Source organism: Athene noctua, chromosome 4, assembly GCF_965140245.1.
Source record: "Athene noctua chromosome 4, bAthNoc1.hap1.1, whole genome shotgun sequence".
NCBI classification, from domain to species: domain Eukaryota; kingdom Metazoa; phylum Chordata; class Aves; order Strigiformes; family Strigidae; genus Athene; species Athene noctua.
In genome coordinates this window covers 68,447,986-68,736,343 of record NC_134040.1, presented here as the reverse complement: position 1 = coordinate 68,736,343, position 288,358 = coordinate 68,447,986, and the positions used below count along the sequence as shown (strand labels likewise).

The 288,358-nt window shown below is 37.8% G+C and overlaps 3 protein-coding genes across 16 annotated transcripts in view; 1 reads left to right on the top strand and 2 right to left on the bottom strand.

The window, feature by feature from the left end:
- Nucleotides 1–17,895, bottom strand: part of GRIA2 (glutamate ionotropic receptor AMPA type subunit 2) — a 101,219-nt gene extending 83,324 nt beyond the window's left edge. For all 12 annotated transcript variants that reach the window (XM_074905670.1, XM_074905671.1, XM_074905672.1 and 9 more), the window contains exons 1-2: nucleotides 17,459–17,895; nucleotides 16,921–17,061 (exon numbers count right to left, since the gene is read on the bottom strand). In XM_074905670.1, coding sequence (XP_074761771.1) covers nucleotides 16,921–17,061; nucleotides 17,459–17,546 — 229 coding nt within the window. In that variant the 5' untranslated portion in view covers nucleotides 17,547–17,895. The remainder of the gene's footprint in view (nucleotides 1–16,920; nucleotides 17,062–17,458) is intronic.
- An 18,465-nt stretch (nucleotides 17,896–36,360) lies between these two features.
- GLRB (glycine receptor beta) lies at nucleotides 36,361–88,887 on the bottom strand. 3 transcript variants are annotated; one of them, XM_074905667.1, is made up of 10 exons: nucleotides 88,798–88,887; nucleotides 87,196–87,330; nucleotides 76,782–76,888; nucleotides 74,190–74,257; nucleotides 67,329–67,558; nucleotides 64,302–64,384; nucleotides 61,487–61,627; nucleotides 57,919–58,071; nucleotides 51,228–51,520; nucleotides 36,362–39,550 (listed from the first exon to the last, which is right to left on the bottom strand). In XM_074905667.1, the coding sequence occupies exons 1-10, from the start codon at nucleotides 88,827–88,829 to the stop codon at nucleotides 39,254–39,256; spliced, it is 1,539 nt and encodes a 512-aa protein (XP_074761768.1). In that variant the 5' UTR covers nucleotides 88,830–88,887; the 3' UTR covers nucleotides 36,362–39,253. The 3 variants fall into 3 exon arrangements, with proteins under 3 accessions (XP_074761770.1, XP_074761768.1, XP_074761769.1); XM_074905669.1 differs by lacking the exon at nucleotides 88,798–88,887 and having other exon boundaries at nucleotides 36,361–39,550; nucleotides 87,261–87,332; XM_074905668.1 differs by lacking the exon at nucleotides 57,919–58,071.
- A 44,033-nt stretch (nucleotides 88,888–132,920) lies between these two features.
- PDGFC (platelet derived growth factor C) lies at nucleotides 132,921–267,463 on the top strand. Its single transcript, XM_074904053.1, has 6 exons — nucleotides 132,921–133,235; nucleotides 210,829–211,024; nucleotides 229,846–230,026; nucleotides 259,931–260,138; nucleotides 264,812–265,029; nucleotides 265,711–267,463. The coding sequence occupies exons 1-6, from the start codon at nucleotides 133,118–133,120 to the stop codon at nucleotides 265,825–265,827; spliced, it is 1,038 nt and encodes a 345-aa protein (XP_074760154.1). The 5' UTR covers nucleotides 132,921–133,117; the 3' UTR covers nucleotides 265,828–267,463.
- Nucleotides 267,464–288,358: the final 20,895 nt, after the last annotated feature.

Genomic DNA, 288,358 nt, shown 5'->3' with positions numbered 1-288,358 from the left:
CTTATATCAGACATTTTACTTCTGCTAATGCCACACAAGGTAAAAAACACAGCAAAGCAACCAACACAGGGGTGCTCTTAAAATAGCAATGTATTTTTCTCCCAAAAAAAGTATCATGTCTAACTTATACATGAATTACACTTGGCAGCATGAGCAGCTGAAACAGGCTCTGGGGTTTGTAGTGCCACTGTAATGCATTGCCAGAAGTTAATATTAATAAGAATTCCAGAAAAGGAATAGGAAAAACAGCACCCAGTTTCCCTGAAGGATACATTACAGTACATTCAGAATCTTTTGTCAGAAAAATATATAGCCTTTTTTTGACAGCACAGCAACTTATTTTTTTCCCCCTTTTCATTTTAGTGAACTTATTTAGAAACTGACAACTAATGTAACATGAAACCACAAAATATTGCAACCAGAAAAAAAGATTTTAGTATGTTACTAGGAAAGTAGTGTTATGCCTGTCTCTAGAGATTTCTTCCAATTAAGCTACATGTAAAGATAAGTCAATTAAATTTGCTTTATGTTTTGTAAGTATCTTCTATAGCACAAGAAGTGTCAACTTTTTCATACTGAAAACATGCATGCAGGAGCATACCGGTTCCTATTATAAAATATTCTGGAGCAAAGGTCAAGTCATACAAGGAGAATGGTAAAAGAGACACTTCTGACACCTCTCTGTGGAGGTGGATAACAGAAAATCTGGAACACTGGTGAGAACTCAAGGCTGTCCTTAATTGTGCCACGCTGACAAGGCTTGCCCCTCTGGTTCTGCTAGTCAAAAAAGAGTTCCAAAGCGATGCACTCCTTTCTACATGTCCCCATTCACTCCTGCCTACAATGTACTTCTGACAGATCATCTATTCTAGAAGAAGGATATGCAAAAATCACAGGAACAGGAGATAAAGCAGGGAGGAGGATCTGAAGTCACCTACCACATGCCAGGCAAATGCCTGATGTCCAAAAATAGTGAATACAATAGTGATACAGCAAACAAGATGAGCCTCTACATATTCTCCATCCCCACTGCCACTGGCTGGGCAACTTGCATTTTCCCTTAGAAACAAGGTGGCCAACTCCAGATTGCCTACCACCAAGAGGTTCTGGCCTGCTCTTTCCCTAAGCCCTGCCTGGACCCTGGCTGCAGCTGACTGGCATAGATCAAAACCTGTAGTGTCGGCCATAATACATTACCAACAGTCAAAGAAGGCTACTTGAAAGTTGCAAAATAAGTAGTTAGAAAGTTTATTTAAAAGTGAAATCACTCATGCTAATCAGATAATCCTAAATGATTACTCAGGAAAACTTTATACCGCACCCAGTCACTATGAATTGTTTAATCACCATCACGTATTCTTTTGTAACACATACTCTTTTATATGCCATTGAAAAAATGACTTCACAAATATTTTCAAGTTTAACTATTTATCTTACACTTACACTTTTTAAAAGAACTTCTATTTTGGAGGACTCCAAACACAAAATGTTAAAAGTTATAATAAATGTCCTCAATCCCTTTCACACTATACATGGACATTTATTAATTTTTTTAAACTGACACATGTCCCTTCTTTTAAGACCCAATCACTTGTAACCTCTACCTACTAGGAGCAAGTCTACAGTCATGCTAGGGAGGGGAAGAGCTCTCTTCTCCAATGTTACAATCTAGTTTTTAGTCTTTCAGTTACAAAACAACAGATAGTAGGTTAAGCTTCTGCTAAATGAACATATCTTCCAAGTTTCAGAACATGAAATTAGAAATTAAAGAAAGAAACAAACCACAACATCATAAGCTTCAATTCCCATTGAAAAAAAAAAAAATCTTTCTTGTATACATTTTTTAGACTATGCACAAAGGGTGAACAAATAACCATTCTCTGTGATTCACTGCCTGAATCCAAAAAGTGGTGGATTATCATTACCATAAAATGGTACACATACATATTTTCTGGAGAGCCATTTTGGTTTGTTTCACTTGTCAAACAGTTTGTGAAAAATAAACTACTGAAAGAAATACCATCAAGGAATTACATTTTTAGACGAATCAGTAACTGCTACCTGCCATTTTATAAAAAAACTCAACCGCAATGATGATGGTTTAATTACAGTTATCCCTTTTATAAACATAACTACAGCTTACAATGAATTTCAACTAGATGTGATTAAAATTAACCATTTCTCAAAAAATTAAACTACCATGACATTCACTATGAGAAGAGATGTATGGCTAAAGATCCAAAGATAATGAATCTGAAGAGGAACAATTTTAAAGACAGAGAGGTGCATATGCAGACCTTAACTCTAGCCTGTTTTGGTCAACAAGATTTCTCTCCTATATTTTTATTTTACTAATCATAGTTTATTTAGGACAAGCAGTTAGTATATTCCAAATTAATCATTAAGTGCTGGTAGCATTGCTGCCTAAGCAAATGGCAGGATTTAAATAAGCATTGTGTGTTCTACTCAACTGTGACTACCTGTGTACAGCATTTCCAGAAGCCCTATGGAGCAACAGGGCAAGAGTTCTTGCTGACATTTGGGAGGGAGGTGACAGAGCACTGACTGTTCCTTCAAAAACACCCTTCAGAGAGGGAAGGAAAGCCAGATATGCAAAAAAGAAAGAATGGTAGTATGCACTGGTACCCAGTTGACATCATCACAGGATTAGAATTACAGCCTCAGCCCATCATCAGACATGGATGTAATAGAAAACTCACCATGTAAATTCAGCCATGCGTGAACTCTCTGTAATGTTTATTATTAATTTAAAACTCCAACCGTTTTCCATGTATTTTTTAATAATTATGCGGGTGAGCTAAAATGGGATGAACTGTATTCAGATGTATGGGGAAGCCTAGCACAAATCCTGTGAAGCACAGCCCTGCTGAGCTTTTCCAATTCTAGATCACTGCTGCTGGCATGCCAAGCACCCAGGACCTTTCAGGATTCAGCCCTGTAGTAGCTGTCAGAGTGAGTTACATCAACTGAATAGAGATTTTGAAGGAAAGTCTAGTAAACCTATTCCTGAGGGCTGCATAACATTTTGTGATCACTGTTATTCCATTGCCTGTAAAAAGGTACAGACACACCAGAACAAGGCTGTTCTGTTCATTTTTCTCTTGATGCCCTCGTTTGCTATTCAACAGCGTATCACTACAGTTATTCATGCTATTATTCTGACTTCTAGGTTTAAACTGTTCACTTTTCATGCTATGTATGAATAATCCAGATCTTGACAAGACTGTTTTATTTGTTTGTAAGCGTGTTTTTCCTTGAAATTTTGCTTCCTGCTTCTGCACAGGAAGTGAAAAATCAGCATAGTGTATAGCACATATTATGTGCCTCTAAAGGATGACAGGAACCTATTTTTCCTATGCACTTTACCCTAAATGGAACTTCCACTCTTTGTGCTCAGTAATCCAGAAAAAAAAAACGAAGGAGGAAAAAAAAAGATGAGTGCTTTATTGCTGTCTCCTACTTTCTCCTTCATAGAAATGGACCATGATATGAATTAATAATTTCCTGCATGAATATTATAAAGAAATAAACAGGCTAATCTTATTTTATCTGATGGCCAAAAAGAAAACATCATTCCTAAAAATAATTCCTGTTCTCATTTTCCAAACAGCTCCTTCAGCAAATACTTTGGATGAAACACTGTCTGAGAAATCATGAAAAGCACATAGAAAGTTGACCATCCTTCATAAAAAACATCCTGTCAACAGCATCCTAATCTTTAGATCTAGTGCCTATTGTCAAGTGTCCATGAACGTAGTTGCCCTAACAGCAAAACAAGAAGAAATCTCTACCCACATAGATAGAACTAACCACACACAGAACTCTACAGATTAACCTCCCTACACTGAATTTAATCTAGAAACAATGAAGCAACTAGACTCATGGAAAAAGCAAGTACCATACTGCTCATGGCCAATGCATCTCAAAAACAATGTTACCTTTTACTACCTAAAATAATGAGCATAGAATACAAACCATAACTCCAGGATAACAACTCAAAAACCACACTGCAATCTCTCCTAAAAGAGGTCAAAAGACGTATTTTCTGTTACAATATCAGATTCAAAAATACAGGCCTACTAATACAAATGAAGATGAACAACTTCAATCCAATGAGAATCCTTGAGGTTAGTACATCCCAAAGAAAATGAGACCTGTTTGTACAACTGTTTCTCTTTTCATGTGTAAAAAAAATATCATTCTCATCCTGGCCCCAACTGTGTTCCATAAAGATAAGGCAAAATGCCAGCTTCCCTTTTCTACCATCCTCTGAGCTTCCAGACCATCTCACTTCTTTCTACATGATCGAGCTATTCCAACAGAAGGGTGGAACATCGGCATAGCATCCCAAGCACTACACAACCATAGCCTTTAAATCCATTATAGCCGATCTGGCCATTAATGCCACTTCCTTTGCCTCAGAGCTATGGTCAGAGGAACAGTTTTAGTTTGACTGTTTCAGTTAGAAGCTTCTAAATAGCAGGTTTCTGTCATTTAGGCTGACTTAATGTCTTTTTCATTAGGTGTTAACTGTTGCCAATTTCATTGTTAGGCATCTAATTCTCACCACTCAGTCTAGGTAATACAGGTGCCTCCAGCCTTGTTCCTGGACTCAAACTCCCAAGTTTGTACACAACTCTGCTATGCACCACAGTTTCCAAATCACTCTGGGGACTGGCCTGTATTGGCCTACTTTATGGAAGAGAATTGGAGATGTCACCACAGCTAGGAAGGACTCACAGCAAGTATATAAAGCCACCACGGGTTACAGAATAAGAAATTCCCAGAAATATAAGCAACCTAAACTGCAATATGCGCATCTGCCACTGGCTTGGAAGTCTGAAATGACACGTAGGACAGATCTGAACTCCATGAGATTTTTTTTCCTCAAACTCTCCTACAGCACATCAACAGTGAGGTACACCTCTTCCCGGCTTGTCAAGTTATAGATATTTGGTCTGTCATACACATTTAGGAAGCTGCTTTGGAATGAGATGAGTTCTCTTGAGTTCTAATACAGAAAGTACTAAGAAAACCAAACCAAACAAGCAAGCAAACAAAATCAAAACACTTTACATCTATCACTAATGTCATTATTGCCTGACAGATCTGTATCCTAAACAAAATCAGTCACTGAGCAAGGAGTTCTTAAACTTGAACACAGAAAGCAGAAGACAATTCTAATGAGATGGACCTGAAACAGATCCTTTTGGTATACTTAGCTGGTTGACAGAGATGAAAGAAAGAAAAGGAAGCCTACAGGAAAATAAAAAAACAAAACCAAAACCAACCCACCAACCCAAACAAACCCAAACAACAACAACCCCCCCCCCCCAGAATTTTTCTTAAAGGGGGAAAAAAAATCAGACCAAAAGCAAATACAGTTAAATTGCAGTGCACAAAACTAAGCTCACAATTGGTAAGCAATCTGTAGTGATATGGCTAGGTTAACCGTGTTCCTGCAAACATTGCTAGCCTCCTCAGGAAGTTTCAAAGTACATTTAGTAAATAAGACACTGAATTTTAAAGGCACAAATTTCTTGCTACAGAACCAGCAATGTGTCAAAATTATATAATTAGCATAATTATTTTCACAGTCTTTTTAATAGTTCAGTACTAGCAACACTTGTTTTGGAGAACTGTTTTAAGCACTGTGAGGACAGAACAAGATAAAAAAAAACCCAAACAAACAAACAAACAAAAAAATCACACAACAAAAAAAACACACAACAAAACAAACAAAACCTTCAGAATTAAACCTACATTGTTGAAATACATCACCTATGTGAAAAGAGGATCATACCAAGTGAACTTTTTTCATAATACATCTGGTTTTTAAGTTGATATTTAGTTTGGAAAATGGTTTCTACATGCTGCAACACATACATCTCAAGACGTCATGTAACAATGAAATACTGCAAAAATTGAACACTGCAAGTTCCTGGAGTGTAAGATAAAGCCAGAAACACAGGCACACGAAATCGTGATTCTGTGTACCAGAAAACAGAAAGTAATGCCAGGATCCACAACACTGACTGAACTGCTGTATTAATGGGGCCAAAAGGAAACCAAAACAGTTCCATACACGGGGGAAGACAAAATTCCTTAAGTTAAATGAACCATTTTTTGCATCTCCAGAAGGACAAAGCTAAATGTAGTGATACTGGTGGCTCTTCAACATGTTCAACATTGAGTTGCTGGAGCACATCCAAAGAAGAGCAATGAAGCTGGTGAAGGGTCCAGAGAACAAGTCCTGTGGGGAGCAGCTGAGGGAACTGGAGTTGTTTAGCCTGGAGAAAAGGAGTCTGAGGGGAGACCTTACTGCTCTCTACAACTACCTGCAAGGACACTGTAATGACACAGGTGTCAGTCTCTTCTCCAAAGTAATGAGTAATAGGATGAGAAGAAATGACCTCAAGTTGTGCCAGGGAAGGTTTAGATTGGATATTAAAAAAAAATTTCTTCAAGGTTTGTCAAGCACTGGAACAGGCTGCTCAGGAAAGTGGTTGAGTCACCATTCCTGAAGGTATTTAAAAACCTGTAGAGGTGGTGCTTGGGAACATGGTTTAGTGGTGGACTTGCCAGTGCTAGATTAACAGTTGACTCGACCTTAAAGGTCTTTTCCAACGTAAATGATTCTATGATTCTATGTTGGAACAGGCATATAGTACGCTTGAAAACATGTATTTATTTGAAATTACTTAAGTCATGACTTATATCATCCATGCTTTCCACACAAACACCAACTAATTACAACAGTACTTAACAGCCTATAAAAATGTCAAGAGTTCTTAAAAGTTGCTTTGGTGTTTACAGACATGCTCTTTTCTCATGAAACTCAGGAAATTATTCAAGTTACTAAGTACACGTAGGAAGAGTTATTTTAGACACTGGAGTATCTGAGGCATCCCCATAGGCTGCCAGATGTCCTACGGGACTTACAGGACACACATTTTCTGGAGCTGCACGTTGAGGTCATGCATGATAGCGTGAGTATCACAAACTAGGTATTCAAGTGTATTAATTGCAAGTGAATTTAAAGTTGCTCCACAAATGAAGGTATTGAATATATTTTATTTTTATTGTATCAAAATAGAAGAAATAAACCCAAAGAAACTTAAGCTCAAGTGCTGCAGTTGCTAAAAATTCAGTATTTGCAGCTCAAAGATGTCTGCCTACTTACTTCTATAGCAAAAGTACATTATGAGTTCTACAAAGTCAAGCCAAAAGGCATTTTACTACAAGTGAAAAAGGAGTTAAGAAAAAAATGAAAATTTTAAAGTTATGCAAAAATTTTGCCAAAGAATAACATCCACGATCAAATGCAAACAAAGGAGGGGAGGAGCAAGCATTGTTTTTCCTCTTCACCTATCTGAGCACAGACCAAACCTTCCCTTTTTTTAGCTAACCTAACAGTTCTATTTACATATTTAATTGAAAAGTCCTAATATTTTTTCTAAGGTTTCCATACTGAATCCTGCTAAAGTACTTAAGAAATGTGTGCAATACTTAAACAAAACAAACAAAAAAATGGGGTCGTATATGAGCACGTACCATAAAGTTTGCAAAAAATATTCTATAGGTCCAACAGATGCTCAAATGCTTTAGCACTTTTCAGGAACTGTTTAATTGTAAATTGTAAAAAAAGCCTCTTTCCACATGCAAAAAAATGGTATCAGTCTTCCACACTCATACAGGAAAAGAAATAATATGAATTTCGGATCTGGTTTTGTTCCTACTACCATCAGCAGAATCTTGACCATTTCTTTGACTTAGCAAAAATAGCGTGGCCTTATTACTCTGGAGTCCCAGACTACGGGATCAGGTTGCTGAATACATGGACTAAGCTAATTAGTCAGTAAAAGGACTGAATGACTTTTCAGTCATGACTTTTCAGAATCTCATCATGATCTACTCTCACCAAATGAAAGCACCTTAAAATGGGGCAGATGCAAGGGTGTGAGTAAAATTAAAACCACATTAGTACTGCAATATATAATGTATAGTGACTCATTCTCATCTATTTCCTGATCCCTCAAATATAGTCTTTAAATACAATAAAATTATATGATTATGTTTCCAGGTGTTCATGTAATATGGCTTCAACAGTTTAAACCTATGTATAAATCTGGCCAATTAATATTTGTTGATTGAGGAGTTATTTATATTAATATAACTGAACTTTCCTAAAAACAGTAAAGGGCAAGAAATTGTCTTCCTGCTCCCAAAAACCTAGAAGTTAATTTTCCACCTTTCTGCATCAGGACAAAATTATGGTTACTGAGATCTTTTTCAGAAAAAAATAATCAAGACAGGAAAAATTAAGAAGAATGACAGACAGAGAGGGACACTGATGTCAAAACAAAATGCTCCGGCAGTAAGGGCATTTACCTGGGAAGTGAAAGACAGAGTCTCCTGCCTGACATGAACAACATATAAAATAAATGGGTGAAATCCTGGATTATTCTCCTAACTACTCACTGTAATTCCAGCATAGATCAACCCTGCTTCTGCTGTAAGTAGCATTGCTGTATTTTATTTAAGTATGAGCTTGGTACGCACTATTCATTCATTATTTACCCTGTTTTTCAAATACTAGATGTGGAATAAACTCCCTGATGTCAGTACATCTGCACAAGGTACAATCACACAGAAAAGTTTTCCTGCTTGCAAGATCCCACGTTTATACAAACACCCTCTGAGACTGTACTATTAAAGTGTTATGGAATTTGCTACATTCATACGAGGGAAAAACAAAGGGAAAAAAAATCCAGCATTTTGGCCTGGAAGACATTTTGTCAAAAACAACTCATAACTAGTATCAGGGAGAATATTTTGAGCAAGCTAACCCTCAACATCCTCAATTTCAAAGATTTACGAGATTATTGAACAAAATTACTCTGACTTGCTCAGAGCTATACAGTCTATTTCATTAGCATACATTTGCAGACATTCTGAGATAGTTCACACAAGGGAATGCAACACACCCAAATATTTTAGATCCACACTACATGCAATGTAGTAGCCTTTTCATTTTATGGATATAGACCAGAGTCCTGCAACTACCAAATACATTCATAAAAGGCAGAAAACCAAAGAAAAATATAAATCCTTCCTCCAGGCTGCAGAGCAGTTGCAAAATCGTTCTGTTCAGCTCTCTAGCCCTGTTGCTGACATGAGCTCTGAAAGCAGTCTTCTCTGTATAGATGATGAGAAAATCTCCACACTACCTGACAGACAGCTGTTTAAATTATCTGTCATACTGAGTGCTTTGAAAGAATCTGTTGCTTGCAGTTCTCAAAGTATGTAAAACAAAATCAGTTCACACCATTTACAATAAGTAAAGGCATCTTTTTCACTCCAAGTCACGTTTTTAAACTTTTAAACACATTTATACTGTGAATAAATTACAGTGGTATGACAGCCTTAACCACAGCAGCCTGAAAAATCGCAGCATCAAATCAATGCAATATTAACTACCTGAAACTGAAATGAAACTGAATAGGTGGGATAGCCTAGCAAGCACATGTTCATATATCTATTTTGAACATTTCATGTAATCAGCCACTGTCCCTAACTGAGCTTTGAAATTCTTCTACCAGTTGTATGCCTTTATGAGTCAGGGCCAATATGAACATTTTACAGAATTCTGTCCTACTCTTGTTCATGGGAAGAATCATCTGGAAAAAAATATGTCCATTTTAAAGCACCAATGGCAAAGTACTCTTTCTTTTCAAAAGTGAAATGCAAGCACATTTACCTTACGTAGTTAAGTAATGAAGATACCATTTTCATGTGCAATAAAGCCCTGTAAGTCACTCATGGACTAGCTGAAGTGATTGGTAATTCAGTTACAGACCAGCACTCCAAGCATACAAAGCAATCACACACTGATTTAAGTTAATGAATACAGATCTGAATATCCTTCCTCTGATATCAAATAAAATAGTAGATTAGAGTCGAAATGAGACATTTCTTGTGCTTGATTCCATCACCTTTAGTTGAACTGCATGTAACATTTCAACCCTCAGAAAAATCCTATTAATTTCTCCAAGTGAGGTTTTGGAGCAGGTGGTGAGAGATAGCAGTAGCTGGAGCTGAACCACACCTCACTGCAGAATCATAATGAGTATCTTTTTCTTGTAATATTTTTTTTACACTCTCAAAGCAACTAGCCGTAGATAAATGCATTAAGTTATCTCTATAATACATCAAATTCAAGGCAGGAATGTTAACTCTATACTAATTTCCCAGTGGGAACTTCTGGGGGAAAAAAGGTAATCTCCCCATTAACTGCCTGACCTGAGAATACTTCTTAAAACAATTAAAAAAAAGAAAAAAACACAGATCTGTTACAGAATAATTGTTAAACAAGGGGGTACAGCAGTGTTGCATTGGAAAGTAAAAGACGTTCTATAGTGGACCCAGATACAGACAGATAAGGAAAAGTAAATAGTATTTCAAAAGACATGCATACCACTCTAACTGCACACAAATAAATACAATAGCACAATTACTGATTTTAGAAGGCCCAATATGAATTTGTTCAACAGGTTGCTATTTAAAACCTGCTTTTACTCCTTACTGTTGATCTGTTTTACAATATGCATTCACTATGTTTGTCTGATGCTTTTATTCACTCCCTATTGTTTATACGTACAGAATTCGTTATTGGAAGAACTTACTTGTCTAAATCAAAGCCCTTTCCCAGTTTTAACAAAGTTACATCTAATATGTACTTGTAGTCAATGCAAATTTCTTTTATGAACTTATTAAAGGAAAACATTAAGGTTTCAAGACAAAATAAATAATGATGCTTCACAAACCTACGTTTTTTTGTATGAAAACATGCAGAGTTTTGCCCTGTGTCTTTTCAGAAATCTGTATGGCAAAAAGAATTAATCCCATTGTCCACAGTCTTCTAAAAGCAGATGCCACCGTATTCATGTTCAGATAAATGCAATGATCAGTTACAAAACAAGCAAAAATCTTCCAGAAATGAAAGTTCCAGTGAATTGTCATATAAGAATTGTCATATAAGAAGCCCATTCATGTATATAGAGAGTTTGATATATACAACTAAATTTTTTACCTATTCAGGTATCTTTTCAATGTCATTTTCAATCTGACCTGACATTTCTTGGCTTCAGTTGCAGTGACGTTGGTTCCAGAACATGGGCATGAACCTTCAATATAAAAAATTCGTAATTCATGCACCCAATTCACAGGGGTGAGAACACTGACTTAAAGTGATAAATCAGCTTCATAGCAAGAGCTGAGATAATCCTCTTCAGAAAATGGATTGCAAGGTTTAACCGATGTCCTCCTCCTTCTTTATATGACATTCATATTAACTATTGTTTGCTAAATAAGTACATATGTAAGTAATGTATATATACACGTGTGTATACAAACACATACATATATACACACATTTATGTTTACTGTGGGTTATTTCCACTTTTTAGTTTCCTAAAAATTAGTCCTACCAGCACATATTAGAGAATTATTAACTTAAAATTATATTTTCCTTGAGCAAATATTTTTTTATAATTTAATCATGTTTTTGCAGAAGATGCCTGATAAATTAATTATGCTGATTGTCTTAATTTTCTACATAATGGTAACAGAATAGTCTTTACCTGTTTAATGCAGTTATTACATACTTTCACAGTAATTATCAACCATTCAAAAAAAATTATTTCTCTGTTAAGCATGCCTTAACTCTCTATTTTAATCATGAGAAGCTTGATAAAAGAACTAACAAAATTGGCAGTAACAGTATCACTTAATGCAGTGCCCCTTGGTTTAGGGTGTGTAACACACACTGGATAGATAGTACAGTAAATCTTACATACACAAGGAGTTAAGTACATCCCCAGCTATGTGCAGTCAATAGTGCTATCAAAGTTGGAGTAAATTAAAGCTTTCATCAGTATGAATAGAAAAAAGTTATTACATTTTCATATATGAAATATAAATAAAAGCATACATAAACATATTGCTGTATCGAAGAGACTGACAGTACTGGTTGATTTAAGAGCTTGTTTGGTATATTTAAGGCTTGATTGAATAGCTACAAACTGCTATTAAATATAACTCATTTTAAGGTTTATAAGAGTAAAATATACATTCATATTATATTCAAAATTGCATGGTAAATATCCTAGATATATGGACAAAATTAATGCAATAATCACTTAATAAAAACCTGAAAAGTCAAGTAGCCAAGGAAAAAACGGCCGTACTTATATCTGCCTACATTCTGGATCATGGCTGTGTGAAAACACTCTGTGAGCCAGGAGCAAAGATGCACAGCAGGGACAGCACTGTCACACAATAAATACCGCAGGTTTCTTTATGAATAACTCTCAGGAGTAGAAGAATCTTTAAAGTTTGCTACAGAGCTTGATTTTGAGGGGAGAAATGTTTTGAGAGCAGCAAAAGCACGGAGTTCCTATTGTAAGCTACATCCTGGTTTTATTGTATCATTTTACTACAGAAAGCCATCTGATCTTGTCCATTTTAATTACAAGGGGGTAGAGAACCTATTTCACATCTGCTCACTGAGCCTGAGAAATGTTTTATAATGAAAAGGAAATGAGAAGGACCAGGACAACGAATGAACTGAAACATAAGCACTTAATAAATTTCCCCATTCCTTTACAATCAGTTCTAGTAATTTATTGTGAAATATATTTACGCTTGGTCCACAGTAATTTTAATTCAAATAAACACATCTAACTTTCTCTCATCTTTACCACTACAGGATATTTTTTAATTTTTATTCTCTAATCATTTTGCCAGCAGTATGCTGAATGCCATTTCTTTAAGAATGCAATCTATAGCATTATATTCCAAAATGGCTGGGAAAACCTTTGCCATGACTCCCAAGTTGCAATATGCTAGATATTCATAGGTTTTCAAAGCTGCTGGTTGGAGATATAATGGAAGGATCTAAGGTTTATGCATGAATCAGCATCCCCTTGTCATAATGTCATGGTGCAGTGATCCCTGCAGGGCTGTAAGACTTGATTTAAAACAGAGAAGCTCAACACTAGCTCTTGAGCCAGCAGGATTAAACATCCAAGATCGTGCATATATTACCTCTGTGCTGAAACTACTATATGAAAAACTTGTTACAGTTATGGAGGTTTTATGGTACTCTATAGGAAATGTCTCTTTAGGTGACTCCAATATCCTTTCAGTGCAAAAATATGTGAGTTCATAATACAACTATTTCTGTTTGAGTTGGTAGACTCAAGAGGGAAAGGGTTTAATCTTTACCAGTTTCTCATTTTCTTGTTTTGATAGAATTAACAAATTTTTTTAAATCTGACGTCACTGATGGTCAGCACTTCTCCCATTAGACTAGACTCAATTACACTGTGCTGAAGGACAGTAAAGTCCAGTGGTTCAGACACCTTCCAGTTCTGCCCTATGACTTACCTGCAGTGCTGTACCTTTGACCCAACTGTTAAAAGCCAAAGAGGTTCTGATAGAGTGAACTGCTTTGTTAACATCTGTCTTTACCACCTAGACTGTAATCACCAAGAATTCTCAAAGAGGGCTAAGACTAGCCCATTGCTCTCCGAGGATGTAACAACAGTCATGGCAATGAACATTTGTCTTAATTGGGCCATCAGTCTGAAGAAAGACTGCACCATCTCTCAAACAAAACCATGAAACCTCCTAGTGACACCGATTTGATTTGTGAGGTGTCAGACTGCAATTAGATTCCAACAGCTACCCCTGATGACCTGTCAACACAGCTTTGCACAAGACCTGCAACAGTCCGACAACCTAAAGTGACCACTTTTGACAAATATATTATGTGAGGTCAGGCTACCTGCTTGGAGAGTGTATACTCCTCCTCTGCTACACATATCTTCTGGTCACCTTTAAACGACTTAGCAGTTCAAACACCCCTGAGGGGTTAAGTGACCACTACCACCTCTTTTCTGGAAGTTTAGGAACCTAATTTAAAAGTGGTACCAGCAATATGAACTCGTTCATCTAAAAACTGTTTGCTCCACCAATGACCTCTGAGCGAGCTGACAGCAAGTTTGAAGATTCCTTTAGATAGTTTTACGGTGGAGTTTTTGTTTGTTTGTGGTCAAAGTGGTCGGACTGCATGCCCCAGATCCCTCTGGTGACTGAGCGGCAGGAGGGAGGCCAGTGCTCCCCCCGTGGGGTGGTGGCGGAGCTTGGGGTGGCTGCCAGATGCCACCTGCCAGATCCCCGGGGCGGGAGTGGGGCTGGGGCCGCCTGCCCGGCTGCACACCGCCACTCCCACACCACCGCCCCGAGCTTCTGCAGCCCCAGACCAGGCTGGTTTGGGGGTTTTAAACCAAAAGCTGAAATAATTTGGTTGTTGATTTTAGAAAATTCATTATTCATAGGCCAGAAAAAGGTCGTTACTTCTATTATGGTATAAGGCTGCCACTACATTTCTGTGGAGGAAAATCACCTTGCCGGAGCGAGATGCCTGGGTAAACCCTGAAGCATTTTCCGTTTCATATTATCCTACATTTCTGTGACCTTCTTTTACACTTGCTTCATTTAACTGTTGATAGTGCTGGTTTTGGACATACGTTCTTTGTACACTACTCTGGGGGGAAAAAAAAAAAACAGAAACCAACAAAAACAACCACCAACTTGCAGATTTTTCAATATGCTCACTCTTATTTGAAATGAAGAGGACAAAAAAAAAAAATCCTTCTTAACCATTAGTGCATGCAGTGCTCTGCAATCAACTGCTAAATTTTGCTTCTTATACTGCAAATATTAATCTTCAGAATTCCTCTTCCTCCAATCAAACCTTTCTTGGAAAGTAAACAAGGAGATACATTTTTTAGCATATGCTTCACGAGTCAATTAAATCCGGTTGACAAGATAACTTGACTAAACCACCAGTGGTGACTGAGGTGATGAAAAACCAAGTACACGTTCACATCTTAATTTGGTGCTTTTCAAACTGCTTGAAAACAGAAGCCTTGGACAAGGTTCAGACAAAGGGAAATCCAAAACGTGGTTATCATCTCCCTTCTGCTGGAAGTCTCAAAGTCCATCACTGTAGTCTAAGGCTTACACGTGTCATCTGATCATAAGAGTTCTCCAAGGAAGACATCTAAGCTCAAGAACAAAGCTGACGGATACACACAAACACCGATAAAAAAGCTTTATGGGGTTGGAGAAAAATATGTATGCTTTACTTTCTCGAAGACCAGGTGGCTATACCTGCATCTAGTACTAGTAGAAAAAAAAAAAAAAACAACCCAACAACCCTGGCATTTTACACAAATTATGTTGAGGATTTCATTGACTTCACAGAACTGAGAAACACGGCAAGACCTGTCACATTTCTGCAGAATGTCATCTCAACCGTGCCACAACCTCTCATTTCACTGAGAGTCCCAGTAACACATACTGCAAACACTAACCACGTGCAGTTCTGGTGGCTGCAAACCCTCATGACCGAAGAGAGCAAGAACTCCCCGAGCAGCTTGCAAAGATTAGCACAGCAGCCTTACTGTGGCCGATTACGTGATCTGACCTTTTTCTGACTTCAGCTGTGCATGCTACACTCTCGGATCCTCATACATGCCACTGAAAGCTCCTCGGCTTGAGCTCTTGCACCACCTCTCCTGGAGGCTGTGCCGAGCCGCTCCTCTTCAGCACCACCGCACCTACCATAACGCGGCTAAATCGGGGAAGGAAAAAAAATACAAAAGGCCGCCAATGGAGAGAAACCGCTCTGGCTGACAGCTAACCTTCGTTTCAGTGTCCCTTACGGCTCGTCCCCAGGAGGGACGGAGAATCGCCTCGGGGGAGCGCGGCGCTGGGCGGCCGACCAGCCGTAGCTCGGCGGGAGGACCAGCAGCAGGGCGCAAGAGCGGGCTCCCTCCTCCCTGCTGGCCACGCCGCCGCGGGGTCCCCCGTTTCTCTTGAAACGGGCACATCAGGCCGGGCAGCGGGGGCAGGCGGGCACCCCCCACCGCCCTTTGCCTCGGGCTCGCAGCGCCCGCCGCCCCTTGCCGCAGCCGCCCCAGACCGCACGCCTGGCCGCGCAACGCCCCTGGCCCGGCCGGCCCCGCGGGGCCGACCCGCACCCCGCCCCGCCGGGGCAGACGCTGGGCAGCGGCCTGAGGCGGCCACCGAGCGGCGGGCGGCCGCGAACATGACGGCGGGACGCCGACCCAAGGGCTCCTCTCTTCGCGCCGGGACGCTGCGCCACCCCGCCTGCCCCACCGCCTCCCGGGGCAACGCGTGTGCTCCGCGCCCCGCGTGGGGCCCGGCTCTGCCTCGGCGGAGCGCGGGCAGAGCCCCGCCGGCCGCGAAAACCGCGGGCTCCCGGCGATGCTGAGGGGGAGGCGGGAGGGCGGCGAGCGGAGGGGCAGGCCCCGGAGCCCTCCAGGCGGGCGGCTCCCGGGGCGGCGCGGTGGAGCCCGGAGCGCCGCGCGGCGTAAAATGGCCGATCGCCCCCGCAGCCGCCCGCTCCGCGCCCCCTCGGCTGCTGCGGGGAGGTGGCGCTGCCCTGCCCGCGCCGGTGGCAGGAAGGCTTCGCGGCAGAACCCGCCGCCAGCCCGCGGGCGACGGGGGAGCGCCACGGGCGGCCCCGCAGCCTTATGTAACGCGTGGGGAGAGCCGCCGGGCGGGGGCGGCGGGAACGGCGTGAAACCTCCGCGAGGGCTGGGGAGGCGCACGGGGACCCCGCGCCCCGTTCCCCCGCTCGGTGGGGGGCGCAGCGCCCCCCCATGACCACCCCCCCACACACACGCACATCCCCCGACACACCGCACCCGCACACCCCCCACGCACCACACCCCCCACGCACGCCCCCCCCCCGCCGTGCGCAGGCGCCCCGCCCCCGCCGCCACAGCAGCGCCCGTTACTCACAGGCGTTGGTGACGGCGAAGCTGTTGGCCACCTCCAGGTTGTCGATGTGAGGAGTCAGCCTGAACTCCGAGGTGGAAAACTGAACCATGCCCACCCGAAAGGCGCTGTACTCCTGGTCGGCGCCCCTCGGGAACAGCCCCCCTGCCGGGAAACACACACAGGCGCGCGTCAGGCGGGCGGGGATGGCGGGGGACGGGTCCCTTCCCGCCGCCGGCGCTGCGCTGGGCGGAGGTGCCGGTCGGCTCCGCCGGCTCCGGGCACCGCTGCCGGGGGAATCCCGACGGCGGGTCCGTCCCGCGCCCGGCCGCCGCGGCGGAGCCCGGGGGAGCGGCGGTCCGAGCGGTGCGGCTCCGGGGCGGGGGGGGGGGGGGCGTCGGCCCCGGCTGCTGGAGGGGGGCTCGCAGGCGCCCTGGCGGGCAGCGGGGTGGGCTGGGGGCGCGGCGACGTGACAGGAACGGCCGAGTGACACGGGCGGGGACGGGGGCGGCGGGAGACCCGCCGGGAGGAGCGCGGGGTCCGCCGGCACGCGGGCACCTACCGATCTGGATGCTGTTAGAACTGACCCCCCAGAGCAGTCCCCACAACACGGGAGCCAGGAAGACAGAAATATGCATAATCTTTTGCATTTCCAGGAAAAGTAGAGCATCCACAAAGCCACGGAAACAGCCCTTTCTTCTTCCTCGTCCTCCTCCTCCTCCTCCGCGGAGCGCGCTCGTCAGCAAATTAGATCCCCTGCGCGCCGGGCGGGCGAGCGGCCGGCGGGAGCAAGACAACCCCGGGAGGGGAGGAACGGAAATAACGGCGCGGGAGAAGCCGCTGCCCGCGCTGCCGCCGCTCCGGTCCTCGTCCCGGCTCCGGAAACAAGCGGGGCGGGGGGTGGCCGCGTGCCGTTGGCAGCGGCGCCGCTGCGCTCCCGCTGCTTGAGCGCGCCCGCCGCCCGGCCCTGCCCTCGCACGCGCCCGCCCGCCCGCGCTCCCTCGCACCCGGGGAGGCGGCGGCGCGCCTGCGCGAGCGGCGAGCCCGGCGGGAGCGCGCCCCGCCCCGCCCCCTGCGCCGCCCCGCCCCGCCCCCGCCCGCCGCCTTCAGCACCGCGGACAGAGGCGCGGCGGCGGCCGCGGCGGGTAGCGGGGGCCGGGCCCGGGCCCGCGGCAGCCCCACACCCCCCACCCCCCCACGGCCCGGCCCCCTGCCCCGGGGAGGTGCTGTATTCTCCCCCCCTCGCCCCCGCCTGGCCCCTCGAAAGAGCCGGGTGCCGAACGCCTCCCCGCGGATGGACGCGCTGGTCTGCGCGCACCGCGGCCGGCTGGCAGAGCCCCCCGCGTTCGGGCTGCTTTAAACGGGTGAAAACCAGAAACACGAGTCAATCACACGCCGATTTCTCTCTGTGACAGTGGGCGATTCAGCTTAGACGGAAAACTGAAATGCAAAAAAAAACCCAAACCTTCAATTTTTTTAGAGGTTTGGGTTTTTGGGTTTTTTTATTTCTTTCACTAGTCTCCACCAGGCTGACACTTGGATGTAGCCACCTTCTGGATATATCAGAAAAGCATACTTTTAGCTGCTGTACCCAAAACAGAACAGCTAATATGCAGGAGGGCTTAAAGCTCCCCAGGTATTTCATTTTCATGTACAACGGGGATTTTTCTCCCAAGATGGGTTCCAGCTGTAGCAGCTAGACGTATTATTTACTGCAAGCTAAATGTAACATTTTTCAGTTTGGCACAAAGACTGTTGCTATGCACCACACACACAGGCCACACGGGCACACACAGACACATACACGTATCTTACAGAAGAACAGGCTGTGTAGCAATACTGTGACTGTGGCAAAGAATTTGCTATTAAATGGTCATTTACCAGCATATGGGTATGTTAATTTTTTTTCATCTTTTGTTAATATAGGTGAAGAATATCCGTGTAGGAAAGGATACTGATCTTGCATTGCATTTCCTTTTTTTTTAAAAAAAAAAAAAAAAAAAAGTATTAAATTGTCTTAGTTCTCCCTCCCAGATACAAAGAAAGGTCTCAAAGCTTCAGATATTCAGATGTCAATATAAGTACATACCCTGAACACATAGGAAGTAGGCAGTCTGGGGCCCTTTACCCACCACTAATTCATGACAAGTTTAATTTCATTTGAGTAATTTCACCAGGAAATTCTGTACTAGCTTCTGTCTGTATGTGTGTCACCATCTGTTTTACCACAAAATGAGATGAGCCTCTACAAGTGAGTGAGCTTTAACATCATGAAGTTATAGACCCTATGGTGGTTTCTGGATGAAATGGCAGAATTGCTACGGCCCTTCCTTGCTCTCTCCCCCAGCCTAGTCTCTCCCAGTAGTTGGGTTTTGTGCTCCATGGTAAAACCTACCACTGTATTCTGTGAAAGGAGCAAGCAGTGTCACTGTGACAATCAATAGATTAAGGTATCAGAGGAAGGCCTGAATTCAGGTACTCCTCACAGTGTCCTGGACAATGAGATGTGCAGACAGTTATCTTTAATAAATAATTTGGTGTAATATTGCCAATCTTTAGCAGGAGCACAGATAAATCATCAACACATTTTTCTCACCCAGGTCTGAAGAATCCCCTTACGTATATCAAATGAGGTTAAAATGCAGCAAAGGTCTCAGTTTGGAGGTTGTATTTTAATATTTTATAATAAAGCAAAAAATCCTATTTGCCAGTATACATTACAGCTGCATAATGAACTAACATACTAAGGATTAAGATGATGCAAAATACAAAAATGAAATCTAGAAGAATCCACTTATTGAACTAATCATTATTACACTTATGGAGAGGATTTAAATCTCTAAAGTGATTTTTGTTTGATTTGGTTTTGTTTTGGTTTGGGTTTTTTTTTCTGTTGTAGAGAACAGTGCTATTCCACATGCACATCAAGACCTTTATCAGATACAGTAAGAATTATTCATGGTGATGCATGTTTTATCTGTTTAGGTTATTTTATTGTTTATACTAAACTGTGGACAAAGGTAAACTAAGTTTGATCCCACTGTAGTGGGCACAACAAAATAAGGAACTTTACCCAAGTCAAAACAGTTTATAGATTAAGGTCTTAAACCAACTTTGTGTCATGGCCTTGCTACACCTTTCAAGCTATAGAACATAGCATAGTTGATAGGTAAAATAAAAGTCACCTCAGTAAGAACTTAATTAACAATTACAGCTGGGGCTTTTGTACAGACTATTTGTGGTGAGTTAATGACAACTGCCATGGCAGTCACAACTGATATCCACCTCAGCTGTTGATTTTCTGATGTACACCTTGTACAATGTGTGTGTGTGTGTGTGTATGCATGTACATGTAATATTCCAGATTTGTATCGTCATGTCAGAACATGTAGAAAAAATGTCAGATTATGTGGCCATATTCTAATGTTGGCGTGCCAGAGAAAAATAAAAGATTCCAACTGAGGCGAGTAAGTGCAAAAGGATGGCATGGGCTAGCGAATCAGCAAGAAAACAGTTTAATCAGAATTTAATAATGGAAAAATGTTGATAATAAAATCATGCCTTCTTCAACTCTCCATTTTTTATAAATCCTATGCTAATCGAAAAGATGCAAGCAGGCAAAGGAGAAAAAAGAAATTTATAGGTGATAGTAATTTATGACCGTGTACTAAGAATAGACATACTCATTAACACTGTGCATAAAAAAATCAGACTGCATTACTGGGAATTACATTCAATACTTTTTGCACAAGAAAAGGAAAATAATCTAGCAAGAGGTAAGTAAGGATTGTAATCTTAAAACCAGATGATTATATTCTCATATGCATTCTTCTAAATCCCTGATAAAAGCTCATATAAAAATGCATTAGTTCAGAACGGAACAAAGCATCAACAAGGGGACTGTTAATAATAAGCATCAATCATTTGTTGAAAGGAACATAGCAGTGCAATAATAATGGAAGCAATGACAAATGACAGAAGGCCAGATATCAAATAATAAGATGTCAAAAGCCTGAAAAGGCTAAGTGCCCAATCCTGATTCCATAGAAATCCAGGACAGATTTGCTACTTACTGCAAAAAATGCAGGATTCGGTCATGGCTATATTTGATTTAGTAGGTTATAATGGATGATATTCTGAACATGAGGTAGAAGCTGGTGAGGAAGCTAAAAAGGACTAATAGATGTGTTAATCAGAAATAAAATGAGTTTACCAGCAATATATTTCCTCAGCGATTCACCCTGGCACAGTCCTGGTTGACACAGTGGCTGCAATTCAACTAAATGTTCCTATGTTTCATCAGGTGCACAGGAGACATGGAAAGAAACTTGGAAAATACTGGAGAACTGGAAATTTTTGCCTTGCGCTCAGAAGCATTTAGTGATCACTGCATATACTTAGCAGAAAGGTAGTTCAGGGATGACTTCATGACATAGGGTACATGCGTCAGGAAAGTAACTTTGATAATATAAAGCCTTTGAGAAGATGGATGCATTAAAAATCCCAGTATTTGAATGTCGATATTAATAATATTCAGATTAGAAATTAACTTTAGCTTTTGTTTTGCTGTTGTAGTAATGTATCATTGACCATGGCAATCACATGCTGAGGGATGTAGTGAATTCCTCAGCCCTGGAAAACGCTCAGTTAAAATCATATTATTTTCTAAAAATTCTTGCTTAAAAAGTTAAATTCTGAGAAGGCCCTTGGCAAGAGCTCAGTCTAAATGGTTATAGTGGTCTCCTTTCTGGCCTTATAAACCATCAGTACTTGGTTTTTATATTCAGAATATTTTTCATTATTTTTTTAAAATAATTTTTTTTAAAAAAAAATTTAAATCTTAAAATATTCAGGGTTTGTAGAATGCAAAAATGTTGTACCAATGTACAAATTCTTTGATTCTATGGCCAGTCAAGAAATTCTTCTCTTCAGAAAAGATTGTTGTCTTTGGATTTTTGAAATCTGTCACACTTTTTCAAATACCAGTAAATGTAGATAAAGAGGAAATGCAAATGAAAGCTTCAAGTTCCAAATCTTTCTTAAATTGTTTAGTCCCATATGTTCTTTCTCGATCTCAAGAGTCTTTTTAAAAATAAAAAGTACATCCTGATCTCCCATGTTCATCCTGCTTCCTCTTCTGATTAGCAAACACATACTGTTCCCATTAACAGCATATATGCCTGAGGATGGTATGCGCTAAGGAACAGCTTATGCTACCTGCTATTACGTGATTCTGATGGTGAATAAAGAAATATCACTACCCTGTGGCATAACCAATGTAAAATAATTAGTGATAATCTTACAACTTTAAATTCCTTTTGTTGTATAGTAGCTGTGACAGCGTAGTTTGTCACTATCTTAGCTAACCATTGTGAGAAATTTATAGTGAATTGGGATTTACTATATTTATCTGAGCTACTTGCATTCTTGCTATTTGCAAGTATTACTATACTTAATTTGCTGATGAAATCACTGAGGTATACGCTGATCTATCTGTGGGCATGGAAAATCTGCTATAGATTACTTCAATTATTTTTCTACTGAGATTATAGCAAATTACATTGTTAAGGCTCCAGAAAAAGATAAAAGGAACATTTTCAGATTAGACTATATATGCTAAACCCATGATTCTTGTCTGGCAGCACCTTTCCTTTTCTTCCAGAAATATAAAAAACTTCCATTGCTTTGTCTCAGTCCCAAGGAATACATTTCTTAACCCAGTACCAATTTTTTCCTGCCTACCTGCTACCCTTCTCCTTCCTTGCCTGATTTCCATCTGGTTTTCCAAAGCATTGCCATCAGAAGTATTTCTCTCTCCTGTTATTTTGATTTTACCATCCTCACTCCCCCTGCAGAGCACAGCTAATTCAAATGTGTTGGTTTGTTGCTCTAGACTGTAACAGCCAGCCTTGATCCTCTCTCTTTTCATCTGCCACCTCTCCCATCTGTTCCACAAGCACTGCCAGCCTTGACTCCAGCGTTGTTTTTTATTCTCATCATGTTCTTATTCCTTTTTCCATGCTGACGTCTATGTTTGAAATATGAACCTTACACCCATTTTTCAGGTCAGTTCTTAATCACTGGAATTCCTCTTTAACCTTGCATCTTTTCTGTCACCTGTGAGAAATGTTTTCCTCATTATTCATAACAAAAAGCCCTTTGGAGATGATGAAGACATTGGATTTCATATACTGGTGAACTGTACTCTGCTGAGGTATGGTACTTGTCAAATCGCTGGTACTTGTCAAATTGCCTCTCCACCTCAGTTCCTTGCATTCATAAACAACATGCTAAAATGTTAAAAGGCAAATACAAGCTGACAAGAATGTTACAGTCCGCTCTCTATTGACATATCTGGGGTACACTTTTGTTGTTACTCATTCTCTGATTTTTACTTACTTGTGACTTGGGCCTTTTTTCTGTACAACAGAAGCAATTTCCTGAAAACTAGGTGTTTTCTCCCTCAGTAATTGCAGTTGCATGTGGTGATCTCGCATCTTCAGAATCCCAAGTGATCAGACTGAGGAGCAGCCCTGGATCTACAAATTAAAGACAGATTGAAACCCAAGGCTAATGTTTGCCAGTGATAATGAAACCTTTTGTCACGGATGAAAGTATTAACATGGTAATGATTTAATAGGAAATTTAATAGGAAATTTAGACCAACAGCACTTGGTCATTACAAAATAATTCAGAAAATTCTATAAAAATAGTGACTTATCTACAGATTCTAAGATGACAAGATTCAGACTAACTTACTTTATGGTATCTTAAATTATACTTATGTACATGCACATACACAAACACAAAAAGTACGAACACATACAGAGACAAAAGTATTCAGATCCAGTAGAATGAAGTATGTACCCACACACACCAGTAAGTAGAGAAAGAGCAGGTGAAAGACAAGCTAGCTCAAAGTAAAACTTCCCTCCTCTTGAGTTTAGAGTAAATACTCACACACACAACACCTTGGCATTCCCTGATACAGGGAAATGATCACCTGCTTTGCAATTTGTTTACTTATAGCAACTTATACGGATTTCTGAATATTGCTTAATAATCCTGCTTGTCCAGACTGTTCTGTGGGGACTTACCAAGGACCACCCTGTTCATCAAAACAAAGCAGTTTTCTGTGGAAACTTACCAAGAACTACTATGTTCGGTAAAAATATGTCCTTGGAAAGTAGATGTGTTCTAACAAGTTGAGTCTCTGTATAGATAGCCATATATGGACAGTAGAAACTAGTATGCTAGTGCTTTTAGATAAGATAGAGGGAGTAAACAGGCTGGAACCACTCTTGTTGTTCAAGAAATTGGCTAAGGGAAGCTGTGCATGCTCTGAGGAAAAGTACAAGGTGAGGAGGACTGTGAGCCTTCCTCCAAAAGACCCCCAAAGACGACCATCAGGAGGAAACACACAGGTGCAAAGAGAACATAAACTGCTGACACCAGCCTTTTGAACTAACCCAGCCCTACTTATGCACATGGATATTTGTATTATGTAATCCAATGAATATGCAGATCCACACTCTATGAGTTTTTGGTAAAATGTGCAGTGGGTGTGCAGGCTTTGTGGAGAAATCCCCTTGCACCCCAGCACTGGAATAAACATACCTGCTTTATGACTCTCTCAGAGTTGTAGAGTCTGTTTCCACGCATCATCCTCAATGGGTGATAATGGAGACTCAAGCAGATTGACTTCACCCTGGCCTTCCATCAGCTCTAACAGCAGATGACACATTAAGGGTTTTGGTACCTGAGACACGTCCCAGCTCAGGGGAGATGCTGGTCTCAGGCCCACTGCAATCCAGGAGAGCTCAAAGGGTCTCCCTTGTGGTCACAGTTTATAGGGTCCAAGATAATTGACTTCTGTCAGATATCTTTTGCTCACACCCATCTCAAACAATGAAGTATTCTCGTGTCTTCCAGAAGCTGCACAAGAACTTGATAAACGTGCAACTCTGTTATGGTTCCCATTTGACCACACCCCAGGCACAGGTGTGCCAGGCTGTTAGGAGATGATGGGCTGTTATAACCACTTCTGAGCAATCTGGAGGGCAGAAGCCAGGCTCGTTAAAGGGGCACCTTAATTAGCAGTCCTTATCTCCACAGGTTGGTGTATAGCTCAGGGGAGGTGGGTGGAATCACACCTAGCACCCCAACAAGGAGGGGTGAGGGGGGTGAGAATTGCACCACCACACCTTTATATATGCTTGCTCAAACATTTCTTATGGTTCCACTTAACTTTATGAATATTGTAGGAAGTCATTTATGTCATTGTAGTGAGTGTGCTGAGGCAGTATTTTGAACAAGGATGCTGGACAAATACCAGCCCATGGAAACTCTCGGCATGGAGAAGGCACATTCTTGGTTTAATGTTTCATTCATAAAAACTATCCATAAAATAAATGCCTACTCCACCTACCTTAGAAACCTGGAGAAACCAGCTGATCTTTTCTGAATTTGAACCTGTTGCAAATCTGATATTTTGACAAGGTCAAAGAGCATCAGAGACTTGACTTCGTATCCTTGACAAGGTAAAATTAGTTCATGAACACTGAACTCCTACAGAGAATGGAAATCCTGACAGCAGTATTTCACTGCTAGTCAGTACTGTAATGTATTTTATGACCTCACATAGGATTCAGGATAGCATTCACATAAGGTCTGCAAAGATGCTTTCCACCACAGCACAACTAAGGAATCCCTAACTTTTATGCTAAACTTCTTAATCCAGTTAAAACAGTTTCTCGTAATATTCCACAGTGTAGGAGTGAGTCTCTCCTACTTAACTTCTTGTCTGAAGCAACATCTGTGTGATTTCATTCACATCATTTGTACACAGCTTCGAGGCCAAGAGCTCTTTGGATAAGCAGGAGAGCTTCAATGACAACGTTAGCGTTAACCCTGCTTTTGGCTTGGAGACCAAACTGGTCAGAAGCCAACCCAGGAGAGGGGGAAAGGGCGCTGTGTCACAGTCGTCCCTTGGGGCTGGGATGCCCAATTCCAGGCTGCTCAGTAGAGCACAGGCAATTTGGCTAGCTGTCAATGTAGTGAGATATATGATGGTAACAGGCTGCTTTTCTGCTCCCTCCACAGCAAAGTAGAACAAAATTCACTGCAGTCACTAAGGGAGTAAATGAAACCTCCATTTTTCTTCTTCCATAAGAGTGTTTCCCTTTTGAATCTTACAGAAGTATCAGAAAGTACATGGGCATTAGTTTCCATTTACGCCAACACCACTGGTCACAGTCATAACCACAAGGCCATTGTAATAAGTTTTTGCACGTCTGCAAGTAACTGAGAATTAGGTCATAGATTAATTTATAAGCAAATTTCATAAAGGTGCTTTTTTGAAAAAAAAAATTTAGAAATGAAAAAAAATCCCTTTAAAAACAGAGATGTTCATGTTATGAATTTAGTTTTAAAAATGGTTATATTATTACAGTGCATTTTATTTAGAACACTATCGTTTTATAATTTTGTCAGGGGTCCTTCTGTCACTAGGAAAATAAAGGGAAATTTAAACTATAGTAAGAGATGAAACACTGATCAGTCAAAAGTTCCCTGTTACATTTTTAATAAAAAATAATAGAAAAATTATATCACTCATATAAAACCACTAGAGCAATTGTGCAAAAAATAAAATAATGTATTTTATGACACAAATAAGTAAAAGACATATTGTGCTGTTGTAGAAATTATACTATAGAGCTCAAGCACTCAGTAACGTTATATTAAATTCATATTGTGCTGTTGCAGAAATTATATTATGGAGCTCAAGCACTCAGCAACATTAAAATTAAATTAAGTTGGAGGAATGGATATAATCACGTGCAACGAGATAATAATTCCTTTCATCAGAAAATATCCAAAAGGTAGAAAGTTTTTGTTTTGTTTTCTTCAATTACCCACTGCAGGCATTTTGCACTATTCTTTGAAAAATCCCATCAAAAATAGAAGATGAGATTGAAAGGACTGTTGTGATTTGAAACATCGGGTCTCTTATCCTGATCAATATGATCTTTCAGCAACAGAAATATCTTTTGGGTTCCCTGTTTACTTCTTTGGCATCAATAATTTTTATTTTGAGAAAATCATCTTGTCAGGAAACAGCTCACTCGCATTATCACAGAAATGTTCAGAGTTGTGCTCAACAGGAGTTTATTTTTAGTTCTGAAAAACTACTTCAGTGGTTCAGTCCCAGAACTAGTTCACAGCACAGATAAGAGATATTTTTACATTCACCTCTGCACAGGCATATCTTCCCAGAGATTAGCTGAGATAGTGTGGTGTTAATGGCAAAACAAACAAACAAAAAAAACCCAAACCAGAAATGTAAGAAAAAAAAAAAAAATTCTTATGAGGCACTTAATTATATACTTTGAATTAGAAATACATGTACATCACAGTAAATGCACAGAAAATAACATTCTTTTAATTGCATAATTGCTTTAAATATAGGGTTTAATTGCAGATCTTATAGTAGCAAAATTTCTGCTTATAATGCTTGTGGCATTAAAGACAACCTAAATGATGCTGCTTGTTTTTACTGAAATTTCATGTGTGTTACAATGGAAAATTATTTTATATAGATTATATATAGAATATAGATTAACTGCTAGTCATTATTAGAGTCTATGTAGTTGCTATTTAACCTGAGATTTACCTTATTCCTTGCTAATTGCATTGCCCTAATAAGACGTACAGGCAGAGATGATGTACGCAGGTAGGTGACTTCTGAGCAATTTTCAATTTGTTTTCCTTTCACTACAGGTCAACACACATACCACAATGAATATGTCAAGGATTTAAGAAGAAAAACGCAAGCTGACAGGGTTTCAAGGGCAGTTCGAAGACAGTAGTTCTGAGTACACAACAAGAACCTAGCCTTGAACTTACAACTACCACTGTCCTGAGTCTAAACCAGCTACAAAGAAAAACAACCTATGGACAGAAAAAGGGTTTATGCCGCAGCTAGGAATATGTGGACCAATGACAGTCACACTCCTACGGCGATCCATCCTCTCTCCCAAATCCTCTTTGTATCCCACCTGTCAGTACCAGCTGTAGCTACTGTGAATACAGCATTTATGCCTTTCTGTTAAATCAAACAGATCTGCTAATGTGATTTAATGGACTCACTTTCTATGACTAAAGCTATAGAAGGTCTTCCCTGATGTTATCTGAAATAAATGAGTAGTGAATGGCATTTTCTGGAGGAGAACCTTCACCACCATTTGCCTGTATTCTGCTGGGCTCCCTGTGGTTTTAGTAGTACTAACAAAATAGGACCTTAATTTTAGATGTTGGTCAGCTATAGCAAATAAATGTCAAAGGCAATGAAATGAGCTCACCCAAAACACACATGGCGTCCTTTAGAAAAAGCAAAGGAAATATACAGAGATCAGAAACTTCTAGCCTCAAATGTGTATCCAGAATCATCTGGTTCTTACTGTTGTTTTCATACCAGAATAGTAGCAATAGTTCAGATTTTCTTTACAGCAAGAAGATTTCAGTTATTTGAGGCAGTTAGGGAAAATCACAAATCTAACCAGCACTCTGAGCATTACTGCTGAACAAGATAGCAGAATGCAGTATGGCTTCTTTGCAGCTATTACAGCGCTGCACATAAAAAAATGTCTGTAGTATAAATGTTATGCTTCGGAGTGGAATTTTCTTCATTCACCATCTGATTATTTTATAATTTTATTAATTATAACACATCTCAATACAGTGTCTCATTAGAAGAACAGACAATTTGGCGTTATTGACAAACGATTGTGTGATACGTGTGAGTAATCAATTACAGTAATATCCCATGAAATGGCAGTGAAGTTAAATGGATTGAAAATACCACCCTTCATGGCCTCCTGCACTCTTTTGCTTTTGAATGTCAACCATGAAAGAAAATCCTGCTTTCTGACAAGAACAGTGCTGGGCTTCCACTCCATCCTGGAGAAAGCAGTGAGCAATCCGCGAGTCAGACAGATGTGTGGCATTCACGTTTAACTTGCTGTATATATACCAGTCCACACGTGATTATATTCACACTGCTGTTGGATTATTGTCCTATAAATGAGAGACTATGTCGCCTCGTGATCTTCCCGCCTCAAGGATTTAGATAAGGAACCCCAGGAAACATATCCATATTTTTCAGTATCCCTTTTATGCATTTATTTACTGGTAATTAACTTAATATACTGATTAATTACTATATAACATTATTAATACTAACAATCTAGTAAAATAATTAATACCAACCAGAGTTTTTCTTTAAAAAAGAGTCCTTATTGATTACATTATATATGACAACACTTGTTATGAACTTGCAATTGAAGGAGCTACTCCACTATGTGATTTAATATCCCATGGCCCACACAGCTCACTCTGTGCTATGGCAGGGGATGATTTATTTTACAGGGAACTGAAAAAATACAGAGTGTGGTATGGATGTACTTTGAAAATACTTGACAAACAAAATCATAATAATGGAAGAGGAAAATACTGGTAAGTTATTAAATCCTGACAAACTGTTTTCATGAAGGCTTAGTCTTAAGAATGCTATTATATTTAGATATTTATGCCTATATATATGTTAAATTATAAATGAATGAATGTACCATTTTAAAAGATACAACTTCTTCCTTTGTTATTCTGCAGATTCTTCTGCAGAATTTGGATCCAAGGAAGAAACTATGAGGTTATTTTAAGAATCCTTTTATAGATATCAGAAAGGAGTAATATGAAATGGAAGAATGTATATATGCAGTGGATTTGATCCTCCTCGGAGAATAAATCAGGAAGAACTACGGTGTGATGCCAATGTAAATGAGGGGGAATATCAGGCACTTGAAATCAGATCCAGAATACTTCCAGAAATGTTAAGACCGGGAGAATACAAATACAGCTATCACTTCTGTATACTGTATATATTAATAATGAGTGAAATAATTTTCATTGTTGTTTGTCTGCATTACAGTAGTGCCTTAAGGCAGTGTACAACATATAGCAACAGATTATTTCTTGTCCCAACACATCCAATCTAAACAGAAGGCCCTTAGCGCAATGGAAAGCAGACTTGTTATCATCTTTCATAGACGCAGAGGAATGTAAGAAAAAAAGAGGAAATAGTCTGCCAAACTTGCACAGGACATCTGGGGAAGGGACACCTGGCTCTCTTTAGTTAGTGGACACTGTTTAGCTACTGACCATCGTTTATGTACAATGTTCAGTCTTACGTCCTATACAAATTCATGCCTTCAGTCATGCACCATGCGCCAGGCAGCTAACAGCTTGGTCAGAGAAAAAATAAGTTAATCAACTGAGTTCTTGAAGAATGAACTGGCAGAAAAATCATGTTACAGGAGATCATGATGGTCAGGCACAGATATGAGGTCAGTATGGACAAGAGTACCCAGTCTTTTCTATAAAGCTATAGTTTTCTTTTCATCCGAGAAATTAAAACTGTTGGAAGATTCAATGCTGTCCTGTCTTTTAATGCTGGAATCTCCTTTCAGCCAAAATAATTTATGCCAATTGTCAAAGCTCATCTGACTCTCAGCGTGAGTCTTGCATAAATGGATTTATTCCTGGCTGTTTCATTTGCACACTCCATGAAATTTTTTTCCACCTATTTAATTTCATCAAGACTTTCTTCACAGAGACTAGTAAACTTGCTGCAAGAGCACTGTAATGTAAAATACACTATCTCTTTCTTATATTCCTCTGGAAAAAAAATAGGTAAACCACAACATACTTCAATAATTCATATAGTTAGAAAAATTCCCATTTAAAAGTGCTGTTCCTGAAATGGGAACAATATGGAAGTATGTGATATATAAAGTAATAAAGCCATGCTTATGGGTAACAGATAATAAAGTGCTTCCAACTTGGATACGCGTTTACTGTTTAAAATCTCCCATGGTGAAATTCATAATATTCAGTATTCTACAGCAGTGGTGTAAAATACTCCCATGAAACTGCTGTGTCTGGGAATATTACTATGGCATCATTGTTATTTTTCTAAGTAAAGTGCCTCTCTGTTGCAAGAAAACTCATCAAGTGGAGAATGTGATGAACAAGTTATTGCAAACACACAGGGTTTGGGAAACGTAGCTGTGTTCTCCTTTGACTAGTTTGCATTGAATGCAGACATACAGGGCAGGTTCTATGCAGGGAGGGGGGTCTTGGGGTCTTGTCTTTGTCAGTGCTTCTGTAGAGCAGCCATAATGACTTAAGCAGCTGTAGATCCTCCAAAGCCTTCTTGGCTTTAAGACCACAGCAAGTGAAGAGTTTTAAGTCCAGAGAAAACAAGCAGGGCCAACACAATCCTTTCCTGCCGTTATGCACTTCTGTTTATTCATTTAAGAAATTAATTTATTTAATAACTTTTCACGTTGAGGAAACAACCAGTTAGAAAATATGAAGAATTAATAAATAAAGATTAAAGTTTAATTCCACAAAGCAGATTATAGCTCACAATGGATGTTGTGTATCATTTGTATTTTCTTGAAAAAAGAAGATTGTTTCTGTAATAGCCTGAACCTGAAGCACATCCAGAAGGGGAATGGATGCAGAGATGCCTCAGATGCTGATGCAATCAGACAGATTTAAAAAAAGCTTACAAAGATTTTACACCCTGTAGTAGGCTGAGGCTAAACAGGATTTGTCGGAAGCAGGAGCAGGTAGCAAGATAGGTTTGATCAAAAGCAGAAACTGATGCTGGAGTGGTATTGGACATCAGTCTTTCCAGTCAGTTCCTGTCAGTATTATGCCTTTGAAATAGTCTTCAAATTAATGTTTTCCAATGAGCTGGCCTTTGAGAGTCAAAGAAACAAACAAATTAATCTGAAAGAACAAGCCTGCCTGAGACACTGATAAATCTGTTACGACAATGAAAGGCTTATTAAACACTGAGAAAAGTATTTCCCTAGCCTCTGGGTCAAATACAAGTTTTAAGGTTAATAGAGGAAATCGACATTTTAAAAAATTTTACACGGACTACCTTTTTTTTTTTTTTTTTTTTTGACAAGAAATTAACGATTCAATACACTTAACTCAAAAATATAAAGCGTGCAGTAAGATGTTATCCAAATAACAGAATATTCTGAGTTGTAGGGACATAACTGAAATGGGGATAACATAGATGATGTTAAAATTTGAGAATCAAGGGAGTCCTGGGTCTTCTCATATATTACCATTCATCTGTTCTTGAACATCAGCACTGGCTTGCCTTCATGAACTCTGTCAGAGTCACATACACCGTCTTTGCTCTGACTGTACAAAGATGAAAGGTAGGCTACCTGAAGTGTATTGCCGAGGAAATAACTCAGTCTTGATAAAAGGAGTGTTTTGTAGAATGGAAATGCTAAACAGTGCTATTGATTATCATGATGTATGCTACAGCAAAATAAGGTGGAAGCACGGGGACTGCCTACACACATCTTTTCCTCTCAGCAGCAGTCACAGTTTCAGCAGGGATTTTTCTTGCTATTTATGGTGCTAGAGAAGGATTCCTCTGAGTTGAAAGGTTTTTGCAAGGGACAATGGTACAACAGCTTGACCTGCTATACTCAGGGAGGAGTCTTGGGCCCCAAAACCTTGTGAGTTTGCTTTCTCAAGCGAAAAATGACACCCAATCTGGATATTCATAGAAAGAAACAGACATACACAGATATATATGAAAAATCCCATGTTATCCACTGCCACAGCCTTAAGAACTCATCAGGTGGAAAATGGTTATTCAAACCATTATGCTTGCACAGAATCACAGAATCATCAAGGTTGGAAAAGACCTTGAAGATCATCCAGTCCAACCATTAACCTAACATTGACAGTTCCCCACTACACCATATCCCTAAGGGCTATGTCGATCCCGCTCTTAAACACCTCCAGGGATGGGGACTCCATCACCTCCCTGGGCAGCCCATTCCAACGCTAACAACCCGTTCTGTAAAGAAATGCTTCCTAATATCCAGTCTAAACCTTCCCCGGTGCAACTTGAGGCCATTCCCTCTTGTCCTATCACTTGTTCCTTGGTTAAAGAGACTCATCCCCAGCTCTCTGCACCCTCCTTTCAGGTAGCTGTAGAGGGTGATGAGGTCTCCCCTCAGCCTCCTCTTCTCCAGACTAAACACCCCCAGTTCCCTCAGCTGCTCCTCGTACGACCTGTGCTCCAGACCTTGCACCAGCTTCGTTGCCCTTCTCTGGACACGCTCGAGTCATTCAATGTCCTTTTTGGAGTGAGGGGCCCAAAACTGAACACAGGAATCGAGGGGCGGCCTCCCCAGTGCCGAGTACAGGGGTCAGATCCCTTCCCTGTCCCTGCTGGCCACGCTATTGCTGACACAAGCCAGGATGCCATTGGCCTTCTTGGCCACTACTCCACAGTCCCCATTCTTCTTCCTTTCAAAGCATGTTCTGTGGTTAAGCAACTGTCTGGTGGGATAGAAGCTCTTCGTAACCCATGTTGTCTTACTGGTTGGTTTCCATCATTGTAAACCATACTCTCAGGCAATAAGGGGAAAGACTGTTTATTTTCTAGTAGTAAAAGACATGTGCCTAATGTAGCTGCTGTATCTGTATGATAGCTAATGGTGATAGACTTCAGATTTACCTCAATACTCCCAGGAAGAGTTGACTAATGAGCCTGAAGGCCCTTCAAATACTTTCCCTGTTTGGAGGGAGTCAGTTAGTGCTGTTCTCTAGAACCCTGATAGGCACTGACACGTTGAGAAACACCATGCTGAAAAGCAATCAGTGCTTCTCAAAACCAGGTCTGGCATCGACGAACAACATGAAAACCAAAAGAGACTTTTATAACCTTAGTCTCATTAGTCTCACTAGTTTCTTTAGTCTCATTATTCATTTGAGAGGTCATCACAATCTAACACCCACTATTAGAGTTAGGGACTTTAAACAGAATGGCTCTTTTAACGTGTAAAAGGGATAGTCTTATGACATAGATTCAGGAGGGAACCTCACTCATGCTCAGGTGGGCAAATCCAACTCATTCTTTCACATGCGCATTGGTTCAGGAAAACGAGTTTCATTTTTGGCACTACTGGTGAATACTCTTGTCAGTACACAAAATTAATTATGGCAGAAAGCCTGTATGTCATCAAGACCCATAGAGAGAATATTTTACAGTGGCATCTTTCACATCACCAGTGGGGAGAAATAATTCAGTTCTAGCACACAATGCGTCATAGAGCGTACATCTACATTTTGCAGGCACAGCCTGAAAAACACCCACACGAGCTAACTTTAAACCAACTGTTTGAGCGTAATAGCCAAGGCAGCATAAAGCTTTGTGGGGGTTAACACCAAAGTATATTTTTTTCATTTCCTACGCCAGCAGGTAGGCTTCCCAGCCGGAGCTCGCCGTTACCATGGCTACATTGCCAGCCGTCCCCGAGTCAGCTAGTTTAAAGCTAATTTGGATAAGCCTGCATTAGCTGCAGACATTTTAGTGACTGCAGTATAGATATGTTCATAGCAATGAAGGGTTTTCAGAAAGATTTCAAAATAGCCATGTAGTCTTTTTTTTTTTTTTTTTTTTTTTTTAAATGTACACTGACACTGTTACCACTGATGGAATGAGGACAGCTACTGGGAGGTAGATGGGTGGGTGACATTCCCTAGTAAGTCAAAATGCAAGGGAGTGCTGCAAGCAGCCCAGATCATTTGTGACTGATTTTATACAATGGTATAGACAAAACCACAGCAATAAGAATTTTATGTCTTTAAAACTGCATTTTGTTTTCTGTATATTCCATTGTTTATTTAAGTGTACAGCTTCTTATGAAAAGAACTAGTTTCTGTATTTTTCTGGCACCATAGATGATCTTAAATTTCCCTTTTTTTAATTAATTATTTGTATTTCTATAAAAAGAGGAGGACTGTTATATTATTACTATATAGAGCAATTAAATTGTTAGACATAATTAAAATAAACTGTCGACACAAACAAAGCTGTTATTCAATTTATCTGAATTTATTTTTCTTTCCACATTATCTTCTCTAATCCCAAAGTTAGTATACCAAAGCATCAAGTAAGAGTGTCCTATCATTCCCTTATTGGCTACACACTGCATTTGTACTCATTTCAGCACTAAGCTATCTCCATAGCCTGAAAAACCACTTGACATTACATATATTCAGGTTGCACTCCCTTGGAAATAAATAATTTATTGTTACCTGTTCTATAAATATCCTCAGTCATCCAATAACCATAATGTAAGCTGCTTTAATTGAAGAAGAGACCAATGGTCTCAACTGCATTATAATGTCTCTTAATAGATTACCTTAACAGCTATGACAGCCTGCTTAAGTAAGTTATTGTCTCTCTTCAGAATGAAATATTTTCAAATAACGATGACTTATAAGTGCCTTTCCTTCAAAATGATTATACATCCAGATCAATCTCTGTGGTCATGTTCGTTGAAACTACCCCAAAAGGCAGTGTTACTACTTTCTCTTCAATGGTTAATAGGGCACTGAAGATGCTCTCCTTTTACCCACACATTTCCTGTTACCAAATCCAAATTAATTTGAAGACTTTGAAGAATGAAACCTGCTTGGCAGTATTTCCAAGCGGTCAATCTTCTGTACACTGCACTTACTGAAATAAACTCCCTTCCTCACTCAAAAGATAGACTGCTCACATACACCATCTCAGCTAGAATTGATGTGAGACTCAAAAAAAAAAAAAGAGGAGGTGCCAAAACCTACTACAGAGCTGCTCATAAAACTGGGTGTCAAACATGAGTCATACCAGCACAAGAAAGCAAGGTGTGCATTACTCTGCATTACTCCACACAGTACATTTCACACATCCTAACAGGGAATTAATGCACAGCAACTGATACACTTTTCAAGTCCCATCCTTACTTATTGTATAGCTTAAATTTGTGGATGCAGTTAAGAAGTTAATTAATTTATCTCCAGGGAAATTCCTGATACAGTGTTTGAATGTGTTCTAAAATCCTGAAAGATATCTACAGGGCCATAACACTATGAAAGAAAGGAATGAACTATTTGGATACTACTCAATGCTTAAAAGCCAAGAAAATACAGAGTTTTATATTAAGGGTAGAACAAAAATTTGTAACTCTACCAGTAAACAGGAGAACTTAAAGTAAATGTCAGCTGAAACACAGATGGTCTCTCCCTCAGAAACAGATTTTGTGGTCATGCCGTTTGTTCAGATATCATGATTAGTTAATTTGGTTACTAATGTGTACTTCATGAGCCTCATCTTTGCTACTATCTGAATGTCTTAATTTCTACAATTTTAATTTTTTACTGCATGACAAAATGCTATAGCTGTCCATTGATTTTATGTCTATGAATTTTTTATTTATTAATATTTTTTAAATTTCATATTATCACTATCAAGTAACATCCTATACTGCCTATACAGTTTTATATTTGCACCTCATTCTGGAAATCAGTCAACAGGCAGAATTTTACAACTAGAGGGTGCTGGAGGACCATAATGTGAAATGGTATGCAAAACTCTCAATGACATTTAGTGGAAAGAAGAAAAATAAAATAAATCAATTATTACTGCTCAGTAGGACAAGTTAATATATTCCAAGGTAATACAAATATTGCAATATTATCTAGTGTAAGTAAAAAGAAAATTAATACTTAATAGCTGATACTGTTTTAAATTTTCTTTCAAATTTACTATTAAAGTTTGCTTCTGTCCTTTGTTTTTGTGCTGTAATGAACAAAAGGCCTTTATCTTAACAATACACATTCCTTTTGCTTCCTTTTGTGTGAGTTGGAAGCAATTACAGTGTATTATTGATGAAATGTTTTACGATAAAACACAAAAGCTGTCAAGTAAGCAGGAAAGCAAGAAGGAACAAAGATTAATTTAACAATAAAATCTATAATTGAGATTATACAGATAGAATATGGACATTAATTACAGATAAATCATTTAATAAGAGTTCTAACAAGAAAATTATCTTCCAAAATTCATATAATTTCCAACACAGGGTAATTATTTTCTTGACTTCCAGTACTGTAAGAAAAAATACAAGTATGAGAATAAATAATGTCTATATAGCACTCTGGTTGTACATATAAAAATTACCCCTCCTTTCCTTCCTCTCTTTGACTTATCTTTATTGCTTCTTAGGGTCTCTGACAATTCTGCAAATACCTTCAACAGACAGAAATATTGAAACTTTGAACTAGACCTTAAAGATATAATCCCCCCCCCCCCCCCCCCCCCCCAGTTCAACATGGCTCAGTAACATCTGGGAATTCCCTTCCATTTCCTCAGGTCAGAAAGAAATCCAAAGGACAAGCTGTGGCGACCTGGTAAAGTAGTTCCCTGAAATCTCCATGAGAAAGTAGGCAAGAAGCCGGTGGAAAGTACATGACCATATTCTAAAGAGCAGATCTCTTCAACCCAAACATGAGACATTGCAATCGGGCTGTTGATCACAAAGTGGCAATGGTTAAAAGACACTGGGCATGTGCATATCCACTAGATGCCCAGTGAAGCCAGTGTGGCATGATTCAACTTTTTTATATTCCCACTTTTGACCTTCTGGTTGCGCAGGCTCACCACATGTGGACAACATTCATGTGGTGGGCAATACTCAAGTGATCCAACAGTTCTCTTGTGGCCTCACTGTCTCACCACATCCTGGATGAGCTAGAAATGCAGTACAAGTTGGACTGTGTCTGCTTTCATGCTATGGAAGGTTTCATGTGTTTAATTCGGTTCCTTCCTAGCCTGTGAGGAGCCAATAATCCATATTTCCTTTTATGAATTGCCAAGTTAGTGAGAACTGTCTTATTTTCATATTTTAACTAACTGTGGTGCCCCAGCTTTACAAGCAGAAACAGGTTTCTCTATGGCATGCTCTTAAGGGCTGAGACCCAGTGCTTATGTGTTTCCAGGGAAGACATGCTACTCAGACACCTACATACCAGCAGCTTTCTTTTGGCTGTGTTCACCCCATGACTTGCCCTTAAAAAGGGATGCACCCTGGCACCCACAGGAGACCGTAGGTCCTGCCCTACGCACCCCAAGGAGATCCTGTTTAGGTAGTCTCCATGACACAGGGTTTCCTCTAGAAAATGGAGAGCAGTCTCCTATCAGAACTGTTTCATACATAGGACCTTATTTTCCAAAAAGTTGCAGACAAATCAATGCGTTGGTGGGGGCAGCCATTAACACACAGACACGAAGCTCGTGATATATTTAAGAGTCTCAGCACCTTAGATACGTCTTCACTTCTACCGGTAGCTAGGTGTTAGTTTTGGTCATCTGTGCTACAACAGGCAAACAACAAAAAAAGTATAACTAGTGGTAAAAATGGGATTTCATCCTGATAACAACTGGGGTTTTTTAAACTGAAAGCTTTCAAGGGGACAAACAAAAAAAAAAAAAAAATCGAGTAAGATGCACCCGATGCAACAACAAAAAAATTGTGACTTATACACTGCAGGCTTGCCAGATGCTAGAGAAGATGGGCCAGAGGAGAGAGTAATGTAAAAAAGTATAACAGAACCCGATACTGAACTGCATCTTGTGATGTTTCTCCAAACCTCCTGATACATTTAGTCTAGAAAGTGGCGTGTTTGTTTTTGACATATTGTATCTAGTTTGTGCCTAAGGAAACAACAGTCAAAATTTGGCCCAATGTTTTATTGTCAGCATATTCTCACACTCTTAAGTGTGCCTGCTTGATGGATACAATTGTTGCATTTTTTTCTAAATGAGCTGATTTTACAAAATTGGTAATTCTCTGATCTTTCTTTTTCCACATAGACAAAACCAGCTTATTCAATGCTGCCTTCACTTAGAAAGTCTAAATAATATGAATTACATCTTAGCTTTTTCTTCAACAGTGCCATCTAAAATTACACAAGAATGATTTTTTTTTTTTTTTTTTTTTTTTAATTTCTCTGGAAGTCAGCAGAAAAGCTGTTAAATACTACATATACTAGAATACTGATTTTAATAATACTCAACGTGCACATCAGTTTCATCATCAGAAACACTTAAAATTTCTGTATGTTACTAATAACTGAAAAGCATTATTCAGCTTTATAATGTAGTATGCATTGTCCTTCATATATATTCCTAAAGCAGGATGTATGCTGTACATTTATATACAACGTTGGTCAGAGCACAGACATTGCAGTGTCATGCGTTCATTCAGATTTCAGATGCCATATGTTCAGTACAATCGCATGGCATCGAAATGCAACATATTGCTTTGCAAATGCAAATAATTTCACACAGTGGCCTTCATGACTGGGAAGGGGTAATGAAATGGGATATATTTTATACATATGAAAAAAATAAATAAAATATTTATCATAAATATATGGACCAGTATATGACATTGAAGAACAAGAAGCAAAAAGGGAACAGTGCTCTTGCATAAAGATCGATTCTCTTTGCTGCTGATGGAATGACAGGCTTGGGAGGAGGAGGCTTCTTGTTGTTCTTGGCTTGAGATTTCCCGAGCCCATTGTTGACTTCAATGGGCTTCCCATAACAGTCATAATTCGATAATTCAAAATCCCTTGGCAAGCTTCCAACAATGCTGAAATCATTGGATCTCAGATCAGATTTCGAAGTGCAAACTTTTTTGCATCTGGTCTCACCAACCTATGAAATAAAGAGTGAGGGGAATCATGATCTACTCACCATATTTCATTAACAAACTTAATGCAGCTGCTAGAGAACACCGCAAACAAACATATAGGAAATTACTTGTTGATAGGCATACATTACATCAGCGCAATTTGCTGAATGGTTCCATTACAAAGTACTTAAGGATGATCAGTCAATCATATAAACTAATCCAAACATTCATAATTGTGTAATTTTTCATGCACAAGATGCCTCATGTTGTGCAACGTGCTATAGTTAGACTCCTTCATTTTAAGATAGAAGGGGGGGGAATATTTCTACAGACAGTATTTTTGGAAATCAGTTTTGTGCTGATGAACTGCAGGACAGATACTATTCAATACTTACATTTTTCTGAGGCCTGGAAGCTACAGTCAGAATTAACCCTAAAATTCACTGTTTGACGCAACACTTAAAGTCTATTCTGGTTCTACATAGCAGCCAGATCAAGATTTTATATCTCATCCTCAGGTGACCACCTTTCATGGTGAGAATGCACCTTCTTTGCACCTGCATTCATTGGAGTGTCTCTGAAGACAGGTTACAAAGATGCAACAATGTTCTCAGCACTTCCCATCTGTGCGCTAGAGAACTGTGTAACTGGGAAATCTAAATCCAGAAACTGAATACCTGTCATTCCTACAGCTCTGTCAGTGCTCCTGGGGATCAAGTACTACTGTGCTATGGGGTAATCACAGGTGAATCACTCCCTTTTACAGACCAGACAATCATATTAGCAGAGACAATGAACATTTAAAAGAAAAAATTATTTGGTTCTCTTCAAAACTGAAGTGTTTTGGGGAAAAAAACAACCAACCAACCAACCAACCAGGTTTTGTTTTTTATATTCCCTTCCTTGGATTTTATAAACTTTTTATTTTGGGTGCAACAAATCTCTAGGAGGACCACCCCCACACTGTTCAGGGAGTTTGAAGGGATTTGAGGACTACTTGCAAGACACTGTGCTTTATGACTTGGGTAAATCTCTCCCAAAATTTCATTTCAATTGGACTATACAGTAAAGCAGGAAAAAAAAAAAAAAAAAAAAAAAAAAGGAAGAAAAAAGAATACAGATTATGAAACCTAACTGAATTATTAATAATGCCATTTTTTCACATACAGAACCTGAGTGTTAGTTGGAAAAAATACTGGTTCACAAATCAGGTTATACACATGGGCAACTGACTTTAACATAAGTTACACTAGGGCTTCCTGGAGCCACTGATCCATTCAAACTTGGTTCTTCCAAAAGCTGCCTGCCCCTCCTTCCCAGAAGCCTATCTCTCCTCCTTTACCCTGCGTTTGCTCCAGCTTTGGTTTTCTGCAGTCTTAGGGTGATAGTTCAGGATATTTGTATCATCACATTTTGTAACTAAAATAATGATAGTGAAATACAGTACCAGACTTATGGATGAATGAAAAACATTCTGGAGAATATTGCTAGATTCCCTATAACAACTGACAAGGTATCCTGCATGAAAAGAACTGAGCCAGTCAGGAAGGGACCTAAACTTCAATTGGGGCTTTTCCTCCCATTATTAACCTCACTGATTCTGACACAAGGTTGAAGAGAAGCATGGCACTATTCCCTCAGTGAGGAGTGGCTATACCTCCTCAGATTTGCCAGACTTACATTTCTCAGGAAAACAGTAAATTTTGAAAACAATGCACTAAAACTGAGGTGCAGGTTACACAACAAAATCAAGATTACACATTATAAAAAGCAAAAAACAAGATAGGTGTTCCATGATGGTAAGGTAAAACCATATATACATATTTCCTGCAACTGTTTCCCAGTCATCAAAGAGCTGACAGCTTGGGACAGCGTTCAGCACTGGAGTAGCAGGGGCAAACTGTCTAGTAAGGTGGTGACTGAGACATGTATGAACACAATTATGTGACCCTGGCTGGCATGGGGGCTGTCAGTCAGTGATCCAAGAGGTTCCTTTCAATCAGATCATACGCAGCAATATGGGTAGTAAAGACATAAAGCAGACCCTTGTGCAATGAAAGGGTGACTTGCAAGACTGGGGTGCATGTCGACTGAAGGAATATGACACTTTTTCCATGGTCAAAACTAGGAAGATTTAGTAAGGCCATTACGAGAAATAGAACCATGTATGAAATTATAAGCTTCCTTTTGGATTTGCAAACTCATAGTCCATTCCTCATAGCACCAGCAATGCATTGTAAAATTCAGTGATACTATTTGTAGCCTAAGTCCTCTATTTACAATACAGAATATTTCTGTTCCAACTGCAGTATCTAGAGACCACTCCCCTAAAGGCTGCAAGAAGCTGGTTTTCCTTCACTTGCAGGAGAGAGAACTGAGGGAATGGCTTCTAGGTCACCTCTGCCTTGTAAGCAGAGGACTGTTCGCAGCATGTTCACACAGAGCTCTGCTTAGCTTAGCGTCAGCTGGAGTACTGATTTATCAGGGTGACACATTCCTTGTAAGAGCAACATGGCACAATTTTTGCTTTAATAAAAGTATGTTACTTTAAAAAATAATTTTTTTCATTTCCCTGGGTTTACAAGTCCAATGTGCTTCTATTTTCTATGTTCAGTTGCTATCTAGACATATTTTTAAATTTCTTCTCATACCAGCTCCCCAATACTTCTGCTGTTTTAATCTGAATTTGCTTCAGTTGACCTACAGCTGTCCTTAAACAAAATGAGATATTAAAAGTAGTTTATCTGCTTTTTATTCATCCTGTCTTGGTTTGCACTAGAAGCATAACAATATTCCTGACACTTACCAAAGGCTACAGGAACCATTTCTGTGGAAAATGATACCACAGGACTTGAGTTTAGAGTACTACACTGAAGACTTGCAAAGAAAGGAAAACATTGTTAAGTTACATCCTTTTGACTTTGTCCTGACACAGAACTTGGTCCTGGAAAATATTTGATATCATTTGCCTTATCCTGCCCCAGCATCATGACCCGTGGGCCAGACCTAGACCGCAAGATGCTTCCACTAGACCTATGGCTTTTCCCCTGCAGGGGATGGGGAGCAGCTGTTTGGGAAGGGAAGGCTGCTGGAATAGTGCAGGGCCTCCCCTCGCTCCCGAAGGAACCAGACAGCTGCTTCTAGTCCATATCATGGAGGTTGGGGGGCTGAGGAGGGCACGGGAAGACAACAGGGCTCTCGGGGCTTGGCCCAAAACACAGACCTAGCTTCTGTTTCTCCCAAGACTAGGCTGCCTTGTCTAGGTTTGGTATGTTGGACAGGACACCTGCCTTTTGATGAACAGCTCAGAAAAAACTAAAAATTACTCCTAGAAGCCAGAAGGCCCCTTGCAATGATCCTTTCTCACTTTTTACAAAATTCAGGCTGACTGATGCTCACTGCCAAGCTCAGCACTTGCTGCTGCCACTGCTCCAGAGCTGCCACACGCGTGCCACTGCAGCAGGGCCATACCCTGCTCAGAAAGCCTTCGTTTGCAGACTTGGGGGAATAATGTCATAAGAAAATGGGGAAAGAGAAGAAAGAAGAAGTGCAGCCTGTGTGTGCAAACTGGCAGGGAGGGGGAACTAACTCCCCATCGCTGATTCTACTGCTTCTGGTGCTTCTCATCACTCTCCACATTTACTGCATAGACTAGTTACACTATATTCTCCTTTAAAAACATCCAGGATGGAGAACTTTTTCCATTACCTTGTTCCCCACAAACCTACGTACCTTATTTCTAACCTTAGAATTTTACTTGCATTTACTTGGCTTCAATTTTCCAGTCACAAGGCGTGACTATAGTTAGTCTGATTAACTGCTGGTACTTACAGACGGTAACAAAACTAACCTTGATTTTTCATAATTCAAATGATGTAACCAGGCTGACATATGAAGCCAACTCAAATGTACTTAAGAATTTCTTACCTCCACATCATTACCCCTGTCAACCTAATTGATAATATTTTAAAAAATTATATTCCATTTGATTAAATCAATAAACACACAGATCAGCTTTAATTTCACTGACCCATTTAAATTTATTAGCTAACATAGGTCTGAATTATGAATAATACTAATGATAGTTATTACTTATGAATAATAATTATTAGTCAGACCCCTGTTTCCTATGCAATATTTTCCACTGATTGATGGCAGGCTTATAATTATTCATGTTATGCCACTTAGCCATTAAAAGTACTGGCACAAAGTTAGCTTCTTGCTGTCTTTTGGAACCCCACCAGTTTTAAAGAATTTATTTAAAAAATCAACATTAATGTTCCACAGGACTCATAGTCCAGCTCTTTAAAAAGTCCTAGCTGCAACTTAAGCTGAAATCTTAATTGTAAAATATCTAACTTTAATAGCTACTGTTTAACATCCTCATTAGCTACTGTCAATGAAAGCTAGTTCACCATCTGATGGAATATATCTGGCTTTTCCCCAAACACAGAGCAGAATATTTGTTGAACACTTTTGCCTCTTCTGCTAATTCTTGATACTTACAGCACCTCTATCTAGTATTGGGCCAATACTCTTGATATTGGTTTATGTATTCACCAAATCACAGAACCATGTAGGTTGGAAAAGACATTGAAGATGATTCAGTCCAACCATTAACCTAACACTGACAGTTCCCAACTACACCATATCCCTCAGCACTACGTCAGCTCTACTCTTAAACACCTCCAGGGATGGGGACTCCACTACTGCCCTGGGCAGCCCATTCCAATGCCTAACAACTCATTCTGTAAAGAAATGCTTCCTAATATCCAGTCTAAACCTTCCCTGGTGCAACTTGAGGCCATTACCTCTTGTCCTATCACTTGTTACTTGGTTAAAGAGACTCATCCCCAGCTCTCTGCACCCTCCTTTCAGGGAGCTGTAGAGGGCGATGAGGTCTCCCCTCAGCCTCCTCTTCTCCAGACTAAACACCCCCAGTTCCCTCAGCCGCTCCTCGTACGACCTGTGCTCCAGACCCTGCACCAGCTCCGTTGCCCTTCTCTGGACACGCTCGAGTCATTCAATGTCCTTTTTGTAGTGAGGGGCCCAAAACTGAACACAGGAATCGAGGGGCGGCCTCCCCAGTGCCGAGTACAGGGGTCAGATCCCTTCCCTGTCCCTGCTGGCCACGCTATTGCTGACACAAGCCAGGATGCCATTGGCCTTCTTGGCCACCTGGGCACACTGCTGGCTCCTGCTCATCGGGCTGTCAATCAGCACCCCCAGGTCCCTCTCTGACTGGCAGCTCTCCAGCCACTCCTCCCCAAGCCTGTAGCACTGCTGGGGGTTGTTGTGGCCCAAGGGCAGCCCCCGGCATTTGCCCTTATGGAAACTCCTCCAGTTGGGCTCAGCCCATGGCTCCAGCCTGTCCAGGTCTCTCTGCAGAGCCTCCCTACCCTCAAGCAGATCAACACTCCCACCCAACTTGGGGTCATCTGCAAACTGACTGAGGGTGCACTCGATCCCCTCGTCCAGATCATCAATGAAGATGTTAAACAGGAGTGGCCCCAAAACCCAGCCCTGGGGGACACCACTCGTGACCGGCTGCCAACTGGATTTAACTCCATTCACCACAACTTTTTGGGCCCGGCCATCCAGCCAATTTTTTACCCAGCAAAGTATGTGCCCATCCAAGCCATGAGCAGCCAGTTTTGCCAGGAGAATGCTGTGGGAAATGGTGTCAAAGGCCTTACTAAAGTCAAGTTAAACAACATCCACAGCCTTTCCCTCATCCAATAAGCAGGTCGCCCTGTCGTAGAAGATCAGGTTTGTCAGGCAGGACCTGCCTTTCATAAACCCATGCTGACTGGGCCTGAGCATCTGTTTGTCCCACATGTGTTGTGTGATGGTTCTCAGGATGAGCTGCTCCATCAGCTTCCCGGGTACCAATGTCTAGCTGACAGGCCTGTAATTTCTTCCTATACATGCAAAGTAACTTCCTGTTGCCCTCAATTATGCTAACCATATATCCCTTTTGTTACCTACACCTATTATCTACACCTATTTTCTGTATTTCAATGTATATTAATTTCTAGCAACTTTTCCATTTGTCAGTGAGAAGAAAAGATAAATGCTTGAAGCTGAGTTAGTTTTCAGTCTTTCTGAGTTTTTTTTCAATTCTGCTGTTTGTTGGGATTTGTTAAATTAGTATAGCTTTCCTTCTGGTCTGTTGCTGTTTTGAACATTGTTACATAGCTCACCAGCACCATTCATACTTTTTTGTTTAAATTCTTCTAGTCAGATGAGAAAAAATAGTTTTCAAATTTGTGAATCCTGTCCTTTCACAGCACCAAAAATACCAGGACTTGACCAAATCTGTTTTGTGCAAATAAAATAAAGACCCTTTTCAACTGAGTGTTCATCCTGTGATCAAGTCCTCTTTATCCATCAGGATGAAGTGTAATATAAAATACCATCACTTTGGATTCAAGAATTTTTGAGAGCAGAAGGGTATTGTCCGTAATTTCTAGTAAAGCTTCAAACATGCTATAGCACTGGCAGACTCTCAAGCTCAGCATGCATCCCTCAGGCTGAAATGCCTCCCTACTGTAATGCAGCATTCTCTGCCCTGCACAGCACGTCTTCTCTGCCATAAAATCATCTCTTCTGTTGCACCCAACCTCTTTTTGGCATGCAGGTCTGTCACTAGTGCTGCCAGTTGTGTAAGATTCTTCCACACAAGATAAAGGAGGAGTCTTACAACAAACTCTGTCATTAATCTTCCTTGCACTCTTCTCTTGCTCTTGCCATAATGATAGATGTAGCTCTTCAATAAAGTAGTGATTGTTCAGCCTTAGTGTGTATTCAGATTGAGTATATTTTCTGGTACAGCTCAGCAGGAATTTGCTATCACATTCCAAATATTCCTTGTAAAGTACAGCACAAAAAATATTTACACATAAAATATCCCAGAATCACAGCATAGCTGAGGTTGGTGGGGACCTCTGGAGATCATCTAGTCCAACCCCCTGCTCAAAGCAGATTGCTTGAGGCCTTTTAACAGTCATGTTCTGAATTATCTCCAAGGACAGATATATGAGTCACTAGAGCAGAAAGTACCTACTCTGTACCTGAAATGCTGTCATGAGCTATTACAATAGACTGCAGACTGTGGTTTTGTGTACAAGGTAAAATGTAAACTGGGCTTCTGGTGGTTCTACAAGAAAAATTTGAATTTGGAGTGTCACTCGAGGGGAAAACACAACATGGGAAGATCAGGTCACCACAGGACACACCACCAGTGGTCAGGTATATTATAAATCAGTAGAGATGAACATAAGCCATATCAGGTTTCAGAGCCTAGATATGACTCTGACAAGATACAGCAAGAAACCGCACTAATTCTTTTAAAAAATAACTGGGTTTAGAGCTATTACCACCACTTGCATAGCACTATTCATCATCCGCCAGAGCCATTCTTTTAGCAAATGTTCTCTCCAGTCATGAGCACATTATCTGTGGGGGACAGCTTCTATAAATGGGCTTGATGAAAATGTGACTTTTCAAATTGAGGGGTGTTGTTATAGCTAACAGTGCAATCTCTCCCTGTAATCACGCCACCAGTGAAAGCAAAAAGAAACTGATTCATCTTCAAAACATTTCCCTTTTTGCTTGCTTTTCTCACTGTATGATGCTGCATTGCTAGGAAACACATGCAAACACCTACTTGAGGATTCCCAATAAAAAGCCTGTGCCAGCAGTTACCACCAGGTTGCATAATTTTCTCCTCCACTTAGAACAGAATCTACTTAGAACAGAATCTACTTGCAGCCGCTAAGAGCTAAGGGAACCAAACTCTACTTTTTCATGGCTGCTTGCCTGTAAATGCATAGCCATTGCCACACCTAGAAAAACACATCAGAAGTGCTTATGTTGAATTTTCTCTCTTTTTTTTTTTTTTCTACAGATTCAGGGTGATTCTGCCAGATGGACTGCTCGGCTTTAATCAGAAAGTCATATTGATAAAGTTCTGGGCTTAAAATGGCACTGACATTTCAAGGGGTTTTGTTGGAGGAGGAATGAGTCATAAAGCATGGACTTGAGGGTTTGGCATATGCTGGCAACATACAGCTTTTACGTCAGCCAGCACCCAGGATTCGGTGGAGAGGAGAAGTAGCTATGCATCCATGGAAGTCTTTCTCTGTCTTTGGGTGACTGGCAAATTGTGAGCATTGTTTTAATCCTGCCATCTTCACTGTTGCTGTCGGTGACTATCAGTCATGATCACTGACACAGTGCCAAAAGTGCTTTCTGCTGAAAACTTCTAGGTGGGCCCTTACAGGTTCTGTTACAGGGCATCTCTTTTCCTCACCTTCTATTATGAATGGCATCAAGCTTTTAATGTTCAGGATATACTGAAAAGTTTATCCCTTTATCCAGTTTTGTGTCATAAAAAAGGAACAATAGCTGCTTATATTTTAAAGTATAATCACATGTTTTTATCATGGCTTGTTTTTCACTAATATCAGACATGCCAAGTCTCCAGATCAGAGGCCATTTTTATCTTTCACAAATGGAGCAAGCACATGAAAATAAGTTGTTCCATGAGGGCTGGAAGCATGGATGCCTGACCACTCCACTTGCTTCCCTGCACTCCTTCTGATCCTTCCCATGCCTGGGACTTTCCCAACCCAGCAGCACTCCTGTACCTTACATACCGGCCCCTTCCTCAAATCTCCTGCAGAGACATCACTACTGCAACACTGCTTGGATGCAAGAGGTAGCGAGAGTGCAACTTGCTGCTCAGGGAATGCTAGCAAATACTGTCCTGGCATCAGGGTTGGGAGCATTTTAAAGTGAAATAAAGTAATTTCTCTTTTAAAACTTGATTCCCCTCTAACAACTTACAGATATGTATCAGCACCATTCAGTTAATGTCTCATAATAAATGCGCCATTTAATCTGGAGAAACACTTATAAATGCAATTATTCATGCTCTCTTGTTCTTCCCCACTTGGAGTTCTCTGCTTCCAGGCCTTTCCGTTGGCTTTACCTTTGAGTCCCGTCTGGTCTACCTACTGCTTCAAGCATAGCTATGGGGAGATTTCCAGCTACACCCTCAGTCACTTTTGCCTTAGTATCATCTCCTATGCAGAAAGAGAACATCCTCAAACATTTCTATGGGATGCACAGTTGTTTCAGGATTACAGTTGTAAGCTGTTCTTTTCTCCTAAAGCTATATGTTGGTTCTCCTAAGTCTTTCCAGACATTTAGCACAGTATTTGCTCTCTCCTCACACACAATCCTACATGACCCTGATGAGAAACAGCTCCTGCAGTTCTGGGATAGCACTCTGGCCTCTTTTTGTTTCATATTCTTTATGCCTTTCAACATACAGTTTTTTTCCATTACCTGTTTCTTTAATGTTTCCCTCCCTCACATATTTGCCATATGACAAATGCATTCTCTACCTGATCATTACTAGGTCTGTATGGGAGCAATCCAAATTTTGTGGGGCAGGCCTAGTTTTGGATTAGGAGTCAGAGCTACCGAAAGATTTAGACTGGTTCTGATTTAGGAGTTTAGTACAGGTTTCTTCAGGGCTGAGAACTTTCAAAGTACTCCTACATGGTAGCTGGTTCAGAGAGGGAGTTTTCAGCTAGGCAGATTTATAGCATTCAAATATAAAAAATCTAGCATCACTCTCCTACCACATCCTGATGTCAAATGATTCATTTCTCTGGGACTTTTTTTCTGTCTCAGCCTGGTGATCTTCCCAGGAATCATCCTTCCTCAGGTGGGCTATATTTCAAGCAGGTGCCTTGATACAAGATGGATCACTAGCCATGAGGGGAGGAGACCACTCTGCCACATGTCCAGCTTTTACAGCAATGAATAAGTATTTCCAATATGTCTTGGTAAAAAAATGTTTTGGAACTCTCTGTATAAAGATCATCAGAAGCTATGCATGCCCAGGACTCCATATAAATCCAACACAGATTATTGTTGAAGAGGTTATAGATATTGGAAAGTTAAAGGTCTCTGAAAACAAATTGGGAAGACCCTGAAAAGTGCAGGTCAAACATGAGATGCTGGAGCTGACATTGCAAGATCGTAGAGGGGAAACACTGCAAGATATTGGAGGGCAGACTGATGTCTGAATCCTAAAATTTCAGTGTACTGCTAGACACCATTTATCAGGAATGTTGCTTAATTTTTGTGCATAATGACACCCCTTCCTCTAGGTCTTAAAATGCACTGTACACCCAAACTTGCTTCTTAAAAAAAATTATTAAAAGATTAAAGGATAGCATGGGTGGTAAAAGTTATCATTTTATTCTCGTTATGGATATGACAATAGCAAGCACCTTAAAGGGTGTACACAGTGAGGAATGTCAGTAATTTAGCAATTTTGTTTTGTTCACACTACTGAAAAACTAGTTTTTTGTTAATCTTTTCATCGATCAAACTGAAAACTTACACTTGTTAAGTACTTGAAACAGGCATAAATAGATTTTATGCTGCTTTGCTGGACTGTTGCAATTATTTTGTCACAAGAAACAGCTGAATTTGGGACCTGCAAACTGCTGAACACAAAAATATCACATTCAGTTCAGGGAAAGCAAAACCGTAGCAGAGCCATCTTTCTTTCTACGCACGTTGCCTGGGCTTGGGGAATTACTTGTGGCACAAGTAAAAGCAGTCATGGGGTTGCTCTAAGCAGTTCCCAGGAGACTCCTCTACCAGATGAGAATTACAGTAGTTAACTGTACCAGTTAATGCACCAGTCTGCGATATCTGCAGCTCCTCTGGACTGGAGGTAATTAGTTATGGGGCAATGCCAGTCTCATACTAGGACAGGGGTTTCATCATGCTGGCATAAACTACTCTCTCTTAGACAAACATTAAAGTTACATTGTCGGCTACCAGTATTATCACTTGGGTCTGGCCTAATAGCTTTATTTTATACATCAAAATAGTTGAGTCATTGAAAACTATAAACAAAATTCATATTCCACCTATAGTAGCATAACATATTTTCTTCTGTAGAATAAATGTCAATGAAATACCACTCAGGACTGAGGGCAGTTGGCCTGGAACATCTGATAACTCTTGGAGCACAAATGGGCAGTTTTACAACACCAGGAATCTAACAACATGAATGAAAACTTTGGCCTGAGCAAAGACGTACATCTCATCTTTATCCATATAATGACATCTGACCAATTTACCGATAAACTCTATCTGGCAACACAAGAAATGCAGGAACTGTTTGACAGACAAACAGACCTGTCTTTTGTTTACAAATGCCAAGGCTTCTGGATCCCTGGCTTCAGAGATGCTTGACATGCAATGCAGTGCAGCTGTGGCCATCCCAGAGAAAGCAACGAGACGGGTGTTATTTGAGTACGCTCTCAGCAAATACTGACTGAGAGGCCTGTCCTCTGAATAGTTACAGTTTGACAGCTGCTATTTATTATGAGAAAAATAGCAACTGTAAAGCTGCTTGCTATTTTATTTACCTGAAGCTCAGCAGCAACCATGGTGCTAGGATATTAAAGGACAAATTTATCATTTAGTATATCTGACCCCAAATCACTAGGGACCAATCGGTCAGATTGCAAGCCATTAATTACCAGCATGTTTTGAATGTCTTCTAAGATTAAGCACTATCCAAAACTATTAAACAGTATATTCCTTGAATTGTGTTAATGGAGGATAATGCTGATTTTACGTACACAGCTTCGCAGCTCCTACCTGTAAGGTGCTGATGTGGACAGGAGTCCCTGTGCCATTCACAGTGTTCTTCTTGGCAGCATTTCCACCCTTCCCTTCTGCTTGCTCTGCCCTGGCAATCTTCGCTTTTTCAGCTTCAATTCTCTTTGGATTGTTTAGCATTACCTGAACCACCGCATACTCCACCAGGGATGCAAACCCAAAGAGAAGGCAAACAATCAGCCAGACATCTAAGGCCTTCACGTAAGACACTTTGGGAAGTTCAGCAGCAAGAGTGGTACATTCAGATGCCAAGCTGAGCACTGAGAAAATACCTATGAAAAGAAAAACAAAATGCTGATTAAAGAAAACTTACCCTTATTGACACTGGCTGTGCTCTTCCTCTGAAACAGACAATACTGAATGATGTTTTGCAACAGTGAATGGGACTTCACAATGTGGTTGGTGCAGCAGGTATACAAAGCGCACATGCCTTCAGTTAATGAACAAGGTAAACTGAATACTTAGGTAGGATATTGCAGTTAATGATGACTATTAATAATGAGTACCTTCATTTTATAAACAGAAACAAATAAGTGAAGCTAAACTAGTTGCTGTTGCTTTCCTGACCCATCACACATCACATAGCTGGGAAAGAGGCTTTCCAAACACTTATCTCACAATGTGCACCTAAGTCTGGGAAGATGGAAGAGAAATATATGATACTTAAACCAAAAGAGTCCAAATCCTTTAAATTAGACTATTGTTGTCCCAGAAATCCAAACTGTGCTACAGCAGTAGCAATTATCTGAATGACCTGCCCACAAGTATGATGTGCAGACCTTAGGTAAAAGGGAAGTTTTTGCTGAAAAGCAAACCTGTACCAGCACATTAAAAAGTCTGTGTTCCCAGTTCATTGTGAAGATGAAAACACTGAGGTGACTACAGGTCTACGATCATTCCCTATTTGAGCTTCCAGGATCTAGAGAAAGCTTTCGAGACAAAGGGCATTTCAGGAAGCCCTTATCATGAAAAAAACCCTCACATCTGCAAAGGCTGTTGAAAGGTCACACTCATTGTCAAACTGGGTTTTGACAAGCATTTCTCCTCACAAGGCTTCCAAATGTCACCATCAACACAGGGCTCACATCACAAGAGACAAAATACAAGCCTGATCTCAAAGAAAGATTTCCCACAGGCTCCTATGAAACGGAAATAGCAGCATGAACAGCTACATTTGGAAAAAGCTAACTTTAGAAATGGCTGTCACGTGGGGAAAACTTAGTTCAGATTCCCAGTTCAGAATGTCCCATTTTGATTTTATGAACACTAATGATAAAAATCTTTAGATATGAGTGGGCAGCTTTATGAAACTTAATTGATGTCTATAGACAATGCTGGCCAAAAGTTGCTACTCAGTCTCAACTACATTTCACATATGCATGAAAAATTGTGTAATTCATAGAGAGATCATTTTCTTTGGATCCATTTTAAGTAATCGAGGATGTTAAAATGTTAATAAAACTGGGAGTATCTGTATTGGCCTATGAAAGTATTCAATTCTAGCTGATCACAAATAACACATCATTTTTTTGCTGCTACCATTCGGATTTTAATAAGATTGATATGATACTTATTTGGCGTTAATCTCAAATGGACAATATACTAGCTGCTAAAACACTGAAAAGAAAGTATAAAGAAATTATTACAGTCATATGATATTAAAATACAAAATTTTATGATGCTTTACTTAGAAATGTGTAATATCAACATATCATTTCAAAGCTGGATTATTTTGACCGTTGGGATAATACAGAATGGCCAGATGTGCTATCTTAGATCCGAATGACACATCAAATACTGAACAGACAATCCTCAGCCATTATGGTTTATTTTCCATCTATTGTGTCTGAAGTACTTGAGTACAAACATTCCCATACAGATAGAAAGTGAGCATAAAATAGTCCCTCTTTCAAAAAAGTTATTCTCACTGACCAACACCAGCTGTCTGGAGCTGAACACTAATTATGGATCATAAGGAACTGCAATAACAAGTACAAACAAGGCCATACTGCCTCTTAACATACATAGAACACCTCTGCCTATGCCCAGGTTGCTGTTCTTTCAGTGTACTGTATCAAGTACCATGCATGTCTATTCTGAAAGGCAGCCTCTACCCTTACCCCGAATAACCAAATTAGCCAATGATACGGACTGGCTCAGCATCTTGGATATTGCAATTTTTTTCCTACTAAACTTTAAAAGAGTTTACTATCTTAATATGTGAGTATTATTATCATGCCTGGTGCTGAAAACATTTGTACAACAACTCTGTAGAGCTCAAAATACTAGATCTTACAACCTTGGATTTAATTTCACAAAAAATAATTTACAAATTCTACTAGCTGAAAAGATTTTAGTGGAACTTTCATCAAGTTGTTCAGTAGAGCAATTGAGGTCATGGTGACATGACGCTAATTTCCCTTAGTCTGCATTCCTCAGATAAAAAGTTCATTCTCAGAGTCTGAGAAACTTCTAGGTTTTCAAGGTAACAATAAAGTGAGCTAGAAGCACAGAAATATTCTATTAAGCAACAATTTGCTGTCAGATCAGTTAGTATGGCTTTGGAGACCCTAGTACCAGAGTTGTAAATGGCACCTCTGGCAGAAGCTGCACTAGGTACCTACCTAAAACAGTCCAAAGCTCAAGGCTCAAGCCTGAGTGAGGAGAATGAACAAATAAACTGCAAGACAACTTAAAAAAGAAAAAAAAAGGAAACAAAAAAATTCCCCTTTTCTTCTCAGGGAGCACCAAAGAGAAGGGACTGAGCTCATTCCTCCACAGTTTCAAAGTAAAGGGAAACTTGGCCTTTCTAGGAAATACTTCTGCATTTTTTCCCCTAGTGTGGCAACCCTGTTGATGGCACAGTTTAGTTAGCTCACAGCCTAAAACATGATTGTAATGAGATACTATTTTTAAAATACTACCTAAGGTTACATGTGGGTAATATCTGAAAGTGCCAGTCCAGCAAAGCACTTCAGCAGATGCTGCCAGATAAATAAATCTCCCTTTTTTAAATCCATCAAACTTACTGGCTTCAACATTATCTCCTGGCAATGAATTCCACAGGTTAATTATGTGCTGTATAAAATAGTATTTTCTGGTTTATATTGCTGCTTTAAAAATGTCTGGCTTCATCTCACTAATGTTATTGAAAAAGGTAATATTCTGTCTTGCTTTCCTTATAATTTGGTATCTCTAATACATTCTCTTCTCTCATTAAACTTCATAAACTAAAAGATGTAATCTTGCCAATTCTTCTTCATACTACAGTTTTAACATATATCTTTATGCCTTTCCTTTGAGACCCTAAATTTGTTAAAATTTTATAAAATGAAATTACTAGAACTAATACAGATCTGAGGACAGGAGTCACAGAGGGGGCATGTCTGGCTGCAGACCTAGCTGTCCTGTGTATGTGGGGAATATATCATTGCTCACTACTCCAAGCTTTTAGGTACCCTGTTGTACCCCTGTCTGCTACTCTGGACTAATGTTCCACGCTGTGAGGCAGGTGTGGGTGGGCAGAAGTCCAACATCTCTCAGATCTCTACAGCTTCACGAAAGATCTCACTCCCTTTGGGGACCACATGGCAGTGAAGAAAAGAAAGGAATTTTTTTAATGGATGATGGCATGCTTTCTACCTGTAAAGAACTGGAGAGTCCTCTGTTGGACTCATTAAAAGGTGAAACACTAGCATCTAATTAGACAGAAGCATTCAGTGCTATCAGCCTTTATGTCGCTTAGCCATGACTGCCCCGATACCAGATACCAGTCCTTTGTGGAATTCCCTACCACCAGATGATCTAGTTGGGTGAAATGATACAGGTATAAATAGGGCTTGCAACTTACTTAGTTCCTACACGGACACAGGCTTTTTCCTCAAACATACATCCTTTTCCCAGAATATTAATCAGTCTACAAAAACATTTTGCTTACTGGCTTACAAAGTGTCTTGTACTCCTAAATCACCTGGAAACTTCTGCGATGCCTTGTCATGGGGAGAAGTAGCCCACTATGCTTAACTCTAGGGATGACTGCATTAAGATATCCGTAAGTAAATCTGAAGAAGCTTCTCATCTGATGAGATCTGTGTCTAGCCGCTGAGTGTGTAGTGGCCATTGGTAACACTTTCTTGGGTTTAGATATCATTCACTTGACACACAAATGTTAATCTTGTTAGATTTCAAGGCCAACTATCTTCCAGGTTGTAGCTAGAAGTGTTAGTTTGTTACCCTCCCACAAACTGGAGAAACATAAATCTTACCCCAGTGATGATGTTAACAACTTGCAATGGTCAGATTTAGAGATTTTTTTTTCTTCTCTGAGGATTCAGGAAAAGTCCCATAACCAGGCCAATGTTTAGTATCTTTGAAAATGCATATACATAATAGGAGGCAATAGACACATAATAAATTAAACAAATAAACAATAAATAAGCACGCATGTTTAGTCACAAAGACAACCATGTTATGTATATAAGCACTATGACTCTTATAAATCTAATATATAATTAATAAGCTTGTCTGGTTGGCTGTTTGAAGTGCAGGATTATAAAACTGGAAATACAGCTCAGGTTTTGATTGTACTAGAGCTCACTATGTGAAACATATTTTTAGTTCTTGTTACTATCTTTTTAGTTTAATGCATACTACATTGTCCCCACACTTTTCTTTCTTAAAATATCTTATGTTTTGCATGATGGGATGCATCCTTTCTACTTCTCAACATAAGAGATTATATTTGTTACTTGCTATCAAACTAATACAGATTGTGACTCCTCCCCAAGTAACTATGAATAGTTATAAAGGTCAAAAGAAAACAAGATGATTTGTATTCTGAAATAGACCCCTAGAAAAAAGATACAATAAATAAAATTAAATTGTGGGTTTGTTACATTTAGCTAGAGCAAGGCACACAAGACAAAAGTAGCATTCCAGTCATAATTCTCCAGATTTTACAATAGAACAGAGTATTCCAGATGGAAGGGATCTACAATGATCATCTAGTCCAAGTGCCTGACAAATTCAGAGCTGACCAAAAGTTAAAGCATGTTGTTAAGGGCATTGTCCAAACGCCTCTAAAACACTGACAGGCTTGGGGCATCGACCACCTGCCTCTCTAGGAAGCCTATTCCAGCGTTTGACCACCCTCTAGGTAAAGAAATGCTTCCTAATGTACAGTCTAAACCTCCTCTGATGCAGCTCTGAACTGTTCCACATGTCCTGTCACTGGATATCAGGGAGAAGAGCTCAGCACCTCCCCTCCTCAGGAAGCTGCAGAGGGTAATGAAACCACCTCTCAGCCTCTTCTCCAAACTAGACAAGCCCAATGTTCTTAGCCACTCGTCACAGGACATGACTTCTAGCCCTTTCACCTGCTTCATTGCCCTCCTCTGGATGCATTCAAGGACCTTCACATCCTTCTTCAATTCGGGGTTTTTTGCAGCTCTTGGTTTATTTTGTCTGTCATATCACTGGAGGAGGAAGAGGCATGGTAGATGACTTGAGATGGGAGAAACAAGGCTCAGGCCAGGGGATATGTGGATGCTTTTCCACTTAACAAAACTCAGCACTGCTCCTGCTCCAGCTGTCTCTTAACACAGGGATTTCTGCTACCCACTGCTGCAAGACTCTGTGGATCAGACACAGACTGGTAAGGTGATGTGGCAGGTCCTGACTCCAAATGTCTCCAGTGCTTATCAACACACGTTCATGCACATGAAGCTGCACAAGAGTCACATCCTGTGAGGGTGTGGACGTTCAACTGTGGGTCAGAGGTTTCTGAGGAAGGGAGGTGGCTGGAGGGATTCTGTAACTGCACCCATGGCATCTTGAAAACAGGTGCACTGAATCTCCTGGGACATGGAGAAGATTTGGAAAGTATGGACTTGGGGAGGTGGGAGTGCCAGGGAAAAGGGGAGCACAGGGAGGCCAGAGCATGGGGAAGGAGAGGACATCGCATGGGGAAGGGAATACAAATAGGAGAAATGTCAGGATGCAAGAAGTTGGCTCTGCTTTTCATTGAGCTCTTGGGGTCAGCAAGTGTGGCCACCTCAGAGCTGGAGTCCCATGTACAATCCAATTAGTCAAGATAATATTGTTTTGATTAATTCCAGCTCCTACTATTTCAAAATAAAGAAGGGCCTGCCTACTGCATAGTGCTGAGCAGCATGAACGCATGAGCCTGAAGTACTCTCATGAACTGACTCTCTAATGAAATAAAGCCAATCAGGTAACAAGGATGATAATTTTCTTCCAGACATCATTCTGTTTCTATTAATCTTCAGGAAAACTGGTATAAAAGGTAGCTATGTAGAGCCTTACTCATCATCCTGCTTTCTTACTGATTTCAAATGTTCAAATTCCTATGAACTGCATATTGCCACAGTGTCTGCAGCATCACCCATACAGGGCTAAGACTGGATTTGTCTGGGTTGAGAGGAGCAGAGACTGTGCTTATCACACAAACGCTGGAACCATTATCAAGCAAAGTCTTAATGTGGAGGTGGGTTTTACAGGACTAGGAATGAGGACGTTTCAGTGAAAATGATGAGTGGATAATGGAAGTGAAGTTGCTTTCAGTGTCCAGTGTCATGTTGTCAAAGCAACTGAGAATGGCAGTTTAATGGCATTAAAGTGGACTGTGACGGTATGTGTAAACACAGGTTACCCAGTGGGACTCTTGCAGCACTTGCATCAGGATTGATCCAAAATGACAGCCAGGATAGAACAACAATTAGCAGTGTAGGAGCATAAACACCCATCATGTAAAATCCAACTTGTCTTCTTAAAGTGAAGATTACTTCTACACAAGTGTAATAACCTTTAAAGAAATAAATGCGTTAATGTTTAATGTGCTTTGCAGGTCAACCTCTTCCAATCTGTATCTTCCAGAACTTTTTCTACTTAAGAACAAAAGTTCAATTATTTGATTTTTCTTTATGAAAGTAAAGAGTTCAGTTTGAAAAAAAGATGTTCAAAACACAGATCTATATAACCGCCAAGTGTGGGCAGGTATGTGGTGCGCTCTGTGCTCTACAAGGCACCCTCTGTCTCTTCACAGTGCATCAGTAACAGGCAGTTAAAGTGATTTTCATCTTGACACTAGTTTAAAGATACAGTCCAGATAAAACCCATGGGGTCTACCAATATTACTAGCTTAAGCTCATCTGAAAATCCTACTTAGCATTAGTTTGTTCAAAAGATAGAATTAAGAAACATTAGTGTAGAAAGTTTAGAATGGAAAGAGATGATAATGTGACTCAAAGCAGAGATTCCCCCAGTACTGAAAGCTGGTATAGGTAACTTCTAAAATTGGTACAGACTTTTTAAAAAATATTCTAAAAACACTGTAAATTTTGAAAAGAAGGAATACTGCCTCAAATCTTCTAAAATGAGGATCTAAGCACACAAACATTTCAGAAGATATCTGTTAAGATGAATTCAATAAAAAATAAAGCTGCAGATACTAGAGGTTTTGCTGGAGATAACAGATGTATCAGGAAGTCCTATAATCAAAAACCAACTTCTGTTCATATTTTCGCTCAGCAGAACTGGCATTTTTATGTTAATATTAACACAATAGCATTGTAAAAACAACTTCACAAGCTATTATATCACAAGGAAAAGGCATTTCTATGTTATATTACAACAATTTCAAAATTCAGATCAGTCAATATCTATAAATAAAGGTGGTACAAAGAAGATTTAGAAGACAGAATCTGTCAAAAATATATCTGTTTATCTTCTACATTTTATCAGTTAAATGCTGCAGAATGGTAAGTCATCTTAAAAGTGCTGTTTGGTCATACAATAACCAAAACAACAAAACAATATACCATTAAGGAAGAAATTCCTTTTGTGGAAGACACTATAATGCATTTTATAGTTCATTCTATCCCCTTCAATGATCTGTTGTCTGACAAATTTTCCCTCTATACATTCTGATTAGTTTCCACATACTTTTAGGTTTTATTTTCAAATGACGGAAGACCTTCAAAATCATTATTTGTTTGCTTTATGCCAGAAATGCATTCTGTAAGCCTTTGTATCATCTTTCATCAGGTAGATAATAGTATCTATTGCCCTCACTATTCAGGTCCTGAAGTGCCTATTTGGATCTGTTATACATATTGATAAACAAAGAATGGGCAATTTGCAAATTTAAATATCCAATTTATTGCTACAAAAAGTCACTCCAAATTTGTTGACCATCATTCAACTTAGGTAGCTGTGATAAAAGGTCAGTTGATATAAATAGGCAGTAAAGATTAACTTCTTTGCAACTGGCAAGAATCTCCTACATAAACCATAATTTTGAAAATTTGCTTCTACATGCAATACTGCCTCTTGATTACTTGAAAAAATCCTTAACTGAACTACTTTTAACTATGTGTCCAAAATCTGCAACATAAGAATTTCAAGTAAATTAAACAACTACTGATTACTGAAAACACCCTTTAAAAATACTTCAGAGTACTAAAATATTCCATTTGCATTAATGAAGTATTAATTCCAGTCTTGATTATGCAATTAACATAGATGTTCTTAATTTTTAAATAAAAAGGATTTGCAGTAAGCAAATTGTGAAAACTTTTTAAAATTTCATGTTGTCACTCCACCCACTCTGATGGTTCTCTCATGTTCTTTCTTCAAATCACAAACACACACAAAATGTGACCATTTTACTGAGCACTTTGCACAGTGTCCTTTCAGCCTGTGGTCACAAGGTGCTGAAAGTTAAAAGAACACTACTAATTTTCTGTCCTGTTTAATGGTAAAGTGTACAACCCTTAGATTTTTCTTTAAGGTTCCTAAAAGTACCTAAAATATCTAAAGATTTTTCAGATTATTAAATTTAGATTTAGGACAGCACTCAAAATTATCATGGTAACTTTAATAACAAGATAGCAATCTTGACTAAGTAATTCCTTTTTCACCCAATCAGAATGTAAGTTTTTGAATTTTCCCATTGGTATGAACTTTATTTCGGAGTTGCAAGACCATCCCTTTAATTTTTCACTATTATAGCCTATTTTTTTCAGTACATTCATGGTTTAATTAAGAATAATATTTTTTTCCATTTTTTTCTCATATTTTTCTTGATAAGTAAGCTTCTATCGTATCTCAACTTAGATTTGAATGCAATCACTGCCAGTTGTTGGTTGTTCTTTCACAAATGCAGAAGTTTTCTGAGGACAGCTAATTTTGTATTATTTACAAACGGTAAATCACCTGAAATGCTGAATTACATAGTTAGGCTAAGAACTAATTTTTCAGTTAAAAAACAAACCCCATTTTAATTTTCATTATCTTTTAAAGATAAATTCCTTAACTTTGAGATCCACTAAGGTTATTTGTGATCTCTTCAGACTTGAGATCTAGCTCAGAAGCAACTGTAAGTAACAGACCCTTGACTTGAGCTGAATAGTCAATAAGAAACTTGCAGAGGATCCTCAGAAGCTGAAGCGCCACAGCTGTCCTCACTGAGTTTTAATGAGAGATTTATTCATTAGATGCAAGAGCACTGACTAAAACACATCCTGCTGACTTCTGTTGTTGTACAAAGTCTTGCAGTTGCCACAGTATGTAAGTAGTTTGGATATCATTATAGGCAGGAATCAAGGTAGAAAAGAGAAATCATTAGAAGGTAGACTACAGAAATCATTGGATAAATTTTTCCGCACCGAGGAAATAATCATAGGATTAATTAAATACAGGTCTGAGGATTATAAGCAGCTTTCTATAATGACAGACTTTCCAGAACACCTAAAGGAAGGAAAAACCTGTAGGGCAAAGTATTTGAAGTTACACTCTAATACTATCCACTTCTGGAACAAAAGTCAAACTAGAAAACCAAAATTATCCTATTTTGCTACAACTGGCATAATTCTGTGTGAACACCCCTTCAGAAAAATTAGACATTTACAAGCATAAACAGGTATTAGGATTATAGAAACAAAATAGTGATAGTAAAATCAAAAGACATGTAAGCAAACCCAAGACAAATGTTTAATCCCATCTTCAACCTAGATGTTTCTACATTTGAATTAGTTTGCAGTAATCATACATGATAGATACTATTAGATGAACTACTTGTTAGTTAAAAGTAATCTATTTTATCCCATGAAATGTAAGACATGAGCTGGAATATTAACCATTAACTATAAACTTGATACCATAATTTAGCTGAAGAAAGCTTAAGGTTTTTTACCATAGAAATAATTTATATTACCTACCTGTGCCTTTATAATACTTGGTACAGTTACCATATTCGATATCTTCCTTTTTAATATCAAACTGAGGCAGAGCAATTTTCTCTAGCTGTACAGGATCTCCAGACTGCCAGATAAACCGTAAGTCATCAGTTGTGTAACCAACTACAAGAACAAAATAATAATAGTTGTTTAAAGAACCACTTTGAACAAAGTGCAAGAAAACCTAGCATATATGTATCGCATTTCTTTCACTTTTCCATTTTATTTCCTGTTCAAATAATTAAATACAAAAATGAAACCATCCACAACCGAATTTTTATGTAGACCTAAATTAGGACTTGATGGGTGGAACATTACATTATCATCGATATTACACTGATTAAGAGGTGTTTGTTACAGTGCTTACTGTTTAAACAAAGAAAGCAAAGATTTATTCTCCATAGCTTTGAAGCCTCCATATTCATTCATATTCCAGCAAAGCATGAAAAATATACTGAACTTTAATAGCACTCACAAGTCCTAGTAATTTCCAAAGAACTTAATAACTCAATTACTGTGATGAATCTTGTTTTTTTGTTTAAAACAACCTTTCTGCTTAGTTGTTCAGATTAAAGGCCCTGATTCATGAAAGTCTTGCCATTCAGGAAATACTTGACCAGGAATTTAAGTAGCTATATAGCCTTAGTGAAATCAACTCAGTGCTTAGTATGGACAGACTTCAGCATACATCTGAGGGCCTAAATCATGATATAAACACCACCAAGTGAGAGGCAGTGAAAATTAGGAGCACAATATTCAAGCATAAAGCAATATTGATTAAATATGCATAATCATAATAATGATTTTACATGCCATTTTTCTGCTACCTTCTGTTTATTAAGGATTAACTTAATCCAAACAGAGATAATGTGTGCTAAATGGGAACAGAGATGGGGAAACATAAACAGATGAAGGTGGAATGCAGCATTTTGTAATTCAAAGCCTCTGAAAAATGTTTAAAGAGCCATTCTTTTTCTGGAGGCATTAGGCAGATTTTTAAAAAATTTTTCAAAAACAGCTGTGATTAAAAAAGGTAAACTGTTCACAAGCTAACTTCTATAATATTCACAACAACTTAATAAATATCATAGTGTCTCAAAGCTTCATGATAGAAGATAACATAAAAAAAAAAGTTTTTATAATGCTTCATTCATAAAATCAGTCTCACCCTCTTACAACATAGAGTCACAAAAATTCCAAGATCTTTTATGATAACAATTATTGGACAGTGAAAATTTTGTCTATATGGTAGGTGTAGAACTAAGCATAACTCCAGATACGAGAACGGCTTAGTAAAAACTGGTGGCCTTTTTTGTTTTGGAAATGTAGCAACTAGAAGCAAAATATTAATTTGAAAATAAATTAAGTAGAATAAAACTGCCAACAGCTAACAGGGAAAGCAAGCCCACTGTTGGAACCAGAGGGACAGGCAAGAGCTCATGGGTGCCATTCTTAATTTTGACAACTCAATTAAAAGGTAGAAGAAAGTTTAGTGCACCTGTCTTTCCAAAGAAGAAAATTCCTCTTGAATTTGAATATAGCAACTTGGCATGCAGAAAGACAATAAGGTTGTTTATTAAATAAAGAATTTATTGAGAATTTTTTTATGAGTAGTTCTTCCTTGAATAACTATACCTTCTGATGCTTGCAAAGCAACCCACACTGAGAAAGCTTGAGCAAACTTCCACTAATTTTACTGTCCAATTCCAGTTTAACTCCAAACTGATTTGGGTTTATCATGAGTTTACTTCAGCTAACGTACATACATATTAGCAATGGGCAAAACTACTGTGGACATACTACAATTCTAAAGGTAAATGATGGCAATCAAAAACTAAACTGTAAAGCTCTGACATTATTATTATTACCCGTCCCCACCGGAATGCCCTACTCAGCTCTGATGAACCTGGCTCTTCCTTCGCTTTTATCTTCCCTTCCCTGACCTCACCTTCTGCACCATACCTGGGGGAGTAACAACTGAAGAAAGCTTTTGTATTATAACAGGAACAGGCTAGAGCAAGCCACCTTCCTTCTCTCTGTTTCACACTTGTCCTTACTCAGGAAAACAGAATTACCATGCGAATGGGAGCACCAGGGATTGAAGTATTGGGAAAAAGCTGTACTTGAGTAGGCACCCTTGTACTTGGGGTGCAGAAAAGAAGGTGGGTTTCAGAAACATTTTGGCTGCAACTTCCAGCACGGCATGAAGCCCTTCAGAGATGAGATCTGGCTACCTGTTCATAAGATCAAATCACCTAGAGACCAGGGAAGGGCTGATAAGGAAGAGATGCCTGACTACATCCACAACACATATGAAACCACTTTCTAAAGGTTTCATAATAAATGCTCTTAAGTATTCACATCAAATACTTTTCCTTTGGTACCATATCTAAAGAGTTTCAAACAATACCATGCATCATCAATGTAAGAGGATAAATTGGACCCCAACAACCTACAAAGCAGCATGGGTTATGGAAGTTAAAAATACCTGGTCAAACCATGGATTCCGTTTTCCACGTTATATGTGTTTCTGTTTTACTAAGTTTATTGCAAATGTTTTTATAAAACTCATCAGTTGTCATTATGTTTAATGGCAAAAGCTAAAATCATAGTGCATGGTGCCATAGCCATAAGAAACATTTTTGACAGGGAAATGTATGTTGTAGGAACCAGTGAATATTAATTTCAAGACTTATTAAAAATGTTGACATGAACAATACAGAATTGATAATTTTTTGTTTGATTTTTACACATGCCTAGAAGGCAACTGCTTTTATGCACAAACTGATTTACATACAGCTTTCCAATTGCATCTTGCAGCGCTGTGTATCCATAGGAAACAAGGTCAAGTCCAAAGGGCATGACAGAGTAATAGACAGTCTGAAAATACAGAAAACAGTGTGAGCTGCCATGTAAGCAGTAGATGACAAACAGAAAAAAAAATCACAGATATTTGATTTTCAGCTTCTAAAATAGCAGAAAAATTTAATGAAAGTTACAATAAATAGCAGTTTGAAATTGACCTATTTCTAGTAGTCCGAGTATGAAACTTTATGGAGAGTTTTAAAAACGTAGAAGCTCATGAATTACAGACCTACTAATACATGACAAAATACATATAAGTCATAAGAATAACCAAACCAAAGGTCCATACAGAACAGAGTTCTGTCTTCCGCAATGGTCAATGGCCAACTCCTGAAGAAGAATATGAGACTACAGCAATCAGGAAATTACATTTCGCCAGATATCCAGCAGCCCCCCAACACTTGCACCTCCAGGACTTCCTAAACTAGAAGCGATGCTTCAGTATTAAAGGGACCTTGACACATTTTTTTCCCTTCAAGAAGGTGCTTCACTTCCAGTGGCTCTCTGGAATCCACGTAATCATGCACAGCATTCTGCAGCAAGGAATGTCACAGCTCTCTAGAGCACACACTCTAATCATCTCCTTTAATCTATCCTGAACCTGTCTCATAGATCTTTTACTGGAAAAGTAGGTGAAAAATCAATGTCTGTCCATTCTCTGTGCCATTCATGATTTAGAGACCCCTAGGTCATAAACTCAGCGATCTTGTTTCTTGCAGTGTGAAAAGTTCTGCCTTGTTTGGTTGTTCTTTATAAAAGATGCTGTTACATACCTCTGACCATCCTTCTTGCAGTGAGAAGATCAGAACTGCACCTTGTATTCAAGATGTAGGTATAGCATGAATTTATACAGTGGCATGATGTTCTCTTTAATGCCTAATACTTCTTAGAATTCAATTCACTTTCTCAACGAGTACTGAGATGTTAGCTGACATTTTCAGAGAAGTAGCCATTATTACCCAAAGGTCATTTTCCTAGCTGGTAGTAACCAACTCAAAACCAATCAGTTTTTATGTAAAATTAAAATATTTTTTCCCACATGCATAGTTTTCAGTTACATTTACATTGAATTTCATCTCATACTTTGTCGCCTAGTCATTAGATTAATTTGTAATTCTATTCTCACAGTTGTCTCTTAGCTTTACTATCCTGAATATTTTGGCATCATCAGAAGCACCTGCCAATTCACCGTTTTCCAGATGATTTATGTTGAACAGAACAGGACTCAGAAGACATTTTTCTGTGGTACTCTACTGCTTACTTCCCCTCATGTGAGCACTACCTGTTTATTCAAACATTCAGTTTCTTAATTCTTAAGTATTTATGCAGGCAAGAGCTTTCTCTTGCACTTATTTTGTCATTCATGTATTTTGACAACTGGAGATTCATTCATATGTGATAATATCTCCATAAACCAAAAATACAAGGCATAGCAATTACTTATTTTTAAAAATTAAAATCTTAGTAGCATGTCACCAAATCACAGTGCCTTAAAAAATTCACCTTACCTGCATACATATAATCTATGAATATAGTGTGTTATTAAAATCAACACAATAATTTTAGAAGATGACATTAATTTCAAACTTTACTAAATTTGGGTTTGCTATTTGGAAGTTTTCAGAGTAGAATTTTTCCATCAGAAATATTTCAATTAGTATTCACTCAATATTCACTATTTCCTAACCTAACCTACTGATTGAAATAAGCTCATTTATGAATAGCTGCAACCTGGAAAAATATTTAAAAAAAGTTCAAATGTTTCATTTAACATTCGCTGTTTCAAATCTAAAGTTTCTTTTATAGCTGAAAGTGATTTTCTATTTTGCAATATTAATTTCTACAGACTTCAAAACCTGCTAAGGAAACAACTGAAATCAGAACCAGAACCTTTAGAGTGAGCCAAATGAAATGCTTTGATTGCCCATACATTTTCTTTTCTGATCTTTGTCAGCAAACTTCCTGAGATTGAGTTTTCTCATCCTGATTTGGAATGGGAAAAAAAAAAAAATAAAAAAAAATCGAGATTCTCCCATCTTCTTTCTTTTTTCTAATCACTTCTACTCCAGGAAGAATATGGTCATGTGACCATAACTTCAGAAGTGGTTCCCTCTTGGTAAAGTTTCAGTATATTTGCCTAACCATTTTTTCCGCTGTCATCAGGGCAATATGTTGCAGTCCACACCAAAAGAAAATTCACTCACTGTTAGGAAATTGAGCCTAATATCTACAAATCATTGTGTCTATAAACTCTTCAGATCTGTAATTCACTATGAGATCCTTTTTGATCAACCAATTTGCTATTTTCTGTGGATGATTATTTTTATGACATGGTGTATAACTTTGATAAATCAAGTCAAACCACAAAAAAGTATGTGTCAACTGCAATGAACTTCAACAATATTTTTGGGTCTTCTGAAAAAAATCGTATATAGTAAGGCACAGAACTTCATCAGGGTTACGTCCCAGTACTTTTACAAAACATTTATATTGACAAACTTTGTAATTTCTGCTTTTCCCTGTATCATTAGTAAGTAATTATAATTTTCTTTAGTCGATGTAGAAATTCAAGTGGTGTGCAAATTATATTGTTTTGCTGAAGGCTTTAAGTCAAATATCTTATCCATTTCATTACGCTTCTGGGAATCTAAGCAATTATCAAAAGGGTTTAAATTTTGTTCCCAATAATACTGGTTTACTTGATGTGTTAGCTTAACACGACATGCAAACATACATACACTTCACATTTCTAGTACCTGCTGTGCTATCAAGTGACATGCTTTAAAACACCTTAATCTGATTTCTCTACACACATTTAATTTATTACAGTATTGTTTACAAACTTTCATATAAATTTGAATATTAATCATAAACTGTATTATGTAACTAATTCTAACACAACATATACATCTCATATCAGGTTATTAAAAAAAAGAGTAGAAATACATCAATACAATACCTCATGCTGACTAGGACATCTCCATCCCGAAATATAAAAAGAAGAATATTTTCTTGTGTGACGTCATGGAAGTTAGCATTTTTTTCATTTGCAAAGAATAAGTCCGGCTTCCAAAGACATTTAAACATAGTTGGGTCCACTGTCAGCGTATCTGAACCTCTCCAATCATTGGGCAGTTTGAGTCTGGGGTCATTCCACTTCTGTCTTAGAAATATGTTGACTCTGTAATCCTGATGGGAAGAATACATACATATTAGACTAGAAAAAATCTAGCCAAAAACCCATGGAGAAGGAAAAACATTCTATCATACTCCGGAGAAACAATTTATGCCCTGATTTTTCAATCACAAAGATAGTAATCACTATTCAAATGACATTAATAAGTGTTAAGTTTAACAGACTTTATCACAAATAGGTAGATTATGTCTCATGTTTTGAATATAGTTACCTTCTTTGAAAAAAGGACCAAATTGCCTCCCCCCCCAAGTATAATTTTTTCATCCCCTCAATAGTATCCCCGTGTTACCTAGGGATAGAGAAAAGCATGCAGCAGGGCAGAGGGAGGCCATAGCTTGACTACACTAAATTGCTGCAGGCAGCAGGCACGATATCACTTCTATCAGGATATCCAGCTTATTCTCCATTTGGTTAAGTGGCACACTGATGGCAAAATATCACACTATAAATGCAGAAAACAGACCAGGTAGAAAATAGATTTTACACTACCACCCAGAACACAGCCTCAGACCTTGTAACAGTGATTTGGGACTATTTTGGTAACTGAGGAAAACTGATACCAGCTTGTAACACAAGTATTGTGGTAGCATGTATGAAAGCAGAAACAGAACAGGTCTCAAAGAGACAAAATCAAGGCTTTACAAAGAGGAAACTTCCTTCTGGATTCAGCAGGACTCCTGCTCAAGCATGTACAGTAGTAGAGCCATGCTCAATGTGAACCTCATTTTGCCTTCAGGAACTGGAGCATGCGTCTCAGGGCAAAATGATACCCACAGGCATTCTGTCCTTAGTGAAAGCTGTGTGCATCCAAAGGAAAAATCTTACCCAGTATGTCAGTTATAATTTTTCAGTTTTACCTCTAAGTCTTTTTGCTTTTTACAATTACATTTAAGCCAGTCCCTCTTTCTTACGTATATGTAAACTAGGCAGATCACATACAGAAAAAGAATAGAGGTATTGTTGAAATAAAATTTTACCACAAATAAACCAAAATTCCATATGTAAAATAACTTCTATCTCCAGTCTTCCTAGTTGTCTTCTATGGTGTGTTGCTTTTCCGTAAATGTCTGTTAGGTATAAAGCATCTTGATTTAAGGGCTGTGTCTTTTGAAGCAGTGAAAACATTGCCACTTCTTTAAAATTATAACAAAATGCTAGAAATCCATGAGTGAAGGTTCTCAACATATTTTTGGTTTGTCAATGTATTCTGCATAATAAAATAATTTTATAAAGTTTTTTATCTTACATGTTAATGCTCTCTTACACATTTTTCTGTTGACACAATTTGAATTCTCTTGTCGTACTTACTACAGTGTACACATTTACAGTCCAAAGCAAGTGCCATGTTGAGACAGTCATGCTAACTCCAACAGGAAGGAGTTCACCTGGCTAAGAACTCATGCAGAATAATTTACCCTGTTGAATTACCCTGTTAATTAGAATAAGGTACCCACTTTCCCATGTCTAATCCACCTGTCAGATCATTACAGCACTGTAAGGAAAAGCAAAGCATCAAAACTAACTAGAAAGAACTGAGGCAGTATTTATTAATATGCAATAGTTCTGAGAGATAATTTACTTGTTGGCAGTCTGGTTTTGAAAAAATACATGCAGTCTGACTTATTTATACAAAGACCTATATTATCTTGTCAAAGTATAAAATAATAGCTAATATGGAGTGATTATGTAATGGAAGACTCTCACAGAGAAGCTTTAGAGCAGGAAGAAATTCAGATCATTATCTCAGTGTGCTGGCTTTGTGTGCCACAACAGCCAGAAAGCATCTTTTCAATTATATGTTTATAATTGAATTTTTACTTTACTTGTTTCTTGCTGAAGTTCCCATTCCATATGCACTTCTTGTCTCAGTAAAAACAATTGATTTACACCATATGAGACAAATACTGTATATCATTCATGCCCACGAGCATTACACTACTCATTACACCAAAATTAATTTCCCCACAAACTAGTGCATTACCCAAATTTTAACAAAATACGATGCCTTCTCCAAGCCATAGGCAAATGATAAACAGTGTCCAACACTTGCCTTCAGCTTACCCAGTCAGAAGATGTTTATATCAGTGAAAAGCAGAATGTACTGGCAAAATAAGAATTGGAAGTAAGATCAGGTGGATGTTATTTTACTTACTTCCTTGCTCTATTACAAATTAATTTAAATATACCAAACAGTGGTATGTTGTGACATTTAAATGTGTTCCTATTTAAGTCAATGGAAGAAAAAGCTCATTAAACTAAAATAGGTAGGTTCAGACCTACCCAAATGTCTAGAAACTTTTGTCAGGGGTACTTGAAGAGGAAGGCCACCACATACTTGAGGCAATATAGAAAATGTGGAAGGAAGCAAAGAGATGTCAGGATACAAAACAGTGGCTAGCCAGATAATGATGTGCAGAAGAGCTCCTCAGGAGAATATGAACTATTAGAGCATCTGGCAGCAGTATAGACTATGATCTGGTATAAATCTATTTTGAAAGAAGTCTACAACCAGTCCTCTCAAGTTTGGGCAATGAATTTTAAGATTTGGTATGTGCACTTCAATTAGGTTCAATAGGGGCTGGAGAATTGGTCTGCATGAAGTAAATGGTCTTCCTCCTATACATTTTACAAATGTTCTTTGAATATTGCAGGAGGAGAGTCAAACAGCAATTTAAAAGAAACCAGTGGCAGGGGGTGGTTCATCAGCTTTGAAGCTAGGAGGACCTTGCAGGTAAAAAGAACCACAGAAGTATACTACAGGGCTTTGTTTTCCCATGAAACTCCAACAGAAGGCAAGTTGTTTTCAGGGAGTTTGAAAGAGGAGGCATTCTAGGACATATTTCAAATGCAACCTACTAAACAGAAAAACTCAGGCCAGAAACCAGGCATAGCCAATACATCTCACTCTGAAAACTGGAGCACATAGAAGATCATAAAAGGCTTTTTCTGCAGGAACTGCACTCATGCAAAGAAAAGAAGCATAATAGCACTGTCTTTTAATAAAGTAGAAAATGGAATTTTTAAGATTAAGGAAAATGAATTTTCCTTTATATATGTATTAAAAAGACCTTTTTTCAAGGTTTTAAAATAAAGTAGAAGGAAGTGCTGTTTTATCATAGGAGTCAGTGAAGAAAGGTTACCTGGCAACTACAGATCTTGAATATAGATTCTGTAGACAGCAAGTCAGATCAACAGCACAGCTAAAATATTATAGCACTATGGGTATTTATACTGAAAAGAATCAATCCCTAGTGATCCTTAACTGGTCATCCAGACTGTAACAGTTTTTAAATGTGACATAATCACCATGTTATCCCACAAATCTGCAGTCTAAAAAAATATCTGCAAAATCAGAAGCAAAGTTCACATGGGGATCCTAGACAAGTAGTCTAATCAGCTAGAAGGAAACAAGTTACAGGATTCAAGATAAAGGGAACTTCCTGGAAGGTAGCAGCTCTGGATAAGCTCTTCTCTGTCACCTGTTCAAATTATTATTCTCTCAGTAGTTAACTCATTTTTTGTTTAGTTTTTCCAGGTAATTTTTTTGATCGGTATGTGAAAATGTCACAATTCTCTCAAGCATTCAACAACACAAGATGAACACTATCCTCTCTAGACACAGAGAGAACATTTGCCCTTCAGTTTCTTCACAAGGACTTGATTAAAGCAATAAAGGCTTCTGGGCATAGGATCCACACTCTGGGTCCTATCTTGCTTCAAATCAATATTACTTCAAATCTGTTGATGCTTTTCTATACCAAAATTCCCTTCTGTCTTAAACCATGTGAAGTCTACCTCAATGGGTAGACTTCACTTGGTTTTCTTTGTTGAGGATGAGTCAACTGCATAGCTAAGAATGAAATCATCACAGGACCAGAAGGACAGAAAGCGAAAAATAATTGAAAATAATTTTATGGGATTCCTAAAATATGTGAGGAACCATCAGAACCAGCCACCATGATGTCAAGGCAAGGGACACTGTGGGAGCCTGTTAGACATTCCAGACATTAAGCCCAGAATTGGCTATTTCAGAGGGTGCACCTTGTTGAAGATATTTTCTCCTGCATCTCTTTTAACATCCTGCTGAACAAAAGGAGATCAGCATGCCGAATGCCCTTTTCTCACCGGCACTCTACACATTTGTTGGGGCTTCTATCACCACCTCAGTTCCAATCACCTGGCACTCATGGTTATTTTTCCCCACCTTTCCATCACTCATGGCTAAAACAGGATGCTTTACATCCACATAAATTTTGCAAAAAACCTACTAATTCAGCTATTACAGCCAGAAGTGGCTACAGAGCCAAGAATCATCATGACCCTGCACCAACTGAAACACTTAGAAATATATTATTTCAAAAATTCTGGTATCAGTAATGATATCAAGTCTACCTTTAGACAACCAAGAAATCAATATTCCTCATAATTCACACCAATGCCTGAGACAGTAGAGACGCAGACAGCCACTCTCTTCTCCAACACTGAAGAACCTTTTTCAGCAGTTCTGTTACTGCCTGAAAATGTCTCTCCCTTCTGAATGCAAGAGGGCCCTCCAATCCTTCACAAACTTGGTGCCTCAGCTCCAGGAAACTCTCCTTGTGATTCTGTGTACAAGCTTTTTCCCAGTCTAAGGGACTTGCTTCTACTGTTTGGTTCACTACCCAGACCATCTGAAGGCAAGTATCAGCCTGTCCCCAAGACAGCAGTGGTTTCTGGATGTCCTCAGGACCCAGTGTCCACTACAGCAGGAAGAGTTTCCCGAGTGATATATGGAAGAACAGATCGACCATATCTTTTGTCAGTGCTTCCTGTGATACATTAAGGCAAACATGAAGTAATCCAAACTTCACATAAACATGCTTAGCTATCATGGTGATTGGCTGGATGTAGAAATCTAAATAAAAGCATAAATTAAAGTAAGAATGGTGTCTGAAGTACTGAATTACAGAGAATGACTTATCTTACAGAACATCCTAGTAACTTTGTGAGTGACCATATCAGGAATTCAGAGCCAGGCATACATATATTGTTGTAGAGAGCATACTTAATTTGGGAGAAGGAAGCACACCCCTTACATTCATCTTTTGTTACTATTTGGATCTGGGTGAACTGTAAAAAAACCTCTGTAAAAGTCACATTTTAAAGCACGCAATAAATATCAGAAACTTGAAAGGGCCATCTGGTCTAATATACCTGCCATCTTGGACACTTATCTCACTCCCTCTTTCCTGCTCCTCCTCTCTGACCCTCTTTAAACTTCAGTCCCCTTTTTGTTTTCAGAAATAAATCTCAGGGTATCTTCAGCATATTTACATTCTTTGTTTTAATATCACTTCCCACTAATGCCATTAGTTGACTTACTATCATTTGCAATCAAATCTAAATCTTTATTCACTCCTAGTTAAAGAAACAGAAATTTCTGGCCAAGCTGTTCAAAAGCCATTTCAGTCATCACATATGTTTAACTTTGAGTGGCTCTGCTATCCTACTGAAATGTCATTAGGGTATTGTGTAAGCTGGTTCTGAATTTTAAGTGGGTACTGCCACTGACAACAAAAGGTGGTTTATTATTTATTAGTCATATTATGGTTTATTCTTCATTATGGGCAATAATGCTGCTTTGGTCACAGTATTAAAAAAGCAGCCTGATTTTGGGAACTGCCTCAATGTTTTCCATGTAGCAGATCACCAATTACTTCTAATGAGCTCAGAACTCCCACTCTAAGTGCATATCCTTACTGTGGCTTCCCCTATACTGGCAAGACTCGGTGTACTCCCCTCCTTTTTACACAAAAGAAGAACCAGATTGGTCAGAACATCTTCAGCAATTAAATTAAACTTTTGACAATACTATTGACTGTATTTATTGGAAATACCATTGCAAAAAAGATCTTCAAGTCCCAAAGCAGTGGAAAAGGCTTTGCTGAAATTACTTCTCATTTTGAAATAGATTTTATTTGCTAAGGAAACAAAAAAAAAATCAAAATTGTAATGACGATTATTTGGTGCTGTTATTGACATGTTGAAATTTTCTGATTCAACTGGAAACATACTCTTAAAAACTTCACTCCTCAGTTTATCTCTCTCACATAGTAAATAAACATGAGTGAGAATATGATCATTGATGGTCTACTCCTTTATTTCTCCATTATTTACTGCTATCCTCAGATCTACATAAAATAGAGAACCCGTATGCCTCAGCCTTATGCATGTATGTTCTTTTTCTCACATATACAGCCCTAGTATTTTCTTTAGTAATACACCAAGAAACCTACACATTAACTCACAGGAAGATTACTTAATTCATACTACCAAATGTGTTCTTCCCCTGAACTTAATAACTTATGGAAATAATTGTATTTCTTACGTCTTAGAAACCATGGATTTCCTCTCATGTACATCAGATTCTGAAAGCTATAACAATCCATGGACAAATATAGAGTGAAATAGGTTAATAGGTTTATGGCCTAAAGCAACAGTCAGTCTATCACTAACCCCATTACCTCAATTCTCAGTGTCTACAATCATAACAATAATGTCTACTTTATAGTTTGTAATCCTCAGCCTGAAATTTAATAAGAAAATCTCCACATGTGCTATATATTAATTTCATTTCAGTCTTACCATAGTTGTCTCTTGAATTGACCCAAAGCTGTTAATGAAGATGTTGACTGCAACATCAACTGGAATTCCTTTAAAAAAAAAAAGATTTCTAGTGAACTGCACAATCCAGTAAAGGTACATTATCCTTCATTTAAAGATCCTTATATTGGTATCAAAATGTGAAATTTTTTAATAGGGTCATACGACTTTATCTTTTCCAGTTAGTATATACAAAGTTTTCAAAAGCTGTGGTTTAATCTATTTCCATTGAAAGCCAACAGAAATCACAAAAAATATTTTCAACCTAGTGATAAGAAAACAGAAAAAAAAAAAAATCCTTAGTCCAGAGTACTAAATTTAAAACATTTCACAAATCATAAATCTGAATAATTTCCAAATTCCATGATTTTCTGTTATCACAGAATGCACAATCCAGTATGACTTCTGCACACAGTGTAATGGATGGAGGCAATTCACACTTCCAGCGGTGGACACTTTTAACTTTTAATTTAAAGGTCATAATGATGATCTATCATCCCAAATTACCTGACTGATTTATGAAGAGATATTTATTTTAATGTAGGAGGATACTTCTTTGTGCAAGTCAAGTACACAACTGTAAAGTATGAATACAGGCAGATAAAATTCGTTACATGCAGCTTTCAGTTATCTAGCCTTGGTGTAGGAGAGGTGGAAAGCTGCTCCATTTCACAGTGGTTACCAATTTGCCACGAAAAATTTCTAGAAGCCAACAGCTGTGAAGATATTAAGATGGCCTGGAATTTTTGCTCTTTTACACAGCCAGGATTCCTGTAGTTGAAGAGGGATGGTGTGACAGCTGCTACATCTGCCCTCTGTCACCCTGTGGGAACTGATTGGCAGTCATTTAATCTGGTGTTTACGGAGAGTTATCACGAAGCATGGAGAAGTGGCCTGACAGTTGTGAGAACTAATTATGGTCCACGAGTTTTATTTAGCACCTCTGTGTTGAGAGTGTCAGTATGTACACTAGATGCATGAATCTGATCTCATGTACACTGTTACAAGTACTTAATTCAGTGGGTTTCTTCCTGTTTTCAGCAACAAAAGAGATATTAAGAATATATGAAGACTATTTTGACAGAGTAAGCAAATGCTTCATCTAATAGTTTGCTTGTCTGTAAAAAATATTTCAGTGTACGTTTTAGACAACAATTCAAACTCATTCTCTTGGTTCACCAGAAAATCACTAAAATAAAATTCCACTTTTTTAATTAAACCAGTTTGTGGGTTTTTTTAAATCAGACCAATTAAGTGTGATGTTTTTGGTTATACAATAAGCATAATACTCTATTTAATGTCTGATGAATATGATAGAGCACCCACCACACTCCTAGTAGCCAGATCTCTTCCAGATTTGAATAGCAAGTGCCATCCAAGAAAATCACTCATGTGCGAGGAACATTTTAACACAGGCAAACCACTTGTCAGAATATGTTCTTTTTCTTCCACCTCCCCGTGAGCTAACATTACATATCCTCCCTTTTCCTTCCATCTTGATTTTTACCAGACTGCTAGCAGCGTTATCAAAAATATAAAGAAATCTGCAACAAGCTTAGTGATTACAACCTGATCATGCTGAAGAACAGGTACAGCAGAGGCTGGATGTTTATTCTTTGTGACAAAGCTCAAACATATGAATGCTGAAAACATATAACTGTGATTCTACAGAGAATAAGAAAGAAGCAGGACATTTGCTGAGAACTGATCTTAGTACATTTATAAAACTTAGTTAAACAGAACATCTGAAAATGGACTCTTCAAAAGCACAATAAATATAATTTCCAAATTTCTCATACTATTGATATGCATATTAAAATATCTCTCAATGTAGATATAATTAAATGTAAGTTTTAAAATGAAAGAACAGATTTATGTAAACTGCACGAGTGTCTGTAATGTTAAAGTCTATGTCTTTTTTCCATCAGGGAAATAATCTTGGTAAGTGTAATTTACAGCTGTATAAATTACTAGAGGTTTTCTGTATATGTAAGGCAATCATATTTGCCTACATGGAAGATTCCTAGAGCATCTGACTACCAGGGAGACATTTTAAAGTCAGAGAAGGTGTTCAAATTCATTACCTATTTGATATCCTGGTGTGTAAACTGTATTAGTAACATATCTTTAAAGGATTTAATAACTGCATAGTTTCCAAATAGTGATACTGCTGATCCCAAATTTTATAAAGTCATCTTAAAGGATGTCTTAGAGAATTTTGACGCTTTAAAATACTGTAAAGCAGAGATACTACTAAAATCTAACTAAATTTTAGGAATAAAAATACATTTTAAAAACTTATTCTACAAAATCTAGTTCTACTTTTAAAAATATTTTATAAAATACTACTACTAATAAAGTATCACATATTATTATGATAATCCTGCCATATTTCTTTTCAGCTCAAAAAGGTAAATATCTTCTGCAGTCTCACACTATCTAGGGAAATTCCCATTTAAAAACCACAAAAATATATTTAGGTTGTGAATATTATCTCTATATGAATTTCTGTGTGTGAAAAGAACAGAAGTTAAATTCCAAAGATTAAAAGAAAGGCTGAAATATCTGACAAACCTTTGAAATTAGGCCTTATCCTGGGATCATAACTGAGCAATAACCTATTCAAGATATTGCTGGTAGAATTAACAGGTACTCTTGCAAGGTCTTCAGCTGATTGCTGGCTGTAAAAAAAAGGTGCATTAGTTATCATTAAGGCAGAAAAAACTGTGTGCTTAAACTTAAGCAATTTTAAAGTCATTCCATAACTGACATTTCATAAGCAAAATACATTCAGTACACACTCTTCCTTTCCTTGTGATGCTTCAGGATTTTTCAAGAAACCATACAAACGCAAATGCTCTCCTATATACTCTTAATTGTGTAAATAAACTGTGATTCGCTAATTGTTCCTTTCCGTCCTAATGTAAATATCCAGAGGGAAATGATTTCTTCATCAGTAGAAAGCAGCCACCCGAACTATTTTTAGTGACTGTCAGATTAGGAACATAAGTAAACTGACAACCACTTTGCAGGTGCCAAACCATGCAGAGGCTTTTGGCAGTCTCCTGCTCTTGCATGCCAGCACCAGCTATTCCACAGAGCTGGAGCCATTGCAGAATCTCATTGTCAAGTGCTAATGAAAGCTTTGTCACAGAAAATGAGGCCTTGGACTCTCCTTTGGTTTTGCAGGAGGAGCTTAAACATCTCCATTTACCTTGCTGTTATTATGCTGAGTGTTAAATTAAAATCATCGCTAAAGAAGAACCTGTGAAAGGTAAATGTAGCTACACGAGTAACATGGAATTGAGTGTAATAAAAAGCAGTAAGTGTGCATCAGTCCTCACCCCATGTACATTAAGCACCTAGAAGGCTGATAATGTCATGTAAATGAATTTGTATATTGTCTGTAGGACCTGCTCGGTGATGTTTTGCAGTTTTGAATCCTTTCTTGTAATCACTTTTCCATCCATTTTATGATGACTGTTGACTTTCTGTCATTATAATTTAGTAACCAAGATGCCATGTATCATAAAAACAAGTCAAACACCCTACACAGGCACAAGTCATACGCATCAACACTATTACCTCTAAATGTTTTCCATAATCAGTATCAGCTGCTGTTGCCTTCTTTACCCAGTTTAATTTCTATTATTCATTATTCTTTCCCATATCAATGTCAGTTTGACAGATCTATGAGTTATTCTTTATAACATCTCAATTCACTGCTAGTTTTCTTCTCATCCTTCAGTTTCCTTCACATCCTCTCTGCATTATTCAAATATTTACTGAGGAAAATATTAACTCTCCAAAAGACTTGGCCAGTTTTAACAAAAAGGGTTGTATGAATATATCAGACCTCTTGATTTTAAGATGTCCAGTCACAGTATCTCCTGTTCAGCATATTCCTTATTGACTACTGGGAAACTAATTAATTAATGTCACCATTGCATGATACCACTCTTTGACTGAAAAATGGAGATGAGACCAGACCCTAGCCCTTGCAGAGCTTTTATGAATAACCTCACCTTTAAAATCAACTCTTTTAACTCAAACCCTAAGGGAAATAACAGGATCAACTGAACAAGATCTGCTGACTTGGCAGCATTTACTATGCCTTCACAATGAGATTTAATCTCCTCAGTTAACATTCTACAGCTAAAAAGTTTATAAATAAAACTATGAAGGAGTTCCCAATTATCAAAAAACATGTCAACCATTTATGATAACATAACTGCATTTTATTCTATCATAGTCTCCTTGATACCCTTTGAGCATTTTTTACTTAAGAAGCAAAATAATCAGATTTCTAATTTCCCTGTTGTATTTAGGATATTTCTGAAATCTAAACCTGCATATCTAACTATTTGCTTGTATTTGCTTGACACTATACATGAGGGAGAAAAGTATGTCTAAACTCAGCTATGAGAGCAAATAACCACTCAGCTCCTTGAAATTTCAGACAATTTGCCAGTCATTAGCAGGATTAGTAAGAATTCTGAAGGCTACCCAAAGATGTAGCTACCAAAAAGTGCGTATCCATGAGTATAGCTTAAACTATAACATGCAGGACAAAAATAACCTGTGGAGCAGCATTACGTGGCTTCAGTACATAATTCCTCACCCATCTCTTGCAAATGCACTAAAGCCTCTGTGACATTTAATGACCACATAGGTGAACTACTTGTTCTATGAGAACTTTTCCAGGGATAAATAGTCCACTAAAAAAACAAGGAATTTTTTAGTTTTAGTAACATATGTTAACTTCCATTAGTATGTCCTTATTCTGTGTACAATAAACCTCTGCTAATTTAATATTAGAATGATAAAATAGCAATAGTTATAAATAACTAAAAAAACCCCCATAATCCCTTTGAATAATTGATAATATCACCTTCAAACAATTCTCTCAGGGTTGTGTTTATAGGTTTTTATAGTTGACTTTGATTGGATCATTATTCAAAAGAACTCATTTATTTCCTGAATTGGTCAGGCAGTTGAACTAGATGATCATTGAAGGTCCAACTGACCTATTATATCGTATTCTATTCTATTCTATTCTATTCTATTCTATTCTATTCTATTCCATTCCATTCCATTCCATTCCATTCCATTCCATTCCATTCCATTCCTGTAATTTTGACATTTGTGCTCAGTTTTCAGTGATTACCTTTACCAATGAACAGGTTGCTACAGAAATATCATAAACCAGCTTTGTATGGGGGTTTTTTGCAGTTACTACTAATTGGACAATAGGAAAACATAATGTTAAGATTATTTTCCATTTTGTAGCAGGAACAAGACAGAAAAGAATGTTCATTTAACTATTAAAAAGGCATATTAAAAAGGCAGGCAAACTGTACACTGTTCTGTATCTGAAACAAAAATGTTCATGGCATTGTTTCCTTACAAGTTGCACATCTTAACATCTAAAACATCTACTTTAGATGCCTACAGAAATTATATCTATAAAAGGAGGGTCTTCTTAACACAAGCAATAGGATTTCCTTCTAAATCATATATGCCCAATATTAAAGAAATATCAGAACAAAACCAAACAACAACTAATGAACAAACTTAAATCCTTTTTTCTTTTTTTTTATTTTCTGGATTATACAAAGAAGTTCATTAAATAGTGATGACAGTAATCTGAACCACATGGGATAACACAGACACATAAATTAAATACAGATGCTCATAAAATGCAATGAAAAAAAAGAGGAAAGAAGTCTGAGAAATCAAATGAGTGAGCATCAAACAGCAAAAGAAAGCCTAATAGAGCTGACAGGTTTATTTGTCTCTTCAAGTGAGAGGAATAATGTAGTAGTTTCTGAGATCTGAGTTGCACTAAAGTATGTTAATACAAGTATCTGTTGAGGCTTGTTCAAAGGTCATCCATGAACTAGGCAAAGAAGATTTATTCTACTGGGAAGACAGTAATGGGATGAAGAATGGGTGGCAGCACTGCTTTCTGACAAAGAATATCACAATCACATCTTACACGAGTTGTTGGGTAGCGTTTTGAACTCATACAAGTGTGATGCACACACATTTATCCTCATTTACATAAGAACCAAGTAAAATACAACAGCACTGTCTGAGTTGGGAAAAAAAGCACAGAGCGTCAGTAATTGCTATTTTTTAATTTGAATGAAGTGGTTGGAATAGCTACTGGAAAAAAAGTTCTGCTGAGTATCAGTTATATTTTCACTATGGTCTTTTACAGCATGCTGTCATTGAATTGCCATCATTGAATAGGACTCATGTGACTAAACTTCATCACAAGGACTGAATTTCCTTCAGAGACCCTTGCTGATCAAAATGCCTAAATTGCCCCAGCAAATCAATAAACCATATGTGTAGCTTTTGGTGAGGTAAGAGGTTATGCCATTTTCAGAGTGAAAGATGAGCAGAATGACTTACAAAACCGTGAATGGGAAGGGTTATGTGCTTGGAGAAACAGACTGGGACTATTCATGCTACTAAGATTTTTACCTAAAGCCACTACCACCCACCCCTGCTTAACTGGCCATTCTGGAATGAATTAATGATAGGCAAATGTGTAGACTCCATAAGAGAAAAAGAATTTGAGCTGAGATCTCCCTTCCTAAAAGAAGCTGTCTGATTCCCATATAACACTCACACCGGTTGAGAAGTTACTTACCAATTCTTATTCTGCCTACAGTTTTCACATTTGTGAAAAGCTGATAACTAGTCTAAGATTTCCCTTAGATTTCCACCAGTTGCTGCATTCATTGTAATTTTATACATTTATTTCAGCTTGCACTGAATGCATGCAGAGCTGCTGTAAAACATTAGAAAATGGAAATGCAGCAGCATTCTTCACAGTAATTGATGAGTCCTAAGTAAGATACGGTGAATACCAATGGGTAAGGCAACAGCAGTCTCACAGCTGCTAAAAAGGGAATTTAAAACCAAGTAATAGTTAAGCTGGAAATTGCCTTAACAAGAATTTTGCCTAAATAACAAATTTTTTTAAAAGCCCATAAAAACCCCAAAACCAAATTATGTTTTCTCTCTTTATGCAAAAAAAAAAAAAAGAAACAGTATTCTCAAAAGTGTTCTCCAAAGTGCTCTTAAAAGCCAGAAAGAAAACAAAGTACAGTTAGTTTTTCAGCCTGACATCTCTGTGGCATATGGCTGGCCACTCTCCAGTCTTTGGGAGGTTACTTCTTGTAGCACTGATGAATAAAAGTGTGACTCTAAATACTGTATTTCACAGGATATGCAGTAAGGTGTCCATCTCCTCTTCCACTGCAGCTGTACACATTTTATCGCTGCCTTTGAAGAACATAGTTAACATTTTAAATTGATGTCAACAGATAATTATTTTCATAATTCATTAACTAAAATCAAGAGGTGTAGAGAAGCATGGTAAAAAAAGCATATATTACACTTTGTTTAATATTTATATAGATTCCTTACATTTGTGTTAAGCAAATGTGTCACAAGACATTTTATCTCTCTTTGGGTTATCATGAAATTTAGTCTCTCAGTGCTCACCGAAGTTACAAGGAGTCTTTATCATGGGAAGTGCTACATGAATATAATTAGAGAAAGGAATTTAAACAATAATCTACAAAAGTGGGAAGGGAAAATTTTGCTGTTATTTAATCTACTGCCCTGATCCCAGTTCTTCAGATCCCATTATGCTGAAGTATCTCTCACTTTGGAAGAGAACATGAATATACTTTTAACTTAGGGCATGACAATCAGGAAAAAAAAAAATAATAAAAGCACGTCACAGGGAAGTATTCACACAGCATCTTACGCTGCAGTCCAGACAGTATGCAGCATACTTATTCTAGTGCTGGTGTTTGCTTAGAGCTCATAGCTTGTATACTGTAGCATCAAGTTTTGCCTTTGCATAGTCCAAGACTCCTGTCTAACAGATAAAATTCTATATCCTAACTCATACTGCTCAGTTATTTCCAACCAAATTTCCTATATAATGCTGAAACAACAGATTTTAGTACAGTGTATCTAGTCTATGTGATGGAAACTGACAATCATATAACATGGCTGTATATGTCTGAGAATGATAAAAATAAGTTTTGGGAAACACAGTATCTCACCATACATTGCAAGTACTGTTTCCCTGATATAAACAATCAGTATTCTGATTTGCAGGCATTTGATTTTCTGAGTGCTATAACTGAAAGAATAAAACCAGGTTAATAGAAATTAAAGAGATACTATATAATTCTTCTGAGTCATGTCTATGATCCCCAGTATGCTTAATAGCTACATTTTCAAACTGTACCTGGTGACATCTCCATTACAAGAGAGGATAATTACAATGCCTCCAATGCGAAGTAATATCACTCAAATTACATTAAAACTACGGAACTCAGAATAACTGTTTATGTGTCCTCACAATTGCAGTAGATAGCTGAACACCTAAAATTAGGTATGTAACTTCAGTGCCTAAATGTGGAGGTAATCCAGTGTGGTAAACAAAGAGAAAGTTTCCTTCATAGCAGAATTTGAAACAGAAACCCAGACTGGGCACCTTGAACTGTGAACTCTGAATTGTGCAGGTGAGATAATTCATCTTTCATCTCCTGTTTTAGGTTGACCAAAGAACACAGTCTCCTAATATGGTCAAGTAAACAACCTTCCTGAAGTTGGGTGGTGTGAATAGCTCAGTGTCACTTCTTCAGTTCTTGTCTATCAAAAACCTCTAAGTCCAGCTTTGGTTTCACACTCAACATTGCCAGTGTTGGACACCTCAAGGAGCTGTCACTTTACCACATGGTTGTAGTGTCTCATCACTACAGTGTTCAGAATGGAGTAAACGCTGCCCACTGAGAGGGAGAATTACTGAATGAGAACCAACTTACCATGCTTAATTACTGTTTTACAAGAGAACTTAGGTTTTGCTTATATAGTTTTATCTGTTACTCCCCAGCATGTTTATCCACTCTGAAAACAAATTCCCAAACCTCCTGGAATGTGGCCCTCTCTGTCCAGGATCACAGCTTTTCGTGAGAGTTACTTGCTACAGAATAATTAAAGCATTGGCCAACTGCTGTTACTATGGGGTAAAAGAATTTTTATAGGAACCAGTCCTGGGCTCTGCAAGGTACTTATTTTCAGAATGACTGTGAGATGTAACTGTCTCCACAAACAAATTCAGGCTTTTCTTTCAACTTCTTTCCATCTTCTCCCACAAACTGTATCACCCCTTCCATCAGTGCTATTTGACACTCTTACATTTCTATGCCTTCTGTAACACTGTCATAAGCAAACTTCCCTCTCCTTATAAGTTCATTTGTCTAGAGATATTGCAAGTAGTTTTGAGTAGAGACCCTCTGGGCTACTAAGGACTGTGGGGATAATAGCAGCAGCTCACACATCATAAAATAACTGAAGTATTTATTATGATGTAACAAAAGGAAAAACATTTTTCAGCAGTGATCTTAGAAAAAGTCACAGCTATGTGTCCAGCATGTATACCAGAAACCGATATTACGAGGAATTATGAAGAAGTTATTAAGAAGTAATACAGCTGATGGATAGTCTACAATCAACAAGGAGATTAAGCGACTAAATCCATCCGTAGCTATATCAAAATAATCTTCTGTATTCAGCATAGTGAATTCCAAAATATGCTTTGTAAACAGAAAACTATAATCCACAAAATTCTTAATCTATTTCTTGAAGAGGTGGACCTGGTTTAGGGGTTTTTTTTAGTATTTTCCATGGAGACAAAAGGCAACAGTTTTGTTAAAGCTTTATATTTTATGGTACTATGCATCCGTGGAAGCCAGCTTCTGAGATTTATGCTGCAGTACTTCCTATTATAGGATTTTAAGACTAATATATCAATTTCTTTGTTAATCAACAAACATTCAGGAATCAGACACAAGTATAATTACTCTATGTTTCATTTGGAAAGCCTGAGGTAAGAAGGAAAATGATCTAAATGTAAAACGTGAACTCTTACATCTGTTCTGAGCAAGCATTAAATCAAAACAAGAACCAAGTGATTAAGCATCAGCTTCATGAAACCCCTCGATAAAAAAGTCGGGAAAAATAGTTTCAGAACTAAATGAAAATAAGATGGCCAGTCAAGCCACTATCACACAATGCACTGAGTGGTACAGCGTTATGAATAATCACAAGTAAGAGGTTTTGCTCTAAGATACAAAATAGAATTTTCCTAATTAAAGGAAGCAAGTATCTGTTTATGAGACAATAATGAACTTTTTATGGGGTTTCTAATCAGCTTGTTTTCAGCTTATTCTAATAGTAGTTCATTTCATGCCAGAGGGGCACATTTGGCAAAAGGCTTGTATTCTGGAGACCCATAAAAGGAAAAGCTCAAGTATGCTTGGTTTCCATATGAGCAAATTCATGCTAAAGTGCCAAATCAGTCTTACAAACATCCATTTCTTAACATCAGACTAAGGAACTCAAGCAGTAACATCAGATTCAGCATAAATCTTTCCTGAAAAATTCTTTGCATACATTTGAATTCCATTATAAAGTTCGTACAGAGAAGACTGTTCCTTATGGAATTACCAGGATGTTTTTCTGTTCTCAGGGAGGCAAAATTTAGCTTTTCAACTGTTATAAGAAAACAAAAGGCAATATTTTTTTGCAATTAAGCTTTACATTTTATTGCACCAGTAACTTCTGCAAATTAAAGGCAGATTAAGATTTTAATTTATAAATGTATGTTTTCATTGGGAATCTCTACCATTCAATTTTATAAAAGTTTCAAGATCCTATTTATTTTCTTTAAAAAAGATACGATGCAGTCTTCTAAAATATTTCTTTTGTGCTTTACTAGCAAATTTTTCATTCAACCACTTCCTTTGAGGCTATTTTTGGTCAGCCCTTATGGTGTTACTTAATTCCCACTCCACTGCATTGTGTTTTGGTTTGTTTCTGAGGAAAGATTCTTTTTTTTTTTTTTTTTCTTTCCACTGGAAAAAAAATATTAAGAGTAGGCAGCCTTTTTTATAATGCAGAGTGTCACCAAGTCAAGAAGTTTTGTAAAGATTATTTTAAAAATGCCAATGATTGAAAGTTTGCCATCACTAGCCTGAGTTAGGAGAGCATTAGATAATTTCTCTACAAGACAGAAGTGACTTTCACTGCTCATTCACATAAGAGGTGTCCTAGATGTCAGCCACAAAAACAGCAGTCCTGCAACCTCGCTATTGAGTGGTTATCTCTCAAGCTGTGAACTTCAGCCAAGTAAGATATAGACAACTTGTTCATCATTCAGAAAATCCAACAGGGCATATTGCTACGGCAGTTAATTCTAGCTAGCAATACTGTGCATGTGATACGTCAGACAAATACTGGATTCAGCTAGCATTTTCACAGAAAGCTTCAACTGGCTGGAACATAAAAGTATCACTTTGAAAATTACAGCATTTATTCAATGCTTTTCAAGTATGTTGGTGATGAATTACATCATATTTAATGGTTGTAATGTCAACTGGTATGAAAAAGAACAGGGTACCAAGAAATACTGTTCTTAAGAGAAACAACAAAAAAATACAGCCGCTTATCAAGATAAAATGACATCAATGTTTGGAATTCTAATTAAGACCAAGTCAAGAATAGGGGGAAATGCTGGCTGCTTTGACAAGGCCATGGAATATCTGGATTCCGTTCCCAGCAGTGTAACTCACTTTCCAAGGACTTCCGTGCTGACGCCTGTCTTGGGGACTATCACATTTCTCTCCTTGCTACAAATCCTCATGGTAGCTCAGGCCAAAAGCTCCATTCAGAGCTCAGCTTAAGGATTCAAAGGGGATAAAATAGGTAGGGGTCATTTCAGATGAGTTATGATCACATTTGAGACTTGTATCTTAATGTATTCAAATCCAAAAATACATCTCATTTTCTAGGTTTGATATAAAAAAAAGAATAAAAACACTCACCGTATGTAGAAACTTTCTACAAATTTTGGATTGCAAAGAAACATCAGTGACAATATTTAAAAAGCGTGGGAACTTTTAAAAGTGTTATTCAAACATTGCTTCTGTCTGGTTATTCTACTGGTTTTTTTTCCTGTGGAAAAAGTCTATTAATGTTAAACAGCCAGTCTCATCTTCCAGTCTTCTTATTTTATGGTCAAAGAATAAATGTGTTTTAAATTTGTCTAAACAATTTTATCATTTCAGGCATAGTGCTTTTCTATGATTATTGGCAATGTATTGTATTCCATCAATCTTTTCCTCAGGTATTTACACCATAACACTAAAAAGATGAGCAAGGCTGGCCAAGAAAATGACAAAAAAGGCACTCACAAATAAAACTTTTGCATTGTCCTATGGATCCTCATCTGAAATGTGGTAGGTATTAGAAAGAGGAAGTATTTTTAACATCAAGTAATACAGGTCTCCTGAATACGTTCTCTATTCATCTGAGCAATCTCATATTTTAATTTCTGTATTTTCACAAAGAGATTACTCCATAAGGGCATGCTTTATAGCAACAGTCAATCCACCTCCATAAAAGTCACAGTACTGTAAATCATTGATGCAAGATGCTGCAGACCTAAGGTCTAGTCAACGTGCAGTAAGAATATGTGCAGGACAAGCCTTCTCTTACAGAACTAAGCTGACCAGAAACTGAATTTCAGTACAACAGTTCTGCACCCTCCTTGCTTTTCTGAGTACACCTGCAACAGCATAACACTATGGGACTACATTACTGTGTCCCCATAAATAGCAAGGCACTGGCTTGGAATCTGCCACAAAGAAAGAAACAATTTATTATGGCTTCGATTTTTCTTGTGATTAAAACACAGGACCTGCTACAGAAGAAACACATTCACTGATAGAACTTAGCTATGATGCTGGTCAAACCCTCTTCCTCCCATTCCCGCCCCAAAACACATTCTTTCAGCAGAACCTTCACCTTCTATTTCAATTGCCATGTAATTTCCACTGTTAAAAATACGGCAGCATTGCCGTCATACAAAAGCATAAAAGAAGGAACATACGATGGACATAGATATTGCTTCTTTTTCCCCTTTCCTTTCTTTGAAGACTTCTCTTTGGAACAGACCTCTTCAACCCATAAGGAGAATGAGATGAAAAAGAAAACAGCTAGTAAGAACTTCATCTTGAAGAGGAACCTTTGGTCACAGGCAAAAGAAAAGAAAGAGGTTTATGTTAGTAAGGCTAGATATGGCAAATGGGAACACATACGTTCAAAGAGTAAACAAATGTTTTGGGTTTTTTTTTTTTTAAAGTTTGATCTTAATTGCCTTGAGAGACAGCATCTGTTGATGTGTACCTCTGATATGGAACCAACTTTGACAATTTTCTGAGAGTCAAGAAGCTTCCCAGAGTGAAGGGACTGTCAGTGACGGACAGATTTAAGTGCAGGTTTGCTCCAGTGTGTTGAAGAAATAAAAGGCTGCCTAACTCAAAATCCTCAGAAAACTGGAAACAGAATTCCTCACCAAAAAGGTCATGTATCAACTGCATTAAATATGGTTAAATGAGACCAACCTGTCATCTAGCAAGAACTGCAAGTCCTCTATGACCCTGCACAGATCAGACAGCAATCATTTAGATGTTAGTTATAAGAAAGGGTTGCAAATTTCATTTTATGTACAGAATTTAAACAGAAATTACCATCTCGCAGGAAGTATTCTTGCTGTGGAGCCAGCACTGAAAGGGCCTGGCAAAGATGACTAAACACAGCCCTCAACACTGAGCTTTATTACATCGTGTTCTGTTTAATATTTTAACTTCTTGCGGGCGGAAGCGCGTACCCCAAAGGCCAGGAGCTGAGCCCGTGTTCAGGCAGAGACGGCCCCACCTGCCCCGGGGCACAGCCGCACGACACCCCAGGCATTTTCCATTTGTTCCCCATCCCTCGGATAATTCCCAGGCATTTCCTCGGGCCGGCGGGAACCTCGCACATGCCTCAGCACCAGCTGCATTTTCTACTTGTATTTTATTCAATTTTTGAAATTCTTTTTAAGGAGCAGTGGCCGCCCGTCTCTGCCTCCCCCCACCTCCGGGAGGCACCTGGAGGTTTCAGTCCTCCCCCTTCGGGAGCCGCTGCCCTCCCCGGCCGGGAGCGGTCACCAAGCTGCCCCGCCGCCCCCTTCCCCTCGCCGGCCCTCCTCGGCTCCCCGGCCCGGCCCGAGGCCTCGCCCCGGCCCCGGGGAGGGAGCGGCCTCGGCGCTGCCGGCGCCCCGGGGGAGGGCGGGCGGGCGGAGGGCCCGCGCGGGGCTCCCCTCAGGCGGGGCTCCCCTCAGGCGGGGCTCCCCTCAGGCGGGGCTCCCCTCAGGCCCCGCTCCCCTCAGGCCCCGCTCCCCTCAGGCCCCGCTCCCCGCCGCCCCCGCCGCTGGCCGAGGTGCTGACGGGGCCTCCCGGCGGAACGGCCTCCGCGGCCGGGCCCGGCCCCTCCGCGGCCCTTCCCGCCCCACCGAGGCGGGGGGACGGGCCCCCCCTCACGCAGCCCCGCCACCGCCACGGCCCGCGCCGCCGCTCACCGCCGGACGCCCCGCCCTCCCCCCCTCCCGTCGCGATAAGGCCGGTGGCGGCCAGGCGGCGGGCCACGTCGCGATGGCGGAGCGAGTCCCTACCTCCGACGGTGCCCTCCGCGGCCACTGAGCATGTGCGGGAGCCGCGGCGCGGCGCTCGCCCAGTGAGCATGTCCCGGCCGCCCGCCCGCACATGGGCACTGGGCGAGCGGCGTCGCCGGCGGCGGGAGGGCCGGGGGGGGGCGGCGGGAGGCTCCAACCGGTCAGCGGACCCCCGGCTTCCCCCGCCTCGGCCCTCCCGCCGCTGGAGACGGGGCAGCGACGGGAGGTGCGAATAAGTGGGGGGGGCAGAGCATCCTCCGGTCTCTGGCGTGTCGAAAAATGTCTTAAGAGTTGACAGGAACAAGGGAATATTAGCGGAGAGGGGCTGAGTAGGATGGGAAGAAGACGGGATGCAGTGCTGCATAAATTATATATATATATATGCACATATTTAGTCAATGGTTACCGTTGCTTCATTTAAAAAGTCGAACTTCCCCTGTGAAAAAGCAAGAAGGCTTGTTTTGGGGATAGACTCGTGGCCTTGTTACAAAAGGTGCTGGTTTTCCAGTCACAACTTATAAATAGAGACCTAATGGAATGGAAATCTCATACCTGAAATTCTTTCTGGAGGTCCGTGTATCTCATGCTTATAGAAATACAGGTACATGCTGAACTTCTTGCTTGTATCATCTGTTTGACCTCAGCTGTGGAAATGAACAGACATCATTATACAGCTGAGCAGTCCTAGGTTAGCAAATGCCCACCCTCCCATTATAGTTCAAAGGCCTCATCGCTCATATGCCTCACATTCTTTATAGGGACCCAGTCACTGAAAATCATGACAGTTTCCATATCTTTTTTTATCTTCCAGCCTTATTTCTTATCGCTCCTATCATCCACTGCCAGAGCTTCAGTCTGCAGTATGATGATCCACCTGGTCTAGTAGATCCCCCGCCCTATGGCCAGGGGGTTGGAACTAGATGATCTTTAAGGTCCCTTCCAACCCAAACCACTCCATGATTCTATGATTCATTCTACAAAAGAGCAGCATCACCTGAAGAATACTTTTTATTCTTCAGAATGGATCCAATGGTTAAGTCTAATACATCAATGGGCACTTTTGGCAATGTCCTGTAATCCTCATCATGCTTCTTTGTGAAGCTCTATTGGGGTTTGGACTATAATAAAATGGCAGATAAAAAGTGAAGAAAGTCACCTCTTTAGCAAATGAGAAATAAGTGGGCACATGACCTGGTGCATAATCCATGGCAGGCAGCAAGTAGTGTGTAGATTCCATAATACCCAAATGCCGAGTAGTCTCAGCTCCACCTTCTGAGCAACGTTTCTGTCCTAACTGAATTCTAGATGCAGTCTGAGGATAATTCCATGCCCTTCAGAATTTGCTGCCATATGGTATACATATACTGCTATATACATATGCATGTCTGTATGGATACATGCATACAGATGCAAAAATCTACTGCTATGGGTCATTTTAGGACCACAGGTATCTCAAGACACAGTTTTCCAGCTGAAACGCAGGAACTTGCAAATTAAACAAACTGAAGTTTTTTCCTGAAAAAAAAAAAAAAAAAGCCCAGAGGCTTCTGAAATGCTGGGGTTTCAACCCCAAGTCCCACATTAAGGTTGACATATGGGTGATTCCCACAGCCCTTCACAAAGGGGGGGGTGAGTTCACCTTTAGACTTCCCTCCAGGGTGGGGCCGGCCTGGCAGACAGAGCCATTGGGTGAATGAGCCCCAGGTGTCCCACATTCAGTAAACAAAGGTCAGGTGTCCCACTGAGGGATAAAAGCTGGGACGAGTGGGGAGTGTCTGTGAGGTGAGATCTCCATCGGGATAGGTTTCTATTTCCTAGCTTTTTTAGCTGCTCCTTTAAAAGCCCATTCATTTGTTCAATTAATCTTGCAGCCTGTGGATAGTATGGGATATGGAAGATCCATTGAATGTTATGCTGCTCTGCCTATTGCTGTACAAATTTATTTTGGAAATGGGACCCATTATCAGTTTGTATTTGTAAGGGGATGCCGTGGTATAGAATCACTATATCTATGGTAGAGGTAGTACTATGGTGCGTGGCTTTTCTGCAGGGATAAGCAATCAAGTATCCTGAATATGTGTCAACTGCAGTGCAGATGTATTTGCACCCTCAGTCCTGGGGTAAAGGGCCAATATAGTCCATCTGCCAGATTTGTCCTGGCAATTTCCCTCTTCCCAATTCTCCTTTTACAATATTTGGTACTGGGAACTTATGAGTATGCTGGCACACAGGGCATTGGACAATTGTTTTGATCATATCCAGTGACATAACTATTCCATGCTCTTGGGCCCACTTGTAAGTGGCCTTTTCCCCAAGATGCCCACATTTCTGGTGTGCCCATTTTGTCAGGCTTTCATGATCTCCTTCCTGAGGGAACTCCAGTCTGGCTTGGGAAATCTTTGTCTGGTTATCAGTGACAGAATTGTAAAGATGCTCAAGTGAATTTATATTACTATAAGCATCTACATGGAATACTGTCACCTTGGTTCTTTGAACCAATTCCCAAACATCTTTCCATATTGCCTTTCCCCAGACTGTTTCAGAATAAATTTTCCAATCTTTGGCTACCCATGTTGGCAGCCAAGTAGCCAATCCGTTTGCCACTGACCAAGAATCGGTGTATAGGTGACAGCTTCCCATGACACTCTCTCCATGAAGAAAAAAAGGTAAGCTTATTTTTTTAAAACCCTTCTAAACTTTATCTCAGGAACGGAAACCAACATGCTGTAGTTGTTCTAGAAAGACTGGCTTAAATGCGTTTGAGACCAGGTACCCACTGATAGCCATTTCCATTTTCCTACATTTTTGTTGTGATACTGGGGGATAGGGGCATGAAAAATAAGACAGCAATACGTTTAAGATGCGAGGACAGATGTGTCCCCTGTTTGTGTTGAGAAAGCCTTAACACAGTAGAACAGAACACACATCTACAGCTCAGCATAGCAGCAGAGGAACAAATACCTGTCAGCACCCTCAGCCTGAGCTGCTGCAGCCACAGCAGGCCCCGCTTTCTGCATGCTGTTCCCTGCAGCTGCTGAGCCTGGCTGCTCATTACCTCCTCTTGTACACAAAGCACCTAATTGCCTCATTCCAGCTGTCTGCAGATCCACTGCCATTTGAAAGTGTTTCCTGATGCAGCTATGGAGTTAAACACCTAAGGATAGATGAGTATTAGTGGTACCTCTATAGGACAATGCGTAAAATAGAAATTAATACCACCCACCCCTCAGGTTCACATTAAATAAGAGCACACGGCTAATATCTTTCTATAGCTAATAAAAGCATGACAAAGACAAGAAAAGGGAGCTTCTTCAGTAAGATATCTATGTAGTACCTTTAGGTGTCTTATACCTCACAAATAATATCAAGTATTACAAGACATATTTCAATAACGCTTGACTATTTTTTTTAATGCACTTAAATGGAATGGGTGTCAGCTCTCAAGCAAGTTCTGACAGCCAATGATCTGTGGCAAAAGGCCTCTTCTCCCACCTCTCACCATATAAAAGCTGGCTAAGGTCTCAAATATCTGCTTTCTTACCTGGCAGCACCTTCTTGGGAGGCCAGCAGGGACACAGGAATCATGCAGCTCACACCAACCCTTGCTTGGCACTTGCCAGAAGAAGCCAGAGCTGTCATGGGTGCAGGACTTAGAAGGACAGCTTGAATGCCATTCAGGTGTCCTATTGCAGTGCCAGCTGACCTAGCAATGCCCAAATGAGAAGGACTGGAGAAAAAGCCTCCTGTAAAAGCCTTGTACCAGCAAGTCAGTTGATCATGAGTAATGGGCCAGGTTCTGCTGATTGGTTTTAGTGGTGTTTTGAATTCCAGAGTTCCTACTGAAGAGAAGTAAGACAATAAAGTAGAATTTTACTAATAAATGAACATATAAGGGCAGATCCACCTCCATCTCAGCATTCATTGTATTTTGGAGTGCAGGGATGGTCTTTCCTCTGCTTACAACTCCTGCTGTGTCTACTTTTGGGAATATATAACCATGCTTGTTTCTCTGATTCAGGAATAACGCCCAGGAATTCCTGATCTCAGACATTATCCTCATCACTAGAAAATAGTTATTTATAGTTAAATAGAGGTATATGTTACATATATTTAAATAGTAATATAGTTAAATAATTATAAAATAGTTAAATATAACAAGACCTCTCCTAGTGATCAACCCAGGGACACTGCATTAGTCCTTTCTTTAGTTTGCAGTAGTAAAACATGGAGACCGAAGGTCCAGCAGTCCAGCTCTGCTGCTCAGTCACACAAAAGATAATTCATATCTGCGTAAGATAGAATTTCTTTGGTTTTATTGCTCTTTTTAGTCTACTTTCTTAAGGTAAGGAGTTTCATGTAATAACACTGTTCATGTTTCAAACTGCTTGTTGCAATCCTTTGATTTTTTCCAACTGATTGATACCACATTTAAAAAAAAAAAAAAAAAAAAGGCAGAGAGCTCAGAGATATTAAGTCCTGAGTGTTTTGTAAAGACAGCTGGCTGGGAAGACAGATTGAGCTAGTGTTCCTGCAGAAGGAAAACAAGTGAGAAAGAAAGCAGACTGGCATGAGTGATTAGACATTAGAAAACTCACCTGGGAGAAAGTTGTTATAAATTATTTAAACACAAACATTTAATCCATAAAGTATATGCTTTACTAGAGGAGGAATTATGACTGAAAAATAGAACTCCTCATGTCAAATAGCTGACAAAATTTTATTAAAGTCTTTACTAAGCCTTTTTCAGGAAAGCGAATATGTATTTTTAAATTTCTATTAACAGAAGAACCCATGCCTTAGCTTTCAGATTAATTTAGTTAAAAAGCCAGACAGCCAAAGACTCACATGTATTGGGAATCAGATTTCATTAGTTTCAATGTTTGCCAAACTAGTTTTCTTATAAATTGACTTAATTTAATTCACACAATTAGAAAACATAATTCCAAAAAGGATTTCATGTTCTGGAACCTCTGTAATTACAGATGGTTTGATTTCAATCACTTGTCACATTTTGATGGCTTTGGTGATCATCCAGAAGGTATAGAGGTTTACAGGTCTAAGAAAGACCAGTTTTTAAAGGATGCTGAAAACTCCTTTTTTTTCTTTCCTTTTTTACTGTTGTAAAGAGGTATAAATTCTCAGGTCATTGTAGGAAGTAGGGACAAAATAGGTATTTGGTTTAAAATGTTTTTCCCTTCTGGTACCAATGACCAGAATTGTGGAAGGTACTTGATCTCCTTCCATCTGAAAAGTCTTGTGATTTTCATTCCATTTTGAAATACAGAAGCTTAAAGTAGCAAACCCAGCAGTGAACAAAATAACAAACAGATGAACCATCAGATGAAGAAAATTATAGTCTGTCCTCCTTAATGTTCCAGTTCTCTCATCTCTCTCTCCTCTACAGATACTGAGTGTGACAGATGATCCTTACAGGGTCGATCTGAATGCTTGCAAATTCAGCTTATTATGCCTTTGTGGAGTCTCTAAAATGAAGGGTTTTGAGAGAGCTGCATGTACAATGAAGTGTCTCATTTATTAAAATTAAATGAGAAAATTATTAGAAGTGTATGCCCCTTCAAACATGGTACTGCTGGTAAGTATAATAAGCCTGGGCTATATTAGGCTTTATGTAAATAGCTTGTCAAAACAGCAATGGCATATATTGGTCATAATAGACATAATCATATTAATAATGCCTGTATTTTACAGGAAGCAGCCACATCTGATCACTGCCATGAATATACAGAAAATTTTGATCATACATGATGCCCAAAATATATGTTCCTTGCAGGATTATGCATTTTAATACTTGCATTTTCTATGTAGCTATACCTATGCTGACAGATCTCCACATGAAAAGCACTGTCAAGCTGTGTGTATGACTGCAAGATTTTTTTTCCCCTGCTCTCTTATTGCCAAAATGAAAATACTGTGGCAATGACCCCAAAGCTGAGAAAAAAAACCCAACGGAACAGAGTACACATGCTGCAATCTCTGAAAGGATTGATCAATATGGAAAGCAGGGGTATCCATACTAGAATACAGGTATCCATATGCTGTATGGAGAGACGAAAGAGGGAGGAGTATGTGAATAGCAGTTGATTCTACAGTTCTCTAATGTCATTGCCAAAGAGATTAAAGTTTAATCTCAAATCACCAAAGCCAGTAAGATTTACATTGCTGATACCAGTGGGTGAAAAACTCTTATAGAGGTTTCAACCTAAAAAACAGTGCCCAAAGTGATTAAAAAACATTGTTCCTGTTGTCATGCAAATAAGTCTACAAACTGGTATTAATAATATAACTATGTGAAGTTCTTCATGTTCATAAAAAACAGGTTAATCAGCCTGAGAAATGTATTAACTGTCAAAAAAAGTGTTCTCTCATCTAAAACACCTCTCCTTGTGTTGGAGCATTTTACTAGTGACATTGCAGTAACTTTAAACTCTTGTTGCACCTTGTAACACCCACAGTCAGCATAGTACCTTTAAAAAAAGTTTTGCACACAATCATATACCTGTAATAGTGTTAAAAGACCAACTAAACCTCTCTTAAAAATTACTCAGGCTCATTTTCTACCTGTAAAATAATCTGAAAAGTTCAGAAAGATCGCCACACTAGTTTGGAGGAAAAAAAATAGCAATTAAGTCAAAAGATGCCTATTTGTATGCATCCACATTTAACCCATATGCTCACATTTAACCCCTATGTTTCAATAAAACTGAGTAATTAATTGCCTGAACACATTTAGTGCCAATGTCATTTCTTTTGTCGACTATACTGTCATTTAAGAATTGAGATGCAAGTCAGTGGTGAAAAGGATTAGTCTGTCAGCTTCAAAGTTCTTAAGAAGCAGTGTTTGTTCATGCATAAATGGTAGATATAAATGACTTGTGAAGAGTTAATGCATGATTAGTAATTGTTATCAACATGCTACAGGCATGAACTGCGTGCCTGATGAATAACTGTACCACAGCTATTTCTATACAGATCAACAAACAATATAGCTGTACCTTGAAAATAACCAGGAAAATGGTTGAAATGGGATTCAACAAAATGTTCTATACCTTCTGCAACATAAACACTTTCTAAAGGCACTTATTGCATCAAAGTGCTACACCTGACTACGTACCTGTCTTTATTTCCTCTACTTACATAATAAAAAGAGGAGAAGAGACAGATGCCTTGTTGTGCAAGTCAAGGCAATTCCAGCTAATAAGAGTTTTAAGTATGAACCAGGATTCCTCCTGGCTGACTATGTTGGAAAGATACCTAGATGTTCCTGAGGACAGTTTGCAATGTCACATTCAAATTTCCTTTTTGCTCACCATAGCACATGCATTCTGCCTAAATCACACTGCTGATGTGCTTTACTATAGTATCTGCTCTTTACTTAAATTCTTCTTGATTTGCACTCAGTCTGAACAGCTGTCAGCTACCTGCTAGCATATGGTGCCAAAGGCCCACAGGGCAAATTTCTTACAACCCACAAAATGCTCAGTCACGTCTTTGGAACATTTCTAGCACACTGTCATTGTGTAATAGGGAATTGTGCCTATCCCTGGCTCCAACTCCAAACTCGACATGAGCCCCAAAATTCATCATATGCCTGCTACCTAAAGAAAACAGGTCCTTTTTGCCTTAAGACAGGTGTTTATGAAGAATCTCAGTATAAGGGCTTAGTTTGGCTCTTAGTCTAAAAACCTGATATTCTCTACATTTGTGCTATAATAAGTCATAACTTTAGGATATGTTTCCTCATTCAGATTTAGCAGTTCAGAAAAGGGACACCATCTTAATAAATGTAGTTTCCAGGAGAATGTCTGGATTTTTACCCTTAACCACAGTGGGAAGAATCTATGCAGTTTAAAGGATCTGACTTAGAAGATCCTAAAAGGCACTATTAAATTTACCCTGAAATTAAAGTTCTGCTACTTTTATTTCAGAAAACCCGAAGAAGATATGATGCCTGACTACTGATTCTTTGGGTAAGGAGTGAAATAAAGACTGTAAAATGTAGAAGAACCATTATTTATAGAGCACTGGAAGTCCTGGAGAATGAACGAACTCAGCAAGAAGAACAGGTGCCTGAGGCACAAATGCAGGTATGTGACACACAATTTAAGGAGATATTTTTCAAGAATAGGGGATGTTGGAGACAATTAGGGCTCGGAGTAATCACTGTTATATGAACACTCTTGACTGAACATACTTCTGAAAGGTCTGAATACAACTAAGCATGCAAGAAAGGCTGTGTCCTCCTAGTTTGAAAAACACACTTCAGAGTAATCATAATTATATACTTGGTGCCTAGTTATTACACTACATGTTTTCTCAGAAACTGTAATAGCAATTAATAATTTCCAAAACAGACACTTCCAAAAATATGTTACAGAGAAATCCCTGTAGAAATCACATTCATCCTACAATCACAGCTTGTTATGGAAACAAATATTTTACACATTATGCCTGAAATGCACAGTGTAAATTATGTACCTTATATCACCATTAGAAATAAATTTAGCACTGAAAGTTCAAGAAGCTGTGGTGAAAACTCTTGTGCTGCCACTTCTTTCTTTATGTCTGACTGTGAAGAGAGATGCCGGAGGTTTTAGCATTTGTGGTCATTTGGTATTAAAGAACACACTGACCTTTTACTGCATCCTTAGCATAATTTTCTCTCCTCTAAGTCATTCCTGTCTTGAACCAGGCGAGACACATGCAAACTAATGGATCTGACATCAGTGCTGTTAGAAAGAACTATATTTATGCTGGAAACAACCTCATTTTTGAAAAAATAGATTCTTTTCAGGTTATTTCTGACTTGTTATTTTTTTGCCTTTACATAGGTTGATTATGATATCAACTTGCCTTTAGTAGAATTATTCATGTCCTTAAGTGTGATTTGAAATACTTTGTTTGATTAGAGGTCTGTATTTATGTTAGTGCTTCTCTTGAATGCTGTAGTTAAAATTGTAGATCCTGCAGTCACTCTGAATGCAGAACTCAATGGAAATACTCCATCTTGAACATCTAAAGGACTAGGACTGGGGTTTGCCTGCCCAGACATATATATGGTGTCAAAGTAACATTCTGTTTTTCTGTATGCAATATAATTGCAGGATTGTTCATATGAAGACCATGCAGACATTAAATATTTGATGAAGATTTTCAAATGACTGCATAGAAGCAGTCATGCTACTTCAGACCACTGGACCACATAGCACAACATCCTGTCTGCAACAGTGGCCACAGGCAGATGCTTAAGGAAGAGTATGAACAGGACCAGCAGATGTTATATGTTACCCAAATGCCTTTCCAAACTCCAAGCATTTTCAACTCGGCATTTCTTAATATTGTTGTGAAAGTACATAGACCTTAGGATATTAAAACAATGCACATATCAAGGGTAATGCTGCCCTGCCCCTCCAAAATTAGAGGAAGAATATGGAGCAGCCTGGGTGTATAAAGGAACTGTCAGACTGCAGAGAAATAGCCTGAGACTGGCTGTCACAGCTGTCAAGTCTAGCATGATGGTTCAGCTCCAAGGACCAAATTCCTGCTGATGTAGGACAAAATAACTGGGTAAATAACAGCCAGAAACCCCAGGCCCTTTATGTCATTGTTTTCCTTTGGCTAGCAGTATACGTGCAGTATATTTGCTCCATTATGCACATGGGGCATGTTTTTCCAGTTTTTACCCATTTTCCTTGTTTCATAAAACAAAAAATCACTCAGGCTTGCAAGTAGAAGCGGTTTTCCAATCCTTATCTTGCCTTATCCTAATCCTTCCCTGCTTCACCCCTGGTCTGCCTAACAACAGGTTGTGAAGAAAGGTCTTAGGTTAGCACATCAGGGTCTGGATCCAGACGTATAGGTTCCAAGTGAAGATCTGTCTGAAGACAGACCAGACAGTGACTGTTTCTGGTTTCCTGTCCAATGCCTAGGAGAATGTGACTGAAGCTGTCCTGCGTACCTCTCAGGGACCAGTCTCCAGAAACTGTTTCCTGTCTCATTAGAGTTCCTTGCTGCTGGAAGTGCAGCTGACCGGCAAAAGGCCAGAGACTGCTGAGACTACGCTTACAAAAGACTTGGACAATCTCTTTGTGGCTGGCATGTGAACCAGAAGCTGAGACCAAGTCATGGTATTCATATGCCAACATAATGAACTAGATAAAGATGTCAGCAAACTGTACAGTGACATTAGGGGTAGCCACCATAGCCTTTATATGCATCTGCTGGCAGCAATGATGACAGAAGTGTATCTCTAATGGGCTTTACAGCATTTATAAGTCCCATCAACTTTCCCTGATACCCAGAGAGGCCTCTTTTCTGGTGGCTCAGCTGGTCTAGTTCCTTACAATCAGTGAGAATCTCGAGGCTCTGAATTACTGACATCATTCACTAGCCACTTAATGGCCTAGATGCTGAGGGTGATGTTTCCTGCTGGAAAAGTGATAGCTTAAATAAAATGCTTTGGAGACAACTGGTCTCAAAGTCACACAAGGAATACATACTATCAGTGTTGCAGTTACACTTCTCAATTTATGTGTCAGCTATGAAACTCAGGAAGACAGATCACAGGAGATGTTTTGCTGCCATTTAGCCTCCTCTCAAATGTTTTGCCATGGTTCTTCACTGCAGCAGCATGGTGCAGTACAGTGTAATGCAAACACAGCAGTGTGCTGTCCGTAGCTGTTTCCAGGCTTTACATCTCCACATCTCAGGTACACATCCCTAGCTAGACCCTGGTGTCTCTGACACCAGATTGTCTGAACCTTGTTTACTACACAAACTGTCCTTACTTTAGTCTCTGCTTCAGTCACTATGGTCTCACTATATTCTTCACCCAATTCCTGTTATGGAGTTTCCCAGTCCAGCCTCTCAGCACCCACTCTAATCTAATTTTAACAACTACTGTCAGACAGTCCGATCCCACTCTCCAATTCTCGCATGAGGGCCTGGACGCTAACACAGAGCATGTGGGCGATATCAGGCTCTCTCACCCATTCCCAGTGAGGGGGACTCAGTTGCAAACTGCCTGGGTGGGCTCATCAGTGAAGCCTCAGTTGGAATTAAGGACCTCTAGATAAAACAGTTTTAGACAAGTGGCATAAAGGAGATGAGTCACACCACTTAGGTTAGATGTTTAGGCTGGCAGTCACAAGATTGAGACCTTCCCAGTTGAATGGTGACTGAAGTGCACTGGGCATCAGGAATTCTGCCTAAGGGAGAGGGAACAAAGTGTGGTGTTATGTTGAGCTAAAATCTGATTATAAGGATGTTAAATTAGCACTAATAAGGTTCAAAATAGACCACATTTCCTTGTTTGTCTATGCTGAAATAGCTAATAAAGCCCAGCCTTACTAAAGACAAACTATTTCACACTTTATTCACTTATAGAGTAGACTAGCTGTGCTGTAAAAGGGTGGTTGACCTGGTGTGTTTTGACAAGCCCATATTGTATGCTTCTTAGCACATCATCTTTTAGGTGTATACAATTGTATAAAAGAAATATGTTATGCCCTTTCCCTTTCTAGAATTTCACATTCCTTCTCTCCTCTCTTTTCATGATAGTTTAATAAAATTGAACCAGCGTCAGGTTCAAACTTCCAGCGTTGTATAACCAGCATCTCCTTTCCTGTCTCTAAACTTGTGGCTAATTTCCACAAATACTAATAATCAGGGGATTCTCTGAATTTTCAGATCAGTAGCTAGATAGATCACTCCAAAACCAGGGTGACTTCCTTTTTCATAGTCTTCTTAAATCTACTTCAGGTACTGGGCCTTTTCCATACAATGGATTTAAGACAACTGTAACAATGCTTAACTCTGCTGTTTATTTTATTAAAGGCATTAAAATTAACTAAAAATTTCCCTTTAATAAATACCTTGGCTTGGAGCTTTATAGAGATACAGATCACAGCAAAACATAGAAATCTTGATGCTCATTGTGATTTGCTAAGAATGAAAAAGCCACATATAACTGATCTTTCTCTATGCAACCTATTACCGTTATCCCTGAAATGCTCCAGTGAACTCTTCTAACAAACCAAACTAAAAACAGTCCTGTTGATTAGTTTAAAAGCATGGACAGTCCTTGCTCAGTCACATTTCCTTTTAGTTCATGTGAACCAGGATTTTGAAGTTCTAGTTACAGAATAATATTGGCAGTGTAGATTAAAGGATTTTTTATTGTTTTTCTTGTCTTTCAAAACAACTCTGTTGCCAGTCAGCTATTTACAACAAAAGTTCAGAGCAGTAGTTTTGTTATTAAAGTGGTGGAAAATAAACAAATGCAAACAGAAGTGTAAAGAAGGGTAGCCAAAACCTTTTATTAAATGAACCAGAAAATGGGCCACATAAAAGATCTTTATTCTAAAAATGTATTTTTTCCATAAAACTAGCCACTGATGTTTACTGATGATTCAGTCCAAATATGAGCTGCATTTGAATTTTGATTGACAAAACACCCAAGCCTGGCCCACACCTTGGCCTGCTCTGACCACGTGGCAATTTTGTGAAAGGAGACCCAGCCATCCAAAGCAGCTCCAGCTCTTTCCACACAGGTATCTCCCATCCAGATCTGCTGGGAGCCAGTGCTGCTGGCCACTGATATTTAGCAAGAGATGATTCCTAGCTCTGAAAGCACTGTTCCTTTCTCTGTGCCAGGGGAAAGCCACACAAAGCTAAGCTGTTTGACTTTGCCTTGGGACAGAGTTGCAACACTCCTATATCCCAGCAGTGAATTCAGCCCTGAAGTGAGGTCAGGTTTTATCATATCCTGAATGAACTTGAACCCTGGACAGGATCTGATTTAGACAGTAAAGAAAAAGGAAAAAAACCCTACAACAGCAACAAAGAAACTGCAAAGGGAAAAACAGTAAAAGAAAAAAAAAAAAAAAAAAAAAGAAAAAAGCACAAAAAAGGAAAAGAAAGAAGGGAAGGGATGGGTAAAAAACCAGCCTTCTTCAACAGGACCCTTGAATATAAATGAAGCCCCTGTACTTGCCCTTTTTCCTCTTGACCTGGCTATCCACATCAATGGAGAGAGAGGCTTGGGCCCCTGCCAAGCCTGTTTGTGGTGGTTTTGGTTTGTTTGGTGTTTTTTTTTTTTTTCTGAGATGAGGTAGCAGTGAAGTTACTATTAGCTTTTTCTCTAGTAAAAATCTCTCCAGCACTTCCATGAGACTCACCTTGCTGTCACTGCCTCAGGAGGCATAAATTCTTCAAAAAGTAATAAACTCGGTGTGTCATAAGAACATAGTGTTGCTGGAGAAAAAAAATTAAAATCTTACCTTTCCCGTAATGTATCTCCCCACAGACTCTTGTTCTCTTTAAGGAACTGAAGCATTTCCTTATATCTGACACAGTACAGATCTCCATTCATGGGCATGGACTAGCTGAGATTTGGGCTTCACTATTAGGCTGATGCAAATTGGAGACATTCTTTAGACATGTTGTTCCTCTGGTGGTTTAAGAGACAATTCTATTTTAACAGGCACTAGGATTGCATTGACATTACTAAGTGGTGCAGAGCAAAACAGAAGGAACAAGGGGGTTTTGTGTTATATTTCTGTATGGTCCAAGACTGTATATGCATATGGTGTCTTTACCAAAAATTATATTTGTGCAAATATCTGACTGTAGGCACACACCACACATGCATGAAGAGGTAGTGTTGCAAGTGAGGTGAGTCAAGGGCACTCCAATGAGTGTCTTCAACCTTGGTTCCACCAGGAGGGAAACCATTTCCCAGCACAGCAGTCACACAATCTGACACATCCTGCAAGACTCCAACTGTAAGTGCAAGGCAAATTCAACCCCTCTGGTACTCTAAACCACAAATGTGCAGCTATTCTTCCCCCAGAGCAAAACAGTCATTTTGAGTTAACTTCACATTAGCCATTTAGTGTCAGTAAAAGAAAATATCAGTTCTTTATCTGTTTCGCCCTAGACTGTGGGATAGGAGTAATCTATTAGAAGTCTATCACAGCTAATGGTTTTCTCTTTAAAGTTAGTACAGCCACAGTGACCGATACATTAGGTATATAATCCCAGTCTTTGCAAATACTTTTGTTTTCCTCTTGATGGATAACCAAGAGACATATTATACTCCTCCAGCAGTGTTGCTCAGTAAGAAAAACACAACTGTGCACAGGCACTAGCCTCATTCTGAATTATTTTTCAACCAATTCATTTGTTTGGAATTCATATTCAAGTTGTGAAAATATGTTCTTTTGGTCTACAAATGATTACATCCATTCCAGTTTACACAGAAACTGTCACTACCCTGACACCAAACTCATTTTTCTTAATGGGCTCAATCCACTGTCAGTGACATCAATGAAGTGCATTTTTCATCAGTCTTAATGGGATCTGGACAAAGGCCTGTGTTTCTAAATAAAGCCAAATACTGGGCTGATTCTGTATTCAGTTCTATCCATGTAAATTGGAAATCAGCCAGTTGGCAACTTTTTTTTTCTTTCCTTCTCTTTTGTGTTTTGCGGCAGAAAAAAAATCCCACTTTATTAAGGTGTAAAGGGTAGAAGAGCAAGATTACAAGAATGAAACTGCAATTCTCTTTCCAAGTGATCGGTATGCCTCAACTCAAAAGGAGATTTGTAAATTATCCTGAGTTCAGCATCTTGACAAATTTTCAGCAGCCTTAGGGTTGATATGACTTAAATTCAGCTGCCCACATACTAAAAGAGACTTTTCTATTGCTGACTATTGGTTAAGTATAACAACGCTCAAACTATACCTCTTATGTGGCACCTATATATGAGGCAGAGTGAATGTGAAGTAAAGCTATCACATCTGTTCTGTTCATCCCTTACCCTTGGGGATTTCCCTTCATTTATTTGCTTTGGCAAAGTAAAGATATTTTTGCAGAATCCCTGGCGTCTCCATGTATCTAATGATATTATAACACAATCCCTGAATTTGACATACAGGTGGATTATGACAATGGCTTACACAGCAGAATACTTTGAAAGCAAGAATGACAATCTGTTCAGTTTTCAAATAATGGCAGTTTTCTACACAATTCTTCACACAGAAAAATGACAGAAAAAACCCTGTGGCTGAGAACAGGATGGGTATTGACAGTGACCTCACTCCAGCTGCCTCAAAAAAATGGAAAAGATAGTCCAGCACCTGGTAGAATTTCCTTTCCCCTCTATTCTCTCCCAAAATTTCTTTTCATCTTTAGGAAATGCTTAGTTCTCATCTAGTTTTGCATCTAGAAAGCTTGAAAATAAGTTTCCCAATTTTATAAACTTTATGAAATAAAATCATTAGCAACTGACCAATAAAGTGTAGTTTCATTCCCAGATCTCCTTTATTCTCTGAGTTCCTCTTTGAACAATGATAATTGCCATAAAAAAAAATATCTGATGTCTCACAGGAAAATAATGGCACTTATGTACTCTGTATTGTTGTCTCTTCCATATATGAAGATACAGAGATCAGTTTTGACTGTCTCTTGCATACTTATATGATGAGGAATGGTAGAGCTTAAAGAAATGGCCACTTGCAGGAAAGAGGATATTATAGAAATCACACCTAAAATGGAAACTGGTGTGGCAGATGAGCTGACAGAGACGAGCAGGCCTCCAAGGCAGGCAGGCACTGATTAATCTGTAATCCTTTCACTTAGCAAAGAGGCACAAGCAAATACTTTCTTCCATCCTTAAGAATATATCTTCACCGACAGATTCTTCCTGTATTGTTCTACATTTATCTGTTAAAGGGTTCTCAAAACACAATTGTGATAAGGGCCTGCCTTCAAACAGGGATAAATGAAATAAGAGAAAATAAGCCCCCTAACTCTTCCCTCACTGCTCTTTTTCCTGCTCCGGAGCTAAGAGGCAACTCCTGTTGGTTTCCATGGGAGTTGTAAGAATTGCTAGATCAACCAGGAAGAGTATACACATAGGAGATAACCTTTTCTCTATGGACTTACGAGTTCTTTTGTGTGAACAACAAGAATGGATTTTGTTAAAGAAAGCCATGCCTGCTCACAACGCCATCCACCTAACTCCAGCAATGCCTGGCACAACTGTATGGCCAGTGTACAGTCCCTATCCTCTGGATAGTTTCAGTTCAGACCTTCTAGCCTCCAGTGGATCCGGTTATGACATTTTGAAGAGAAACACAGCCACAAATTAGTAATTTTGAAAACAGGACTGCACAAGAGGTTCTTCTGAAATGCTTACTGGTGACTTATAGGGGTAAGAGCATGTTTGACAAGGCTCCTGGAAATTTTTTCTAGTTGCATTTCAAAGGATTTTAATAATTAAATAAGTGACAGAAACATCAGAATGAAATATCAGTTGTGGGATTATTTTTTTCCCCCTGGGTATTAATCACTAGTTACATAAACCCTAAGGAATAAAGAATACATACCTTTCCCAGGAAAATAATGAGAAAGAGTTCTGACAGAACCACAGTTTAGAAATACTTTTCAGAATACCTACCTACAGGACTGCAGGCTGAGAAAGACATTTTCAGGCAGTTGTCATGATGGTGATAAGATATGTCATTGACCTCCAAAATGGGAGTTTACCAGTTCAGGTTACCAAATCTTCTGACTTCTGTCTTGAATGGAATTCAAGAGAAACTAGACCCCAATTAGAGATAAGTTCTACTCAGGCAGAAAGCATTATTGTTTGGGCTGTCATCCTGGCTGATGGATTTTCTCACTTTCAAGAGTTGTGTTTCATCAGCTAGTTTAATTTATCCAGCGATAATTCACTTTTTAATGGTGTTATATTTTCTTTTGAGCCACTAACTCTTTCTCCTCGATTTCTAACCTATTTCTTTTGCTTAAAATGAAAAACATTTTGCTTGCTGCTAGGACTGAGTTTGGCTGCATATATTTAATAGACAGTACATATTAAATAGACAGTACATATTATATCAGTATATGTCCCACCTCTTTCTTATTTTGGGCATTACACTTATCCTTTCCTCCTACTCAGACCAATCAACCCTCCTTACCTCTTCTTGTTTTCCACAGAGAAAAATAAAGTGATGAATGATGCAAGGCCCCATCAGTGACAGAACTTTTCCATATGGAAATATTATCTTACGCCAGTGGTTTTTAAACTACAAGATAACATTTTCAAAGCCACACAGAGAATTTAGCCATACATTTTCTATGTTTCATAAGCTAAAGTAGTTTTTGAAAGATTACAGTGATGAACATATCCCTTATGGAGTCTGATTTTTCATTTAACATGATTTGCTTCATTCAAAAGCTTACAAATTCTGAAGAACAGCTTCTACTAATATGGGAATTTAAAGTATGTTTTTGTCTATATCTTCCTGATTAGTTGAGATCACATCCACAAATAATAAAATATTCAGTGCTGAAATTCTTTTAGAATTATTACTCTTTAAACAAACAAACAAACAAACAAAGCTCATTTTTATCACACATGCATTTTAGAGATCCTCATTGGCATAAATCTTTTAATTTAAATTATTTGAAACTGATAGATAAAAGTATAATCTTAGATTTCTGTTATATTGGAGCCTGGCTGACTTTGTAACCTTGATAAATAGCTGTCTATACTGAGCAGTCCATCCTAGTGTTCATTATTGGTTGCGGACTTGATGCCAAGCATAATCTTTAGTCCAAACTGAAATGTCGTGAGGGAATTCAGGGAAATTTTGCCCAGAGTTCTTTATGAGCAACTCCCAAAGGAACATCATGAAAGGAAAAGGATGTGAGAAAAATTAAAAGTGTTTGCCAAATTCCCATCACTACTGACTAAAATTGCATATATTCCTGATATCCACACACATGAGTACTCTGCACTTCCCTACTTTTAGTATTGAACTCCTGTGTCATTGTGCTTACACAAGTAATTATTATTTACTTTCCAGTTCCAAAAGAAGAAAGGATTTTAAAAAGAAAAATAAATCTCTCAGCCAGGTTTTGCGCTTACACAAGAAACACCGGCCACATGAAGCCTCATGAAAGGTTACCATAAAAGCTAAAAACAAACAAGGATTACTCGAAAATGCAATTGCTCAATATATCCAGAACTGCCAGCAGCAGTTTCCTCTTTAGGCTATTGACTTCATAACCTTACCCAACCCTCCAGAAATTTCCTGGTCAACAAGACTTTTTGGAAGCTTTGTGGGAAAAAAAAAAAAAAAAAAAAAAAGCGTTGGTTTAATCTGTTTCCTTAAAACTGAATCACTTCACACGAACTCAGACTAAACAATTGTAAAAGTTACTAAAAGTAAACCAGTTTATCTCTATAGAGCAATAAAGACAAACAAGCAGACAGGAAAGTTTGTTGGAAACAACCTCTTTAGACTACCAACGTGAAGAAATATTCTGATATCTACTGATTTATTTTTTTTTCTATATCATAAGAAAAGGTATTGCAATGCTTTTTAAATTTTTTTTTATTTTAAGTAAAAGTTTTAGAGACATTCACTGGTATAAAGTAGGTGAAAGACTTCAGGCTGAAAGGGCTAATTATTCTTAAAAGTTTGGGTGATGGTTATTCCTTTTCTAATGGAATACTGTATTTACAATTGTGAATATTTAAACTTGTAAAGTGATTATTAATATAAAAGCATAAAGTGCATTTTTTAAAAGTATATTCAAATCAGAGAGGGAAGATATTTTGTGAGACTACATTGGCTCTGCATTTACTGCTGTTAGTGTATTCCTGTCCTTGGTGATGACCTTGGTGGGATTATTTACATGAACAAGTTCAGACACACATGTCAATATTAGCACTACTGGACTACGTGTCTGTAACAAACACAGTTCTATCTCACTCCTAGTTACAGTCAGTGTTATATAGTGTTATAGTTACATATTTCAAGGAGAGACAGAAGTTAACAAAGAAGTGTCCAGAGGGTTGTTAAGGATTAGATGAGAATGTTGGGCTCCTGTCTAAGCAAGGATGCTGTTATTTATGTTTACATAGAAACTTGGACAGCTGGCCTCTATGCAATCTATTTTAGACCTTTAAGGCACATAATAAAAACCATATCCATAATTCCAGAACTAAGTTTTATGAGATTAGCCTTATGACAAACCTATACTGAACAAGACATAGGGGTTACCTTCTGTTTAAAATGTTTGTTACTTTTAGAAGTTTTCCCTTTCTTTAATGAAAACTGGCAGCTCACATTTAAATAACTTGCAGATTCTTTCTAGGTTTCAAAGCTGTAGACTCAAACAACTGAAATTTGTCTTTTTTAAAATAAGTGTATCACATAAAATTTGCCATTAGAAATGCTTGTAACCCAAAATGTCTATGAGAGCATTATTATATTTCAGCAGAGGCTTACAGACCTTCAGTCATGGAAGAGACCTCCACCATGCTGCATAGGGATGCCATAGAAAATGCACCATCATACAGTACTTAATGTCTAATGAAGACTAAGTTTCTTCTTCGGTCTTTTCCTATTTTAACAGGCTTTTGGAGGGATTGCAGAAGAGCCGCTAACTCCCTAATGTGCTTCATGAAGAGCTGAGAGGCCAGAGGATGCAGAACTTTGTTCTCCTCTGGAGGGTTATCTGTGAGGTTGCTGATGTAAAACAGCGTCAAGCCAGGCCTTGGCTCTCTGCTCAAAGTCAGATACAAGCACATGCAGAAACATTCACTTTCGACAAAGTGCTCCCAATTGCTTTCTTTTTTTTTCATTTCAGTACCAGAGTTTACTACCTCTTTGTTTTGCTTGAGAGAAAAGTTAGGATGTTTGTAAGCAAAACAGTAATTAAAATAAACATAAGACCCTACCAGCAACTTTCAAACAAAACTGAAGTTAAATTTGTGCATTTCTATTAGACGTGTATGTCCTATTCTGACTCACACTGGGTTTAACAGTTACAAAATGCTAGGTATGCTTGGAAGACTTTAAAGTAGATAGCTTAAAAGAGTCAAGTCCTGCACTCACTTTTTTCTAGGATTTTCATTTTAACAAATATTTGACATTGTGGTTTGAGAACACAAAGCAATTTCTTCCTGGTATTTCACATGACAGACATAGCTAATCTCTCCTTCTGACTTCTCGTTCCTCTCCTGACAGCAGGGATGGCTGCAGAGCCATCAACCCCAGGAGTGCTGATTGAGCTACAATAGGTGCTGTTCCTTAAAACACTCTTTGAAAAAGTTTTGTTTTTCTTGAAACTTTAAAGTCTTTTTCTTGCTCCTTCTGCTTTGATAGCCTATTGCAAACTTCCTGTCTACCTGCCACAGGCATTTTTCTATAGCTTTTCCACCCATCCAAAGCATAATGAAATTCCTGCCCTGAAAGCCGGGGGTTGTGAGATGAAGGAAGAAAACAAGCTATTGTTTTCCTGCCTGGAAGTGGCTGCAGCCAAGAACAACACAGATTCCTCTCATGCCATATCTGTCACCAGCAGTCACACTCCTTTCTAGGCCACGCTAACCACCTTGCGCTTTTATTTGGAACAGGGGTCTCCTCAACAAATAAAGTAACAGATACAGTCCGAGGGGCAGTACTGGCTGCAGGAGGCTCAGGAGGGCTCTCCTGGCAGACCAGGCTGGGCATGAACAGACGGGAGCAAGATGTTACATAATCACCAATTTTCTAAAATCAGTTTAGCAACATAGAGGAACCTTGGCCGTCCTAAGGCATTTAATCAGTCAGCATTTCTGTAAACGAATATGTAATTTAATTTTAAATGTCATTTCATTCCAGGGTTCAGCTTCAGGTTGCTATCACATGGGCCTCTTCCTCAGGGAGATTTGTTCAAGGATGGTTTCTGAATACACAAGAAGCAAAGGAGGACAAAAAGTTCACTCTATCCCAAAAATTACAGTCCTATTTTGAATAGCAAACCATGAATAAAGGGAGGACCAGGACTTTATTTTAACAGTGATGGACTGAATATCAAGCCTTGTTCTATAACTAGGTAGAAGATTCCCCACAAATCTTTTAATTAGCCAGGAAATGTATTTTCTGTAGTCTTACAATTCTCTATTGCAGACCCAAGAACCTTTGAGGATTTGAATTACAAAAACTGGCAGAGTACAACAGAACACTGCAACTAGAATAAAATATATTGAAATATGGAAGAACAAATGCTGGTATGGAAGCTGAGGAGTCATAATCCTTCCCTCACTTATGTAAAATAAACCTGTTCCTGCTGAGAGAATTTCAGCTCATAGGCCCAGTGTTGGAAATGCAAGGCTTTGTACTGATACCCATCCTTCTTTTTCATTCCAGTTCAAGGGCATCACAGAGACTGACCAGGATTGATTTCCTCAGCCAGGAATTCCTCCAATATATGCTATTATCTGCTGAGCCGTGAGCATCTTTGTTTTTCCTTTACTTGCCTTTTGGAACGGAATCTCCTTTTGGGCAATTAGAAACAGGGCACTGAAGCTGAGATCTCACACCAAAACCCTTAAGGTCAGCAGGCAGTTTGTCTCTCTATGTGCATCTGATTGCAACCATCACCCAAACCATTAATTCTGAGTAGGTTAAATTGTCCTATAGTGACTTTTTACCAGGAAAAGTTAGAAAATAAGAAACAGATTAGAAATACAACTAGTTTAAAACAGCGTGAAAGGCATCATGGAGATTGTTTATAAATTTATGTTCAAATTAAGTAAACTATCTGAAGATTGTCACATCCCAGCAAAGTTGCTTTCTCAGTACAACTGGTTTTCAGGCACAATTCAGGCATGTCCAAAATAGGAGCAAATGTATTTTCTAGTCATTTAAATGTCTTCATCCAAGAAGGGGAAAAAAAAAATCTGACTGCCACTGTTGTTTCTGTTAGTACTTTGTTTTTAAGTTTTGATACCATTTATATGTTATATATGACCTCATTCTTTCACCAAGGGGTCAGAACATGATTGCAATTATATTTTACAGCTTCTCTAGATATACAGCGTGACTCAATATTGCTTCATAATCAGTTCTTTTGGCAAAATTAGCAGATATTCAGACAGGATTTAAGGACACTATAATCAGGCCCATAGCTGTGGGTGGAAAGAAAGGAAGTCTGAAGATATTTTTAGCGTATCATGCTACCTTCAAGTTGTTGTGAATACAGTACTCTCACTGTAGTTATGCTTGACTTGGAGCAGAGCAGATTAAAAGCTATTTTTCTGGACATTGGTCAGTGCAATTAATACCCTTAAATAGAGGGTCATGTACTATTAAAATTTCCAGGATATTTTTTTCCAGGCAGTTCTAAGATGTTCAAAGTTTACGTTTAATTTGAAGAAGTGGGATTATTTGAGGTTTACTTGAATTAGTCAAAGGTTGTGCAAATTGCTGTGGGCTAGAAACCTGTGGGAACAGCCTTTCATTATCTCTCCATCATTTATGCCACATTTGTCTGCCACAATTATAGTATGTCTTTCTTAAGGTTTTTTAGGGTAAAAATTATATTCTTAATCTAAGGATGGAAATGAAACAAGGTACAAAGAATATGTTTAAAAAAATAGATTTGAAACCCAAATTATGCCCATCCATAATTTCAAAGGGTATTTACAGTCATATAAAATAGGCACCATCTAATATAACGATGTATCCCCAGGTGTAATCAGAATTAAAACATGCATTTACTTTTCTGTCTGCATGTTAATCTGGTTAGTATAACAGACCGATCTGAGCAAATAAATTAAAATTTTCCTCTGACATCTATTCCATCCACAGAATTAGTTTAACAGTATAGTCATGCTTACCAACACTTTAAATTTGGAGGTATCTCTTTCATGATATAATGATATCTGAGCCAAAACCACCACTTGATTTCAGTCCTTGTAGGATCTGGTGAGAGGCTGAATGAGGAAATTCCCATAGCAGCAAACAGTTCGAACACGAAGCCACTGACATAGCACTTCACTGCCATATTTTGGAATCCATTCAGGTGTCCAGTTCTACAGAATCCCCAAAATGTCAGAGCCATTCCCCTTGAGGGTATTTCCCTATAGTGGACATGTTAGAAACATCCCGAGATAGTAATACAAACTCAGTCTGAAACAATGCCTTGTTCTCAATATAAGAAGGAATTCATAGGCATTCAACACTGCATTATAAAGAATTACTTATATATCCTGTATATATCAGTCCAGTACACAGCAAATCTAAGGAATTAATTTATTTTGTATATATAGAAAAGAATAATTATGCATGCATTTAAAATTTCCCAGGTGTTTTCAGTTTCAGAATGTCAAAGACAGATGCATCTAAAACAAGATCTTTTTTTTTTTTTTTTGGAATGGAGTTGGTGGCATCTTTTCTTCTTTTCTGTCCAAAATGAATTCCTTGTTCTCAGGAAATTCTTAGGAAACCTCTGACGGAAAAAGAAGGAGACAGATTTCTGCTACTTTGAGACAGCAGCAGGTTTGCTGAAAAATAAAGTACCAGAATGTCAGACTAAGTATGATTTTGGAAAAAACATTTCTAGCATAGAAAAAGATAATGTTAAAAACAAAACCAAAAAAATTTACACATTTTTAAAAGCCATTCATACTCATTTTACTCTCAGTCTTGGGTTTTGTTTTTTGGTTTTTTTTTTTTTTGATTCTGAATAGGCATGTACATATTGTTGCAGATCAGGATGCAATTAATGCTAATACTTTTCTTGTTACATCTCTGAAGACCATCAGACTCTTTTTAAATGCATAAATGTGAGAGGGCTCTTTTCCCTAGGGAAGCAAAAAGCAGAGCCAGTTTGTATTAGTTATGAATCCATTCTGGCAAGAAGTTAGACCATTTCACTCTGGACGTCTCCTTCTAGCTCAAGTAATAAAAGACAGGTCTGGAAATCCAATTACCGTCTCTTGTCTGAAATCTTTTAAAGAACTTAGAAAAGGTCTCAATGAGAAGAGAGAGACCCAGAAAACATATTTTAAAAGTTTTATATTTAAAGTTTATTCTTGTATCCTTACAGTTTAGAGTTCAGAGTTTAAGTGAAGTGATTACCATCATAAATGCACTGTATGTTATGACTGTTAAGTCAATTACTGATTTTTTTTTTTTTACTTTTTTTTTTTTTTCTGGCTACAACACCAGAGAAACAACACGTAGGTTTTCTGCATTCTGTTTGCAGTTCTGGTACCGACTTTCATCTCAGTCCAAAAGGCAATAGAAACATGGTTATGTTTACCAAGGAAAAACAAAACAAAATAAAACAAAACAAAACAAAACAAAAAAAGCCAAACCCAAAAAACCTGTTAAGAACGGGGAGAGAAAAATATTATTTCACAAAATTAGTTTTGGCCATATATATATCACTTTTGCTTCTTTCTAAAATGAGAGTGAAGGTGTGTGGCAAGAACAGTTGTAGAAATGCACATTTCTAAAATGGGTATGGAAGGCCAGTTTCAAATCACAGCAGGGAAAAATAACAACCTTGAAGTGCTTGTTCAGTCAAAAGAAATAGGCACATTTTAAACACAGAATATTTGCAGGAGCTATTTCACACATGACCTGGAGAAAAGGCCACTAGAGAAATAAAGAAATATGTTATGCACAGAAAATGTAGGAAGAGCAAATGAAGGAAAATCCACCACATAAGTAGACCTCTCTGACCGATATTTGTTAAATATCTGAAGGTGCTTTGGCAAAACATTCTGTGTCAGGGAAAATCATTTATAATTCTATAATTTGGACATAGATTTTGTGATGCAGAGATTCAGTATGAATCAAATGCAAGTATGCAAGTTAGTTCATATAAGCTACCCACAGCCATGGCTCTAGTGATTAAACAATTTACATCTGTATGTAACTAGATGGCCACACACAGTCCACTATTCAGTGCTGCCAGGGTCTGTGCTTTGTTGATTAAGAAGGACTTATCACTCAGGTATTTTCTTATTAGGTTTCTTCTTAGGGGCACTGAATTTCAAACCAGAGACTTCCTAAATGACTCACATTTACTCTTCAAAATGAAATGGTAACAGTGTCAGTGCTTCTTCTCCCAAAATGTAGAAGTCATCACACCTTGACCTCAAATCAGTGATTGCAGGTGGAGCCAGTTTAGAATATTCTGTTCTCAAACTTTCTCATGAGAGCACTAGTTTTAGCAAGATTTACAAAGAGGGAAATCTCAGAAGAGAATGTGCATTTTTGTCATGGGAAACTCCAAGTCCAGGCCACTCTGCTGGGAAGGCAGACATACAAGCTCAGGTATCAGGTCTGTAGAGCTGCAGCAGAGGACCTGTACCCGTGTCTCTGAGATCTCAAGGAAGAACCCAGATCCTTAGGTTATAAATTTCTGCAAAATCTAGTGTTTCAAAAAACAGTCTCCAGAAAACCCAGGCTTAGAAAAGGAGACTTGAAGATTTGTGAAGCAAGAACAAAGACAAATAAAATCAGACACACCAAGAAGAACAAGTCCGACAGGTCACCTTCTGCTCATCTGTATACCTAGGGTTATTCACATGGATGCTTGAGTTATAATCATAGACAGACATTAATCAGGCAAAGGAGCCTGTACTGTGTCAGAAAGAGATAATTAGTATTTGCACAAAACAGCTCAGATTTTTTGGCTTTTAAGCAAAAGCTACTCTGTCAGAAGATTCTTGATGACCTATAGGCGTAACAAGGTAATTTGCAGCAGTCCCTAGCACCAGCATTCTCACAAACAGCCTTTCTCACTAGAGACATTCATTGCAGGATGTATCTTACACAAAGGAGATCATCTCACAATTCTGAATCTTGGGGATTCTTAAAGGATTGAGAAGATGTTAGCAAAATATCAGAAAATGCTTGCAAAGTTGTTTAACATTAAAAATTAAAAATAAAAAAAAAAAACCACAACTCTTTTTGAGTTATTTTAAAATCGGATTATTCAATAGATAGGATCTTGAGCACCTACCTATTTTTTTGGACTATATGAAGGGAAATAAACCAAAAAGAAAACCCTCTATAAATGTATCCAAGAGTTGTCCACTTTTATGGTCCCAGGAGGCATAGTGCTGAATCTGCCATGTGGCCACTCAACCCGTTCTCCCTGTTTTGAATGGCCTTCAGGCTGGCACACACGTAACACGGTAATATTGTCAAACAGGTTACCTCTCAACGTTGTCAAACAACCTAGGTTGTTTTATATTATTTCTAAACATTCATATGAAATTACATATTCTGTCATGTTATGAGATGTTTTTCACATTATCTTAACAACAACAAAAAACACTTTTGGTGGAGGTTGACTGTTAAATTGAAGATCTTAAAAAAGAACAAAGGTGTGAGAAAATGGCAACAGGATTGATATTATGTAACTACAGAACTAGAGAGTAAGAGAGCCAGAACTGCTGAGAAGTAGGTGATCTACTAGTAATCTAATATCTGGCCATGAGGCAATGCCATTTCCAGGCTAAGCTTGGACAAAAGACATGATGTAGATGCTAATGTGAGGCCCTAACTCTCATTACTCTTTCAGCTCCAGATCTCTGTATAACATTTTTATTTATTGGCATTCTGGAAGAGGGAAAAGAAAGTAATCTTTTACTAACAAATACTGCAAAAGAGGTTTCTTTCTAACTGTATGTTTAGGATCTGCTACTGTGAGTAAAACTGGGAAATTCCAGTATTTTGTAACTTTAATTTCATTCCAGTGACCTGCCACAGAAATTCCAAGAAAGTTCCCTACTGGAAACTGTGTTTGTGGTGTTTGAGAACACCGTGCACAGTAAGCCAGCTGCACTCCATCAATATTTTGTTTCCTGACTGAGCCCACGTGTAGGTTTAGGCTTTCAGAGTGGTTGCTCAGAGGCAGAGGTGACAGGCTCTCTTTCTCCTCATGTGTTCACCTATTCTTCCATTTCTACAACAAGCAGAGAGGCTGAACCTTAACACAGAGCTACTTCTGACCTGCTGCAGATTACAACTGAAGATGAATCCAAGCTGGCACCGGTTTGCAATGTAACCTGCTGCGTTGGTGAGACACAGCTTTCCGATTCCCTCTTTGAAGCTGAGATATTAACAGCTGTGGTAAGGTTTTATGGTTCTACAGCACTTGAATACAGCCTGGCCAGATCTGCTTCAGACCTCTGGGCTGTGGAAACCCAAACCCACTGTGAAAATATCAGGGATACATATGTATTGCTATTGCCAATCTGCCTGCCTGGCAAGCCCCACAGGAACTCAGTTAACTCTACTTGGCTAAATTTCAGTAAAGTGTATATAGTTTCATCAAGAAGTTAGGAAAATTGCTTAGTTTTGGTGAGAAAGTATCAATCTATCTTAAATGAAAGTCAGGTACCTAAATCACATTTGCACCTCTCTTCAAAATACTGGATAAAGGAAAATTTGGTCTCGTAGAAGCATTCCCTCAGGTTTTTTCAGTTCTCTCTGAAACATCTTTTCAAGTAGCATAAGCAGCGAGTTGATAGTTAGGCAGATGAGTTCATTATTGGCTTGTTTTATTAGAATGACTGTATCATGCAGTAGTTATGACCCTACTTTTCCACATTTTTGTCTAACTCAGTTTTGCTTCTTATTAAATTACAAGCACTTTAGGACCAACATCTTTTTTATTCTTCTGTTTTTGTAGGTATATACGGTTTTTAACATAATAATAATCTGGTATATACCACTGTGTTTGGGTTTTTTTGTTTTGTTTTTCCCAAACAAGAAACATCCAAATATACCCTTCTGAACAGCAATATGAGCTCCTGGAATATTAATTACGTGTAGCTCATTTCAAGATTCCAAGATATGGTGGTAACCATCCTGATTAAATCCATCCCACAAGTGGAACATAATCTGGTGAGTGCCAGGAGGTTAAAGAAATAATTATTTATCCTATACTTTCTTAAACCAATTTTGAACATGTGCTTTAATCAGATTTTTAATTACTATTTCCCTTAAGTGATCTCTATTTCTTTAATGGCTTTGGCTATGTGTTAGCAAAATTTTCTGTCGGTGGAGCTTGGAAGAATTATGAAGAAAGGAGACAACAGCTTATTTTACATGAAGAATGATTGCGAGTCTTCGAAAAATAATAGTGAAATGGAAAATAGTATGAAACTTAAATTCAGACAAAAATATATTAATAGTAAGAATTTATCCTATGAGCCTATTAGGATTAGGCCTATTAGGATTTGCAACACAGAAGAGGTGAATACATTAGTGGCATTGAGGGCTAACAGTTTATAAAGTTTTCAACTAGATTTAGTATTTCAAGCAGTGATGGAGAAGCATTAAATCAATTGAAAATCTCATCTGGAATACTGTGGGCAATGTTCCAGAAAAATAATTCTGAAGTGCAGCCTTCAGGTAAGGGAGGTCTCAATAATGCAGGAAGTCTCTTCTAGGTACTCATTTCTATACCTCTCAGCAAACTTCACTGTATAATTTCATTATTTAATATTCACTAAAAGCCTGTCCAGAAAAGCAGGGAAAAATACATTTGGCCTTCTGACTGGAGCTAGGGAGCAGGTAACACGGATATCAAAATATTTCCTTTATGCATCAGTTTCCCCATCTGAGAAACAACAAAGTTATTTTCCCAGTTTTGTAAACATAATTAAGCTAATTAAATACTCATCAGTCTGAATGATGAATTAAGCACACTTTGTTCCCCCTCTGTCCGATATCATGACTCATGACTGCCTGTTACTACAACTGAAGAAAACAAAGCCATCTAGCTTTAGTCTAGGTACTGGCAGCTCCTAAACTTACTGTCGTCTCCTTTCATGAGCCCTTGAAGTGCTTCAGATGCCCAGGGCACTGTTTCCATCCAGAACCATTCTGGACTGGGCAGGTTGATGGGATCCCAGGAGAATAATCAGGATACTAAGTGTTTCCCCAGAAAAAGAATCCAGAAGGGGCCCAGGGTGTTTTCAGGGAATTCCCAGTCTACACTTAAAATATGAGTCTTTTCCAATGCAAAACTACAGAAACTAGAGAAATATCCTAAGCTTTTCCTGTTGAATATGTGTCACTGTGCAAAAGATGCAAGATTACGTGAGAGAATAAAACAGGTACATGATTCTACTATCTACCTGTTAGGGCACTGAAGAGAAAATAGAGTTGGGGAAATCCTAGTTTGACGTTTGTAGTTTCCACCAAACTCTAGGAAAAAATATGTGAGTAGGGGTTTAGCATTCCCTTGTCCACACTAAGCAATGTTAACTAGGCTGAGGGAGCCAGTGCTTTCTTCCTCTCACTAAGTGAAACTGGAATTTCATACTAAACATTAATATCGCTTTAACTGGTCATGTAGAGAATGTGTCTTCCTCATAGCCTCTCAGAGGAGGACATGTGAGAAGGCCACCATCAGCTTTAGCATTAAAAACATTCTAGCTAGAACTCAAGGAAAAAAAAAATACAATGAGGCTTTTATTAGAAGGAGATAATTAAACCCAGTTTTTCTGTTTACTAAGTACTCAAACACTAAGCCAGCAGTGGAGGGGGCTCGCTATGGGGCAGGCACATCCTTTATGGATGATTCACACCGTAGGAGGACACCTCCTGATGTACCAGGGAGGGATCTAATACATGTGTGTGTGATCAAAATAGATTACCTGTTTGTTTAATTGCAGATCCATAATCAAGTCAGCAATTTATTAGATTGAAGTAAATATTGCACATCCCTTGAATCCCAAGATTCTGAAAGTTGAATGACCCAGTGCCTGCTTCCTTCAGCCCTCAGCTAGAAAGTATGACAGGATAATCTCCTGAATGAAGGCCAATGCATAAACCATATGACTCCTTTGCAATTTTCCAGACATCCTTTTGGAAATCTTCCAGCCATTGGAGCATCTTTTTATCCCTAAGTACCACAAAAGATTAAGGTGATTGAGAAATCCTCCCTGCAAAGTGGAAGCTTATTTTTAGAAAAACCTTCAGATGTCAGCTTAAATAAGTACATGATGCCTGATCTCCATGGTCACATTGTGATGTAACTTTAGAATGACCTGCTAATCAGGCAAAGTATTATTTTTAGAAGAAGATTCATAATAGAATTGAGTATTGCAGCACCTTATTTAAATGTTGTGTCATCTGGTGGTCTTTATAGCCCTGAGTTAAGTACAAAGGCTCCCCTGCGTGATACATAAGAAGAACTGCCACATAAAATTTGGATTCTCAACAGTGTATGTTCTGAGAAATAGCTAGGAGGTAAATCCACAGTCATGTAAGATTTCCCCCTGCCTGTATATAGCATGTCAGGTAGGTGCATTTACAGCTGAAAATATCTGCATACAAAGAAAATCTTCTTAAGGCCTAGAATCTCTTTGTTTAACTGCACATAGATTTAAAAGACAGATGGAAAAGTAGTTGCTTCTGGATTCTGCTCAGTAACTCAGTGGTTACTGCCGCTGCACAGAAACCCAGGTTTACCATGTTTCTCAGCCTTACTAAGTTTTGGTCTATGCTTCCCACTACAAAGCTTTAAACATTAGGCAAGGGTTTTTTGGAAAAGAAGTGGTTTTTTTCATGAAGGTGCTCTTGAGAGGCAGGTTCAGATCTGTATTCTGGACTAAAGGGCTTCTAAGTATTGTGAGAAAGGGGGCACTAGGACACCAATTATTTAAATTGTCCACTCACTCTTTGAGTCCAAATTAGCAAGACTCACAGCACCACAGTCGGTGGTCATACAGGCAAAGTCAGGTCTGAAGGATTTCCCTGAGGATGTAAGATAACAGAGGTGGTTCATCATGATAAACCTTCTATTTGCTGGTGAGGCAGCTGTCCCTTTGGGCACTCTTTTGATGAGTAGACGTTTAGTAGGAGGCTTTGTTCTCCTGATTTGCAGAGAACAAATGTGTTTTCATATTATCCTCATTTAGAGGTCTAATGTGATTCCAATTAATTAAAATTTGCCAGCTGGTCAGAGATCTCATTGCATGTTCATATTATATACTGTTTGTCAATGCGCACTGGGACACATCCTGTCCTCATGTCACAGCTGTAAATAAATCAATTCTAGCTTTTTAGTAGTGTCAGTGAAAGCAAGATTCCTCACCTACCCCTTCAAGAGACAGACTTTAAATGGTATCATGTAGCACTGCTCCTCTGAGTTCTTACACATCTGAGTTCTTACACAACCATGAAGCTGAGCACTTGTTCTCAGATACTGCTCTTGCCTTCAGTCCTTAAGGCTCCAAACAACTCTACCTTCCATTCCTTGTTGATTTTACGTTCCAGTTTCTAATTAACATGCTATGTTGTACCACATCACACACTCAAATTTCTATGAGGCATTTTACATCAACACTATTACTTTTAACAATTAAGTGTGTAATCTCACTAAAAAAAGTCAAATTCTATCTGCCATAAACAGTGCTGAATGACTTCAACTAGTGAATAGAAATATAAACACCTTTAGTTCTCCATTAATTTATCAAAGTCAGGCTAACACATCTCTTCTGACTTGGATCATTCTAGTCCCCCTTTTTAAGTAATTGGGGATTTGCTGATAAGAACTTTAAATTTAGTTTGCCACAGAACATGAGGTGGCGATGACTGTTATATCCCACTCTCATTAAGGTGGAGCTATAATCACTTGCTTTTCTTAGTTTTATAGAACTATTAGACCAAGCTTTACAAAAAATTAACACAAATATTTAAATTTCCTTGAGACAAGCTTCTTGGGTTAGGTGCAAGTCAGTAAGACCTGCTTCCTTAGATGGTTATTTTTAGTAGCTGCTGCTTACCAGCCTCCTCAGTTATTTTTGGAATAGAAAGCATATCATCTCCATAGGAGATGCCATATTAACAGACTTTTCCATAACTGCTGAAGCATTTATTTTTCAGCTGATATGAGTATCAGGAGAATTGACTAGGCTGGAATATAAGCATTCTGCAGCATAATTTAGATGACAGTAAACTAAACTTACATGGATTTGACAAAATGTATGATTCTAAAATCCTGTTAACAGAGCACCATGTAGGAAAGCCTAAACTAGAGCCAAACAACAGCTACACAGAGTAACAGGTACAGCCCTAAGAGCACAACACTCTTCCCTGGTTAACTATCTCAGTGGACGAATGGTTTGCATCTCAAGAAAGTGCTGGGTTGCCCTGATTCTATTGTTCCTAAATTTTTTATAGTATCTTAGCATAGTGCTTCAAAATCCCATTTAGATGAAGTTTGTTCCAGATAAGCTGTTATCTCCCCACACAGTTCTGCCATGTACTCTGTGGGACTGCAGACTACCCCACAATGGTGCCATCGCTGTAATCTTCAAACTGAGGATCCAGAGGAACCCGTTGCAGCGAGGCACATGATCAGGCTGGATTTAAGTTGAACATCTGGTCAAAGATGAAAAAACTCAAGCTAACTGAGAGGACTGATACCTCCTGAAGGCAGAATGCAGCACTGCAAAGATATACAATCTGACATCCTAAACGTAGCATGGCCATGCTAGCACAACTTTGCATGCAATTCGGTTAGCCCTTGGTTAATCCCCATAGTGATTTCTCTGGAGTGAAATTTTCCATTCTGCTTTCATTTTTGCAGCTGTTTCAGCAGTTCTTAGTGAATATATGTCAGATGTCACTTGGTGGTTCTTATACTTCACTCACTTCACTTTCTGTCCCTGATATATCAGGGATGAGTGATGAGTGACTACAGAAAGGGAATGTGTTGCTGGAAGGTTTTTTAGTTTTTTCTTTTTTCCTTCTGGATGTTGCAACCTGCTATATATTAAAATGAACAAGTTCACATCTGCAAATTGAGGAGTGAATGGCTATTTTATACACTGAATACTTGACAGATTCTCAAGCTTATTAATTTCCAAAATAATATATAGTTTATTATATTACTTATTTTCTTTGCATGGTGTCATTACAAGTTAGAACCTGATTTAATAACCTTGAAAAACAAAATGGTATTATTTAGCAGCTGTAAACATTGTTCTATGAGCAGATTTACCTAAAATAACTCATAAAACTGCCATAAGCTATTAATGCACTTTGTCCTGAAAAAAAAAAATAAAAAAATTCAGTATTAGATGAAAAACTACACATCAAAGCTAACAACCTTGGAAAAATAAATGGAACAGGTTTGCAAAAAGCATTTAGAATTTTCCACTGTTTCAACATGAAGCAGCTATTCTCAATACCATAATATTCATATAAGAATTAACTGATACAACAAATCTGACTTCAGTCTGATAACTGTATTAGCAGTTTTGAATTACTCTGTGCAATGAATAATATTATTCTCATCTATTCAATTAGTATTAATTTCTAAGTTACTTAAAGCCATATATTAGTCTCAACTAAAATTGCAGATGATAAAAGTACATTTGCAATAACTGGGCACTTCTAGTACAAGGACTTTTGACTGCCTATGGTTATCAGGAAGAGAGAGCATGGTCACTGAACGATCTTCTTTCAGTCACTAGAGTAGTCATAATTTGACAGAATTGCCCTCACAAACAGTTCTCCCATAAATATGAAGACCTAAATGTGCTGGAAGAATAAAAATGGTCCATGCCTATAAAACTGGTAGAAGATATTGACAAGGACCTTAAAAAAAAGTAAAGGATCTGGGGTTTCTAATTGACAAGCAGCTGAACATGAGCTGGCGGTGTGCCCAGGTGGCCAAGAAAGCCAATGGCATCCTGTCTTGTATTAGAAATAGTGTGACCAGCAGAAGTAGGGAGATGATAGTCCCCCTGTACTCTGCACAGGTGAGGCCACACCTGGAGTATTGTGTCTAGTTTTGGGCACCTCAATATGAGAGAGATATCGAGGTGCTGGAGTGAGTGCAGAGGAGGGCAACAAAGCTGGTGAAGGGCCTGGAGAACAGATCCTATGAGGAGAGATTGAAGGAGCTGGGACTGTTTAGTTTGAGGCGGAGAAGGCTGAGGGGAGACCTCATCACTCTCTACAGCTACCTGAAAGGACATTGTAGAGAGGTTGGTGCTGGTCTCTTCTCACAGGTAATTAGCGATAGAACAAGAGGGAATGGCTTTAAACTGCAACAGGGGAGGTTCAGACTGGATATTAGGAAAAAATTTTCACAGAAAGAGTGGTCAGACAGTGGAATAGGCTGCCCAGGGAGGTGGTGGAGTCACCACCCCTGGATGTGTTTAAAGGTCGTTTGGATGAGATGTTGGGGGACATGGAGTAGGGGAGAAGTTTGTAAAGTAGGATTGATGCAACCATCAGACTTGATGATCCCAAGGGTCTTTTCCAACCTGAATGATTCTGTGATTCTGAGATAATAATTAGTCTCCACTACAAAACCAGCACTAATTTCTCTTTCCATTACTGTAATCACTTGTTAAAACTGACTGCACACAGACTTTTCTTCTTGAAATATATGAAACATAACAAGTAAATTTATATGACAAAATATTTTTGTAGGTAGTAACAAGTACACAAACATGCAGTTAATAAGAAGATGGATGAAAAAGAATAGAAATATGTGAGTCCTGAACACTGAGGAGGGAGATACAAGTTAGACAACAAAAAAGGCTATAACTCAGCTTCTGTAGCTTTACTGAGCCCTCAGAATGACCATTCTGCTTTAGTATGATTTAGCTGGTCATGACTAGGTGTAGCACTGAAAATAGAGCTTTCATTATTTCCTTCATCAAAAAAGGCTAGAATCCATTCAGGCTGTGAGAAGGACTGTTGAATTGAATGCAGAGAACCCACTGTTGAACTATCTTACTCATTAATTTCCAATTACATGAAGGATTGAGCACTCTTTCTTAGCTTTGTTTTTGATTTTTTAATGAATATAATGGAACTAGCATTACACAGGATTACACTGGTTCACAGGATTGAGCAGAAATGTGCTGAGCTACAGAGGATCAAGTCATATTTGCTTTATTTACTCATTCTATGTGTGTGATAGGACTCCTTATGCAGAAGAGTTTTTAGGCTCTCATCCAGTAGTGTAGTGGGCAAGATTAGGAATATGATCCTACAAATCCATTTAGATTAGCATCCTTTGTGTAGATTAAGAAATACCATCCCAAAATTGATTTACACTTTCAAAATACGTCCTTGTAAAAACATTCATATTTTTCATTGTTTAAGGGTTTCTTTAGCCCCTCCTCTAATCACACAATTAATTCGGGGCTTTGCTGACGTGCTTTCTGAATGGGAGCCTAATCCTGTGAGGTACTGAGTGCCACTCAAAAAGATGCCGATAACTTCAGCATCTTCAGCACCTTCAGCTCCTGGCTAAATTGCAGGCTACTGACAGTAACCAGCATGCCAAGAGAGCGCTAGGGAATAACTATATTATTGTTTATGTCTAAAAATCCACCCTGAATACCTAACTAGACATAGATTATTGTCTAAGGAGAAAATACTATTTTTTATAAACTTAAACATTAATGGAGTTTGATTTGTTTCAAAATGGATTGTGACAGGGCACAACATATAACAGTATCAAAAACATAATATGAAATAAGTACTTCAAAGGCCTACTGTCAACCTGAACAGATTTTATGGGATGATCTGTGATCCAGATGGTAGTGAAGCTGAAGTTCTTTTTTCTTCATGGTGCTGTGGGAATGAGATACTGTGATTCGATGCCAGTGTTTGATCAATAAAGAAAAATGTTGGCAATACTTTGGAATATTGTGCATTCTTAACTGGATGACGCAAACTTCAATGATTAATAGTGGGATAGCTTTGAAAATTACTGGAAAAAGCTTTAAAATTATTTTCCTTTGTAGTATATTTCCATTCAGTGGATTGGCAAGGAAATAACAATGAGAATTTACTGGTATGAATCATGTGTCATTTGTACATTTTTTATACTCTTATCCAACTGGCAGTCCTTGATTCCCTTAAGTTTTAAGTTTGCTGCAGCATACCTGGATTTCCAGATATAAAAACTAATGTATGATTTGAAATATTAATACTAAAGTAGGCTTTTGTCTGTGTTCTTCTGCAGTGTATCTAAGTAAACATTTAACTGCTCTTTAGCATATCAGATTATGCTAATATATTTATAAGCTGCAGAAATACTACCTATATGTAGAAAGGTAGAAAGAATTTTCTAAGCTCCTAAGGCATTGGCAATAATATTTTTTCTCATGAAAAAGATCCCTGTAGAATCTTTTATGCTTTTAAAACATATTAATGAATGAATCTCTTTAAGAATTCTAAAAAGATGAGAACTGTTGCCATCTACTAAGGTGACCTGATATTTTAAACGACTTTTCCTATTTCTGAGTTTGGAAAAATGCATGTGATGAAAGCCTCCATGTTCCATTCTGAACCTTATTTCTGCCAAAATAATTCAGATAGTTCTGTGAATGAGGCAACTGATGAGAAACTCAGTGTTTATGATTTTCTATGCCCCCCATGTTAAAGCTTTTTTCCAAATTTCTACTGAGTTCAGGTTTTAGAAAGTTGCATTAACTATTTTGTCAAACATATGCCTGCTGCTTTTATTTTACATAAACTACTCAAATTTAAGAAACTTGGAAAATTACAATTTTCATGTGATCAGTAAAGTCTTAAATTTTATAGATTGGTTCCTTGGAAGTTCTTAATTTCTCCTCTGGAAAAGGTCCAGATGGCATGAATAAAACTTTGGTGTGTTTCTGTAGATGATGCTCTAGATCAGGCCAAATCGTTAGCATACGTTCTCTCCAGCTGACTCTGCGCAATGCAGAACCAGGAAGCTGACTTATTCAGAGGTAGAGAGATTTTGTCAATAAGGAGATGTATGTACCATGGATTAAAAGAAGAGATCTAGGGAAAATGCCATAACTGATGGGGCAGACAAGATAGGGGGTATGTTTACATTAGGGTTTTAGTTTGAATAAGAAAGACACCTTTTGAAGCACATCTCTTAGCATTGACTATCATCTCTCAGTTGTCTTACAGAATTTGAGCTTTCTTATGGAAGTACACTGAAAGATCTCCTCCAAAATATCCACAGTGTGGATGCTGGGTCTGTCGCACCAACTGATTCATCCCTCTAGCCTATGTTGAACAAATGAGAGCTCTGAGTAAAGTTCTGGGAAAGTCTCGTTCTGTGAGATGATAAGGGGAAAAAAATTTTCTCATGGTAAGCAAATGTGGACTGGAGAGGGACAGGAAATAAGACATGGCAAAGTACTAAAGGCAGACAAAAGTGCAAGGGAGACCAATTATGAAGCCAAGGAGGTGTATTAGGAAAGCTAGTACTTAAATCAAGTATGGAGAAATACGATTAGGAGGCAAACAGTTTAATAAAATAGTTAGTGCTGTAGAAGTGGTACCTAATTAATTAAGAGGGGTGAAGAGGAAGAGGTAAAAGAGAGGAAGACTAGGGAAGAGACAGGACAAGCACAAATGAGAGGAAACATAAGGTGGTGAGTCAGGGTTAGGGAGGACAGATACTCCATACATAGCAGAAGTACATTTGCTCCAGTGCTTCATCAGTCCTGGTTTGTTGTGTCTGCTCTTCAGTTCCCGATTACTCCTCTACTGCTATTAGATTTCTGACGTTCCCCTAACCTATGAACTTGCTTGCAATATCTCCTTAGATGGATTTCATTAACCAGCTAAACTGTAATCTCAATTTAGCCTTAAGACAATGCTCTTGGGAGGCTGGTGCTGTCAATATGATTCCTGTTCTCTTCTGCTGAATTTCAACTTAAGTGAAGGCTCATAACTTGCAATGTATTTGTCTCGGCATTACTCCTGCTCTGTGTGGCCTGGAATACAGGAAGACTAAAGCTGAAGGCCACAGGTGTATAAAAAATTTACTTCAGTTAAACATAGTAATGAGCCAAAGTTCTTAGTATCAATAATATTCTTTAGTAAACATAAAATACCTGTGACATCAAAGTAAATCAAGAAGTATTATTTTTCTACTCCAAACACAATAAATGTAAATAATCAACTCAAATAGCTAAGTATGTCTATTTGATAGACAGTCTGCATTCAGACTGTTAACTGCTAGGTAAGTTGCAAATACTGGTAGCAAAATTATGCTGCCGTCCCATAAATACCTGAGCATTTCTCTGAAGAGCACTTTCAAAGCCATAGAATATTCACACATAAATAGTTTAGAAATATTTTGGCATGAAAAAAAAAAATCTTGTAATGCTACTAGTGTTTTTTACCAGTGTATGAAATAATCTGTTTATATGTGTTTTGGATAATACAAATCGTATCCTAGTATCCTAACTTTACTGAATCTGGATAGAACAATTCTATAACTATGTGATACCTACTATTTTTTGAAATAGACAATAATGCTTGGAAATACTAACCAAAATTTGTATTCTGATTACAAATATGTATCTTGCAATGCTCAGTGAAAGGGCAACAGACTGGAAGACCAAATTCAACAGTTATTCAGAATTCAATAGTTACTTAGAGCTGACACAGAGACATGCCATCTTCAGTTGTAATCATGACAGGATTTCATGCATGCTGATAGAACCTAAAACATTATTGTTCCACAACTGATGTAATCTGATTAAAAACCAGCCAGAAAGCGTATCCAGCTTCTGACATAAGCAAAGTAATTGCACACATAGTCATAAGTAAGGAAACATTCATGCGTACTGGAGCAAGCCTGTCATCTGGGCACAGTCCTTCATGCACCTACTCAAGTATGTTCTTAAGAGCATATGGAGTTTGAATACTGAAGGGCATCTGAACTGGGGTATAAGCCTTGAGGGATCATAGGATCTATTCTGGAAACATACAGAAGAAAATGAACGCCTTGAGAGAGTACCCTACTCCTACATATGTGAAAACGCTGACTTCAAGACTGGCTACTGCTGCCCTTTTAGGCCTCAGTGTAGTCCACGCTGAAGTTCAGCGAACATGTTACAAGGCCTAAGTGACTTAATTACATTCCACTTTTCACATGTTGACTTTGCAAGCCCATCAAGACCCAAATGAGCTACCAGGTGCCAGAAGTGGGTAGTATTCTTTTAAATAGTTTGGGAGACCTCTAGTGGGCCTCCTTCCTTGTCATCTCTTGTACTGTAGCTCCCACAGCCTACCTAAAGCAAAGTTGCACTGGCATGTAGCCTGGACTATGTATGTGTACATAGTAGATGATAAAATAATTGGAACTATTAAATGTGACCACTCTAAAGCAATGCTTATAAGTGGAAATCATACAAAAATACAATAAGGACTTCGGTTCTCAAATGTTTGACTCAATTTTGAAAAATGATTGTTTAAACTATGAAATGTTGAGCAGAACAACATCAGCATGCTTAGAAGTCTGTGTTCAAATGCTTTTCTTTAGGTGTATTTATAAGTCCCTTGTCTCATTTTAGGATTTGCAAAATATAAATGGCACTTTATTTAGAGTAGTGATCCAAGTGACCAAAGTATGTTTGGAGCTCCTTCTTGTCTGGTGGTGTCTGAGCAGTCCATACTGTACAAGCATCAACATAACTGAAGCCTCTTTGGACTTTACCCTTTTCTTCATTATATTGTTGAATGTAATAGGATCACAAATCTTCAACTTGGTTAGAAATTCAGTAGGAATGGACAGTAAGGCTGACATACTAAAATTTAGCACTACCTCATTTACAAGAGTACTTTTTAATGCAGGAATTATTTTCTTTTCAACTCCATATGTAGCTTCTTTACCTCATATTAGTAAGATTACAAGAGTCATGTTTATTTGTACAAATGCCTCTTTTTCTATTGCTCCATGGTCATAAGAGCACAATATCATATTGTTGCTTTTCTAAAAGACAATTAGTGTTTCTGCTGCAATTTCTGTTTTCATATTTATCACTCATCCATAAAAGATTTTGTACAAACGTAATATTCAGTAACTGTTTAAGACTTCTTTGCAAAGTTAAAAATAACTCCATAATGTGAACATAAGCATTTAAACCCCAACCCGGTTATACCAGCAAACAATTAATATGTAACTAAACTGAAATCAAGAGCACCTTGTACAAAAGCAGGTATCTGCCTGTGTGTCTGGATGAGCAGATATTTATTAGTTTTAAATTACATGCTAAGCTTTACAAAATACTTTCTTTCTTTAGTATGATCTCACAAAGATTATATAGTAACATTCAGAATATACGGGAATATAAACATATATGTGTATTTTTTTTTCCTCATTCATAATAGGAAGTGAAACAAGCCATGGCGAGAGAAGGGAATCATTCTTCCTTGTCTAACAGTGGGTCCTGATCTTGCAAAGTAGTGTAAATGCCTAGCTCTAACTGTTGCAAGACATGAATTTGATAGAAGCAATTGCATTTGTGGAGCTACACATCTCCAGAACCATTTCTCTTTGGTTGTACATTGTGTCTAAAATGTGTTTCTATCTCAGCCTTTTCCTATTTCCCCCCCAAATATTGCATTCCTCACCCTAATCTTCCTCAGGAGAGAAATGCTTATGAAGGGGGGGAAATGTCTTTCTGATAACAGCATATAGGAAAAGGAAATAGCATCCTGCCTTGCAGAACTTGCTTGGGATATCTAGAGCCCCCTACAGTCAGTCGAGATCTCATGGTATCTGTTCAAATCATAAAGAGGAGTCTGTGAACACCTATGCACCTTGTAAATTCCAGCCCACTGCCACAAGTAACTGTGGGGCATCTTTGTTGTTGTAAAGTGATGAAGGCACAAAGGGTGAAGCATGTGTAAACCATCCACCTCCGTCACTGCTGTGAAGATGTTATTTTGATTTTGGTGTGGGGAATTCTTTTTGTTGACATAAGTAAAGCTTGTGAAGATTGTGTGATGAATGTGTATTTTAATGGTAACTCCTTAGGTTAATAAATCACAGAGAAAGCCTTTTCATTTCAAGGATATTTATAGTTCAGGAGTACAAAGGCTATACACCACCACAGTAAGTCTCTGGAGTCCTAACAGGCCAAATTTCCATTGCCTTCTCTGGTGGCTGGATCTCAATGACAATAAATTCCTGTGGGATAATCCAGATAATTCAAATTTTATTCAAGTAAAGCAAAACTGCGTCAAAATGTTCTAAATGGGGATGATGAAAAAAAAATCATAAAAATCTGAAAATGTGTCAAATCAGCATAGCTATTCTACAGAACAAAGTCTGTCTCTCAAATTATTGGAAGATGGCAATTAATGGATAAATGTCTGTTGCAATATTTAAGTTAAAAACCACTTGATACTCAATTGTCTAGACTATATTACAAATTCTTTGGGGAAAAAAAAGTCTTTGATACACCATCAAAAATACTACATAGTGTAAACTAAGTAGTTGTGAGATGAGATACAGCATGATGACTGATACAAAAGACAAAGACTGAAATGCAATTCTCAGCATGGAGAAAAGTTAGGAATACAAAGCTTTGTGTAGTTAAAAATTTTTATTATGGATGTAGAAAAGAATGTGAACACTGTCGTTGCAAAATACAGATGAGTCTTGATGATATCCAGAGAAACCTGTACTAGGCACTGGAGTCACCAGAACTCTTAGATGCATCAGCATTGTGGTCCCAAGTGAAATTCAGTATTGGCAATGCAATGTGCACTGGCAAGAATGATCTCAACTACACATACAGTAGCTTGTTGCAATTATCTGACCGTTCAGAATATTTTTCAATGTCAATACTTCTGTGGATCATTTCATGAGTAGATCCAATAAAAAGATGAAGGCATGTGTAAGAAATACTATGTACAGTAAAATGTTCCATCTTCTTAACTATACATGTTAAGATTAGGCCTTGACTTGGAATGTCATGTTCTGTTTGTCCCATTCCAAATAAAACATAACAAAAATAGATGGGACTCTGAAAAGCTTAGAGGCATATTCAGATGAAAAATGTAGTAAAAATGCCTGGCTGGGAAAGGCTGTGATAAGCTCGAACACAGAAAATTAACTAGGTAGAGAAGTTAAAGCATTTATATTTACCTATTTTCATAATTCAAACACATACACGTACCTGATGAAACTGGACCACAATAACATTAAAAATAAACATAGAACTCTGGTGATAAATGGTTAGCATGAATTTCAGAGAAGATTGGACATTTATAAGGATAGTTATTACCACACACAACATTTTGGATAGGATTAACAACAAAAGCATTTCTGAAAAGAAGTAGAGCCTTGATGATAGAAAATATACCCTGATCTTTCATTACAGGAGGTTTAGAATGAAAGCTTCCTCCCCTGGCAGTGTTATTCCATATTCATCCACTATGTGGGTTCTTGCATTTTCCTTTGAAAAGTCAGAGCCAGGATGTCAGATGAAACACTGGTCTGATGCAGCCTAGGTTTTCAAAGCTATGGGGGACGAAGGATGCTGTACTTTTCATGTACATAGTGTGAGACAGTATGTCCATTTTTCAGGGGTAACCTGTCATCAATTACCCAAAATACAAAGAATCTCACAAAATCCTCAGACAGCTAAGGATAAATTACAGTGCAATGCTTTCTTTACTTGATAAAAAAGCCCCACTGCTTGTGATCATAAGTAGAAGACATGCAAAGCAGTGCATGTTGTTTTTATTTCCATTTTAAAATAACAGTGAAAACCAAATAATCATAATAATAATGATAACAATACTAAAAGTAACTACATAGTCTGCTTTGTACAGTACATTTCTTTCTTCATGCTCTGTAAGGGAAGGGTTGCTATTTACAGTATGCTCGAAATCTGCCTTTCAGAAGACAGCCCAGCTTGGCTGGACAGTTTTCAGTTGCTACTAGAAATATGTCACTTATTAGGAACAGAAGAGATGTTTATCACTGTCTCAAGGGTTACTTTGGCTGAGGCAAAGAAACAGCTCAGTTATATAATGGAAAGAGCTGGGTCAAAGGATAAGAGATTTGTATAGCGTGTGCTCAAGACTCCCGCAGTGCAAACTCAGTTTCACTCTTGTGTATCTTGCACAGGCAGTGAACGACACCACGGCAATACAAGTCTTCTCATCCATCCTCAAAAGCACTTCAGAGCCATGGGGGCTAAAGTCACCATTTAAAAAGTCTCCCAAACCTTCTCAGTCGAAAGAAAAAGATTTGTCCTTCCTACTGCTTCTTTTGCCCTCCTAGTATCTAGTTAGCATTCAGTTTTGTTACCCAGACCCATCACATACTCACGGTTCAAACCCCCTTCCAAGTAATCTAGAAATGCCAGCTCTAGCAGAGAAGCTTGAACACACCATCATCTTAATGGGTGTTGAATACTGAGTCCTTCCAGTTCTCACCCGCGTTAATGGGGGGATACTCTTCACCATAAATTCAGTTCCGATTTCTGGTGAAACAGCAAAAAGAAACCCAACCCCATCTGCTTCAGGGACACCACCTCACTGAGTACCTACCGCACAGCATTTCAGCAAGCGAGGGGCAGTTATAATAAGTTGAAGCTATGTTTCCATCTGGTTATGTAAATGCCAGAGGTCTCATTGCAGGGTAGCCAAAACAGCAAGTTCTGTCAAAAGAGAAATAACCTGCATCCAAAGTCTTTTAAAAGCCTCCTCTTCGTGTGTTAGTTCTCAGTATCACAGCCGTGCTCCAAGGTGAAAAGTTTTCAAGCGCGAACTCAATTACCGTAAGAACAACCCGGTAAACAAACACCGTTAAGTGGCCACAACGTCTCACCCCCGTTACCAAACCCAGAAACCAGCCCCGGCCCCGCTCGCGGCCATCGCTGGCTGCCCGGGGCGGCGGCGCGCGGGGGGGCGGCGGCCCTCCCCGCGGGGACAGGGGCGGCCCGCGCGCCGCCGCCCCGGCACCTGCTGCGCCGCCATTTGGCGGTGAGCGGGGGGGCAGCGGCGAAGGCCGCCCCGCTCGCCTCCTTCTTCCCCACCGACAACTTCCCGGGGCGCTAAGCGGCCGCCCCAGGTGCCGCCCTCACCACGAAGGGGGCGGCGGGCGGGAGCCGCGGCCTGAGTTGGCAGCAGAGTTGAGGGTGAGGAAGGTGGGAGCGCGGCCCAGCCTCCCTGCCCGCCTGCCCTGCCTCCCGCCCGGCCTGCCGCCGGCCCGCCCCCCCTCCGCCCTACCCCCGCCCCGCCGCCGGTTGCCGGCTGACAGGTGCGCGCTCCTCCGCGGCAGCAGCGGCCCCGCTCGCCCCCGCCTCTCCCGGCCCCTCTGCGTGCCCCGCGCCCTCACCAACCCCGGCTCCTCCGGCCCCCGCCCGGCACGGACCCGGATTGTTTAGTCCTTGGGAAGCTGGTCTGAGTCCAGATTTTGCTTTGATCCTTTTTTTTTTTTTTTTTTTAAGAGAGGAAAAAAAAAAAAAAGCCAAAGAAAAACAAAACCTGGAGACACAGAAAAGGGCTCTAGGAAAAAGTTTTGGATGGGATTATGTGGAAACTACCCTGCAATTCTCTGCTGCCAGAGCAGGCTCAGTGCTGCCTTCTCCCCAGCGGCGCAGCCCGCGCCGGGCGCTGCTGAGAGACGCCCGGGCCTCGGTGCCGCGCCGCCAGTGCCTGCCGTGCCGCAGCCCCTCGCCCCGCCGGCCCAATGCTCCTCCTCGGGCTGCTCCTGCTGACATCTGCCCTGGCCGGCCGGAGGCAGGGGGCCGCCGCCGAGTCCGACCTCAGCACCAAGTTCGCTTTCTCGGGCGCCAAGGAGCAGAACGGTAAGGAGCAGGGGCAGAAGGAGCAGGAGCTCCGCAGCCGCCGCCGCGCAGCCCGGGGCAGGGGCAGGGCGGGGGCGGGCGCCCGGCCGGCGCGGAGCGGCGCGGAGCTCCCTCGCCGGTGGGGCTGCCCGGCGCCGCGGAGGGAGCGCGGCCCCGCGCGGGTGGCGGTTGCGGGTGGGGGGTGTGTGTGGGGTGGGAAGCTCCGTGGCCGGGCCGGCAAGAGCGGGGCTGGGCAGCCGGGTGTTCGGCCGCCGCGTTCGGGGAGCGCTGTGGGTAAAAGGGCAGCGGTCAGGCGGCTGGGAGGGAGCCCAGCGCCGGCTCGGGGGCTCCCCCCTCTGCGGTCGGAGGTGCAGAATGTTCCCCCCCTACCCCGCCAAAAAAAAAAAAAAAAAGAAAAAAAGGAAGCAACGACCCACGCACCTTTGTGCCCTAAATTCTTAACTCTGGGGGGGTGTGGGTTTTTGTGTCTGTGCCTCAATGAGTGGTATTTTGTACGGGCTGGAAGCGAGCTAATCCTGCATAGGAAATGAGAATTACTTTCAACTTTCAAGTGTACCTGAAATGTTTAGAAAACTCTCAAATGCAAGTTCCCTTGGGCTGGGGCTGCGCAGAGCTGGAGAAAGGCTCCTTTCATACAGCGAGGGCAGCTTCGGGGTGTGTAATTTGCTTAGCCTCTGAACTCCATATGATTTACATTATTCAGATTTTTAAGCGCCTTTCCTCTTGATCTGCTATTATGAAGTCATTTTAAAGAATATTTTACAAACTGAAACGTTATATACTGCATGAAACCACACTTAGTGTAGAATATCTAAAATGAAGGCTGTTAGCATACATTCATGGAAACCCTGGTACTTAATGTACGAGGGGGGGTGGGGGGTGTTTGAAAAATTTAGTACTTTGCATGTCAGCTAGAACAAGCTTTCTCCCTGGGCACAAATCAACACAAAAGGCCAAGCTGGGAGCTCTCAAAACTCTCTGAACTGTAATGAAATAAAGCAGAAACGCGGATTCGAGGCTAATTCAATTCTCTCAACTTTGAACTTGGGACTCCCCAGATAAAAGTATTCTACGTCATATCTTTTAATAGAAAGCAAAGTTTCGGAGACCTCTGTGAATGGGTAGAATATGCAGTGCGCTAGCAAGTTTAACAGGGGGAGATTAATACTGCTGTGGCCTGCTAATGTGATGATATATGGCACCTGTGAACTGCCGGAGCTGCTGATCAAAGAGCAGCATGGGGATCAATCTCTAATCAGAGCAACTGTGAAGGGCCAGAGGAAAGTGATCAAAAGACTCAGAGACTCGGCTATTCTGACAGGAAACCAATCAGACTTGGTGCGTAGTACAGGAAATTATCTGCTCTGTGTGAGAAAAGAAATCACTTGCCTTCTACCCCTTCCCAGTTTACCTGGTGTTTAGAGGCTTTAGGGCACCAGTTTGTGACAAAACGGACTTGGCACTAAAATACTAAGGTCTCATGCTGTTATGCTGCCTTCTGTTAAATTTGCATGGTGTATATGTGAAGCATATCGACACACAGAGTTAGCATTGCTTTGCTTTAACTTTGTCAGGACTGGAAAGAAACCTGTTATGCTGACAGTTTGTCCTAAGAGGTTTGTTACAGGGTAATGCAGCGAGGCCCTGAAGGACCACCAGGGTCCAACGATGGGAACACAACAATGTAAAAGGTAGATCGTACGGCACAGAAACAAAACTGATAGGTATACACAGCAACAGAAACTAGATTCTGTTCACATATATCAGAAATGCAACTGCCTTAGGTCAAGCTTCAACTGGTTTGCAGTGCAATTTGGCATGCTCTAAGATACAGTCACTACGTCTTAGAACAAATGCAAAGCCAGGATAATTTTTTTTTTTTTTAAAGTGCCCTGAAACTTCATTCTGTGGTACTTTATACTCACAACAGTCCAGGTTCTTCTTGTAGCTTACTTCAAGTTTTCTTTCCAGTTGTTCAGTTACAAAAATTATTTTAAAATTAGCACAAGTTTAGGTACTGCTGAGTACCAACCCCTGAATTTTCTTAACTGATTTTAATTATTTGGGGGATCAGTAACACTGGTCAAACCAGTTCTCATTTGATTTAATTAGAGTGATTTTTACACTCTGCTGCAATCTAAAGATTGTATAGCTTTTAGCTAGAGGCAGGTTAAAACTCCCTGGAGTATGAGAATGAGATATTGCTGTTTGCATGCCAAATAATCTTTGGTCAGGAGAGGGAGATTTTTCACTCATGCAGTCTACAAATAAAAATTCTGTCCTCTACTTGTAAAACTGCTAAATGGCCAAGAAGTTTTGCAGTAGAATGGATTATAGTGTTACTCAGCTGCACACGTGGGTGCTGTAGATTTTGCTTTGAGGTGATACTGAAGATGTTTGTGACCAGTTATTAAATCAGTGGGACTACTTGTGTTACAAAGGGTAAGCATGTGCTTAAGGATTTGTTTTTTCATAATTGGTATTTATTTATTTATTAGCTAAATGATTAACTTCAAAATTACAGTTTGACTCATTTATTTACTAAATGTTGACATAAGGAGTTCTCTTATTTCTGCTGCATAGTGAGTGTCATTTTAGGTGGCAATTTCCTAGCGTAAGTATTTCTTTGTAATTATAAATTATGTATTCTTAGAACATGGTATTTTGCTGCTACCTCCTAGGAATTCAGTGTGATGGTTGTTGTGGGGCCAGTGTAGCTCCATTTGAAACCACTTAAAATCACCTCCTTGTTTTTATTGGCCCTCTGTTATAGTCAGATTTTCTTTAAGAACAGATTTTATTTGTAACTCTGCTTGACAGTAGGAAGTTTTATGTGATTTCCTTGAAAAAAGTCATATTTATCTTTAATGTTTTTATTTTTTTCAACTGAGTAAATGTTCATCTGAAGTATCAAAGAAGTTTATGCAACAATTTTCTGGAAACTGAAGTAGCAGTAAATAGTGCGTGTAGTGATGGGTCCTATTTATCTGGATGGATTTCATTGCCACAGTTCTTTGTCATGTTGAAAACCAGATTATGCTTCGAAGGCTTTTTCATACTTAGGTGGCTTTATCAGTTCTCTTAATGGCTATCTGATGTATTTATTACCATTTTTCCATATTGAAATAAAAAGTCAAGAAAAATTGATCACTTGGTTTCTTTTGAGGAACAAAACTGAAGTGCTTGCATATTGAATTTGATTACTTGGATGGTTTACTTATTTATTCTTTCTGTTACAATTCTTGCTACTTTTCATCTACTTTTGACTGGGGTTTTTAGGTATTATCCGTCCTGTTTCTGTAGTTTCAGCGGTGTCTGAGGAAACTATTGGTGGATTGAGTAATGTGAATGGCTTAATTCTAATGTCTTAATTCTGGTGGTCTGAGTGCATCTGCTTACATGATATTATTAGTTTAATCTAGATTTGATTACAACATGAGATGGCAGGAGAATCAGTTCTGTTTTCTTGGCTGTCTTAAGACAAGATGTGATAAATGTTTAAGTTTGCTAAAATATCAGCTGTTATGATTTCTGTGAGAAATATGAGGAAGTTTTCATAGAAAATAATAAAAACTACTATTGTGTGCCATAAGTAATGAAATGTATAGTTTATGTGGCATGTACATTTAAAATGTAGTAATGAATGACTACAGAAGGCCAAGCAACTGAGGTCAGTTAGCAACTCACCAGGACCAACTAGTTAGAAACATTAATTTTTCTGCAGTCAGTTTCAAGTGTGAATGAACAGCAGTAAATAGAGTTGCTGAAGTAAATCTTAGAAAACTGAAGTACTTTATTTCTGTCAATCCTGCAGGGCAGGTAATATACTGTGGTGATCTGTCTTTTGATAGATCTTAATCTTTTAAGGGTGGGTTTTTTTTTTTCCTTCCCCCACATGAATAGAAACTCCTAATGGTAAGTTTCACTAGTTGATCCCTGCATACTGTATTTCTTAAATTTTCTGAAATGGGCAAGATTTATGTCACTTAAAGAAAAAGAAAACCAATCAGGAGACCTTGAGCTGGAGTTCAAGACTTCTGTATCTCAGGCCATCCTTTGGAAAAGTTGGTGGATGCAGCTGGAACTGAGCGAGTAGCTGAAGTGTCAGAGGGAGCTTCTCTCAACACCTCAGCATGTGCATGGCCTCATACAACCACGTAGAGGATTCATGGATTCATAGTGTCATAGAACGGGTTGGGTTGGAAGGGACCTTAAAGATCATCCAGTTCCAACACCATGGGCAGGGACACCTTCCACTAGACCACGCTGCTCATAGCCCCGTCCAACGTGGCCTTGAACACTGCCAGGGAGGGGGCAGCCACAGCTTCTCTGGGCAACCTGTGCCAGTGTCTCACCACCCTCACGGTGAAGAATTTCTTTCTTACATCTAAGTTAAATCTACCCTCTTTCAGTTTAAAACCATTACCCCTGGTCCTATCCCTACACTCCCTGATGAAGACTCCCTCCCCATCCTTCCTGCAGGCCCCCTTTAAGTACTGGAAGGCCGCTATAAGGTCTCCCTGGAACCTTCTTTTCTCTGGGCTGAACAACCCCAACTCTCTCAGCCTGTCCTCACAGGGCAGGTCCTCCAACCCTCTGATCATCTTCGTGGCCTCCTCTGGACCCACTCCAGCAAGTTCATGTCCTTATGTTGGGGGCCCCAGAGCTGGACTTAGTACTCCAGGTGGGGGTCTCACAAGAGCAGAGGGGGAGAATCACCTCCGTTGGACCTGCTGGCCACATTTCTCTGGATGCAGCCCAGGATGCGGTTGGCTTTCTGAGCTGTGGGTGCACATTGCTGGCTCATGCATCTCCAAAGGGAGCTTTCAGCTTATTCAAGGATGGGAACAGCATCACAATGTAGAGTTTATGATTAAGTTCGTTTAACTCAGGCTGAACACCTGAAAGAAGGTGTGGATGTTCAAGTGATGTAGTGCATTGAATCCTTGCAGAAGGGGGTGTCGATGCTTTTGCTTGAGTGCAGTCATTTGACTGCAAAGTTTTCTCTTATAAACCAATATACTTTAAAGCATTACCTCCACTGACTCTTGTTGAATTGATGAGTGGTAGTACAGTCTGTTGACTACTGCTGGGTAGCAGAAATTTTTTTCATTTTGAGAAGATAAGGAAATATATGAACATGTGTCATCTAAAGGGAAACTTGATAGCAATGCATTTTCTCTTAAGTTTAATCTATTTCTGTTTAGTCCAAGACTTGTTTTGAAATGTTTTAAAGCCCTTTTCCTGGAGAGTGAAAACTTGCACCACATCCTCTTTTGACTAAGCAAAAGATTGTGGCAAATTAGAGAACTTCATCAACATTGCAATAAATCGCAGGGGAAGAAAGTTTTAAAAACTGTTTTTTTGTCTTTGTAGTTAACTTCTGGCACATTTGTCTGCCATTCAGCAGTTCTACTTGGGACTTCTTAGTCATGATGATTCTCTCAGTTTCTTCTGTTAGGTAAAAGCAAGGGTTTTAAAAGCACAGACCACTTGCTACTTGTCTCAGATATGTAGGTATTCCAACCTTCCTGTATCTTATTAAAATATATTGAATGGAATTTAAGGGAGAAACATGTAAAATCTTAGTTTTGTGGTAACTAGTTCTTACTAGGTTTGCAGATCAAACTTTAAAGCTTTATAGCATGTTGTTAAGGGGGTTTTAGTTTGTCTTTCAGTGAGATACAGGGTTTTATAATGGAGAAGAAACACAGGGCATAACTTAAGACACTGACAGCTATACTACCAAAGGGCTTATGTTGAGCTTTGTCTTCATATAATGTCTTTTATATCTTATAACTTTATCCAAACCCTTTGAATCTAATTATTACATAGTTTAACATGTAATAGTGAAGTACTGGTCTGCATCCTACAGAGGTGGTTGTGCATTGTAGCAGAGTGGTTTTGGGGGGTTTTGTTGCTGTTGGGTAGTTGCCGCATTTGGTTTTTGCTGTCTGGCAGTTCCCAATTACTAGAAAGAGGATGTGCTGTGCAAGCCCACTTCCCTTAGCTGGAAATGAGCCTCTTCAATTGCTCTATAGATAGCTCTTGGCTTTACCAGAGCGCCATGTTTTTGCTTTTTGGTCACAAAGTGTGTGCCATAGAAAATACACTTCCCAGTATGTAAGCTTCTTGGGAATTGGCCTGTACATAAATAGTCTTTTAGCAGGAACCTGTAGGACTTACAAAAAGTCACACAACAGAAAATTAATATTGTAACATGTAGAAATACAGTTATTTTATAAGAACTTAAGTATCTGTATGAGTGCTTAGTTGTTTTGGAGTTTCTGAGAAATTAATTGTACATTAAAACTTACTCAGCCCTGTCATTCCCTTTTGGGGAAAACTTTTACAGCTTGTGTTTGAAAGGAAAATGCTTTTATTCAGGTAGGTGAGTGAAAATTCATAATGTGCTATTGTAAAGGTAAAATATAATTTTGTATTTTCTAGAGGCTTTGTTAAATTGTAGGATGTTATTTTAAGGTGGCGATGCCAGGAAATTGGTGTCTCCATCTGGAGACATCCTAGCCTTAGGATTCATCTGTCTTCTGATCTTCTCCACATTCTTTTGCTGAGATTTTATAAACATATCCCCAGTGTTACATTGGGTTATTTGCGTTTAATTTCATGATCCTATAGAATATTTTGCAGTTTTCTTTTACGTGAAGGTACCCTATCTTACAAAGCACATGTACAATAGCACCTCTACATGTTTTTATGAGCTAATCAGTTTCTAGAGAAGCTGGTGGGCTGGGTGAGACAGGGCAGGACTCTAGACTGTAAGAGAAAGTCTTATACATAGACAGTATAAGAACTATTAAAAAATTAACATAAATGAGAGGAAAGATCCCAGCTAATTTCTTGATGTCCTGCAGGCCTTCTGCAGTAGGGTTAGCAAGGACTGGCTGTCTTCTGAGTTTAATTAGTTCTATTCCAAATACTCCATCTTTGTTAAACGCACCCACAATTTTGGACTTTGACATTCGTCTTGTATAGGCATGACCATACATTTGCACTGGGATCATAGGCTGCTTGGCTTCTGATCACTGTGAATTCCCCTGAAGTCCTGCGAGTGTGTGCCACCACTCAACCTGTGTCAATATGCTGTTACCTTCAGGTGAGCTGGCTGCAACTCAAATTAAAAGAGCTCATCAACTGTTTAGTTAAGTCTCTTTGAGCCGCTGGATTACTATTTCCCTGTGTGGCTCTTCTCATTCAAGCTGGGCTAATTTGAGACTATGCAGTTTAAGTCTGCAGTGAAGATGTTCACAGTACTAGTTGCTGCTTTTGTTTTGTTTTTTTTTTTTTTACCACCATTTTCATTTGCAGGTGTTTGGGGCTGAGGAAAAAGAATATGAATTAACCTCCCGTGTACTGCAGTCCAACATGATACAGGCAGAAACGGCATTTGCACATGAAATAAGAAAATGTTCAAAGGTTATTTACCATATAGTAGCATTCTTTTATAGTAGTGAGAATGGAAGAGTTGCAAGGGAGTTACCAGTAACACCTTTTTTCAGTGGCAACGTGCCTTTCTGTGAACTAATCCTCATAAATTATTCATTAATCTTGCACTTTATGGTGAATTCATTCAAAGTATCAGTATAAACACAGATGTTTTAAGGAGATTCTTCTAGGGCGAAGAGCACCTCTGTTCCTCTATACCCTGAAAGCCCCAAACACTGAAATTTCTCCTTGAGTTTGTTAAAACTGATTATTAACTGTATTAAAGTAGTATGGAGGCGTGGCTCACTTTGATCACGGTTCTACTGATTTCTTTACATGATGTGCAAGGAATGTACTGGTTCTGAATAAAGCCAAGTGAAGGACCAGGCAGCAGCAGGGAGGCCGAGGCTTTCCTTTGGTCATGTGCCTTGCCAGCACTGTGGCTGGCAGTAGAAATTCTTTTTTAAAAGTTTTTAGTACTCTGTTTTCTAGATGAACAGTGGCATTAGTTGGGTAGCTATCCTTTTATGTTCCCTATGTATGACAGTTCTACTAAAGGAAAACGAGGGAGGTCTTTCAAGTTTTCAACAAATGCCTGGCGCAGACGGTGATAACTTTTGAGTGCTAGATTTAAACTCCCTTATCACCTTTATATGGCATTTCTTGAAATATTAAGTCTGTCTCAGAAAAAGCAAAGAATGTCTTGGGAAAAGGAAAAAATGCTGCTTGTGTTTCCTGTACATTTAATTCCTTTTTGCATTAATTCTGCTGTAATATTCTTAGGAATTGGCAATAAATTATGTAAGAAGGTGGGGGGGGCAAGAGGTTAGATAGTGCCGTTAATTAGGGAATGGGTCCTGTAATCTGATAAATGGGCTTCAAACTAGGTTCAGGCAGTAAAAGATAAAGGAGTAGTGCCCTTTTTGTAGTTTTGATATTCTATTCTACATCTTTAAACCATTACTCAGTTTGGCACATATCAGCAAAGTCGTAATTTTCTGTGAAGGAAAAGTCCAGGTGTAAAAGCCGAGGGAGTGTCATTTTGAAGAGTGGTTTACACTGGAAAAATCGTTTTGGAGACACTCTTAGCACACCTTTCATGTCAATCCATAGCTGTTAATCTCTCTGTGCTGCTTTTTATGCATAATTTGTTTAAAAGCACTTGAAGTGCAAAAATAGATTTGCTGGAAGAGGTACTGCTTTGTGAAACAATGCCTAATATCGCTTGTTTTAAATGTTATCTTTAGCTATAGTCTTTTCCACAGAATCAAGTTGCCCAGTCTTTTATTAAACTGTTATCTCGAGAGCTTCACTGGATGATCCATTGTATGATAGCAGCAAGAATATTTAAGAGGTTTGATTTTTTTTTTATTTTATTTTTATTTAATCAAATTTCCCCCCAGTGTACTTCAGTGTGTAACCATCTGAGTGCCTTCACCCTTGTTCAGAACAATCAGAGGCATGAGTCCTAGGGGCTCCATGTTCCTCCCTGGATTGACAGGAAACCGGCGCTCTTTATACAATAGTTAAACATTTAAAAAGACATATGGCTCAGGAAATTCTTTTGCTGTGTGTGAAGGTATGGCATTTCCAAACTGAAAGTGTTGTTCTGACTATTTCTCCGGTAGTGGTGAGTTATATGAGGCCACTTCCATCTGCAGAGTCTGTTTCACTTGCTTGTGGTTCTGGGGCTCATTCAAATGCTCTAAAACAAAATAAAAGGAATGGATGTAATAACTTCTTTATGGAAAAGTCATAAAACGCTACAGGGCCGTGTAAACAAATTGGGTCATTTACAAGATGTTTAAGTGATGGAGATTCAGTCCAAATTCAAAGGTGTGGATTAGATTTTACAGTCATCTTGACTGACTTTGCCCTCAACAAGACCTTATTTTTCTGCCAGGAATGCCATTGACACTACAGATGACAAATTCTCAGAAATGGTGTTTTCAAACATTTCAGTGCATTCAGACTAAAGCTGAGAAATGGGTGAACAATTCTGTAGTATAATTTGTTCTTTCTCGAGGTGAATGAGTGAATGAGGGGTCTTTCTTGATCCACATGGTTACACTACAAAGCCGTCGTGGAACTTTGTAGCATTCGTGGGGAAAATAACCCAAAAGAGTTTCCTTTCTGGATTCAAACATGCCTGAACTAATTACAAAGCAACTGTTTTGGCTCTCTGCTGTGTTTGTATAAATAGGTTTGCACAGAACAGCAGCAACTGTGATCCAAGTTAAACTACGCTAGTCACAGAAACTTATGTTGGATCTAATTGAAGCATTGAACACGCATCTATGGTGTGTCAGCTCACAAGACCCTTGTGACTCATTTCATCATTTGTCCAAAAGTGGAATGAAAAAGATGATAACTAATACTTTTGCATGTTAAAATACATTTTGTAGGGTAATTCATATGCTTCAATGTGAACGTAAGCTTATGTATGGACAGTTTTCCCAAGTTTGGGGAAGGGGCATTGGTGTTAGCTACTATGGGGTGTTTTCCTTCTTGTGAGACATGGTTGCTCAGCTCTGCTATTACCAATGCAACTTCAACTACATTTCATAACTCTTCATGCACTAAAATCTGCAGATCTTTTCAGAATGAAAATAACTTTATACCCAACAAAAGTTTGGATTTAGTTGTAATTAACTATACATGGGTAAAGCTACCTATTTGTAGGTACAGTGCTAAATAACGAACTGTTGACTACTCTTTTAGATGATTGATACTGTGCCTGTGAAAATAATAGTTGTTACTTGGGAAGCATATATGTGTGATTATACAGTATTTGAAGTCCTTCAGAAAGTGATTCAAATGAATGTTGCATTGCACAGTGTCAATTGTAAAAGGTTTGTATATATATTATTGGCAATTTGTGTTTTAAAAATACAGTTTTGGGAAGTGGCCTACCTTAATATCATAAGGCTTCAGTGCCTTACTACTTAGTGTGTCAGCTGTTACACAGGGAGATCCATACTTGCAAACAGGTTGTTGCTTGTGTAACTATAGTGGTCCTGAAAGTGAAGTAAAGGCTGGTAATTGACAGCTAAAAAGTAATGGCTCCAAAACAGACATGATTTATAGAAAAGGAGATGAAACTCTTGTATATGACCATGAGTGCTAGTTTTTAAGATATGGCTAAGGATTCTTGTTGGGCCTGCTTTTTTTTTTTTTTTTTTTTTTTCATTCAAAAAATACCCAGTCTCTGGGAACACTGCATGTCTATAGTCAGACTAGAGTCTAAAACTTGAAATACTCTAGAAATTTCTGCTAAACACTCACGGTATTTCTCATAGTACTTGCTAGTATAGGAATTTGCAAAGTACTTAGCTCTAGTGCTAATGCAGCCTTGTAGTTATTCCTTATGGAGATTTAATTTGTGATGAACAGTATCATTACCACTGAGGGTCTTTGCCAATAGCGTCTTTAAGCAATCTTTACCTATTCTCATAAAATCTTTTATGAAGATTGACATAAGATGGTGAGAACAGCCATCTGTTACTTAAATATCTACCTGATTTGTGAATTTATCTTACAAAACCCTCTTTTCCCTACAAGCAGTATAGTTGACAAGTAGAAATATAAATATGTTTCTAAAGCATGTGTTTGCCTTATCAGAGAGAATCTCGCAAAACTCTGGCCTCATTAGTCAAGATGCTTGTGAAGGTACTGTGTAGTGATAATACCTAATGAAACAGTTGTAGTATGTTTCTGTATTGTTACTGCTTTTAATGTAATTACATTACCAAAATTTAGAGCTGTTTAGTTCTTTGCATTAGGGGAAGAAACTGATGATGTGCCTATACTATATCTAACACTGTCTGCTAGTTTTACAGGATCTTTAGCTTCTCTTTGAGATTAACTCTGAGACTCTACAATGTAACAGTTAAGAATACTGTTTCAAGGTTGGATCAATGGCCTTGCATAAAGCTGATTTCTCTTGCTCATTATTAAAAAAAACCCAAATCTTGTTAAACTGATTCAGACGAATCGGAACCATTGAAATATTTCACCATAGAATGGAGGCTTAGTTTTCATTTGGACAATTTTAACAGCACAACATTTATTTCTAGAAGCAGTTGCTTAATAGATGGCCTTTAATTACCCAGATTCATAATGTGCACTAGTATATGGTTTATTCTGACACTTATGTATGTGGATGCTTAATGTATGTTTGTTATAATTCTGTTTATTGAGGTGTATTCTTGGGCTAGATGGACTTGTTCTGATTATTTCACTGTCAGAAATTACTTGGTAAACTTTATATTCACTGTTCACATTTCAGATGAGCATATATTCTCTGTAACTTTTTAAAATGCAAGAATCCCTAGTTTTGACTTGGTTTGGACAGGCAATGTTGAATATTGGAGCTAAAACTATTCTGACTGAATTAAAAGCAGGTTAGCAGTATGTTAAATGGGTCCCCAGATGTTCAATAAATGAAATAGTATATAGTTTAGCTAATAGTCTTGTATGCATATATGAAGATCAACTAATGTTAGGTAACGTGACAAATAATATTTACCTATCGGTTTCATTTTTTCGGGTTTGGGGAAAAAAAGGGTCTTCCTTGCTCTTCTGCATGTCAGCTGTTCTTACATTCATTTAATTCCAGACAATAGGGGTTGCTGAACATGTGGATCATAACCCAACATACAGCTTGGGTGTGGGTGATATGCTCCGTAGAGGGAAAAATGTCTCATCTGTGTGGCTGCAGCTGGTTGATGCCATCCGGGCTTGGAATATGCACGTGCACGCTGATGTTGCTACTGAATATGAAACAGAGTAGGTATTGATTTCTGAGTTCTGTCACACCAGCCCTTCTTCAGGATCTTAGAAGAAAACTCTGGAATATGTTTTTTATATTTTTGGGTTTTTTAAGTGAACAGTTTTATAAATGAGTTGCAGCATTTCCTTTTTTTTTTTTTTTTTTTTTTTTCTTACTGCCTCTACTGCATTCCCTTGGCTGGCTTAAGAATTCTTTCCAATATCAATTTGCAGGATGTTCATTGCTTTGAAGCTTGAATTCTACCCTAACAGACATTCTGTAAAATATTTAATATTTGTGGTAATAGGTTGCATCTAGTTAATTCCTGCCTCAGCTTTAGTCAAATCTTTAATATAAAGGCAGTTTTCTAAACTTGATGCTTACTATAATGCATGCTATTCTATATACTAGTGATTTATTGTATTCACAGTTACCTTAAGCATGAATCCTTCCTTATAAATAGTGTGTTACTAGTTGTCAGTTACCTTAAGCATGAATCCTTCCCTATAAATAGTGTGTTACTACTACAAATTAGAGTTGTAGCTCTAATCCCTAAACCCCCAGTGACAGTACTTTGGATAGGTGTAAAAGATGCAAAGGTATATTGAGCAGTTGTTCATTAAGGTATCCAAAAAGTTTTCATTGTGTATGAGGAATTCCACTGAAGTTGAAAAGTGATTGGATCTAATTACTTGGAAAAAATTACAAGAGCAAGCCATTGTCATTAATTTGAAGCTTGGAAAAAGGAAACATCTAGCAAGAAGATTTCTTTTTCAGACTTTTGATTATGTCCATAAAATGTGAAATTTAGCTCAGCAATTGTATTCATGTTTACTATGATAGTTGTGCCTGTCTAGCTATAAAAATCATTTACTGCATGTGAATTGCTTTCTTATCTGAAAAAAAAATTAATAATGGTTGAAGCATAATAAAGTTTATTTATAGAAAGTATTATTTGAAAGATAAAAGCTAATCATACTTTCATATTTTGAGCATTATTTTCTTTTATAGTTCTCTTTAATTCAATGCCTTTCCTAAGCTAAGGAATCCAAGCTGTATGTAGAAAAACAGGACTTTTACCCCATTTACAGTAAAATATTGATAGACGAATATGGAAATCTGTGCCGTTGATAAGAATTTAAAAATAATTTGATGAGAACTGTAACAGAAATGCTTCTGACTTTATTCTAAGAGAGAATGTTCTTTTCTACAGCTCACGGAATAGTTGAGCAATGTTGGATGTATTATAATATAGAGAAGTGGTACATGTTGAGAAGTAAAGACAGAAATGTCAAAAGTGTTGAAAGCCATGTATAGGAAAAAAAAAAAATGTTATCAGTGAACCCCACTGCATAGAAAGTGTCTTTCTGTGTATCTTTTTTTCTTTCTGTAGTAGAAGGCTGAATAAAAGGGCTCCAGCACAGTAACCCTTCTTTGATGATTACCAAATGTGGTAATTTTTTTTTTTATATTGTTGTGCATGAAAATCTTATAAAATAAGTCTGCTAGATAGTTACCACCTGATTTTTACATCATGTAAAGGTATTGAAAAGGGGTGTTTGAGAGATTTTTTCACTGCAACAGTCAAGACATGAAGCTGTAAACAGCAAAGACTGCAATCTAGTTTTCATAAACACTATTACATAGTGCTTCATTTGTCCTTCTACAGCACTACTGGAGCTCTTTTTGAAGTGCTGTTCCTCAAAATATAGAATATGTGTGTTGTTGTTGGTGGTGGTTTGAACAGGTAGGTCTTTACTGTCATTCAGCTAAACTTCTGGTAGGCAAGCTGCTGGTGCTTCATTAAATATGTCCTGAAGGTTGGCCTGTTACAAAGAAGTATTGGTAAGTCATTGGTTTTGTTTTTATGCTAATAACCTGTAATGATCAATGTGACTGGAGGCTTACTTTTTCAGAGAAAGACATGAGTACTGTGCCATTTTGTCTCTCACTTCACATTTTTCAGAGTTCATATCCAGGGAGTGAAGAGAGAAACCAATCTTCAGTTGTGATAGTTTTTCGTCCTAAAACATTCTTCAGTGTCATGTAAGCATTTATATGTCTGATGATGTATAGAGAAAAGTATCAGATTCTTAGGCTTTTTATCAGTATTGGATTCTCAACATGAGCAATCTCTATTTTGCTCCATTTTCTCCTTGTGCACCAAAATCAAAATGTCAGACATGGCCTTTCGAATTGCTTCTCTTTTGTGTGGCTAATAAGTGTGGTTTTAAGAGACAGCTTTGTACCAATAATTTTCATTACTTTAAACGAGAAAATGATAATACTTTCAAGTATTATTCAAGTATCATACAAGTATTATTTCAAGTATTTAAAAAATGAAGCTTATTTAAATGGAAAAAATCATATGTTTCTCTGAAAATTCTTAGTATTCTTTATTTTCTGGCACGTGGTTACATTGCCACTAGGAATGTTGATCCTTAAAGCAAGAGGAGAGAATGTTACAAACTGCGCAATGGCACCTTGGTGCCAAGATAGATTTAGTGCAACCATGGGTTGTTTTTTTGTTATTCCTGGCACTTTTGGAAAGAATGATTTCGTAACACCCGAAATGTTTCTGAGGAGAAACAAGATTGCCACCAAGACCTGTTTCTTTCTTTCTTCCTTTAACTTCTAATTGCTTGTATGGGTTTCTGAGGAGCTCTGCTTAGAGCTTGTGTTATACATTGTACTGGTAAGCCGTAAATTTTTTGTGCGTGTATGTACTGAAAAAAAACCCCAAAATAAGAGGAGCATAATGTTATGCCCTCTTTCAAGAGTTGTGTTTACAGTTAAGAGAGCTTATGTTTATAAACCATGAGGAGGCAGTCTTTGTGGAAATAAATAATTGCTATTTGGTGGGCACAGAGAAGATCATGAGAAGGTAAATCAAACTAATTACTGAAAATTTTAACTGTAGCTGTTTTGTCAAAATGAGCATTGAGTGTCCATTGTGTTGGTATCCTGACAGGCACATTACACAAGAGTATCTACATAGGTAGGCAGCATGTTGGTCTAACTTCTGTATTATATCTTAAAAGTGGCTTTTTCTTTCAAATGTAACAAGAGTATCTAATAAAAAGTTTTAAATTATGTTCTCTCAAAAGAAGGGTCAGTTTGAGTCTGACTTCATTTGTGATTGCAAGCACTCTCCTGGTTGTGATGTACCAAATGACTATAAAAGTCAATGGGTGGTTTGGTTAAAGAGGGAGTAGTGGAAAACAAGTGCATTCCTGTGGTAAGATGATGGGAGAAGGAAAATGAAGTAAAAGAAATGCAAGGGGAACCATTTTGCAGCTGTTCGAAAAGCAGTGGCTTTAGCCTTAATGAATCTGTGTTTTTGAGGGGGTTTGGGTTTTTTTTTTTAAATAAACTGAGCCCTAAGGAAAAGGGGTGTGATCCAGAGAGTGGTTACAGTGTTGATGTTTGACTGGAAAGGTCAGCAGCTTGTATCTGCCCAAAAGATTTCAGTCAGAAATGGTTAGATGTGTATTTATGTATGGATGGGGAAAGCAGGAGAAAGAGGACCTTGGTAATTTCTCTGTCTGTGAGCAGCCCTGGAGCCCCTGGAGTCACCTTTTGCAGTTATGATGGTCAACATGAAGCTTTGAGTGCTCAGCTAGCATCTGCTTTCTGTCACAGTTAGCGAAGGGCTAAAGGGAATGATCTTGCATGTAGCTGGAGTGGTCTGTGATTCAGCTCCTGAAAACTGAACAAAAAAACCCCATCAAAACTGAATCAGTTCTTCTCTTCAAGATCACTTGATTACAAAGAACACACCGTAAACAAAATGGGATCATTTGCTCAAAGGATCAAGCTGTTGTTTTGTAGCAAACAGTAGAGAAACTCAATAGTTTGTTAAAAAAGAATTAGCAAAATTAAAACATGGTCTTAATAATAATAATAATAAAAAAAGTGAAATGTCAAATATTTGCCATGTTTGGCAAGTAATTTTGCTCCGGATCTTTTCTGTGAAAGATACTGATGGTTTTCACCTAGGTAAAGTAAACAGATACTTTTGCTGCAGTGTAGGAAGAGATGCTACTAAGATACTGTCTTCTGCAGTTCCATAAATACTGTCTCAAAATAGAAGTGACAGAACCAAGGCAAAAGTAATAATATTATAAAAGATTTAAGAATGTCTTTAAGCAAACAAGATGCATCTCAAGAAATCTGCTTTCAATCTCTGACAATTATTTTTGTGTTTTGTTTTTAGGATAGGTGCCCTCATCTTAAAATTCTTGCTGCTCTGGAATTTCCTTCCCTTCCAGAACTGAAGTCTTCTGTATGTAATTCAGCTTTCATGAATTTTCTTCCTTGATAAAAGAGTACCTGGTTCATTGGTTCTGGGTACATTTTTTTCCTTGCTTCTTCAAACATCTATTTACAAATTTACCAGTTCAAATAAGCAATATGACATTCAAAGATACTGTGACCATAAAATAACTCTCTAAATAGCTTCATTGTCTTTCTTACAGTGCAAAAAATATTTCTATGTTTTTAATTTCTCAGCCTTGATATGTTTCTGTTTTCTTTCCATAGCTTTCTCATAAACACATGAGTTGCTTAAAGACCTGACTTTAAAATTTTAACATCTTAATAAAACTGCAGAGGTTACCTAATGATGATAATTCCACCTCCAACAATTGCTTTATAAATTTTCAAGCTGTACCTATATATTAGGCTTTAGACAGTGTTAACAACTTTCTTGAAGTACCTGCAGAAATCTTCCAGGATCATTAAGACATTTTTCTTGCTTCCCCGATGCAAAGATATTGCTGGACACTTCACTTAATAATGACAGCCTATCAGTGTAACACTTCAGTTATATTTCTTACTATCATGGCATCATTCAGGTAGTAATAAAGCATGAGCAATTGGGAGCACAAGGTCTAGCTATTTATCCTGTCCTATTCTTGCAGTTTACTTGAAATTAGGTTTAACCACTACTTGAATAGGCTTCTAAAGATATACAAAGTGTTAGATGAAGAGCATTTGGAGACAGTGTGGTAGTCTTCCATTTGTATTGGTAATGAATGTGACATGATGGTACTCCTGTAATTGTTTATGAGCTTTTTACTGTTTGTTTTGTTCTAGATTTTTCTTTTCCCCCTACTCATGTTGGAGGGTTGAGATGGTGGCTGAAATCACCTATTGGTTGCTGCAGGAATAACACACTGCTTTGACCAGATTAAAATTAGAGAATTGCTCTTGGTCCCCATAAATTCCTTCCTAAACACTTAGTTTTCTTGCTTTACAATAATCCCTTTGGTTTAGAACAGCTGCTACTTAGCTACTTTTTGTGTGTTTATCCCCTGTTTGGATCTGTAATAATGTAATTCCCATTCCATTGCCCAGTCTTACACAACTTTGGATATATTTTAATACTGTTTGGGATCTTCACATGAAAGATGTGATGAAACGTTGGTTTCTTATGTTTCATTTTTAACTTGTGGAAACTGCTGGTAGAAAAGCTGTAGCAGTTGTGGCACTGGGGTTTGAAAGCACGGCTGAAACCTTTAAGAAAGAGAAGGGAAACTGAACAGAGTTATGGGCAGAACAATTACAAAGCTCACTCAAACATTACTCCAGCTTACCAAGAAATATTCAGTGATGAATTACCAAATTATGTTCTAAATCTGGAAATTTTTAAAGATGTAAAATTTAGGGTTAATTAGCTTATTAAATATTAGGCTGAGGAGAATTCAAGAAAAATATTCTTGATCATACTCAAAAAGAAGTGCTTTGTATTTGAGATAAAACATTTTTATTAAAGGTAGTCAAGGAGAGGTAATTAAAGATATGGAATAATATGTGCATTTTGAATATCTTCAATCGTAACGAGGCCAAAAGGAAGAGATAAGGTTAAGTGTAATGCTGTGATCTACAATACTGTAGATTAAAAGAAAGCACTATTAATGTAGCCTGTGTGCCAAGGCAACTCCCTGAGAAATATCTAGAAGGTAGTAGCAGCCATTCCAAGCAAAATGAAGGGCCTGTTTAGCTCAGCGTGTTGCGTCTGACAGGACATTAAGGAACGTAATGATGATTCCCTGATCTACTCTCTTGCCTTCTAGAATTTCAGTAGGCAGATTTTTTTTTTTTTTGAGATACAGTCAGAATTTTGGGGTTTGGTAGTCCAATAGCATTTTGAAACCTTGTAAACTCTTGCTGTTTGGAGTTTCTAGTGATGAGAAAGTTTAACTGTTTAACAGATAAATATCTTCTTTTGGTTGCATCACATGCACTATTGGATCATTTTATTCAGTGTCATCTAATTCTTTGGTTTTGCCTGTGATTTTTAGATTTAACCAGCTATTGTGGAGCCTCACCCAAGAGCTGCTTCAGGCTTTGGATCCACCATGTGGTTCTCCTGTATAGTGTTTGTGTCTATGTCTATGCACATATGTATGTGTGTGGTATAGGAGATATGAATAAAAATGCATATGTATGTATCTTCTGGTATTCCAAGTATCAAAAGTATTGGTAAGCAGTATTTGAGATGGTACACCATGGATTTATACAGTGATAGTGTTTTCTCTTGTTCTCTGCACTTATGCTGCAGGTTCTTAATATTCAAGTTTTTGTCTTGGCAGTGTAATCCCGTTCCAGTAGGACAGACAGCAGCTCTGCAAATGAGAAAGACATTGAGAAATTGCTTGGTGTTGTGTTCAGATCCGGGAGTGGTGGGAACTGCAGTGAGATGAAGCCATGAATTTCCCAGGAGCAAGATGTTTCCATGTTCCACTTCAAATTTATTGTTGTTAATATGGGTAAAAGATGTTGTCATTCAGGTGGTGACTGTAAAAATGGGAAGTAAACTTTCTTAAGTGTTCTTTCCTGAGCATTAGGTTGTGGTGTCAAGTGGTGTTCTGTTTGTTTTGGCCTTGCTTTTCTTTCCACAGACTTTTTTTTTGGTTTGTAAACCTTCAGGACCAGAATCTACTCCTTCATTAGGCCTCTGCCTAAGAGGAACAGAGACTTTTCCTTCTACTTTACCAACCTGCAAAAGGAACAAATCTAGTTACTGAATTTATGTGAAGAGCCTTTTTCAGTACTGTCCTCATCAAATCGCAGCTTTCTGAAGGTGGCATGGAGGCTGTGAAAACTGTGATCTCTTTGCCATTCATATGAGGGAAGGACATGTACATGTAGGAAAGTTTGTTTTGCATTAGATCTAGAGATGTTTTTCTGAGCATCTTAATGACAGTAAATTGTCGTTGCTTGTTATTTTAGCTCCCGAGTTGAAGGGGAACCTGCCCTAGAAGTAAGAAGGTGCTTCAGTGAGGTTCTTCAGTGTAACCAATGATATTTAGATTTTGCAGAGGAGTTGCTAGTCTCCCATCCTTTTTCTTGCCCTCTTTCTGACTTGAATTTTGTTTGTAACAAAATTTACCAGTGAATTTCACAGGTAACCCTCTATCTTTGTCTGTCTTGTGTATGATAGTGATTGATTACCCCTGCCCCCCTTTTTTCAAACAGAATATTTTCTACAGTTTCTTGGTTATTTTTAAATGAAGAAAACCATACCCTTCAGAGTACTGGATGCTTCACCAGACTGTATGTTTCTAGTTTCTCTTGACTCAGCAATTGGATGCTGTTCTGCGTTTAGGAATGTGTTTTTTGACTGAAACAGAAATAGAAAATAATTGTTCATAGAGAAGTATATTAAAGAGAGAACTTGTGTACCTCTGATGCCTTCTGTGCTCTGAAGTTCTGGTTAGTATGCACACAATAAATAACACCTACTTAATTGCTAATTCTTATTAACTCTAGAACTGCAGGTTTTAAAAGTAAAAATACTACCAGAAAAAAAGTAGCTGCTACTATCTAGTACTTATCTTGTCACCTCTACCTGATAAGGTCAATGTTGGTGACATGGCACTGTTATGTTTAAATTGGATAATTGGAAGTCAGCTTTAAATTTTCCCTGGTAAATTATTGGTAAGCATTTTTGTGTTTGAGATGATTTACAAGAAATCATTTTCAAGATTACCTAAAATGTTTAAAGGTAGCCTAGCAATTAACTATTGGATGTTTTGGGTTTGGTTTGGGTTTTTTTGATGGATTCAGAGAGGAGGAATGAATTCTGCAGTCATGAACAGCCTAATGCATACTCTGCAGAAATTTTTCTTTGTCTTCAGTAGAATTGGATGTCCCTGTTAAGTAAAGCCTGTAGCGATCCAAGCCTGGTTCTTCATGGGCAGCATTAATAGCAAGGACTGGTGTCTCTGTGGATGGTGTCAGTGGCATGCTATTCATCAGCAGTTCTCGTCTGTGGAAATCCCTTTTCAGAGGAAGAAGGTGCTGGACAAGAGATGTGTTTCTTGGTTGCTGCTGGATCCAGTACTCATCACCTGGGCCTTTTTTCACCAGTCTCCTGTCTCTGCCTTAGGAGGGCCTAAAGCTATAGGGGAAGGAAAGAAGAGAAATGGATGTTCACTTCACAAACTGAAAAAAGCTTATATAAAAATTATTCATATTTTTCTTTATTTAAAGAATATTATGTGGCTTTATTCACTAAAATAATTAGTCTTTTATGAAAATATAGGTTGAAGTGATACCATGCTAGGTGAAATGTAATGGAAATCTCAGATCAAGTTGGTAGTACTTCCTTTTCTGGCTTGCTTTCAACTGTGCCTGTGAGCGCAAAGGAATGGCATGTATTTATACATTTGTAAATAAGATCCCACACGTTTTCCGCTTGAGAACATGCACTCGGACCTTTTATGGTCAGGAAGGGGTGTTTCCCTCTGTCTGTGAGCTATCCACAGAACTACACATTTCCAAGTGTGCAGTTCAGAAACTTACAGATGATACTTTGTAAACTTGAGTTTAAATAAAGAAGTTTGGGGGATTAAAGGCAAACAGTAATTTTTCTCTTTTTCCACTGGAAATATACTTTAGGATAAAAAAAACAGGTTTTGATGTTGATGTCCTTGTTAAGCTGAATTGCTTCATTCAACTTCACTTCTAAATATAACACTTAGATCAAGCTCTTATGACTGTGTCTCTTCTTTTCAAAATGTCTGTTTATCAAGAGAGATTTAGTTGATAATAGTTTATTGGAATAATCAGAATTTATCCAGAATTCTTTCTGTATATTCAGTGTCAGTTGATCGTAATAGATCAACATACTCTAGCAATAATATTCTTAGAATAACTGATTTTGTGGGTTTGGGGAGTTTTTTGTTGTTTGTTTGTTTGGGTTTTTTTAAACAAAACAAAAACCCATCTAGGTGACGTGAGAATATTTCAAAAGTAGTATCTACTCTCAGGTTTATTTTTTCATTTATCAAAGAAATTTCTCATTCAATTTGATGGATCTCCAACCCTGTGAGATGAATACAGAACACTTAAATGTCACTGCTATTAAAAAGTACTGTTGTATTGAGTTAATATAGAAGGCACAAATGAAGTAGTTTACTTATGAAGAAATTTAGCTGCAGAGAGCATATTAAATCTGTTATCTTTTTCATGTGAAATGGTGAACTGTTTTAGGGAAACTGTAGTGTGCAGTATGAAATATGTATTCAGGTGGGGTTTAATTTTCTACCAACTGTATCACTTCTGATAATCAGAGCTTCAAAGGCTGCAAATAATCTGAAGTTGGTGTGCAAGAGCTATAGCTTTTTTAGCTATTAAAAAATGTTTTTAGAATTTATGCCACAATGCACACAGTACTGTTATACTAAGATGTTTTAAATAGCTTTTCTTTAAAGCAGTTGCTCTCTGTCTTCAGATTAAGCAGAAAAATCTTTAATACTTGCTGAAAAAGAAGAATGCCCACAGGAAAAAGAATAATCACTTGCTGATTACAACAAAGGCTAGGTTTAAAAATTTTCACTTAGTTTCTCAAAGATGCATTTCACTGAAATTATGTGAGCCTTGCCATTGAAGTGTTTTTCAATTTCTAGACTGCTTAATTAGGTCAAAATAAAATTGCAGCAAGCTGAACATTCTAATAACATTATGTGTCATTATAAATTACAAGAATATATTTTGAATTATTGTGCTTTTATTCATTTTACATACTCGGTTACAATTCAAGTGTTTGGGAAGCTTGCTTTTTTCTATTTGGAAAGGATGAATTGTATGTGATAGCCAGTTCCTTTTCACTTAGGCTGCCCTTGGTCATGTCATATTCTGCAAAGGTAGAATTGGTGTATTCTTCAGTTTAGAACACAGAAGTCTAAATTTTCAGTCAGTGAAGACATCCATTTTTAGCTTAAAATTTTATGGGTGGATGTGTCTTAAATTCTCTGAATCAGTCCATACATAGAGCAATTTGGACAAGAATTAAGATCAACTTGCAGATGCTTTTCTAATATGGGGAGCTTTCTCTCCAAGGTCATGTTCTTGCATTAACCAGTGTTTATTTAATCTTTGAAAACATGTAGTAAAACAATTCCCATGAATTAGGTAGTACTTGTATTTGTTAGTTCTTGCACAGGAAAAACTCTCAAGTTTTGTGGTACTGTAGGTTTTTTCCTAATAAGGAATAAAAAATTGCTTGTAAAATTAACTTTTTAGGGTAACATGTCATGAGGGATTTATTGAACAGGAAAAAAAAAGGGGGGGGGGAGCAGAGAAGTGATAATATGACACATAAGAGGAATTAATTTGCCAAATCTGTACTGTTGATGCTTTACTTTCAGGTGAACTTTCAGCTGCCACTTGCCAGCTCTTGTTTATGTAACTCATATTCTTGCTTAAATACCTGTGTGGAAGTCAGGAAAGTTTTACGAGTGAGAAAACAGTTATGTGATCATCTGTTGCCTTAAGATGAGCCAAGAAAGTATTTCCTGTATTTCCTGTTCAGAGAAGTAAAAATCAGTGGCATAATACACTTTCTAGGGCACTTTCTCAATTTAGCTCTTTATTGTTTTGTATCGGCCTAGAAATCCCAGTGCCACTAGTTAATTAGTGGCGTAATCCTGAGTTTTGCTCAGCCAGAGGCAAGCAAAGCTATTACTTAAGTGAAAATAAGTGAGCAGGATTAGAACAGAGAAAATTAGGCCTCAAGGGGATCAAGTGTGTTCTTAGAACTCAATTGTTGTCACTTAATGTGTTTAATTATCTCTTAATTCACAGGGCATGCCATGTGCAATTATCTGGAGTTACAGATAACTAATCTGCAAATTTTTGAGTTAAAGCTGCATTTTTGTTGATGTTAGACTAAAATATGTGAAGTCTCACTTTGCAAACCAGGACACCATTTTGCTATTTTCCTTTTTTCTTTAGTTTTTGTTTCTTCCTGTCTCCTAATAACAGACAATTACCTTTTGTACCGTTTTTCCATTTCAAACCTTTTACAATTGTTATTGGTAGCCCATTGTAGGAGTTATTTTCTCTTCTGTGTAATTTTATAGTTGATGTTGGTTAATGATGTCATTGCTGAGGGCAGGAGGATGACCTAGGTGACTTCTCAAAGGTCTTATTCATCTCTTTCCTGTGCTGTATATTAAACTTTTTCCCCAGTTAGACATACACAGAATCACAGAACTAATTAATGTTTTAGGTGAGAATCACATCCATGACTTAATAGATAGGAGGTGATTCTCTTGTGGTAGATATAGTGAGCACTTTGATCCTTACCAGGAAGCTCTTCAGAAGGACTCTGCTAAAAGTTCAGCTGCTGCTCAGGTGATTTGCTAGATCAGAGTCAAAGTGTTGAGTGTCTTGTAGGTTCAGATTTATTTCTTCAGATCCAGTGGGCAGTGATGCTTAAAATGTAGAAGTTTGTTACAGTGTGGTGTTTTGAAATAGAAACACTTGAATTATACCCGCATAGTCAAATACATCAGAAATAGATGATACAAAATAGTAATTTGAACCTGACTACCTCTGCAAAGTATCAGATTGCTTATTAAACCTGAGGGCCCTGTTGGTTTTGCATCTTATCTGTGCTTTTTATGGTCTGTCTGCATGTAATATCAGTTGTTGCTCTGAACCACACAAAAGTGTGTTTGGTTACTTAAAGGACACCTCTTGCTTTGAATGATAATGAAGCAGATGGCATCCTCTATTACTACTGAAGCTGAAAACACGGTATATAGTGAAGAAGAGAACAAAACTCTGCAGTTGTGGAATCATCAGTGAAAAGCTCCAAAGACAATACCTTTCTGTGATTCAAATTCCGGTGGCTCTTTCCAACCTAAGCTGATGGAAAGGCTTTATTTGTAAGCTTGGGATATTTGTGGGATCTGTGGTTGTGGTGACACCAAAGGGTTAAAGTTCAGTCTTTATTTTCTGATCTCTCCACCTTTAAAGCAGCAGAGCATTAGATTTTATGTTCCTGATTGTTGTTTTGTACCTGAAATTAGGAGAGGAATAATTCTTAGCTGTCAGAGCCCTGAAATTGTTTGCACCATCAAAAAAACTTAATGCAACTTCTGTGATGACCATGTATACAATTTTATTGTTCTTTCCAACAGCATTGTGATATGCTTTTTAGCACAGGTTCAGCATAGTCTTAACAGTCTTTTTATTGTCATTGTGGTTAGTTATCAGAAGTCTTGCATTTGAGTGAGGAGAAGGTAATCCAAAACCTTCCTTAATAACATGAAATATTGCCGTTTCACCTCCAATACAAAATAATTAATGGTGCTGAAAAGCTGGGTCCTTCTAAAGGTCAGAACTGTGGAGCTGTTGCATCCTTTGCTTTCACAACTCCTTTCAGTTTTGTCTGTTTAGAGTCAACCTTTCTTGCATTCCCAGCAGATAGTGATTGGTTTTGGTTTTTTGCAGTGTGGGCGGGCTTTTTTGGTGAGTTTGATTTTTTTTTTTTTTTTTTTTTTTAAATAGGATACAGAAAAACAGTGTGAAAATAAGATTTCAAACCTTTTGGACAGGAAAGTTGAAGTACTGTTTTTAAACTGATGAGGTGGGAAATGTGACACTGGGTTTGGTTATTGGTAGGTTAGACTCAACTAAAGTAGATTTTATTGCCAATTTTATATTTGTAATAGTATCTTCAGTTACTGCTTAAGTTCAGGTCTAAAATTGTTAATAAAAGTTATAATGAAACAGAAGAATATTTTTGATCTGACATAATTCATACTTGAAGTAATTGATGGAGGCATTTTCTTTGTCTTTCTTTGTTAAAGTGCATATAGTGCACAGAATGGACATGAGGAAAGGTGAAGTTTTGTTTGTTTAAGACATTTGACCTTGGTTTGGAAGTCTAATTCAATATCTAGGTTTCCCAGAGTTTTTCTTCTGTGATTCTGGGCTAGGTACTTATGGTCATTCAAGTATCACCTTTGACATAAAATGACTGTCCTGTGTTTGCCTCCTGAGATACAGTCTAACCATGGAATGAGCTAACATCTCTTGATACTCTTTCTATTAGTATTGCTGCCTATCTAAAAACCTCAGCTTTTATGTATATCCAGAAATACTCCACTCTTGGCAAGCTGAGGTGATGCTTTGTCAGCATGTGAGCTGTCTCCAAATGCAGATGACGGTCTTCTGCCGAACTTCCCAGCTGGGCTTTAATTGGGAATCAGACTGTACTTTATACACATTTACATAAATATGCTCCCCACAAAGCACAGTGACAGTGCCTCTTGCTTGCAGTAAAGAAATCCGCTGTTCTTTCCTCAAGCTTAGCTCATGACAAGAGGCACAGGATTTTTCCTTTTTCTGAGGGATTTGAAACCTTGTATCTGACATTTCTGGAGAAAAGCTCTAGTGTGGCATTTAAGGATCCCTCCAAGAGTATGTCATTTGATAAATTTGAGTTAAATTGAACCAAGGCTTAAATAGTCCTGGTGTTTGTTAAGTTACGAGGCTATTGCTTATGGAGTAGCAGAATTGCCCATTTCTTTTCCTTTCTGTTTGTTTTTATAAAATAAATGATCACCTTAAGAACTTTGGAAGCACATTCTGACTTACAGATCTACATAGATCAGCTATGAGTGAGGTACTGAGGCCTTTGAAAGAAGAGGGACTTCTTTAAAAAAAAAAACAAAAAAACCCAAACCCCACATAATCCTCCGCCATAATGTTTTATTTTCTCAAGTCTGCTTTAAGTCTTTCCATTGTACACATACTGATTTGAACTGGTGGGGGTGGGGTTTTTTGTTGTTTTAAACCTTTCCCCTCCCCCCTCCTTGGTCCTAATACAGGTTTCCAGATTTGCTTGAAAACCATGTGCCCAGTATTTAGGTATGACAGCACCTTTTTTTTTTTTTTTTTTTTGTAAATTTCCTTTTATATTTTCATACTGATTTTTTATGGTTCTTCTAAAAATTGATAATTGTCTACTTTCAAAAAAACAAACAAAACCAAAAAAAAACAAACCGCACTTCTCTGTCATGAGTTTGGATAAAATGAAAATCTACATGTTTCATTGCTACATAAGTGAATGCTAATCTGTTGAAAGAACAGTCTGTACTGAGGAGAGAAAAAGTCCAGATCTATGGAACAGAGCTTTAAGATCTTGGTTTTCAAGGAGCTTGTGAAAATATACAATAGGGTTTATTGTACTTAAAATTTTAAACTTTGATAATTCACATTTCAGTATTGATAGATAGCAAGTATTGCTGTTGATGGGCTGCATTTTTGGTCATCTTATTCCACTTGATAAATACAAACTTAAGAAAATAGCTGTATTCTAGTCAGAGATGGTCAGTCAAGTCAGCTTCTTGAATTCCTCATTTCACCATTATTTCTCTTTCCCCTAGTCACCTTTTTTTTTCTCGTTTGAATAAAGCCTACAGTGAACTGTAACCTGAGGCCCGTTGACTGGGAGATTTCCAGAAATCTGTTTTATAACTGATCCTTTATGCTTTATTAAAAATAAAGCTAAAGTACAAAACCTAGAGAATTTTGCCTGTGCAACAGGTAATAAATACTACTTAATGCTTAAAGATTACTGTCTTCAGAGACTCAGTATTTGTCTCAAGAAGTCATCAAATCTGCAAGATAATTTGATACAGCTTTGGTTTCTAGAAACATGTGAGCAAATAAATTATGAAGTACAGTAAGTGTATTTATAATGGTTTGGATTCTACTATGAGAGTATGAAATAATAATTCTGTATTTAATATTAGGATGCATATGATAACTTTTTAAGAGGTATTATAAATTTGAATGCAAAATAATTAAGTCCTCTTGTTTAGACATCTAGTGGAAATGAAGGAGAAAATGTCTTGTTTATCTGTTGTGTGAACATATTGCAGTATAATGTGTGAGTTTTGTAAACTCACAAATGTAAATGTGGATAAACAATGTTATCATATATCAAATTCAATATGCATACCAGCTGGAGGACAGACCTATAAAATGATGTTCTGGAAACTGTGACTTGATGGTTTTTCTGGTGATCTATTTTCATTCTGCAAAAAAGCATTTTTTGCCTTGCCTAAGTGGAAGAAAGGTAAACTGAGACTGTTCTGATTAGGGCTTTTGAGACTTTGATTTTGCAGTTAATGTGAAGTTAGGAACACACCCAGTTCAACTGAACTCAGGGTTGAGTTTGACTGTCATAATGTTATCCCAATTTAAAGTTGAAATTAGTTGCCAGAAATTTTAAAAGCTCAGTGTATATATAAATAAGAGACTTGCAACTTCTGGTAAAGGTGATGTGTAACTCCAGTTTCCAGTTGTTGCTTTCAAATTGTCCAGTTTGCCTTGATGTAAATATCGCTGACTTCTAAGATACTTCTAGATGGTTTTTTTCCCCACATAGAAGTCTGTACCAATGTTGTTGTCTTGTTTGGTCTGTTTCGTAAGTAGAAAAGTGTACTGTTAGTATGATGGTCCTATTAAGGACTGGAGCATGGATAAACATGTAGATCTTCAGTGACCACAAAACTCTGTTTGCATGACAAGTATATGAAAAATAGAATTTTCATGTAAGCAAGTTGTTGAAGGCCATTATAGCCAAGTTCTCATGGAAGCCATTTATTACATAAGCCCATTGTATCATACCATAAAAGGAGAGTTCTTGTGCTTTAAACCAGAGAGATAAAAAGAGAGATGTAAAACTGAAAAGCCTTTTAGTTTATCATCAAAGACATGCTGTCAGTGCTAAAATATTGCGTTGACACAAGAGAAGGGTGAATGTTGTCCCCTGCATGCGAAGCAGTGAAGCGCTGTTCCGTTCAACCTTTGTTCTCCTCTACAATAAAACCAGGAATGAGACCCTGTTGGGCATGCATATTTAGGTAGAATCAGCCTCTGATCTTTTGCATACAGCCTTACACAAGTAGTGGGATCGTTCACAGCCTAGGGAGTCGATCCCAATGAAATGTCTGGCTTAGAGCTTATTTAATTGCTATACTGGCAAATTGTGAACATGTTCTATATCTATGTATCTAGAATGTGTGTTGTGCTCTGTAAGGTCATGTCTACCCTACAAGATTAGGCAGTAAGTGAAGAAACAGTTCAGAATGCCTGCAGATCCTAAAAGGTCTGATGTTATGTATGAGAGGAGGTTTTTTTCTCTGCAGGAAGATGAACATAACACTTTTCTAAATCAGTAGGCTTTATAGTATGAATGGAGTCCTGAAATTCTATCCTTTGCTGGTGAAAAACCATTGAATAACTGGAGCTGATTATAAATGGGATTATGTTTTAGCATGTACAAAATTAATCGCAGGACTCTCATCTTCCCTCCTGTGTCCGTCCTGTCCCCTCTCCATGTTTCCTATGTTTCTTTCCTTGTATTTTTTAATGCTAGTTTTATTACTAAAAGTTAAGCTCACACAGGTGGTCCTCTCAGACTATAAAACTGGCTGCTCAAGCAGTATGAGGAGACTGCCTGAATAATGCTGGTTTTTACATTTAGGGCTGATCTTACTTAAAGTCCTCAGATAGGATGTATGCAAGAAAGCAATAAATTACATGTAACTTGTAAAACATTCTGGGATATGAGAACTGTCGGCAGCACAAATTTTCCCATGAGGGGTATGTTTCTAAGGTATCTGGCAAATTGCTTCATCAATCTTTGTTGTTTACCCTTTAATAATGGTGATAGTTTACTTTACATATTATTTCTTTGGGTAAAGCTTAATGAACGATCCCCAAGGATCATGTAACCAGTGGCTAATGGAGTTCCATTTCCAGCCCTAACAGCTTTCCTGACTTAAAAGTAAAATTTGAAACTCGCAGAGATATGAATTTCCATCCCACACATTCTCTTTAAACTGTTAATTAATAACATGCTTAACTTATAGTGTGTATATTCTGTGGCCCATGAGCTTGTGTTAAAAATCTGGTTTTGTGTTCTTATATTTTTACTGTCAGTGAAGTCTGTATTTTAAAAAATTGACTTGTGAAAGAAGCTGTTGGACATGTTCTTCATAAATGCTGAAAATAATGGGAAATTAAGAAACTGTGCTGATGGAGTGGTCTTGCAATGTAGAATAGCTTGGATGAGTGAAAAATCAAGGATAGTAGCCCACAGATACCGAAAGTCCATGAAACTGATAACACGAGCAGAACTCACTCCTTCGCTTTTATGTGCAGTGCCTTGTCTTGATTGTAGGTACATCAAGAAGCAGTGTTGCAGTTGCCTGACTGTGGTGGAGCTTGAGAGATACAGATCAGTTTTGAAGCTGACACCCAACAGAAAATAAAGCAAGAGACATTCTAAAGCATAATTGTCCTGAAAACAAAACAGAACAAAACACATTTTTAGTTTGTTCTTAGGAAGCAGTATTTTGGTTTTGGACAAAGAGGTAATAAATTGAGGCCTGGATTTTTTTCCTTGATGGGGAGGTATTTGTATGTATGTGAAAACAGATAAAAGCATATATATGTATATGAAATATTTTTATAGAAAATGCTGTAACAGGAAAACTCGATGTTTAGCTGATGGTTTTGAAGGAAAACATTTGAACATGGCTAGAACCAAGCAAAGTTTTCAGAAATTACAAATGTGGTGAAGTGACAGGTGATGTGTAATGTACTACAAATTTTGGGACACATAAATTTATGCATATGGTTGTATCTTCAGCCCTATAAATATGTAAACACACACAAACCTAGTAATGCTTTTGAAATTAAACATTGTAAACTATTCCATTCCAGATTGGTTACAAAATATTAACCTCTATCCCTGTAAAAGCAGGAATTTACTGAAAGAACATGGACAAATCTTTAGCACTAGAAATCTGAGCAGTACCCGTGTAATATTGTGCATGCTATTTAAATAATCCATGAATTAGTCACACATTTATCAGCTTAACATTGTTCTGTTCAAAACTTCACACTGGACTGCAAACACTGAACCTCATAAATGCTTTTCCCAAAAGCTAATACGAGAAGCCTTACTACTTTTTTTTTTTTTTTTTTTTTTTTTAAGGAAAACAAGAAAACCCTGCAAAATCCAGTGAAATAGCGAAAGGCTGTTTAAGAATATTTCAAACTGGTTTTAAATTTTTATTTGTCTACACTAAGCTTTCAGTAAAGTGCTGTTGTCACATTATATACTCCATTACTTGGGATTTAGGTCTGATACTGATTTGATGTGGAAAATGTAGAGATAACTCTTTCCCAGGAAATAAAAGCATAGGGTTTTTTCTGTCATCTGCTGCTCTGTGTAAAACTGCTCTGGCCACAAAGCAGCAGTTTCACCGTTTACCTAGCCAAATCCTGTAGGTCTATGACTGTGTCTGGTCTGACAGTAGCCTCATGAATCATGGCGAGCAAAAAAGAGTTGCAGGTCTGTGCCAGGCATTCATAAAGCCAGTTCTCTCACCAATGGCTTCAAAGATGAGTTCTTCTTTCACTTTGTTTAGTTTCTGAGGTTGCATTCTACACCCATTCTGCATGAGGATCTCGTGATAGCATTAAAATCATCCTAATGACTTCTGAACACCTGCTCCGTCATCAGATAATCATCACAATGGACTATGTTAAATTTCAGGCTTAATAAGATGCTCTGAAAAGTATAGATCTCGTAATTAATATGTGACATAAAATCTGCAAAGCATGACAGATACAATAATGGGTGTTAGTCCTTTTTGCCTTGGAACTGTTGTACCCTGCTCTAGCTCCTAAGCAGCCCTTCCTTGAAGGGTTTAAATGACAAAGGCCAGAAGCAGTGTCAAGGACACCTGGCTTAACCTCGCTGTCTCAGCAACTCACAGTGAAAAACAGCATCCTTGTCACCTTTGAAGAGTAGAACATGGAATGAATGTCTTGGTTTGATGCTTTTTTCATCATTTTAGAGTTAAACCTGGTGTTTCAACATAATTTCAGACTTGTTACAAAGTTGCAGTGTTTCAGTTTTCTTTTTTTTTTTCTTTAATTTGACTTTTTTCCTGAGGTAACAGGCCTGATAATTTCAGTGTCACCCACTGTAACATGCCTGTATGATATTTCCTGCTAACGATAGAATGCTCAAAATTCTGTGTACTTGACTGTTGAACTATTACAAACTTCTGACTGTTGCAACGTATACATCTCTTGATTTTAGGCCGTAGTTCACCTAGTAGTTCACATGACTATGTGAAATCGGAGTTAATTCTCTCTTTGGAAGATATGGTAACGCAAGACTCTGTTCTTAGCTGGCCTGCAAAACTGTATTTCACTTTGCTGGGCTGTGTGCCTTGTCTTCCCTTCTTTAACTGTATGTCTCAAAGACAATGTTTTTTTTAAAGCTGTAATTAACCTCAGACAATTGCTTTAAAAAACAAATAAATAAAAAAGACTGCAATCAAGCCATCAGCTGTGTACAATGATTATGGACACAGAGAACCCATCTTGGTGCCTGCTGAAGTCATCGGGAATCTCCCTGACCCCAGTGAATGAGTGATCCTGCTTTATAGTAGTTTGGAACTCTTCTCAGAACATGGCTCTGACCAAGGAGTCCCTGCTAGTGTATCTCTCAGGAAAGAAAGACACAGAAAATGTTTCTTGAAAACATTTTTCCCTTAAAGATCCCAAGCAGTCTTTTTTATTAAACAAAGCTGGAAGGATAGATGTTAGCATTTAATCTCCGTGTGTGTTGGCGAGCCTTAGATAGAGAGTGGTGCTCAACTCCTTTTGGTAGTGTGTTGAAGTTGACTTCTTTGACCTAACTGTTGTCATTTGCTGTTTTCACAGCAGAAACCAACCACATACATCTTAATAACAGGCCTCCCATGGAGAAGTAGTGGTTGAGTGTTCTTAAATAATAGATTTAATCTCTGCATAAATCTGAAGTTCTATAGATGAACGTTTCAGCTAAAGAGTGTGTTAAGCTCCAACTCTGTGCTGTGCCCATGCAAACACAGGATTCTCTCACTCTGCTTCATGAGGTGTGTGTTTGTGGTATTCCTTATTAGCATGGTCCAGGTCCAATGTTAAGCTGCTAAATAATTCAATTTGTTTTGCTTTTTCATAACACTGTATTCTTATCCATCCTTGTTCCTGCTACTCATTACTCATTTCCAGCTGCTAATAGCACAGGATTTGAAGGACATCTTTGTCTCTTTGTTATGTTAGATGAAGGTTTAAAAAAATATATATATGTTTTTTCCCAAATAATATATTGGGAAATTTTGGTGTGCAGTAGGGTAGTTGCTTGAAGAATTTTGTGAGCTTGCTTACTAGAGATTTGGTTCTGAATTCCAAAGTGCTTAAGAACTATGCTGAATTCACAGCAGGAAAAATTTCTAGAGAAGAGTATATTAGCAAGTGGTACTGTGGTGGTTGAGTATGGTTCCTATGCCTTCATATATAGAAGGATGTAGACAGATAGGGAATAAGTGAGAAGAAACTGAGGTGGAAAGGAATGTAAGAACTGATCCTAGATGATGTGGAAATAAGAGAAGAAGAAAGGTTTATCAGTTCCTTTCCTGTGGAGGAATGAAAAAATGAAAGAAATGGCAAATACAGAAATGCAGATGAGGAAGATGATAAATACATCTGCTTGAGGAAGACAGAATACTAGATAAACTGCAGTGTCTGATAAGAGACTGAAACTGATTGAAATAGTCTGGTGTCATTCAGTCTAAGCCTGTGATCAGTGTAAGCCAAAGCAAGGAAAAATCAAGTATGCTGCTATACCCTGAAGCAGCGTCAGGGCCCATTTTGAGAAGATAAAAGATTGTGCTAAAAAGGCATGTTACACATTGCTTAATACTTCAGTGTCTTTGTATTGCAAATACCATTAAGCCTGCTTTTTCTCTTCTGTTTAGACCTTTTGCAGAACCAAGCAAGAACTGTGAGTGGTTTGACATGCAATGCAGTTATATTATTATTATTATAATATTATTGTGTTACTCAGTATTTTTAAACAATATGTAATTTTCTCTGTATTTTGGTACATATGTAGAAATTTTCTGAATAACACAGATTTAAAAAATGGAATACAGTTTTTAATTTCCTCAGAATGTCAACCAGTTATTCTCAGCAGTAAGAAAATGTTTTTTAAGCAATGGAACATGTCTGTTAAATTTTCTCTAATGCAGACCACCTGCTATTCCAATGTATCTGTATTTTTTCTAGATACACCTGGTATGTGGAGGAAATACGCTTGTGTAGTGTTGTGTGACATTGTAAATTTGAGCTTCCTTCCTTTCAAAACTGCTGTTTGAGATGCACTTGTTTCTTGGCAGCATTTGAATGAGTCTGTATCTGTTTGACATTTCCAGGAACATGGGATACTGGGAAACACACCTAAAGGAGCAGTGATATTTCTTGTTGGGTCTAGTGCTCACAGTATTTTATCAACAAATTATTTTTCCTTTTGGAAACACTATAAATATAAAAACATTGGGGGGGATTTGTGTGATTAGTTTTTTTCTACTGCATTATTTTTCTTTCTGTAGGTTAGGCCTACAGGCCAGAGATCACAAAAGTAACTACTGTAGGACAAGGATAATTAACGCTATAGTAAAGTAAGATTGCAGAGACTTGAGCAAATTTCTGGGGCATTCAAGACTGTATGTTCCAGTTGAAGTCCTAATCTTGGATTATGGCAAAATGTTACCTCAGAGTAGACTCACAAGTGTTTTTTAGTCTTGAAAGGCTCCAAAGTTCAACTAATGTAAACTATTCATCTGTACTAGGGCAAAACTTTTGGCTGAAGTATTTATATATATATATATATATATATATATATATATATATATATATATATGTATGTTTGGGGTTTTTTAACATCTAAAATTTTCCTTAAAAAAAACCCCAACGTTGTTTCCATAGGATGACTTTTCTTTCGAAGCTCTAGTTGCTATTGAGGATGTATTGTTGCTGTGCATTTATACTGTTGGATCTTTTTCTATGGACTCCACAATATGCATGGAAGGAAATTTGATAACCTGCAAATACAGGCAGTTAGGATACTTTTCTGCTAGAACTTTGTCAGTCACAACAAAAAGTTGAATACACAGTTTTAATACTGTTAGCATTGCTCAGTCCTAATGCCCTACAGTCCCATGTGAAGCGAACTGTTAGATTTGTATTTGCATAGTTACAAATGAGATAATGATGGTTTATGATACTTTCTAACCCTTTTTTACCCATAGTTAAGAACAATGCCTGTGTACTGGATTTTTTTGTTAATTCTTGAAAAAGCAAATTAGTTGCTTTTAAAGCAAGTTCAAAACAGTGTCTGAATTCACTGAATGCAGGATTACATCTTGTGTTGGTGACAGCAGAAGTTCATGTAAAAGGACTACTTTGGTCACATTAGATGCCGTTTAGAAAAGTAACACTGATAAGGTTTCGTAGTTAGAAATTTTCATGAAGTAGTTATTTTTATTTTGAGCAAAACACTGATAGGCTATGCCTCTGCAAGGATGGGGCTTTTTTTAACTGAAGTATGCCACTGTTAATTATCAACTCACATATTTTTGTAGGATAATCTTACTTTTTTTAATATCTGGGGCTGGTAGATAATCTGTACTTTTAAATGGAAATATGTTTTTTAAATAGCTTGGGGTTTTATTCCAACATGACTCATTCATATGACGTAGAGTAAATAATAATTCCTTGTGTAACCTCATATTTGAGATATTTATACCCATTTCTCATCTAAATAGGAGGGTGTTGTATGCTTCACACAGCCATATTAAAATGGTGGCCCTGAAATAAAAATCTATACCACTTTGTAAGAACTAATGCAACTTTCCACTCTAAAGTGACAGTTTTCCCTCTTATTGCTGAAGATAACAGAAGCAAACTCAGGGGCTAAAGGGGTAAGTAGAAATAAATGCATGTGTATGTGCGTGTACAAATAAACGTACACCTATCTGGCAGGAGAAGGGGAGAAAGAATAGCTTTCACAGCATGAAATCTGGTGTATCCTCTGGATATTTGCCTCTTCCTAGGTCAAATTCTCAGCTCTTTGTTAGAAACTGTGTATGTAGCGTGGCCATGTGGAAAGATTCAAAAGATCTCTATGGCTAAGCCAGGAGTCAGAATAAGTATCTTTGGTTGTAGTTGTTCAGGGTTTCTTTCTGTGTTGATTTTGGATACTGCCTGGAGAATTCTTCTTGTCCAGTGTAGGTTGTCAACTATGTACAACTTGTATCCACAAGAGAACTCTGTGCATATTCACTTTATTTTTGTGGTGGGTCTCTAATGGAAATATAACTCAAACAGCCCCACAAATCTGTATCTCTTAAAAATTTTAATTAATTTTAGGTAAGTTGACTGTAATAGAAGAATACCAGTAGGGCAAAAGGGAAAAAAAATGTTTTTCTTTGTATGGTGGATTCTTGGGTTTTAAATGTGTGGTCTCCAAATGTATTCTTAGCGCCTTTACCTTAAATTATAGCTTGTTTGGGGCAGGGATTGTCCATGATGCCTTTCAGTTGGATCCTCATTCTCATTGTGGCATAGAGCAGTAGAAAAAGTATTTCTAGAGACACAGCTCCTCACTATTACTGTGGTTGAACATCGTGTATCTCAACATTGAATGCTCCACGGTTGTAAATTTTGGTGGTTAAAAAGCAGCTTATTTCAATAGTGGCAAGGAATTGGATGCCTCAGACTGTGCAATTTAGAAGGAAAAGTATGTTTCATAAATTGGTCAAGCTCCATCTTTAAAGTCATCAGAATGTTTTGTTTCTTTAGGGGTTTTTGTCTCTAAAATTCCTATTAGAAGACGAAAGGGAGAGGGAAAGTATGAGTAGGGGTATAAGGAAATACAGTAAAAGTTTGATGGTGAGCTGAATTTACTTCATGTAATATTTTAATTAGGAGGGAATTGAAATTCAGAAGTCCAGACTTCAGTTCGAAGCTGAGAAGGGCAAGGCTGCAGCACAGTGGTACCATTGTATTATGGTTTCTTGATATTGTTATCTTTAGCAGAAAAAGAGGTGAAAAATGCGTGCTGCAAATTATGAAAACCGCAAAACCAAAACTTATACCAGAATCAAAAGGGAATAATTTATCTGAATATTTGTTCATGGGCAGATAAAAAAATGAATACCAAAAAGCCAAGAACCGAAAAATATGGATACAAGGTAATATTATTACTTTGATACCACTGGAACATGGAAATTCAATTCAAGGAAGAAGTAGTGAAAATAGTGGTGTCAGAGAGGACTGTGAGGAGTGAAGTGAAAACCTGTAAGGCCATGTGGTAGCAAAGAAAGACTCTTTCAACTTACTGTGTGAAAACCAGAGATGCTGGGCAGTTGTAACTTCCCTTCTCTATAAAGTATAGGACTCCAATGAGCTTATTTTTGGAGCTAGATACTGTTCTGACTTGGATAAAGCTCAAAGGAAATTTGCAGAGTTATTTATAGCAAATTATGAGCTGAACATGTGTATTTTAGCTAAGCAATATCTAAGGCAAATGTAATAAACCTTAAAACAATTGAAATTGCTTAAGTTCTAAGGGGAGAAAATATTTAGGAGGGTGTGAGAAGAAATTGTAGCTAGACAGGCATTCAGAGCAGAAAAAAAAAGAAAAATCTGATGAGGAATAAAGTGAAATTTGAAAAAATACATGAAATAATATGGTAGTTTTCTGAGTGCAATGGAAAAACTATTTACTGGAGAAATTTGAAGCTGCACATGCTTTTAACCTACTCTTTCTCCTTCATCCATTTTGCCTGAAAAAAAAAAAAAGAGGGCAACTGTTGTTCTTCCTTCTGAACTTAGAGGGACAAGTTCAGTTGTCTTTATCTCAAAATGTAATGTATTAATACTTGGCACTTCACTTTCTAAGTCTGCAAAATAATGCATAGCTATTTGTAAAGGCCCAGAGAACTTAGATCTTAAGTGTAGTTCACTCTATCAGTATTCAGCAACTTGAAAAGGGACAGTTTATTCAGTTCATCTCCTCAGTCCACTCGGGAAGAAGAACGGAGATTGGTGAGTGGCAGATTGAAGATGCACATCATGCATTGGGCTGTCTGGGTTCAGTGGCCTCACCCAACCTTAAAACCAGATTGATTTCCCCTTCAACTCCCATTGATTTCTAAACAGTTTTTATTCATTAAAATTCAAACTAATTTACATGAATGCACTTCAAAGTTCTTTCTGTTTAGGGAAGAATTGAACTGGTGACTATGAGCAGTTTTAATTTGTGCAGTAGCTCTGTGAAAGCTTTAAGCTTCCCTACTTGCATGTTTGTTCCCACAACACTGCTTTCTTCTGCTGTGTGCTGCTCATAATTGGTCTTAAGTCGGCTAGCGGACCAACAGACAATTCTTAGTTGAGTTCTCTACTGTAGACTGGTTTTAAACCTTTTGATTAACATTGCAAGGTTTGTCTGTTGAAAGTTCTTGGTGACCTGGAGTAGGAGAATGATAATTAAGGGAGTGGGAAGCAAGCATATTTTTAAATGAAAAAAAAAATGGTTATTTTTCTCAGGATTGACTCTTACTCTTTGGAGGTTAAGGAAGTCCTGCATTATTAAATTAAAAAACAAAAAAGTTTTAAAGAATATTAAGCAGATTGTGAAAGTTGTGAATGCCATTTTTTTTTTTTTTTTTACAAGACAGATTTTAAAATGAAGACTGTAACGTGACCTTACAGAAAATTTATTCCCCTTGTAAAGTAGTGGAATGTACATCAGCTTTCCCTTTTTATCAACTGTTGCTTTCAGTGAAGCTGCTGCTAATTATTTAAGGATCTCACAGTAGGACAGGGGTATGTCATGAGAGATTACTAGTTTATGTGGTTCCCTTGAGATTCCTGTTAATAGTCAGGATTACCTAGCTTTCTACAATGGTATGAATTTTAGAAATGCAGAGTGTGAGACAATCTTCATCAAAACAAACCATGCACAGTTATGCTAAGTCCTTTGAATACCATATTACAGCATCTGTTCCAAGACCGATGTTTTAACCACTATCTTCCTAGAGTGGGGAAAATCTAAAATATACCATGTTTATTAAACACAGTTCAGAATGGCATTTGCATGTACAGTTTAGGCAATACAGGCAGCTGAGCATCTTGTTAACACACCCCCTTCAGAGATTTGGTGAAAGATGCTGTTGAATAGAAAACAGCCAAATATTAAAAAAAGAAAATCAGTGGCAACAAGACACAGTATCTGAAGAACCCACAGTTTTCCTTGCAGTAAAAGTTGCATCTGTTGAGGCCTTGGTCTCTAGGGCACTATGAAAGAATTACAACTTTCTGTTTACTTTAAGCTTATGTCACTCTTAATGTTCATATACAGTTAATTAGAAAAATGCAAACTACTGTGCTGTTGGTCTTGGTGTTCATCCCTGTTTCATAATAAGTCATCAAGTTTTCATAAAAATAACATGAGTGAGCTATTATAGTGGTTGCTGCAATTTCAGTAGTCATCAGCTGATAGTGCTGGAACTACTCATAGTCTAAGCAAGCAGGACGTTGTCTTTTTCGTAGGAAAACAGCAGAGATAACTTATTGATGTTCAACCTTTCTCCATGTGCACTGAACCAAGTGTAAGGTGCATCTGAACCACTTGTTGAATATAGCTAGACTAAAATTCACATAATGAGAAATCTTGCCTTACAGAAACTGGCTACTGACAATCCCATTTTCTAACCTGTAAAATGATTTCAGGAATCTTTGAAATCTCAATTCATATGCTTGTTTTGTGAAAGCTAAGCAGTAGCTGGACTGATTTGTACAAACACATTTTTCAAAAGTGGTAGGATAAATTGCTGCATATTTAAAAGCTGGTTAAGAAGGGCTTAGCCCCTTTTCCTGCTACAAAAAAAATATTTTAAAATTATAAATATATGTATTATTATATGTAAAACAATATACAGCTATTAAAAGCACAATTAAGCTATATAGTTAGCATAAGAAACTAAGGAAGGTGTGCATTGGAATTCGGAGTACAATATCTGTAGTTTAATATGATTCTCTTACTGTCTGCTAAGTAAGCTGAAGCTTTCAGTAAAGAAATTTGTGTCAGTATCCTAGTGAGAATTCCCTGTGTAGGAAACTTCATTACAGAACTTATGCCTATAATAACAACTGTCGATATTTAGATTGCCTTTTTTTCTTTTGTTTTTTCTCTTTTCAAGAGTAGTTGAGTTCATGGTCATTTTGAATAAATTCTGATGTGGTTGTTTTATTATTTCAGCAGCCAGATATGTACAGGGGGATATTTATATTTTCCTCTTTCGAGCAATGCTGCCTCTAATTGTCTCTCGAAAAACATTAAGAGTTTCTTGGATGCTATCAAGTAATATTATTAAGTAGTAAAATACATGTTTTGGATTAATTTAATTGTGTGCTTTTCAGTCTTACAATCTATTAACTGGTGGAGAGAAGACATTTAATTTTGTCTTTAAAGCTGTGTGTAATTTAGATTATTGCTTATGCTGCATGTGCAAACACATACATGGATTCAAATCTGTTTACAAATCAATGGTTCTCTATTTTTGAAATGTGAAGTTTTCTGAACAAGGTTGTTAGTAATTAATGCTAAGATTGTGAATAGAACTAGGAGGGTTTAGTGACTATTTTGACATTGCACTCAGCAAAAGTATTCAGAAAGTTTTCAGCTGGAAAGCTTTTTTAATACTTTTACCAGATATTCAGATTCTGGTAATGCAAATTAATAATTGGGAATGTTTTGTGAAATAGATATTTAAATCATGGCACAAATTTCACATGTATAAACCATACTGTTTCATTTTCAAGACTTAAATTTTTGTGTTTTATGCTAACTTTAAGTGGAATTATTCACTACAGTTTTTTCCTGGTTTTAAGTTGGATCTGGTTACTCTCTTGTTCTGAATCTCTTTGAGACTTAAGAAGCTTCTCAGGCTTGTTTGAAGATTGTCTTTTCAACAGCCTTTTGGAAAATACATCCATAATCTCAAAAAGGAAGGGATTAGACATCATTAAGGGTTCAGTGGACCATTTAAATTTAATTTGAACAATTTCAGGTTATCTTATCCTTTATCAGTAAAATGCTTAGATACACTAAGACTGGCTTGTAAGACAAATATGACTGCTTATAGCAAAGCAGGAGTTACTGAAGTCACCCTTGAAGTGACATCTGTGTTCCTCAAACTTCAGAGAAAAACCTTTGTCCTCCTCTCAAATTCTAATAACTATAAATCAACCCATCTTTCCTACATTTTTTGTTACAACTGCACACCATGTTTAATTATCATGCAGCTGAGTTTAAGGAATTTACCTTGCTTCTTGCCTTTTCCATTTAGAAATGTGTGATGCTTATGTGCAGTTTGGGAAGACCTGAGTTGTTATAGATGGCTTCTTTCAGGTTAGAATATATAGAATTTGAGAAAATATTTTGAAATATAAATGTAACACTTAAATATACAATATTTTTAGTTTTTCTCTCTCTCTAAATATACTTTTGAGTCTAAGGAAAAATTTTGTAGTCTTGCAGATTTTTTAATACAAATATGTTAGAGGTGGGAGCTGATACTTTTATGTGAAAACAGAAACACTTGGTCTTCTAGATACTTAATTTTCCTGGCAATGCTGTAATCCTCATCATCGGTAAATCTGCAGAACAATGGTATTGGTTTTTTTTTTCTGTGCATGAGACAGGAAGTCATTTTTAAACTGTGTCTTGAGTTGTTCAGGGGGTGGAAAGTGTTTTCAGCTTCCCAAAAGACTATTTGGTTTTATAAAATATTTCCTGTAAATTTTGGGGCTTAATGATTTTAATGTGGGTTTTACAACTAATTCCTGAATATATTTATAGATGCTAAGCTAAACATAGGAGGTAATAGACTTCAGATACTGCTTAAGATAACTATGTTTCTGGTAACACTGGAAGTTACATCAGTTTGACCAGTGAGTAGAACCCAAAATCATTGGCCTTGGGGAACTCAAGGCACGTTGCCAGGATGAGGGTGTGTGAAACACACCTCTCCCTTGAGAAATTACATCCTTTAAGGAGGAGCATTTCTTCAAATGTAGATGAAATAAAATGAATAATCACTGTGACTGATAACAAAATGATTCTGGGCTATAAGCAGATCAGTCAAAAACTCAGTGTGGGAACAAGCACTTAAAAGGCAGTTTAAAAGGTCTTTATGTGATGGTATATAGTTCAAAACTGATAATCCAACAATAAACTTTCTAGTGATACTGTATTTCTGTTCTTTAATTTGTTTTTAACAACCATGTTTTAACTACTGTGCCTGATACAAGCAGTCAGTCCACAACTTTCCAGTGTATTTGTTTTCCTTTCAGACTTAAATGTTTTGCAGATAGGCTTTTTTTGTTATTTTGGAAAGTTCTGTGATATAAATTCAGTTTTTTACATAATGCTTTCTTTGATATATGGTAAGCAAGACAGTGTCTGTGAGGCTGCAGCTCTTAAATGAGAAATTGTATATCACAAATCATGTTGATGGGTTACAAGCACATGTTTTCACATACACCCATATACCACTCTTCCTGAGAAGTTCGAAAACTGCCTTTCAAGTAGGTTACAAACGATCTAGAATAAGATACAGTGATTGCCACTAATTGCATTTTTTGTGTTGTAACTTTTTTTTTTCCTTCTCAAGTTCTACCAATTTTTTGCTGTAACTGAGGATAAAGGGGAGGGGAGGTAGGAAAACACAGTACTCAACACTCAACATTTTCTGAATTACATATGTATATGTGGTGGCTAGAACAAGACACACTTCTTGACACTTCTTTCTGCAGTGACTCTTTTAGGAATTTTACATATATTTGAGGATGATGATGAAAATTGCAAAAACATGGGCCAGTGACTTGTCTTTCTATTGCATGTCTTTTGAATCACTAGTGAGAACAGTCTTTCTGCGGAGTGGTGCCTTGCAAACAGAGGAGGTAGAGCTTTCTTAAGTTGTGTTACCAACTTAGCTGGAGAATGTGAGAGTTGTAGGCTCTGGCTGGGAGGTGGTGGACATGACTGGAATGCCCTTGAGGCCAGAATTGCAATCCCCAACTCTGGCCTTCCTGTTAAATTTAGACAGCAGCTTAGTTTTGTCCTCTAATTAGAAGTATCTGAGATGGGCGAGTTTACTGTTTGAAGAGCATGTGGCAATGTAGTCATTGCTTATGGCGGAAAGAAGGACTTCAGTAGTTTAGACTATGAATGGATGTTTGTGGCCAGGGTGCACAGGCTTGATATCTTTGAAAATGGCATGCTGATCCTTACTGGCTGTAAGGAAGATGTTTGTATTAAATGGCATTGAATGTGTTTATACCAAATCTGAGCTTTGTGCTTCTTATAACTGTTTAAATTAGAAAGTAAAATAATACATTAACATCCAAAATAACATTTTGCTTTCTTCAGACTCTGGTTTCTGTGACTTATTAGGACCGTGTAGATAATGTTCTTTAAGACCAAAAAAAAAAAAAAAAAAAATCCTTTTAAGGAGACGAGAAAAATGAGAAAGCACTATTTCCCATGCATGTTGGCAGAGCTAAGTATTTTCAGCATAGTTGGATGGCAGAAGGGTTTTTGGGGTGTTTGGGGTTTTTTGTTTTGTTTTAAAGCAACATGAATCTATGGAGTATTTCAGTAGGGATACAAGGGCTTTATTTCCACCCTGTGCAGCATTATCCAGGAGTCTTGGGACCAGGATTTTCTGCATGGGCTAGTTTGCCCTTCTGAGAAGTTAATACAGGGCTTTGTATACTCAACTACGAGAGTAGACCTAGTCTGTTCTTTATAAAAGGAGCCCGTGTATTCCTGAGAATACTTTGAACCCAGGCTCAAATATTAAGTTTGCACAGCAGACCACCACCCCTATTAGTCAAACAGTTGTTGAAAGAGAGGAGTAAAGACTGTTTGTTGTCCCCCTTCCCCCATTCGGAGAAGGTTTGAAATATCCTTATCTTCAAAGCCTGGAATAGATTTGAGGGAAACTCTCTGAAGGGCTGTATTTCCATCTGCAGTCTTCTTCAACACCTGCATTCCTCACATTTCTACCAATCACTTGGTGTTGCAGTAGTAAAACTGCAGAGGTTGCAACCCTGTGGGATTTATTTTTAATAGGTTTTGAATTAAATAATTTAAACAACTGTTGGTTAAAAATACTATAAATATTGATCCAGGGCCATCTGCCTGAAATTAATAAGCTATAAATAAAGTGGGTTTTTAAACAGATGTTTCTTAGCCTACAGTCTCTCTAGTTAATTTTTAGAACCTTTTCATATACTGGCAGCTAAATGTCAGTGAAGGAAGCCAAAGTCATGTGTATCACATTGTTTGCAAATTGTATCTCAATTTCTTGTCAACACTGGATGTTTTTTTTTTTGGTTATGTGCTGCTTTTTTTTTTTTTTTTTTTTTAATCATCGTTAGCAGGAAATATGTAGTTAGTTATCTGCATCAAACTGAAAAAAAACAGGCACAGTGTCTGCCCTTCCTGGGTAAAAATAGGACCAATCAATTATTTCTTTACTGTTCCTGATCTCCATTCTTTCCAGAGTTAAAAACTTAGTGCCTTGACTTTCCAGGAATGATATCCTGTATAAAATTTAGCAAGGGTTGGATGCCTACTTTGGAATGTGAGGCAGTCTTACATGCAAGTTACCTTATTTCTTCCTGAAAGGAAGAAGGCTGGAAGGAAGTGGTGGTCCTTCCTCTCATGTGTTTGCCATGTTAACCTACTATTCAGAGTATTCATCCAAGAATGAGGGAGGTAGTTCTGAGCTCTCCTCAGCTATTTTTGCATCCCAGAAGATACCAGTTTGTATACAAATGGGAATAGGAGCACTCTTCATCCCTCTTCCTGAGAATGTGATACGGGCAATAAAGAATGCAATGTTACAGCACCTGGAGGGAGAACAGAGAGGAAGGAGCTCTGCTCCTGAGGAAGGGTAAAGAAAACACTCTTTGAAGGGAGCGTTTAGGGAGTTTGTATAAAAAACTTAGTAGGCTCTTAATTTTTGTGTTTAAACATCTTGTTAGAAAGCTCAGATTGTGAGATACTTCTTTCAAAATACTCTTTTGGAGTCTTGGAGAGTATCTGGTCATACAGGTTGGGTAGACTAAGCTGTAGCCTGTGTCAGAGTATCAAAATGCAAATTCTTGGTTTATTACTGTTAGCAACATAGTATTTTGTTGTGTGTTAAATATTTAAATAATTTCACTGCATTTATTGTTTTTTAAAAAAATTATTGTGTGCAGATTGGGCAAATCAGATATTTTCAATAATTCACGACAAGATTGATTTGTGTGCCTTGGAGGAACTGTAACATTACTAGATAGTTATGTCTTTTAACGGTGATGCAGTTTAGAAGACATTATTTACTAACCCAATAATTATCCTTTTTCTGAATTTTCCCATGTTATTGTGCCAAATTGTACTGAATAAGGGCAAGGTGCTCTCTAATTACAATTCGATCCAAAGCAATTACTAATGTAAAAATCAATACCATTATTATCCATTACATTAGTCTGTCATTTAGGATAATGTTTTTGATGATGAAAATGTGGAATGTTGGAAGATATTAAAAGAAAAGCCTGCAAATGCACACGTAACTTTCTTTTCTGTAAAACATGAGCACAGGCATGTTCAGAAGTCTGCGTAGGCCAGTGTTCTCTGGGTGAGAAGTGGCCAAATGTAACCAGATCGGTAAACATATAAGAGAATAAGCATATCCATGTTTTCTCCCCCAGGCTGCAGTTGTCTGTTATTCAGAGACTTCATGAGTCAGAGGCAGTTTCTATGCACAGTGAACTTCTATTCTGGTAACATGTCCAGCTTCCCCTTCAAATCTGTGTATATTTTCAGCAGCCACAGTACTCTCTTGTAAAAATGTTTACAGGTTAGTCATGTATTTTTATAAATAATTAGTTTCTTTTGTTTTGAGCCTAGTATTCACTGGTTGTATTTGCGGTTCCTCAGTGGTTGGACCTCTTCCCACCCACCTTTCACTGTGAACCCTGTGCTCTGACAGATGCCTGTGAAACTACCGCTTTGTCATTCTTTTTGCCTTTTCTATACCATTTCTGACACTGAAGCACACTGGTAAGACAGGAGCCATAGTGGACTCTGGCTCCCAGCTGTGTATCTAGAGACTCAGGACAAGCCACCATATATGCTCCTCGTGTAGCTGAATGTAGTCCTTAATATTGGTGTGGTGGGTTGACCCTGGCTGGAAGGCAGGTGCCCACCAAGCCACTCTATCACTCCTCCTCAGCTTGATAGGGGAGAGAAAATATGACAAAAGGCTTGTGTGTCAAGATAAGGACAGGGAGATCGCTCAGCAATTAACATCATGGGCAAAACAGACTTGACTTGAGGAAAATAGTTTCATTGATAGCCAGTCAAAATCAGAGTAGGGTAATGAGAAATAAAACCAAATCTTAAAACACCTTCCCCTCATCTCTCTTCTTCCCAGACTCAACTTCTCTACCTCCTCCCCACCAGTGGCACAGGCGATGGTACATAGGGGTTGTGATCAGTTCATCATATGTTGTCTCTGCTGGTCCTTCCTCCTCACTTTCTTCCTCTGCTCCAGCATGGGGTCCCTCCCATGGGAGACAGTCCTCCATGAACTTCTCCAATGTGAGTCCTTCCCATGGGCTGCAGCTCTTCACAAACTGCTCCAGGGTGGGTCCCCCACGGGGTCACAAGTTCTACCAGCAAACTGCTCCAGCATGGGCTTCTCTCTCCATGGGTCCACAGGTCCTGCCAGGAGCCTGCTCCAGCATGGGCTCTCCAAGGGGTCGCAGCCTCCTTCAGGCATCCACCTGCTTTGGTGTAGGGTCCTCTGCAGGTGGCTATCTACTCCACCATGGACTTCCATGGGTGCAGTGGCACAGCCTGCCTCACCATGGTTTGCACCACAGGCTGCAGGTGAATCTCTGCTCGGGTGCCTGGAGCACCTCCTCCCCCCCCCTCCTTCTTCATTGACCTTGGTATCTGCAGAGTTGTCACTCTCGCGTATTCTCACTCCTCTCTCCTGCTTGCTGTTGCACCTTCTCAAATAAGTTATCCAGAGGCACTACCACCACTGCTGATGGGCTTGACCTTGGCCATCACTGAGTCCATCTTGGAGCAGTCTGGCATTGGCGCCATCAGACACAGGGGAAGCTTCTAGCAGCTCCTAGCAGCTTCTCACAGAAGCCACCCTGTAGGTCCCCCTACTACCATAACCTTGCCACACAAACCCAATACAGCTGGTAAGAACTGTGACTGTAGAAATGGGAGTACTTGAAGGATGTGAACCCTACCCTTCTCTTAGCCGCCTATGTTGTGTTCCTATGTATTGACCTTAGAATTTTGGTCACTTCCAGCTTAACCTTCGAAGTGACTGACCTAGTGTGGCCCTTGAGAGGAAGAAAAAAAAGGGCATTCCTAGCATTTTTTTTTCTACAGACTTATTTGTCAATCTGGTTGGATATAAGTGAAGCAGATATAAGTGAATGGTTTTTGTGGCTCATTGGGAAGAAATGTGAGGTTAGTGAAAGTATTAAGAAGTTTGATTTGTGTAACATCTAATGGAGGTGCTGTGAAGAGTGAATGTAGGAGTAAATGTCCTTGAAACCCTGCTGATTACCTTGGGTGAGAATGGCTGAAGCACTGTAGTGGTAATTTTGTAGAGGGAATTTCCTGTGTTTGCAATATGTATTAAAAAGTGGAGTTTGTGAATGGTTTGTTGTATGGTTGTATTGTCTGGTCTGTTTCTTCAGTCATTCATAGCAGAAAATTTGGTGGCAATGTTTTTCCTGCAGTGTTGGTCCCAGGAGCAACGATCACAGCATGGTTTTTAGGGAAGCATGTTCAAAGTTCGAATCATTAACCTCATTTGGCCAGCCCACTGAAGGACAGCTTGAAGAGCACTATACTTTGTAGTGCTGTGAAATTGGAGTTTCCGTCACTTTTCTCAGCCCTTTCACTAATACTGTATGAATGCATTGAATGTCTGTGGGACAACAGATGCCTTCCTGCTATAATCCTTTAAAGTTACCTCACTTTTTCTTTTTTATGACCAATTTGATTTCAAGAAAGCAGAAATTTAACAAAAGCTTATTGAAGAGAATTAAACTTTTCATGTGTTTAATGAAGCGTAGTTTACTATAGCTGCCTCCCTAAGCCAGTTTGTTTTGTCTACCATTTGGAGTGCTACCCTATAAAGAAATCTAACACTTTGCAGTTTCCTGTTATTCATTTCATTTAACTTTGGCTATAAATTACCTTTGGCTCTATTACAAAGCTTTCAGAAGATAATCAGAAGAAAACAAGAGTCAGGAAGAAATAATACCCATTTGTTTTTATTCTATAAATCTGCTTTACTGCCAGCTAGCTGGACATAGCGTAGAAAAAGAGAGAGTCCAAAGAACGATACTACTTCTGGTTGGCAGTGCAGAAGAGTTAATTTAGTATGGTCAATCTAGAGGACTTCCACCATTGCCACTGAGTCCTCTGAATTAGCAAAGAGAATCTTTGTTACTTTATACTTTTATTGCTATTTTAATTTTTCTTCAGCCCTGTGTTCTGTATTTTCAGTGCCTTTGATAAGTTGCACAATTACAGATTTATTGATTATTCCTAACATTGCCTAGAGAGTCATAAAGTTTGTGGCACTGTACAGTTACTTCACAGTCTATCATCGTTATCTAAGGACCTGTTCTTGTAGAAATTATCTTGTGAGAATAGTGTTGTAACAACTGCTGACAGTAAATGTTTGTGGTGGTAGGTGTTAAATTAGATATGATATAAGTGATTGGAGGAAATAAATTTACCTTCTCTGTCTCATTCCATTTATCTTAAGAAACTGAGCCATAGATGTTTCACTTGGAATCTACTGGATTTACACATACACTTTGGTCACTGCTAGAGGCTATGTGAAATAATGTTAGTAACTGCCTGTAATGTCACTTTCCAATTTCTCAACAAAAATTTGAGCATAGAAAGATGACTGCTTATGCAAACTAAGATTTTTTACATCACCCCACCCAACCTCTCATTTCAGCTGAAGAAGCTGCATGCCTAGTAAGACAACAGAGAGAAAAAGAACGTTTTTTTTTCTCCTCCTCTTACATGATTTCAGACACAACCAAATGATCTGTTTTTGTAGTCAGGCCAAGTTAAATGCAAAAGCTGTGTAGAGAATGAGCAGGAAAATACAATGACTTAAAGGAAAAAAGGAAAAGCATAATTAAATCACATTACATTAAAAAAAAATCACTAATATATTTGTTCTTTTGTGTGGAGTTGGCATGGTGTCAGGAAAGGCCAAGTTAGGTGTATTCATTTCTTCTGCAGTCTTACTGAATACCCATTTATGCAACCAGCTTTGAGGGAGTGTTTTAGTATTGTTATGTAGGTAGAAGTCTTTTTGGCTGGTGGAACCAATACAATCATCCTTTTGTTTCATTAAAACATTTCTATAGCACATACATTTCTGAATTCCATACAATGCGGAACTTGTCCTCTTTGTCCTAACTGTGAGTGCTTGGTGAATATGTCTGTATCGGTTCTAAGCAGCATGCTCTGGGACATTGCTGGTGCAAGGAACACTTTATTTCTTGCAACTCATAGTAAGTCTATCATTTCCAGAGAAAGGGTTGTATTCTTAAAGGATGTCTTTTTGGCACATTTTCAGAATAATTTTATAACCCTGGTGAGTGTGTCAGTTTGCAGAGTTGATCACAATGCTGAATCAAAGAATGTTGCTTACTTAAAAATTCTGTGAGGTTTAATCATGAGGCTTGTGTTCACTTTCATGTAGAATATACATAGCAAAATCTGTATGTGAATTTCTGAAAACTTATTACTGAGTTTATAAAGGAGAAATTCTGTGGGTACACACTTTCTTAGTCTTTTTCTTCTCTGTGTAAAATCTCTTCTACCCAGTTCAATTTGTGAAGCAGACTTCAAAGCTGTTGCATTTCAATAATAATTTTTTTAGCAGTTTCTTTACTGTTTAGGACAATTTTACAGAGTATCTTGCAGGACACCCATGCATGTTGCTGCATGAGATAGCATCATCTTAAATGGGAATGACTGTCTTGTAATTGCATTTTTTAAAATCGTCTTGACACATTTTTTTCTAACTTTCTCAATATTTGGTTCAATTGTAAATCCTGTTTGTGAAAAATTACAAACACTTTAATAGCAAAATGCTACTAATGCAGGAAATACCATTCTACTGTCATTCACATAGCATAAGCAACACCTGCTTTTCTTATCAGAGGGATGGGTACATTTACTAATACATATATTTAGAAAAAGCGACTTTTATATCCTTAGTTTATTTCTAAAAGCTGAATCAAATTTATTGTTGTGTAGAGTTATAAAATAGAGAGGGAGAGAGAGTTTGGTTCTAATTCTTAAAAGAAGGTGGCCCTAAATTTCTTGTTTAAATGGGTTTTTTATTACTTTTGGAAGAAAAGCTTTTATTTTGGGAAAACTGCACTTGAGGCTTTTTAATAAGTACAGTTCTGTTAAAGAGTTCAGATTTCTTTCATGAACATATAATAATTCCAGCAGATTGGCTTTTGTATGGACAGAGTTATGAGATTTTGTAGTTTTTCTTTTAATGTAGGTAATACTGTTGCATACAACAAATGCTTTCCATTTTACTCTTTAGAGTGAGAAGTTGAAACACTCCACCATGTTCCTGAAAAGAAACTGCATTTGATGGTTGCTAATGCATATCATTGATACATAGGCATACATTTTCTATCTACGTGTAGGAATTACAACTTTTTATTGCTGATAAGGATAAAAGAATCAGTACCCATGGTACTTGGTCTTTTTGGTACCTTGGCCTTTGGGATTCACTACTTGAATTCACTGTATGTGTGTTTTAGATTAGACTGTTAGAATGTGTCTTACTGTTTTTGTAGTGAAGGTATCATAGTGTTTTAGGATAACATGTAAGTTACCAACGAGTTTTATTTTTTGTTGTATTGTTTTCTGTGGAGTAATTATATAATTTGAAGTTGAAACATTTTTAAACTTTATAGGATTAATCTTAAAGGTAATCTAGCTCTATATTAATCTTAAATATATTTTTCTCAGTAGTTCTGCACACACACAAAAGTAAAGCTTATGAATGTTTTTCTGTTCTGGATTGCCCTCAGTGCGCCAGGTAGTTATCATAAAAGAGTACACAAGAAAAGACCTGGTCTTGCATTCCATCACTTATTTAACTGCTGTATGTTGCAGATCTTTGTCCATGTGCCTGGAGCACTGAGTTTGTTAGGAGCCAGCCTGCATCTGCATGGAGGTAATGGTAATATGTGATGCAGAATCCAGGTCAAGAACAGACTTCAAATGCAACCACATGCAAGGTTCTTTGGAGTATTTGTAGTTTAAAGAAATCACTGTGTTTTATTAATGAGTCTGACAAGTCCATTTGTAGTCTTTGGACTTGCAGTTTGACTGTTTTCTAGCTTCACTGAATCATAACGAAGCTAGAAGCTATTGAACACCAGTCACCCTGGAGTCATACAGTAACTTAGTCTGGAGGGGAACTCTGGAGGTCACCTCGTCCAGCCTCCTTCTCACAGCAAGGCTAAGTTAGGTGAGGCTATTCAAGGTCTTACCCCTCTGAATTTTGAAAGTCTCTAAGGATGGAAATTTGCAGCCTGCCTGGGAGTCTGTCCCAGTGGTTGACTGCTCTGTGTGAAGACTTGTCATCCCTATGTTCAGTCAGACCTTGTCTTGCTGCAGCTTGCAACCACTGGCTTTTGTCCTGTTGTTTGTGCCCCGAGTTAGGCTGTTTCCTCTTTGACCCCTATTTAGGTGGTGGAAGACTGCTATGAGAGGCATCCTTAGCCTTCTCCAGGCTAAACAAACCCAGGACTTTCAGTCCTTCCTCCTGCATCGTTTGCTGCAAACACCTGAGCACTTTGGGTGGCTCTCCACTGAACCGCCTCCGGTTTGTTCACCTCTCTCACGCTGGGCACAGGTCTCTTGAAAGAGCCTCAGGAGTGATCAGTTCCATCATCTGGTGTCATGTGCAGCCGGGTGTGTGTTTAGGCCTCATTGCCGCAAGGGTGCACTGCTGACTTGTTCATCTTACTGCCCACCAGTACCCCCAGGACCTCTCCTGCAGAGCTGCCACCTTGTCAGCAGCTGCCTCCGCCTGCCCTGGTCCTCGCTGGCAGCTGCCTTGCCCTGGGCTGACCCTCCACAGGCTTCTGAGAAGCTGCTTCTGTAGCCCGCTGAGATCCCTCTGCACAGCAGCCTTGCCCTCCAGCCTGTCCCTCTTTTTCTTCTCACTTTCAGACATAGGGAGTTTGTGTTTCTTCCTTTTGCCTAGGTTACTGGTAAGAATATTAGTTAGCATAAGTCCCAATACGAACTCCTTCAAACCGTTGACCACTACCTTTTGAGCCTGACGGTCTAGCCAGTTTTTCACTCACCTTGTAGTCTACCCATCCAGTCCATATCTCCTCAGTCTGGCTACACAGACAAGTGATGGGATATTTGATGTTGGAGTGCTGAAAGCCTTGCTAAAGACAAGGTAAATGAAATAGGCTGCTGTCTGCTCACCCACCGAACCAGCCATCTTATCACAGAAGATGGATTGCTGAAAAGCTAGTAAGTGGTGGCTTCTGTATGTCACATCCTTGCTCTTGTGCTTGGAGATAGTGTCTGTTAGGACTTTGTTTGCTACCCCAGAATTGAACTGAGACTGACTGACTTGGATCCTCCTCCTTCCCTTTTTTTTTTTTTTTTTTCCTGGCATAACAATCTTATATTTCAGTTTCTGATCACAGCTGAAGTTTGACCTGATAGTTTCAGAGGGTCTCTGAATGATATGTTCCTAAGTGTACCTTGGTGCTTGTTGCAGATGCAGTTTCATCAGTTGCTGTTGTGAACTCTCAGTTTCTCATGGATTTCTTAGAGATGACCATTCTAATTAACTTTTTTGTTGTTTCACTTTTCTGCTACTTTCTAAAAATCACGAATACACCAACAGTAGTCACAGCACTGTTTCTGGAAGGACTACATTGATTGTCCCTTTAAAAAAAACAAACCACAAAACAACAAAAACCCAAACCAAACCAAACACCCCCAAAATACATACCTGCCCTTCATTTTCTGTATTTTACCAGTTATTAATCTTTGGGGAAACCACTTCTGACCTAAGGCACTCTTATAAATGTCATCTAAAAACAATAAAAAATAAAAGTTTCTACATAAATTCTATTAAAACAAAAAATTCTATTAAAAACACTTTACTCATTTATGTGCATGCTTTTTGTGTAGGTATAAATTTACTTTTATGATTTCATTGACCTATGTGGTACTAAATGCAGTCTTTAACATTAAGCACATGAATAAGTGTTTTCAAAATTGAGGTTGTAAATAATAAGCTGTTTCACAGGGAGAAATGTGTCTCATTGATGTGGTTTTTTGTTTGTTTGTTTTGAGGGATTTTGTAAATTTACAGTTCACGTAAATAACTTATTAAAGTTGCCATTAACATACCAAGGCATTGCAACACTGTTTTCTTATTTCAGAATGGTTAAAATTAAGAGTGCAGAATAATCTTCAAAGAACAAAAACTGCACTGACTTTTGCTCATGATGACTTTAGAGAAATAGGTCCTGCAAATGAGGATACCTTACTAAATACCAGACTTTCAGCTGCCGCATGCCTCTATTTCAGTAACTTTCAAAGACATTGTTGGGTATTTTGTGTAAATAAGTAAAACATTTCCAATAATGTTTCATATTTTTGGTCTAAATGTTCTTTGTCTGTGTTTTGTCTTAATTGTTACCTCATACTGGAAATATCATGCTACTTTGTGCTTCCACCAGCAGCCCAGCATCAGTCTCTTTAGAAGCAAATATCTGCCCTGTGTACCATTGGCTGTTTCGGGAAATGGCAGTTGGGTTCACGTGCAGCCTTCTGGAGACCATATGTTAGAAGATATTTTCATGTTGTTCAGCTAGCCTGCTAATTCTGATCTTGACTGTTGATCTGTGCTGTTTTATAAATGCCCCCCAGAAATCTGAGCAAAGTAAAGTTAGTAATGTTGAAATAAGATCAGATTTTGTGGCAATGAGAGCATAATTGCTATCAGGTCAAACTTACGCTTTTCACTCAAGTTGGAGGGGAAAGAGGGAGGATGAATAGGAGGGGAATTCTTTCACAGCCAGAGCATTATCATTAACGTTTCTTTTTGTTGCCCTCTCTTTATATAACAGGATCATTAAAAAAGAATTGCTAATTAATGACTTTTGTAAATCAGGTATACTTGAATTCTTGTTCTGTATCTTTATGTACTGATTCTCATAGATGATATACAGGATGACGTCAGTCTTTAGGATGGGGTGGTAGTAGCCAGCAGCTGGTAGTCTTTTTTTTTTTTTTTTTTTTTTTTTAAGCACTTGACCAGACCTCCCAAAAAACAGCTGAAAATCAAATGCTCCAGCTCTTACACCTGGCATTCATTCTGCCAGCCCAGTTCCTGTTACAACAAAGTGAATTACACTATTATTTTGTTTGGTATTGAGAAGAGAGAACAACAACTTTGGAAGTGTCTCTTTATATAGGATATTAACATCCACTCAGTTATGTCCTGATGTGTTGAAAACTGAGATCTGTGGTGGTTTTAATGCAAATTCCTATGATGCTTAAATTCTGACATTAGACTGACATTCAGATCCTCTCTAGACAGTATTTCTGCTAACCTTTGGAGAATCTTTTGTAGAGAATTGGATGCTTTTTCTTAAAATTATGCTTACAAATGAGACAATAATTAGGCATAATAAAGTGCTCATATAAAACTAGAAGCTCTGTTGGCATTGAATGATCTGAGAACTTAAATTTTTCAAAGTTGGAACTGGCAAGACAAGGTTGGGATGCATATAATCTGCAAGATCTAATTTTCAATTTGTTTTGTTTAGAATTTTAGTATCGATACAGTATTGATTTTTACTACATATTAATTTCAGTTGAAGGTTAGAGACAAAATCCAGTCTGCCTTCTGTCACTTCTAAGCATGTAACCTTTTTGTAGTGGAAATATTACTTTGGTCAGAAGTAGGATTTCATATGAAAAATAATTTTTTTTAATGCAGTTGAGGCAGTCAGTAGGACCAGGACTTACAAGAACTCCTGAATCATGCCATCTGGTGCTCCTGAAGCCTACCTCAGAAGTATTTGGCAGTTGACTTCATCAGGTCATTATGTCATTCTCAGATCAGCAGAGTGGAAGGAAATTGGGCTTTTTCCAAAATTCTGTCTTTCAGTTTGGAAACAGTATTTCTATCTGTTGCATTTTTTCCAGAACTAGTAAAGTAGGATAAAACTTTGTCAGATATGCCTGCCACTCTGGTAGAATCTTGGCAAATATTTAAAGATGGAATTTAAAAAAAAAAAAAAAAATCCCCTTGAACATGGTGACATACACAACAAATTATGATCTTCGCAAGTGGAACACCATCTGAATATACTGCGAAAAAAACCTGTAGTGTAAATCTGTTACTGGCTTTGGTAACTTAGAAACAAGATTACAATAAGAGGTAGTGGTGGTTCCCTTCCCTTTGCCTTAACAGCCTTGCTTGGAATTTGGGAAGCTGATCAGTTCCTAGCCTGAGGAGATTTTTCCAGGATTTTCAAACATCTCCATTTTCCCATGAGGAAGGTAGACCTTTGATGCTGATAGAAGTGTGTAATGCTTAGATCTGGTTCAAGCAGGAGCCCAAGTTTGGCTGTATAAAGGTGTGCTTATTGCCTCTCGTAGCGAGCTTTAGGCAGTGCCCTCCCCCGTGGGGAAGGACCACTCTTCAAAGCAATCTGCTTTTCTCCATGGCCTTTTGTTTAGCGTGGGTATACTGGGGCTTGTGGACATTGCAACACTTAAACCTACATGAGTCAAGTAGGTAATGTGAGATTGCTCATTGCAGGTTTGCATCACAGTGTTTGCTCTCATTTTACCCCATTTCTTATGTGCCTGGGGTCCCTGTGGACAAGGAGCTGGTCTGCCCAGCTTGCCATGGAGTCAGGGCACATGCAGGAATTGCAGAATGAGTTGGCTGAGGCTGAATCCAGAGTAGACCAGCACTACAGGGTTTAGAGCTAGAGCTTGTTTATCATCCATGGTCCAAGAAAGAAATCTCCCTCCCCCATTTAGGGTACGTTTGAACTTGTGCTTTTTTTGTGACTTGAAAGCTCAAAACAGATGAATTACTCCAGTATGCTTACTCTTGGAAGCTTCAGCTGCTGCGGAGTGAATGCCAGCCTGCCTGCTGATGGGCACATCTGTTATATTTTATCTGCTTTGTAATCCAAATCTTTCGGAGACTGTTTCTGTCCATATACAGTCAATCCAGTTGCGCCATTAGTGTTTGAGTACAGATGGCAAGTGTGCTCGTAATAACGTTCCTGACTGTAACTTGGATTCTGTGAGACAAAAGTTGACTCTTACCACTTGTGAGCCATGCAAACAGAATTATTTCATTTTGTTAGACTTATGTTGGGCTTCAAACAGAGGTAGACTGAAAAAGTAGTTTTACTCTGAAGATTTTTCTTTGAAGATGCTGCTAATTCAGCCTGTCTGGTATTCCTGAGGAGTGCATCCCACTGGACTTAATCATAATGAATAATGTATTATTTTGAGAGTAGTCCTCAGGGAGATGGCAGAAGCTGTTTCTTTGTGCGTCATTTAGATCTTGGTGAGAGTTGTAAGTTGCAAGAGTGATTACAGAAATCAGAGACCTCACAAATAGTAGTGAGAATAAATACTGGGGTAGTATTTAGACTGGAAAAGCTCTCAGATATTTTATACAGACTTTTTTAAAAAGTGTATTTACATAATACAGCTATCAAAAATTATGAATATTTACATATAGTCTGACAGAAAAAAGGAGGTAACAGCAGGATGTTAGAATCCTACTAGATTACCCGTGTTAGAACACCACCAATGCAGAACAGGACATAAGCAACCTATAATTAATCCCAAATTAAGTTCGAGAGTTTGGGATTTTTCTGCTGGGAACTATTTTTCAAAAAAAAGAAAAGTGATCTTTTTATCCAGTAGTAATGCAGCCAAAAGAGAAATGACATTTGCTGTATGAAGTACATACTGAGAGCAATTTGTCACTAGCAGCAGACGTTAGTTAACACTGTAAATGCCACTATGATTCTGACTAAATAGCACTTGTTAAGTTTGGTTTAATTACCATAGTAGTAATTACACTTATGTATATTACAAGCTTCAGCATAAAAATGACTGATTATATGTCTTTTATGGAGGAGCTAAAAAGTGAAAACAAAATAGTTAATTATGACGTAGACCTTTCATAGCTTGCACAGCTGTACTAAGAGAATGAAGACAGCTGCAAGAATAAGCTTTAAAATTAGTTTGTTTAGCTTGTCTGTTCCCTAACTACACACACATGGGGTAGCCTGTCCTTCTGGAAAGAGGCACCTGGTATCAAAACTTTGTATCTCTCCAGAAAGCACTCACAGCACCTTCTTGGTGGCTGCAGAAGCACACAGATAGTATTAAATTAAGAAATATTAAACAGCTGTACATGTGCATGTACGTAGTAATTCTCCATTCTGATCTTGTAAGACATCTATGCTAGTATTTCTAATTCTTAGAAATAGTTTTGTTTCTCTACATTCTTAGACTTATCAGTATAAAAGTGGTAGTCACATAGGAGGAAGGAAGAAGGTGAACTTACAGGAAAAATGTCTAAAAACACCTTTCTGAAACAGACACGTGAGTAAACTTTGGAGTGTTATATGAGCCATTAATTTGAAGTTGCTTATGATAGGCAAAGGCTTTTTGATCTATATTCTACTGTTATCTAGATTTTTATCTTTCTAGAGAGATGAAAGTAGCTTGAATGAATCTGGTAAAAGAATCCAAAGCAACTTGAGGCATTTTTATTTTGGAAAGTAGGGTCAATCTGCATAAGGTAGGATAGTAGAACTCTCATTTTGTTTGCGTAAGTTTGCTTAAAGAAGGGCCTTTAACCTCTTCTTTTAAATAAGAATATCTGATTTTCCAAGCTTTCTGCAGAAAACTTTTAATTTATCCATGTAAGTGGAAAATAACAAATATAATGAGATATATAACTAAATTTTAAAGCAGTTATCTTACAAATCAAAAGTGTTTCAACTTGTAAAAATGATTATTTATTAAAAGGTTTGTATTTATTTTCTTATTGATTCATTGAGGAAGGGAAGGAAGAAGTAGTAGTGTTGGGTGAAAATATTTTAATTTTTTTTTTTCCAAAAACAAAGCAGAGGTTTTTTTCCAGAAATTACCTTTTTTCCTCCTTGTTCACTTCGTAACTTTTCCAAATTGAAAGGAGAGGGAAAATCATAAACATAATAAAATACAAAGAAAACGTAAAGCTTCATCTTTGATATGTAAGAAATTTAAACTCCTGCCTTTGGAAATTGAAGTGGAAAGTGTGAGTAATGGGATATGAAGGAGTATAGTTTTGGAGAAAAAAGGTATTTTATTTGGGATACATGTACTTAAAGGTTTTACCACTTTTTGGCACTAGAGTCAGTGTCTGACTGCAGCTGATACTGAATTATGTCATGTAAAATGGCATTATGTTGTAAAAAATTGAGAATCAAAAAGCCTAGAATAATATGGAATGAAAATGATGTTATTTTTCCCAGTTAAAACTGGTGGCTAATCATGAATACAGAATTTTATGAATGTTGAGTTAGGTTTTCACATTTCTACTGTTTCTTCTGGAATACAGTCATCAGTAAACCATTACTCTACAAACTAAACTGGTGCCCATATTGATAATCTCTTATATTTTACTGTAATGTATAAGGTACAATCCAGTCTATAATCAGTTATGGCAAGTGGTCAGTTAGTACTTGTTAAGCAGTGTCCTGGAAGGGCACTAACCAGTTTTGTTGCTGTGGTGCGAAAATTGAGAACACTCTATCCGTGGAATAGTTTTCCCAGTAGAAAATCTTTGCAATTGACTGTTGCAAACCCTAACAAACCCAGTAAAATTATGATCTGACAAAGGGAAAAAGAAATAACTTGAGACAAATTACATCTGTGCTCCTTGCACAGTCCTGATGCATGGGGACCCATGGAAATGAGAAACTGTAGGTGGTTATTACCCTAGCTGTTTCAGCACTGCACTGTCAGCCTCTTTTTGTGCTTTGTGATACACATTATTCTTAACTCATTAGAAGCATTTATTTTTTCTTACATCACCAGTAACGAGGAGATACATACCTATCAAAGTTTTCTTTAATGCTCTGTCTGATCTTAGTCTTACAGTAGTAGGATATTGCAGCACTCCATTTGTAAAAGTGCTCTCAGTGTTGTCTTCCTGAAATCTTAGACCAGTACTGAGTGTTCAGAACTTATCTGCAGCGTCATACTGAGCAACTGGTTTACTGTTTCTTGTATTCATCCTCGCATCTTTATTATTCAGCTGTTTCAGACTGTGCTCAGCTGCTAATTACTGCTAAAATTCTGCAAGACCCCTCCACAGTAAAAAATGGGAACTGGTGATACAGAGTTCGGCAGTTAGCTATTGTTGTGTTACAGAGAGTCCCTGCATGATGTCTTGCTTAGAATTTCTCATGTGTGCTAAGTATGCTGCAGGCAGGTAGGTGATTCTTCCTGAGCTAGAATTTAGACAGAACTGGGTACTTTTCCCAGGACACAGTACATCCCAACAGGCATCCTCACAAACACGATTCTTTAATTGTCCTTTATATGTGCATAGATATCTATATGTATATGTGTGTATGTATAGAGATATATATGAAAGTAAAAATAATATCTCTTAATTTGGTCAAAATAATATACTGGGTTCTGCATCATAAATGACAGAAAAGGTTTGCGGGTTACTTTCTCTCTTTTCCTTGCAAAGACACCAGTCTTGGGAACAAGTCTGGAATGATAACTAAAGATTAAAATTTGACAGCCTTGTGGGTAGTTAAAAGACAATTCTGTATTGTCTTTCAAGATGAAATTGCTTAATCAAAAGTGGAAATAGGTTCTTTTTGTTCCATCTTCTGTGACTGTAATAGCATTAGGACAGTATCATCTTGTGTGTGTGTGCAGAAAAAAATTGTAATAGATTTTTTTTTTCACTGTCTGGATACAGACTGTTAATATAGCTGGTTTAACAGTATCGTTTCATAATTTGTCCTCAGTTTACCTTCTAATTCCATGTTGGAGAAATCTAATTTTTCATTATATAACATGAATACAAACACTGATATTTGATACTTCATATTCAAGCTCACAAATCTGGTATTTGCATGAGACTAAAATACAACCCATCCATGTCTCTCATTTTTTTTTTTTTTTTTCCTTCTCTATAAACTGTGCTTATTAGGGTTGTATTCGATGCACATATTGCTTGAGTTTAATTTCTTTTTCTTTGGTTTCCTACTGTGATCAAGAATATTTCCACTTAGTTTGCCTAAAAAGTGTGTTGTGAATAGAAATAATATGATTCTGCATTAAAGCAATGGAGTGGGATAAAAATTAGGGCTTTCATTTTCATTAATGAACTAGGACTGCAGATTTAGATAAGACTGATGAATCTCGGAAGAGAACAGATAATCAGCTTTTATATAGTGCTGTTATGTTTGTGTGGATCAAAATGAGAAAGGAAAATGAAATGAATAATGAGTTTATAGGAAAAGAACAACAAAACTGATGCACAAAATGGTACATTTTGTCATTGACTAACTTAATAACCAACTGGTATACAAATTTAAGGCAAGAACTGAGTTTAGCTGGGGCTTCTTTTTGACTTTTTTTAATGAGGCATAGCAGCTGACTTAATTCTTTTTCAGTCAACTGATCTCACAGACACTGACAGTATTAGCATTTTCTGTGTATGAGTAAAAGCACTGGAGGCTTAGATATAGAAGCACATATTTGCAGCTGTTTTACATAACATCTGGATTTCATCCACGTTACCAGCTGTAACGTACATGGAATATAAGAGGGAAAGAGCAGATGAGAAGGATTCCAGTAGATTGTGTCATCAAATGACTATGGCTAATTTAAACATTCAGGTATTAATAGTGGTACAGTACTCTGAATTTAAAGGAAGGGGAAAAAAAAAGCAAACAACTCCCTGCTCCCCCCCCCCCCAATAATTATAAAGGAAGATTTAATGAATTTCTTGTGTTCTGATATCAAGATAATACTAAAATCTAGACTTTAATGGTGAACTGCTCAGTGCATTTATGGGTTTTCTTTAGCTTTGGAGGTCATAAAATGTTTTAGGTTAATTTTTTGCTTTGATTTAAGATAAATTCCATTATACTAAAGGTGTAAGGTTTTGTTATGTTAGCAATCTAAGACTGGTCTTCTAGCCCAGACGGGTTGGTAATATGAGCCTGGTGAAAAGATAATTACGTACTGTGTTGAAAAAGGGGATGGTTCTCATCATCTTTCAGGATTTATCTCCAAGAGTAGATAGATACAGCAAGTATTTATCACAAGATGCTTTTTTTCATTTATATTTACACAAAATGCCCTTAATCTTGTTACTTTAACTCCTACCTTTTCACTTTGAGACACAATTATTTTGGCTTGTAACCAGAATTTGAATGAATATTATTAAAATGACGTAACACAAATAAAGAAGTGGCTTTTCCTCTCCTCTTATTACAGTAACTGTGAAAGTTAAAGCTTTAGAAGATGAATTAAACAAGGCCTTGGGCTATTTAATTGGGAATTGCTGATGAGTGTCCATATTGCTTTTATATTCATATGGTATTATTTTCCAGTAGCACTAATAGGGGGAAAAAAAAATTTAAAAAAAGGGGTCCTGTGAAGGGAATTAGAATAGGAAACCTGAATGGATATAACTAAATGACTTTGGAGAATCCAAGAATGTGGTCTTAATGAATGATTTTGGGCTGAGCTGTGAGTAGATGTCCGGTTTTGCTGGCTGCTTCTCCCAAGTGATCTCGTCCTGCACTGGGCGTTAGATCTTGAAGGGTATGGGCTGGGGGAATGGCATGTGTGTCTGTGAGTAAGGGAGTGTTTTTGTTATCAGCTTGAATTTTAACAGCGATCGCAAGGAAAGCAAGTGATTTCTCAAATGGATAAAGCAGGTTTACTGTCGTCTGCAGGGTGTACCAGAAAATGGAATGAAACCCAGTTTTCTAACTGGTGGGGGTTGGAGGGAGTTGTATGTGAAAAAATGCCAAAATAAAGAAAGAAACTCTGCTTCCAGCCCCTTTATTAATCTATACTATTTTTACTTTACAAAGGTTACTTTGTTTCATTTGGGCTTTTGCCTAACATTTTCCTAGACCAGTCTCTAGAAGTAGTAAGGATAATAAGCAACAGTGGACAAAGTGCAAATGCAGACCCCTGTGGAAACTTCCAGTCCTTATGGGAAGTCTCCCGAAGGAAATCCTATCAGTATAGCAAGCATCTGAAATGCCCTAATATACATTCTTTCTTCTGTGTGTTATCTCACAGTTAAGTACGATTCTTCTAATACATTAGATGGTCACTATGTGGTTCAGGAAAACTGCACCCAGAATAACTGCGCTTGAGAGCATGAATATCCGTATAAACAGGGCATTCTGTTTTCTCCACTTTGACCAGCAAACCTGAAGAAATTGCTTTTTACCGGTGTATGAAAAGGAAGATATTAGTGGCTTTCTGATGGTGTGCATATGTGATATCACAGAGATGGAACTGTTTTAAAGCCAGAAGTTCCGTAATGCAACTAGTTCCAGGCTTGGCTCTAATGATGATGACGTGAGAAAGCATCAGCAGCAGCACTGTGCTGTGGTGCACTCGCCTCTTGCACATTGGGGAAGGGCCTCGCCATTGGAATTTTCAGAGCTGCAGTAAATCCTGGTAGAAAGATGGAGCAAATGGGAAATTAAACTTGCAGGAGGCAAGGAGGACACTTTCTGTGCTTTTGATTCATGGGATCGCCTGGGCTCCTGGTGGTGAGATCTTTAGCCTTTCTTTTTGTCACTCTTAAAGTCTATTTAATGTCTCTCAAAGTCCCTGCTGAACTGGAGCATGTTTTTAATGTTTCCATGCCAAGACAGTGGAACAGTTAGACTCATTAATGTTGATCTAAGGATATACTTGGATTATAATTTGAAAAATCCTGGGTAATGTGGCAGTCTGAATCTGGCCACATTTTGAATTTCTACCCTTAATTGTTTTCCCTGCTAGTAATGATTCTAATAGTATGGACTTATTTTAACATGGCTGTTGGCATTGTTGATTTCATGTATGCCTCTGATATTTGATATATTTCACATCCATCTTTTCTGAAGTGGGCACAAAGACTTTCATCTTTATTAGTTTTAGGCCTGCAGCTGGTCTTCAAAGATATCAGAAACAGTTTTTGCTCTCCTCTTCCAATCTGGGAAAACAAGAATCTTCCAGAGGAAAATCTGGATTCCCATGAGCTGAGAGTGTGTGATCACTTTAGCCCTCATCAGATTTGGCCAATTTCAAAATGAGATGATGACTGACTTTGTTGTTCTTTTCAATTATTTTCTCACTTTCACTTGTGCTGTGAAATCCCTGGATCTTAGAAGTAGATTTGATGTGACTTCCAGAAGAGCACTTAGCAGTAATTAGACATGCCATAAAACCTGAAAAGATTAGGATGAGATCTTATTCCAAGAAAAGTGGGGTTTTTTTTGTAAACCACAGAGTGAAATCTGAAAATACTTTACAGACCACAGAGCTGCTACTGCTGTACTGTGACATAACAAATATTCTTAATTGATGGAAGAACTTAGATTTTTTTCATCAGTTCTTCAATAAATGCCTGCATATGGATGCATGTGGTTTGTTTTTGCAGCAATGCAACTCCTAATGCCTCCTGTTCTTTATCCAAGAATGTTTAAATAGTTTAGGTGAAAGTTCTGTACATAGGGATTTTTTCCACTTTGTAGATTCTAATAATAATAAAAATTATCAGTTCTTTGTGTATCAGCATGTGTTTCCTACTGCAGCATAGTTCATAGTTAGTCTAATTACTGTAAATAGAGAGTGAACTCCAGTTCTCTCTAAAGTAATGTTTTGGTGGAAATGAAATTTGAAACTAGAGTAAAGTCAGTACCATATGAAGGAAAGCGTATCTTTTAGCAGGTCTGTATTTACTAGCTTTAAAAGAGAAGTCCTGTTTTAAAGTGAAATATGTTTTTTAATCCCTTGCAGTCCAGCCTTTCTTCTTTTAACAGTGCACTCCAAGTTAAAGGTTATTTTGAAAACTTTTCTCACTGCAGAGGAACTATTACACTTGCAGTGAAATCAACTGTTCCAGTAACATTTGGTTGTAAATAGGTAATACCATGAAATACCAGTCCTCCTCTTTCTGCTTTTCACCCTCTCATGCCTTAAGACTTGCTGTAGACCTACACTAAGTGAGGTGAACTTAAGACATCTCCAGATTTTAAAAAAAATCCTTTTAATTTTGCTTGAATTTGGGGGGGGGGGGGGGGGTTTGAGCATGTCCAGGAAAATTGCATGTAATGCCCATGTTTAAAAATAATCTTCTGAGAGAATAATGTCAGAAACTAACTTCACCATTCTGTCACTACACAAATAAATTGTGTTAAATTAAATTGCAACCAGTAAGAGGCAAATCAATGACTTCTCTTAAATCTGGCCAGTGAGGAAGGAGTCCTCAAACAGTAAAATCGCCAGTCATCAAGACAGGTTTGTAAAGGATATTATGACATTATTTAACTTGTCTTCTTTTGCAGAAGACCAAAATTATGCACTACACTTAGTTCCTGATATTATACTGTATTAAAAAAAACCTATAAGAACAAGACAATACCACCACCCCTCAAAAGAAAAAAAGTTCTGAGTTGATTTTCACTCAGTTATCTTTGCTCTCTTCTTCAGCTTCAGAATGAAGGCAGACCACATTTGGCATCCAGCACTTCATATTTCTTTATGACAGTGAGGCTTTGATGTGCAGATAATACTTTACCTGTGGTATATTATAATCCTAACTTCAAGCCCTCAGTTTCAATCAGTTACAAACAGCTGCTATAGCACTTTGGCCTTTTTTATTTGTGCAAGATTTTCATAAAACAGACTTCAGCTAAGGTGCCTATAAATAAGAAGAGAAGATTAGCTTGGCTAGACATTTCAATAAAGACTGAATTAACAAATTTCAGATTAGTTTTAGACATTCTGTGTGAATAGAATTCTTTTTCATGCAGTGCTATGGTGGACTAAGTAAACAAAATTATGGACCATCAAAGTTTGTAGACCCTGATATTACTGAAGTTCTGCAGAGGGGAACTGATCAGATATGGAAAATATTTACTTCAGCCATCATATGCTTGAGATATGCACATTTAGCTTATTGTAGACCCTTTATCACCAGGTGATTCAAATGCTCCATTAATTGTGGTTCTGGATTAGATTATACATATATTAATTGTTTTCTAATTTACATGAGAGCATAAACTTGCAGGCTTGATGTTCCTATCTTGTTTGTTTTGCAGTTGAATTACTGGCTTCATCTAATAGCGTTGAAACTGTTGATAAATGCCTTGTGTTGGGAACACACTGGAATTCTTAACCATAAAATTATAAATGAAATGTGCATCAAGATGTGGTTATTCATAAAATCTGTTCTCTTCTTTGTAGTAAGATGCTGCTATGCCCTGGAAAAAGGCTGTGCCTTAATATAAGGCACAATTTCAATTCATTGAAATTGCTCCACTTTTCTTCTATTTTAAAGTATGTAATTCCCTTTTACAATTACAGCATGGGGTTTAACACTCAAGTCATTGTGTAGTGATTTCAAGTGTAACTAGGGCAAAATCCTTTTTATTTTACTTGTTTTAGTAAATAATTGTGAGATTTAATTTTTTGAGACTCATGCAATGTGATGTGAACTTTGAATTCAACTTGTCCAAACTGCAGTTAACAAATGCAGTGCTGTGCCTGTGAAATGAATAGTTCCACCTTAAAGAGTTCAAGTGAGGATGTAGGTTCAGCCATAGCAGGCATCCAAAACACCTTCTGAAAGGCGTGTGAAGCTACTGGACAGTGTTTTTCATCAAATATCCTGGCCTAGTTTACAGTTGACCTAGGCTAGGATAAATTATCAGTGAAGCAGCTCTTATTTATTGGTGGACAGATGGGCTTCCAATAGCCATATTGCACTACTGAGGAGTATCACTATTTGTTCTACCACTGAATCTTAAACCAAACCTATGTTGTCTAAACTGAAGCCAGTCTCCTCGGGGCAGGCATCAAGATGCACTACTAAGACTAAGGGTCTCATTTCATTTTACACCATTTGCTTGTTATCCAGAAGTGCAGGGGAATTGTGCAAAACACATTTTAACCCTCAATTTCCTCTAATCCTCCCCATATGCCTATGTGTTTTCCAAAGAATTTGAAGAGTACTGAAGAATGTTATGGATGGTTTGGCAAGGGTTAAAGCTTTAAAAAAGGTAAAGTGACAGATCTGGCTGATTACTGATTTGTTACTTAAACGTGATCCTGAATAACACTGAGGAGAACACTGTTGCGGAGAGCAGCATACCCTGAATGCTGGATTTTAAACTGAACAGTAGCTTTTGATGCGATGCTGTGATTGAGCAAATTATATTAAAGGAATATATCCTGTACAGCATTGCCAAGACCCTTGGGAACACCAGAGATGGTTCTCTTGGGTAGTTTTAAAAAGGTTGACAAATGGGGAACTTACCTGAAACTAAAGATATTGGAGAGACTTGAGTTTCAAATCTCACTTCATTTTGCAACTGTCAAGCTTTTTCAGGTGATTCCCTGTAAGGCTGCTTCATCTTGGGTTAAACAGAGCTCTGTAAGCAGATTTTTATAGTAAAAGTAGGCAGAAAAAGATCTAGTGGTAAAAGCTTGAGTTTCACATGTGAAATGTCATAAATTGTATGTGAATAAATAAAATCGTAATTTAACATGTGAAATAAGGTGAACAATAGCAGTACTGGGGAATGAAGAGTAAATCGGTATACCAATAGGTTTCTGAGGACCCCAACACTGCATATAATCTTTTCAGGGACATGAATTGTGACTGATGGTCCTCAAGGTCCTGCTTGTTAGCCCTCCTCAAGGACACTTGCTATACTAGATTAGCAAAAGGGTCTTTTGGAAGAGGTTTTACTTAAAATAGGCTGCTGTACTATACGTGCTATGGGACATAGGTCTCTTATGGCTGTTCTAGTGTGCCTTTATGGTCTGTCTTTGGAAAAATAGAAAGGTCAGAGTAAAGTAAGAATAAATTGCGTACAAATGTGAGAAGATTGTTCATCTGACTTCCATAAAGTCCCTGGTGTGAATAAAGGCTGAAAGATGAGGTAGGCTCATACCACTTGCAATTAACTGAAAATGGCATGTATTACATTTATCTAAAGTTAGAGAGAATGGCAAGAGTTCTGTCACTGAAGCTGGTAATTTTGTCTTATCCTAAGAAAATTCTCATCAGTTATTCTAAGTACTGATTGTTTGTCATCATGGCCTATCAATCATCAAGATGTCCTTGGTGTTCACGTACATGTGAGTTCAATAACCAGCAGAATCAGAGATGCCTGTTAACAGAAGGAGTTGTAAAACCTATTATTCCCCCATATGGCAGTTTTTATACTGTATGAAACCTCATCTTCTTGCAGGAAGACAGACTGTCTTTGGTAGTTGGACATGTGCTTCCTTTCTAAATTGCTTCTAGATATGCAAACCCTCTTCTGAAAGAGTACTTTTCTAGAGTGTTGCATGATTTCATCTTCCATGCAAAGATACTAGAAATGAGTGTTTCAAGTTTGATTTTGTGATGAGTTCTGTCTGCTTGAAGTTCTTCCCATTCAGTAACAGTTGCATTGCATTCATTTCTGCTCATCAATATTGATACTGCATGACTACTTTCTGCCAACTCATCTTCTAGCAATCAAATTTTAATGAGGTAAAGGCATTATAATTTTCCGAAAGCATTGTTTAAGCAGGTAACCAGCTAAAATCTTTTTTGATTTAATGGATATTAAAGATGTAATATTTTGTCTCTGAATTTGGAATTCTAATGTAGTCCAGTTCAGAAAATACATGAATGGATGCCAGATAATTTCTTTATGATACTTTCTTTGTTTCTCCTGCCTTTTTAACATAAGGATATGCTGGAAGTTCATTTTCTGTATATGTAATATGAGCCTGAGGCAGCTTTAACCTGATTTTTGGAGTTTCCAGTAGCAATGTTATTTCTGTGTCAACAGTTTGGCACAAAGTTGTAGTTGCATTTTTGACACTGAACTGAATGCCACATTGGGTTTAGTGTTACAGTTACTTTTGCTCTGTAGTTAAAACTAGCCCTGCATGTGCTGCAGTCACACCTTCAATTGTAGTGTATGAACCCCTTAAGTCTGTGGTTTTCTTTTATGTCTCCTCTTACATAACTTCTTCACTGTAATTTTCTGACTAAAAATGTTAACCGGAGTTATATTTTCATATAGCTAAGCAGTAACATTTTTCAAAATTATCTTGAACAACACTTCCTTTTGAGAACTTGAAATATGGCTGATGATCTTCATAAATGCTTGTATTGCTAGCATTATAACACTCTAGTGTGTGAAGAATTAAAAAAGTAAAATCCACACAAAGAGCAAAACAATGGAAAAAGCAAACCGAAACATTTCAGGACTGGTATTTCTAAAGATTAGTGTAGTGGAGTTTTTAATTTTTTAATTTATTTTTTCCCTCTTGAAACAGGATCAGGACAGGATTATATTTTTCATTCTGAATAATACCTAAAATGAGATTTAATTGTTTAACACATACCATATCCATACAGTCTATTTATTCAGACTGAATTCCACATGGACTATGGATAATCTTTTCCCCAAATGTTTACTAGTATCTGCTCTTAAGAAGTGCTGCACAATATAAACTGAAGGAACCGTAAAGAAAAGAAGCATAATAAAATTAAGCCTTGCTTTTCAACAAAGTCTGACTTAAGACCAAGAAATGAAATTTTCGAATGGGTCAGATTTTAAAGAATTTTTCTGTAAAGGACACGAATAACATGATTTAAAAGCATACAGGGAGCATAGAAAATGAGATACAAGTAGGTTTTAAGAGATGACATTGAAACCTAATGCTTTTAACTGAGATGAAGGGGAGATCCACATTCATGTCAGGGTTTTGTCTTCTTGCACTTGTAACCACTCTGTGCCATGCAGAGTCTGGAAAATTGGGGTAATACTGCTCTGTTTCCCTATCCCTTACTACCTTGGCTGGTTTGTACAGTCTTTCAGGACAGACTGACTGATACTGTCTGGGCATGTGTGTGGTCTCTAGTACTAACAGAGCTAATTTTGGATGTAGCTTGTGAGTGCTGTCGTAATAAAATTGAAAACAAATTGGAAGTGCTGGGTTTGAGCATTTATATGTGATGTTTTTCACATTCTCTTGAGTTTCTGTTGTTGCCATACATACTATTTTTAGTTATAATTTATGCTGATGTTTGTTTACCTTTAAGAATTTAGTTAACGTTTTTCAAAGCTTTGCTAAATCAGTTTCCCATAGGGAAAAAAAAAAACAAACCCAAAACAACCCAAACACATAAAGTATTTTGAGTAGCAGAAGAATTGTGAAGATTATATATTTGAAAATAATTTTCCATCCAACCTCCCAAACACCTAAGATTTTTAAATGCCTTTTTTTTTTTTTTTTTTAAATAAAGTAACTTTGTTATCTCTTAGTAGGTATAAATATGCCAGCTGGGCAACCCTTTTCCTGCTTTACTTTTTGTTCTTGCTTCCTGATCTCTCTCATCATTGAATCTTAAAGAATGTCTTTTCTATTGACAACAGTTTTCATGTATAGTAAGTTGTATGTTTCCGAGGAGACTTACAATTCTTCTTCTTATCCCAAACTGTTTTAATCATGTGTTTGTTAAAACCTGAGTAATTACTTTTCAAAAGCCCTTCCCTTTTAGAGCTCATTAGCATTGAGGAGTTCTCCTTTTACCTGTTCGCTTCAGTTAAATAAGACTGAACCTCCTGCGGTTCTGGTCTTCCACTAAGAACACCTGGAAAATGGATCCATTGCTGGATACTGTTAGGCTTTGTTTCAACTTTGACGGTTTTCAGTATCTATTCACATAATTTTTTATAGAGGGGCTCGTGAGTGCAGAATATGTAAAACACTTCCCCCTTCTGCAGAGGAAGAGAAATTAGCATACAGAAAACAAAAAATATTATGTAATGTATTGATGCTCTGGAATATAGCAGAAAATAAACTGTTGAGAGATGTTTTGTAGAAAGATGACAAAGTGGAAGAAAAGGTTTTGTTGTATGAAGGTAAGTGGTGGTGACCTCATGCTTTTGATGGGTGAAGATCAGGTGTTAAGGCTGATTAGATCTGTTATCTGCCCTTGATACTACAGATTATGGAGTTGGTTACTATCTGTCCATCCTTGAACAGGCAGGGGGAGTGATTCACTCAGAATGGTGTTTTTTTCCCTTTTTTACTTTTCCTTTCTCTCCTCTCCTTTCCACTCTTTCTCTTTCCATCCCTCTCCCCTTAGGAACTAAAAAAATTAGTTTGAGTAGTTACACGTTTTGTTATGGCTTTTTCTTGTCATCACAGTTCCAGATACTACTTCAGCATTTAGAGACCATACTGTAAATATAAATGAATCATAAGTCATTTAAAGGGAAGAAAAAATAGGGGTATAAACAGCTGTTCTTTTGCTATCCATAAAACAGGTATTTTTATTTCTATCTTGTTCATCATGGCTGCTGAACTTTGAATGATTCTTTTACTGTATCTAATAGAGTAATGGCATATAGGTGGGAGTCAAATGCCCAGCTGTTATCTAAACCATATATGACTAATGAAAAATAGAGAATAAGAATTATTTTCTCGAAGAGTAATTCTTCAGACAGTAGCATTAAAAACTAAAAATGTGTGCACTGGTGATAGCCTGATGTGTTTTCTTGCTTACAAAATACAGATGTGGTATCAGATTAGCTTCTCAGTGTTTCGTTCTACCTGTATTTGGCAAGGAGACTCTTTTACATCCATTCTGTAATCTTTTAAATATGTATGCTCTTACAGCTATCGATACTTCTGTGCTTCTGTATAACAGTGCACCTACAAATAATTCTGTTCTTGCTGGAATTAACTATAGTGTAGTGCCTATAAAACTTGCACAGCACTTTCTGCTGGAAATGTTATATGCTTGCCTCTTTACTTGCACCTCCAGAACAACTCATGATTCTGGATTAATTCATTAAATATCTAAATAGTTTTGGGTGTGAGAAGAGGCCAGAACTTTATTTCCTTAAGCAATGCCTTTTCTGTCTGAGATGACTTGGGTCACTCAAGCTAACAGTGTAATGGAAGAGGACAGAGATAAGGAGCAGTCCTTGACTTAGAATCTGTAGTTATGTGATGTTTAAATACCGTATAGTATTGTTATTAGGAAAAAGCTGAGATAAGAACAGATGTGAAAAAAATATTATGAAAAGGACCACATTGACATTTGTTTTATCCATAAGAGAAAAAAAGATATTGCTATAGTCAGTTTACCTTCTAATTGTCATATTGCAGAGCTTTTTGTTACTTTTTGAATAACTGGAATATATCTTTATTTTACAAATATGGAACATACTAATAATCCTATTTAATTCAGGATAATTATTGGCCTGTGACTTTAAAAAGATGATGATATTTCAGTCCATTATAAAATAATTATTCCAACAGCTTTATGTATTTAATATAGATGGAATTTCTTTTATATGCAAGTCAGGAGTAGCTTTAATATTGATTCCAATGCAGCCAAGACTTTACCTGTGGACGTTGGAATAAATGCTTATTGAAACACTCCAGAACAATTAGATCTTGAAGCATGTGATAACACCAGAAAGTTACCTCATCTAACATTTAACAAAAGGAATTCTTTATCTTGGCTAAAATGTGTATTTATCTAGTTTTAAAAGATACTGAGAAGTGCAGGACCAAGACTGCCTTCCAAAAGAGTTTGGTCTGAAAACAGATCTCAATAGAGGTTACTTTTATTGCAAGAAGATTAACCATGCACAAAAGACCCTGTTTAATTGCCATCCTCTTCTTTGAGCAGAAGCCAGAGTACTAGGCAAAGCACTGGCAGAATACTTGAAGGTTATAAAGTATAAACTTGTAAAGTAAAAGTATAAACTCATTTTTGTTTCTTGATACAATTTGGAATCAAAGAAGGTTTGTTAGTGGATGATTAGTCATGATTATCTTCTGCAAGACGTTAAGTCATGCAGCTGTTTGGAAACTTTATTAAATCTCTTACTAGAGTTCCATGCTCTGTTCTCCAATGATGTATTTTTTTTCTTCTTTTTATTTTTCCTTCATTTTTCTTCCTTTTGTCCTTCTCTGCTGGGACAACTGCCAAAACTAAGGGTTCCTGAAGACTGGTTAGAAAGCTTTTGCTTCTCTGCTCACTTCATCTGTGTGCAGTCCTTCACGTAATGTTCTTTACGTCGCTTCAGTAGAAGGACCTTTAGCCAGAAGTTAAATAGTGTATGATATTCAGTGCCTAAGGTAGCAGTACAAATTTGAACTCAAAATAGTAACTGAAGAAAAAAGGAATAGGTTAAATTGTAGAATTTAAAAACAAAAACAAACAAACAAAAAAACCCCAACAAAAAACAAAATCCAAATACAATCCTCTGTACATTCATCTTGAGTTTTGTGAACTGGAATTTTTTTACATGCCTTTTCAAGTGTGTGAGGTAAGTATGTGTCAGAGGGAGGAGTAATCTAAACAAGATGTAATAGTTCTCCTGCATGTTTCCACTTTGTTACTTTACATCCATATTTACAACTTTATATGTTGTATTTATTATGTTTGCTGATTTACACACAAATACCTGTGTAAATTAGCAGATTTCTAGTCAGATGTTGGATTTATTATGCTACAATAGTTGACAGGTCATATGTGTATATTATGTGTGTGTATTATGAATATGTGCAGTTCTCTCTACATTATTTCATATTAATATCTGAAGAATCATGTCAAGATTCAAAACATAGAAGCAACTCAAAATGGTAATTCCACAGAAGGCTAGATGTGTCTTGGAGATTTAACCCAGAAAAGCCACAAACCATACCACTTAGGAAAGCTATCTTAGGAGATAGCAAGCCTGGATGAAGTTTTATTTCTCATTACTTGAAAAGCTGATGATGAAAACAGACCCTGGGTGCTTCAAAAGCATTTCTTGTGCTATTTGGGGGACAATGATTGGGAAGAACAGACTGCTTGTTAGGTAGGTTGAAAATTGGCAGGATGGCCAGGCTTGAAGGCTCAGCATCTAGTTGGTGGTAGGCAGTGAGTAGAGGGTGAGGAGGCTGGACGTGTTTAGTATGGAGAAGGCTATGGGGAACTCTAGTCGCAGCCCCCAGTTGTCTGAAGAGCAGTTGCAAGAGTGACCAAGTTAAACTCTTCCTGGTAGGGTCAAAGAGTGTAAAACCAAAACAAACCCAGAAAACCCATGGCTGGAAATTGCAGCTTGAGAGGTTCAGATTGGACATTAGGAAAACCACTTACCTTGGGAGATAGTACAGCACTGGAACAGGTTATCCTGAGACACTGTGGAGTTTCCGTCTGTGAGGGAGTTTGAGTATTGGCTAGAAAATGCTAACCCTCAAATGGGTGACCTGCTGTAGTGTGAGCAGGAATTGTAACCCAAGGACAAGCTGGGACTGGAAGCCTCCAGAGCTCTCTTCAAAGCAGTATTTGTATCATCTTGAGCAGCTTTGCCCTGATATTCATTTTATATATGAACAATATTGAACAGAGCTATTTGTCTTCAATTTTTTACCAATAACAGACGATTTTCCAGATTTTCCTTTGTACCCAACAAAAGAGTTAAATTCCATTTTGACTGTTACATTCAGATAATAGCTAAGAAGTGCCTGGAGGCAACTGAAACAGAGACAGAGGACAGAAAGGGGTACCCCTTTATGCCTCAAGTTACTATACGTTTGAAAGTCTGGTGAAAAAGGAAGAAATGGCATGTTATGTTACATTTCAAAGAATTTCTTCTGCAAAGTCTCAATTTCTGTACATATGTGGAGTGTTGTAAAAATTATATGGGAATGTTTTCAGGAAATCCTTTCCATTACTTTAATTAAAAAAACCTGCTTCTCTTTGAAGTTCTGTGGTAATGAATAACTAGTTACTGTCATCTTCTGTTTCTGAGTTTAAAGCAGAGGACTCACACATACTTGCAACATTACTGTATATCTGAAAAAGCTCTAGTATTAACTGGTAAATATTTAGAGCTGAAACTTTTTAATGTTTGAATTCAGCTTTTTTTAAGAGCAGTGATACCCACACATGAGCTAATGCTGTTTCTGAAGGCCTGAAAGTTGATTCTCTTAATTAAGGGATATTGAATGTATTTAACCAAATAATATACTAACAGTGCGTGATTAGCAGTACTCTCATCTTCTCCTGTTGTGAAATTAGCGTAGGTTTAGCAAAAAGTTTTAAAAATTCTACTAGTACTGTGTGACCTCTTAAGTGAATCAGCCTTTTAAGTGAATCAGTGCTGAGGCCGTTACTCCACCCATGGTGCTCCTCTCTTCCTCTGCATCTCCTTGTCTGTCTCCTGAACTGTATGTGTTTTCTCAGAGTTTTACCCATGACCCTCACTAAAATGTAGTGATTATGATATACTAGGAAAGAGGTATTTGCTATATTTAAAAAGTGTCAGCGTTGATCTTTGTGAGATGTGTTGTGCCCATGGGGGAAGAGACCTACTTTGAAGTAGGCAGGAATGAGCTTGTCTAGTCGGTGGGTTTAATTTCAGTTTACAGTGGCATCTGCTGATCTGTTTGGCGATACCGTGATTTTTCATCTGCGTTACCACGTCGGTGGAAGGGTTAGGCACTGCAGTGCTTTCAGAATGCCTGGAATCTTGTAATTTTCAGGGGTAGACTTTCTACCTTGATAGATATATAAATCTGGTGATAGCATCTTGTACCACATCAAAGACAGCTGCGGCAACTCATTCTTCAACTTCAGGCTGTGTTAAGTGTGTGCTGTCCTTTCCTAGTAAGTGTAACCATGTCATATCCCTGGTTCAGCTTAGGGTTTTTTCCCATCTAGTGTGCTCTGTTTCCAGGACTTTCTCCTACAGGTGATCTCAGTTGCCCATCTTCTGATGAAGCTTTTTACTGAAGATGCAAATACATTGTTTTGATCCTTGTCTGTCCCTGTTTCCCTTGTGTGGTATTGTTACCCCCTGGCTGAAATGGTGCCTTGCCTACCTCAGTCCTTGCCTGAACTGATTCTTCAGTGTTGTTCAATGCTGTCTGTACAGTAATAATTTTATCATGATCTTTTTTGGGGGGAGGATGGGGAGGATGGTTGTTAATAGGAAGGCAGACATCACGGCAGCAATGTATATAGCCATATATATGGCTTTGGAGTTACACAGCTGACCGCAGTAAATCTGACTGAACTTGTTACTCCCTTTTAAGTGTAACTTGGACTGATTTATTCCTAAAATATCCCTAAAATCCAGAAAGGATAGAGACTGTAGTCTCAGCCACATTCGGGTAGCTGTGCTCTTCACACAGTTTACTTGAAAGAAATTTTCAGAACATGCATGAACTTAGTAGAAAAAGGCTAGATTATTGAGGTACAATGGTACAATTTATGCAGAATAAATAAAAAAGAATATTGCAGCTTATCTGAAGACAAATAGCAAGCTTCATTCTCCAGTGACAGCAATTACTTGCCTTTGTAGTCATACAAAATAATTCTTTTGTAAGAGAAGAAATTCCACTGTGCAAGAGCAAATATTTGAAATGGAGCAAGTGATGTGTGGGAGTTTGATATGTTCATGGAACACTGTTGTGTATTAAAGTAGATAGATATTTTTCCTTTACAAATGAAGGGGCTGAAGGTACTGGAGATGCTGCAAATTCTGTTCACTAAATTGCCACATGCATTTTCTTTCCTTTGCCCTTTTTTACTGACTTCTCATTTGATATGCCTGGACTATTTACAGTCCTTACTTGCAGGTTGTTACCATTGTCCTGATACAAAAGAAAACGCTTTCTTAATATGTTGTGAAATATAACATGGTTTGTAATTCTGTGTGTGCTTTTAAAGACAAAATGAACCACCGAATATAGTGTTGTCAGACATCACACTTTGACATGTTTGTCTGAATTGGTGGTCCTTTGCATACTTTGGAAATAGCACTCTGGTGTAATAATCTCTGGGAAAGTAATTTTTATTATTGTTGGCTCCTGTGTTTAGCATTCAGCTCTCAGCTGACATACTATACATTATAGAAAAATGTTTGTGACTCAGCTAACAAGAACCCAATGAAGTGTCTAAATTAGGAATCTGGGTTTTGTGTCCTTTTTTGTGCTTTTTAAAAAATTATTATTACTGCATGCTGTCTCTTATTTGTACACAAGACAGTCAGTCCTCTGCATCTGTGTGTGGATGCTGGCAAGACCAAACTCCATCAGTTTTATATTAGCAGCAATTCCAGTTAAAAGAAAATTTACCATGTTCATACCACAAGTAGAAGGCACAGGTCTATCAGTATAGAAGGCAGAAGTCTGTCAGACTTTAAATTATATTTAAGTATAGATTAATTATTTTAAAATTGTAATGCTGGTTTTGTGGCCTTCTTTCTTGGACTACATTCATTTAGCTGTCAGCCTTTACATGTAGCTATAATAAGGTACAATTGCAGCTTGTATTTTCATAGCAGGCTGAAGCATATATGTCTTGCATAGCTTCAAATGAATGTTTATCATAATGCTGGTTATAAAACAATCAGAAAAGTAAGATAAAGTATTTAACTGAAAGAGACGATGAATAGCTAAAAAAAAAAAAAAAAAAAAGTAACAACTCTCCAGTACAAAACTGCAAGCTCGTTTTGTTACTCAAGTTATTAATAGGTACCTCTGAGAATTCCTGTGATTTACGGACTGAAATGTCAAACCTGACTGTATACAGATTTTTAGAAAAAAACAAAGATAGTAAAAGTCATGTGCTATAGCATAAGGAGGGTGGGTTTTTTCATTTGATGTGCTTTGTTACAGTGTTAAAGTGTATCCAGATTAGGTCAGTTCCTGGGTTTTGCAGCTAAATACCCAATATGAGCTGAGTCCAGCTGCTGAATGTGAATTCCTGTGAATACTGGGCACTTGAGAATGAAGTTTCTTGAGTTACTGTGAAGAGAGTTGTTGGGGCTCTGAAAGGCACATCTGCTGCTCACTAAAGGAGTCCTTTCCTTTTGGTAACTCCTCACAGTTATAAATTCATAACCTGAAGTGTATTTTCAGTAGTTTCAATGTTACTGTGTGCTTTAAAAATCAAATATAGTTGGCTTATTTCTTTTGAATTAATTTACTGCCTCATTGTAAGACATTAATTTAATTTTACATGTATTTCATCCAACAATGCTGTGAAGAATTTTTCAGGAACACCCTCGCTTGAAGCTCATCAGTAAAGGCCTGATTTCTTATACTTGGTGACTTTCCCAGGTTTCCCAAGCATGTCCTGGTTTCATTCCTGTATTGGGATAACTTTGTTCTGATACAGCCCTCAGGAAGGAGGCAGCCATCACTGGACTCAATAAATGTAGGGCAGTCTCCATTAACAAGAGACAAATTTAAACCATCCCTTTTGTGGTAGGTGTGAGCAAACCTCTCCCTGTACTTGTGTGTGATCTCTCTGCAATCTCCAGTAATAAAGAACTGAAACCATCAGCAGGCTGCATGATGTAGTCCCTTGGGCTGCTGGGCTTATGTAAGGAGTCCAGTCTTTCATTCGGGTGTTTGCAGTCACGTTTCTCTTATTTCCACTTGAACTTCTGTTCTGCCTTCTGAGTAACAGTTGAGACTTGGGTTTGAATAACTTTTTGCCAGCAAAGTAATATTTATTATTTTTGGGTAGTTTGTACTATTTAAATTTTCTGAGCAGAAATTCCCTGAAAGATGAAGAAAAGCAAACAAAACAGAGGTATCTTTATCTGTGCATACTATACAAACACTTCAGAAAAAGGAGAAAAAATGAATATTGATGCATCTGTTTTCTGTCTTTACTACAGGCGTGCAGGATCCTCAGCATGAGAAGATAATTACTGTGACTACTAATGGAAGTATTCACAGCCCCAAGTTTCCACACACGTACCCACGCAATACTGTACTAGTGTGGAGATTAGTAGCAGTAGATGAAAATGTATGGATACAGCTTACTTTCGATGAAAGATTTGGGCTTGAGGACCCGGAAGATGACATTTGCAAGTAAGTTCTTTTCCTTTAACTTACAAAAATTGAACAGAGGTGTGTGGGATGGAATAAAAGTGTTGCTCAAGTTTTGCAAAAATGTGACACCCACATGTCAATGTATTTATAAAATACATCTTTTAAAGTATTAGTTTATTATTTTCTTCTGTAGTGCTAGAGAAGGATTTCATACTTGAAAGCTTTGGGATCCTCTCATTTTTCCTTCTGCATTCAGTGTCTGGGCCACAGATATTTTATGATACAAAAATAAGAAATAATTAATCTCTCTCTCAAGTAAAAGTTTTGACATCTGAGAAGATATTCTTGACAGAATGTTAGGGGAATGAGTATTTAATTTTTACAGAGAAAATTTAGATAAGCAAGTTACCTGAAGTTGAATTCAGGTCACAACACCATGCAACATCCCTGTTCAAAAAAATCCCAACACCCTACTGCAGGATATTTAAATGGCCTTTAATGGTCAAGTTTTCAGCTTTCAATGAAAAACAGCACTTACAGTATTGCATTAACTGACATTCTTCAGTCATATTCTCTTTTCTCGACTACAAGTATTCTGGCTGCTCAATCACTGCACAGGTTTTTGTAGGACCTGTGGAATCTGTATTTCCTTCCTATGATTTGCAGCTGAAGATTTTGTAGCTCGGGAGAGAGGCAACATGACATAACAGGCATCAGAAGGAATGTAGTTCTGAACCGAGCCATCTGATTGATTATGTTTTGCATATTTTGTGGAGCAGCAGGGACTGACATTATTTATATGCTTCCTGTGGGTGAGTGGAAGGGGAGAGATCCTAAACTCTTGTATCCTGTATCTGCCATCACAGCAACACATCATAAAAAAACCCTATGTGTGAATAGTGGTATGTTGTATGAACTCTTTTCGGTAAATTAAGTTACAGATAAAATACGTCATTTCCTCCTTTGATGTGTTCCTGGAGAGGTACTTCACAGAAGATTTTTCTTTCAAAGTAGTTTTTTGGTTTGTTTTTGTTGTTGTGTTTGGGATTTTATTTTTGAGTACCTTGTACTCACATTCAATTTGATTCTTGCTTTCAGTTTTTCTAATTAATTAAAATTCCGTTGATTTTGTACATTGTAGCAACTTTTGATAGCAAATTCGAATTTCTTAGAGGCTACTTTTGCACTTAATTTGGGAGCTGAGGTTCACAGTAGATGGGCAGATATCTCTTTCATAAAAGAGAGAAGTATTTGTCAAGGCCATGTCAAATATAAATACTAAGTACTATAAACATATGTTTGCTCAGATGAGTGCACTCCCTTTGCACAATGATTCTTTTCTTTAAATGAAAACTTAGCTTGCTTTTTCTTTTCTTTGCATATGGCAGAGTGAAGTGGCAAGTGAAAGAAAATCCAGGTAGGGTGACTCATTCGTCCACTTGCAAAGAAAAAAGTAAGATAAGTTAAAACATTTTTAACATTATAACTAGAATAGTATTTTAATGGGAGTACATTTATTTTAAGTAAACAATGTGCTGAATATAAAAGTACTGCTCCCTCATAATCTTCATTCAGTCGTAACCTCATCAGGCTTGTATTTGTGCAGGGATATCGGGAAGTTGTATGAATGCACTTCCTGATAGATGCACTTTTGAGGACACATTGGGCTTTTTCGCTTGAAAGATATGACTCATTGAAAAAGAGAGTTATATTGTTGTTTTTAAGCAAAATAGAAAAACATGGCTAAGGTTCCTATGACATTTAAATTCCGTAACAAAGTAAAGAAAGAGAAAGTGTACATAGTTTGATGTGAAGGGAGTATAAATAATTGACAACTTGAGGAATTAGTTAAACTATCTCTGTTTTAGTAATGTAAAACAATTCTACACAGCCCAAGTAAGTTACCAGTTATTAGAGTAATATCTCTTTATAAGTAATGTCTTGCATTTCTTATCTCTCATTGTTCCTAATAAAATTATTTCTTTTTCTTTCCACTACCTTCTGTAGAAAAGCTAAGGATTGTAATTGACTGCATCCCATACTCTTTATTATTCCACTGTGTTTCTGCCATCTTGAAACACATAAATCAGTATTGTTGCTGTAGAATACTTGACAGTTTTTTCAAAGGCAAGTTTATATGACAAAGGACAGAACAAAATATGACATAAAATTTTAACTTTATACCTTACAGTGACCTGATCCTTTAGTTTTGACCTATGGCTGAAACTAGTAAAAACTGCAGCCTAGTAACGTTAGACCTTCTATGCAACAGCCTACACTTCATACCAGGACATCTTTCTCTCCTCTCTAGTGTATGGGAGGACCTTGTGAATTACCTGCTGTGGTCATTGCCACAGTTTTCAGTTCCTCTACCTGCTTTTTAAGCTGCATATTCTGTGCAATAACAGAGATTTTTCTACCATCGCTATAGGCTGTAATGCCCTGTAGTATCAGCTCACTGGGCTAATGAGAGAATACAGTGGAGTATATTAGTTTAGGATAATTAGCAGCTTTTAAATCCCACAGTAATCCAAATATTGCTCACACATTGGAAAAAATGAAACAAAAATTTATCAAGGTATATAAGACTTTTTTTTTGCTTAACGTAGTTCTATAACAGGAAAACAATGGAAGTGGTAAGAAATGTCCTTGTATCCTGAAGTTATGGCAGGTTTTTGCCCGAATCTGGCTGACCTGACCTCCACACTTTCTCCAAAGTAAGTTCTGACATTTCAAGCTATTCTGTGATGTCTTTTCATTCAGAAGGAATATCACATTTTACAGATACAATGAAGGTACCAGTCTAGTCTCCACTTAAAATACTTGTACATTTAAATTTAAATACATTTAAATACTAATACAGCCTTACCTGGAACAGCATTAAAATGCATAGTCCTAGTAGTTGTGCTAATTCTCACCAATCTTAACAATGATTGCTGTGTTCTGTGTGTTTTGGAAACAAAGTTTAAATTATAGGTTTTTAGAATAAACTTCTGATATTTTGCCTGCATTTCTCTAGGTGTTTTTGTCCGGGTTGTACAGTTGTGATATGTTCAAAATTTATGCAGTTCACCTCTGCATTGCTTAAAATACAGCTAATAATTTTTTTAACAATAGTACTACTTCATCTGTGCTGCATCCTTTCTATGGTCAAAATATTAAGAATCTTACTGTGTCCTTTCCGAAGTGAACACAAACTCCAATTTACGTGGAAATTAGATCCATGCATGTATCTCAGAAGAGATTTAGGTTATTTGCTTGATAATATGGATATGCAAATCTCTGCAATATTGCAGGAATTTCACTGTCATACACTTTGTTTGATTTAATTTGTGACTTGAAAAAGAAAAAGGTTACAAACACAAAGATTCCCCCAGCAAACCAAACAAACAAAAAAGAAGGATGCAGTCTCCTGGCTGTTTTGTGCAGAACTGTTCAGATGATAGAACTGACAGTGAATTTTCCTTACATAAAGGAGTTTCTAGCTAACAGAGGCATAGTGGATTTACATTCTGTATGTCCACCCTTTCTGATGAAGGAGAGAAGCAGCTTTTCTTCTGCTGATATGATAGCTGGTATGACAGGTCATTATTTTCATGATGCTAACCCCTCAATGCTGTTTTAGTCATGAAGCCGTTAGACTTCAGCGCCTGACAGCTCCTATCATCAGGGAGATGCCATAACTCTTCTTGACCTAGAGGGACTGATTTTTGCTCAGTTCTTGCTTGTTGTCCAAATTCGTTGCTTTCTGTCCCTGAACATGCAGTGATAAGAGCTCTGTGATAAACTCTGTGACATGACATAGACTTAGCTCTCTTCTAGGAAGAACGTGGATGCTACAGCTGCCTTTAGAAGGCAGTTGGATGTTGTGAGTAGGTTGTACATTGGAGCATTACAGTGCAAGGCTGCAACAGGAAAAAAACAAACTCCTCCCCAAAACCCCCTTTTTTACGTTAGTAGCCTGTGTCAAACTCACTCTTGCCCTGTGTACAGAATGGCTCAAGTTCATCTTAGTGGTGGTTGCAGCTGGTCTTTTTAATCATCAGATGTTTACAGACTGTTTGACTTTTATTATATATAATAAAACGCAGAAATGTGTCACAAATCCAAAGTGCAATTACTGTAGATAGGATGATAAGGATAAAATACATGAGTAAAAGAATGTGGAACCAAACAATAATTGAATAATAGATGCCATTTGACTGTTACCTTCATATTATGATAGCTATACTCATTTCCAACTCTCTTCAGTCCTCTAATAATGTAAAATATGAACTATGGTCTGTTTTGGCGGGGGGTGGAGGGGCTCTTAGCAGATGCATCTGTTCATGTAGTTGAAGTGAAGCATTTATCTATAATGTTTTGAAAGAATTCCCAAAGCTTGTCTAGTTAATATGTGCAATATTTAGAATTTTTGCCTGAAGAAAATTGGTTAAGCTCAAGGCAGCTGTCAGTGCTAACATGGGGTAAATTCTATGTGAGTAGTGACTTTTTTTCCTCTTCACATCAAATTAAATACTTAACTCTTAATATCAGAAATGTTCTTCCTCTGAGGATTCTTAGGATGATGCGTCATGATACAAAGCCACATGCATTAAATTTACTACCTCCTTTTTCCCTAATCTTTCTATAAGCTATGTGATTTCACTTCAGATCTGTTGTGACTGAACTGTGCCCAAGCTATTCCCTTCCATTCAGGAAACACTAAGGTTCTGTGGTGGAAACTGTAGTCCAACCGGCTTTAACAATCATGCGTTGCTAATGAATGTATTATTAGGAAATTGGTGACAAGGGCTAAAAAATTGGAAGATTTGGCACAGTCTCACAAGACTAAAACAAGTGTATTAAGAGGAAACATGCAGGCACTGTCTTTAGTCAGTAGCTATGAAGAAGGAAAATATTTGCTTAGGTGTCTTTTTTTTTTTTTGACATAAATTGTGTCAAATGCATACCATGGAGTGATAAGTTACGGTAAACACAATAAAAAGGCTAAACATTTTGTTACATAATTTTCTAAAGAGACCTTTCTGTGTAATATAAGACATAATGAGTAACTTACAACATGTGGAGTTCCTTTCTTGTAATTGCTACAAATCTGTACATCTAGCATGTGGAGTAAAATACGGATGCATAACTGCAACCCCTGAGTGCTTCAGTAAAAAAGAGGATAAATACTTTGCTTCTGTTTAGCACCTTGTCATGGAAGCACCTTACAGCATCAACAGTGCATATGCATGAAAGAATAATGTCAGTATGTTTTTCTTTTAAAAACGATTAAATTCCAACCCACACCCTGCCCCACAGAGAAAATAATAAATTTTTTTGGTTTGCCTCGAGTATATTATAAAGGCAATATTGATGTATGTGTGAAGAACATACTAATATCAAGCATAGATTCAGGAAAAAAATAACTTTTTTTTACATATTAAAAAATAACTTTTTTAACACATAAAGTAAGAATTAATTCTGGGGCTTTTGAGGGCAGTGAGTTCCTTATCAAGGTCTAGTTCCTAAGAAAATTTTTTTCTGGACAACTGGTGGGCTGTCCTTACTGCCAGACAGTCTTAAATACTTCTTGTGGACTGTGGTTACAGAGGGTGAAGTTATCTCTTGGGTAAGTACAAAGTTCAAGTTGGCTTTGAATAACTGGACAAAGACCTTTAAATGAACTCTGTATTTAAAGAGGAACTGGTGCAGACAGTGTTCATGGCGACTCATGTAGCTAAGTAGCTGGGCTGCTGGCATTTGTGCTTCTACCACCACCCCCACCGCCCCTTCTCTTTTGAAGATGCAGGGGGTTGCTGCTGCCACCTTATTTGAAAATTCAGAAAACAGTGAGGAGTCCCCAAAATTTCTATGGCTTCAAATTGGAAAAAAAACAGCACCAAACCCCACAGACTCTGAGAGCAGAAATTAATGTTATAGTGAAGACCAGTCCTTAAAGATCTTTTCTGACAGCTGTTGCTTTAGAATTTCAGTGTGTTTCATTTAGGCCACCTGTTTTTTACGAGATGTTGCACATATAGGTGGGCTGGCCTCTGTTTAGGTGACTTTACATGTCAGTGATACTTAAATGACTCTTTCATCATTGGCTATAACTTCTTCAGCAAAAGTGAAATTATACTGAAGTTAAATTTTATTATACGTCTGTTCTGCAAGTCAGTTCCATTTGGATAGGATTAAATTCATTAGTATATGGAATTATAAAAAGCATATGAATTCTCATTCCTCAGTACACAATTTCTTTTTTTTACCTGCTTTTTTTTTTTCCTCAACACATACATTACTTTTTAATCATTTTTATTTAGAGTCTGAAAGGGGATCTTATAATTTAAATGTCTGGGATGAGTTCTAGCATTCAAACGCCTTAGATTGATTGAAATACTGATAGGAAAGAATTATTATGAAATAGCTAATTTAAGGTAAAGTCCTTAGTAGGAACATTGATTACTGATGGCAGGAAGGTAAGCATTTTAGGAGCAGTGTGTAGAAAATGCCATAGAACTTATGTTAAGGCAGCTGATGGAGTAATTTCTTCTGGTGTTTGTGGGGTTGGTTTTGTTGGTTTTGATTTTTAGTTGCTGAATCCATTTGCAAGACAACTAGTGATACCAGTTCAAGAGACGTTTAAATATGGAAGTGGATTTAAATGGAGGATGAGAGTGTGGAATGAAGATCAAAATTTTTAAGAAGTTAGATTCATTTAGGACCAGACTCCTTTGGTTATCTAAAAATTGTTCTTTACATACAAAGAAAAATGACAAGGTGTTATTTCTTTCACGTGAGTTCAGTTGTAACAATATTATTTCAGTTTAATGAATGCAGAAAGTCCAGTAAAGTCATGCATCCTGCTTTCTTACGTTTTGAAGAAAAAAATAAGTAGTTTTTTGCATCAAAATAAGTATCTGGATTGTTCCTTTTCAATTCTGATTTCATTGAAAAAATAGAGGTTCCTTGTATTTTCTTTTTTTCATTATTATTTCATTTTTTAAGAAAGCTCTTTCTTTTCGACTTTCCATGAGTCCAGAAAAAAATTGATTCTTTGACTACCAGATGACTGGAACACTAATTCATCTTTCAGCAGGTCCCATTCTGCTGGTTTAGCTACTGTCCATAGTTCACACTGTGGCAGAGGTGTGTACTGTATCCAGAAGTATACACATTCCTTTGGGTTCTCTATGGCTTATTAGAAGTTGCATTCTCATGTTAGCAGTTTTGTACATGTGACAAAACAGGTATCGCTGGCAGTAAAAGATGATTAAAAATTAGGAAACCAAAATGCAGTATGGTTATAACTAAGACTGCTCTGTTAACATATACTTAAGCTTCAAAAAGAGTAAACTCAGTTTTGCAGAAAGTGTATATAGATGCAAAATTGTACTCTAAGCAAATCAGAGTGAACCATAAGAAAAGGGAAGAGAAGGAGTTGATGCTCTGAGTGGAATGGGAGGACAGCATAGCCTACACAATGTGATCAGAAGAACATGCTGCACAAATTAAGGGGTTACCGGTGCATTCTTGCCTACCTCCTTTTTCCTCCTTTATAGTAAATCCAGCATTCATTTTTAGTATCCACTGTTGCTGAAGGACACTATAATGGATATTATTTGGCAAGTAATTTAATATCTATTTACACAGCCCAGATGAGTGTTAGGAGAGTGATTGCTGATGAGTGGGCAGATGACATAATCCCTTACTCCTTTTTCACACCAGAGGCTACACTCATTGACTTAAAAAATATTTTAGGCTCCTTAAAATTCCTTCCTAGTCCTCTCAGTCTCAAGCAAGCTCTTTGAATAAAGTAAACTATGTCCACGGTATCAAAATATTTTTGTAAACGGTCCTAATCCTAATTTATTGCTTCTAAAATTGTTTCATGTTACTGTAGTTGGCTGTGTTTCCAATGGTGTAGACTGAAGTTATTTTCTTTGAAAATGAGTGTGGTACTGCTGGGTCTTTCTTCTGTCTCAGGTACTCTGGGAACAGTTGTTATCAGTGAAGTTCCTCTGCTCCCAGCCCACCACTTATTAAAAGATAGAAGTAAATGTCTACTATAAGGGGGCACAAAAACATACCATGTGCCACCACCACCTGAACTCAGGGGTATAGACAAGCCCTGTAGCCACCTGCAGTTTCTGGTGTGTCTCTTTTAAGTCCTGATGTCAAGAGAAATGCAAGCTGCGAAGGCAGGCCCAGCAACGTAATCTAAAGTTAGCCTGTGTAGTGTCTAAATATTCCAGTTTATACATACCATGCACTCCTCCCTGATGTTTTCTTGCTACTGAAAGTCTAAGTAGAGTTAAGCCCATAGGATCACTGTCAGGTTTATAAACAGCTTTCTCCTTTTTAATTAGCAGGAATAGCAGACATACCAACTGTCCTATTCCTAGATGGACAGTTGTGTTTCTTCACCTGTTACACAGCTTTTCTTTTTTCTCTTCCTCTCCTTCTCCTCTTCCTTTCCTCTCTCCCTCTCTAGCCCTAGATGCTGTGGTTGCTTCTTTATGTGTATCATCAGCCTTTTAACAATGTATGCTGCTCACATGAGCTAGCAAATATTGTCAGACAAATCATTAACCCTTCTGTCTTGCACTTGGTGCTGCTCTGTTAGGATGAAGTAGACATGAAATGTAAAGCAATTTACATTAATCAGTTCTCATCCAATCGTCAGGGTATCTGAGAAAATGTATATGCATAAGAAACTCCAAAAAGGAAGATTACTTTTTCTAAAAAAGTTTGATGGTCCTGTGGGAGTGTCCTAGGGGTTTTGTAAGACAAAATAAATAGATCTTTTTCTTTTCTGACAGTAACATGAGAAGGGGGAGACCAGTAAACTAGCAGCAATTATGAAGTACTGCTCCAGACTAGCTTTATATGCTTATATGCTGTGACTGGATTAAAAATAGGTTTGCATAATTTGATGACAGTGTATTATAACTAGGTAAACTGAAGTGAGAGGAAACACTTTATACTCTTTAGGTGAAAACTAATCTCCTGCTAGGGTTGAGAACACGTTGTTTCTGCCTCATGTGGTGTTACATGACTGCTCGGTTACATTATAGGGATTTTTCACTCTCTGTTCAAGTAGCAATTACTAGCCTGTCCTGAAGCAGGATATTGGACTTCATGACAAATGGTCTGTCCTGGATTGGCAAATCCTGTAGCAGCCAAGAGACCATATGTTATTGTGTCACTGAACTAAAGAAATAAAGGTGTTTTCATTTAAATAAACATAGATAGGAGCCCAAATCTCCATTGAGGTAGGCAGGAGAGAGGGGAAAGCAATAGGAAAAATGACCAGGTGTGTAATGCTGCTATATCATCAGATGGTGCTTCAGCAGAAGGAGTGTTGCCTGCACTGCCCTGGGTGAATCTTCACATGCTGAAAATGCTCCTTAAGAATTTCTTGTGTGTTTGTTTTCCAAAATATGCCTTTGAATATGTGATGGTTTGACTTTGGCTAAATGCCAGGTATCCACCCAGTTGCTCTATCAGTTCCCTCACCCCCCCCCTCCTTTTCCCCTTGTTCTCTCAACAGGGCAAAGAGGGGAAAGAAGATAAACCAACCCTTGTGCGTAAAACAAAAGCAGTTTTAATATAAGCAAAATGAAGCAAAGGTCCATGCACGGAAGCAAAAGCAAACAGATTTATTCTCTACTTCCTATGGGCAGGCGATGTTGGGCCTTCTCAGGGAGCAGGGCTCCAATACGCATAGGGGTTGCCTCGGAGGACCAAGGGTGACCCCACCCCCTTCCTCCTTTCTCCCAGGTTTATACTGAGCAGACGTCACATGGTCTGGAATATCCCTTTGGTCGGTTCGGGTCAGCTGTCCTGGCTGTGTCCCCTCCCAAGATCTTGCCCACCCCGTCCCACTGGTGGTGGTGGGGGGAATGTTGGAAAGAGCCTTGGTGCTGTGTAAGCCCTGCTCAGCAGTAGCCACAACACCAGGGTGCTATCAACACCCTGCCAGCTCCCAGCGTAAACCACAGCACCATGAGGCTGCTATAGGGGAAAACCAATTCCAGTTCAGCCAGACCCAGTACAGAATATTACTAGGAAATTGCTTAGCCAGTAGTTTTCACATTGTTGACTGGAGCCATTGCTACATTCCAGGATATAAGGAATGCGCATAAAAAAAGAATTACCATTTGGGATACTAGAATAAATATTTTAAATGCTGCTTGAAAAACCGTGGTAAAAACATGATTATGGATTCTCAGAAGCTGGAACAGATATGTTGACCACTGTGAACAGTATGAGCAGAAGCAGAAATTTTATAATAGATTAGAAAGAATACTTTACAACCTTGGCTGTTGATGTGAACTCTGAGCTTCACTAATTTTTTGCTTTTCTATAAAATATTGATCTGTACAGTAGGAACATATGATTTATTATGATCACTGTAATTCCCAGGGTAAAATATACCAGACTTTACAGAGAAGTACTGGGGAAAAGTTGGTAAGGCATTTCATTCTCCAAAATCTGGAGAGTGTAGTACTGCATGAGTAGGATACTTACTGAGCTGGTACGTTGTCTGGGAGCAGTGGGCCATCTCTTTTTGATGGGAAATATGCTTTGGAGAGTATAGTGTCCAGTGCAGCAGGACCTTGAATTGTGATAGCATTTTCCACATTGTGTTGCACTGTAAGTACATAATAATAGTAAATTGTATGGTTATTCCTTTTCAGGGGCAGGAGAAGGATGACAAAGACTAGGAGTACTAGTGTGCAGCACAATAAGAACATTATTCCTACCGTTTTTGTTATATGCATTATTATTTCAGTTCATAAGTTGCGCAGGATACTAAAGAAATCTGTGGTCCATACATGCAGTCAGTAGCAGAAAGCAGACAGACTGCAGGTGAAACAGTACATGAAAATGTTTCATGTAGATGTTATCCATTTTCTAGTCCTTGAAAAATAACCTTTCCAAGTGACTTCTTGGTTTTGTGGAAAATCTTTTTTACTCACTATATTTTATATAGCTACAGGAGAATATGTAGTCAAATAAGAAAAAGGTAAGCATAGCATAGTAACCCTAGGTGATGGAAACTCACAAGAGTTTTCCAAACTGCCTGTGGAACTTCCTTTGAATTTTAAGATGAAGGCCAAGGTAAGTAAATGGACTGGAGCATCATTTGCAAACTGATTCACGTGTTAGTATGTTTTTCCATCTTTCCAGTATTCCCAAATTCATCTTAGTATTTGATTAATAGTAATGTTGGTATGAAATTTGATTCACTTTTTGTTTTGTATCTCTGTTCTACTTATAATGTGCCATTTTTAGACCAAATTTAAAGAGAGCTAAACCCATTTCTTGTCCTGACTGACATTAGGAATACCTGCCATTCTTTGATCTAAAGAAGATAAGTATGGGTGGCTTCTAAGAAATTTGGCAATTGGCCTTTTAAAAGGAGTAGTTTGGGAAACCATCTTCTACCCTTCTTACCTCTACTTTTGATCTGCAGGATTATAATGTCTCTTTCTATAAGATTCTTATTCAAGTGCTTGAAAGAAAGTATCAACAGAAGTTATATCAATATAAATTAGTTTGTAACACAGACTGAACTGGACTGAATTCTGTGGTTGCTGTATTCCTGAAAGTACTTATTTACATGCTTTATCCATCTCAGTAGTTTAACATATGCTTACAGGGTTGCTGTCTGAATATAGAATTGTTTTGGTTTAGAGCCTGAAGTACACTTACCAATGTATCTAGTTTACAATTTCTCATTCTTGTGGAAAAGTTAGTGCCCCTTCCTTCCCACAAGGCAGAAGTTACGTTCAGAGACTATAGGATATTCATGTGCTTGAGATGGGGATACTTAAGTGCTTACCAGTGCACCCAGATACCAGTCATGATGTTTTATTTCCTGGAGGTGTTTTGTGTGCTGATTTACTAGTCATCAAGGAAAGGATATGTTTTCAGCAATACTCGTTTTATCAATTGACACTGAAGTAAACTTGTGATAGAAAGGAGTGTTTTGGGGAGGAGGGTGAAGAGATACATTTCTTTGGATTTCTTACTTTTGCATGCAGTGCTTTGACTCTAGTTCACCAGGTGACAAAAGCTACTATGCAAAATGTGTATGTCTCAGCTTCACATGGTGCCTCAACTTTTCAGCAGATTCACAGAAAATGGATATATGTTTTCTGGTAGACTGGAGAGTGGTAATGCAACAGTTAATTTCTCCAAATCACAACAGCACATCCTTTTCAAGAAAAGTGTTCAAATCTTTGAAGGGTAGAATTCGGGGGTTTGAACTCTGTCTTGTTTTTCCCTTTCACTTAGTGTTGTAAATGTGTATTTATGATCAAAGTGGCTTACTGTGAATGAAGGGGAAGAAAACTGAAATCTAAGGATTAAACTTTTTTTTTCATGTATCCTAAATAACAAGGTAGAAATACAGAGAAAGTTGTGCGGTTGTGTTGGAAGCCTCAGACTGTTACTAATCAGTATGAGGAGAGATTAAATAGAGAGAACTATGGCAACCATCTAACATTTGTGAATGAATCTGTGTTTCCATAAGGCAGTTCCTAATGTACAGTACTACATATTCTAAAATAGATGCATTCAAAGTAGGTTGGCACAAAGACTACAATCCGTATTTGGTGAATGGCAGTTAAAAATATTCTGTTTATACCCTGAATATCTTTATTTCATAGAAAATGTAGACCTGACAGGATACTTGAGAGTTTTATGCTCCATTGGGTCTGTTGGCTTGAAGTGATGTCTATTGTTGGAAGTGATGTTTGTGTATAATTAAGCATCATTGTCTGAGTACAAAAAACTGACCTCATCAGTTTTTTATTCATATTATATCTGGGTGTGCTGTTTCTTGTGTGTAGGATCAGCAGATACAGGTACTACTATGGAAATTTATTTCATGTCAATTCATTTCTGTTCCATCATCTTTTCTCTCTCTTTTTTTTTTTTGTTGTTTGTTTTTTACATTATAACATCAAGCATGGCAGAAAACACAGAATTTAACTCTTTTCTCAATTTTTGGGTAATCCAAAGGCCTTTCCTCTTATAGTGGAAGACACTGCCATATCCTCCTAAAGAGGATGAATTCTAGGGGTGACTTGCCCATGCTGTGAACTCCAGGAAGTGGAGTCAAAGGACTCTGAGTAACTTTTTTCAGAAACTCCTATTGGAAAGACAAAATCCTGGGGAAATATTTTAAATTATTAAAATCTTATATCACGTAGTTTTAAAAAAAACAGTTTTCTTCCAGTATCCTGACTTTACTGTCACTCAAAGTAGCCCCAGTCAAACATTTCTGACAACATCATGTGGAATCATTTTTATTGCACTTTTACCTTTTACATTTCAGCCAAGGTGCCTTCTCCCTTCCATTCCTCCAGGAAATTGGCTTTCTGTATCATTTGAGATTTTTTTTTCTCTGACACCTGGTTGGCAAGTGGAATTATTAATAGCTAACTTTTACTGATGTGCACTGCTAGTGGTTTGTGACTTCAGGAATCTTGTATCTACTGGGCTGAATGGAGTGACTGGACTAAATGGGCCAATCTTTCCCAGTCTGAGGTTCATATAGATATTGTTGTCTGGCAACAAATACAAAGCAGTATGATGTAAATTAATGTATTTGAAGGGCAAATGAATGAATTACACAGCTGTTCTGAAGCTTGTAAACTTGGCTGACAGGTAATTGTACTGCCTGGCCTGGCCATATCGGAGGGCAAAAAAGATAACACCAAAAGTAAGATTTCCTATTATATAAACTGAAAAATAGTGCACAAGTACATGCAGTTTCATTATTACCAATTATTTAATTTTTAATTCATTTTGATTTTCATCTTGCATGATGTGTCTTTTTTCTCTGTGCCTTGGTCTTTGAGGAAAAGTTTAGCCTCATTGAGAGGGGCAGTACTGGTAGTAGGTGGAGAACTTTCTTCTTTTCTGTTGAATGAATGATGCAGCACACTCTTAACAACTATATTGCTACATCTGTAGTCTTGTAGTTTGCCTGAAATCCACTTATTTCTCTAATCAAGCATGCCACTCTCTTCTGCCTTCTTCCTTCCGGGCGTCCTCCCATTTTCCTGCCCTTTGTTATAAGCTTTTCATTCCTCTTGTCCCATCATGGATTTTTGCTGGAGGCTGTACAACATGGGAATAACAAGGCTGGTTAAACAGATTGGGTCTGCCATTAGATACCATGGATTTCAGTGCCTCTGTTATCCTCTAGTGTTCCCTCTAATGGTTGGACTAGGTGATGTTCAAGGTCTTTTCCAACTTAGATGATTCTGTGATTCTTTTCCACTCAGATAAACATGAATCTGCTCATCAGAGCATTACTGGAGAGTTGTATTGATTGGAGGTGGCCTGCAAAATCTATTGCAAGTGAGGCTGACAAGCTTTGAAAAAAATGTCTTCAAGCTAAATATTTAGCCTTACTTACCTCTATATGTAAAGATATTTATTTCATAAAGAGCAGCATGATTACTTGCAGATGTGATTTAAAAGTGATCTAAGAAGTGAAGACTATGTAAGGTGTTGCAAATACCCTTATAGTTTTGCCTATACAAACACAGCTAAGTCAAGTTATGGAAACCAAACATTTTGTTCCATAGGAAATTTAAATATTTCAGTAACAAAAATGAAAATTATCTCAAGTGGAGCTGGAAGAGGGAGAGGAAATTTTCCTTTAGAATGATGGTGTTAAAATTTTGCTTAGAAAAAGATCAAAATTATTTTTTTCATGATGACAATTTTTTAGTAGTTTCCAATGTTTCCAGAATTGAAGCTGTCCAAATATAAGCCATCTAAGTTCTATTCAATAACAGTTTGTCTGGTGAACTGCCAGGGGACTTTGAATGCTTTTGATCTGCAGCTGAGGTAGTTATTTTGGTGTGCTATGCCGGCACAAGGAAAGTTATCAACTTCCTATTTCTTCATCTAAAAAAAATCCCCCAAAAACCCAAACAAAAATTGAAAGGAGTTCTTATCAAAGGCAGAAAGAAAAATCTTTTTCACTTTTCTTAAGCTGTTTTAATAGGTGTGCTAGTTTTTGTTTAGCACACATCTGTATGCAGATGGAAAGGTCCAACATCACTGATGTGACAGTATTTTACCCCATGGTTTTCTGCTTCTTACATTCATTGATATATTGGTGGAATTCTGAAGGCAGAGGAAAGGCACAAAAAGGTCACAAAACTGCAAGCCAAGGTAAACAGCCTGTCAGGGTATGTTTAGCAAATGACAGTGTAAACCACAGAAAAAATACAGAAAGGAGAGGAAAACCTATTCCCCTGGAAAATACATTTCCTGGTTGGAAAGGCATTGAAGTTTAGAGTCGCTTCTGTTGCTTCCTTGCTCTTTTCCAATGAATTGTCTTTGTTCAGCCTGCTAATTCAATCCATGGTCCCAGGCATTTTAGGCCATGGGGAGGAGGAATACATGTTCTGCAGCAGGTATCACGGAAAGCATTGTGGGCATCATGACTAAAGGCAAAAACATCTTTCATCCCCGGAAAGGAGATTGGACTACCTCTGTCATAAATTTTACTTAAGTAGTATTTGAATAAAGTATTGAACGTAGATACACCACCAGAGCATTTCTTTAGTCGTTGTCAAAAGAGGGTTGTGTTTTCTTCTTTTTACACTGCACAGAAAAGAAAGATTCTTTGTTTGGTTCAGTGTGCAGTTTAACATTTTTTATTGCATTGCAGATGGAAAACAGCTTCTCAGTTCTTGGTTATTTATCCTAGTTTTCTTGCATTTCAAGTACAAGCTTCTCTTGAAGAGAAAATAATTTTGGATGGTTGTGCTATTGTCCCTGCTGCTCTTTAGCCCTGTGACGTGAAGATGCAGAATTATGTAGCACAATCTTGTAAATGCCTAAAGTATCTGAACCATTTTTGTTTTGTTATTTTTCACAGCAAGTTCAGACTTCAGTCCAGATGTACAATGCAAGGAATTTTAGTTGCACAGAAGATTCTTTTGGCAGGCTCTTGCAGCACATTCAGCCTAGATAACTGACAGGAATAAAGTTACTCACTAAAGATGTCATTATGTACAGGAAACATGTGAAGGACGCTTTTCTGTTGATGTAGACAAAATTTCTAAAGATTCCACTTGCTGATGGTGAAATATCTATATTGTGCAGTGAGCTACACCTACATATGTGTTCAACAGCAAGAAACCAATAATTATATTTCCTATATTTGCTTATGAAAACAAAAATCTTCTACAGCACCAGACTTGTTTGATGAATATAAAAGAATGAGTAATCATTATAAACCATGCCACATGTACTGTACCATGTTGAAATGAGAAAGTTACATTCAATTGACTTATAAAATAGTTTTAATAAATCCTTTAAGTAGTGATAATAGTAATTGTGCACACTGCAATGCAGTACTAGCAAGTGCTGTATATTGATTAGACTGCTTCCAGATTCATCACTTGGAGACAAGGGGATTTCTGATTATCAGAATGGTATTAGTGTGGGGGAAGGATAATTGAGAAGCCTCTCAATCAAGGTAACATTGATAACACACAGAAAAATCAGAAATTATTTTGATTACAAATGACAGCATGTTTACAAATATCACATATAAAGATCAAAGAGAAAAGAGTTGAATACGGAAGAAACACCCCAATAAACGGAATTATTTGGATCTGCCATGTACATCAGAAAGCTGAATTTTATTTGGGTTTTTCAGCATACTTATTTCCCTCCATTTTACCGCTCAACTAATGGAATGAATTAACATTTATTTTAAGGGTCTAGGATTTAAACTATGGAATTTGATTTTCTCTTTACTTCAGGGCTTCCTGGAGACCAAAAGGCACAATAGAAAGTACTCTGAAAGTTATGTAGAAGCACTAATACTATGCCTGACCCCCCAGACATCTTAAGCCTAAGTCAGTAAATGTAATGATTCTTATTCACTCTTTACAAATCAGAAAAGTAGATAAATATTTCATATTCTTAACTAAAAAAAAAAAAAAAAAAAAAAAAGGTTATCTTTACAAACTTTATAAACTGATCTTAAAAAAAAAAAAATTCAGAATCTTTTCTGAAAATCTTTTCTGAAAAAGATTCAGAATCAATTTGATAAATGTGTTGAGCCCTGAAGTCTTAGTACAATTAATGTACACATTGCCTTTGTAATAAGTTGTATACCTGCTCATAAAGTAAAAACACTGGTGGATCAGTTAAAGGAATTAGTGGTTGGGGAAGGGGGGGAAAGATGGTGATAAAGTAATTAGTAGCATAAGTTCAACAAAGATTTAAACCTGTGGTACATGGCAGTAATGGATTTTGAACACAGTTAATGAGCATATTCATTGCATTCATTTTTAATTAAGTGGAAAAAATACTGGTCCTTTAAATGGAGATAATAAATGTGCAAGTCAGTCTTGCACAAACATGTAACACAAGAATTTATTGCCCACTGTCTAACTAGGGAACTGGGAATCATTATAAAGATTAGCTTTACTGAAAAAAAATCTAGAAAAAGCTTTAGTAGAAAATTTTTATGAGGTAATAATTTTCACATTAAATATTGCTTGGCATGTTTGGTAGAGTGTGTGTGCGTGTTTTTTAAAATATGGGTATTTGCTATCATCAGAAGTAGAGCTGTTTATACCCTTGAAAAGGATTCAATCTATTTACCAATTTAGATTTGCATGAGATACACTTAATATATGACTACACGTGTAACAGAACATTAAAAATATCAGAAACTTTGAAACTTTCTCAGAGGTGTGTTATGCTTGTGCTTAGAATACAAATTGTGGTTTAAAAGTAAAACTGACTCAGAAAGCTGCAGCTGTGAACTTCCAAATGCTTGCTGTGCTTCAACTGACGCACTCTCACCTTCCCAAAGCACTGGGCTGTGCTGGGGCTGGGAGGGTTTCAAGCTGCAGCAGGGGAAATCCAGCTGAAATGCTTAGTGTTTATTCTGTCAATGGGCAGCCAGGGAGCTGACATGAAACAGGTTAAAACACTGAAACCAGACGTACATTCTAGAGCAGTGGCTTTCAATGTTTTTATGACTTGGGAACCCCCTAAACATTTCCAGTGGAAGCAAGGAGCTTGTGGGGCATGGTGCAGCTTATTGATGACAGTTGACTGGCATTTCTTAGTTACCTTTCATGGATCTATTTGAGGTTGTTCACAGATCCCCAGGGATACCCAGACCACATGTTAAAAACCAGTGAAACTAAATCAAACTCAATATGTTTCATTCTCTCAAAGCTCCCAACCCGTGTATCTCTTGTTCATATTACCAGAACACCAGTTTTTGTCTGACACACGGTATGTCTAGGTCTTTGCTCAACAAATGTCTCGTTGGGATGTGCAGAAAATCTAAATGCGCTTCCAAGTTTCCCTGTGCCACCTGAACCTTCAGGAGCTTATTCACCACCGGTATTTCAAGAGGGCAAGTTTTCCACACCAGAAAGCCCCTGAACATTCACTGGTGACATGCAGTATACTGCTAGTGATACTGCAGTATAAATTACTGTGCCATGCTTAGGCAATTTCAGTCTTTTTTCTTTGACTTTATTCTGCCCTGACCCACATGTTGTAATTGCTTTCCATAAAAGGAGCAAACAAAACCATACTCCTGGGTCTTTTCAAAAAGCTAACTCTGCTTTTATTTTTTTAACCTCACTGCATGATTTTATTACGTATTTAAGCCAGTAGCAACATTGAAGCTAAGTTTAAAATAGCTGGCTTTGGTAGCATAATTTTAGCATTAAAAAAAAAAAAAAAAAAAAAAAAAAAGAAGAAATTGCAAACTGCTGAGTCAGTTTATTGATTAAAGCAAGAAGTTTATAGATATGTTATCAGTAAATAAACATTTTATTTTCTTTTCTGTTCAGGTATGACTTTGTAGAAGTGGAAGAGCCTAGTGATGGCACTGTTTTAGGGCGCTGGTGTGGTTCCAGTAGTGTGCCAAGCAGACAAATCTCCAAAGGAAACCAGATCAGAATAAGATTTGTGTCTGATGAATATTTTCCTTCTGAACCTGGATTCTGCATCCATTATACACTTCTTATGCCAGTAAGTAACATGTTTCAGATTGGAGCATTTCAGGAAGACAAAATCTTTGAAGTGGTAGCTCAAAATAATCTTTTAATAGTTTAGGATTAACTACAGTTTTTTTCTTAATAATAATAATAATGATAAGCAATCTGTCTTCCTGAATTGTACATTTTATTTCTGTTTTTTAACTGAGTGTTCTTGTGGTTCTTCTTGTATGGCTTTGGACTGGGAAGTTGTGGGCTCAGTTGTTTGTGTGGAAACTTCAATAAAATGTTTGCATTCCTAATACAGTACAATGGCAACCCCCCGTTTTTTCTAGTTTTGAAAAGAAAAATCAGCATAAGAATCAGCTGAGAGGCATTGAAAGAGCATTGAGAAATTACAAAGATTGAAGAAATTATTTTTTTTTTAATAGTCTGCTGCTATTAGACATACACAGCCAAATTATACCTAGTTCAAAACCAGACATGTTCTTATGCTTCTTGATTGGTTTATTATAGTGACAAAGCAGACAATGCATAGTACTCATTTTCCACTGCATTTTCCCTGGAAACTGTACTTCAGACTTCTCTCAAGTGTTTTTTAATGCTTGTAAATTGTAAATATTAAACAATAGTCATTGTCTAATGTGACTGACTATTTTCACTGTCAACAGATTTCTGTTAACCTTTTTTCATAAAATGAAATATCTGTGATAGCAAAACAGTGTTTATAGATTTTTAAGGATGAGATGTTCTGAAACATTAGAGTGGAGCAGAACAAGGGTTGACTTGGTTTAGAATAGGTATTCCATATTAAAGAGGGTAAGGAATATTTTTGTTAAATTCCTCATAATTCGTGAATCTCTGAAGTCGTTCTGTGGTCTGTGGTATTTTGTTGGTGGAAAATATCTGCAAGCTCAATAAAAAATTGATCAAAAGAATCCATGTTGTAACCCCACTGACATGCACTTCACTCAAAATGCATTTGGCTTGCTTATTGCTTTTGCCAATTTTGCCTCTTTTCCCCATTTGCAAAACTTCAGTTACTGAAAAGCAAAGAACAATTCCACATATCTTTTCAACAATACATAATCTTCTACACAATACATTTAGCATACTGATGATGATGTCCGTGAAGTGTAGTACTGTGTGTGTACATATATATATATATGTATGTTATTTTCTGTAGTTTTCCTGTAAGTATTTTTAAATATTTAGGCCTTACTAAGAACTATTCCTAAAGCAATTAAAAGTTTGATCTGCATATTTGACTCTTTTGTGAGTTAGGCCCTTTTGTTAGTACAATAGTATGACCTGATAATGATGAATTTTGAAATTAAATAAAATGTCAAATCAGTCTCAAACCAACTTGAAATATGACCAGGATTAAACTTTTGTACACCTGAAGGCAGAATGTAATAAGTATGTTTACTTTTAGAAAATGGTAAAAGAAAATCCCTAAATAGATGTATTTGTGAGCTGATGCCAAATTTCGTTGCTGTAGCTCTAGTATTGCATCCTACCTGCTACATATCTACCTGACTTATGTATGATCCAACTTCTGTGGAAGGGATTAAACAAAAGCACGTAAAAATATCAGAGTGTATGTATAGTTATGCCATGCTTTACAAATGGACTGATTTTATTCCCTGACGTTTGATGGGGAAAACTGGTTATAAACTTGTTATCAACACTTGAAAAACAACTCTCTAATCTTCAAAATATTTACATCACTTATTCAATAGACAAAACCAGAGTTGACATCATAGGATGAATTTTTAGTTCCCTATTTTTCTCCATTAACAAAGCTCATATAGCATAAGAAGTACACATACAAAATGTTTTAGAAACCAAGTATGTTATCTCACATATGGAATAGGCAAGATCAGCCCTCTTCATGTCATAGGAATTCAGAACTAGCTCCAGAATGTGCAGTATAACAACTGCTCGTTGGTTTGTGAGTATTAATTTTCAAACCTCTCTTTAAAAGGGCTGTGACCTTTTTAATCAAAAATTATGTCTTAATAAGCCATGAAAAATACAATTTCACATTTCAGACTGCAGACTGTAAATGAAATCTATATTGCTGAGTTTCAGGATTAGACCTGTTTCTTGTACCTAAAGCAGTTGAAAACTGATTAAAAAAAAAAAAAAAGTGTTGTTCTGTAATGGTATCTCACACAACATTTCAAAAGAAACAAAAATGTACAGCCTCCCCTCCCGCCTCTCCATAAAAAAAGATGTCAGCTATAGGAATGGGTGTAAATTTTAAATAATTCTTGCAGAAACATAACTGATTCACTTAGTGATTCACTTCAATGAATTGGTCCTAAACAGTTAAATTTTTTTTTTCCTAATTTTTTGACAAGAGGGGGAGGGGGAGATGCCTGCTAGACTAGCAATGAGAGATTGTTTGGGGAGAAATGAAGCAAAACTGAAATAAAACAGTGCAAGCTTGTTTCTGTATTTGGAGGCCACACACAGAGAGGGGGACTGGACACATTTTCAGGTCTTCTAAAGAGCAAGAGAAATGGCTTTGTTTAAATCTGCTGTAATTTATCGTATATATATATATATATTTATTTTTTTACTTTGTATATTATATTTCAAACCAACTTTTCACATGATGAATAAGTCAGGGGAGAATGGCTATTGATCTGATTACTTCTAAGATTTAGTCACTCAGAAGGACTCATAGCAGTTCCAATGTCAACAGATTAAAATAATTTTTTAGAAGGGTTTACCATGGAATTGTAAGGCACTGTATAAAAGCAGGGCACGTACTGTGTACAAGCAGAATGCTTCATGAGAAAAACATGAGGCTTTTCATCAGATTCTAGCTAATTACAGTTTAATAATTTGAATTTCTTCCATTTTAAATTGTGTACCCTGGATACATCCAGAACATTCTTTAATTCTGGTCTAACCCCACCTTCCTTTCCTCTGTTCTATAGTTGCAAGTTAATTTTGTCTGCAATATGATAAAGTGAAAGGAAGTGTTGAAAAAGCTTATTCTTACTAAGGAAATGTAGTTTGTGTTATTTCAAAATTATTATGCTATTTTCAGCACAGCTGTTATTCTTAGTCACGCCTTTCATGCTCTGCCCTGTCACTTAGTCTGTGCTTACTGGTGAGCTGCTTTATTCACTAAGGGCTGCTTAGCGGTTGTTCTGCATTTTGACTGTTCAGCTATGCATTTATTAAAAGTCCTGGTTTTGGCAGCACTATACCACCTAAACCCTTCTATAACTTTAGTGCAAATCCAATCCATATTTCATCTCTTTTCCCCTTCTTCTCACTTGCCCCCAGTTACAGCTCTAATCCGTGTAGTACCCACATGCGATTGAGGGAAACCTTATAAATGCTTATAATACATGTTTGGGCTTCAGTCTTCCTAGTGACTTGCTTAGTTTAAATTATGTCAGTTACAAGTTTGGCAGAGAAAACTTGATGTAATAAAGTCCATTGTTACTTGGGGAGTGGGTGAATGGGATACTTGATGCCTGAGGTGCCATTAAGGAATGCATGACTGATTGCCAAAGTAGTTATTAATTATTCAGGGCACTCAGAACAAAGCAGCTCCAGTTAAAGTTGAAGCTGGGGGTGACTGTATTCCCCGTCTTTTTTGGCATATGGTAGCATGTCATTTGTCATCAAAGATCATGCCAAAGATCTTTGCAAAGAACAGACTTAACCCTCTTCTATGCAAGTGAAGATGAAGAGGAAAATCCAAGAAGCTGCATAAAGACTGACCTGGTTTAAAAGTGATGTGGCAGGTGTTTTGTGATTTTGGTGCAGTACATGTATGGCTACCTGAATTTCAATCCAAGAGGGGTTTGGGGTTTTTTTGATGCAGAGATGCTGTTAGTAGTTATCTTGCTATTAACAGTAATGAAGAATAAATTTGATACTGTGCAGATAATCTGTTCAGGGCTATCTAATAATTGTTCCTTTATTTCACCCAAATTGCTCTTTTAGGGTTGAGCATGTTAATTTTCTTTGTGGAAACTTTTTAATTGAGCTTTTTTAATGGAAAAGACAAATAAAATCTAAATACTAATAGAAGTGCTTACTAACAGAATAGAGAAAGGAAAGCTCTTACCTAACATTCCCTTCCTTTCAAAAGTCCACAGATTTCACAGATATCAGGTGTGTATCTCACATGTCAGTACCAAAGCCCGAGAGGCTTAACTCTGGCTGCAATAACTAAAAATCCATCCAGAAACATCATAAAGGACATTATTGATCTCCTAAACAAAGGTTTTTCTACACTCTCTTAAGAAGTAATTAAAAGATTTTGGAAATAACACAGTTTCAGTGTTGTTTAAGCCAAGGTGGTCTGAAGCAGCAGGAGAGTGTACAAGTGTTATTTAGCACTTTGCAATGCTACGTGAAGTGAAAAAGGACTGTGAAAATCCTTCATATGATAGGAAGGACTTTTAAATGAAACTTCAGAGTTTCCAGTGATTAGGTATAGTGAAACCTAAGCCTGGATAAATCAAAAAACTACTTAAGATGTTCCAGTGTGCAGATTCAATCTTTTTTTTTTTTTTTTTTTTTGTGTAGCAAAAAGTAAATTGTATATCAGAGAGGTTTTTGGACTAATTATTTCCTTGGAGAATTCATTTTGCATTAAATCTGTGCTTGAGATCTAAAGAGAAATTCCTTTAAAATTTCTTAAATGAGACATTTAATATCACCCCAAAATACATAGATAGGAGTGACATGCTTCAGGTTAATCAAAGAACTACAAAAAGTGCAAAACTGAGGATGGCTATTATCCATGGGACTACAACGAGAGGAGAAGCAGAAATAATCTCTGTATGATATTTCCTAATAAAATCAACATATCTTGTTTTCCTGTGACCATATCTCATTCTGTCACTTAGACATCATAGAAAATTTTAAAATCTGTATTTCTGAAGTAGACTCACAGAGAGACAGGCTTAGAAATGAATCTAGCAAAATTGTGGGCCTGTGCAGAAGTCCATGGAGATGTGCCCTTGGCTCGCACAGCCTGGGATGTCAGTGTAGATTTTCTCTAAGAAGAGACACATTTTGAACCAAACTGGTTGTCATTTAGTTCTTAAAAGGAATATGTTTATATGATAGCAAGTTTTGTACTCCAAAGGACTAGGTTTCCTTTCCCTCTGACCAAAATTTGCATGTAGTTTCTCATGTAGTATATACCATTTCTCTCGTATTTTCCTGATAGTTTTACAGTGGCTCAGGCTGAAACCAATCAGAAATAATTTCACTGACTTTTTGTAGGAAGTAGTAATTTTGTTGTCTTGGATAGACTTTTTTTTTTACAAATTCATTGTATATTTGACTAAGATTTAAATTCATTGAGTTTTAAAGTTTATTGTATATCCCACCCAGTTTCACTGTGGCAAAAGATATAAAAAATCAGCTGATTTTATTTCTAAATAAGTAACAATAATTTCAAAATTAAACGCAATTATGTTTACCACACCTCAAATATAATACTTCGTTTTTTCTGTTCAACAACTTCAGTAGATTTTCTTCCTGAAAAGTTTGGGAGTGTTCAACAAGTAATATAACTTATACTGGTTATGGAGCAATCATGTAAGTCTTAAATTGTATTTTTGAAAGACAGGATTGGGGGGAAATAAAAACAAGTAAGGTAGAGAAGAGCTTGTGGAAACTGCTCTCCTTTTAGTCATCAATAGTATTATGTACAAGTTAGATCACTCTGGCAACCTGTTTCAAGCAGAAATTATTGCCATAAACAAGAGATGGGATACTGCAACTGTCAAGAAAAAGCAGACAGCCCCTTTTGCTCCTTATCCCAAATGATGGCTTTGATCACATATTAACCCTCTATTCCCACATGAAAGCAGTTAGTAGGATGATTCAGTGCAAACAGTGTTTAACCTCTTTAAATACCGTAAAAAGTAAAAAAAATTAGGAAACATATTGGGAAAGTATTTCAAATATATGAGACAATCTATTTTCTTTTATTTATTTACAGAAATTACAAAAGTTTCTATTAGGTTTCAATTTATTAATAAGGATTTATGTTGTCAGGGACTTTATTATTTGGAAGCTTTATTGGTGTGTGTCAGCATTTTCATCAGAAGTTTATGCATATTTATTTAATTTGAAAATTAGTATTACTGTTACGTGGTCTATCATTTATTCTTAGTGTTCCAAAATTCTGCATGTGTAAGTTTTAATGTGTACTCAGTTGTTTTCAAAAAATCTACAAGAGAAGTTAAAGATAGAGGAGTGATTTTGTCTTGAGCAATTAAAAAAGTCTCTTGCAATGTCATGACTCTGGGAGTGGTGTAGCTGTTGTATGTGGGATCTTAAGTAACATTATTTCTGTTTGGGAACAATCTGAAAGAAGTATATTTTGCCAACCAATGAGAAAATTTAAAAAGAAAAAAAATGTTTACAAATTCAGGAAAGACAGTAATGCTGAAAATCCAATCTGCAGTAACTATGCAAGGAATAGAATACATGGTACGTGAGGAAAGTGGACTAGGGTGAATTACCAGCCTTGTGGATTACCACAGGAGTTACCTTGGGTGTTACTTTTGTCATTCAGCTTGACTAAATAGACACTGAAATTTACACCTTCTAATAAGCAGGGAACACATCACCTAATGAAAATAAGTTTCAACCATTACATTTTAATATTGTATTCCTGAGTATATTCTGGGAGTCCTCATTATGATAATGCATCATTATTGTAAAACACAATTAAATATTGAAACTCAACATTTAAAAATACGTCTTTTATTGCATTTTGACATCAGGGTTTGAAGGACATTTCAAATTGTGAGTTTTTTACTTAATGAAATGGCTACCATTATACTAACTGATAAAATTTTTTCAAGTAGTATTTGAGTCTTTTTGGTTTGTTTTTTTTTCATTACATTCCTTCAAGGAGGAGTGAGTTAGGTCTAATTCGGTCTAATTACACAGAAGAAATTAATAAAAGAATAATACTGCCACTCTGTAACAACTATAAATATTAGCCTAAAATGTTCATCTCTACTTGTACCAACTTTTCTTTAACTGATCTTCAGAGAGATTCTCTCCTGCTGCTCAAAATCTCACTTCTAAAATGGTTCTTTGTAAATGAATGAGGATCAGATCAAGCTGGTTTGTCTTTATCAGTCAGTAGTACTACAGTAAAGCATTTAATGTACTATTTATATTGGCACGTGAATTTGAAAATTTATCACTCAACAGAGTTAGCAGTAATGTCAAATTTCTAAGCCTTTCCAATTGCCTTCCCAGTTTCCCAAATATCAGGCTGCCTTGAAACAAACCCAAGGCTCTATAGCCCAGGAGCCTGCAACCAGTGGTGGTCATAAATGGATGGCAGGGGGAACTGGGAGGAGGTCAAGCAGATGTGATTCTTCACCCCTCCTGTACTCGCCCACTTACCAGCTACTTTCTGCAGGAGGGGGATTCCCAGAGCCTGTGTGCTTTGTCTATTTAGTAATCTGTAACAGATGTTCCTTGCAAATAATTGTCCATGTACGCCTTGAAACCAGGTAAACTTCATGCCTTCACAACATCCTTTGCTCTAATCAGATTGTAACCTCAGAACACAAACTTCACACTCCTTTACTTCAGAGGGATATATATATATATAAATGTGTCACTCTTAAAGCGTAAGCTCACTGATCTCATGTAATTGGAGCTGTTGGATGCTACCTCAACATAAATATTCTATAACGATGTTCAAATGTTCCTTTAGTCTTTTAAAATTATTCTGTAGTTATGGTTCAAATTTATTTTTTCACTCTTATAGGTCACATCCATTCTGAAGAGTGCAATATTTCAGTTACTTGTCTGTGATGTTTTTTGTATTTAAACCTTTACTAAATGTTATATAAGCTACTTCTCACTTACATGTTTGCTTAAAAAAAAACCAAACCACCCCCCCAATCCCAAAAAAACAAAAAAACAAAAAAACCCCACATAACAAAACCCAAACCACCACCAAACAAAAAAACCCTAACCCTCCAACACCACCTTCCTTTTCTCCCAGGTCCCTTTAGCTCTACTGGGTGGTCTGTTGTTTTTTCAGCTACCTTTTTTTTTTAATGTTTTAAGTATTACATAATTGTCTAGTTGACTATCCCTTTTCCAATTTCCAGGATCAACATGTTATTCACAGCTTTTTGAGAAAGCATGCTGATGGCTTCTCTACAAATTCCAAAGCAAAGTGACTCTGTCCCATGTTCAAAGTAATCCCCTGTGTAACTGGCACAGTCCTAAATTTTTTGTGCTTTCAAATACTGAGACGTTGTGTCTGACATGCTTGCTAGTGGAAAAAAAGGTAAGCAAATGTATATTTGATATTAGGTTTCAGGCAGCACCATAATTTTCAGTTATGCTGTTTTAGCTGCATTCATGTCATGTCCCTATCCATTATTAATATTTTAGTCATGCTGCAGTCCTATCCCTTGCCTCACCCCCCAAAAACAGGAAGTAACTAGAGTGGTGTGTACTGTGCTAATTTTTCTTGCTATAATTCTGATAGAAAAAGGTGAAAACAGGAACGCAAGGAAAGAATTTGGGGCAGAACAGACTTACTCAGTGCAACTTATCTAATTTTTTAACATATGGTCCAGATCTGAAAGGCTCTTAGGAACATCAGAATTGCATGGAAAAAATGGAATGATGGGTGCAGCTATAGACATTTGACATCACATCAGCTGCAGAGCAGCTTCTCTAGATGACTGACTGCACTGTCTAACTCCACAGACTAGTGGAAGCACCTCTTTAAATTCAGGAGAAAAAATTCTTGACAGAGTAATAACACTGTATTGTAGCTTCAGGGTAAGAGTTTGCTTGTAGAAAGATTAATGTGGGGTATTGGTAGTGGTGTTAAGAGAAATCCTTTTGTTTCTAAAAAGGGATCGATAATAAGCACTATGGGAATACCAGAACTTGCACCTGTCTTTCTTAGTGGTACCTGGCCTCTGGTGTTACAGATGGGGATTATGAGCTGTCAGTTGTTAGCTTCTCATAAGCACTCAAAACTTTTTTAATGATGATGATGAAAGGTTTGGCTGAAGAAGCCAGGATTTTTGTTGAAAAGTTTCACTTGCATCTGTTCTTTCAGTTATCTCTGGCTAGGGTGGTGGAGAAGGAATTCAGAAGAGTTGCTTCCATGTTTGCTCCTGATAGCTGGTGCACATTGTTGAAGAACTGTGATTGTTTAAAAAAGAAAATGAAATTAACAAAACCTTGCATGTGAAAGTGGAGGGCAATTTGTTTGGCAAAAGACATTTCCAGAGGCAGAATACTCAGGCTGTGTGAGTATTCATTTCACTCTACTTTTGAGCTACGCAATAAATCATAGGAAGAAAAAAGAATCATTTATAAGAACTAAAATACTGGGGTTCAAATTGAAGGCAGTGATTTAGTGCATGAAAGATCAGTTTCAAAGACACTTGAAAAATGGAGGTGTGAAGGCAGATGGCCTAGCCTGTAGAAGAAAGTTTGCCTGTAATCCTACAGACATTGTGAAGTTGGTGGTTCCTGATAGCCCTTCCCTTTCAGCTGCAAAAGGATTCCTTAGGGGAACTCCATACTAACTCTACCCTGACACCACATACAACAGTTCTCAGGTCTCATCTGAGTAAGTCTGTTAGGTGGTATGGGGAATTTCAGTGTAGTGGTGTAGATAATTAAATCATTTGACACTTTATTGTCCGTTATGTAGCCCTGGTGTCTTTTGGTAGCACTTAAATTTAAGTTTCTCAGTAGACATCTCTCATTCTAAATGTTCTTCTAACTGTGTGATAAATACCCTTTATATATTACTGTCTTTAACAAGACAGATGCTGTGCTAAGGTAATTTTGTTAGAAATCAGTATCTTCATGGTTTTGTGAATAGTTGGCATAGTAAAGATAGTTTCTTAAATTTGAATTTTCTCTTTTTATTTCCAGTATTTTTCTTTATTATGCCTGCATGTGAATGTAAAAAGGTCAGTATTTTTGACACTTCAAAACATCTAAAACCTAAAATTGTTTTGGAGACAAATTTTGCTAACTCTGTGCAACTGACCCTGAACTTACCTGCTGGCTGACATGACCAAAATAACTAGGTAGCCAAGGAGTAAGATAACTGAGTTGAGCCAAATTGTCAAAGTCACTCAGTCATCATCTGTATTTCTCGGGGGAAAGAGCCAAATGCCAAATCGTTTTTAACTTGATAACTGGCAGGACAGTGAGCCGCATATATGTGGGCTTTTAATATGTAAGCTGTTAATAGGGTTGCCCTTGCTTATCTTCTGAAAATCACTCTGATCTTCTGAACTCTTCTGACTTGTGTGTGCATATTTGTCTTTGGGCTTTTCAATGTGAGATGTTTTGGGTAATCAAAAGTTAATAATAAAATACTTCCCATTCTTGAGTCATCTGTGTAATGCCTTGTTGGCTTGTAATTCTTGTCTTTTAGTCAAAGTAAATTCTGTAATTGATCTCTTCTTGTTTGCGCTCCATAAATATATAAAAATACCGTATTTACTTTTTTTTGATTGCCTTTCTGCTTAAGAAAGCCATGGCACCTTTCATGTAGAAAAAACGGTTGTGATTAGGTGCCTAAAATAGCGGTACATCTTTTGATGCACCATAAATGTAGAATTAAGGTTCATAAGAGTGTTTTAAACTGTTTGCTGATATAAAACACTTCAGAATACAGCCTAGCTTTTCATCAAAAAATCAAAGATAAATGGCCAAGTCAACAGTATAAAGACAAATGAAGAATTGTTAGAGAATTTTTCAATTATGTTCCAAATTGTCATTAAGAATAAAAAATTTCATTACTTTTACAGCTAGTGTTTACATGGATGAAAGACGATATAAAATTTGGAAGTAATTTACTACTTTGCTAACAAAACATATCTAAAAATATTAGAACTTAAGGAAAAAACCTGCACATATTTGATGTGATAGAGGTGATCAGATAGAATGTCTGGTATTTTGCAAATGTGAGAGATGGGTGAACCTGAACCCTGTGCAGAGCCCACCGTATGGAGGCAAAGCACAAGTGCATGTCTTTGGGCAGCTGTCAACCCCACAGAAGCCTTCTGCTTTGCTATAGTAAACGGAACTGTTCTGGTTACATACTGCAGAGCCAGTGCTGTATTCCTACTTAAGTTAATGCCTAAGAGCACCCTTGAGGTAACGTCATGACAGAAGAGCAAAGTAAAATCAGCTGTTATTTTTGCAAGCTACTAGCAGGTATCTCTATGTAGTTAAGGAATTTATACATTTTCTTAGAATTAAGACTAAACAGAAGAAGAGAAACTAACACCTAATGTTTGAGTGTAGCAGTGTTAGAAATAGTGAGGGCATTTTGCGGATGTTCCTTTAGATAATAGGTACACTTCCATGGACTTTTGTGAGACTGTGGTTGCTGTCCGTTGTTTTAAGTTTATATTTTGTCATTATTGACTTCTTTTCTGTGAACTATGCATCTCTTACTAGTGCATTTAATATTTTTAAAAACTACATTGGTAAGGTGCTACTTTAAATTGAGAAGAGAGTTGCCATGCTGTTACAGAAGAAAAAAAAATAATAAAATTTACATGATAAGGTATGATATTTTATTATAATACCTGAAACTGCTTACAAATTCTAGGGGAGTTTGGAAAATCAATAAATTAAAAGCTGCCCGAGTGTGAACCGGACCAACTTTTCCTCTGCAGGCTCTTTAATTTTAAAAACAATTACGTGAGCCTAAGGAGTGTCATTAAGCAAGCTGTACAAAGCTATAATTTACAAACCTAGTGCCACACAAAAATGCCAGTGGGTAATGTATAGATAGGGACTGGCCTAAATTTTGTGGTTAGTACTTGGAAGAGTGGCAAAATACTAAGGTGATCTCATCATAAAAATCTGAAACCAGAGGAAAATAATTTTAGCCACACAGTTTTAAGAAAAAAAAAAATCCATTCTTAATTTTTCTTTAAATCTAATTCCTTAATAAATATGAGAATATACATACTTATGAAAGATTCCACACTGTTCTTTCTTTAATTAAATACTTACAAAAAAATAATCTCCCAATATGAAGCATTTAGAGAATCCCCAAAGAGAACCAGGAAGAAACACGTCTTGCACAGGGCACAGCTGGGTATATTGTACCCTGCTCTGTCACATAGAGCGTTCTGTCCCCATTAACAGTCTGTCATAGGCCATGGCTTCCTTGCAGTAAAGCACTTGTACCTTCCATTGATATTTTTTGCTGCAGAAAAAGGATGGCAGCTCTTTTCTGTTTTCTGATGTGTATTGAGGTTTAGAGGAGAAAAAGAAAATAATAGTCAGGTTACCTGAGGGGGAGTAACTGGCAATAATTATAGTGCCAAACAGTCATGGTTGAATCATTGTGTTTACAAATGGTATTCCTGTTGTTTTTGTCAGTAGAATAATTGTATTTTAAAGTTATTCTAACAATGCATCAACTTGAATTTATTATTGCATGCAATTTTAATGTTCATTTCTATTTATATAGTGATAAGCACACTACTGAATTTGCAATAATAGATAATATTGTACTTTCCAATTTGTAGACTTCTTGAGAACTTTGGGCGTTCTGATTCTAGTTCTTTGTCATACAGACAGTGGGACTGGGGACAGATTTTTAAACAAGCAGTTGCCATTGCCTTCAACAGGAAATATTAGGTTTTGGAGTCTGAAATGACCACATCATCAAAATAATGGCCACGTTATCCAAGTTTAAACAGATTATTGTTTTTAAAAATATATTTATAAATTAATTGCCAAATAATTGTTTCTCTATATATTTATTACGCTGAAAATAATGTTCTGCCCAGTGAGATCTTATTTCACTGTTGCTACCTATTCCTCTAATTTTCAAATTGAGTGAATTATATACCATGGACCAGTTTCAGAAATGAAGTAAAGTCTGCCTGGAAGAATTTAACTTCGATGGTAATGGGGTTAAAAGTAGTATTGATGTTATCATTCTGAGCTCATAATCAGTGTTTATCTCAAAAAATTAGTTTTATTTTCTGTGGGAGAAAAAAAGGAAAGAGGTGTCAGTATTTTAGTTGCCTACTAAAACATGTTTCTGAGAATTCTCTTTTATAACACATAGTAGTTGCAAAGGTAACCCATATCTAATACTAACATAGTGTTTAAGGAGAAAAGATAACCTTAATTGTTAAATAGCAAAATGTCCTCTTCTGAACTTTTAAATGCTATATAAACTTACAAAGGCAATTTTTACTCATCTAAATTCAGTTAATTATATAAGTTTATGGTGATGTACTTGAAACAAAAATTTGTCTCCCTTCCCATTCCACAAGTGGTTTGTGCTCACACATCCTAATTTGTTCATTCATATCTTCATGTTTGTCCAGCACAACTGGACAGATAATCTGCAAGATGCAAAACTGCCTCAAATTAAATAGTAAATAGCGGAAGAAGTCTAAGAACATTATATTACTATCTTCTTGGCAATTAGGTATCTTAAATAATTATCCATTTACAAAAACAGAAAATATTTTCTCCAAATACTAGATTGAGTCTTTGGCAAAGCATAGCAGTCATCCCAGTCAATTTACCCAACTTGTTTGACATTGCTTCATATGTGTAATTTATGCAGTACATCTCAATTACATTTCAGTCTTGTATTGAGAACTTCAGAATGGGGTTCTATTCTTATTTAAACAAAAGGATTGTCTAATACGGCTTCACTATGCAGGGCAGGTGGAAGAAAATCCCACCAGAAGTAGCAACACAGTTCTCTTCAATGAGGGTTCTTGACCAGCATTTCCTTACAAAGTTGCTTTTTTTTTTTCCCCACTTCTTTTTTTTTTTTTTTTTTTTCCCCCCTCTTCTGCAGCAGATTGTAATGTCTGTCCCTCATGCCCAGGAAAAAACATACTAAGATATATACTCAGTGATCCATGCTTGTAAATAATGTTTTTAATATCATCTTAATTTATCCTCTTATTTGTCTTATTTGTGAAACAGTGCTTTATCAAGCATCCAGATGAGCATTTTCAATCATATGGTTTTGAAGCACACTTTCTATCTTGATAAACTTGTGGTTGCCAGTATCTTTCAGTCTAGTAGGCTAATGCAGTAAATAACTTTGTGTAAGGTTGGGTTCAACAGAATGAAAACAATGTCTGCAGTTCACAGAAAATCATGTATTTTTTATGGGCTGGAAAATTCAGGTGGAAGCAGTGCTTCACACTTTGGCTCTTTATTTAAACTGATAATAAACCCCGCATCTAACCACTTCCCAGACTGCGATGAATAGCAGCCTGTGGAACCACAATTAATTAAAGCTTAGAAAACCACAGTTTTTGATGTCTGTGTTCTGTAATTAGTTCCATATATTCTACACGAAATCATCAGAAACGCCCAGTATTCCTGAATCAGTGAACGGGGAAAATAAGAGACTGAGGGAGAAAATATTTTAAGTGTAAATACAGGAAAAAAAAATATGTTTCAGTGTGTAAATATTCATTTTCAAAATGGGTATTAAAAACTTTTTTAAAAAGAGTACATCTGAGAAATAGAATGAACAGTGCCTCTGCAGAAGGCTTTACAACTCTTTAAAATCATGCTTTTGAAATAAAAAACACCCCACACCTCACATTTAAATGTAAGGTAGAACAGTGGTTTGTAAATGGGTTAAGAATAGTGCAGCCTTAGTCTGTGACACTTCCTTTCTTGTGCAGATAAGCATTTTGACTTTGTAGCTTTAGAGCATAGTGAACGTGCAAGAACAGAGAAGCAATGTGAAAGATGCAGCTGTGTGCACACAGAGGGAAGTCCCTTTATATCCGTGTGGTAGTGTTAGAAGTTCTGGCTGCAGCATTGGGAACATAATCAATGCCTGAATAAACTTGCCTAAAACATTACAAGGAAGATTAATGACCTGGTTGAGAACACAAGTCACCATGATTTTTCCATAATTTTTGTTAGAGTGCCACCATTAGTCACATTATGTTAACAAGCCCAATTTAATGAAATTAAATACATATATACCTATATATAGATGAAGTTGATCTAGTTTACCAGATTAGATAGACATAATTTAGCCACATCTGTGGACAGTGATAGTGTTATAACTGAAGCTCTTCCAGGCTTAATGGAAGTCGGTTGACTTACTAGCAGTCTTCAGGAGAATGAGATTTCCTCTACAACACAGAATTGTACGAAGGTTTGAGTTGGAAGGGACCTTAAACATTATCTGGTTCCAACCCCTTCCACTAGCCCAGGTTGCTCAAAGCCCCGTCCAACCTGGCCTTGAACACTGCCAGGGAGGGGGCAGCCACAGCTTCTCTGGGCAACCTGTGCCAGTGTCTCACCACTCTCACAGTGAAGAATTTCTTCTTTATATCTAACCTAAATCTACCCTCTTTCAGTTTAAAGCCATTACCCCTTGTCCTATCCCTACACTCCCTGATAGAGACTCCCTCCCCACCTTTCCTGCAGCCCCCTTTAAGTACTGGAAGGCCGCTATAAGGTCTCCCTGGAGCCTTCTCTTCTCCAGGCTGAACAACCCCAACTCTCTCAGCCTGTCCTCACAGGGGAGGTGCTCCAGCCCCCTGATCATCTTCATGGTCCTTCTCTGGACCTACTTGAGCAGGTCCATGTCCTTCTTCTATGGGGAGTCCCAAAGCTGGACACAGCACTGCAGGTGGGGTCTCAGGAGAGTGGAGTAGAGGGGGAGAATCAATCACCTCCCCTGACCTTCTGGCCACACTCCTCTTGATGCAGCCCAGGATGCGATTGGCTTTCTGGGTGACAAGCATACATTGCTGGCTCATGGTCAGTTTTCCACCCACTAATATCCCCAAGTCCTTCTCCACAGGGCTGCTCTCAATCAAGTCATCGACCAGCCTGTATTTGTGCTTGGGATTTCCCCAACTCATGTACAGAACCTTGCACTGGGCCTTGTTGAATTTCATTAGGTCCACACATGCCCACATCTCCATCCTGTCTAGATCCCTCTGGATGGCACATCCCTCCCTCCAGTGTGTCAGCTGCACCACACAGCTTGGTGTCCTTTGCAAACTTGCTGAGGGTGCACTTGATCCCACTGTCCATGTCACCAACAAAGATGTTAAGCAGCGCTGGCCCCAATACCCACCCCTGAGGAACGTCACTTGTCACTGCTCTCCACTCGAGCTGTTGACCACAACTCTTTGCAACCATCCAGCCAATTCCTTATCCACTGAATGGTCCATCCATCACATCCATATGTTTGCAATTTGGAGACCAGGATGTCGTGTGAGATGATAGTGTCAAATGCTTTGCACAAGTCCAGGTAGATGATGTCAGTAACTAGATTTGTTAATACTATGGGTTTATTACTCGGCAGATTTAATCTTTCTTTCCTTGTTTTTCTTTTTACATGTGTGAATGAAAGGACTGAGAAGGAATTACATGTGCAGAAGAAAACATTTATTCATTATAGTAAAAGTAATTAGACTGTTTCAAAGATACTTTTTTTTTTTTTTTTTTTAATAACTCCAAGAATCAGGCTGAGGCACTTACCTGTAGTGGTGCCTTCAAATTCAACCTGTTATATTTTAATGCTGTAAGCAGCACAGAATTTCATGGGAGCATACCAGAAATAGAATGAAGTAATCTGCTTTCAAACCATCTTTGAAAGATCCATATTAAATAGCCATTGAGATTTAAAAAGTAGAGCATGGCAGACACACGTCTACTCTTATTTTGTAGCTGATACAAAAAACATCTCCTTAAATGGTTTATATTACATACTATTTTGAGGCTTCAAAGAAATTGTAAATGATACTGCCAAATGAACTTCTGTTGCTCCCAAGGAACAAAATTTTATTAAAAGCCCATGACTTCCTACTTTTCTTCAAGAGAAAGCAGTTAAATTAAAGTCCAAAATTGGAGGATCATTAATTTTCATATTCTTCTGTGAGTTAAAGGCTTGTGGGTTGACATGCACCAAAAAACCCCCAACATATTTTTTTTACTAAATATTCCATATCTTGGTATACAGGCATGCAGTTATTGGTTTTTATTACAGCATTAATAGAATAGATCTAGAGGGTTAAAATGTACAAATGGATAAATAATCACTGATGAGAAAGGTATAATAGACTGGTTATATGTACAGAAGAGTTTGGGGCATAGCTAGTCAATAGCGCAGATTTAAAATTATTTAAATTCATTTGTTTCTAGAATTCAGCATTTCCCTCATCATAATTTTACATATTTTCTAGAAACAATGAGGTTTCCAGATTGATGCTGTGTAATGGTATCATAGAAATGCAGGGGTGGAAGGGAATTCAGTGGGATCTTTTCTGAGCCGTTGTTCTGCCCTAAGCAGGGTATAGATAGATCAAGGTCATTCTTGCTAGATATTTGTACTGTTCCTGAAGTTCAGGGATGAAGATTTCTGAGATTTTCCTGATCATCTGTTACACTGCTTTACATAGTATGAAATTGTTTTCTAATACGTAACATAAATCTTCCCTGTCATTGATGGACTAGGGAACAGCTGATCATCTGATGCTGTCTTACATGTTAGTTATCACATCTCCTGTCAGCGTAGTCTTGTCAAGATTAAAGAAATTTGTGTTACTCAGTCTTTTATCATAGTTCATGTCTTCTCTTTCTTCTTTCTCTTTCCTCTGAATATTCTTTTTCTCTCTGCCTATATCTTAAAAGCGCTGGAGATAAACCTGAACACTGCATTTAAGCTGAGACCTCTGGCAGCTCACTGGTCTGGCTTTATGGTGCTGTTCTGAATCTATCTCAATGAGATATGCCTTTTCCATAACAGGATCACATTATCCCCTGTTGAGGTTTTGATTCCCTGTAGCATTGTGCATTTATGCTTTTAATGTTTTACTTCTAAATGCAAGGGGTTTAAAAATGTTTTCCTTAAATTTCTCTTATTAAGCATACTTTCCAGATTAATCTTCAATTGTGTAATCATATACACTATACTTGTGTGTATAATATATATGAAAGTATAATGAGGTAACATGAGATGGAAATTAGGAGATAAAGACAGTGGAAAATATGTAGGTAGAAGGGATACTGCTAACGTTTAATGTATGTTAAAAGTATGTTAGGACAACATTTTGGTTAGCAGTATAGGGCTTTAAAAGCTAGCTCAAAAATTCTAAATTTGGCTTGTTCAGAGAATCTTAATGTGGGCAATGTAGCCATAGTCTCTACCATGCTTTTTGGGTTGTGATGTGTATGCTACATACAAAGCAAATTTAAATATGAGAAACAGTACAAAGTTTTCTTCACAAATCTTAAAATATGGTAAATCTCTAATATGTTTGATGACACAGAACAGATATGTGAGGACGGAGCTGAGGGTCCTTCCCTGTAAAGTAATGTTTTGTTCAAGGACTTTCTACCTTCAAGGCAGGGCAAGCTCTGATTTGCAGTGTCTGCTGTACAGGAATGTTGGGTGTGTTCCTTTTATTGTGATATGAAATGAACAGAAACCTGTTGTGGAATGCAATTTAACATGTATGCTGAAGGATCAAATTAAAATTGCATGCACTGTAGAAGTAATTTTCATCATCTTTGCCAAATACACTTTCCAGTTGTAATAAACAGTCATTCCTAGTGTTTAATGTTTGATGAACCTCCTGTGAACCTACTGGGATAAGTAAACATTTTGTTAACAACAACTACCCATCTCTAATACCTAGAAAAAACTTAAAGCAGTTCATTCCTTGACTCCAAACACTTGCTGTTGTTCCATTTGGTTAAGCTTTTTATAAGTATTCACGTATTTTGAGTAAAATGAGTAATTTTAAAAAAGGTCTGCAAACATGATGTCCTTTAATTATAGCTGACCACATCCCCTGTCATAGAAGAACATACAAAAAGTTTTTTCTATACAGAACAGCTGCATTTATGCTTGCTGTTTATTCCTTATGAACTACTGTCCGTCAAGAACTAGAGCTTTGTGAACAGAACAACAACAAAAAAATCCTTCTGTACATCATAAATGTAACAGATACAAGTGTGTTTCCTTTATGAATTTCAGGTGTGTCTATAAATGCATGGATTAATAATCATGGTAACCCCACTTGCAGTAAGATCTGAGCAAACATTCATTGTATTGTATCTCCATGCTCACTGCAGTTTGGTTGTGGGAATCTCTTTTTTGTATTGACTTGTTTGTGCACTGAGGGTGGGTCTTACATTCTTGCTTGTTCAATTACAATGATGTTCCTCCTTTTAGAGGATAATTTCACATTTTAAGCATAATTCAGATTGTTCTGTTGCAAATACTTCTCCTAACTGAAGTAAAAGCTACTCCACATTTCAGCCTACAACATATGTGTATACAGGGCTTGCATAGTATCAAAGTTTCAGTGAAAGAAGTTAATCTGTGGTGGGATTCTTTTGTTTCTCCCTTTCTGTATTTGTACAATAAAGATGTCTTTTGATCCGAACTTTAAAAAAAAATTATTAGGATCTCATTGTAAATACTGAGAAGAGGGATTATCTTTCTTGCTCTCAGTATTTGATATATAATTATTTATAAAGTTTCTGTTCTAGAAAGGAATTGCAGATGTGACACAACATTAATCAAAATAAGATGTTCTAGAAAATATCATTTAATGGACAAAATATATCCATTGTAATGCTACTGTACTATATATAAAGGAGAAATAATCTGATTCATCCAATAGAATTAAGTGTTGGATAGGGTATATAATATTTATACATCTCTATTATTGACCCTACACATTTTTGCATTTAAGTTTATATTCACAGAAAGAACGTAAAGGGTTTGTTTATACCAGCATTTGAAAAACGCTTATTCAGCTGTTTACTCATACATTCATTCAAGTATCTTTGGACATCCATCAAAGAATATTTTAGTGCAAAGTTTTGTTATTACTGTTAAAACAGTCATGAAGTACCCTACCACTTAATCACAAGTACAATTCAAGCATAAAACAAAAAACAAGTTCCCTCTAGAGCTTATAGCTGAAATATAAAAAGGCAATAGTGGATATATTCAGAAAGGCACAAAGCAATGATATCATGAAGAAGTAGTTTTAGAAGGGTCTCTTTAGAGGCCTACTTTAGCTCCTCAGTGAGAGCAATATGAGGAGAAAACATCACATTTATTAGAAATACAGGAAGTAAGCAATATCAAGTTCTGTCCTCAAAATGGGCGTGGAAATGGACATGAGACTCCAGATGGCCTTTTAACAAGGAGAAATGATACATAAGCAGGGGATAAACTTTATATGTTCTTAAATACTATGATGAGTAGTTAGCGTAGTAAGGAAAAGTTGATAGGAAGGTTCTAAGATAGGGAGGACAGTTACTCTTTAAGAAAATACTTTGTGTTTTCAAAACTTAACATCCAGGAATCAGAAGCAATCCCACATGGTGTGAATACCCAACTGGCCTGAACAGAGGTTCGTCAAGGCAAAAGACTGCTGCCAACATCCATTACAAGTGATTCAACCAAACTTTTAGCAACACTTATAAAAGACGAGCTTTCCCTCACACTTTCCACACATTGAAATGATTCGTTGTAGCTGTTAACTTGTTTAGGATAAGTTATTCTGTGAATACAGAAAAAAATGCTATCAGACTGGAAGATGATGATTTCTTAAATGTTCACTTGTTTTAGCACCATACTGCAAGTACAAGACACATTGCAGGGCTTTCTCCAGACAAAGATTTTATGAGACTGGGGTGAGAGAAACTGTGCTTCAGTAAATTACTTTGGGACTTCATTTTGACAATACACAGTCTATTTTCAGTTATTTTCAGGAGGTACTTTGTCTTCATAAACACATACTTTGTTCTCTTTAAAATGTGTATACAGATATTAGTATTGCCCACATTCCAAACTAGACTAAATCTTTTTATTAAGCATTCAAATAATACAAGAAAGAAAATTATCTACTGGATTTTAACTTTTAAAGTGCAGTTATAGTCGCCGTATGTGCACATGCATGAGGTAAATATGTAGTTAGTTTTAAATGTACCACGTATGTTTGGTTTGAGAATGTTATAAGGCAAGTTTCTCTGAAGTTCCAAAATCAAAATATTTTGCATTTGTTACTAGGATACAAAAGGTAGACTTACTTTTTCTTATTGCATATATATACAACTGTATGGACTGTGGAGAGCTCACTAAATTTTGTTTAAAGTCTCATTTAGAAGAGAGAGTTGGATAAACAAGAACATAGTTGTCACGAAAAATTAAAGTTTTGGAAGTAGTTATGATTTAGATATTTCTCTGTCACAAGTACACTTTATGGGAAGCAAAACTCAGGGATCATATACCTAAAATTAGTTTGCATATCTACAGTAATCTGAAAACAACAAAAAGACAAATTATTTGAGGAAGGGACACTGGATGGAAACCGACATACTGGTTTCACTTTGAAAGTTTTTGTCATGGAGATTGTCTATGCCATTGCTTGTTTTATGCTATTAGACCTGATTCATTACAGACTAAGTGTTTGCTTTTAAATGCTCCCTGTTCAACTCAGTACATCAGGACATGCTTTCAGAACAAGTCTGGGTGTTTGGCCACTGAGTCAAAATGTGTCCAAGTCATGAGAGGCCTTGCATTTCTTTGAATCTTCTATCTAGAATCTTGTAATTCAGTACTATGGCCACAAACTTCTAATGTAAGGAGATATAGTAAAAACCCATGACAAAGGTAGAAAGGCATCAAAACTTCTCTTATAACTAGCAGGCTGAATCTGCAAGCTTTATGGATTCTAGGGTTTGCAGGGACTGTACGCTTCATGGTTTGAGGCCTCTGCAGTTGCAGAAATGCTGGCGACAGCTTCAAGCAGAATTGTTTATACCTCTTCTCTCCTTAATTAACTGAAAGTATAAATCAGTGAATTGAAATTCTTGCCCAAAAGAATACAAGAATCACTGAATCATTCTGTAGAATAATGAATACTTTCAGCAGAGGAGAGACAGGAGAGAGAAGTCTTGTAATTTTGTAGTGCTTATGAAATCCTGGTGAAATAAGTTGCACTACTTCAGTGAAACTCACCAGATGCACTGAAAATATCAATAATTCCATGCAACTGCATCCAAGAAAGATAGTTCTCTGTGTGTATATATTTCCTAGGAATAGAAAACACTATGACCATCATGACTAAAGGTCTTCCATACAATACAGTACTGTGAGCATTAGTTTTCTTCTTTCTGCTTTTAAAATGAATTAGTGTGGATTATTACGGATACATGTGATCACAGGAAAAAACAAAATGCATTTTTATTTGTATATAAACACACATATAGATGTGTACACGTATCTGATTATACATGTTTATGACAATAACTAACCAAATCACTAGTTGTTTTGAAAATGGCTTCCAGAGATTATTGCTATTGATGGCATCCTCTGAGAGTTTATGAACTTGCTCTAGATATGTGTCATCTTCATCCTCACAACAGTAGCTCTCACACCTATGCTGAGTATTTCAAAGGATGTCAGGGTACACAGGCTGCATGCAAAAAGCTGCAATTTGCCAGAAGCAAGCTGCCTGTTAGAGACATCCTGTGCTATTTCCTTGCTGCTGATTTCCTTGCGAGCATCTCCCAGTTGTTTTCAGCACAATTAGAATTCCAGGTTTTCTCTGTGAACTGTACAGAAACTCTGTTTGGGAGAATATTTAAAACTTTTCAAAAAATACATTTTATCTCAAAACTTTAACCTGATGAAATGTTAGGCTGCTCCCAACACTATTTCTATACATCTTTATTCTTTTTATTCACACCCATGACAGGCAAATACAGAAAGGCACGGACACATTCCCCTTCCCTTGTGACCTTTTTTCCTGTTAGCAGTTACAGAAAGGGAAGTAGAAATAATGCACAATTTGGGAAGCAATCCCCAAAGAGCTGTAACAAAAATACCAGATGTAGAGTTTGGAAAGCCATCTCTGTCTGGCTTTAAGGTGTAAATTGATGCAAGCACATGGATACTCCTCCGCAAGTAAGGTCCTCAGTGAGATAAAAGGAAAGACCTGCATTCATGTGAAGAGCAGCTAGATAAGGTTTTGATAAGCAGTTGTAGCACAATATAAGAATAGAAAATTTAGGGAGCCTATGAAAGACAGAGAGCTGGAGGCCCAGTAAGGAAAGAAGGTGCTATCATCCTGCATTGTGGATCTTGTGTGCAGTAGCTGATTAAATTGGGGACGGTTGGTACCCCTACCTGTATGTCATCTGACTGGCAGAAGTTATGTCACTGCAGTGAGGATAGCTGAACAAGACGTATGCTTACTTCAGTGACACTGGAGCTTAATTTACTAGACCTATGTACTTAGCAGCCCTGGAGCTTCTGTGTGTCTCATGCAAGCGTCCTCGCTGCTGTGACAGTAACTTTGACTAAAGAAGTAAGAAGTGCTGCAATGGATGGGAACTGCGCTGGCCTTCCTGGCTTCCATCCCTGTCACATGCAAGTAAATATCCTTGCCTTATTCCCCAGCTTTGGCAGTCTAAATTCATTATCTGCTTTTGTTCCTCTTTTTTTTTTTTTTTTTTCATTTCTTTTCTTGGAGGTACAAGAGGAGGATCCTGGAACTTGATATGTCTACTTAGGTTGCACAGAGGCCCAGCTACAGATCATTTCTATTCCTCCTACATGGCTACTTGGACAGGACTAACATTTTGCATAGCAGTGGTGCAGGTTAATGATGTCTTTGCAAGTGACAGACTTTCAGAAGTGGATTAGCTTTTTTGTACTGCATACATGCCAGCAAGTAAAAGTTTGCTCTTTTTCAGGTAGGTCAGGGTTTCTAGAGTCTTTTCACAGTTATTAACGCATGTATTTATGGGAGAAAAGAAAGAACTATTGTTATGCCAAGAAGTTTCTATGTCCTCAGGGCAAACTCGGAAAGACTTAGATATCTGCTTTCCCTCAGTAGCTTCTAATGATGCTAATAGGAGGGCTACTTGTGATTATAAAGGAAGAAAACAGGCTTTTCTTTATTGTGAGTGTTACAAGAATGTGCATGTACTATTAGTTTCAAGAACGTATCTCTAAATCTGAGCAGGACTTGGAGTGTTCCTGTATAATAATAATTAAAAAAAAAAAAAAAAAAAAGAGCTGTAAGGGTATTTCATTAGAAGAAATATTTTATTTCTTTCAAAGTACTGATCCTAGTTGGTTTTTGGAGGAGGGGAGGTTCCTCTGAGGTTTTCTTTGTTACAGAGTCCTTTCTACTCTGATTAAACAATGCTGATGTTTAACAGTTTCTCCAAACTTTGCCAACTGATGAATGGGTTTTCGCTCAAATTGCTTGACAATGTTTTTTTCAAGACAAGAAATAAAAAAATGGGATTTTTTTTTTGTGGGGAGGGAATTATTTTAGACATATTATTCACTGCTTATAAGTGTCCTGTTATGCCAAGTGTTTGACTCACTTGTTTTTGTTGTTCCAGTCTTAACTGAGTGATTGCGTTATTAAACATGAAATTCCTCTCTCTTGGCTGCAGCAAACTAACAAAATTAGTTCTTGCCTCTCCTTTAACTGGAAGAGGGTAGTGTCAGTACCTTGACAGTCCTACCCTATGAGACAGGAGCAAAAGGAAGGATTTGCTTAGATCATGATGGTGCTTAAGAGCTGATCTTGTGTAGATTGTAGGTGAGTGCTGGTTTGTCTGGAATTGTTTATCCTTGGAGCAGGTTCAGTGCAAGAAAAGAACAGATGGATAGTGGCAGAACAGGAAGGGTCATACCATACAGTCTGGTATCCAAGGTTTTACCTTTTATCTATCTAAAATACTTCTGACTTCTTCAAATAAACCAGTAATGAGCATCTAATATGTGGTTGTTATATTCATTCTCTCACAGAAATTGTGAGATCAAGGAATTGCCTTTCTGTTCATTTTACAGATTTGATAAGGCTGTGTTACAAACCTGCATGCTATGAAATTCCTGGTGCCAGAACGATACTAAACATATTTGTGTTAGTAGCCTCTGTGCTTTTGGTTGTGATCACTTATAAACATTTGGAGGTCTGCACTGTGAATAAGGTTGTGGTTAAAGAGAAAAGGAAATGAGAAAGATTTTTCTTCAGAAAGAATACTTTCTGTTTATGATGCAGCCACATACACAGTCATGCTGGCGTAGCAAGGAGATGCTGCTGCCAGATGCTTTACACCATGAAGCTGTGGCCTAAATATTGTGCTCAGGATCACATAGGAAATACGTGTCAGAACAAGAAATTAATCACAAGTCTTCAAGTTAGGCTATATACTAAATCATCCTTTAGGACTGAGCTTCAACTACGTAATTTCAAATTCATTTGTTGCAGTTTTTGTTCAAGATTTACTGCTTCACTGATGGTCACCTGCTTATTCTGCTTATAAGAGTGTCTTATTCTTTCCCCATTGAAAAAGAGGCTAGATGGAATAGCTTTGATTCCTTTAATAGGGCACAATTACCATTGTGAGCACCCTAAAATGCATTTTACTCGCTACGTTTTTTCTGAAGTAGTTTTTTTACAAAAGTTGTTTTGTACAATCTTCAGGGCTGGATAGTTTTGTGGAGTTGGTATTTACATTATTTCCTTCCTTTTTCCAAGTCTATATCTTAAAGTGTTGCCTAAATTTGGTCTATTTGCCTGTCTTTCACGCTTGTAAACACCTTAAGGGATTTCTATAAGGTAATTGTTTTGATAGAGTGAAGTACGCATACAGAAATACAATATACACAGACCTAATGAAAATTCTGTTTGATCCAACACCAATTGTCATTCTTGGCTGTTCTACAGGGCAGCAAGAGCCCTATGTTTTCTGCTCTAGTTTTCATCCTGAATCATTTTAACTAACAGTAAAGATGCAACTGTTTGGCTCTATCTTGGTTTTAAACATGTTTGTTCTTATTAAAGTAAATTGAAATTGTTTCCTGGACACAGAAACAAAAAACATAGTGTGTTTTGTTTACTAGAGGAATCGCATTAAAATACAGAGCTTGCTGATGTATTTTTCACATCTGTCTTGACAGAAATTATTCAGCTCAGGCCAAAAAATAAAGAAGGTGGTCTCAAACTAAAAACATTTGTTATTAATTATGTGCTGCTATGACAGAAAAGGTGTTTACTGTCAGTATTTATTGTAGAAAAGCTTGGAGAACATCACTTCCCAGTAAGTGGTCTCCATCAGGAAAGCTGTTTTGGATAGCTGCTGTACTTAAGCAAGTGTCTGCTGTCTTTGGTTATGTCTCCCCTGTTAGATAAAGAGATGACTATTATATCAAATGTTGATTATGTGCGAGCTAACCTGCAAGGGGAGGCATGATATAGTTCTGTGGAGTAAATTAGATGATGCCAGCTACAGATGTACAGTTGACAGATAGCTACTTCATGGTAAGATCATCTTCACTGTCTCCATCAACATTGTGCAGCAAAACAGCTAGAGCTTATCAGTGGCTCTCCTGGGAGGCTTTCATGCCACCATTCTGCAGTGAAATTGCATCTCTCAGACCTACTGAGTATGGATGTCGGTAATGCTGCACAGAGAGTGGCTTGACAACACCGGTTTGTGTCAGGCATGTAGGTGGAGGCAAGGGTCAGAGTAGGAATATCAAGAGAGATGTAGATTAAATTCTAGGCATGTGGATTTTTATCTAAGATTATTTAATGGGAAGGAATTATAATGGAAGTGATGGACTTGCGATAAAGTGAGGGAGAGATCATTTAAGGAGCATTTCAACATTTTGAAGTTGCAACTATGATGCTACATCTCAGAGTTATGATGAAGTTTTGTATATGCTTCTTCTAAAAGGTATGGTCCAACAGTGGAGTTTTAATTTCTTGCATTAAATAATTTTACTGTGGGTGTAAACATTGCCTATAGAACACAAAATAAAACTGAGAAAACCAAGTGAAATTATAAATTGTATAAAATTCCAAGATATAATTTTAGTGAAAGGAAGGAGTACCATTTATGCTGTCCTGGACATACTGTCCAAAACATTTAAATTATAAAATAAGTAGTACCTATTAGCAAGTAATAGCATTGTAGAATATAATTTGAATTACTATTTTTATTAAACATTTTATTGAATTGATATTTCATAAAGGTTATTATGTTATAAATATAAATTACAGCATTTATAGGTTTATTATATCCATTATCTTTAATCTTTGGTACATTTTAACTGTCATTTCAATTGACTAAATTAAGACATTATTAGGAACAACATTCTTAATCTTGATTTTAGCTACTTTATTCTAAAACATTCATCTTCGAAGTTGTGCAATTTTGCTGTTTCAATTGCTTTTTCTTTATGCTTTGGTTTGTTGTGAGAATAATTAGAAAGTGATGACAACTTTAATTTTGTTACCATTAAGTGCAATGATTCACATTATCCTCATAATATTTTAACTCAGGCAAATGCCTACTGAATCCAGAATAACACAAATCGATGAATTAGTGGAAATGTAGAAATAGATTCTAGACCAATGGATTTTCATCTGGAATTCATCTATTTCATTGGCAACAAAAAAAAAAATCCCTGTAGAAGTGAGACACCAAAGTAAATTCTTCAGCTGGAAACAAAACAGAAGATTTTTTTTTTTCTCCAGGTACTAGTTCTACCATTGGATCCTTATTTTGTTTTTTACCTTAGCAAAACCCTACACATTCAAACTGGGAAATGTGACTGTTACAAATACATCACTGTGGAGAAAAACAGGAAGAAAAATTTTTGAATTATTTTTTTGACCATCTGAATTATAGTGTCACAGCACTATTTTGAAACTTGCTGAGTAGCATATTTTGCTAAGAGCAAATATTTAAATTATAGACCAGAATCTGTTGCTTTATTATCATAACCTAATATATGGATCAACATGTTATTATTTTTAATGTGGGCAGTGGAGAGAAGAGGAAAAGAAATATTTTAACTTTTTGGAATCCACATTCATCCAGAATGGGAAGCAACTATTTCACTCACTCTATTGGAAATGATGCTAGATTAACAGGATGAAAATACAGTAAAGTTAACAGTAGCAGCACACTAGATCTGTATTTTGTATTATCTTTGTAAGATTCCCAGTTAAAAAGTGGCACAAATCATTCTAGTGACTGCATTTCTTGTAGATGGAGAGAGAAAAAGCCTTGAAGCAAAAAATAGGAAGGGCATGGTGGTTACTTCCATTTGCTACCTCTTCTACCACACATTTAGCTGAAACCAAAAATGCATATTTAATAGAATTGAGAGCACAAAAATGAAAATATAATTATAGGTATGAAATACAGCTATCACAGGCATATGTATTTTAGAAAACTGCTGTTTAGTATGTAGTGTTGCAAGGATTATTTTATTACATCATTTTTTGCTGCATAACTGTTACATTTCTCATCAATTTCTCTGATCATTTTGAAAAGTTAAATGAATACAACTGATCTGACATTATAGATGAAAAAGTTACAATATGTATACACTTCACAGCATACCAAGAGTGCTGTTTGGCACTAAGTGGTATGAGGATTTTTGAATATTTTTAAATACATACTAATAAATATGTGTATGTGAATGTTGTGCAGTACTGACAGGCACTACACGGGGAAGGAACAAGAAGCATGATAGTTCACTTAGTGGAGGAACATCCAATCCTTCATTCTTAATACTATGTTGTAGGAAAATTCAGCAAGGGACCTCAGGAGGTCTCTAACCTATTGCTCAGGGTAGGGTCAGTTCTGAGGTCAAATCATTGCTCAGGGCTTTATCCAGTCATGTACTGAAAGCCTCCAGTGGTGGATATTGTGCAACCTCTCTGGGCAATTTTTTCCAAAACCTGACTGTACTTACAGTGAATAAATTTTCCCTAAATCTTATATAGACTACACTTGAGAGCAGTGATGCATGTAGCACTATGCATTTAAGTTCAAGATTTCTCATACTTCCCATCCCCTAAATCAGGGAAATTTTCAAATCTTTCCTCATCCTTCTTACATGGTCGAGATAAATTGCTCTAGTGTAGTCCGCAGTACTACATGTCTGTAGTGATATTTGCCTTTTTAAAAGCCTAAAGAAAGTTACGGTGATGCGGCAACAGCTTCCTGCTTAGGTTTACCTTCCAGACTTTTTTTTCTTCTTCTGAAAATACAAATCAATCCATAATTTTTGAACAGATTGTAGAGTGAGCAAAACCAGAAGTCTCACTTTGCTTGAATTGCCTATGACTGAGAACCGATGATCCAGTGAGTTTGTCAGTGAGATTTGTGCTGTGGCAAAGTCGATAGACTTTTTCAGTGCTCAGTTTCACCATTTAACTACTTTTGATATCCTTGGGAACATGGATTTTTTTCCTCTTGAGGGAGAAATAATTACAGTAATGCCAGATGTTGTTTTTACTCTGTTCATGATTCTTTAATTAGAAACATAATTATCAGTACTGTCTGAAACACAACTGGTAATTTTTTTTCATGTATAGAAAAGAGCAGGAATATTTGCTATCTTTGTGCTAGGGTATGTGCATATTTTACATTGAAAGACAATACAAAAGATTGTGGCTGTTTCAGAGGAAAGGCAGCATGTGAAATGTGTGTTTCCTCAGATTTCTAGAGGTTTACACTAGTTGCCTGTAATGGAACCATATTTTCAAGTCACTCTTTGTTCTATTTCTAAAATCTTGTCCCTCACTCAGTGAACTTCTTCAAAGAACAGGTATATTGGAATGCTATCTTCAAGGCTAGAAATGTCAAGAAGTGGGAAGCCTCTGTCTAGTGGAAGTTTGTTTACAATTATCGCTGAAGAATAATTAGGTACTTTTTGACTCTTGTCATTTGTCTTATTAGGTAAACTGTACGTTGGAAACAAGCTAGCCACTTATAAACTTTCCCAGCTATGTAACTTCATAAAGTACAGCACTTCATCAAAGCAGATCCATTAACCCTCTGACTGGTACTCTTCTCTTGGCTTTGATTGCAGCACCACACAGAAGCACCCAGCCCATCATTGCTACCCCCATCAGCTTTACCGTTAGATGTATTAAACAATGCCGTTGCTGGATTTAGTACTGTGGAAGAACTTATCCGGTACCTTGAGCCAGATCGGTGGCAACTGGATTTGGAAGATTTGTACAGGCCAACGTGGCAACTTCTTGGAAAGGCATATATTCATGGGAGAAAATCAAGAGGTAAATTACTCTCTGTCTGGCCTAGCAGCTTTCTACGGGTATGTTTTCTTAACAAAGAAACAGTAATTAAGAGCATTCTTCACCTTGAATTTTGGTTCCAAGAAAGGAATATGTTAGAAATACAGCAGAGATCATTGTTAGCTATTCTCACCATTACATTGTCAAAAAAGGACAACAACTCAACTCAAAACTGAAAGGAATTTAGCAGGATAAAGTTGCAAAGAAAAAAAAAAAATAGAAGCTGATAGTTTTCTCTAGGGAATCTGGGAGATCTTTATTTCCACAGAGTAGCAGGGCATCCTGGATGGATGACACAATCTAATTTTGTGGGTTTCTTTTTCTATGGAGGGCAAAAACTTTATTTTTTGGGGGAGGTAGGTAATTTCTTACATGTACTGTATCATATGAACAGTTGGTTTATTTCATTAGAATTGTTCCAGTCTCTACACCATATGAACTGAGAACAATTAGCTAAATGTTTCTCTTCCATGATACCTCATGAAATTCCTCTATCCATGTCAGTCTGATCGTGCAGTTGTCAACCTAATCAGACGTAAAGCAGAAGATGTATTTCAAGACTTCTGGAGCTATTTCTTGTTCAGCAAGTAATTTTGTTCCATCTAAATTTGACATTCATGAATTTTCTACTGCATATCATCCAGATGCCACCCATTATTTCATGTTTATGGATTTCATGTGGATGGGTAGCATTCAGGCAATACCTTCTTCCTTGCCCACCATACAGCATGGAAAGGAAAATATATGAACATAACTGAATAGACTGCTCTGTTCTGTTGACAAATGTAAACTAGTCTATCATCTGATCAGCAAAAAAAGGGAGGAAGTAAAACCTTTCATAACTCAAATTTAAGTTTTTCACAGCTAATTCTTGGATCAGAGCCTAAAAATCAACCCTTCTACCCTACATGTATTGCTACAGCTATGCACACAGCAACTAAATCAAGAGTCAAAGAGATCTTTTTAAAAGCTTTCAGCAAGGGACCATGCCTTTCAGATAGTCATTTAACACTTTCCTAATTAAAGAGATTCAGTATTTTCCAAACATATGCCATAAACATACAGTAAGTGGGAGAAAAACAAAATGTAATTTGTGAAACCTTACATAAACTAAAATGCAGGTGTTGGATAACATCTATGTAGACAAAAGGAACTCCCTGCAAGACATATTTTAGAAAGAAACTATCAGAATAAATCTTTTAAAGACTTCTAATTAGATGCTGAAATAGATTTTTTTTTTCACTGAATAAACATATCTCAGTATTGCCACATTTATCTTTAAGAGACCACCCTCAGACTGCATTACCGAGTGTGTAATGTAATAGCCTGAGGTGGAAAATATGTCCACTTGAGATGACATAGTATTAACTTTTAGGTCTGCTCAATAGATAAAGAAAGTAAACCTTCTTTTTTTCTTTCTTTTTTTTTTTTTTCCTTCTTTTTAAATCTTATTCCTTCTAGTAGAATGTTTGCTGTATTTAAAAACCTTTTCAAACAAATGTTTGGGAGAAGTGCATGCCCTAAAATGTTTGGTTTTTTCAAACTCTTTGATTCTATTATTAGATCAGGGTTGGGTTTTTTTGCAATATTTCAGTGTAAAAGCTAAATTACTGTCCTGCTTTCATAGACAAACATCAGTTTATATCTAGATTAAATGAAAATGTAATTAAAAGTGTGTGTTACTTTATTTAGAGAAAAGTATTGTCCTCTACTCCTACTTAATAATTCATATATAAAAGCCTATATTTAGACAACCTAAATTCCACAGAATTTCTGTGTCTGATGTTTTCTCTGGATAAAATGCTTCCAAAACCTTCTAGCCAGGAAAGAAGAAACACCAGGTTCAGAGGCTTTGATGTCTACATATAGTCCTAAATTCTTTTATAATATTAAACATCCTTAAAAATATGGTTTGCTGTACAAAAAAATAATCTCATTGCTTCCCACAGAAATCTGTGCATAATCATTAGACCATATTCTGAAGTCTGCTTAAGAAGAACAGTCACAATCCAACCATAGTCCTTAGTAGATGCTTTTCTCAAATGGTTATGTGACTTTTTTTTTTTTTTTTTAATTTTACTTCTTGTTTGGGGATTTGTAATTGCCCTGTCCTGTTGTCAGTAAACTTACACTTCCAGGAACATCTCCAAGGTTCTTAGGAATGAAAACCATCCTGCGGCTATCTGTGCCCACACACAAGTGCCCCAACCATAATTTAATTTGTTTCATTGATTTTGAGAGCAGCATTCAGCTAAAAAATGTTTTGGGAAAGAGGGTTCCCTGTGGTACTTGATACACACCCCAGAAGATGCCAGACAGTTGCACTGGCAGTTGCAGAGCTGTTACTTTCAGGCTGGTGTGAACATGGATTACTTCAGTTGTATGTGCCAGTGAAGGCACACTTTTGAAATAGCCTTTACTGTAGACCTACATGCATCTACATTTTTTCTCCCTTTTCTTCCTTTTCCCCTTACTTTTATTTTTAGTGTTTCCCATTCATGTGCTACTGCAGAGCCTTCCATTCCTCCTGAGCTAGTGCTAGACAAAAGACCTTTGACTGTTGTGTCAAACATGATACATGAGTGGAAGCCAAGTTGAAGGAGTGTTTAAATGTTCACATTATAACAGGTACTGTAACTCAGTGCACTTGGGAAATCCACGTAACCTTTTATTGTGGTTAAGTAAACACTTTTAAGGGAATATATACATTCTCTCATCTAGCTTCGTGCCCACAGTGTGTTAAAATAAATTTTGGACAGACAGATATTCTTTGAAAAAATAACAGCTTCATTCACACACTTCAAAGAAGTGATTATATAAGCACTAGATAAATTTGCCACAGACCTTTTAATGAAATTGAATTACATAAGGTAGGGCAAGGGTTCATTGTGAGGTATAATAGCAATATACCTTAGCACATTGTAAAGCATGGAAACCAAACATGACATTTTTCATCTCTCCTGAAGCCTGTTGTACCAGTAAGGCACACTAAAAGAGGCATCAGTGCCCAGATTTCCTTTTCAGTTTTTCATGGTGAAGGGCTGAGCAGCAATTGTGTTAGGACACATAGGCTTATCTTGAAATTCACTGTACCAAGCACATCAGTCTCTGTAGAAATATACCAGTAGAAAGTATTAGCAGAACTTGCATTTCTCTCATTGTGCTTTAGGCATTTTATCCTTATTCAGTCAGTTTACTTATTATATGTTTGAAAACATAACAGGAGAAAGAAGTACTCCATTCCTATCCACAGTCCTTGATTAATGGAGGTAGACATATCCACCCTCTAAATGACTCAGCCTAGAGCTATTAGCTGATCAGAAGAGCTTAAATCATTTCTAATTTCTCACAGTGAATCTCTCCCCCGGAAGTTTTGTCTCTCTTTCCCTCTGTTCCCTTCTCAGCTTTCTCCAAGGAATGCTCTTGAAGTGTGGGAGGCAGGCTGGCGTCCTATCATTAACTTTATTGGAGTTATTACACACTCCTTGCATTTAAAAATCAGATTGTTTATTTAGGAGCCTATGTTAACCTGATAGTGATGGAATGAAGTGCCCCAGCTTGGCATTCACTGTAAGTGCAAACAGAGAAAAACCTTCAGTGTGTTTAACTGACCTTTCACAGCAAAACCCCTTACTTATGGATGCCAGTATATGGGTATGGTCTGCAAAAGAAATTTTTGAAGAAACACGGAATGAAATTGCTGCCCGAAGATCTCCTGGGACAGTACTAGTGAGCATTTCTGCTAGAGAAATGCAACTTCTAAGTTATCTTTATTTCTTACATGTTTAAACAGAATTCAGAGGTCTTATCTTGCCTTGATAGGCTGAAGATCTCCTTGGTGAGCTCTAGAGGCTCTTTACATATTGAGGGGGAAAAAAAGGTATTTCTCTAGAGGGTGATTCAGATCAGGAACATATTTTAGCTTTATTTTATACCTTTTTATTTCCAAACTGCTAGCAATAACTATAAATTAATTGTCAGGTAACATTAATGCACTGTGGGTTTTTTATTCCCATAGTTTCTCTTGATTTGCCTCAAAACCAGTTGGTTTAATGCTCTTTGCTTCTTTGTTCGAGATCTCTGTTTCAGTTGTCTCGGTAGCCATATTATCATAGGGTTTTCTTTTATTTATTTATTTATTTTTAATCAGATAGAATACCCCTGTGAATTAGACATTACTTCTGTCCCTTAATGGTGGTAGGTTTGGAGAGAAGTTTGAATGCTTTATGCAAATGAGTGAAAATGTGTTTGGAGGTTTGCAGGATCTTTAATTGTCGTGTGCTTTTCTCCAATCCAGAATTAATATAGAAAAGCAACAATACTAGAGCTCAGAGTTTGAGCATGAACAAAGGGAACTACATTAGAGTTGATTTGATAAAACATTAATTGGAACATAGTAGCCAAAGCTTGCTTTGTTTACTTTGAACCAGCTCTGCCAGAGTTATAAAATAATTGGTGAATATTCCTATGCAACGATCATTTCATTTAGATTTCATGGTATTCATATAACTGTAGTGTTATACTTGTGTGCTGAACCTGTACCCGCTGTGAAAAAATGAACTTTCCTCAAAGTTTCTGCACTGTTGAAGTTGATTTACTACCAATTTAGTTGGATTACAAATCAGAAAAGCACCAGCTTGTCTGTTTTTTTGCAGTGGTCGATCTCAACCTCCTAAAGGAGGAGGTGCGACTGTACAGTTGTACTCCTCGCAACTTCTCAGTGTCACTGAGGGAGGAGCTGAAGCGAACCGACACCATCTTCTGGCCATTGTGTCTCCTGGTGAAACGTTGTGGTGGAAACTGTGCCTGTTGTCACCAGAGCTGCAATGAGTGCCAATGTGTACCAACAAAAGTCACCAAAAAATACCACGAGGTATGCGCTTTTTTTACATTTCCATGTTAAGAAATACTGAAAGCCAATTAAGGAATTTATTTTTACTATAGGAATACACCAATATTAATATTTTAGAATTTTATATATTACACTTGTAGTAATTTTTTAAAAATAATTTTAATGAGGTGTTACATAAAAAAAAGTAATATCTTCCTTATTAAAGTACTCTTCTGTGGAACTATTAAGCCATTCCTGAGGTATTTGTTTACTGTTGCAGTTCAGATACATCACAACTACACCTCCTTGTTCAGCTTTCACTGGTGGTAGATCTGAACTTTATGAAGGAAGAGATATCTGTCCATTTCCATTGTTACAAATCTATAGCTAAATTATTTAATATAGAACTATCTAAGAATTCCATTGGGTTAACTATAATATTAGCCCTTAAAATTAAGTAGAAACATGAAATTGCAAGACTCTCTTCTTTGATAAAAGGAAGTATTTGTTCAACATGTTTTAATCAATTTTGTAAAGGACTTGAGGAAAAAGCAAAAATAAGGATTAGTGGGTAGAATAAATGAAGACATTCAGCTGAGGAGAGCCTATTTCTTTTAATATGCTTCCTGTCATCCGGTGTGTTTCCAGTGCAATCTATCTCATAGTCTAGGTGTGTGATGAAGCACTTGCTGTTTTCTTGATGCTTGGCTGCTTCTCCTTTAGGTTCTTCAGCTGAAGCCAAGGATTGGTGTCCGAGGATTGCATAAATCATTGACAGATGTACCCTTGGAACACCACGAGGAGTGTGACTGTGTGTGCAAAGGGAATACTGAAGGATAAACATGATTTAATTGTGCTGTTTTCTTTCAAAGCACATTCAATCAATGGCTGATTCTATTATGGGGCTTGTGCATTATCTCCTTCTGTAATCTCAGTTGTTTGCTTTGGGGATCTTCCATCTTCAAGATTTACAGTGATCTCTAAAAAGAGGAGAAGCCAAACTGGGATTATATGTTGTGTGACAGCTCTGTTTGGAGGCCCAGTGAAAGGATGGGAGAAAGGCATCAATGAGGGATTTAAAATATATGTATTGTTTTTGTCCCCCACAGTTTTCTTGACAATACATGGATTTATAATGTAGGAGTAAAAAATAAAGTTAGAAGGCTCACATCGTGGAGACTTGATCCTGCTGGCTGTCTCATTTCTACAGCTCCAGTACATCTGGCCTCTGGTTGAAAACACCTGAAATCTTTCTTACTGTGTTCAGCTACTCCTATGTACTCTAAATCGAAGCATTCTCTGTTGTATAAACTTGGTTTAAAACAGACTGTCTTGGTCCGAATTAAACTTAATTTGTCTCATGCTGGTAGGAAGGACTGGATTTTTCCATTTGCTCTAGTGAAGCTCCTGCCTTTTAGAAAAGAAGACTGGACAATATCGTGAGCTAAGGAAGCAAACATTGAAAAGAACAGCGCCTTTATTCTTACTACTATGGCTGATGATTTTTTGTTTGTTTGTTATTTTTTATCGTGTACATTTTTATATTCTCCTTTTGACAATATAACTATTTGCTTTTCTAAACTTGTTTAAATATATCTATTTTTACCAAAGGTATTTAATATTCTTTTTTTATTACAGCCTAGATCAACTATTTTTTAGTTTTGTGAGACTTCAAAGCCAGATTTATACATAGGAGGAACAGAGATGTGGTTACAATGGTAAAGGAGCCTGATCTCTCTGAAGTTTGTTGCTACGCAGTGAAAAAAAAAGGTTTTTACCTGGATGCACAGTAATAATAGAGATGTGTGCATGAAGCTCCAAGTTTGCTAGCTCCATGACAGAAAATATGAGAGACAGACATTACTATAAGTAGTTTCAGAAGCGGACTTTAAAAATTCCCTCTCTCCATACTGGCCTTTGTTCAGGTAGAAGAGAAATGAGAAATGAAAAGGTAGATGCATTCTGGCTTGTTTAACTCTTTAATTTCTTTAAAGTAGGATGATTTACAACAGAAGAAAAGAAGGCCAGTGGCTTGCAGCCTTGATGATGCACCATGGTCATGGGGAGGCAGCCTTGTTAATGTTCAAGTGTATGGTTTTCCATTGACGGTTGTAGCTGTTTAAGTACTGTTCACCCACAGGTTCGTAACACCCTTCAGTACAGTTTGATGAACTATGGTTTTGTTCTTCTGTAGGTTGTATTCTTTAACCAATACACTTATCCCACCCTATGCGAACTGAAAAAGAAACAGTAAAGTATTTTGCTTGTAAAATGCTTTAACATTATGCCTAGTTTATTTTTTTGACTATTGAATTTGCAGATTGTAATGAATCACCAAATAAAGTAATAATGCTAATTTGGGGAGAAAAAATGTTTCTGTGTGGTTGCATACTTGTATCTGTTCAATATGCAATAACAGGAAAAGTTAAAGAGGGTGATCTTCTACTTACCATTTTGAAAGTCAGTTATGAAAACAAATGTCTTCTGTTACCAGGACTTCCACTTGCCTTATTAATTCTGCTTTACTGTAAATCCACAAGAAGAAAAAATGGAAAGAAGAAATGTGATTCTCTTTGTATAAACATTCAGAATGTTCAAAATTGTGTGGATGTGAAGCCATCAAATTTGAAATAACATCTTCTGTTATTTTTTCCATTGTGAAAATGAGTTCTGATGAAAATGTGGGGTTTTTTGCAAGTTGATATGGCTTTCTGATATCAGTTCTGGCACACATTCTCAAGTGCCTTCTGATTCTGTCTTAGCTGGTCTGTTTTGCCCCACCCTTCGCCTCCTACCAAATAGAAAAATATCTGGTGTAAATGTGGCATATAATTATCTAGTCTGAATATTAACCCTATATCGGAATGCAGAATTATGGTCACACAAGAAACCTGGTTTACTGAATTTTGAGTCTTTGATCAGAATAAAAAGTGTTTTGCAGGGATGTTGAGGATTTTTCTGCATTAATATTGTCCTTTTTTTGTGATTTGAAGAGCTTTTGAAAAGCAAGTCAAGATAAAAGAGTCAAGAAAACATGGCCTCTGACATCATATTTTAGCAGAAGAATTAAAAAATGTCATTCAGTTACAGAAACTTCTGCCATAAGAAATGCAGGAGGTCTCATCCTCTCTGTGGACTTGGTAGTGGAAGAAGGCACAACGTGCATTTTGGGCTAGGTATTTAGTGACAGCGGAGGAATGGGGAGTCTCTGGAACCATACAGGGTATGTAGCATAATGTTTTCCAAAGGTCACAAGTATTTCTTCTATGCCCCCCCACCCCCCAGGGGCTTTGGCTCCTTTTCTTCCTTGCCAATTTCTTGCACCAGTTTCCTTCCCAATTGCTATAGACCTGCAGCTGAACTCCTTATCCCTTTGCTCTTTACATCCCCCCTTCACAGTGCTGTCTTTTTCACCTGATCCAAAATCACCATCCTTCCTGTTTGCTATCCTCTTGCCGAGCATCATAACTTCTTTCCCTCCTCCTCAGCTCCATGCTGAAGCTGTGTCGTCTCACTACCACTGCCTGGACTTTGTTTTTCCACTTGCCCTCAGATGTTCAGGGGATTTAGCACTCCACCTCTTCCCTAGCTTAAAGAGTATGGACAGGCTCAGTTGTTTTAAAGGGCAGGATTTGGGAAAGATACCAATCGAGCGAAGCAATGAAGAGTGCAGTTCTGCTTTGTGCTACGTCCTCTGGCGTGCTGGGTAGAGCAGCTGCCCCCAGCAGCGGGCAAATTCTGCTGGTGGTCTGGCGGGACGCACCCATACTGCGTCCTGTCTGTGTGCGGTAGGCTTGGTCTCCTGCCGTTTTCTGTGCTCTTTGCATCTAGAAGAGCATTTTAATGTTTTGAAGATGTCCTTGTGACAGCTCAGGGGAGCTGCTGTCACAACAATAAATCATGTTGGTGACTTCCTGGTGGTGGGAAAGGGTGACGTGGGGTAAAATATGCGGGACAGGGCAAAGAAGGGTGGGGGAATGTGGGTGGGCTGGGCCAGGCCAGGGCTGCTGGGGGAAAATACAGCAGAAGAGGACAAGAGAGAAACGGTGCTAATGACCAACGTCTCCTAATTTGCTGACAGCTCCCCCACCGTGAGGCCTGTAGCTCCCTGACACCTTCCTCCCTTGGGAGGTTTTGTCAGCCCCAGGTGCAAGGCTGTCCTCAGCCCGCAGCGTGGGGACGGTGCTGGCCAGCAGAAGGGATGAAAGAGAGACGCATGGCTCTGGGTTTAATTAGTATTCCTTGAACATTGCCAGGATTTGGTCTTAAACTTTGAAAAATATACTTGATTTAAAACTTTAGAACTGCATGTAATAAATGTAGCAATTACGGTAGGTACAGTTTTAGCATAAAAGAATTATTTCACACTCTACTTAGAGAAACAATTGCCTAACTTTACCTCTCCTGATTTGCTTAAAATTCCTCCACTGAGAGGTTTTAATTTCTCCCTCAGAAGATTTTCTTACCCAAAGGTGAAATTTTTCAGTCAGATGTTTGAAAAGCATTAACATCTTGCGGCCTCAAGGTGAGCCAAGGCTTGTTATACCTACAGTTACACACAGCATCCAGGAAACGTTCCTCTCAGGGTTTTGTTTCATTAATATTATTTATGTTCTGTTTCTAAGCAAAAAGCGTGGTAAAAACTAAGTTATTAATCATGAATTACTTAGCAAGTAAACAACGGTGTCTTTCACAGTTACACGTCATCGCAGGCCAATGCCAAGGATGCCGTATGTGTAGAAAAAGATTGACACAAGTGGGTAGAAAGCCTGTGGGTTTCTATGTGGAATGGAAGTTGTAAGCTTTGATCTTACATCTTTGTGGAGATTTTTTTAAATTGTTGCTGTCTATTTTAAGCCGTGAGTTGCTGTACTCCACTACTGTAAGCATCAGTGTTTGGGAATAAAGAGGGAAATGACTGTTTCCAATGGGCCTAAGCAGTGGAAACAGCTGAGTGGAATAAAGTAGCTCCTGTAAACACACAAAATCCAAGTAGTGTAGGCTGTGTTTTGTAAGTTTTATCGTATTCCCAATAAATGGCTTTGGCTAAAAGTAATTATTTCCCCCAGAGGAATAGGTGGGGAGCTGCCGACTGATGGTGAGCCTTGTTTTTATGGATTCTGTAGATATTCACATTCCTGGAACCCTCCTGTCAGCCATGGCCAGCATGGGAGTGATGTGGAGCAGCACCAAAACTTTACTCACCAAGGGCGTTAACTGCAGATCTGTTGGCTCTTAAACTCTTTTAAGTTTCCTTGCTCTTTGTCTGCCCGGTTGCACAGGCTCACAGCTCCTTTTCATCAGAAGAGGAGAAAGTGGATGATACAACAGAGTGTGTGGAAGGGAAAGACAGACAGAAGCAGACTCCTTATTTAGGAGCTACTGCATCAGCTAACGTAAGCTGTTACATGATGTCCTTTCTGACAGGAGACTGTGTTGAAACCCTTATAAATCTGCATTTCAGATACTAGCTGCTTAAACAGTCTCACTTTGATTGCACCAAACTCTGGAAATAAAAATTGGAAACATTTACTTTGAATTCTGAAGACATGGTAGTAGTGCTACTGTTAAAAGCTCTCTCATAAAACCTCATGTAAAGGTGCTAAAAGAATCATGACTGTAAGATTCTCATTCCAATCAAGCTCTAAAGCTAAGTAGACCAGCTTACTTTTCTGATGCTGCTTGTGATATGATATTTAAATTAGTTTGAGTAAGTTTGGTCTTCATATTATTTTTTGCATTGGGATGCTTTACCAGACAACTTGCCTTTCAAAGTCCTTTCATGTCCCTTTTAAACCCAGGGATAGTGTTTCTGTTTGTCTGCCAAAATCACAGAGTAAAAATAGAGCTACTTTTTTCAGCATAAATTGGACAGAGTGTTTCAGAGAAGACAGCTTGCCTGTTGCCTTACTGAAACTCCCCTAGGTTGTTGAAAGAAAAATAAGTTTACAGCTCAGTCAAGGGAGAAAGATGACAGCTTTTTTGAAAGTGTGATTCAGAGCACGTAAGCTAGATTCCTGCTCTGAATCATGCTCTGTGTCAGTCTTCATTGAGCTCGTTTGTCTTCATCAAGTATAGAGTTGAAGTCTGGCCCTCCTGGTTGAGGCAGCTCTGTTAGATGCATGAGGTTAATCAGTAGGAATACCCCATTTACAGGCCTGTTTTCTGAACAAATTTCTCAATGAAGAATCTCAAGAAGTTCTGCAGTCTGGAATGGTTTTCCATACAGCTGATTTGGCAAGTTTTTATTTTCCCTAGTGAAGTAAAGACAGAAGTGCCAATTTGACTCAAGCCCATGCTGCCTTCCTCAGATTCTGCAGTGCTGAAGACAGATTCAAGCCAGCTTGGTTCTGGTGTCTCTTCTGTTCAGAGTACAGTGACAGACCACTTCTCTCTTAGTGAACTTGTTTTTCTTTTACTGTGCAGAATCCCCAAAAGTTAACAAGGTTGGTAAGAAAACTTGTTCATCTGTCACTTTGTCCTGCTTCAGTCATCTCTGCCTTGGGATCTCAGAGAGCACCTACATGAAACTTATTTAAGACAGAAGGCCAGTGAATGCCATGATGTTTAGGGTTCTTTTTTAAAGAACAGCATCACACAGTGATCAGTACAGTTAGCAACTTTGTGAATCAAAAGATAATAAAATTAACAGCACAACTTTGTTTAAAAGGCTTCATTTACAGACTGATGAGAAGAAAGTGATGTTTAAGCTTTCATTTCACTCTTTTCAAGTTCTTCCACAATTTCAGAAGAGGATCTGCTTTTCACCCTCACTAATTGCTTTTTATTCTGTATCCTTTTGTCATAAATTGAGTAATTTCCCTCAAAAACAGTAAAATAAACTCATAACTCTCTATCTCCTCGGGTGGTAAAATGCTGGGTCCCCCCCCCCAGTTCTTTCTGCCTTCAGGGTGACATCTCTTTCTTGTGACTAATAGACTCTTCAGTGAAGAAAAGTAGGTGACCTATGTACCAAATAGCATCTTTATGCATGCATGCCTAAGCTGACTTCTGGCATACTTATACAAATGAGGCACTAGGCGGAAATTGGCTTTTTGGGGGGCTTCACATAATTGTGAAGTCATAGCAGGCTTGATATTGCTGAAGGGTGTATGGAATTCAGATGAACAGAATTCCACCACTGTTCTCCAGAAAGGATGTGCCCCACATGCAAAGCCTCAAAAATAAGTTTGTTTACCTGTGACCCACTTAGTTACTTTTTGTGTCTCATGTTGAAGATAGAGTGTTGAAAGACAATGTATATCTGAGCTATGAGAAAGCTTTTTCAGCCAGAGGCTTACGTAACTAGAGCTCTGATTCATTCAGTAAACCATAACAACGGTCTCATTCCATGTTATGTTGTGTAGTTAAATCTCAGAGTTTAAACACAATTTTTTGATACAGGCAGGAACAATAACCTCTTGGTTGTGGGGGTAGGGTGAGAGGACATCCTTTCTTGACTGTTTTATGGCATCTGGCTCTTTGGGGAGCATTCTGTACATGTTGCTGAGAGATATGATCTTCATGTGGTCCTTGGACACATGCTGCCTTCCACTTAGAAAACTGGTTATTGATTATGAAGAATTAGGAGTCTGTGAATAAGAAAAGAAGTGAAAGGTCTGTGTTGCTTTAGACCAGATGTTCATCTCGTTCAGTATTTTGTCTCTATTCATGGCAATGGTCAATGAAAGCGTACAAATACACTACGCTTTCCAAATTCCACAAATCAGTAGTTTGGGACTCCTTTAGCCAGCGTTTGAATTACAGGCCATAACATCCTCAGCAGCAGCTGTAAAACACAGCCCCTTTAAATAAATGAATGTGTCCTCTATATGATGTGATCAGAGAGAGCTGAAATTCAGCACAGGCCCTGCCTAACAGAGAGATGGTTATCCTAAGTGTCACAAGCTTGGTTCCTTTTGCCATACCTGAGCGTAATGTGTTCAAAAGGGGCAGATTAGCTGTTTTACTACCAGAAAGGCAGGGGCATAATGAAGAACAGATTTACACAAGAAAATCAACATGTTTCTTGCATGCACTATGAAGTGTGCAGTAAAAGCAGTAGTGCTATACAGACTATTTACTTTCTGTAACAAAGCACTGTCAATGTGCTATATATGCTTTCCTCCTATGCATGTAATTTCCCCTAAGACACTGCTCAGGTTGGGCAACCTTTTCTCATATATTTTTTCATACTCTCTTTTTCTTCATCAGTTTCAGATAAGTTAAAATTTTAGCAGTTTTTTGAAACTGAAGTTTTAACTATTGGTAACAATAATTCAAGAGCATAACCATCTCTAAACAGAGATGAGTTATTAACACCTCAGATAAATGAGACAAAATTATGGCCTAAACCACAATGGAAATGTGTGTCTGTAAGAATTTCCTTTCAGTTACCTTGGCGGTTTTACATTTCTAGTAGTTTAGCAGTGTGGCACAGTAATGCCAAGGAAATATAGCTCTTTTTCTACATGTAAAAATAAGGATTTATTCCATGCAGTTTGTGAAACTAAGCTAGACAGCTACATTAGAGAAGCTGATGAAGTGTGGGTGAATGAGCTGGCAGTGAGGTGGATTGAAAACTGGGTGAATGGTCAGGCCCAGAGGTGGTCAGTGGAACAAACTAGTTGGATACTATTAATTAGCTGTGTACCCCTAGGGTCAGTAGTGTGTCCAATCCTGTTCAATATCTTCATTAATGACCTGGTTGTTGGAGCAGAGTGAGTGCACCCTCAGCAAGCTTGCGGATGACACAAAAATGGGAAGAGTGACTGATAGATCAGAGGGTTGCACTGCCATCCAGAGAAACCTGGGCAGGCTGAAGAAATGGGCTGACAGGAGCCTCATGAACTTCAACAAGGTGAAGTGCAAAGTCCTGCATCTGTGGAGGAACAGTCCTAGGCACCAGTACCTGCTGGGGCCACCCAGCTGGAAAGCAGCTTTGAAATAAAGGTCCTGCTGGACACCAGGTTGAACATGAGCCAGCAATGTGTGCCTGTGGCAAAGGCGGCCAGTGATGTCCTCAGCTGCATTAGGAGGAGTGTTGCCAGCAGGTCGAAGGAGGTGAACCCTTCTCTCTACTCAGCAATGCTGAGGCCACACCTGAAGTGCTGTGTCTAGTTCTGGGCTCATCAGTACAATAGAGACATGGACATACCAGAGAGAGTGCAGCAAATGTCCACTAAGTTGATTAAGGGACTGGAGAATCTCTCATATGAGAAAAGGCTGAGAGAGCTGGGACTGTTAAGCCTGGAGAAGAGAAGGCTCAGGGGGATCTCATAATGTTTATAAACACCTGAAGGGAGGGTGCTAAGAGGACGGAGTCAGGCTCTTGTCAGTGTTGCCCTGTGACAGGACCAGAGGCAATGGGCACGAACTGAAAAGCAGGACGTTCCCTCTGAGCATCAGGAAACGCATTCTTACTGTGAGGGTGACTGAGCGCTGGCAGAGTTTGCCCAGAAAGATTGTGGAATCTCCCTCCTTAGAGATATTCAAAAACCATCTGGACATGGCCCTGGGCAACTGGCTGTAGGTGGCCCAGCTTGATCAGGGGGGTTGGTCCAGACGATTTCCAGAGGTCCCTTCCAACCTCAGCCATTCTGTGTTTAGCACACATACAATTTCCACTAACGTTAAATCTACATCTTAACACCGAGATATCCCAATCATCATAGAATTAAGAATTAATAAGCAGAGTCATGTATTTCCTCACACTGTAAAGGATATACGTAGACATCAAACTGCCTCATAATGTTTATGATCTGATAGATGACAAGTTCTTTTACTTCAGTTTCTCCCAGAATAGGCTTCTAAGGGTTCGTATCTGCTTTGTTAATTATTACTTTCAAGTTAAAAACTGAAGATAAGGATGTGAAATAATCATATGTTATGTGATAGGAAAAGGCCTATATCTAGGCCAATATCCTGTGTGAAATCACACCTTTATTTTTCAAGTAAGATCAAGTTTCTTGTATAAGAGAGAGCCTTTGAACTCTTACCAAATAGCTTACCTAATAGTCCTTCTGTGTTTTAGTTTAGCTTTACATAGTGCATAAGAACATAGCCATATTTCTCTCAGACTTGGTAACGGTACTTTGCCGTGACAAAAGGTACCTACCTCCTAAGTGCAAATAGAGATCAGGAGTTGCTAGTCATTTAGGAAATTACATCAGAGCAATTTTATGGCATGTTGCCCAGAGGCAGCAATGCCAGGAACAGTGCCACACAGGATGATGGTAACCACCGGCTCACACATAGTCCAGTATGTAAATACCCACAGGATGCAGGGTTGGGGACCAGTACCCCTGGGAGTCAACTGTGGGAAGCATCCACTGCTTCAAAGACTGACCTGTCCTGGTTATTCTGTTTGAGACAATATGTAAAGGCAAATGATATGAAATACTGCCTGGAAAAGAAGGAATGAAGAGCTAGTTAAACTATCCCGATACTTACACATTCTTTTTGTCCCATGGGAATGTGAAACAACAAATAGAGTATTTATTTAAGCAGTGCTGCAGTTTCCCTTACCCATGCTCCAGGGTGGCATTTAAATCAGTAAGAGCAGCATTCTTTCCAGTGTGAAAGCAGTGAACAAGATCCTCTATATAAATAGTTTACTCTACAAAGTACCTGCATTAGCATATCACTGGTATACTAATCACACTCAATCATGTTCAACCACTTTGTGTGGTGGGGTAAAATTATTGCCTTAAATATGGTAGCTTAGTTTTTTTATTTTAAATTTTATTTATTTTAAGCAGTCTTAATGGATTTTAGAATTTTGGCTGCTCTCGTAATCTCCTTGAAGGTTGCTCTGAACAATGGCTGCAGTGAAAAATCTCTTCTCTGTGACCTGTGGGACAGTTTTAAGTAGTGAGGTCATGAAAGTACTCTTATTTAAATTCAAGAGAAGAAGCCAGGAACAGAATTATTTTTAGGTTTTAGGAAAACGGCTAGAGAAATCATTCCCAATTGGCAGAAAGAGGATTCCCACTCCTCAGCTAGGATTATTTTGTCTCCTAAAACTTAAATTTTCTTCCCTCTCATAGGAAAACATAAGAAGATTAAAATAAGTATCCTATAATCTAACATGTAGCTTTATTCACTTTCGTATATTCTTTTTGTACATGTTCTTCTGCAGTACAAGCAGTGAATCTAGATCACCTGAGCCTATGTATTTTCTCCTTGCCTTCAACCTGTGCTAATGGACCCCAAAAAGTGGAAGCATGAAGTCTTTCTGGATGTTTCAGATCAGTGTTAGTGTAGTTAAGCAGTATAACTAGTAAGCAGAGAAGAGCAGTTAGTCTGTGCAAATAAGTAAGCTCCAGATCTCTACAGATGAAAAATGAAGGAGCCAGGATCCTCTTTTTATGGACACATTTTAAGGTAAGCACCTAGCACCTCTTCGGAGCCAGTGAGCTGCAGGGTCTCACGTTATTACAGCCTTTGAAAATCTCCCCTTTGAGCAAAAAGAACATACGGGCAGGAACGTATCTTTGAAAAGGGACCCAGGTGTGGGAAGGCTGAAGAAACTAAGCACAAAGCTAAGGGTGGTGTTTGCAAAGGAAGATAGCCATGTTTGGGAATGGATGGTGTTCATTGTTTGATGAGCTCTGAGGGGCTCAGGTGCACCTCTCAGTTGCGGGTGGATGAGTTGAGTTTTACACTGCTTTGAGTCTTCCTGGCAGTGTAAGATGCTAAAAATAAGGGTGGCAGAGACCTGCCTGTTAATGGGCACCTTGGCTCAGGCAGACTGAAGGGAGCTCACCTGCAAAGGCTACTAAAGCAGGAGCACTCCTGACTGCTTTGTGAGAGTATGCCCTCAGGGACAGAGGGATCTTGGCAGAGGGTATGCTGTACTGTGAGAGGTCTGCCATGCCTTCACACCTGGGTGCCAAATGTGCTGTCTTGTGTGATGGTTTCTTGGATGCGTTGCGTGGTATGGCTTCTCTCAGGCTGTAGAAGGAAACTCAGCTCCCACCATTCATTTGCATTCAGAGTCATTATTACTTTGTCAGGTCACAAGTAGATTTTATCAGAATATTAACTTAGCCTTTTCTTCTTTTCATTGTATGTTTTACTGTCTTTACCATCCTGCCATCAGAAAGAGTGTATCAGTGGTCTGGGCTGCAGCTACTAGTAGTAAGCCTCAGCTGTAATGTTGGCTCAAGCTAGTGCATTTTATTTTGCATCGGTGCTAGCTACAGGTGCACCCAGGGTCCCATATACCTCAATTGAGGGATATTTTGTCCATTGGTAACTTGGCCAGTTCCCAAAACCTGATTTTTTTTAAAGGCAGCATAAAGAGAGTGCAGGAGGAAGAGCAGGCAACGCAGAGAGTGCCTGTCAACCGCTACCCGCTGTTGGCAACTGCAAGCTTGGATACGGAGGGACTGAACACTTGAAGTGGGGCTTTGGTGGGACTATATTGTGGTGTGCTTCTTGGGGGGGAGAAATACTCAGAGATCAGGAAGACAAGTGCTTTTGGAGTTGAATGTGAAAGTTTGTAGCTCAGATACATCAATCAGTGAGTTTGGACCATGGAGGAAGAGTGTGGAGAGGAAGGCTACAGCCTGGAAGGGCCAGCCTATCTGTGAAGCAGAGGATGATTACTTCCGTCTTAAAGAAATGCAGGAGTGAGAGTTACGACCACCTGGATACTTGAAAATATTTAATTTTGTCATGTTATGCAAGCTTCTGACTCTGAGATTATATAGTGGGATTACAGACAATATTTGTTTGATTTTCGTTTGCTGAACCTGACTTTTGACCCAGTAAATTAAAAAGTGAACTTTTCTATAGTTATAGAAATTTTCTGTGATCCATGAGTCTTATCACAGATACTGTTATGAAGGAGAAGGAAGAGAGGGTTCATGACGTCTATAGGTATAAAGCTTTCACAGACTCCGAGCAGAAATATTTTGTCCTGTGCAAGCACATTTACTTTGGAGAGGGTAAACTGTAATTCTTGGAGTACTGGCCGACATATTGTTTCTTTGACTTGAAAAGCTGTATAATGGGTACCTGAACAGCAGCAAGGAAGAAAATGAACAGCTTTTGTAGCAGACTTAAGCTGACCGTGGAATGTGCATTTAATAGATTAAAAGGAGACATGCATTGTGTTTAAATTCAATGAACCAAATACTCCAACTGTTCCTGTTTCGTGTTGTGTTTTGCTTATTATCTGCAAAGCATAGAGGAAAACATCGCAAGGTGGCACAGGGATTTAGAAAGGCTGTCTGCTCTTTTCTGAAAAGCCAGTCAAGAGTGTAATGACAAGAGCTGCTTGTGGTTGCACATGGCTGAGGAAGACTTCAAGAGGCTGAGCATTTGCTTAAAACATACAATATGCATAAAAACTTAGAAACAGACCTGTGATATAAGTTTACTGTGACTTCGGCAACTGGCTAATGTTTAGATTTAAACCAAAAAAAAGTTTCAATGTATTGGTTATTTCCTAATTCTTGTACCATGTCTTCTTCAGCTCCAATCTCTTACTATTTAATTGAGCAAATCCTAAACCTCTGCACCTGGAGTGAGCTGCTGCAATGGCCGTTTATGTGACATGAGTACTTTGAGACTCAAGTCTAGCAAGCGGGAAATTATTTTAAAAAAAAAAAAAAACTAGCTTGGGTACATCTCTTAGCAATCTCCCACTGTGCAATCAAGAATATCTTTACTTTGAAAGTTTAGTCTTCTCTTTGCTGTGTTAAGTTCCTTGGTGCTCCCTTAGCCTGTTGTGCTTGATTTCATTTTTACTGTGGGTGTAGTATTTTTGGTAAGCAGAGGCATTATGTTTAATTTTGTACTCTTTTAAACTACCTCTTTTTATTGGAGCTCCAGCAAAGTTGTTTACTGAAGCTACATACTGTGAAGTACATTTTCCTGAGCTTTCCTTTGGTGAAATAAATTGCTTCATGTGGGAAGAACAGGAAAATAATGTGTTGTGTTCATTCTGCAAGAGATCTTTAAATTTGGGGGGGTTTATTCATTGTGGAATACTCAGCTTTTTACCCAAAGTTAGAAAACTTTATGACATATGCATCGAGGTTTTTTGCCTAATACTTTTGTCCTTTCACAGGACCCTAAAAGAGAACTTAAGACCATTTGCAAGTATGTTGACTGTCAGTTCAGTTGTATCAGCCGTATGAATATGGCTTCATTCACCAAACAGCAAGCACAAACAGATCCTCTTTACTGCTGGGTAGGCAGCAGGGCACACTGGGCAGCCGCAGAGGGAAGGGCTGTGTGCTGGGGGGTGCTGCCTGACCCATGCACCTCTTCACCTCTGGTGCGTGACACCACTGAAGCAGAGTGAAATTTTAGTGTTATTACCATGTGCTCCTTCAGTCTGTGAGACCCTGGCTGGAGACCTCTTATCTTCATGCTTTTGATGTCCCTTTATATTGACATTTTCCCTAATGTGCAGATATCTGAATCATCTTATATTCTTCTATTTTTAAGAAGTGGATGGTGTCCCATCAGTCTGTCAGCTGCTAGGTTTCCTACATGGTCTTCTATGGATGTGTCTGTGCACTTTTTAAGCGGGAATGCATGTAAATATCTAAACATATAGATTGTGCACAGCAGATCACACTGTTTACATCATGCTACACCTGTATATCTCCTTCACAAATGTATATGCGCAAAAGGTGGAAGACTACCAGTATGAATACTTGTTTAAAATATCTCCTTTTATCAGTAATCTTTTCTCACTAGCATGAAAAAGGAGGAATTGTCCAAATTAATACTGATCTTTGCTTAATGTACTCTCTGCCAAGGTTGCAGTTAGATTATTATGAGCTTCAAATGATTTCAGAATTGAATTTTCTTAGATGATAGAGGCATACTCTGAACTAAAATGTGTGCATATTTTGTATCTTGTGATATTCCAGAAACACCTTTAATGAAAGGACAGATAAATAGATAACATAGTAATGATCTTCCCTTTCAGTTTACATAGGAAATCTCCTTTTTTTTTTTCAGACCAGATCACTAAGGATTTCATGCATTAAAAGAAAACAGAGAAGTTGAGACTGCTATTTGGAACTACAGATTCTGTCTTGTTATAAGCAAAGACGATGCTTCCAGGTTTAACATAATAATATAATCTCATCGTCCCCTTCCTTCAAGTTGGGAACCTGTTGGAATGGAAATCAGCATTATAATCCTGGCGCTGCCACTGATGCAAAATGTAATGCTGAGCAAGTCACTCTCCCTTTCTTAATTTACCCTGTTGGATGTTGGTGATGGTACCTTCTTTTTGCAAGGCACTTTGAATTCTGAATATGGAACACAAAATGCAATATTCAATACAACTTTATTTGTTATGAGGCGGTTTGGAATAATACCACGTAGATGAACCCAGGGTATACAAAAGGAAAAAGAAATGGAATTGCAGAAGTTCTTTGCGTGTAATGTTATTGCCACGTAAGAGGAGAACTGTGGTTCACCCAGGTAATTATTCCACAAACTGCTGCATTCATAAAGTTGAAAATTCTGCTTTCTCATAACCCAGGTATGCATTAAAATAGTTCTAATACTTTTTTAGTTTGGTTGATTTTTTAACATATCTTCATTAGTGCAACTTTCTTCCCAGATTAGCAGGACTGCCATTTAAAGATTACAATGGATTCCAAAAAAACAATTTGTGGTTTTGTCTGTGACTTCACTGCTTTAGAGACAATATATAGCCCAGCAAAGACTGGTTTTACAGAGTCAATTACCTGAAAAGCCAGGACTAGGGGAATAATTGTTCTTTTAGTGATTGTGTCTTCCTTGCAGTTGTTTCTTGCCACCTATAGCTTGAAGGATAATAAGGAAATCATTTTACTGTCTATGTATTATTTGGACACATGTGGGTTAATGGGATTGAAATTACTTGTTTCGCTCATCTGGTTATCACTCAGAATTCTGAAAGAAACCGGATCAGATGTCTTTCTCTCACTTTGCTGTGTATTTGATATATTAGAAACCCATGTTCAATATTTCACTAGCAGTCATTTTAATGTTTGGTTCAATTTGCTAATGGTACTTTTTTCTGTTTTTAAGAACTGTTTCTGAAGTAGCTGGGAGAATTTTATACTACTCAATCTTCTTTATAGACATGACATGCTTGTTTATAACCTAAAATATCTTACAGTATTCAAATGCTTTTCTAAATATATTTTTCTTCTTTCTCACTCCTCATATTGCAAGAAATCCCAATTTATACTTCTTTTGGCAGCTACAAATATAAAAACTTATCAGTCAGAATATAAAGTTTGAGGCTGATTATCGAAATTGGTATAATTTTAAAAAGGCCTAAAACTACATTACATTAGTAACGTGGCTCCAGATTGGCACTGGGTTATTGAAAATCTCTTGGGTCTAGTACTGATGTTTCAAAACTAAAATTGATATTTCTTTATATGTGCATTTCTTTATTTGTGCATTCACAGGCTAAACCTTGTTCATTTAATGTAAAAACATCCCTCGTTGCATATGCATCTGTTTCAGTGGTTACCTTTACATGAAATTAGCTCTGTTTTCCTACTATTTATACCTGTGTGTCATATACATATTTTTATTAATTTGCTATGCTGCCATTCCTATCGTGCTGGTAGCTTCATGAAAACAAAAAGCATACAAATATTAACAAAAGAATGAGTGCTAAAGAGAGAAAATTACACAGAAAGTAATGTCTCAAACACAGAAGTCTTCAGTGCTGTGTATTTTACACTTACATTTGCGACAACAGGAAAGCTGCTCCCTACCCCCAGTCTAATTACCATGAGCTCTTACAGCACCTGGTTTCTTCTCTCCTTTCAAAGTTAGGATTTCTGAAGTAAATCCATAAATCCAGCAAGTATTAACTCAAAAGCTTTGAACATTGCTTTGTTCCTGTGCAACATCAGATTTGCTGTTGTCGCAGTGAATAGAAGGCACGTAAGGTAGAACAGAGAAAGGATGGTACATCCGCTCTCATACCATTTACGCCACTTAATCTGCTTCTGCAGATGTATGAGGACTGTTTTCTCCTTCATCTCCCACACTAATTGTAGAGTGTCATTTTTCAAATTGGGACCAAAACATAATTTTGTAACTGACATGGGTTTGGAAAAAAAGAAAGAAAGAAAGAAAAAAATTCTTCTTCACAGAAAGAATCAGAGTGGTGGTGCATTAAATTATAAAAGGAAACAAAACAAAGAAACAAAATAAACCAAACCAATGTTATACATTTTAAAATTTAAACACACTGTTTCAAAAATAAACAGCTTAGTGATGAAGCAATAAGGTTATTTTCCCTCTTTCATCTTTGTTAATCAACACCTTTGTTCATTTAAAGTCAGTAATATCACTGCAACAGTGTTATGTTGTGAGACATATATTCAGAAATAAAGTGGAGCATGCAGTATTTATTACAAACTCTTAAAAGCAAGATTTTACAATGGAAGTGTTGACACAAGCTTAATTCTGCTTGCATAATAAATTCCATTGTAGTATTCATTATAGGAATTTCCAGTCCTTTTATAGACTGTAGAGTCTGTGGAAAGAAAATGAAGTAAAGAATAACTAGACTATCACACAAACTCCTCACAGTAATTACTTCTTAAAAGCAGCATACGTTTTGAGAGTGTGACTTTTGCTTCCAGGAATCTTCCCCTTTTCTCAGGAGGCATTCTTCCTGCCCCCCCCTTGTTTTGCCTCATTGTTAAACAGACATATATAAAGAAATATTCTAGGTGATTTCTAAGTCACAAGAAAAGTAGAAATTTCAAAAACATTCAAGTGAGCCTGCTCAGTTAATATGGTACCAGTCATGTATTTTTTATCTTGTTTGACTGATGAGGCTCACATTTGTACTAGGAAACTGATGAAAGGTAAATTCCAAAGACTGAAGTGAACCATATAACTTTCAGAAGTTGTATAAGGCCACGTCCACAAAATGATTCAGCATCAGGTCCCCAGTGTTAGTTACTTGACATTATCCATCTGTTTTGTGATGGAGCATGGTGGAAAAAGGCCAATTAGGTCTGATTTAGCACCTAACTGGCCATATGATGTCAGTGCAGTCACTGTTGTGGGTCTCGAAACAGTGCGAGTACATTATTGTGACACTAAATCTGAGCTAATATGGCCAGAGGTAGGGCTTATTAACTAGGAACAGGGCAACGCTGATATGTCTATGTTATTTTTGACTAAAGGCAGGTCATTCAAACAAATAGTAGGATCCTAGATCCCATGTCTTCCTAAACATGAATGGTTTCAGCTTTGTTATCTAACTGCTTCTCTGATGCTGCCCTAAATCCCAAGGCTAATGGAAAAAGCAGGGTGAAGTTGCACTCTGCTGTTTCAGCTGAATCCATATACCCATTCCATTAAAGAAAAAACTCCTGGGCTATAAGGTAAAACTAAACACAAGAGCAATGCTGGTGACATTTAGCTAGGAAGGTGGGAGTCCTGGATTTGGATCTTTGCCTTTAGCTTTTTGTGAAATCATTCTTGCCTCAAAGTAGGCTGTGCACCTCAGCCCTGCTAGGCTGAGCCTCCTGAAGAGCAGAGCAGCCAGAGCCCCTGTATGTGACGCTGGTGTGGCTTGTGTGAGAGAGGCACCTGAGGCTCTGCTGCTGTGCCTGTCCCATGGACTGCTGTGTAGGCTGAGCCTAGGGTCTTTGTAGCCAGTGGGGATGCTGGAAAACTCGGGTTCTCCAGGCTCATCGCTGCCCAAGTAGGAGGCAAGTTTCTTTTGTGTGAATTGCTCTCTTGTAATTAGGTACTGAAATTCTGTCTAGCCCATGCACTTAGGAACCCAAACACTTTTGTACACTTGAGTCTTCAGTATGCCAAAGTCCAAGGACATGCCTGAGTCAGCAGGGCCTGAAAATTTTGAGCTGATCCCATTGAGCCACTTTAAACACAGAAATAAAAGTGCTAGGGAAAGCTGTGAGAAGACACCGTAGGTGAAGGGAGATGTAGTTTGAGCATATTTGCATAGTGCTGCATGAGAGGTAATGAGCACCATCTCTCAGCTGGTTAGCTCAGAAATGAAAAAATCTGCATGGTGCGGTACAGATTTATTGTGCAAGTCTCTGGAAGCTTTGAAATCTGAGGCATGTTCTGAAGTCTATTGATTTTAAATCAAATTAAGGGTGGGACTTCAGTACAGCTTGATTTAAGTGGTCCTTGTTTTGGAAAAGAAAATCAATTTGATATAATCCTATTGTTAGTTTTTTGGAAAAAAAAAGAGACAAAAGCCTTCTCTGAATGGCACCTTTAGATCTATCTCTCAAATGTGTGAGACCTGAACCATGTTTCTATTATTTTATTATTTTCTGATTCCAACAGGTACAATCTTTGAGCCCTCATTCTTGTAAATCATGATGTACGACTTTCTTGAAGGGGGTATATGTGTTTTCACCCACAAAGAATTTCACTGTGTAAAAGCAACTTCCATATATCAGCCCCATGTACAGATTTAACCCCTTGTGTTTTGAATCAGTCACTTGCTAGAAGTAACTGTTTCTTATCTTGTCTGAAAACAGTTGCAGAAAATCATAGAAGACATTAATTAACGTGCCTTTTACCTGGCATTACAGGAAAGAGGCTGAACTGAAAAATTTGATTCTCCCATATTTTTCTATAGGTCCTTTTCAGTTGCTGGACCTGAGCAGACTAGAGAGAAGCTTTATTGTAAGGAATAGAAAGACTGAATCCTCACAGAAAATGTGAAAAAATCCTCAGGTGTCTCACAAATATTATCAAGAAGATCAAGGTGGACAGGTTTTATTGTTCTTGTACGAGCATATAGTTATATATAAAATTTCTGTTAAGAAACTGTGCATTTAAGATGTATACTTCACAGATACTCTGACTCTTCTTCTGTAAGTATTGGGTGTCCTTGAAGTAATTCAAGCACCCATCTGGAATCAGGTGGACCAGGTGGACAAAGCAAGATATTAGGACAGAGGAACTGTTTGGATGCTTTTTAAAGGACCTAAGGGTATATTGTGACTGTGATGACAACACTGTCAGAAGACATGGGGAGGGTACTGATGCTAAACACAACACTGGGTGACAGTGCACCAAGCTGCTGTCCTAAGGAAGTCCATGGCAAGCTTCTCTCTTCAGTGGAATTCTGCTTTTTATGGCTGTTAACTAAGTGGGAGGGTTAAGTTTGTACAAAGAGGGGAGATGGGTGAAGTGTCCTTTCCTGCTGCTTTTAGTTCCCAGAGTTCCCTTTTTAGCAGTTATTCCAAGAAATGACTCAGGGAGTACTGGGCTATAAATAACGTTCTTTTACACTTAGGATACAAGAAGATGGAAGAGGGACTAGATGTTTAGATGATTGGCCCGATACTGGAGCTGTTCATGCCTTCATTTCCAAGTTGAAAGAGTTGGCTGAATTTAGTTAGGGACAGACAGCTGACAATTTGTGAGTTGTACATGTGGGCCATCTTTAGCTCACTGAATAGCACTCGTATTTGTTCGACTTGGCAAATGCAGTACTCCTTTCCACATTCCATAATACACAACCCTTGCCCATTTACGTGTGCAGACACATTAACCGAACAATGAAAGTACACCATAAGTAATATGCATGACGTGATTGCACTATAAAGAAATAGCAACCAGCAGAACCTCCAGCAAGCGTATTTCCACAGACATTTCTGCATGTTCCTTTTTTATCACCTACTAATATTATAGCCCTGAAATTTCAAGTGACAGAACTTAAATATCTAGATTCTTGATTTAACATATGCTAAAGCTTGAAGGTCACACAGTATTTTTAATCAATGTATTCAGTTGATCCCAGTACAGGGATATTATAATGGTACCCTTCAAGCTACTTAAGAGCAGGCCTCTTCGGAGACTGAGTCATTGATGTATGGTGTCATTGTTGTGTCTGAGTGTCAGATTCCTTAAGACTGATTGCTCGTCTGCCTATATTTTATAGGTAATAAAATTTATAGGTTATCAGACTAAACAGATAAAATCTAGAAATTCAAACTATTTCAGGTGAAGAATGGTCTCAGTGGAAAGTTTGGGAAAGAAATCATGGTTCTTAAACGTATTTTCTTTGACTAGGTGCTATAACTTTGATAAGCATGGTGGTGCATATTTCAGTGAACCACTTAAAGGGAAGAATAACACAGGAAGCTGACTGAATAATGCATGTGTCAGATTCTGCTTCCCTTTACTTGTTTGCCTTTTTTGAAGATAAAATCACGAGTTTAAGGGGACAGGGGAGATTGACTGATACCTTAAGGCAACTGAGAGAAAGCTTAAATGACAGTAAAATATATAGGACAAATTTTACGCCTATATATTATATATTAATAATTGATATGATCAGTGAACACTTAGGAATTTTTAAGAGACATTCAGTAATTTAATAGCTGAATAGATTATGTAGGTAAGCATGCATGTCAATGTGGTTTGCAAAAGTTTTTATCAGCCATAATTTTATGTCCAAAGAAGTGAAATTCCTTTTGTAAGGAATCAGAATAGGCCAGTACTGAAAATCATGCACATAATTTATGTTGTAGCTGTGATCATGAAATAAAGGTTTTATTATTTATATTTTATTTATTTGCATTTAACATTTATTTACCTATGAATAAATCTAATATATTTTTAAAATGGAAAAGATACTCAGAAATAAGATATGGGACAAGTCTTAAGACAAATGAAGGAATTTTTTTTTTTTTTTTTTTAAATGAATCAATACTCATTCAATTATATTGTGAAGAGATTGGAATTATTATAGACATTGATCTGAAAACTCTATTTGCAAACAAGAATTTGATAAGAATTTATGAGGGATTTTTTCCTTTCTTCTTGCACTTATTTTTATCACTCCTTACGAGAAATTACATTTAGAGAAGAGAAAAATGTAAGAGCTTCTAGCTTCAGAAGTGAAAAATGCTTTAGCCGTTCTGAGTTATGATGAGATTCTGCTGTGCCTATATATCAGTGCCATGCCAACGCCTTTTTCCTATCAAAGTGATTATACGAGAGACAACTGATTTCTTCTGATGGCAGTATTTCAATATGCAACCCAGATATTGAAAACCCCACCTACATCAAAGACTTAATAGAATATCTGACTCATTGATAACCATGAACAGCACACATTAGATGCGAACAATTCCCCCACAGTTCTATTTACAGATTGACATGGGTTTGAGGAAATTCAATGGAAAGCACAGGGTCTGTACTGCAGTTTCTTGAATTTCTGTTCTAGAGAACATCATTATGTGATGTATGTAATAAATGCCACATAACAATTATCATGTTTGTGCTTGTGTGCCATTTCATGCCCAATAATAGCATCAAATTAAGACTGCATGTTTGACTGTTAAAGTGTTATTTACATCCCTTTAAGATGTGATGTATCATCGTGTGAGTCATAAAATCCTTGTGTTTTTACATCTATTTTCTACATTGAAATTTATTAGAATTATTTGTGTCACTGTGGTGGTGGTATTGTTATTTTGTAAGTCACTGAAATTAAGTTTATCTGTAACTGTTTGTTGCTTTTTTAATTGTAGTTCATCCCTGTAACACCTGAGCATCTTGCACACAAAATGAACAGAAAAGCCTGATGTGAACCTTAAAATAATTCCAAATACTCGACAGTTCCAGAACTCTACTTGTTATTTTTTGCCTTGTTTCCATAGGGCAGGGAGACAGGGTTGTCACATGGTGGTAATAAATGTAGCACTTGAATTGTGAGTGTCACTGATGTTGGCAAGGCTCTTTCAAAGAAAGCTGTGCAAAGTTTTCTAAAGATGGTCAGGTCTAGATCTGCCTGCTGTCCTCTGACAGAGTCTTCGCTTTGTCCCCTGCACACAATGAATCCACCTTGAACTGTTGTACAGACTCGCCAAGCAGATCACAGTTCTAGTGCTTTACTAATTTTTTTTTTTTTTTTCTTCAAAGATTCTGTAGCTGCTTAACCTGAGGTGACGGAGATTCAAAGTAGCCACTGACACCAAACTTCCCAGGCTGGTTTTAAGTTCTTCATAAGGATTATGTATGGGTTTTGGTGAACGACTTTACATTGCAGAATTCTTTCAGCTCTGATAGCTCTATAAAGCCATTAGTAATGGAGGAATATATTTTGAAGTTTGTCTACTCTGGGTCCTTCTCTTATTTCACTCTGCGTGCCAAGTGATTGACGCTACGGGATTGGCTGCCAAATACCCATCTTGTACCTAGTGTTGGTTTTCTGTGCTCGTTAGTTACCAGAAGATTGTGAAGGAATGAAAAAAACCCTCTCATATGAGATCATTCTGTATATGCAAAAATTCACAGCAACTTCCCCTGCCCTTTACTTCCATGTTTTTGCTACCTGTGTCCCCTTTCCTACCCCCAGTTCTTACTGTAG

What these genes read in the sequence shown, in the direction of transcription:
- GLRB (XM_074905667.1), bottom strand. Translation starts at nt 88,829, where the DNA reads ATGCTCAGTGGCCGCGGAGGGCACCGTCGGAG. An exon ending in CGCGGAGGGCACCGTCGGAG is followed by an intron (nt 87,331 to 88,797) that starts GTAGGGACTCGC and finishes CTGTGACCAAAG; the next exon opens with GTTCCTCTTCAAGATGAAGT. An exon ending in CAAGTATTATAAAGGCACAG is followed by an intron (nt 58,072 to 61,486) that starts GTAGGTAATATA and finishes ATTTCTTTAAAG; the next exon opens with GTTATTACACTTGTGTAGAA.
- PDGFC (XM_074904053.1), top strand. Translation starts at nt 133,118, where the DNA reads ATGCTCCTCCTCGGGCTGCTCCTGCTGACATCTGCCCTGGCCGGCCGG. An exon ending in GGGCGCCAAGGAGCAGAACG is followed by an intron (nt 133,236 to 210,828) that starts GTAAGGAGCAGG and finishes TCTTTACTACAG; the next exon opens with GCGTGCAGGATCCTCAGCAT. An exon ending in ATTATACACTTCTTATGCCA is followed by an intron (nt 230,027 to 259,930) that starts GTAAGTAACATG and finishes CTTTGATTGCAG; the next exon opens with CACCACACAGAAGCACCCAG.